General features: G+C 55.1%; 11 protein-coding genes and 1 long non-coding RNA gene across 46 annotated transcripts in view; 8 read left to right on the forward strand and 4 right to left on the reverse strand.

Annotated features, from left to right (window-relative positions):
* Window positions 1-5,154, forward strand: part of CCL22 (C-C motif chemokine ligand 22) — a 5,763-nt gene extending 609 nt beyond the window's left edge. Inside the window, exons 2-3 of the mRNA XM_001494004.5 lie at window positions 699-822; window positions 3,137-5,154. Coding sequence (XP_001494054.1) covers window positions 699-822; window positions 3,137-3,221 — 209 coding nt within the window. The 3' untranslated portion in view covers window positions 3,222-5,154. The remainder of the gene's footprint in view (window positions 1-698; window positions 823-3,136) is intronic.
* A 6,882-nt stretch (window positions 5,155-12,036) lies between these two features.
* On the forward strand, window positions 12,037-23,094 carry CX3CL1 (C-X3-C motif chemokine ligand 1). Of its 3 annotated transcripts, none has more exons than XM_005608282.4 (3): window positions 12,037-12,425; window positions 17,887-18,025; window positions 19,901-23,094. In XM_005608282.4, the coding sequence occupies exons 1-3, from the start codon at window positions 12,125-12,127 to the stop codon at window positions 21,051-21,053; spliced, it is 1,593 nt and encodes a 530-aa protein (XP_005608339.4). In that variant the 5' UTR covers window positions 12,037-12,124; the 3' UTR covers window positions 21,054-23,094. The 3 variants fall into 3 exon arrangements, with proteins under 3 accessions (XP_005608339.4, XP_005608340.4, XP_070117962.1); XM_005608283.4 differs by having other exon boundaries at window positions 12,038-12,425; window positions 17,905-18,025; XM_070261861.1 differs by lacking the exon at window positions 17,887-18,025 and having other exon boundaries at window positions 12,285-12,425.
* An 8,356-nt stretch (window positions 23,095-31,450) lies between these two features.
* Window positions 31,451-42,532, forward strand: CCL17 (C-C motif chemokine ligand 17). 2 transcript variants are annotated; one of them, XM_070261863.1, is made up of 6 exons: window positions 35,709-35,847; window positions 36,602-36,713; window positions 37,963-38,105; window positions 39,291-39,392; window positions 41,543-41,660; window positions 42,244-42,532. In XM_070261863.1, the coding sequence occupies exons 4-6, from the start codon at window positions 39,323-39,325 to the stop codon at window positions 42,362-42,364; spliced, it is 309 nt and encodes a 102-aa protein (XP_070117964.1). In that variant the 5' UTR covers window positions 35,709-35,847; window positions 36,602-36,713; window positions 37,963-38,105; window positions 39,291-39,322; the 3' UTR covers window positions 42,365-42,532. The 2 variants fall into 2 exon arrangements, with proteins under 2 accessions (XP_070117963.1, XP_070117964.1); XM_070261862.1 differs by lacking the exons at window positions 35,709-35,847; window positions 36,602-36,713; window positions 37,963-38,105 and adding an exon at window positions 31,451-31,599.
* Window positions 42,533-49,363: 6,831 nt separating this feature from the next.
* CIAPIN1 (cytokine induced apoptosis inhibitor 1) lies at window positions 49,364-64,015 on the reverse strand. Of its 2 annotated transcripts, none has more exons than XM_001494174.5 (9): window positions 63,473-64,015; window positions 59,730-59,904; window positions 59,096-59,248; window positions 57,583-57,659; window positions 56,485-56,653; window positions 54,735-54,808; window positions 53,736-53,851; window positions 50,948-51,029; window positions 49,364-50,436 (listed from the first exon to the last, which is right to left on the reverse strand). In XM_001494174.5, the coding sequence occupies exons 2-9, from the start codon at window positions 59,884-59,886 to the stop codon at window positions 50,326-50,328; spliced, it is 939 nt and encodes a 312-aa protein (XP_001494224.1). In that variant the 5' UTR covers window positions 59,887-59,904; window positions 63,473-64,015; the 3' UTR covers window positions 49,364-50,325. The 2 variants fall into 2 exon arrangements, with proteins under 2 accessions (XP_001494224.1, XP_023492814.1); XM_023637046.2 differs by having other exon boundaries at window positions 63,365-63,483.
* COQ9 (coenzyme Q9) lies at window positions 63,553-77,595 on the forward strand. Its single transcript, XM_023637044.2, has 9 exons — window positions 63,553-63,697; window positions 66,306-66,474; window positions 67,632-67,767; window positions 72,450-72,592; window positions 72,866-72,950; window positions 74,431-74,535; window positions 75,784-75,939; window positions 76,530-76,583; window positions 76,900-77,595. The coding sequence occupies exons 1-9, from the start codon at window positions 63,628-63,630 to the stop codon at window positions 76,933-76,935; spliced, it is 954 nt and encodes a 317-aa protein (XP_023492812.2). The 5' UTR covers window positions 63,553-63,627; the 3' UTR covers window positions 76,936-77,595.
* Window positions 77,596-79,246: 1,651 nt separating this feature from the next.
* Window positions 79,247-86,872, forward strand: POLR2C (RNA polymerase II subunit C). The gene is made up of 9 exons (XM_001494211.5): window positions 79,247-79,413; window positions 79,568-79,617; window positions 81,688-81,756; window positions 81,901-81,953; window positions 84,316-84,444; window positions 84,907-84,958; window positions 85,134-85,302; window positions 85,449-85,523; window positions 86,107-86,872. Exons 1-9 carry the CDS (start codon window positions 79,328-79,330, stop codon window positions 86,249-86,251), a joined length of 828 nt encoding a protein of 275 aa, XP_001494261.1. The 5' UTR covers window positions 79,247-79,327; the 3' UTR covers window positions 86,252-86,872.
* Window positions 86,873-87,082: 210 nt separating this feature from the next.
* Window positions 87,083-100,972, reverse strand: DOK4 (docking protein 4). Of its 6 annotated transcripts, none has more exons than XM_070262967.1 (9): window positions 100,622-100,972; window positions 94,282-94,528; window positions 90,742-90,849; window positions 90,472-90,586; window positions 90,054-90,173; window positions 89,777-89,966; window positions 88,951-89,089; window positions 88,646-88,769; window positions 87,083-88,533 (listed from the first exon to the last, which is right to left on the reverse strand). In XM_070262967.1, the coding sequence occupies exons 2-9, from the start codon at window positions 94,345-94,347 to the stop codon at window positions 88,415-88,417; spliced, it is 981 nt and encodes a 326-aa protein (XP_070119068.1). In that variant the 5' UTR covers window positions 94,348-94,528; window positions 100,622-100,972; the 3' UTR covers window positions 87,083-88,414. The 6 variants fall into 6 exon arrangements, with proteins under 6 accessions (XP_070119068.1, XP_070119065.1, XP_070119064.1 ...); XM_070262964.1 differs by having other exon boundaries at window positions 94,282-94,531; XM_070262963.1 differs by lacking the exon at window positions 100,622-100,972 and adding an exon at window positions 99,848-100,009 and having other exon boundaries at window positions 94,282-94,531.
* Window positions 100,973-115,329: 14,357 nt separating this feature from the next.
* On the reverse strand, window positions 115,330-116,456 carry LOC111772766 (uncharacterized). The gene is made up of 3 exons (XR_011437327.1): window positions 116,317-116,456; window positions 116,142-116,168; window positions 115,330-116,041 (listed from the first exon to the last, which is right to left on the reverse strand). It is a non-coding gene; the product is annotated as an uncharacterized lncRNA (long non-coding RNA).
* Window positions 116,457-119,459: 3,003 nt separating this feature from the next.
* Window positions 119,460-141,404, reverse strand: CCDC102A (coiled-coil domain containing 102A). Its single transcript, XM_023637047.2, has 9 exons — window positions 141,284-141,404; window positions 133,422-134,159; window positions 131,119-131,345; window positions 128,655-128,763; window positions 126,683-126,799; window positions 126,127-126,336; window positions 124,024-124,194; window positions 122,842-122,945; window positions 119,460-120,690 (listed from the first exon to the last, which is right to left on the reverse strand). Exons 2-9 carry the CDS (start codon window positions 134,004-134,006, stop codon window positions 120,561-120,563), a joined length of 1,653 nt encoding a protein of 550 aa, XP_023492815.2. The 5' UTR covers window positions 134,007-134,159; window positions 141,284-141,404; the 3' UTR covers window positions 119,460-120,560.
* A 4,696-nt stretch (window positions 141,405-146,100) lies between these two features.
* ADGRG5 (adhesion G protein-coupled receptor G5) lies at window positions 146,101-173,969 on the forward strand. 13 transcript variants are annotated; one of them, XM_014738454.3, is made up of 13 exons: window positions 146,101-146,237; window positions 156,542-156,689; window positions 160,808-161,010; window positions 161,229-161,307; window positions 161,902-162,058; window positions 162,610-162,720; window positions 163,484-163,600; window positions 165,081-165,233; window positions 165,982-166,103; window positions 166,364-166,632; window positions 167,620-167,737; window positions 171,448-171,725; window positions 172,325-173,969. In XM_014738454.3, exons 3-13 carry the CDS (start codon window positions 160,947-160,949, stop codon window positions 172,423-172,425), a joined length of 1,569 nt encoding a protein of 522 aa, XP_014593940.1. In that variant the 5' UTR covers window positions 146,101-146,237; window positions 156,542-156,689; window positions 160,808-160,946; the 3' UTR covers window positions 172,426-173,969. The 13 variants fall into 13 exon arrangements, with proteins under 13 accessions (XP_014593940.1, XP_023492822.1, XP_070117968.1 ...); XM_070261868.1 differs by having other exon boundaries at window positions 146,119-146,237; window positions 160,920-161,010; window positions 162,605-162,720; XM_005608284.4 differs by having other exon boundaries at window positions 146,119-146,237; window positions 160,920-161,010.
* A 25,561-nt stretch (window positions 173,970-199,530) lies between these two features.
* ADGRG1 (adhesion G protein-coupled receptor G1) lies at window positions 199,531-240,983 on the forward strand. Of its 12 annotated transcripts, none has more exons than XM_070261869.1 (14): window positions 199,531-199,749; window positions 227,837-227,925; window positions 228,494-228,916; window positions 230,397-230,529; window positions 231,073-231,220; window positions 231,821-231,949; window positions 232,294-232,410; window positions 232,518-232,563; window positions 232,794-232,897; window positions 233,639-233,757; window positions 235,338-235,606; window positions 236,680-236,788; window positions 237,780-238,048; window positions 239,544-240,983. In XM_070261869.1, the coding sequence occupies exons 1-14, from the start codon at window positions 199,670-199,672 to the stop codon at window positions 239,672-239,674; spliced, it is 2,166 nt and encodes a 721-aa protein (XP_070117970.1). In that variant the 5' UTR covers window positions 199,531-199,669; the 3' UTR covers window positions 239,675-240,983. The 12 variants fall into 12 exon arrangements, with proteins under 12 accessions (XP_070117970.1, XP_070117973.1, XP_023492826.2 ...); XM_023637058.2 differs by lacking the exon at window positions 199,531-199,749 and adding an exon at window positions 201,509-201,799; XM_023637057.2 differs by lacking the exon at window positions 199,531-199,749 and adding an exon at window positions 208,810-209,850.
* Window positions 240,984-244,028: 3,045 nt separating this feature from the next.
* On the forward strand, window positions 244,029-267,214 carry ADGRG3 (adhesion G protein-coupled receptor G3). Of its 3 annotated transcripts, XM_005608288.3 has the most exons (12): window positions 244,038-244,229; window positions 248,463-248,610; window positions 256,365-256,503; window positions 258,105-258,251; window positions 259,065-259,199; window positions 259,742-259,781; window positions 259,946-260,046; window positions 260,176-260,288; window positions 262,441-262,721; window positions 262,883-262,976; window positions 264,095-264,369; window positions 266,140-267,214. In XM_005608288.3, the coding sequence occupies exons 1-12, from the start codon at window positions 244,067-244,069 to the stop codon at window positions 266,250-266,252; spliced, it is 1,749 nt and encodes a 582-aa protein (XP_005608345.2). In that variant the 5' UTR covers window positions 244,038-244,066; the 3' UTR covers window positions 266,253-267,214. The 3 variants fall into 3 exon arrangements, 2 of the variants coding, with proteins under 2 accessions (XP_023492831.2, XP_005608345.2); XR_011436887.1 differs by lacking the exon at window positions 262,883-262,976 and having other exon boundaries at window positions 244,029-244,229; XM_023637063.2 differs by lacking the exon at window positions 259,065-259,199 and having other exon boundaries at window positions 244,033-244,229.
* The last annotated feature ends 3,483 nt before the right edge of the window (window positions 267,215-270,697 follow it).

The following is a 270,697-nucleotide window of genomic DNA, read 5'->3' on the forward strand; positions in this document are numbered from 1 at the left end:
TTCCTGAGAGATTTCCCCACATTAAAGGCCCCATAGATTCCATACTATTATTACCCACTTGGTCAGAGGAGGACATTGGGCCTCAGAGATATTAAATGACTTGCCTAAGGGGACTTGGCAACTTAAGGCAGAGTGGAACTCAAACCCGGGTCTGCGTGACTGGACTCTGCCTGAGCCCTTGTCCTCACTCTCCGGAGTGCTGTGTGACTCTGGGCAAATCCGCCCCCTCTCTGAACCTCCACCTCGCAGTTTGCACCATGGAGGGCGTTAGAGTAGACGTGAGCTGAAGCAGACTTCTTGAATTACCTGGGCCCTCGTCAAAATGCACCTCTGATTCAGCAGGACGGCCGGGCACCAAGCATTTCTGACAAGCTCCCCGGTGATGCTGACGCTGCCGGTCCACGGACGGCATCTTAAATAGGCTCCTTCCTGTTCAGAGTCTCTGGGTCCTGTCTGGATGCTTTGGGCGTCCTTGATGCTCAGTCATCCTGATTCCCTCCCCCTTGAGCTGATCGGCCCAGAGTGTAGACATTAGGCCCTTAGTGGCTTCGCAGAGGCCTCGAGAGCAGGAACCTCGAGGCCCAGAATCCTCTGGACACCGACCTCCCACATGAGAACAGAGAAGCTGGGTCAGAGGTTGTGGCTGCGGGAGAACTCTGTGGCCCAGCGTGTGACTCCTCTGAGGCCCCTGCCCCTAGGCCCTTACGGCGCCAATGTGGAGGACAGCGTCTGCTGCCGCGACCACATCCGTCACCCCGTGCCCGGGCGAATGGTGAAATACTACTATTGGACTTCAGACTCCTGCCGGAGACCTGGCGTCGTGTGAGTGGGGAGCTTGGAGGCGGGGCCTTGGGGAGCCTGCTGGCGTGGCCCAGGAGGCCCGGGTGCAGGGGAGCGGGGCCCACCCAGGGATGGGGAGAAAGCAGCGGGGTGCCTGGAAAGCTTGGCTGCAACAGAGGACTCAGCCCAGGCTTGGGGATGCCAAGAAAAAAATCACGTGGTCATTCAACGAATATTATTGGGCGCCTTCTGTGTACCAGGTTCCAAGGATGCAGGGCCGAATGAACAGGGGGCTGCCCCAGGCAGGCAGGGCAGTACCGGCAGTGCAGGCCACAGAGTGGAGGCTACAGGGTGTGGGCAGCGTGCCCGGTGCAGCTGAGTCAGCACAGATGCTCCCATCAGAAGCATCTGATGCTCCCCCAGGCCCTGGGAGCTATTCGAGGCAGCCCTTCTTCCCAGAAGAGGAGCATGAGGAGCTGACGCTTAGAGAGGGCTTCCCCGGGCCAGGCCCTGTCCTGAGCGTTACTGGGTTGCCTCCCTTAACCCTCATGCCAGCCCACGAGGAGCTGGGGTGACTTGCAATTGATAGATGGAGAAACAGCCTGCGAGGGGCAGTGACTTGCTCGAGGTTGTGCAGGCTGGAAGCAGGACCCTGGGTCCTCGTTCAGGGCTTCCTCCTTTGCTTCTCGTTTTCCTTTGTTTCTTTCTCTCGGCTTCTTGGCTTCCTTTTCCTTGGCCTGGAGCCCGCGCCTGCCCGTGCCCCTGCCCCTGGCTGGGTGACTGGGCTCTCCTCTGGGGAAGCCCCTCCCGCACCTGCTCCCGCTCCTCTGGGCCCGCGGCCTGCGGGACCACACACTGGCTGCTGTTTGGGCCTGGGGACTCATGACGCCCTTTGGGGCCCTGTCGTCTTCTCATCTTCCTCCTCCTCACCCATCTTCCTTCTCTCAGAGGGGCCTGCAGGTGACTAGACAAGGAGGCTGAAGCAGGAAGCCCTCCCAGGGTTCTTGTCACTCCAACTCTGAGCTCAGATTCCCCCCCAGTATAGCAGAGTGATCATTTAATATTTATCAAACACGGAAAAAGTGCTTGCTAAGTGCCAGGCACTGTTCTAAACGCTTTATAAATATTAACTCATTTAATCCTTGAAACAACCCTGTGTGGTAGGTACTGTTATGATCCCCTTTTCGCAGGTGATGAAATGGTCACAGAGAGGCTGTGGGGCCTCTTGAGCATCACAGGGCACAGCAGTAGTTAGTGGAAGATGTGATGCTCAGTGCCTGGCATAGAATAGATGTTCAATAAAAGACAGCACACGTGTGATTATTGGAATTGGAGCCAGAAGGGGCTCCAGAAAGAATGTGGCTTGACAATGGGGAGATCGAGGCTCAGAGAGGGGCTGAGCCTTGTCCAGTGTCACCCAGCGGCCAGGGCAGGCTGCCCATCTCTGCCTTCTTTGTCCTTTGTGTTCGTTGGTGGTCTGTGGGGCAGGGCCAGGTCAGGGAGGTAAGGGGAGCCAGGAGCTCTCAGGCCCCACGGACAGGCTCTTGAGAGGCAGGAAGGGAGGCTGGGGCTGGGGGACGTCTCTGGTCCCTGGCCAGCTTTGAGCCCACGCCTGCCGGCGACAGCTGAGGCTGAGTGCCCCAGGGCGTGGCTGGTGCTGGCTGCAGCCTGGGCAAGTGGCTTTCCCTCTTTGGGCCTCACTTTCCTCAACTATGAAATGGATAGACTAACAGGGCCTCATAGGGTTGTTGTAAGGATTTATTGAGAAAATCCGTGCTAAAAGTTCAGGCCGGCTCGTGGCACGATTCTATAGCGCCCACTATCCGCTGTGGACTGTTCTGAGCGCTTCGGTTTATATTAACACATCAAATTTTCATCACAATCCAATGAAGCTGGACCACGATTATCATCCCCATTTTACAGATGTGGAAACTGAGGCTCAGAGAAGTTAAGGGCCTTCTTAACTTGTTCTGCTGACAAGTGGCAGAGCTGGGATTTTAACCTGGACCATCTGGCTCTGAAGAGCACGTTCCTGCCCACTGCCCAGTACTCTCTCCTAAGGCCATGTCCGCATTCCTTATGAGATTCTCGGGCATTCTGTTCCTTGGCATGACCTGGTACCCAGGGCTGGGGCTGAGGGTCCGAGGGCCCCAGAGGTCCTTGCTGCTCATCTCCCTCTCTCCCCCTTAGGAAATATGTTTGCATGCAGCAGGGGCCTCATACACTTTGAACCAATCTGTACAGTAGGCACCGCTGCATCCCGTGGGAGACCCATCCATGCTAAGCGTCCGTGCGGGCACGGGGGTCCTCGCTGCAGGCTAACACTGCCCATTATCTCCCTGGCGTCCCCTTGCAGCCTGCTAACCCTCAGGGGCCGGGAGATCTGCGCTGACCCCAGACAGCCCTGGGTGAAGAAGATTCTCCAGAAGCTGGACAAGTGAGGAAGGGCCCTGCCTGACCACACGGCCTTGGACCCCCCAGGAAGACTAACGGTCCTGCCTCCCTGCCGTCGCAGCCGCTCCGCAGCACGAGCCCGTGCCAGGGCCTCTCCCTGCAGCCCCTGCTCTCCGTCCCGGCAACTGTCACCTCAGCCCAGCCTCCACACTGTCCCTTGCATCTCCCCTTCCCCTCCAGCCCATCCTCTGTCCCAGGTAGTCCGAGGGTCCACAGTCCTGCTCAGTCACTCCCCTACTCCAACCCTTCCATGGCTCCCATTGCCCTAGGCTGAGGTCAGAGCCCCTGAGCCTGGCAGCCCTGCCCCCTGGATCTGGGCCCCATCCCTGTCTCTGGCCCTCCCCCATTTCCTTTCATACATACTGGACTCCAACTCCCTGTTCTCCAAACCCGCACATTTCCACTTCTGGGTCTTCTCCCAGGCTGCCCCTGACACCTGGAATGTTCCCTGTCACCCACACAGGTCCAACCCCACCAGCCCTCCAAGGCATGGCTCAGCCTAAGCGGCCAGTGGTTGAGTTTCTTTTTGTTTTTCTTTCCTTCTTCCTTTCTTTTTTTTTTTTTTTTGAGGGAGATTAGCCCTGAGCTAACATCTGCTGCCAATCCTCCTCTTTTTTGCTGAGGAAGACTGGCCCTGAGCTAACATCCATGCCCATCTTCCTCTACTTTATATGTGGGACGCCTGCCACAGCATGGCTTGACAAGCGGTGCCATGTCCGCACCCGGGATCCGGGCTGGCGAACCCCGAGCCGTCGAAGCGGAACATGCGAACTTAACCACTACATCCTCGGGCCAGCCCCTGAGTTTCATTTTTCAGACTTATCCTGGCCCTCCATCTCCTCTTAAAAGCCCTGATCACAGTCTGCTCAGAATTTCTGGGACTTGGGCCTTGTCCTCCAGCCCCACTGGCTGGACCAAAGTTCACATCTGAATTACTTTTGGCTCCTGGCCTCCAGCACAGAGCACAGGGTCTGGCTCAGAATCAGGCCTCAACAATAAAAGTATGTCCCTCTCCCACCCCCCAGTGGCCCTCACACATCGACAGAGACCCAAGGTCATCTCGAGAAGAACCATCTGGGTCAATGTAAAACCTCAGATTTGCCCAGATTCACCTTTTTACCCCATTTTTCTTACATTTTAGGTCTCTTTACCCGTCTTACCTCCCTCAGGTCTTTATTTCTCCTCCAACCTCCAACAGCCTTGACTTCTTCAGAGTCCCCCACTTCCTCTTCCTCCTTCCCCCAAAAGCTCAGAACCAAGTTCATGCTATGGTGTGAATGACTACCCTTGGCTTGGTATTACAAACTCTAGTTATATTTGTATATGAAAAGAGGGCTAATGCTTAAGAGGCCAAATGGATGAGTGGAGGAATTTTAGGAGCTGTGTGGAAGGGGGCCAAGGCGGAACTTTCCTGGCCCTGGGAGTGAGTGTGGGGGTGTGGTTAAATGAAGGAAGATGGAGGTTGTTCTCAGGGGTCTGGGACCAGGCTAAGGACTGGGGTTTGGGACTTATCTGCACCTCCTTGGGGACAACATATTCCCCAGGTAAAGGAAATAAGCTGTACATGTGCTTGTTCCTTTCTGAGCCTGGTGCAAGTCAGTGGGGTGGTTATTGCTGTGTGACCCTGAGGAGACCATCTAATCTCTCTGAGCCTCCTCTGAGAATGAGAATACCCACCTTACAGGGTTGCTGTGGGCTCGGGTCCAAGGCACAGGGAATGACTTTGCCAGCCCTAAAAGTCAGCGTCTTCCAAGACCTGCGTCCCCCTGGAGGCCAGCACCACCTGCCTACCATGGGTGCTGGAAATGACCTGCCTGCTGCCCGCACACAGGCCCTCAAGCATCCCACGGTCCCCCTCCCCTCCTGTCTTGCGCTTGCCCCACAGGCCTCCTTCTGGAAAATAAATCCTCTGCAACAGGGTCTGCTTCGTTCCTTGGCGTTTGCTGTCCTGTGAGGTAGGGCAGGGGGCACCGCGGCCCCCTGTCTCTGAGTGGGGAAGCCCTTGACACTGACGTGTGAGCTGGGGAGCCAGGACCAGATGTGAGGACCTGGGAAGGACCTGCGTAGGAGCCAACAGGGGACCCCAGGCGTTTGCCCACCAGGCCTGGCCCACCCAGGGACCACCTGTCAGGAGGATCTGATGAAATCATTCATTCTGTCCCCAAGTCTAGAGCTGTACACAGCATATTCATTCATTGAGTCAGTCAGTCGATCAGTCAGTCAATCAATAACCTCAACCCTCCCCTTTCAAGGATGGACACGGAGGCAGAGGAGAGGTGCCAGTCAGGAAAGCTACTTTCTGAAACAAACATCTCCTAGGTCTCAGGGGCGCCACTCCACAGGAGTTTTGCTCTTCTCACATGAAGTCTGACGGGGCATCCCTGGTCTGCCGGCACCGTCCACACCGTCATTCAGGGACCAGGCTCCTTCCTCCTCGGGGCCCCGCCCTCCTCTGGGACCCAGACTCAACTCCATCATCCAGCAGACGGGGAGAGAGGACGTGGGCTTCTGGGACGGCTTTGTGAGTGGGCCAGGAGGCAGGGCTCCTCGCTTCTGCCCTCATGCCATGGGTGGGACTGCCACGTGGCCATCCTGACCACAGGTGGCACTGGGCAGCACAGCTAGGCTGTGCATCCAGGAGGTGGAGGGAGTAGGCTGGGGGAGCAGCTGGCTCGTCTGGTGCTGAACTCCCCGGGGCCCTCAAATGGGCCTGCTTGCCTGGGGCCAGACCAGCTGGGTCTGCCAGAAAAACAGAAGGACTCCTCTGCCCTCAGGGCCTCTTCACGACTTCCTTGGGGTGAACACGCTCCGTGGACATCTTAGCACAAGTGGCCTTTGCTCTTCGTCAGATCTGGCTCTCGCAGCGGGATTTCCAGGGCTGTAGCTCCAGACACCCAGAGCGCTTGTCTGGGAGGCGGGGAGCAGCATCGGGCCTCCCGACATGGATGCAGACAGACGCAGGAGCTCCCACTGGCTGGGTGTCTGGATCAAGGTGCTTGGTCCTTCTGAGGCTCAATTTCCCCCTCTGTGAAGAGGAGGCGATAAAAGCACGTTATCCATGCGTGTGGTTGTGAGAACCCAATGGGATAAGAGGGTACAGACAACCCAATAACAAAATGGCAAAGACTGGGATAGGCATTTCTCCAGAGAAGGTATTCAAATGGCCAAGAAGCACATGAGAAGGTGCTCAGCATCACTTACCATCAGGGAAATGCAAATCAAAACCACAACGAGATACCACTTCACACCCATTAGGAGGGCTATTATTAAAAAGAAAACAATGTAGGCGGGGGTGTGGAGAAATTGTAACCCTTGTGCATTGGTGGTGGAAATGTAAAATGGTACAGTTGCTGTGGAAAACACTACAGTAGTTCCTCAAAAAATGTAACATAGACTTACCACATCATCCAGTAACCCCACTTCTGGGTATACACACAAAAGACCTGAAAGCAGAGAATCGCACAGATGTCTATACCCCTGGGTTCATTGCAGCATTCTCCACAACAGCCACAAGGTGGAAACAGCCCAAGTGTCCGTGGATGGATGGATGGATGGATAAACAGATGTGGGATACCCATACCGTGGAATATTATTCAGCCTTAAAAAGGAAGGAAATTCTGACACGTGCTACAACGTGGATGAACCTTGAAGATGTGGCAAGTGCTTATAAGCCAGTCACAAAGATAAATACTGTATGGTTCCTAGAGTAGGTAAATTCCCAGAGACAGAAAGGAGAATGGTGCTTGCCAGGGGCTGGGGGGAGAGGAAATGGGAGTTATTGTTCAATGGATTCAGTTTCACTTTTGCAGGATGAAAAAGTTCTAGAGATGGATTGTGGTGATACGAATGTACCTAAAAATATGAAAGTACTTCATGCCACTGCACCTAACACTTAGAAGTGGTTAAAATGGTAAATTCGATGTTGTGTAGATTTCAATAAACAGAGGGGGTGGCCAGCACGGACAGAAGAGCCAAGTGCCGGAGGGCAGGCCTCCTTGTTGGCCAGACAGGGGAACCAGACAGAGGTGGGTGGGGAAAGGGAAGAGCTAGGTGAGGCTGTCCCCCAGGGGCCCTGGAGATGGCCTCACTGGCCACCGCGTCCCTCCTACCATCCTGGGGCCCCACAGGAGTGCCCTGGGCTCTCCATCTCGCTCCCCACAGCTGTTTCTGTTCTGCTTCTGGGGCTGGGGGAGTCCCTCATGTCCCACAGGAACGGCGCAGGCCGCCTGCTCTCGGGGGCACCTAGGCAGGCTCCCGGCCGTCTGTGGGTCTGTGGTAGGTGTGGGCAGGGATGACCCCATCCTCATCTCCCCATAAGCGCCTGAGGAAACCCTCTTTCCTGCTGCCCAGCACTGTTGCCCTTTCTAATCCCGGCTTCAGTGGATCCCCAGCTCAGACCCTTCCCACTCCCCTTGCGCCTGAACAGCATCCGCATTCCTCACTCCGGCTGCAAAGTGCCCGGCCACAGCCTCCCTGCCCACTCTTTCCCTGGACAGGTCCCCTCCCCTGCACAGGTCCAGTACTTTCCACCTTGGTTAGGTTTTTCCCTCTGCCGGGAATGGCCTGTCAAAATCCTGCCCATCTGCATCGTGCAGGTTACTCATGAATCATAAAAGGAATAACACTTCTCCAGCAGACGGATCCTTCAGCCGGTCGGCCATCCAGGCCTCAAGAACAGCGGACCGATCTGCCGGGGTGAAGGGGCCAGGGTGAAGGGGCAGGGGTGAAGGGGCCGGGGTGAAGGGGCCGTGGTGCGATGTGAAATCCCCAGTATTACTCATAATGGATTCTTGCCAAGAGCGTGCAGCTGGGAACTAATGGAGGCTGGAGAACCGACTTTCACTTTACAACAAAGACATAGGAGACGGAATAAATTAGACGACATCACAAGGAGATAATTAGATAAATTAAGAATGAGAACAGCGCGTAAGACAGCGGTGTGGACCCTTCAGAAAGTCAGTCATGAAAAATGTGCAGGGGGTCTATTGCAGACCAAAAAGAAATAACCGTACGCAATGCAGGAAACTAGATGGATCCTGGCTCAAAAAATAGAAGAGAGAAAGAAAGGGAGGGAGGGAAGAAAGAAGGAAGAAGGAAAAAGGAGGGAAAAGAAACTATAAAATACATTTTGGGGGCTGGCCCCATGGCCAAGTGGTTAAGTTCGTGTGCTCCGCTGCAGGCGGCCCAGGGTTTCGTTGGTTCGAATCCTGGGCGCGGACATGACACCGCTCATCAGGCCATGCTGAGGCAGCGTCCCACATGCCACAACTAGAAGGACCCACAACGAAGAATATACAACTATGTACTGGGGGGCTTTGGGGAGAAAAAGGAAAAAAATAAAAAATCTTAAAAAAAAAAAAGAATGAGAGTGAAATAAAGTGTTTCTGAATACAAAAATAAAATAAAATAAAATAAAATACATTTCGGGGATATTGGAGAAATTTGGATATTAGCTGACATTACAGGCCATAGGAATTGCTGTTACTGTATTCGGTGGGGTGATAGCATCATATTTGTGTATTTGGTACCATGGAGATGCATGCTGAGGCATTCAGGGGCGGGGTCTCAGGCATCCATCATTTACTTTGAGATGGCCTGGCAAAAAAAGATGAAGCCACGAAGGAAAAATGCTGCTCCCTGAATGCAGTTGGAGAAGGATGAGAGCTCTTTGTGTGGTTCCTTCTTCTTTACTGTTCAACATTTTCCAAAACGACAATGTGAGAGAAAGAAAGCACAACTCTGCCCACCTTCTGACTGAACATGGTCTGTCACTCCCACCTTCCTTAACTCCGGGACAAGAATAAAAGGCTGCTCCCTCCCCCAGGCCCACAGCCTCGGTCTCTTGTAAAACCTGTACCTTCTCTCTCCTACTGGCCCAGGGCTCCTTGGAGCAAGGGTTCTGGCTTCTCCACGTTTGGGGCCCCCGTCCCGTTGCAGTACCAGGCACACACCAAGGCCAACACAGACACTGACAGCTCCTGCGTGCCAGGCGCTATAAATGTCCTTAGCCTTATGAACTTCCCCAGGGGGTGACTTGCCGAGGTGGCTGTTAGCATCCCATTTCACAGATGCGGAAACTGAGGGTCAGCGGGTCAAGGAGCTTGCCAGGGCGATCCCTCTCGAGCAGTGGAGTCACACTTGCTCCAGGTCCGGCTGCCCTGAAAGCTAGTTCCTCTGTCTGAACCAAACCTGCTCTCAGTTGACCTTACCGCCCCGAGGAGCCGGGTGGGGGTGACCGTTCCAATTTTTTGGAGGAAGAAGTTGCACTAGAAGACGGGAGAGGACGTCCCCAAGGGCTGAACAAGGAAAAAAAGCAGAGCCGAGTTTTGTGGTTTGGCACCTGTCCCGTGCCAGGCTCTGAACTGGCACCTTATGGGCGTGAACCGATTCCATCCCAGGGATGTCACCTGGGGTCATGAGCCAGCTGGCTGGGGCAAATCCAGGCACCCCCACTTCCTGGCTGGTGATCCTCAGAAAATTCCTTCCCTTCTGCGTTCCTCAGTTTCCTCATCCATAAAAGGGACCATGATAAAGGCATTTTGCTCACACCCTGGGTTTGTAGTCAGTGCCCGTCTCAGAGCGAGTGTGAGCCCAGAGCGGCGGGGAAGCTGCCCGAGAGCACACAGAAGCAGTGACAGGGCCGCCAAATGCCGGAGCCCCTACTTTCCAAATACAGGTTTCCCCCTGCTGTCAGCAAGGACAGCCGTCCCTAGGAAACCTTCCCAAGCCGAAAAGGCACAAAGCGAAGGAGCAGTTACCACCGACTTACCTGGAAAACTTTCTGAGCATTCCCAGACCCGAAAAATAAGCAACTAAGTGGCACCAAATCGCACACAAAACCCAAAACCCCCTCAGGAGCTCTCCCAGGCTTGTCTGACACCTTGGCACACATCTTGCTAAGGGATGCACAAAATAAGGCTAAGGAAAGCGCAGGTGCTCACAGACACAGTTCAAAGCCACGGGGCAGCGAGGCCGAGTCTAGTCCCCAGGGAAGGAGCCCCAGGGGAACCCCTCGCTCCGGGCCCACCGTGACAAAGGGGCCTCGCCGCCAAACAGACGCCGAATGCTGTTCTCGCTTTTCACCTTTTTTTGTAAAGAAATCCTCTTCAGAGCTCTTCAAGTTAGCAAAAACAGAGGCTAATGTGGGTCTTCTGGGAAAGCAAAGTTGCCTAAGGCGAGAACTTTCGAAAAGCGATGGATACCTGCACGTCTTCCCCTGACCGCACAGTCTGTGGTGGGGAACAAAGCTCTCCGTCCCCACGCACCTGGCCCAACGTGGCTCTTGTCCTTTATGAAGTGTGGGGCTTCCTAGGACTTGCCCCTTGCCCCTCCCCCCTCCTCCCCCTCCCCCCTCCGCCTCTCTCCCCCCTCCCCCTCTCTCCCCCTCCCCCTCTCTCCCCACCCTCCTCCCCCCTCCCCCCTCTCCCCCTCTCTCCCCCCTCTCTCCCCCCTCCCCCCTCCCCCTTGCTCCTCGCTCCCCCTTCTCTCCCTCCCTCCACCCCTCTCCTGCCCCTCTTCCTTTCACAGGGGCAGAGCAGAAAGAGCCTTGGACCTCAGTTTTTACCACTTCCTGTCGCTCTCCGGGCCTCAGTTTCCTCAGCTATAAAATGAGGGCTTGGACCATGGGAATGAGAATGTTACTAGCTTCGTCTCTGCTGGCTGGGACAGATTCTCTGAGTGTAAATGGCCGTGGGCCCATGCCAAGGGTGCTCCTCCCGGTCAAGGAGTGGCCAGCCTCCTCCCCTCACAGCCCAGCAGTCCTCCTGTGCCAGGGGAGAAAGAGGTCCCCTGGCCTGGGGACCCTCTGCCCAGCACAGCCTAGACCGGCTGGCTCCGTGGCCTGCGACAGTGGCTCGAAGACCCTCTGGTTTCCCTCTGGCTGGCAGCCCAGAGACGCCTGGATGGGAGTGGGGTCACAGTTAACTCCTGGCCTCAGGCTGGGCTAGGCTCCTGCTAAACTTTTAGAGTCTTGGGATTGTCCCTACTGCCTCAGGGAAGGCTGTCCCCACACAGGCAGACTTTACACCAGTTTGGTGGGAACGGCTGGCTGCCTGGTCCTAACGTCCCCACCTCCAACAGAGAGAGAACCTAGAAAGTCAGAGCTGCGAAGCTCCCTCCCCAGGGGGTTAGCCCAACCCCTCCTTGTACACACGGAGAACTGAGGCCCCCGAGAGAGGCAGGACTTCTGCAGGGCCTGCAGAGTTAAGAAGGAGCCAAGAGGCACCAAGTTATCTGGAGTGAGGTCGTCCCTGCAGGCTCGCAGGGGGCAGAGCGGGAGATGGGGTGAGTGCAAAGGAGGAAAGGAGCGTAGGGGGGTCTGAGGCGGGGAGGCCAGGGCTCTCTTCCCTGTCCTGTGCTGCCCACGGCCCTGTCTTCTCCAGAGGCGGGTTCTCCGCTCTGATGCTGTGTGACCTGGGGCAACTCTGCCCCCTCCCTGGGCCTCAGGGTCCCCTTCTGTCCCTGTGAAGCTGGATCCTGGATTCAGCAAACGTTTGCTGTACTGAGCCCCGCTGTTTGCTAGGCTCCACGCTGGGCTCAGGGGATGAGCTGACGAACAAGGTCCCCCAGGAGCTGGGGCTTCAAGGGGTAAAGGGTGGGGGTCCTCCATGGTGTGGGAGAGATACCTCCCAGACCACAGGAGGGCTGGGCCCCCAGGTCCCCTGGCTTGCTTGCAGTCAGCACTCAATCCCTCGGCCCCTCTGGCCCTTTGTTTCTTGCCCACTTAGGAGCCAGACCCTCGAGGGGGGCCAGCTCCCGGGAGGGAGGTGGCCGCTGGCAGATGGAAGGGGAGGAGGGAAGCCCTTTGGACCCTAGCAAGCCTGGTCCAGCCTCCCGGGCGCTCCTGGTATGCGGAGCCATCTTGAGCCGCCGTACCTCGCCGGGGGCCCTCATGCAGAGCCAGCCCCACCTCTGTTCCTTGGCAACATCCGAGGCTTCCTTGCTCTTCCCCCCGCCCCTCTGCCTGCGGGGGCGGGCGGGAGGCGGAGGCAGCCTGGAGCCCATTATAGAAAAGGGCCGCTCAGGCGGGAGGCGAAGCGGCATCGGCATCGCTGAGCTCCAGCAAACACAGCAGACCGGTTGCCTGCCCTGGCACCGCCTGGACCCCCGCCTGCCTGCAACCATGGCTCCTGGCTCTCTCTCCTGGCTGCTTAGCTGGGCTACCCTCTGCCATCTGACCATGCTCCTGGCCGGTGAGTGAGGCGGACTCGGGTATGGGCAGGATCGGGAGCCTCCAGCCCCACTTCTGCCCCTCAGGCCTGACATCGGGGCCCCCAGAGCCTGTCTCCCTAAAGCTGAGGCCCGTGGCAGCCCCTTCCTGAGGGATGTGCCCCAGGGAGGTGGGCCCCGGCCCCTTCCCCTCCCCCCATGCAGGGCTGTCCCCCCCGGCTGGGAAGATTTCCAGTCTCCAGAGACTGCCCCTGGCTGACCCAGTGGCAAGGCGGCTCCGGCATGGCAGGGAGACAGGTGGTGTGGGTGGCACAGGGTGCCAGGTGTGGGGGTGCCGGAGGGTAGGGGCTGGAGGAGGCTCCTGGTGGGTACTGGGGTGGTAGTCCTGGCGGGCAGTGGGCTGGGTTTCTCCTCCCAGGGTTAATATGTAACCCACAGCGCTGACTCCTGCGTCAACCTGGCCCCAGGCCAGGCCCGAGTTAGGACTTTCCGCTGCCCTGATTTCAGGGTCCCCCCAGGAGTAGAGGGCCCAGGACCAGTGGAGGTCAAGGTCATTGCCGCTCGTGGATTGGGCTCATCACTCTTCCCCTGCTCTGTAGCCCAATCCCTCTACCTGTGTCTCCCCCATGATGCTGTCTTCCTCTTCCAAGCAAAGCTTAGAAAATGTTTACATCTCCAGTCCCTTGCTTTCCGGAGCCTGGGACCTGATAGGGCATGATGTAGCCATCCCACCTGACATGAGTAGGGGGCCCAAAGAGGTTTAGAAACTGGCCTGAGGATGCACAGCCAGCAAGTAGCGCAGGAGAGGGTGAGACTGGATGCAGGAGAGCGCATGGAGGCATGCTTGCCCCAGAGGGGGCCGCACTGCCTCTGAGAACCATTTGAGTCAGCCCCATCCTCAGGGAATGCCCAGGCCATCTGGCAGGTTGAGGCCCAGAGAGGGTGGGAGCCTGCCTTAGGGCACACAGCGAGTTTGGGAGAATGAGAAACAGTCTCCAGCTTCCAGGATGCCTCCGTGGAGCACACTGTTTCCTGAGTCCTTCTGTGTGGGAAAAAACCATCAGTGGGGCAGGGAGCAGGGGGTGGCAGTGGCGGAGGCGGAGGCCACGTGCTCATGGCTTCCTGTATCTCGGGCTTGAACTCTGAGGCCCGAGGTGTTGGGAGATGGTAAGCAGTGGAAGACCGGGAGTCAGATGGAGGCTGCTTTGCCATAGCCGTGACCCTGAGCGGGGTTGCGCCTCCTTCGGTGCCGGATGCTGCGCCACTAACCTCAGGTCTTGCCCCTGTGCAGCGAGGCCCCAGCGCCTACGAGGGCATCTCGGCAGCGGGAGGAGGTGGGTTAGTTATACTAAGAGGGGTGCGGGGGGCTCCTAGGCCAGGATGGAGAGGGGACCCTGGATGCTCCATCTAGCAGCCTGAGGCTTCAGGACCGCCAGGTTCCTGCCCTAATCTTGGTCGCTGACTTTGCTGGGAGATACATGATTTCAACCTTTCTGAGCCTCAGTTTCTCCTCCTGTAAAACTCGGTGTTTGGCCAGGTCCACCTTGGAGATCCTCACCCACGCTGACGTCTGTGGCTCAGAGAGACCCCCTGGGAGCCCCTGCAGGGCTTGGGGGTGGTCCAAGAGCCAGAGAGGCCCCAAGGAGGGCTGGGGGCTTCGTGCCTGCTACCCTGGCTGGTGCAGGGCTGCAATCAATCCCCGAATGTGGGTTTGCAGGGCCGTGGAGGGGGAGGAGCCTCTGCTTTATGTAACAGACCTGCAGATACAAGTCAGAGCAGTGTCTCTCTCCGGAGCGTCAGAGCAGAGTCTCTCTCCGGAGCGCTGACGCATTCACTCCCACTCAAGCCCCAGCAAGAAAGAGCAAAAAAAATCCGTTTCAAGCTGCTGTAGTCTGCCCCCTGATTAGGTGGGGGAGGATGGGCAGGGCAGAGGAGGGGATATTCAGAGTGTCAGATCCAGGCCCCTGTCGAATTTAGATAGAAATTCCTCTAGTCTCTGTTGGTTAAGATTTTACATGTCACAAAGTGCTTCCTTGTGCATTTTGTTGACTCATTCAACAAACATTTATTGGGTACCTATTATGTGCCAGGCACTGTTCTAGATGCTGGAAGCACATCACTGAATGAAACTGCCAAAGATTCCAGCCCTCAGGGTGCTGAGCATCGACTGGAGAGACAGACGACACACAAAATAAATCAGCAAACGATTTGATCTGTTGGAAGGAAAAAAGTGCTGTGATAAAAAAATAAATGGGGGGGGGGGGTTTGTTGAAATTTTAAGTAGGGACCAGGGAAGCCTGCTGAGAAGGGGGCACTGAGGGAGGGGAGGGATGGAGCCACGTGGACGTGGCACTGGGGAATTTGGCCTCCCGGGGAAATTTGGCAATTTCTGGAGACCTTTTGGTTGTCAGAAATGTCCCAACATTTTTGGTCGCGGGTGCTCAGGCATGTAATGGGTCAGGGCCCGGGGTGCTGCCGAGCGTCCTGCAGTTCACGGGGCAGCCCCACAGCAAACTGTCTGGTCCAGAATGTCAGTGGTGTTTGCTGTTGAGGAAACTCTGCCAGAAGAGTCCGATATTTAAAAATCTTTCTTCTCCCAACCACCCAGTGAAGCAGGTATTATCACATTCATTTTATGAGCTAAGACCCAAAGACCTAGAACATTCCTGTCTCTTCCTGCCTGTAAGCCTCTTAGCAGTCCTTCAAGTCCAGACTAAAGGACACCTCCTCCATGAAGCCTGCCCTGACCACTTACAATTGGAAGTGGTCTCTCCCTCATGTAAACCTCAGCACATTCGGGGGTTGTTCTGGAACGTGGTGTTTCTACCTGGAGTTTAAGGCAGTCTAGAGCAGCAGGATGTCTAAAGGCTGGGAGGAAAATAAGATCTGCCACTAAGAGGCTGTGTGGCCTTGGGCAAGTCACTCAACCTCTCTGGTTCTCAGTTTCTGCATCAGTGAAGTGGGGATGATAGTACTCCCTTTGCAGGGATGTTGGGAATTAATGAGAGCAGCTGTGCATGGACTGAGCACAGGTTCAGTAGACAACAGGTGCCCAACTAAGATAAGCTCTGGTACCCTGTGGGCATGTCTTGGCTGCCCTTCAGGCCAGAAGCCTGCTGAGGGCAGAGACAGGCCACTGTTCCTCTCAGCGCCCAGCACAGGGCCTGGCAGGAGGCAGGGTCGGCATTTATTGGCTGACTGAGTGAGCACTGCGCCTTGATAGCATTTCCTGGGACTGAGGTCTCCTCCAGGCTCAGCACCAGCACCTGAGGGAGAAAGAGCTCAGGGTCAAGGACAAGAGGGCCTGGGTCTTTGTAGATACTCAAAAGTAATTCAAACAAGTGTTGGCTAAATCAGGCAGTGGATGGATGGATGGATGAAGGCTGGGTGAGCGGGCTGGTGAGGGATGACTGGGTGGGTAGGTGAAAGGTGGTGGAGGGTGGCTGGGGCATGGACCGGTGGTAGGTAGGTGAGTGGGGATGAGTAGACAATGGATGGATAGGCGTGGGGAGGGATGGGTGGGAGGCGGGCAGCTGGGGGATGGGTAGGGGATTGACCAGAGGGGCCAGATAAATGGATGGACAGATGGATGGGGAGGTGGGTGGAGGGGTAAGTAGATTGAGACCTTATTTTGTTCAATGAATATTTGTCGCGTATCCACCTTATGTTTGACGCTGGGAAACACTGTGACACCAAGATAGACAGAGCCCCTGTCCTCTTGACACTCATAGGACAGAGCAGAGGTGACTGGCTGGGTGGAGGCATTAGCTCCAATTAGAGGAAAGAAAACTTCAGTTCTGAGGAGAAAAGGCCCCCAGGTTAGTTACACCACCTTCCCGGGTAGAGCTAAGGACAGAGCCCGGCCAGGGGGATTCAGACACCATGGCAGAGGGTAGGACCTTGGGGACAGGCTGACTTTGTGGCTCTGTAACACTCTGGAGGTTAGCAGTGGCCTCTCCAAACTGGGAACTAGCGTCGAGAGAGCAAACTGACCTTACTTAGCTTACTCCTCCCGCCCAGTGGGCAGCTTCTCCCTGGCTCCAGGTCATCCCAGGGCACCATTTTTCTGGGGCTTCCCCGGGAAGACGTCATCCACACCAGTCCAGGGTGGCGCCTCCTGGCTCCACTCAGCAGGGCCTGGGGAGGCTGCACCTGAGTCATTCTGAGGTCCCGCTGGGGGAGAAGGAGGGTGACAAGGCAGCAAGGCAGCTTTCACATCCTGATTCCTCAGAGTGAAAGGGCAGCCCGTCACTCAGGGACCAGCTGCTGGGAGCCCCCCTGCCCACCCCAGCTATGGGGGCTGCTGCTTGATGGCCCAGCCCAGCCCTGCGGGCCCTGAACCACTGTTCCCACAAGGTGGGGTGGGCCGAGGCTAAGGGGGAGTGATGGGAGAGGAGGCGGCAGATCCTAGAAAGTGTGTGAGCGCGCATGCCTGTATCTGGGAAGGCAGAGCGTGTTTGCACGTCCACATACGTGTAAGTATTTGTGCATGAGCCATGTGGGTTTTGGTGGAACCCAGGGATCCTTTGGGGCCTCCCAGGCCCTGAGGAGCCAGATAAAGTCACTTTGCTCTCTTGACCCTACTGCCCTGGAAGCCCTGGCCTCTAGATTTTTGCAAAGCCCTCCAGTGTCTTGCTTCTGTTGCAAATGACCTTGACCCAGCTCTGAAACTCAGGCTCTTCCTCATTTTTTTACACACCCCTCTCCGAACTCACACCAAGCAGAATAAATCTTGCTGGAGATTTTAGAGGAAGGGGAAAGACGGAAATGCAGGACAAACAACTTCAGATGTTTATATAAAATATTTGGGTTCTCAGCTGTCTGTTTAGTCATCCTCGTCCTGTCCTGGGATTTCTCTCTGGCCCCATGTGGTACCCAGCCATCTGTAGGCCCTGCCCACCCTACTCTGCCCCACCCCACGCACAGCCCCATCTCCATCCCTCCTCTTGCCTCCAGCTCCCCCAGCTTGCCCTGGGAACCCCAAATGGCCGATCCAGTTCCTCCTAGCAACTCCGCCCAAACTCACTCTGGCTTTAATGGCAGCACAAAAGTCTGTCTACTCAGCCGGGGCCCCGAAGGGACAGGAGCCAGTCTTGGTAAGAGAGTCTGTTCCATCACTTGCTGGCTGTGTGACCTCAGACAGATCCCTGGCCTTCTCCATCCCCCGCTGTACAAGAGACCAACTACAGCAGCTTCATTCTTAAATTAAGCACTTACTGCATGCCAGGCAGCAAGAGCTTTATAAGTAAGAATTCATTTTCATGGATCCTTACACCAACACGGTGAGGTAGATACTATTGTTGTCCCTATTTTACAGGTGGGGAAACTGAGGCATTTAGAGGTTTGGCCAGGGATAGGGGCCTGAGGTCCAGGGCCACGAAGGCCAGGGTGTACAGGGCATCGGTCCTGGCTTGCGTGGTGTGGCCAGGACAGGGTGACATCGGGCTGGGGAGCCAGATGCCCACAGACACTCCTGTTGACCAGGGACCTCTGTGGGCTCAGGGCAGCAACATGGTGTGAAGAAATGCATCTTCACGTGCAACAAGATGACCTCGGAGATCCACCTGCATCGTCTGGTCCGCTATCAACGAAATCAGGAGTCGTGTGACAAACCTGCCATCATGTAGGTACCGCCCTCTGGGCCTCTGTGTTCCCGTCAGGCCCTGGATGGTCCCAGGCCTCCGCTAACTCGCGTCTGCATCCTCCCACCCCAACCTGGGCTGCTGGCCAGGGGCCTCTGCAGGTGTTCCTCCTGCCGGCCCCCTCGAGACCTTAATGGCAAGGCCGGGAGGGGCTTCCTGAGTGGCCTGGGACATGGAGCAGCCGGCAAGGTGGTGCTTTCTCCTGGGCCAAAGCATGCTTCAGCCGTGCTCAAACCTGCTAGATTTTGTGGGAGGTAAACCACGGTGCTCTCCACTTGCGGGTTCCAGACTCCAGCAGATCTGGGGCAAATCCTGGCTTCACCACTGAAGGTCACATTGCCTACCATCTGTGCCTTTAGTTTCCTTATCTGTAAAATGGGTAGCTGGGAGGATGCAAGGAGATAATGTAAGCGAAGGGCTTGGCCGTGTGCCAGAAGCTGCCAACAGTAGGAGATGCCAAGATCATTATCTCCCTTTGACAGATGAGGAAACAGGATCCCTGTGAGACTTTGGGGAGGGGTCAAGCCAAGCCAACTTTCCGCCTGGCTGTTGGGCCCCCTGGTCATCGTGGCTGCTTGCTCCTCTGGGGTCCCTCTTGGGTACTGCCCAATCGCCCAACCCTGAGGCCTTTCCCCAGGACTGACCTTTGGGCCCTAACGCAGCTTCAGCCAGACCCAGGGGCCTGGCAGCACCCTGGCCAGTGGGCCTTCAAAGAATGGGCTCAGCTACAGGATGCCGTGCACTTTCTCCCATCGATGGTGCAGGGTGCTGCTACCCGGCCTCTCTGCTCACCTGGCGAGGTTCCCTTCTTCCAGACTCCCCCCACATATTTGCCTCTGTTTTCTAGGTGAAGAGGAAGTGGGGAGCCCCAGAGAGGGGATCACGTCACCGGGGCAGCATGGAGCCTGTGGGGGCCTGCGGGGTCACGCTCGCTTCCTGGCCTTCCCTGGCTTCCTAGCATACAGGAGCCAGGTGTTTACGTTACTCTTTGAGCCTTGGTTTTCTCATGTGTAAAAGGGGGATGAGTGTAGCCACCTTGCAGGATGGGTGTGAGGTTTAGCAAGCAAAATGCCCAGCACAGGCTGTGGCGTGGAGCAAGGGCCCCAGTCAGCTTGGAGCTGTGGTCTCAGCGGTGAACCAGCCACACACAGCTTCAGAGGAAGCTCAAGATTTGGATGGTGTTCAGGATGCTGGTGGGGTCACCATATATGTGGCTGTAGCTCACTAGGTGCCCTTTCAGCCCGAGGACACACCAGGGGAGGAGGGTAGACGTCCAGAGGGCAGCCTGTGACAAGGAGGGGGAGAAGAGGATGCTGTGACCTCGGGTCCTTTCCAGAGTGAGGAAGCCCCACCTCCGGGCTCACCAGTCACACACATGGTGGCAGAGGACACCTGTGACATCTCCCCCGACTCAGAAGACTCACAGCCCAGAGCCCCTTGCCTTAAAGGCCATGACATCATTATTAACATTGTTACTGTTCTCAATTATTACTGAGCTCCTGCTCTGCGCCGGCTGATTTGCAGTGTTTTCAGTTTTTAAAATAACATAGAAACAGGGGGACCCACATGTCCCAGATTGCCAGGACTTTTCATGAAAAGGCCCACCTCTTGAGACCTTCAGTCCCAGTTTTTCTGGGACCGTTGGTCACCCTAATGAAGGTAGGCACCCCATCCCCATTCCTCAGGGGAGGACACACGAGTTGTGGAGAGCAGGTTGCCGCAGCTGATACGCTCAGCTCACAGCTAACGAGCAGCGGGGGCAGGATTTCCAGCTGGGTCTGTTCAGAGCATTTGGTGGTGTTCCTGCGCCACATGGCATCTGGGCATCACTGCGTCCCTGTCTTCCTTCCTTGCAGCTTCGAGACCAAGGGGCACAGAAATTTTTGTGCCGACCCAAAGGAGAGGTGGGTTCAGGAAGCCATGGAACATCTAGATCGCCAGGCTGCTGTTACGACTCAAAACGGCGGCACATTCGAGAAGCAAATCGGCCTGAGTGAGCCTAGGACTGCCCCGGTCACCAGGGGAGTGGACAGGTCTGCGGTCTCAGAGCCCAAAGCCACAGAGGAAAGCAGTAGCCAGGAGGCACAGAGGGCCTTGGGGACTTCCCCAGAGCTGCTGATGGGAGCGGCTGGTTTCTGGGGGACCACATCCCTCTCCACTTCAAAGCCTCCGGATGCAGGGGTTCCAGCTGGACCCAAGAAAACTGAGCTGCTCAACACAGCTGCTGTCACCACCGCCACATCTTGGCAGAGTTCTGCTGCCTCCCAACCTGAGTCAGGCCTCTGGGCTGAGGGAAAGTCCTCTGAGGGCCCCTCCACACAGGCCCCCTCCACCCAGACCCCCTCCACCCAGGCCCCCTCCACCCAGACCCTCCTCACCAGGGCCCCCTCCACCCAGACCCCCTCCACCCAGACCCCCTCCACCCAGACCCTCCCCACCCAGGCCCCCTCCACCCAGACCCTCCCCACCCAGGCCCCCTCCACCCAGACCCTCTCTACCCAGGCTCCCACCGTTTCACACACAGCCCAGGAGGACAGTGTTGGACCTGAAGGCCAATCCGTGTCGGTCAAGAGACAGAATCTCATGCCAGAGAACTCTCTAGGGTCCATGGAGATGGATCCCATTTCAGCTCACACGGAGGCTTTCAGGGGGCCTGGAAGCATGCCCCATGTCTCCTTGACCCCTGTCTTCTCTGATGGGGCCCCCAGCAGGGAGCCAGTGGCCTCAGGCAGCTGGGCCCCCAAGGCCAAGGAGCCCATCCATGCCACCGTGGACCCCCAAAGGCTAGGCATCATCATCACTCCTGTCCCCGACTCCCAGGCGGCCACTCGGAGGCAGGCAGTCGGGCTGCTGGCCTTCCTTGGCCTCCTCTTCTGCCTGGGGGTGGCCATGTTTGCCTACCAGAGTTTCCAGAGCTGCCCCCACAAGCTAGTGGGGGACGTGGTGGAAAGGCTTCATTACATCCCCCGGAGCTGTGCCAGTAACTCGTACGTCCTGGTGCCGGTGTGAGCGGCCTGCCCGCCTGCCTGCATCTAGTCGTTCAACTCAGACACTGCCTGGCGTTCCCCGTCCTCACTCACCCCCCGGGCCTGGCCTGAGCTGCGATGACCAGAGCAAGGAGGCGGGATCCTCCAAGTGGGACTGCCCCCGACTCCCAGGCATACCCCAGGAGGCCACCCTTGACCATTTGTGACCTACTGGGGACAGAGGAGTGGCCTCCACAACTCATATCAGTGTCCCCAAGTCAGAAAACTTTCCTCTGCTGCTGACCGGTTAGAGATTCTCTTAAACACCGTCCCGGCCCCAGTGAACAATTATTTATTGAACGCCCAGCCCCTCTGGCCCGTGACCCCATGTGGGTACCATGGTCATCTCATCTCACAACCGAGCCTCAGGCCAGGCCCCCTTCCTCCCACTCCCTCAGACCTCATCGTGTCTCTTGGCCCTGCTGCAGTCGCCAGTCACCCCGGCCACCTGCGGTGCTAGCCCCCTTCCCCTGTACAGAGCCCACGTCCAGCCGGGGACCTGTGTTTTCCTGCACCAGGCTAGCGTGGTGTTTCCTGCGACAGTTCCCAGGAAGGGCTCTGCCCTGAGTTAGGCATCGTGGGAAGCGGAGATGGAGTTACCCGGTGGCTTTGATTTTTTCCCTCCTCAGTCTATGCTGTGCAGTGGAGGAACATCGACTATGTGTGTGAAGGCTGGGGTTCTAGTCCCAGGTCCACCACCAACCCGACAAAGCATTCAGACCACTGGCTTCCCATCTGAGAAAGGGAAGAGGGATGGCAAATCCGTGGCGGTAACCTGGACCCCCGACAGGCACCACTGATTGATCCAGAGACCCCTTCCCCGATCCCCGCGTGCTCCCTCAACATTTATCCCCAAAGCGCCTCAGCCAGTCTACTGATCCAGGAGCCGGGAGGGCATCCCCAGGAACTCTGATAGAGCAGACGGCCCTGTTGCAGGGAGGGGTCTGGGCTGGCTGCTCCAGGGACAGAGACCAACTTTGAAGGCCCGTCCCTGGCTTTGAGAATAGGGCTGACAGGGACCCTGAGATCTTGGGTGCCTGGCTGAAGGAGGAGGGGAGGCCTCACCAAGGAGCCGCACACCTGCGTTAGGGACTGGAGTCCACCGTTTGCTCTTTCTCTCCTGCAGCGTGGGCTCCCCTGCCCCCACTCTCACCCCCTGAAAACACTGTTGTCCAGACTCTGAGGTCTTCTCTGCCCACCTTAGCCCCCACCGCACGCAGGGCCAGGAGTTCTCATGAGGTTTTCCATGAGATCAGAAGCCACCGTTGAAACCTGAGTTCCCGTGTTTACTTCTGAAAGGGACTCTGTCCTGTGCTGAAGGGCGGGTGGGGGAAGGGAAGTTGAGACCATGACGTCAGGGGTTCCCTTTTAGGCTGCTGAGGACTCAGGCCACCCTGATGGGGCTGGAGGCTGAGTGCCTGCACCCCATGGTCAGCACCCTATGGTCAGAGCAGGACCTGCAGGCCTCACCCTTCAGGATCCCTGGTGGCAGCTCCCCAGCCCCAATTGTCCCCAGGGTGATCCTTGCCCCCCCACCTGAAGAGCCTCCTGTGGGTTGGCTTCCCCCAGGTGTGGTGACACGCTCCTCGGCAGATGAATGGTCTGGAGAAGCACACACAGCTCGTCCACAGAGGGGAAGCTGTGCTGCTCTGCCCACCGGGCCCTCCTGCACTTCTGCTGGGCGTGGCTCTGGGTGCTTGGGCCTGGCTCGAGTCGGGGGCACTGGGACGGCTCAGGGAGGGGGGCAGCAGGTCTGAATGCACGTTTTCTGGCTCCTCCAGGCTGGGAGAACCTTCAAGGGACGGGGCATCCATAATGGGGCTCCCCTCTGTGAGAAAGCAGCTGGGGGCAGCAGGCTCTCCTTCCACAGACTCTGTCAGTTCCCCAGCAGGACATGGATGAGGACAATTCAGGGAGGACTTTGGAAGGTCTTGGTTGACCCTTGTGCTATTTCAACCCTATCACCAATGTCTGTGCCATTTTGTATTTTATAATAAAATTGAAAAGTCTTGTGAATCAATAAAGGTGGTTTTTCTAGGGTGGGCTCAGCAACCAGAGCCTCAAGTGGGGATGGAACAAGGGAGAGGCTGAGACCCCCTGGATCAGGCTTGGAGACCCCTGGCTCCAGCCAGCCTGGGGCAGAGTTGCAGGAACATCCACAGTTGGCAAGAGAAGGAGCTCTGGGGATGAGGGTGAGGGACCATGGGGATGAGGGTGAAGGAGATCTGGGGATGAGGCCGAGGGGGCTCTGGGGATGAGGGTGAGGGGCACTGGGGATGAGGGTGAGGGGGCGCTGGGGATGAGGGTGAGGGGGCACTGGGGATGATGGTGAGGGGCACTGGGGATGAGGGCGAGGGGGCGCTGGGGATGAGGGCGAGGGGCACTGGGGATGAGGGCGAGGGGGCGCTGGGGATGAGGGCGAGGGGGCGCTGGGGATGAGGGTGAGGGGGCACAGTGGATGAGGGCGAGGGGGATTGAGGCCTGGTTGGGCTCTGCCCTGCCCAGCTGTGTTTCACTGGGCAGTGCCTTCACCTCTCTGAGCCTGTATGAGTGCAGGTGTGAGGCCTCTCCTAGCGGCTCCCAGCCCTGGCAGGAATCCGAATCCGTCATGAAGCTGCCCTCCTGACCCCATCACCCTCTCAGGGGCCTTGGTGTCACCGCCAGTGATCTGGTAACCCATGGGAACAAACTGGGACACGTTTTCCTCTGCTGCCTCGACTCATTTCTGGTCCAGATAAAGACTGAAGAGGGATTGCTTCTTCTCAAGGGACTTGGGTGTTCATAGATATGACCCAAATACAAATTTCCTGGTGATCCCTCGGCCTTCCAGTGTCCTGGGGTGGCGTCGTAAGAGCTGCTATGTACAGTTGTATAGCTTGGGACCTGCACAAAGTGTCACAGGCCAAGTCTGGCCTATGGATGTACAGTATTTCGTAAGTTCTAAGGTGCACATTTTTTTCCCATTGTGACATCTTTGAAATTGGGATTTGCCTTATAATTAATGGCTTGTTGTAGTTTAATTGACAAGCCTTTTTTACTTTCTCAGTATTTTATTAAGTATCAGAATGTCTTACAAACAATGGCATCTTAGATTCAATGTCTGCGTGGTGTTTTTTAAAAATTAGAGGCAACATTTAAAAGTCAGGAAATTACACACACGAACCCACTTTTCTATGTTCTCTCAGGTGCCTCGGAAGGTCTGGCCCCCCGGGTGGTGTCATCCCCAGGATGACGGAGGGTGGGGCCTTGAGATGGGGCAGGCCGGGGTGAGACCCCAGTTCTCTACCTTCCCCTCTACCCCTAGGTGCTCCTGGACCCTGTGGCCGTGGCAGTTGCCATTTATCAGCGACCTTCTCTTGTCTTCTTTATAATAAAGGAGGTTTTTCTCTGAGCCCAGGTGTCCATGGAAAGTAAGACAAGGAAAGAGAGAGCGTGACGGACACGTGATTCTTCTCCTTCCCCGCGGGCTCCCTCATTTTACTACCTGCCGAGCCCCGCAGACGTTGGGTCGAGGAGGCTCTGGCAGGAATCTGGGTTTGTGGCCTCTGTGCAAGCTGCAACTTCTGTTTCTTCCCTTGGCTACTTGCCTTCCCCCAAGCCACCCCCCATCCCCTCCATTCCACTTCATACTCATTTCCTCTTGCTTTTGCCCAACCCCACCCCCAGGAAGGAGCTCGGGGGTCACAGCCCCCCAACCTCTTCCCAAGGCCGTCCTTGCAGCAAAAGGAAACCCCAACAGAGGCTTTGAAATTCTAATATTTGTCTGTGTTCTTATCACATTCTTAGGTAAGGTTTCAACTCCTAATCCAGAGGAGGATGGGAGTATTGTATTCTGGCTCAGGCCAGAGCAAACATCTGTAGCCAATCTTCCTCTTTTCGCTTGAGGAAGATTCGCCCTGAGCTGACGTCTGTGCCAACCTTCCTCTGTTTCGTTATGTGGTTCACTGCCACAGCACGGCTGCCCACGAATGGGGTACATCTGTGCCTGGGAACCGAACCCAGGCCGCCAAACTCAACCACTAGTCCATGGGGCTGGCCCCTTTTATTTTCTCTTTTAGTTACAGAACTACACTTCTGCTGAAGGGACTTCCACAATTAATGCAGAATTCGATGGAGACTGAGAGGCCTCTGAAATTTCCGACAGGGCTGTCAGAGCTCTGAGATATAATAATAATCATCATAACAATAGCCATTGTTTATTTAATGTTTACCAGGTGCCAGGCAGGGTGCTAAGTTCTCTATGTGCACCGGTCCCATCTCACAGATGATGACAGTAAGGCTCAAAGGATGCGTGAGTTGCCCGCAGGCTCGCAGGCAGCAGGGCTGGGAGAGGACAGTCTTCTTGTCCTCTGCCCTCCCTGGAGTCCTCTGTGCATTCCCCAAAAGGGCGAGGCCGAGTAGAAAAACACAGAAATGAATGGCTGGGAATTCCCAGCTCGAGGCTGAATAACAAGGGCCTGGGAGCCGGCCACGCGTCCAGCCGCTCCTCCATGTGCCAGCCGTGCCCGTTCACTTCTGCTGAGTCACGTGCTTTCCTGGAGAAATATTGTTCTGTCTGCTGGGACCTGAGAAAAGATCTAGTGCCAGGCTGGCTTTCCTAAGCCGACAGCTAGCCTTAGCAGCCGGACCCATGAGGGACCTCCTGAATTTCTCCAGATTGGGTGATGGTGTTGCCTCTGAACCCAGGAGAATTCCAGAGCAGTGCGTGTTTTAGAAGAGATGCCCCTCTCTTACCTTCAGTGGATCTGCTGCCCCCAGAAGACAGAATAGAATGATTTGTAACAAGTGTCTTGTTTTTTAGCAATACAGGAGCCGAACATAATATCGGAATCTCTGGCTGTGTGAATTTGGGCAAGTTGCTTAACCTCTCTGGGCCTTGGTTTTCTCCTCTGTAGAATGGGAATAATAACAATTCATCTTGTGGATGAAGATGTCATGAGATAATTCCCACTAAACACTTAGAAAAATGATGTACCCATAGTGAGTTCTGGTAAACAGAACCCATGATCATGCACTAGATGTTTCTGAAAGATTTGAAACATTCAGTTTCCATTTGCTTTTGTTAGTGGATGCCCAACAAGACGGTAGAACTTTTGGAGATCTTTAAAGAAATGCAGTCTTCGTTTCCAGTAAAGTAAGGTAAAGAAATGCCACGGATTCATTAGGCAGATAAGAATAATTTGCCTTTTGCATAGTTTTTCCCCTAAGCTAATGCATGCTGTTCAAGTTGACGGAATTTTTCTCCTCTAAACTGCTTTTGAACCTGGCAAGTTCAGTCTCCTGGGATATCCCTGGCTTGCTGCCCCCAGGCATGTGGGAGGCTGTTCTTCCTGCCCCCAGGGCTGGTGGGGGCCGAATGACCAGTTCTGGCCAGTGAGCTGGGAGTACAAGTCATGGGTGTCACAAGATTTGAATATTTCATTGCCAGTGAGAGACGTCAGAACTTCAGTCCCTGTGGCCCAGCAGCTGGGGACATTCCATAAATGAGGCTCAATCCGCCTGGGTCCCACAGTGGGAATGACTCACAGCCTCCAGCCCTGGAAGAGCACCCCTAATCTCTGTGCCAGGAACAGACCTTGGTGGGTTTTGTCCACTGAGAGTTTGAGGTTCTTTCTTTTGTTTTTTTTTTTAAAGATTGGCACCTGGGCTAACAGCTGTTGCCAATCTTTTTTTCTTTTTCTGATTTTATCTCCCCAAACCCCCCCGTACACAGTTGTATATCTTAGTTGCAGGTCCTTCTAGTTGTGGGATGTGGGACGCCGCCTCAACGTGGCCTGACGAGCAGTGCCATGTCCGCGTCCAGGATCCGAACCCTGGGCTGCCACAACAGAGCGCGCGAACTTAGCCACTCGGCCACGCAGCTGGCCCCGAGGTTATTTCTTACTGCAGTGTAACCTGGCCCATCCTGACTGGCAGAGCAATCCAGGAAGCAAGAGGATGTCTTCCTGGGACTCAGCAGGAAGCTGCATCACGCTGTTAAAAGGCTTGGAAGCATCTCTTAACTGGGATGAGTAGGCTCCCATCCCCCAGCTTGGTCCCCGTTGTTCGCTCTCTCTGCAGACGTAATGAAGGGGAACCTCGGCCCAGCCAACTGCCTGTGGACTTATTTGGAATTCTCACTGGGTGGATTAGGGAAGAAGATGGGTTTTGTATTTCCTCTGAAAATGATTTGGTGCTCAGAAATCCAACGGGCTAAGCTGTGCTGGTGACCCCTTCAGCAGACTGAGCACCAGCTGCTGCCAGATGGTCTGAATCCACCAGTCCTACTAGGGAAACAGGGCCTGTGGGCCCAGGGACAGGGCGTCTGTGCACAGTTCCAGGGACTGCCAAGTGCGCTTTCTACGTCTTTGATTTCTCAGAGGATTTCAGTGCGTCTGTGGGCTCCAGCCTCATTTCTCCGGATGCTGGTTCCTGCATTCTTGCTCCCCACTCCCACAACACCTTTGGCCACACCTTTTTTTTTTTTTTTTTAATAACAGAGTCCTTTCTTTTTTTATTTCTTTTTGCTGAGAAAGATTCGCCCTGAGTGAACATCTGTTGCCCGTTTTCCCCTTTTTTTGTTTTCCTCCCCAAAGCCTCAGTACATTGTTATATATTCTAGCTGTAACTCCTTCTGGTTCTTCTGTGTGAGCCGTGGCCACAGCATGGCTACTGACAGACGAGTGGTTCAGTTTGGCACCTGGGAACCGAACCTGGGCCGACAAAGCAGAGCGTGCCGAACTTTAACTGGCTAGGCCATCAGGGCTGGCTCAATGCGCATTTTATACATCCTCCAGTCAATCTTCTCTCTCACACCTCTGAGCCACTGTGCTAGCTGTTCCACTTCATTCTTCCCCTGGCCAACTCCTACTCTTGCTTTGGTCTCAGCTTAGATGTTGCTTCCTCCAGGGGGCCTTCCCTGACTTCTTAGCTTAAGGAGAATTCTCTGCCATGGGGGCTCACCCCACCTGCCCATCACAACCCTCAGGGGACCAGATGTACCGCTTGTTTCATGTGCTTCTGTAAGATCAGGGAGGGCAGCCATGCAGGTGTCTTGTCTCCCTTTGTGCCCTGGTGACCACCGCAGGTCCTGGGAGGAGTGAAAGAGGGCAAGGGCAGGGCTCATAGCCATCTGCGTCCATTGGCACGCTCTGACCTGGTGCCTGTACCATGCCCCTCTCTGGTTTCTGGAAAGCCCACTTGTCCATGTGGGGAGCTGCATTTCAAGGCATTTCCTGGAGAAAAATATTTAATTGCCTCAAAGAGACATCAGAGACGGGAAGTGGCTTTCTGTGAAGATGTGTGTGAGTCCCTCCTGAAACCCTCTGATCCTCTATCACGTCCTGGCCAAGAACTTGCTCCCCAGGCCAGCCAGGACCCCAGGAAGGCTCTGATTGTCCCCCAAACCCCCAGAGGGGCCAGAAGGTGGCGGGGGAGTCTGCAGCCCGGGGATCTCAGGGGTCTCAGAGCGTGGGAGCCCCTGCCTGCCTGGCTGTTTTCCTGGGGCTGCCCCCTCCCCTCACCCCGGGTTCTCATCTCTACCCATGCGGCCTGTTGCCTGGTTTTTATGTATTGTCATGACTACTATCAGATTGACGGAGTTGGAGTCCTGCCCACGTGAGCACCGAGATGCCAGGTAGGTAGCCCCGGGTCCTCTCTCCAGGGCGTTAGGGCCAGAGACAGCGCGCCCCCTGGCAGGGAGCAAGAGGAAGGGAAGAGTCATTCATTCATTGCCAGAGACTCCGATGAATAAGACACGGGCCTTCTCCTTGTGAGGGTCACTGTTCCTGTCAACCACTGTGAGCCTTTGAATGAATTTTCCCACTTACTCCATGTCCCAGCTCTGAGACGGGCCTTACCAATATTACCCCCATTTTCCAGATGGAAGTGCCGAGGCACAGAGAGATTAAGGAACATACCCAAAGTCACACAGCCCAGTAAGTGACTAAGCCAGCAGGCAGTCCAACTCCAGAGACCTCCGTCTTTTTTAAATTTTTTAGTAAATTGTGGTGTGGCTACTGTATGGAATAGCGTACAACGGTGAAAAGAAAGAAACACATTGGCACCTGGCATCAGGCGTGACTCCCAAGGTTCGACACTGCAAGACGTACAAGAACATACACAGCAGGATAGTATTACTATAAAGCTTAAAAACATGCGTAAGCACTGCTGTATGTTGTTTAAGGACAGACACACGTTTGTTAGTAAAATACGAAGAAGTGCGTGGTACTAATGGACGCCCAGTTCAGCGTCCTTTGGTCATTGAGGGATGGATGAGGCGAGGCACAGGGGCCCCAGTGAGCAGGATATTTACCTCTTCGCCTGGTGGTGGGGACCCGGGTGTGGTTGGCAATGCCGCTGCCTCACCCACAGCCCCGCTCCCTCCAGCGGCTCTCATTTCTAACTCGAACTCTAGGGCCCCTGGGGGCCAGGGGGAAGCCACCCCCACGACTTTGCTTGAGGTCACATCTCTCAAGGCTTCCATCCCTTCCCCGCCCTCGTTCCCCTCCCCCTCCCCATCTCCTTTGGGAGCACATCCTTAATGAACCCAACCTCAGACAATGGGGCAAGCCAACCACCTCCCTCCCCAGCCTGCACCCCACGGGGAGGGCAGGAATGAGGAGCTGGCGGGGGCAGGAGGGGTCGGATGGGTGAGAAAGACTTCAAGGAATAGATGGGAAATGGATGGGCTCTCTAAGTAAACCTATATGTTCAATGGGATCCCAATAAAAACACTAAATTATTTTTGGAGCTGGATTTGATAGTTTTAGTTCCGTTTAAAAAAAAAAAAAAATGCAACGAATATGGAGAGTTGACAGGCGCCCAGGCAAGGCAGGAAGGAGGTAGGACCCGTGGTAAGCCCAGTGGGGTTGAGGGGAAAGCCCCTGTGTGTGGGAGAACAAGCCACAGCCTGTCTGGGCCGGGCCCAGAGGGCTGCTGAGGCGTGAACTTCTCTCTAGAAAGGGAAGTGGGCCTCAGCCTCCCCAGGGGGCTCATGCTTTCCAGGTCTGAGCCCTGCTCAGAAGCAGCCACAGCCCCCACCGGGTGAGCCCTGATCCAGGCAGCGCTGTGCCACATGTCAAATGGCCAAATGCCGCTGGCTCTGTGCCTGCTGGCTCGTTTGCAGTGGCTGAGGTTGGACAGCATGCGGGGAGACCCTCCATCCACCAGGTCCTTGGAAAGGGTGCCATGTTCTCCTTCCCGGAAGCTGGGCTCTTGGCTCTGACCCTGGTGCTGAACAAGCCTTCCGGGGAACCCTGAGGGCTCTGATGTGGCAGGAAGGACAACCCCCCACATCCCCCTGGGAAGACTGCCACTGACCTCTGACTTCTCCAGGAAGGTCTGCGTTGCACCCTGAGGGGTGAGCCTTCATGGTCACCAGCAGTGCAGCCCTGACTTGTCCCAGTGCCATCCGGAGACCAAAGACCTGCCTGTGAGAGAACTTGGAAGCAGGGGCAAATGCTCCCTGGGAAGAGAGGGTTGGACTCCAGCAGCGAGTAAAGGAGTTGATTGACAGGGCTGGCGCGGGGGCCCGAGTGAAGGGCTGAGGCCCAGGCATGAGAGGGGTTGAGACGATATACGGGTGACAGTGAGACTTGAAGAGAAGTGCTTGTGTTCCTGCCTCAGGAACAGCACCGGCCACTGATTCATGCAAACGCTGAGCTCACCAAGTGTGTGTCGAGGGCCACCACACACCAGGGGATATACTTCAACCAACAAAAGATGCAAAGCCCTCTGTCCCCAGAATTTACATTTCATCGGGACGGGATGGGGCTGGGGTTGCTCGTGAGAGACGGGCGACAGACGGCAGGCGTAATAAGTAAGTCAGCGCTGTAGAGTATTAGAGGGTGGCAAGTCTTACAGGAGAAAAGAAAAAGAAAAAATAGAGCCAAGGATGAGGTGGGAGTGGGCTGCAGTTTTAAACAGGGTAGGCCTCACTGACAGGTGACATTTGAGCAGAGATTTGAAGGAGGTGACAGCGTGAGTCACGCAGGTATCTGGGCTAAGAACATCCCAGGCTGAAAGATGAGTGGTGCCAACATCCTGAGGAGGAGCACGTCTGGCTGGCTGAGGCACAGCGAGGAGGCCACCCAGCTGGAGCGGAGGAAGCGAGGTGGGGAGGGTGCAGAGCGGGCAGGGCCTCCTGGTCACTGTAAGGGCTTCTGCTTTTCCTGCGGGTGAGATGGAGGCTCACAGGAATGTTCTTACTGAGGAGACACAGGCTCCTGCGGCTGCTGTGCTGAGAAGAGATGGCAGGGGGCGAGGGTGGAGGCTGGGGGCTGGCTGGGAGGCCTCCAGAAGGCAGTGTGGGAATCTGGGGAGAGACAATGGGCTCTGGATGAATTCTGAAGGCAGAGCCAGGAGATCGCCTGACAGATGGGAAGTGGGGGGGTGAAAGAGAGAGGCGTCAAGGATGACGCCCAGGTTTCTGGCCCCAGTAACCGGAAGGAAGGGGCTGACAGAGAAGAGAGGAGGAGCCGGCGTGCGGGCGGATGGGCATCGGGAATTCAGCCTTGGACTTGGTGGGTTTGAAACGCCTGTTCGACACGGTGAGTAGGCAGCTGGTTTACAAGTCTGGAGTTTTCGAAAGAATTTTGGGAGTCACTGGCGTACAGATGACATTTAAAGTCAGGAACACGTACTATTTGCCAGATATAGGCACTAAGGCGGTTGATGCGAACTGAGGCCTTCTAATAGAGTTACAAGTGTTACTTTCATTTTGCAGATGTGGAAACTGAGGCTCGGAGAGAAGTAACTCGCTCGAAGTCTCATAACTCATTGGTGGCACAGCTGAATTCAAACCCGGATTACCTGCTGAGTCTTTGCCCCTAGCCCCTCGCCTCCACAGTGACCCCCTTGCTTAATGTCTTTATGGCATGTCATATGTGAGAAATGGATAGAATTTGCTTTGGCAGTGGGAGTGGATAACCCAGAAAAGAAGAAGACAGGAGCAGCAAACCAGGTCCCATAGTGAGGGAACACTCTGATCCTTACAGAGGTTGAACACTGGGGAGCTGCAAAATGAGGCCGAATAGGGAAGGATGGACCCGATTGATGGCAGGCTTAAAGACTGGCAGGAAGAGTTTCCAGTGGTGCGGGAAGGGAGCAGGGAGCCATTGACAGTTCTTGAGGGGGCCAGTATGTAGTCAGAGCAGCCCTTGAGAAAGACCCGTCACACACGGGCCTGTAGGCTGGCGGCATCAGGAAAACCAGAGAGGAGGAAATAGGCCCGGAAGCCATTGATACTGTCTGGGTGTGAAAGATTCGGGTTGAGCCAGTGGAAATGAGGAGGAAGTGAGGAAGCTGAGGATGGCCTGAAGATGTCGTCGCTGAGCCGAGTCTGTGCCTGATGCCATGTGGGGGCTGATGGTGAGGAATGAGTCAAGGTTTCCAACCAGTGGGGCCGACGAGGAGGTGGGGAATAATGTTGGCCAGGACAGAAGAAAGGGAAGTTGATTGAGAGGGAGCTTGGTCCTGCTCTTCATGTTTTGGGGGCTGAGTGAAGCATGAGGGGCCAGATTTCTTCTTCTCAGGAGCCCACAGTCAAGGGTGGGTGACAGAGCTGCACAGAGCTGGCTAGACTGCAAGGCAGAGAGAGCTAAGGGTCTGAGAGTGCAGGCAAGAGGAGGCCAGAGGACGAGGCGGGGGCCAGGTGGGCGTGTTTGATGGTGACTGGTAGGGCTGGGGATGGAGAGTTAGGAAGCGTCCATCCCGAGGTCAAAGGCCTGAGTGGATGACGTCAGGGAGGGAGAGAGGGTTGCATGAGGCAAAAACCAACCCTGGGGTTGCTTCTGCCACTTGCTAGCTGTGTGTGCCCGTGGACCAGTGTCTTAACCACTGTGGCTGGCCCCTAGTTTCCTCATTTGTAAACATAGATAATAATAGTTCTCACATCCGGCCATCGTGAGGACAAAGTAAACTAATAGATGGAACTGCTGAGGGCCCTCCCAGCCCGTGGTGAGAGCTCAGGGATGTTACTGAGAAGAAGAGGCCACAGAGAGCTCAGGGAGGGCCTAGGTCCTGAATCCCAGGGGAGGAACGTCAGGGAGGGAACTCAGTTCCTAGTGATGACAAGGAGATTCATCGAGCCAGCTAGAAACCAGAAATTTACATACATCATCTCAGTTAATTTTCCCAGCAACACCAGGAAGGAGCATCTATCAACATGCCCATTGTACAGATGAGGACAGTGAGGTCCAGAGACCTGATCTTGGTCACACAACCTGGAGCAGGTAGAAGAGGGACCCAGGGCTGTACATAGCGCTTCCAGAGCATCTGCTGGTAACCACTGCCCCACACTGCCCTTTGTGAGGGGATGGGAAGTTCAGGGAGTGGCCATGCAGGAGTTGAGGGACCCAGAAAGTCAGGGCCAGAAGCCACATTGCTAAGAATTTAATCACATGTGGGCAGAGAGGAAGTGGTAGTGGGAGACCACACATTGCAGAAGTTTAGTCATAAGTGAAAGGAGAAATAAGAAGACAGAGTGTTGGGTGTTGGGAGGGAAGGGTGTTGGGGTCAAGGAGTGGTTCTATGGAAGGAGAGAACCTGGATCGTGTCGTCAGTAGAAGAGAAGGGGACCGTGAGACGGAAGAGTGTGAAGAGCCAGGAGGTGGGGGTGTGACAGAGGAAAGGAGGCCCTTCTGGGATGAAGAATGAATGAGATCGAAGCCATAGCTGAAGCAATTTAGGTTTGGCAGAGGGCAAGAAATGGTCATGACTCACAAGGAAGTTGTAAACTAGGTGGGAAAAGAGTCAACGAGGGCCTTGGTTGGGTTCTTCTGCTTCATCCGTGACAGGAAGGGTCAGGTGTGTCTCGTGAACTGGTGGGCACATTGGATCAAAAATAATTGGTTCTTGGCTGAAGGAGTCCCTGAGATAGAATGTAAGCTGGACCCAAGCTGTAGTTCAGAAATTTGTAAGTGTCCATCCATCCATCCATCCATCATCCACCAACCCACTCACTCATCCTTCCATCCATCCATCCAACCATATATCCATCCATTTACTCATCCTTCATCCATTACCCACCATCCCTCATCTATTCATCCGTTTACCCACCCATCCAACCGTCCACCTCTTCATCCATTCAATAACCATATATTATTGGGCACTTCCTGGGTGCTGAGTCCTGGGGGTACAAGTTGGGACACAAAAGAGATCCTTCAGTAGTCCCCCCCTCATCCTCAGTTTCACTCTCCATGGTTTCAGTTACCTGTGGTCAACCAAGGTCCAAAAATATTAAACAGAAAATTCCAGAAATAAGCAATTATAAGTTTGAAATTGCATGCTGTTCTGAGCAGCGTGATGAAATCTCGCAGCTTCCTGCTCCATCACACCCTGACATGAATCATCCCTCTGTCCAACATATCCACGATGTATACGCTGTGTACACTACTGGCCCGTCAGTCACTTAGGAGCTGTCTGGGTGATCAGATCAACTGTCGCCGTATTGTAGTGCTTGAGTTCAAGTAACCCTTATTTTACATAATAATGGCCCCAAAGTGCAAGAGTAGTGATGCTGGCAATTCAGATATGCCAAAGAGAAGCCATAAAGTGCTTCCTTTAAGTGAAAAGATAAAAGTTCTCCACTTAATAAGGAATGAAAAAAATCAAATGCTGAGGTTGCTAAGATCTATGATAACTTTTATGACAATATATTGTTATAATTGTCCTATTTTATTATTAGTTATCACTGTTATTCTCTCGCTGTGTCTAATTTATAAATTAACCTTTATCACTGGTATGTATGTATGGGAAAAACACAGTATATATAGGATTTGGGACTGTCTGCAGTTTCAAGCATCCACGGGGGGTCTTGAAATGTACCCCCCGCAGATAAGGGGGGACTGCTGTATTTTCAAGGAGTCCACGGTCTTCTGTGTAAGACCCAGCAGACAAGCCAGCAATCGCCGTGCAATGTGAACAGAGCATCACAGAGAGAGAGAAGTCGATGACCTGTGGGCACAGAGGAAGGAGGGGGCAGAAGGGAGGAAGTGAGGGTTTCAGGTTTAATCTGAAGGAGGGTAGGAGTGAAAGGAAGTGGTGGTGGGCAGGAGAGAATATTCTAGACAGAGGGAACAGCCTGTACGAAGCCCTGGGTGTCAGTGAGAGCCTGGCATTTTCGAGGAACTGAAAGAAGGTGCACGTGGCCGGAACAAAGCGGTGTGGTGGGTGGTGGGCTGGGGACAAAAGTTGAGGCTGGAGAAGTCGGCAGGAACCTGGACTTCGTCCTGAGGGCAATGAGGAGGTATTGAAGGATGTGGGGAAAGGAGAGCCTTGCTCAGGTTTGTGTTTTGGAAAAATCTCTAGGCTTTAAAGAGGAGGACAGACTGAGGGGCTGGTCATCGGGAGACGAATGTGGGGCGGCGGTCCGGCAGAGAGATGGAGCGGGTGGGCATGTGGATGGCGAGGAGTAGATGGATTCAAGACCATCTACGTGGCTAACTCAACGTGGTGTGCCGATTGACTGAACGTGGGCGGTGACAGAGAGCCCGGGGCAGGGGTGAGCCTGGTGTTCCTGACCTGAGGAATCGAGCCGACCTGCAGTCTGTCAGGAATTACTGACTCATCAGAGAGTACATCAGGCCCTTGGGACAGCGGAGGGGGACACGTTTCGCGGCTGGGGGATGGAGATAACATTTAGGACCTTCGCTCACAGCCCCCACGAGCAGGGCAGGACGGATCTGGCTTCAGCTGTGGGAGGATGGAGCTGAGTGGATAAAATGCTAGATCCTCACCGAGATGCTCCGGGAGACCCGGGCCAGTCATCGCACCTCCTGCAGCCTCAGATGATACAGGTGTGACCTGGGTGACAACTTCTGCCACCCAGTGACAACTGTCATGTGTAATTTGAAGACGATAAAGAGCTTCCACTCCAGTACCCCGCCCTCTGCACTGTGGCTCCGGACTAAGTTCTTGGGGTTGTGATAGCAGCATCCCTGATTCCACCTCAGCCCCCTGTAGAGCCAGAGGTGGGACAGGAACCCCCCTCCCTCCCTTCCTGGGTGAAGGACCCAGAATCCGGTGGTCAGCTCCTTCAGGCTAAAGTGTGGTGGGGGTGCGGGTACCAGAGCACCTCTCCCCTGCCGCCCTCCACAGAGCTCTGCCTCACTGCCACCTCCTCCAGGGAGCCTTCCTGATTCCCCTGGTGGGCCTCTGAGTCCCAGAGTCCGCACAGCACCATAGAGGTCTCTCGAGGCCCTTATCACAGGCCCAGGCTTCAGGACATTCCATCTGGAAGGTCCCTTGGAATCCATTTCAAAGCTAGGAGAACCAAGGAGAAGGAAGGCGGTTAATTCCCAGCAAGGAAACCACCTCAGAAATGTCCCTGGTCTCCCTGCCTCCCAGGCGAGGCTGAGAGGTGCGTCCAGCCCTCCACGGTTTCCCCCCAGGTTCCCCCTCAGTCTCACCTCCTCTTCCTCGGTCCTCTACAGTCCCCTCCTCCTCAGTCAAGCCTCATTGGAAGCACACTGTGCACCAGTCCCGGGGATGCACACAGTGGGGGACACGACCCTGTCCTCACAGAGTCTACTGTCTCCGTGTCACATCCAGGCCATCTCCCCACCAGAGTTCCATGCCGTTTCCCTCACTCACCTCTGCACCTGCCTCCTCTGCTCCTGTGCTAAGAGCTTCCCTCGTGTGACATGCCTGCCCCCTTGTCCTGGTAAGAACTCTCCCACCCACAAGACCCAGCTCACTGGCCACCACCTCCAGGCAGCCTTCCAAGTTCTCTTGGCCAGAAGCAACCTCTCCCTGCTCTGGACCCTGGGGCCCTTTAGCTCACCTGGACGTTCCTACGCGGGGCCAGGCCTTGCTCCCCTTCCCGATCTCGCTGTGGAGAATCGCCCCCCCAAGGGCGGGGGCTGTGTCTGGCTTCTGCCCTCCCCACAGCACCGGGCACACAGCATGTGCTCACTGGCTTGTCTGCTGCTCTGTTCCCCTCCCTGCCAGCAGGCTGCACCAGCCCAGAGCTAGTCCAGAACTTTCTGCTCCTGCCACTGTAACTTGTTCCCTAGAAGGGACAGGGGAATTTGGGTTCTTCCAGAGAAAATTTCTGAGTCTGTGGCGGAACAAGGGGAGACGCGAAACCCACTCAGGGAGTTTCCCCAGCAGTGGGGGCTGGGGCAGCCTCCCCATTAATAAAGCTGCCAATCAACCTCGTGACAGCCCCTGTTGTCCTGCACCGAGGAGCATGTGGAGGCCCCTGTGGCAGGTGGAGAAGCCACAAGACACGGCATTAGCCACCGGGCAGAGGGCATGGAGAACAGAGGGTCAGGAGACCCTCCCCCCACGAGGGGTAGCTTCAGCAGGGACCCGCTCCCTCTGCCTCCTCCTGGGACCCAGGCCCTTACCAAGCACCTCTGGGCGTTTGCTGCTCCTCGGGGCCCAAGGCTCTGTTTTCGGGCCAGAGCTTCCCTCTCCCTGGCCAGGGTGGCTGAGGGCAGCAGCACCCTTTCCCCAGCCCAGCCCAGCCTCCTCTGACTCAGCAGGATGGGGCCAGCTGGGGGCTGCTCTGTCTGGGCTGCAGATCGCACCCCTTCTGCAGGAAGCTGGCACCAAAGATGAGCAGAGGCAGGAAGGCCCCACTCCGCACCAGCCCCCTCTGCTGCACGTGCATATGGAAGCCCACCCCGGGGACAGGCTGGGGGCCAAGAACCCTCCCCGGTGGTGGCTTGAGAAGTGGGCGGGGTTAGGGGGTCTCTGGCAGGTGATATGACTCTAAAAGAAGCAGAGGAATGCTGGTGTGAGGCCCAGTAAGGCAGGACCCCATCTTTCTCAGATTTACCATCTTGGCAGGCCCCCCTCGGATGGTCCAAACACTCTTCTATAAGTGAGGAAACGGGGGTGCAGAGAGCATCTATGAGCTGCCCAAGGTCACACAGCAAGGCTGTGACAAAGGATTCTGCTCCCAGAAGGTTCTGCCGTGACAGGAGGCACCCCCTCCAGGAAGTGAAGCAGCCCCAGCCTCCCAAGGTGGCCCTGCGGGAAGAGTTGCACCTGGCCTTTCCCTCCCATGATCCAGCCCGCTGTCGTGGTTTCCTCTCCCAGATTCCTGGTGAGGACTGACGAGCTTACCGTCTGAGTACTGCCCCTGGTGGAGTCGCGTCTCAGCAAACAGCACCTGCTGGTGTTATCCTCGCTAGGGATGCAATTTTAATAAGGCTCCATGATTAACACAGAGCTGACTGTGACAGCACCAAATGCACCTGACACCATGTTCCAGGGCCAGGTGTCATTCTGAGCTGCCCCTGGTCACTCAGGGACAGGCTGGAGCCAGGCCTAGATCCCACGTGCAGAATCAAAGATGCTGCCCACTTGGAGGCGGGCATGGGACTCTCCTCCTAGTTAAGGGACTCCCATGATCTGGCCTGGGGAGCCCTAAGCAGAAAAATGGTCATTTTCTCTGGTGGCCAGGGGACCGATGCTGTGATGCAGTGATGCTGCGGCCCATGGGGTCTGTGGAACGTCTGCTCAGGGCTTGGCTCGGGCGCATGTGTCCAGTGCAGACGTGGCTCTGCTAGGAGCTGGAGGCATCATCGCTCACCGGGCCTTTCATTCTGTTCTGCAGCCTAGATTGAGTCACCCCACGTGGGGGAATTTGGCTTCCCAAACTACGGAAGTGCAAATTTGGACGAAATGGTGATCAAAACCTGTCGGGCTCTGGCCTTCTGTGGTTCAGGGCCCAGGATGGGGAAGGACCCACCACCAAAGCTGTCTGTGCCTCCAGGCTTTCTTAGCAGGAGCTGGAGCCGTGGCCCTACCTGCAGAGAGGTGCCCATCTGCCATGCAGCCGGCAGACCCCTGGGAGGCCTTCCTGGCACCTTGCAGCTCCTTCGGGCTCAGGGGAGGCAGCCTCCCTTGGCCCCTGCCTGGCTGTCCCCCCCCCGGGCACCGTGCACAAAGAAGGCTCACCAGCCTCAGAGCAGGGACAAAACCAGGTTAGGATGGAGGCTTTTTGGCTTTGCTAATAGAGGAACCAAGAAATGTCCCCTGTGAAAGGAGAAGTGTGTCATTGTCGTGGCCCCTGGTCACACACACCCCACCTCCGTCCCCAGTCGAGTGTCCATTCTCTGTAAAGCCACAAACATTCCAAGACTGGACTTCTGCTGAATCATCTCAAATTCTTGGAACTCCACTGGTCTAGGGAAGGATGGAGGGGGAGGTGACAGGAGGCGGGCAGGATCCCCACAGAGGTTAAATAGGTCACCTCCACGCTTGGCTCTCCGCCTTGTCACCACAGAGCAGAGGGACCCACTCCTGGACTCCAGCACCATGACTCCACTGAAGATGCTGTTCCTGGTCGCCCTCCTCCTGGGGGCTTCTCTGCAGGTCACCCACGCAGGTGAGAGCAGAGGAGAGGAGGCCCGAGGAAGGGACACCAGGAGAGGAGGGGTGGGGGACCCAGACCACAGCAGCAACACACACATATTATGTATTATTTGCATCCCTACAAAGATGTGAGAGGCCGGCAGCAATAGGATTTTGAGGGAGGCATTCAAAGCAAAATGATGGCAATGATGGTGATGATGTGGAGAAGGATGACGATAGTGATGATGGGGAGAAGGAGGATGATGGTGATGATGTGGAGAAGGATGACGATAGTGCTGATGGGGAGAAGGAGGATGATGGTGATGATGTGGAGAAGGATGACGATAGTGATGATGGGGAGAAGGATGATGATGGTGATGATGTGGAGAAGGATGACGATAGTGATGATGGGGAGAAGGAGGATGATGGTGATGATGTGGAGAAGGATGACGATAGTGATGATGGGGAGAAGGATGATGATGGTGATGATGGGGAGAAGGAGGATGATGGTGATGATGTGGAGAAGGATGATGATAGTGATGATGGGGAGAAGGATGATGATGGTGATGATGTGGAGAAGGATGACGATAGTGATGATGGGGAGAAGGAGGATGATGGTGATGATGTGGAGAAGGATGACGATAGTGATGATGGGGAGAAGGATGATGATGGTGATGATGGGGAGAAGGAGGATGATGGTGATGATGTGGAGAAGGATGACGATAGTGATGATGGGGAAAAGGATGATGATGGTGATGATGGGGAGAAGGAGGATGATGGTGATGATGGGGAGAAGGATGACGATGGTGATGATGGGGAGAAGGAGGATGATGGTGATGATGGGGAGAAGGATGACGATAGTGATGATGGGGAGAAGGATGACGATAGTGATGATGGGGAGAAGGAGGATGATGGTGATGATGTGGAGAAGGATGACGATAGTGATGATGGGGAAAAGGATGATGATGGTGATGATGGGGAGAAGGAGGATGATGGTGATGATGGGGAGAAGGATGACGATGGTGATGATGGGGAGAAGGAGGATGATGGTGATGATGGGGAGAAGGATGACGATAGTGATGATGTGGAGAAGGATGACGATAGTGATGATGGGGAAAAGGATGATGATGGTGATGATGGGGAGAAGGAGGATGATGGTGATGATGGGGAGAAGGATGACGATGGTGATGATGGGGAGAAGGAGGATGATGGTGATGATGGGGAGAAGGATGACGATAGTGATGATGTGGAGAAGGAGGATGATGGTGATGATGTGGAGAAGGATGACGATAGTGATGATGGGGAGAAGGATGACGATAGTGCTGATGGGGAGAAGGAGGATGATGGTGATGATGTGGAGAAGGATGACGATAGTGATGATGGGGAGAAGGAGGATGATGGTGGTGATGAAGATGATGTGGAGAGGGATGCTGATGGAGATGATGAGGATGGTGACAACGCTGCCACCCCAGTGCTTGGGGACTGGCCTGGTGACGGACAAAATCCTTGCACATCTTGCACTGCGATGGTCCTGAGGCAGCGACTGTGACTGTGTTCTGACGGTGGAAAATGAACAATTCTCCAGATGTCAGCCTCCGTTTTATTAAAGAGTCCTATGTACAATGAGGGGATCAGCGTAAAGGCAGGAGAGGGAAACTGAGCCTTGGAAAGTGTCCTCACCCCTCGGGCCTCCATTTTCGCATCTGTAGAATGGGGCAGGGCTAGCACCTGCCTCCAGGTGCGCTGTGAGGACCGGCTGGGAGAAAGGCTGCAGTGGGGAAAGGTCAACCCAGAGCCTGGCCCGGAGCAAACACTTGGTGACTCGGGGCTGGTATCTGAGTGTGCGCCACACACAGACACATACACAGAGACACGCAAATAAGCATGCACAGGCTCCCTCAAGCACACACAGATACATGCATGCACACACACATGCAAATACACAGGCCCCAATCACACACACACAGATCTCCCACACACAAATGTGCGCACACACACACACACACACACACACGTATAGACCCCATTCACATACTCCCCACACAGAAACACACTCGCAGACTCCCCCACAAGAGCTCCCCCCAACAACACACACACATAGACACACAGATAGACGCACACACACACAGACACACATATGCAGATGCTCACAGGCGCGCCCACTCCTGCCGTCCTTCTTTGTAGCGCGAGCCACCAACGTGGGCCGGGAGTGCTGTCTGGAGTACTTCAAGGGAGTCATCCCCCTCAGGAGGCTGATCACCTGGTACAGGACCTCCCCGGAGTGCCCCAAGGATGCCATCGTGTGAGTCCGCCCTCCCCCCGCCCCCTGCTCATGGGAGCTGAGCACAGAAGGAGGACCCTGGGGCTTCCAGGACAGCCCCTGGGGAGAGGAGAGCGGAGAGCGGGATTCATCCCCTTCACCACCCTGGCTCTGCTCCTCAGGGCGGTTCCTGCTCCCCACACTGCGAGACCCAAAAGGCCCCAGGTGGTGAGGCCCCCCTTTCTATTGATTTATGGGAAAACTGAGGCCCTGAGAGACACAGGACAGCCCATGTCACACGGGAAGTTAGCTGCCAATGCGGTCACTTTCCCCCACCTGGGCCTGAGCCGGAGAAGCGCTCGAGTGCCAGGCCCCTCACATGCTCCACCTAGTTCCCAGGCTGTAGGTGGGCGTGGGCAGTCTGAGGTGGGGGACAGGAGGTCCTCCTGGGAGCGCCAGGACTGGTAGGGACCTTGTAAGGGTCAAGAATCAGCCTGATGTCCCAGATTTGCCACTGAGGCCGTGTGACTTCAGGCAACTCCTGGTCAGCGCAGGCTGAGGCTGCTCCAGGGCTCCACAAGCATTCACGCCCCGCAGCCCCTGACAGTTTTCTCCCTCTGTGTAGCTTTAGAACTATCCTGGGCAGGTCCGTCTGTTCAGACCCCAAGGACACGAAGGTGATGAAGGCAATCAGATACTTAGAAAGCAGCACGAAGTCCCAGGGCCTCATCACCCAGGAGTCCTGATTTCCCCTGGACCGTTTGCAGACTTCTGGCCTCAGTGTTCACTGCCCCGACCCCAAGCTGCCTGTGTCCAGTGGAAGCCCTACGAGGACAAAGAGGACCCCTGTCCCCTTTTCTAAACTGGAACCGTGGCCTGAAAAGGCCCAGATTAAAGTCTCTTCCTTAGTCTGAGTCAATGTGTTCTGTCCACCCCGGCCTGTCACACTGGAAGGGTCCTCAGAGAATGTCTGGTCCTGCCATGTCCAGGTCAGAAAGGGAAACTGAGGCTGAGAGGGGGACATGGCTGCCACAGCCCACACTCGAGTGAGGGGTGGCCCTGGTGAGGGGGCCCAGGCAGGGGTGGGTGGAGGGGGACGAGCAGGGCAGGGTACACAAGAGGCTCGGTGGACCCTCCTCTGTGCTGTGTGCTGGCAGGGAGGGGTTCTTGGAAGGGCCATCTGGATTCTCTCCCATCCAGTCTCATCTCATCTGCCCCTGAGGTCCCCCAGTCTCGGCCCAGACCAGCCCCTATCCTCATCTGTGATCCCCTGCCCAAGGCAAAGCTGAGGACACACTTCCCCTTAAGCATCTGATCAATTCCACAAAAGTTTCCAGGACCCTTCCTTGGCAGGAGTTCCGCCCAGTGCTGGGGGAGCTCCCTGGCTGGGGGTTCCTGCAGCCCCTTCCCAACTCTGGCCCACCTCTCAGTCCCCCAGCACACACTGCGGTCCAGCTGGCCCAGAGAATCTTTGCAAGGCCCAGCTCCACCTGCGCTCTCCCTCTGCCAGCTCAGGCTCCAGGCCGCTCGGCCACGCCAGGGCCTTGGCCTGCTTTCGGGAGGTCTGCGGTCTGAGCCTTGGCCCGCTCCAGCTCCATCTCCCACTGTTCCCAGCCCTCATCTCCCGCTCCAGTCAGGCCGCCCCAGGGTTCCTCCTGACCTGAAGTGTGAGCCCCGGCCGGCCGTCACAGCACAGACATCCCACCCAGCCTCAGCCCAAGCCAGCCTCCAGGAAGCCCTCCCCGAGAACAGCTGGCCGCCTGACTCCTGCTCCCATCCCTCCAGCTCCCATGGGGGTTGTTATCCCAGTGACTCCTGTGTGGGTCTGTCAGTCCTGACTCCCTCATTAGACTGGGAGCTCCGTGAGCCGCCCTGGGGATCCCGCAGCCCACATGCTCATAAAGATGGGGACCGGGAGGTCATGGACCCCTCACCCCCAGAGCCTCTGTCCAGCCCAGCTCAGGTCTGGAGCCATCACGTGCACGGGGGCAAAGAGTCCAAGTCTTCAGATTCTAGTTCTGTCTCACTCTCCTGTCCAGCTGTGGACTCGCGGCTTCTCTCTCTGGGATGCAGCCTGGGGGCAGACGCACCGGGTCCTCCTCTCCCTAAGATTCTGTGACCTCCCTGGTTTGAGGGGGCTGCGATTGGGAGTTTCAGGCAAAGCTTTTGCCTCCTGCTGCCCCCTTGTGTCCATTTGTCTTACTGCAGGCCAGATGACAGACCCAAGCCCATTTTATAGGAGGGGAAGGAATAAAAAACAACAATCATAAAGAGGCTGACGGTGGCGAGGAACCGTCTTCTCTGTGATCCCAGGGTCTCATGAGCCACACGGGGACTCTTCCCCTGCCCTCATCCCAAGGAGTATCCCTCGAACAACTGCCTCGGACCCAGTCGACAGCCCAGTCCAAGTTCTTTGTGGAAATGTGTTGTCTGGATCCATGGTGGGGTGGGGAAGAGGGAGGTGGGGGAGGATGACCTCAGAAATGGGGGGGCAGGGAAGAAGGAGCCTCTGTGACAGCAAAGGAGAGCAAGGGCTGGGGCCCGGCCCCCCACCCTGCAGGCCAGAGCCGGAAAGACACTCAGAGGACACGCATTCAGTCCAGCGCATTGCAAAGTTGTCTTAAGAGAAGCCGCAGCTTTTCGTCCTAGCGGCACCTTCCTCAGAGGCCCATACTGTAAACTCACATAAGCAGAGCTGCTGTGGAGGACGGTGAGGAGCTGGGGCGTTGCCAGGGGGCCCCCAGAGCAAGCCTGCAGGGGCGAGGCTTAAAGGTCCTTCCACATGAGAGAGGCGGATCCAGGACTAGCAACAAAACGCAGGATTCAGAATCCAAGTGTTTAAAAGCAGGATCAGGGTGCAAGGTGGGTGGGGAGAGCTGCAGGGGATGGGACCAGCCACCGTGTTCCCCTGGGAAGGGGCCATTTTAAGGAACCGTGACTTGGAAACTCCCTATGACTAGTGATGGGGAGAAAGGAAGAAAGAGGCTGGGCAGGCACCAGACAACGAGGAAGAGTGGGGAAGGACGCTGGCCCCTCCTTGTTCCTTCCCCAGCTTCCACGTCTGAAATCCAGGCCTCTTCGGAGCTCAGCTCGAAGGCCGCACCTCCTGCAGGAAGCCGTCCCTGGTCTCCTTGGTTGCATTTGATCCCCCTCTTTGTCCTCGGCCAGCCCCGTGCTCTCCCCTCAGCCAAATCTTCACCACACTCTGCCCCTGTAATTATAGCCGCTTGCATGTTGGGGAGGTATCTGGGTCAGGCAACACAGTATCCGAATCACTTATAAGGGGGAAAAAGTGCTTTGTGCATAGCGGACATCTGATTTATACATTTTAATCACCAGGCCCCGGGGGTGGGGGGGCACGAGGGGCACGGTAGGGGAGGAGAAGCTCCCGGGGACCAGCGCCGGAACGTGACCGGCCTCGGCGCATCTCAGACCGGATTTAGAATTGGGTTGCTCTGCGATTGCCCACTAGAGGGCGCTCCAGCCCCCAAATAAAGATGGAGAAGGATGCGCACGACTCCAAGGCCAGGGGCTGGGGTCCCCGCACCGGTCGCGGCTGCTCCGGCCTCGAGTCAGGGTGTCTGCGGGCCAGCCCTTCTCCTGGGGGAGCAGAGGCCAGGAAACCACCGACCACACTGCCTGGGGTTCGTGGCTGGAAAGGAAGGAGGAAGAAGCTGGGGGACTCGCAGGGTTACTAATTCCTGAACTGGGCGGTGCCAAGCGCTGGGCCGGGGTGTTCTGTGTTTTCCTAGACTCCGCATTTGTCTCTTTGGCGTCCATTAATCACAGGGCTGCACCAATGGCCAAAGTTGTTCACATCTCCCCTGCGATCCAGCTGTCACAGGTGCGCAAATATCAGATTGCCAACTCTCCAGCCAATCCCCAGTGCGTACCCTCACCCACCTCCTTGACGTCCTCACACCCCAAACCGATATTTCCCCTGCCCTCCATCACCAGCGCCAGGCACCAGACAACTAGGCACAGCCTCTAGGCCCCAAAGCCCGCTGGAGCTATTCTCGCTGGTCCATCCTCAGTTCTCTCCCCTGCCCAGCCTCGCATTTCCCACCGAGGCCCCGAGAAAGTCTGTGGCTTTGGCTTCCCCTTCTGCCCTGCGTGGTGTGGCATGGCCCCTTCTCTCAGGAAATGTAAGAAATAAATTATTCTTTAATGGCATTGGCCTCTCCGTGTCATCACTCAGTCACCTACGTAAGTTTAGATCCCACAGGCACATCTTAACACAAGGAGGCAAGGACCTGTTCTGGCTCTGCTTTGCCACTGACTGGCTGTGGGGCCTGGACCCAATCACTTCACTTTCCTGGGCCCACTTCTCCATAAAAGGATGAAATTGGATCCTCTCTAACCCATTTTAAGATGCACCCAATCAAGAGAATGGGGGCTTCATCTGCTCTCTGCCTGTCATGTTGCCCTGAGGGGACCAGAGTCTTAGAAAATCTTCAGTTTCCTCGGTTAAACTGCCACACCCCAGGTCTTCCCCATGCCCATCTCCAAAGCCACCGCACACGACAGGGATGACACAGGCCAGCAGAGGGGCCAGGCCTTAAAAGGGCATGTTTAGTGCCTGTACGCCCATGTTCACAGCACACTGTTCACAACAGCCGAAAGCTGGAAACAGCCCGAATGTCCATCAAGGGATCAAGGGATAAAGAAATTGTGGTCTATCCATGCAGTGGAATATTATTCAGCCCTAGAAAGGAGTGAAGTACTGACACCTGCTACGATGTGGATGAACCTTGAAAACGTGCTGAGGCCACACGCACAAGGTCACATCCTGTAGATTCCATTTATATGAAATGTCGAGACGAGGCAAATCCACAGACGGAGAACGCAGACCAACGGTTACCGGAGGCAGGGGGATGGGGGACAGAGCAAAGCTGCCTGACAGGCACAGGGGTCCTTACGGCGGGATGGAAATGCTCGGCACTAGACAGAAATGATGGTTGCACAACACTGTGGAAGTACTAAGTGCCACAGAATTGTTCACTTTAGAATGGTGAATTTTACCTTATGCAAATTTCACCAAAAAAAAAAAAAGGACATTTCATACAACCTCTTTTCTGAAGTCACAGTATGAAAGCAGGGACGGGCGGGAGGTATATCGACTTCAGGATGGAGAGCACCTCGGGGAGGGCAGAAGAGAGATGGTAAAGGGGTTCACAGCTGTAACACCTCACGTGTTGAAATACAAAGTGAGCAGAGAAATGGGTGAAGGAGGTCAAAGGCACAAACTTTGTTATAACAGAAATAAGTCCTGGGAATGTGATGGACAGCCTGGCGACTAGTCTCTAACACTGCTGAAACTTGCTAACAGAGTAAATCTTAAAAGTTCTCATCACAAGAAAAAACAGATTTGTAACTATGTGCAGCGACCGCTGTTGACTAGACTTATTGTGGTGATCATTTCGCAATATATACACTATTGTGGAAGATATACATCATATCATTCTGTTGTACAACTGAAACTAATGTAATATTGTATTATACCTCAATAAAAAAAGTGATCTGAATTTTAAAAAATCTAGTTGCCTGTTATATCTATGATTATCTATGTTTGAAATCTGCCATAATATAAAAGAAAAAAATGTTCAAGTAATTGTAAAAAAAAAGAAAAAAGAAGGAAGGAAGAAAGGGAGGGAGGGACTTCTGAGCACTTCCAAGCCCAGCTGAGCCTGCATGCGGTTTGCGGACCCTCCCAGGCCTCACAGAGGTAAAGGCCTCCTGCTGGGTGGTGGGCGATGGGTGACCAGTGGTCAGACCACAAGCTGACCACCAACAAGTGGCAACAGAAGGTGAGATCTGAAGCCACTGAGGTCGAGTGGAGGCTTCAGTCTGTCACCATGCGTCCAGCGAAAAGAGCGAAGAGCTGTGCAGAGAGCTGTCCCCCACCCCTCCGGTCCCCGCTAAGTCTGTCACGATGACACGACAGCAGTGGAAGCACAGAAAGACTGAGGGGGCGGACAAGAAAACACAAACAAGCACAAACCAGAAACTTCCCCAGGCTCACGAAGATTTTTGTTCCACTCCTTTACAGTCTCACACTGTTTCAGCAATAAGGGGAGTCAAGTCAGCCACACCTCCCCCATGGCACCCCATCAGGCTCCTCCAGCCCTGCCTGCGCACTTGGAACCCCCTTCCCCCGGAGGTTTGGTTTTGCACCTCAAGGGGAGCCCTTAGCCTGTAGCAGGTCTGAGGCCTCACTTGTTCTCCCTTCTCTGCCCCCCCTACTCCAGCTCCAAGGCCCCCCTGCTGCCCCCCTTCCCACAATCTTGGGGTTCCAATGCAGGTGGCTGCCAACCCCGAGGGAGGTGCAGTTCGCTCTGCTGCCCTCTCCACTTAGTGCTTTGGAGCGATTTCAGGGAGAAGGGGGAAGTCCCAACTGTGCGCTGCCAGGTTCTCAGCAAGACCTTTGAAAGCTTAAAAAGAATTCAGACTCCCCAGCCGCTCCTCAGGCCTACTGGGAGAATGGGCAAGAACACAGGGCACCTGCACCTTTGAAGGTTCTTGGGGATGGACAAGTGGCACGTCGCTGTGTCCCATCCACTTTCCTCCCACTTAACTGAGGTTGCATTCGGTGACGTCTGAGAGGGTTTTCGGCTCTAGCTCAGCACTGCTGTCTCCCAAAGGCATGGGGTGCGGGGACCAGCTGCCTCCCGGCACCTCCTCGCTGCGCTGCGCTGGGGGAGCTCCATGCCGGATGTGCACCACTGACCAGCAAGGCCTCTCCAGCATGCTGGCCCGGTGGAGCTGGCGGCCTCCCTCGGAGCCCCTGGGTGGCGCACCCGGCAGCTGCCAACGTGGGACGGCCAATGACGGGACCCGCACAGCAGGCAGGAGGCAGCATTGTCCATGCTTTTGGTGGCGGGAACGCAGAACGAGCCTCAGGTCAGGAGGGCTCGTGGCACTTGCCCATGGCTCTGCTAACTGCGTCCCAGGAAGCTCTCTGGCTCAGCTGTCCTGTCCTCAACCTCAGGTAGAGACTTTTGTCCTTCAGCTCAGCAACTGCAGCAGAAGTGGCTAACAGTGGCCCGGCCCAGCAGCTCCATAAATACCTGTTAACATTGACCGTAGTCTGGGGCTGTACTCGTTTCCCATCGCTGCGTAACAAATTACCACCAATTACAGTGTGTGTAAAACCACACACACTTACCATCGCAGATCCCGAGGTCAGGAGTCAGGCACAGGGAGGCTGCGGTCCCACCTGGAACTGGGGTCCTCTTCGAGCTCCCGCACTTGGTCAGCTCAGACTTCCGTTCTCATGGATATAGCGCTGGGGACCTCCTCTCCCGATGGTCGGGGGCTCTGCTCTCGGCTCCTGGAGGCTGCTCGCAGTTCCTCACCCAGGCCTCTCACAACACGGCAACTTGAGAAGGCCAGCAAGAGAACTCTCAGTTCTCCGTTCTTTTAATGGACCAACTGATCAGCTCAGGCCCACTCAGGCTATTACCTTTCACCGAAGGTCCATCGGGGATTTTAACGACATCACAAAATCGCTCCACTTTCGCTGCACCATGCCACCTACTCACAGCAGTGATGCCCCACCACACTCACAGGTCCTGCTCAACTCGGGGGCCGGGATTACAGGGGGTGAGGGGCGCTGGGGTCCTCTTAGACCTCTCCCTACCACATGGGCTTTGGAGTCAAGCCAGCACTTAGCCACACCCACTTTAACTAAAATCCACCAGCAGGGACCAGGATAAGCAAAAGCAAACTTAGAGAATCGAGTCAAGTTTCAAGGACGGATACCAGTGAACACTTTTATTTATTGGTAAAACATAAAAATCTAGGTCTCTTAAGCCCAATCTCTCCAACTATTTGGCAAGCTCCATTCCAAGTCTGTGCGGGTGGGCAGCAACGAGAAGGAAGGGTCTCCTGCTCGGAGAGATTTATTGTTGCTTCGGATTTCTGTCCTGCTTCCCTCTGAATTCTCACCAATCCGGACTCTTGTAAGGTAGATGGAGAGAGGCCCGGATCCTAAGTGGAGGACTGGCCCCATCTGTGTGGGACTCAGTCTCTCCAGAAGTTGTGTGGCCCAAGTTGAGCTTGGATGACCGTGTCGGCGTCACACACACACACACATCCCCTCTTCACAACTGACATGCAGAAGTACACGAGTTTAATAACTGCAAATGAACAGAAATGACAACAGGACACAGATACAACACAGTGCAAGGGGGTGGGGGTGGGACACTGCATATGATCACAGCGACCAAGGAATGATTCCTTTGGTCCCTGAGGAGTCATGAGACGCCTGACTCACGGCACCAGGAACCGCACACTGAGGAAACCACCAGCCTGGAGGACCGGCAGCGGCTCTACTGCTGAGCTGGGCACGGGGTGGGGCTCCCCGTCAGAGCGCCAGCGCTCAGGGGTGTCGGGGCTCAGAGAGCGCTGTGCTCAGCATCCGACATCGGGAACGGGCCTCCTCAGGGTGCTCTCTGTCCCTAATACTAGTTGAAGAAACAGGTCCCCCCACACAGGGTAGCCAGGCCCCGTGACACCCTGTCTCTGATACATAGCAGCATCGCACACCACTGCCCCCACGGCCAGTGTCACTCTGTCTGTAAGCACCCTCTGGCAAACGGATTTCAGAGAGAGTGAGCGAATCCAGAGGATGCAGGAGGAACCACAGTGGTGGGACTGGAGGGACAGGAGCCAGCCGGACGAGCAGATGTGTCCCGTCGGGTCTCTCTCAGGCATCGTTGAGATTGCTATCACTCAGGAGCACCTTCTCTCCAGGTTTGAAGGCTGGCATCCCAAGGTAGGGGCAGCTGGCACAGCGGAAAGCATCACCCAGGTAGCACTGTGGAGAAGAGACACCCACACAGGGAAGCTGAGGGCAGCTTATCCCAGAGACACAGGCCAGAAGGGGCCCTCATTTCATAGTGTGGCACAGCGGCCTGAAGGAAATGGCTGGGTGCATCTGTAGGTCCAATTGGAACCCAAATACTCAAGAGTTTTTAAGATCTCTGGTTTCACGAAAAACAATTGTCTCAAAAAGTTCCTTAGGAGGCCATATTTCTCTGTTCTCAGCAGTTCAGATCACAGCCGAGCTCAGCCAAGTGGCTGAATAACATCAGGCCCCCTAGGAAGGAGGAAGACAGGGGCCTCCCCTCTGGCCAGGCGAGTGCTAAAGACCCAGGAGATGAGCTCTCCTCCCCGTTGGGACCCACACACGACACAGGACACGTCCGTCTCTTACTAAAATACTCGGGCAATGACTCCTCACAGCAGGAGCTGGTCTGTGCTTAGCTTAGTGGAAGCCCAATACTACTGGGGGACTGTGAATAGTCAGTAATGATCCAGATACTTACGTTTCCACAAGCTGACTTGGGTTGGGAGCTCATCTGTCCCCTTGACTTCTCTTTTTCCAGTTCTTCTGCAAGGCCACAAGTGCTGGGGGAAAATCAGTAGCTGATGAGTGACATTCGCCACCACCCAGAAACTCCAAATCCTTGGCAGTGCCAAAATGTGCTCTAAGATTCTTCTCTTTATCCTGGGGTGTCATAACTCAAACGCCTACAGGGCCAGGCAGATAAGATAAATGCGTGGGGCTGTTTAGGGAGACAGCAAGAGCGGTGGAGAATGGGGGACCCACGGGAGAGGCCCTGTCTACAAAGGCAGCCACTACTCAGCCTCAGCTGATTAACATTGTGGGGGACAGCAGACCCAGTGCTGCCATATTTTCCAAAGTTAAGAACAGAAAAACACATTAGGATTTTTACTCGAAATCTCCTGATTTGTAAACGCTGGCAACTTTCACATTTAAAAAAACAATGAGAATGAAGCAAGCCTGCACCCCGCCAGTTAACTTTTTACCACCCTTTCCATCTCCTTATAAAACTAATGTAAAAATACGAGCTTGTGCATTCCCAGGTTAAGAGGACAGACTGAATGCAGGCACCTGATTTCACTTTCCCTCAAAATCCCACCAAAACTGCACTAAGACAGAAACCCACAGAGACAAGGACTATCGCAATGCAGCGCTGGAAACTGTACAGCAGACAGAGGAGGAGAACTGACTGAGACAGAAGGAAGCTCAAGTCCAGGCCGGCAGTGAGGAACGCCGGGCATGAGCCCTCACTTCAGCCCGAAACCCTAAAAGGCCTGGAATGGGCAGCACCAGGAAGCCCCTTCTCTGAGAAATGTATCCAATCCAAAAGGAAAGCCCCAAGGATAGGACTTTGGGACGACCCTTAAAAGGCCTACCCAGGTTCCCTTTACTAAAGCACAGTCAACAAGTCCCACCTGGATGCTCAGAGCTCCCAAGAGAGCTTTCCATCCTCCACTCTTACTCAGGAAGACGACCCACAGTCACCAGGCATCTTAAGAAAGCGTCCACAGAGAAGTCAGTAAACTCAAAGAAAAAAGCGCGTGCAGGAAACAGAGACGACGCGGGGTGAAAAAATCCTCGAGAGAACTATCACTGTCCTCAAGAGAAAAGGGAAGAGATCACATCCACAAAATAAAAACAGGACGCTGTCTTAAAAAAAGTCAAGAACAAAAAAAGGAATCCTAGAAATTAAAAACATGATAGTAGAAACCAAATGACACAGTACAGGTTTTGGAGGATAAACCTGCGGAAATTTCCCAGAAAGGAGGGCATAAGGAAAAGCTGAGAGAAAAGAAAACTACACGACAATCGAAGAGACCCAACATCGAGTGACAGGTTACAGAGAGAGAAGACAGAAGTCATACGCAAAATAAAAGAGTATTTCCCAGGACTACGGATAGGACTTTCTAGGCTGGAAAGATGAACTGAGTGGCTACTGCAAAAGGTAAAAACAGATTCCTATTCAGGACATGTGATTACAAGATGATACTGGGGATAAAGAAGATTCTACAGACTTCCAAAATGGAAAAAGAGATCCTAGAGAAAGATCAAGAAACAGAACGGCCTCAGATCTCTCATCACAATCACTGGAAGAAAGATAGGACTGTCTTCAAAACTATGTAAGAAAATTATTCCTATCCAGATTTCTGTATCTAAATTACCAATCATTTACAAGAGAAAAAAGGCATTTTCGGCTACACAAAGTCTAAAAAAAAAATCAAAAAACAGGTAAAATCTACTGTAGCATTTGCTCCACCAAACCAAAAGAAAAAACCAAGAGGAAGTACAGGACCCAGGAAACAGAAAGGCCCACATCAGACAGAGGGACGGGAATGCTCAGGGAGCAGTGCAGGGGTCCCATGCCAGCTCTGCTTGGACAGAAGCCCAGTGCACACTGGAGCAGTGGGGTGAGACAGACATGTGGAAGGCTGCCACCGTCACAAACCACTGCTGCGATCCTAGCAACCTTTTTACCCGCGGGCAGGCGAGCTAGTCCAGATTCTGTCCTCGGCTTATCTTGACCCTGTGCTGATAACGTTCAGCGTTCCCCTCCAAACCCTGCTGGCCACCCAAGGACACCCCATCCACCCAGTGCAAGTGCTCTGGCTCATCTGCTCCTGAGAGGAGCTCAGGCCAGGGAGAGCTGAGAGCAGAACGCACAGAGCAGCCCGCTCCTCCGGACCGTAACTCATCGGTCATCCAGTCACCGCGCCACACTCCAACCCTGCCAGGTGTTCTCAGTGCAGCACGCCCTTCGTTTCCCAGAACTCACTCCTGACTCTTCTCACTGACCCCCCAAAGGGGCTCTTGTAGAAGTGGGGCCAGAAGACCCCGTCGAGCTTCTCTTTCCCTGGAAGCCTTCCGAGATGTGGAATATCGACCTTCCCTTGCCTAGTCACATTTGGGCTTCACAACTAAATACACTGTTTGGAGATTCAAATAGGTGGTGAACTATCACACAAGCCAGGAATGAGTAGCACAAACTCAGGAGGTTGGTAACCGATTGTGGGAGGGCAGGAGATGCAGCTGGGGAAGCACGTAGAGGCGACTTCCAAGGTGCTAGCAACGTCTGTGATTCTTAGCCTGGGCCATCAGTACACGGGTGTTCATTTTAGTATTCTTTCAAGTGTGTCTGCACAATATACTGCTCTGCACGCACAACACATTTCACAACAAACATGCTCTAATAGCAGTAACGTCCTGCGATTCCCGGCACATCAGACGCTCCCCGCGGCGGGCGGTGCAGCCCAGCCCTCGCCAGCACCCACCAGTTCCTGCAGGCCGTCCTCTTCTTCCCTTCCCCACACGAGGCAGCCCGCAGGGAAGCTGGATCCGGCTTCTTCAAATCTTCCGGGTCCAGCAGGTCATCCGAGTCAATGAGCTCCTGGAGAGCGTTTGATGCAGTTAGTGACAAGGTCACGGTCTCTGCTAACGAAAAGCTGAAGAGGTCACTGGCGGCCGTAGCAGGCCCACCGTGCATGTAGAGAAGGCACCCACACTCCCACTTTGTTGATCACCCTGCTCAAGCTGACCACTGCAGGGACCCAACCTATGTGCAAGGAAGAGACATTAGGCTGCGAGGGACTGGGAACTAATTTACAGCGTGTAGAGAATATATACGTGTGTGTGCGTGTGTGTGTGCAGGGCGCAGGAAGAACAAAGAGAGAAGGGTTATATTCATTTGAACATATAAAGGGCTGTCATAGGAAAAGGAGAATAAAATATTTTCTATATATTAATTCCAGAGAAAAAGGTAAATACTGATACCTTTGTGTAATTATTTGATAAACGTGTGGACAATGAATCTAAGTCCATGAGGGCACGAACCACAACCTGTTTTGCTCACCACTGGAACTTCAATGCTCATAGAAATGCAGAACTTTATTACAGACAGCGCTGACCAAAGAAGGGAAGCCTTGCTTTTAAGACAGTGCGCGCTGAGTGACTCGCCCAGACAAAGGGGCCAACGTAAATAGTTTCGCTGACAAACTCTTTTCAGGTTTATACATGCTTACCAGAGTCTCCAACATATCACATGAAGTGAGAACAAGAAAATCTGTGTGGAAAAGAGATGCTGAAAAAGAAATTTTAAACAGCAGTAATGTGGAGTTTCCTTCTGAATCCAAGTGCCAGGGACGGGCACAGCCACAATGCTGGGCTTTGAAGACGTTCACACTTGACGTCCAGAGAGGCCACTTCAAACCTCGACCACTCATACCCGAAGCGGGACATAAAGAAAGCAATCAAGTGACCACAGCGTGACTCACCACGCTGTCATCCTCCATGTCGTTGGCTGAGAGGGTCCAGAGCTTGGCAGCTGCAGGGTCCACAGCAGGCTTCCCTGAGTCCAAACAGTAAAAGAACAAGAGCTCACAAACGCAGCAGAAACAAACGACAAGCATAGTCAGGGCCTTCTATGGAGACTCTAGAGAACACGCTGGACTGGGAGTCAAAAGACTTGGGTTCGAGGCCCAGCTCTACCACTTATAAAAGGCAGGACCCGGGACAAGTGCTTTCTGAGAGTAACAGAAGCCATCCTTTGTTAAGCGCTTCTAACCAGATGCCATATCAAGCATTTTATAACATCATCTAATTTAATACTGCTAACAACCTCAGGAGGCATTTATCATCCTGATTGTGTAGATGAGGAAACAGGTTTAGACACTGAGGCCAGTTATACAAAGCCACAAATACAAGTGTGTCTAATGCTTTTTTGCAGGAAAAGATTTGCCCTGAGCTTACATCTGTTGCCAATCTTCCTCGTTTTTTTTTTTCTCTCCCCAAAGCCCCAGTACAGGGTTGTACATGCTAGTTCTACGTCATTCTAGTTCTTCTACGTGAGCTGCTACCAGAGAATGGCTATTGACGGACCGGGATGTGAACCCGGGAGCCAAAGCGGAGCGCAATGAACTCTAATCACCAGGCCATCAGGGCCGGCTCTGTCCCATGCCTTTAACTTTCACACTATACTGCTTTCTTCTCCTCATCTTCGATTCCCTCCGCAGAACATGGGGTGAATGGTGCTCCCTATATCTACTGCAGGAGACGTGAGGATTAAGTGAGAAAGTGTGTCAAAACCATCATAAAGAGCAAAGCTTTAGCTTCACGTCAACCTGTTACACACAAGAAAACAGGTCCCAGAGCTAGAGTGTAACACAAATCTGTGGGAGACAAACCTCACACCTCCGGATTCTCTGTCGAGGCCAGGAGAAAGCAAGGAAGGGCCAGACAGAGACCACGGATTCAGTGCGGCAGGCCCTCAAAGGGGCCTTGGGGGGAAATGCACCCCCAGTGGTCACTGTCGCCACTGGATGCTCAGACCTTCCACTAGCCACCTGCTCCTCCAAGCTGTCCCCACCCATTCCAGAACCATGACTCCAAAGGTTAGGACTCCCAAGGGTTTCTTGGAGCCTTAGGCTGAACAGTCAAAAGAGAGCAGTGTGAATGTACTATAAATTTCTGCATACCTCACAGCTGGGACATTTCTTCCCAACTCAGGCATTAAAAAATAGTGATAGGAAGGGTGAGAGTGGTGGCAAAGGGAGAGGCGTAATTTTCTGAGCAGAAGAAATATTTTTATAAGTGTCTTAGGATCCTCCAAGAAGAAAAGCTGACTTTACTGGCACAGAAATAAAGGACAAAGGAGAGAGGCACAGGGCACTCTTATTTACCATTCCCACCACTGTGAGGTCTTCTGAGGATAAATGTTGTAATTCTGGGGCCAGGAAAGACTTCCTTAGCTAAGCTATGTGACTCAGGCCTCGAGAATCAGGCCGCCTCCGTGTCCTCTGGTGCAGAAGCGGCTGAACTGCACAATACCTATGCATTATTTCAGTCTAGGATCCGAAAATGTCCAGGACAATAGTACACTAAGCATTCTTCTATTTGGAAATGACAGAAATTAAGGAAGGACTAACCCTCTAAAAATATCACCAGCTCGTTTAGATCTCTGCCTCAATTTCTACGACGTCCTTCCAGGCCCATTCAGACAGAAGAATGTCCCTAGGCCAGCCTTACCTGAAGGAGAAGACTTCTTGGCAATAGAAAGCTTAAGTTGACTAGAAGAACCCACTTCAAAGTTGGGTTTTTTGCCTGTGATCTGCACAGAGAGCAAGCTGTCACTGTGGTACCCCAGGTGCTCCTGGACAGACTGCATCTCCTCAGGACTTAAGGACTCCCGCTGCAGCTGCAATTCAAGACATCAAAAGGATTACGCCACACTCCTGCTACAAAATGCTGTTTCGCTGTGGCCACCTAGACAGGAGCCAGATACTCACTTCCGTGGATAAGCACGTAACAGCGGGACATCCTTACGTAACAGACCTCACCTCACGCCTCACATTCAGTTTCTCGGGGCCCAGAACCCGAGAGTGTAACTTTTGTCAGCGCGTTTCCTTTAAGCCTACCCTCTGGAAAGGTTTAAAGTACTTATCAAATATCGATCTATTAGGTGTAGCGCTGTGCTAGTCACTGTGGGGCTGCAATGACTATGACTGTAAAGATGAATCAGAAATGGTCCCACAGAAGCGGGTCGAAGCCTACAGTGGGGAAGCATGCCCACAATGAAGACAGCAGTAACCAAACAGAAGGAAAAAGAACCATGGGGGAGGGAAATGCTTTCTCTGTTCCTTGGGAAGAAGGAGCAGACAGTACAGGTAGAAAAAAGGATCGGGGTGCTACTTCTGTGTCCAACAATTATAGGATGGTTAAATAAATCACAGCCCATCTAAGCACCGGACAGCGTTCAGTATTAACAAGAACAAGGGGAAGTACGCTGAGGTGGTGAATGTCTAGATACCTAAAGAGCTAGTGACGGAACAATACATGCACGTGACCTTACTGACACAGCAGTCACCACCACTAAACCAGTTTTGAGACCAGAATGTGCCCCAACCCACATGGGTACAAGCTCACTCTCTTCAAAGGAGATTTATTCCCAGATGTTTGTCCTTTGAGGCAAGCACTTCTCAACTTGTTTCCTAGCCTAAGCCACACTGATCCCCTCGCCTTCAAGGCTGTTACTTCCCCCGATTCTCTCTGTATCGTCTGACAAAGAGACACTGGCTTTAGCCACCCAAGGTTTAAATTCCCGGGAAAGGCTGTCTACCAACATACCTCTTTTACTTCCACCAGACCAGACAGAGTCAGGGCCGAGCACAGCTTGGATGCCGTCCTCACCTTGCTGTTGTTAACTGCCAGGAGGAAAACCCTGTTAACAGCTTTACAGGTCAAAGCAGGAAAAATAACAAAGGCTCCATCCTGTCTGGGTCGGCAGGCATTAAAACAATAACAACCTATTCTGTTCAACATATATATATTTTAGTGACAGTGTTTTAATTTTAAAAATCCTTTTGGTTGTTCACAGTGCACCTACCCATGTTCTCAAGCGTTAGATAAGAATTCCATTATTATTATATCTTCTGCTTCTCGGAAATACCTGACCTTCCAGGGGATGTTGGACAATGACTGAGAAAGGGGCTGAGGAACTGTAGGGCTCATAGGTGCACTCTCCATATAATTCGACAAGAGACACTGCGCTTAGCAACCCAAGGGTTAACTCCAGCAAAGAAGGCTGATCTGCTGCATACGTCACAAGTTTGTAGTTCCACGTAAACTACCTTTATACATTTCAAAATACTTTCACTTCTACTATCTTATGATGAAACAAGTGATCACATTTTGATGGAAAGTCTAGTAAAAACTGCTAAAAATTCAGAATTGAATGACTCTGACAGCTTCACCACCGAGCAAAAAAGAGAAGTTTCTATCCCTTGGATTCAACCATTAGTTTCACATGAATCAACAGTAACCTCATCACTCCCAGACTTCCAGTTATTATTTTTAAGTTTTTTACTTTGCATTAACTATAGATGCACAGGAAGTTTAAAAAACAAGTTCAGGGAGGTCTCCGGGACCCTTCACCTCGTCTCCCCATGGCAATATCTTACACAACTACAGTACAGCATGAAGCCGGGAAACTGTCACTGGCAGTCCACAGAGCTCACCCACATCTCACCAGCTTTACACACACGTGTGTGTGCAGTTCTATGCAATGTTATCACACATGTAGATTCATGTAACCACTACCACACTCAAGACACAGAATGTTCCATCGCCACAAGGAATCCTTCACAGCCTCATACACCCCCTCCCTCCTATTCCTAAGTGCCTGTAACCACCAATCTGTTCCCCCTCGTTATAACTTTACTTCTAGAATGTTCTATGAACAGAATCATGTAGCATGTAACCTTTTGAGACTGGATTTTTTCACTCAGCATGATTCCCTTGAGATTCATCCGAGTTACTGCACGTATCAATAGTTTGTTTCTTTTTATTGCTGCACACTTTTCCATGGGATGGACGTACCAAAGTTTAACCATTCACCTGTTGAAGGATCCAGCCATTTTCAGATGGGCAGTTCCCTTCTACTATACCACCTAATGGGTCAAAGATCACAATTTGTTCAGATGTGTTGCTTCAGACTCTTACAATAATTCATCCCTAAGGAGACGGCTGGGCTATATGAACAGTGATCTCTAAATGACGACTCCTGCTCAGAGAGAGGCAGCAAACACCCCTAAGATTCAACCCTGTTACACTCCAGTCTTCCAAATGAAGACTTCCTTACCCACAGCTGTCTCTACTGGCTCTTTCAGAAAAAGACATCCCCCGGGCCGAAGGATCCGGGCCACCTCAGCCAAAATCTCAGCGCTGTGCACAATGCTGCTTCCAGGAATTACCCCCGACAAAACGATGTCAAAGCTCGACTCTTTGTGGGCAGCTGCAAAGAAGGAAGATTCAAGTCAGCAATCCCCTGGGCCCCAGAAGCAATCTCCCGCTCCCTCCCAAGCCCCCACAAAGGCTCCGGGCCTGGCCCTGGGAGAACAAACGCCCACCTGTACAGCAAACGCTGTTATCCCACCATTACTAGCAAGAGCGGCACCGCCACTGCTGCCCTGCTCTCCCTCAGCCTTTAACTAACTTCATATCCTTTTACATGTTCAGGGAAAGAAGTAAAAAAGGAAGCTGAAGAATAAGCCTTTTGAAAAGTGCAGAATATCTAAGGAAAATAACATACCTGCACAAATCATCAACTACACTCCTAAATCCACTATATCTCAAGTAAAAAACAACACGGGGACCGCCCACTCCTATCACGGGCCACGGCAAGCAGAAACTCAGCTATCGAGGAAGCATAGAAGTGCAGCGTTCCCATCACCCCCTCACCCCAGCCTGGAGAGAAGACCTGGGTGGGCACTTACACTGCAACAGCTGGTTGATGTTTTCCATAGACACGTGGCCCTCATCGCCAGTCAACGCCTGAAGCTTATCCACCAGGTCTTTCAGAGCCTCCGCGGGGCAGGACTTATCCCAGATGACTGCCACGAACTGGCCCACTGAGATCCCAAAGTCTGCCATTCCTGCAGCACTGCAGACCTAAAACCGTGGGCCATGGGAGAGTCAAGACTGAGCAGGGACAAAGTGCAATTTCCTCCCCGGAGTACCAGCAGACGAGCTTAGATCACAACCTAATTCTGACCTCCCAGGGAATGCTGACCACATTAGCAAACCTTACTGTCAATACTAGAGTCTGAGGAAATGAACCCATTCCCTCTAGGTTTCATAACCGCAACGTTCCCAAACCACGCAGGTGGCTCCTTGGTGAGAATCCTGACTAGCAGTCAAGTAAAGAGGCTGAAGACAGAAGGATTATTTCCTCTTTGATTTGTGACAACTCAGCTTGGCCAGAATATAAAAGACACAGGACATTCATTAGGCAGAAGTATGACTCAGCAAGGAAGGCAAATAAATTGGCAGACACAACCCAACCACATGCTTAATGTTTTTTTTAAAAAGAGACAACATATTTAAATTTAGCAAATTGGATATGATATTTTCCCTTTCATTAAAACATGAAAATTCAATTCCACTGAATTTCCCGTGATCAACAGTATCCACTATGTCGTTCTTTAATGTTTAACACTAGCCAGACTATTCAAAGCACTTTACATCCATGATTTCAACTGAAGCTCAGAACAACCTCAAACTAAATATTATCCCCATTTTACACCCAGGAAACTGAATTTGCCCAGTTCAACCAGTAAGTGTTGTGTGGATAAAGTAAGAGCTGAGATTCGAATTTACACCCATAGGACTGCAAAGCTCGGGCTCTTAACCTACGGAAATTTCCCCCAAGGATCCCCTTTCTCTTCCACTTGATACTCAGCTGAGGCTAGAAGTGCTCACAATGAAACTGCTCTGCTCAGTTCCTCCTTTCTCTCTCAAACATTAAGGCTGCCGAGTTTCCCATTTAACAAGTGCCGTAAAGACAAGCTGTGGGAGAGGGCCAAGCAGGGATCAGGCTCACACTGAACACCTCTGTCTTCCGCAGAGGGCCCAACTCAGTGACAACGCCGCCACCACAGACACTCTGGGGCTGACTTTAGACCACGTTCCTTCTTTAAAAATGTTCACTTCAAATGACGTGCTCCTCTGCCTACAAACCATGCCCCATTAGCCAGTTATCCTTAAATACTATAATACCTTATCTTCTTGCTCATTTCCTAAAGGAGTTACTAAAGGTTTTCCTTTCTAGAGCATCTACCTAGTGTTCTAGACAAATCTAGTGTTCTGGGTTCAGGTCCTCCATAATCTGGCTCCACCTGTATCTCCCCCCTCTCCAAACTGAATCCCCCCATCTTCTATGAAAACCTGTACATTTTCACTCTGTCAAGCCTTTCATCTGGTTCTTTCCATGTGGATGCTCACTCTTCAGTATTCTGACCTGACTGCAAGCCGCAGTAAAAGGATGCCAAGTGTTATCACACAAGCAGGATGCCTTAGTCATTGAATTGTGGTTTTTAAATCCCTAAAAAGCACACCATCAAGAACTGAAACTTTTATGCTTTTAACTGTCACATGATGTGGAAGAAGAACCCTTGCACTTTAAGGTAAGCAACTTGGGGTCAATTTCCCATTTACGAACCAGCCAGGGAAGACAGAAATATGGATTGCTGGGCATTAAGTTATAAGAAATAAATGACCTGTTTCTAGAACAATGTTGGAACAGGTTCTCCCTTGGGACAACAGAAAGAGATGACAAGCTCCCCGTCCACCAGTGACCACTACAACCTTGCACTATCCTCACAGGAAACCCTCATGAACGAGGGGCCCAAGGTTACTTATTAGCTAGAGAAAAACACAGAGCCAGATGCCTAGGCTTCTTCAGCAACCTCTGTGGGGGCCGAGTTTCACAGAGCACAGGATCTGAACGCAGAGGGACTGGGCTTCCGTCCACCCCTGGATCTTCTACTTATGAGCTACATGACCACGGGTCAGTCATCAACCTCTCAGTCCAGCATCTCAGTCAACATATTTAGAAGTATGACTCAGAGCCCAGTTTCACAACTTAAAGGAGGTGGAGTGAAGAAGTCACTGTCATGTCACTGAACCTGCTTGTTCAGCCCCCCCCATGCTGACAGCCGCACACGCCCACAGCTCTTCTGAACAATTACTGGCAGGCAGTGAAAGCAGAGTGAGAGAACAACTTCTGGAGATGCACTTGTTTGAAGGCACCCACCAAACAAATCTTGAGGCATCTGGCTCCTCTTAAAGACGAAGAGGGCCAAAAGAAAAAAACAGGGTTGAAGTTCCGATATCAGTTCAAACCAAGGATCAAATCCTTTTAAGTCAGGCACATAAAAAATTCTGAAAATACTGACAGTTATCAGAAAGGAAAATTTTAATTAAAACGAACTGACTGAAGCTCGTGCACCTACATGCACAGGCATGTACGCGCCAAGCGCACGCACACACACACACATACAGAGAAAAAAGGTGACAATCAGAAAGGAAACAGAAAATTCAAAGGAAAAGAAATGGAAGACTTTGTCTGCAGGCAATGAAGTGTGTGTCAAGAGTTAAGGGTTTCAGAAAAGACACCCAATGCTAGAATTTCCACAGGAAAGGCTCCTCTGATGATAGGTGGACAGAACTCAGAAACAAAACCTCATGGAGAGATGAGCAGCGCTTTACCGAAATTCAGAGCTATGGATCTGAAATTTTAACACCGGGGAGTAGCTCTGACTTAGGAGGGCTTCCCACACACTCATGCAGGGGAGAGCAAGATGTTTTGAAAAGAGAGTTGATAAGGGGTGTGCACAACAGACACAAAGACCAGGGCCCAACTGCAAACACAAAATTTACAGAGTGCCATGCTTGCTTAGCTCCTGTCGTCCCTAATCCGTAACCCCAAAACCCTTTACTTCTTCCTAGTAACATGAAGCCTTCCCTGATTATCTACAGCGCAGTGAGGCGCTCTGCATCTACGTGTCTGTTTAGTGACTAGTCCGTGACCTCCCTGAGTCACCCAGAGCTTGGCACTCGACGTCAGAACGAACGCCACCAGCCTTTCCAAAACATGCGGATCCTACCAATCACCTGGGGCGTTTGTTAAAATAAGATTCAAGGACTACACCCAGATGTACTGAATCAACTCTCCAGGAGAAAGATCTGGGTACCGATGTATTAATAAGCATCCTAGATGGTTCTTCCGAGCCGGCAAGTTAGGGAAATACTCAGTTACAGGTTCAGGTACCCACCCGCCCCCGAGACCGAACTGCAGCTCCCCCAACGTCTGAGTAGAGGGCGTGAGGCCCAAGGTCCCCACAGCCGGCTACCGCAGACGCGGGTCTCGGACCCAGGTCTCCCGCACCCCGGCTCAGCGCGGCTCCTGCTCGGCGCGCTGCCCGGGGGTTCAGGCCGGCCGGGGCGGGAGGGCTGGCGCAGCCCCGATGGGCGAGCAGCGCGGCGCCAGGAGCCGGGGCCCCCCACGCCGCTTCCCCCGGGGCAGAACCTCGCCGGGGTCCTCGGGGAGGTGGCCATGCCGCGGACCCACCGATGGACGGGGCTGGGAATAGGATATGAGAGCATTTAGGGACGAGAGTGGGCCGGGAGGGGACCGTTGAGGGAGTTCGGGCTCTCGGGCCGCCAGAACAGCGCTCACCTGGTGCCCGGCGCTCGCTCCCCGCACGTCCTCAGCCACCGGTTCCGCGCCTCGCGCCTCTCGCGAGAGGAGGAGACTCCGGCCGCGCGAGGGGGGCGGAAGTGGGAGCGTCGCGCTGGCGTCGCGTCGCCAGCGGCGGCGTGCCCGCTTCTAAGATGGCGGCGGCGGTGTCCGGCGCGCTCGGTCGGGCGGGCTGGAGGCTCCTGCAGCTGCGGTGCCTGCCGGGTGAGGGGGTGGCCGAGCCGGAGAGCAGGGAGGAGCGGGGAGGGGGCGCGAGGCCGACCTGGGCTGGGTGCAGGGCGGAGGAGGCCGCCGTGGCGGCCAGCGAGCAAGGTGAGGTGAAGGGCACGGACGCGGAGTCGCCGGCGTCGCGCACTTGAACGGGCCGCCTGCTGGCTTCTGCGCTGGTCTGGAGCCGTGATGGGCATGAGCAGCGGAGCAGGCCTGCCACTCCCATTTAATGCAGTTAACGGGGCGCTGGAGAGGGTTGGAGTGCGCAAGGTCACGTAGCGTGTCGGTCGCCGCACTGTCCGACTCGGACCCGGTCTTTGGGTCGGGACCACTGGAGGGACCGAGCTGGGAAGAGCAAGAGCGAGCGCCCAGTCCATCATTTCATAAGTCAGTCGTTTCCCCTCCACTTCAGTAGTTCTGTGATATTCTCCTACCACCTTTGCCACTGTATTTCAGTATTTTTGTTTATACATCTGAGTTCTTAAACATATAGACTTTTACTTAAAGGAGGAAACTATATCACTACCCTAAGCAGAAAACCAGTGTCACCGTCCATAAATAGAATGTATGCATTGGCACATTAACGTAAATATATAACTAATGAAATAATAACTGTTCTTCTGCATGTTACCTGAAATCTTGTGAACCGCCGTGGTTCTGCAACATTGCTTTGGGACCCCCCCCTGCCCTTTTCATAGTTTTATGAATATTTGCTCCATTTTTTCTGTACAGATACTATTGATATTCTTACACATACTGTGCTGTATTTCTTTTAAAATCGTTGTTCCCTCAGTCCATAGATGTAAAAAAATGAGTGCCCTTTTGTCGTTTTTTACAAAACTCTAAGTTAAATGTTTAGTAAAAGTGATGCCAGTGACCCAGCACATCCACTCCTAGGTATGTACCCCAGAGAAATGAAAGCATATATCCACAAAAAGGTTTGTACAAGTGTATTCAAAACAGCTTTATTTATAATAGCCAACACTGAAACAGCCCAGATGTCTATCAATAGAATAGTGTTTCTTTCCTTCTTTCTTTCTTTCTTTTTTTTTGGTGAGGAAGATTGTCCCTAAGCTAACATCTATGCCAATCTTCCTCTATTTTACATGTGGGATGCTGCCACAGCACAGCTTGATGAGCTGTATGTAGGTCTGTGCCCAGGATCTGAACCAGCAAACCCCAGGCTGCTGAAGCAGAGCGTGTAAACTTAACCACTACACCACCTTGCCAGCCCCAGAATAGTGTTTCTTAATGGAATACTACTCTACAATAAAAACTAACGATTACTGATTTACACAAAAATACGAATCAATCTACAAAAATATACCAAGCAAAAGAAGTCTTACACAAAAAGGCCATATTGTATGATTCTATTTAGATGAAATTCCAGGACAGACAAAACTAAAATGAAAAATTCGGAACGGTGTTGGTGGGGAATGACTGGTAAGGAACATGAGGGAACTTTCTGGGGTGATGATAATCTCCAGATAGGGGTTCAGGTTATTCCAGTGTATACATTTGTCACAACTCGGAATTGGCATGTTTGAGATTCATACCTTTCATTAAAAGTAGGTGTGACCTCAATAAAAGAACAGTAAATAAATACTGAACTCTAGTTAATGATATGCATGCTGAAATGTTTAGAGCTGGAGAATACGGAGGTCTGCAACAAATGCATCAAAAAATAAGATGGATCGATGAATGAAGAGTAGGAGGGATGGCTATCTAGCACCTAGGGGTAGTTATACAGGTGTTCATGCCACAATTCCTTCAACTGGTCTCTGTGTTTGAAATTGTGTTTAATTTTTTTTTTGGTGAGGAAGATTGGCCCTGAGCTAATATCTGTGCCCATCTTCCTCTATTTTGTATGTGGGATGCCTGCCACAGCATGGCTTAATGAGCAGTGTGTAGGTCCTTGCTTGTGATCTAAACCTGTGAACCGTGGGCCATCAAAATGGAATGTGTGAACTTAACCGCTATGCCACCAGGCCAGCTCCTAAAAGTTTTTATCATAAAATATTGGGAAAGAAAAAAGTAGTACGAGCCTATGCTAGGAAACACAGTGCTATACTTTCCAAAAGCCCTTTCCTAAAGTAAGTGAGGTGTTGCAGTATTGCAGATGAGAAAGCAGATAGAGATGCCATGTGAATACTGGGGAGTCAGTACTCAGCCCTTCTCATCGCTAGTCCAGTGCTCTTGCCATAATAGATGAATATCTAACATTTTACAGGTCACTATCATTTTTTGTTTGGGCCTCACAACGCTCCCATCGAGCAAGTAGAGATTATTACTCTTAATTTGCACATTTTAAAATCACACTTTTTGAGATGAAATGGTTTTCCCATTACCACGCAGCTAACAAATGATAGAAACAGGCTTAGAAGCCAGGTCGTCTGTTTCCCAGCTCATACTTTTGCCTCCACAACCTGTCGCAAGGTTGCCAGTTTACCTGAGATTTTCGTCTGGGACCCAACACTTGGATAAGTGGTTCTGGAGTAGACTCTGTCCTGCTTTTCCTCTTCCCCAGCCTTCATATCTTTCTGGGTCTCAAAAGGTCTTCTCCATTGAGTGTCCCTGACTGACAGCCCGGTTTCTGTTCTAGTGTCCTCCTGCCGACCAGCCTTGGTGCCACGTGCCTTCCGTGCTTCAGCTGTGCAGCTAAGGTCTTCAGACGAGCAGAAGCAGCAGCCTCCCCCGTCTTTTTCCCAGGAGCATTCGGAGACACAGGGGTCAGAAGAACCCAGTCCCGACTCTTCTCGTTCACCCCCCAGGTAGGCACCGAACCCCAGTCCCCCCATTTCTGGCCACTCTGCATCCTTGGGTGTATCTCTTCTCCTTCTCCCCCTTCTCACCTTTAATCACTTTAAAGACTATCTTTGAGAGGAACTTTTTTTTTTTGTTAATGAAAATGGTGCTTGTACATTCTAAAACATCTAAACAATAAAAAGTAGTTCACAAAAACAGAGCAAAAATGACCAGAAATCACAAACCCAGAAATAACTCTGCCAACATTTTTGTGAATATCCTTTCAGATGTTTCTCTAAGCATATTTCATGTATAAACCTCTGTATATAGTAAATGATTAATTACACTATACACTATACATGCTGCCCTGGAACCTGTGTTTTTACTCAACAGTACATTTTTAATGTCCTTTCACAGTCTGTATTATTTTAATGGTTGCATAATATTCCAGCAAATGGCAGTTCCAAAATTTACTTAACCTATCTTTTATTGATGAATATGGGGATTTTCTTCACTAGGATGAAAGACAGTGTAATAAAGTGTGTGATTCAGCAAGAGGGGCACTGAGTCAAAGGATGTGCACATTTAACATTTTGTTACATATGTGAGCCAAATTGCCCTTCAGAAAGGTAATAATAATTTACATTTCCATCAGATATTTTTTCTTCTTAATTCTACCACTGAGAAGTTAGTTCCTTTAGCTCTGAAATTAGAGTGTTCCCAGTCATTTTTCTGGTCTCCTGATTAAAGTACTTCTCATTTCGGTTTAACAACTATTTTCTGAGGGTCTACTTTGTACCAGGCCCCGTGAGTAATATGACTACTATCCCTGCCCTCATGCAGTCAGTCTGGTGCAAGTACAGATAAATAAACAGTGTGCTGAGGGCTATAAACAGGGAAATCCAGGGGCCGTGGGAGCACCTGCCTTCCTGTCGTGTGAGCCTTCCTTGCTCACTGGTTCCCCTCCCTCAGTGACTATACGGGAGGGGAAGGACGATGTGATTTTTACTGCGTTTGCTTTGAAACTCTGCTACTGACACAAAGGTAGATGTCCTCCCAACATGTGCTTCAGGGAGGCACAGAGCCGGTGGTCTCTGGTGGGGCACATTTTGCTGCCAGGCAGCAGGGGGCGAGATGAGGTGTGCTGGGCTCTGTCCCCATGTCTCTTGGATTCGGGTCTCAGGTACACAGACCAGGGCGGCGAGGAGGAGGAGGACTATGAGAGTGAGGAGCAGCTGCAGCACCGCATCCTGACAGCAGCCCTGGAGTTCGTGCCTGCCCATGGCTGGACAGCGGAGGCCATAGCCGAGGGAGCCCAGGTGCGTGTGGCTGCGGCGGGGTGGCCTGACCAAGGTCAGCCAGAGCAGAGGGCCTCCCGCTTCTTCCGGCCCAGCTCAGAGCCCCGCACTGCTACAGGATTTTCTGGGTTTGGGGTGGTTTTTTCCCAATAGGGTGGAAATGGCTTTATTTATAAATGATTTTTTCATATAGAAAAGATCACATAGAGTTGGTTCCTGGGAGTTAGGTTCTAAAGGCAGCCCATTAGGTAAGCATTGCCTATGATCCAAACTACCGTATTTCATTGACTCTAAGATGCCACTGGTTGTAAGAAACACCGTTATTTATGTGTCACTAAAAATGAAAAATGCTATCTATTAAATTAAGACACATCATCAATTGTATGATTCACACCAATGGCTTAAAATGAAAACGTGTGCATCCTAGAATTGATGAAATATGGTATTTGAAAACTCCCAACAAAGTACGACTTTGGAGACCGACACACCTTGTTTTTCTCAGTGAGCTGACAGTCAGCATTTCCTCATGCCCTGGAATGGACTGCTGCTTTAGATGAAGCAGTAGGCTCGTGTTTCGGCCGTGTGGCGCAGAATCGTCAAGCATAGCCAGACCATCCTGCGAGGAGTCTGTGAGCACTGAGACTGAGGGAATTACAGACTCGGGTCTCCCATCCCAAGCCTGCTGCAGGACACATGCTCCTGAAATGGGACAACGGCCAGCTTTGCTGCTGTCCTTAAATTTAACTGTCATTTCTCTTGTTGTCACTCAGTCTCTCCCAAGAGCACATATGGTGACAGAAGTCAAAGTGAAATGTGTATACTGTGTTACTCCACTGTGCACTCATTGTGAAAACTTTGAAGAATACAGATATAAAACAGAATGTAAAAGTCATCTATGTACGCCAAAGATCCTACTGTCAACATTTTAATCCCTATTCTTTCAAATTTTAAAAAAACTCTCTTACTAATCATTCATTCTTTAAATGTTTGTTGAGCAAGTAGTGTGCACTAGGCACTGTGGCAGGTCCTAGGGGCATCATCATGGTGGAGGTGGACACAGGTCTGCCCTTGTTGAGCTTCCAGTCTAGCGACATTAATCAAATGCATACGGATGCGTCCTTGTACAGTGTCATAAGTGCTGTTGGGAAGGGTACTGTTGAGACAGCATGGAGGGCCCTGTCGCGTGAGGGTGAGGAGGTGTCGGGGGAGGCTTGGAACTGAGAGCTGACGGAGGGGTAGGCTTTTCCTGCTTTGGAGGGGGTGGGAGGTGGACGAGTCCAGAGGGAGAAATGGAGAGCAGCCTGCCATGTTCGAACAGCCAGAGAGAACCATCACACAGGGGGTGGGGGAGGAGGCTTGACCTGAGCGGGCTGCGGGAAGGTCATAAAGGTCATGTTAAGGAGTTAGGCTTTTATTCTAAGAATGATTGAAGATAAAGGATTACATTTGACGTTTTAAAACCATTTTGGCTGCTGGCTGAAAATGGATTAGAGGCAGTCACTGCGGGCTGCTGCCAGTCATGCGGGAGAGATGAGGGTTTTCTGCCTGGAGCAATGGCAGTGAGTGTGGATACAAGTGGGTGGATTTGGTGATATAGTGACAGAGTGATGAGATGGCACCAGAGTTGCGGGTTTGCATGTATGGGTACCTGGTGCTGTTTTCTGTGATTAGGGCCACCGGAAGAGGACCAGGTTTGGGGAAGGATCATGGGTACAATCTGGAGCTTTGTTGAGTATAAAGGATCTTTGGGTCAACAAGGGGGCCCCTGAAGCACGCAAGTCTAAAACTTGAGGAGGTATCTGGACTAGAGTACGTGTTTGGGCATTATCAACATATGTACATGGTAATTAAACCACAGAAGTGAGTGAGATTGCCTAGGGTGACACGAGTGTGATGTGAGAGGACAGGAGTCTGGGCCCTCAGGGCTCTGGCATTTGAGGGTGGGAAGAACAGGACGAGCTGGCCTGGACGACAGAGGTCGAGGAGCCTGGTGTTGGAGGCAGCGCGGGAGAATGCGGGTTAGGCAACTGGATGTTGGTTGCTGTGGCAGCGGCCATCTCGGGGGAGTACCGGGTCAGGAATAACTCAAGCGGGTTGGGGAGTAAAGGGTAAGGGAGTGGAGAGGCGTTTGGCTGCGGAGGTGTGTGCCAAGCAGGGGAAGTGGGCTGGGAGTTTGAACACGTTTGAACACTGATGGGAGAGAAGCGAGGTGAGGGCGAAGATACAAGAGAAAGTGGCAAAATCAGGCTTGAGTTTCCTTGGAGGCCAGGATTGTGAGACGGGACAGCGGGCGGAAGGGCTGGCCCTAGGTGGATTAGGGGCCAAGTTAGAGGAGACAGCTGCGGAACCTTGGGGGAGTTCCCAGGGATAGCGGCTCTTTTCCCTGTGGTGTAGGTGTGGTTGTCTCGTGAACCTGAAGTAGGAAAGAGTGGGAGGAGACAAGGGTCGGGAGGTCGTGGAGAGGGTGGGAAAGAATCATTGCAGAAAGTTGTGGAACCAGTAGAGGCCAGAAATGTAGCAGGATTATTTGGAAAGATATGATTATACTGAATATTCTATGGTTCTTTGGCTTTTTTCACTCTGCGTTTCTCCGTTTATAGTGGCTGCATAATACCTGTTGTATTTACTTGAACTCAATTGATAAACATTTGGATTGTTTCCAGTTTTTTAGTGTTATAAACCCATTTGTACAGCATATTTAAGTACATTTCTGCTTGGGTTCTTTTTTTTTTTTAAAGATTGGCACCTGAGCTAACAACTGTTGCCAATTTTTTTTTTTTTTTTTTCTCTCCCCAAAGCCTAGTTGTATACTCTAGTTCTGAGTCTGGTTGGTTTCTTCAGGACAAATTCCAAGAAGTGGAGTTGGTCTTTCAGGGAGAGAACCAATCAGGAGTTAGAAACTACACCAGTTGTTCAGACAGAGAGAATTTAATACAAAGAATTGTTAATAGGTGTAAGGTTGGTAACTAGGTAACTGGAAAAAAAAAAAAACCACGAAGGTATATGGAAGGAGCAATTGCAGGAAGTGGCTCCATCCCCAGCGCTAAGGGCAGAGTTGGAATTACTAAAACTGGAAGCTTGAAGGAGAGGCCCCGTGGAGGTGAGACCCAGACCTCTGAGGGGGAGGTGCTGCCCCGCTGGCGCTGGTGTCTCTAAGTTGGAGGAAGAGTCCCTTGGGGCTGGCACGCGACCTGTGGGGGCTGGAGGCGTGGTGGAGTGGCTGGAGGGCAGGGAGAGGAGGAGCTTGTCCTGCAGGTGTTGGGAGAACCGCAGCCCGGGCTCAGCTGCCGCCACGGTGAAGGAGCAGCCACGGTGAAGGAGCAACCCCGGGCTGGCGCTCACACACCACTAGCAGATAAGTCAACAGGAAGGAGCGAGTCCCTCCTTCCTCCAGCCGCGCAGTCTCCCTCCAGCGACCCTGTTGGCAGAGAGCCCCCCACGGAGCCAGCAGCGTGGTTTGCAGAGCCCCCCCCTGCGTCCCGAAGCCAAGGAAAGGAGGGCAGGTTGGGAGCTGAGGGACAGTAACTCAGCGACTGGCCCGGAGAGCGCGGATGTTTTTGAGGTTCCTGTGACGTGTGTATCGGAGGCAGTCTAGCCTGGCGGTTACGGGCTGTAAGCCCCCGTTTGCCTCTGTAAACTGTGGATGATGGTAATCCCCGCCGGCTGGAGTGCCGAGAGGCTGCAGTGAGATGGTGTGTGTGTGGCACTTAGCAGGGTGCCTGGCGCACGGTGAGCTCACGGTCACCGTTCGTCCTGATGCTGCTCCACTCCCATGTGGATGTGAACGTGCCTCATTGCTCTCCAGAGGGCTGTGTTCTTCCCCTAAAAGAGCCCCTTTCCCGCTCCCAGCGGTGGGAGTTGAGAGTTGATGTTTCTTCTGTTCCTTTTCTGCCCTCTGTCCCTGCTGCTCTCAGGGTTCTGCCACCAGTAGTTGCTCAGTGATTGCCCTATATCAGGAATAGCAGAGGATCTTTGTGGCTCTGTGAACTCCGTGACAGCTCGTTAAGAAAAATTTTGTAAGAAAAGTTTTGTTTCTTTTCTTAAATGGCTGAGAGACCTAACTTCTGTGAGATGTAGGCTAAGTGAATTGGTGAGGAGGAGAGCTGTGAGTGCTCCTGCCCAGCCTCTTTTTATGTTGTTAGCACTCTAGGTCACAGGTGCCAGAGCTCACCTCTAACTGGCTCAAGCGAGAAAGGGAGTGTCTGGCTCACTTAACGACAGAGAAGTCTGGAGGCCTCCCTGGCCCCGCATTAGATTGTGCTGCCGGGAGCCCTTTCTCCGACGTATCTGCTCTGCCTTCTGCTCTGTGAGCTTCATTCCCAGCAGGGGCTTCCCATGCAGGACTAAGGAGGGCTCAGCAGCCCCAGTGGAAAGAGAGCACCTCTTTCCCATCAGTATTAGCAAAGGTCCTGAGGCGGCCTCTTAGGGCCTGGATTTATTTGGTCACATGCACATCCCTTAGCTAGTCGCCATGAACTCATTATCCATGTCTGGGTCTGTGCTTTGCAACACACCAAGGGGCTTGATGGAGTGTGGAGGGCCTGGTGCGCAGCTTCACCCAGGTCACACGGACCCAGGAGGAAGAGTGGGGGTGTCCGCTGAAAACCAGGCTCCTGTTCCTAGAGGAGCACTCACGCTGAGCAGACAGCCGGTGTCCGCTGCTCTTGCCCACCACTCTTCTGTGTCCCTCTCCCCTTTCGCAGTCTCTGGGTCTCTCCAGTGCGGCGGCCAACATGTTTGGGAGTGATGGCAGTGAGCTGATACTGCATTTTGTGACCCAGTGCAACGCTCGGCTCACCCGTGTGCTGGAAGAGGAGCAGAAGCTGGTACAGCTGGGCCAGGCAGAGTAAGTCCCATGGCAGTGTTGCTCGGGGTGGCGGCTAAGGATCCAGGGACTCAGACCCCACAGCCGTCCCCAGGAGGCCAATCCAAGCAGAGCCAAAGAGGGTAGCACTGAGCAGCCCTCCTGCTCCTATGGGACCAAAACGCAGCCGCCTGTGTCGCACAGCTGTGGTCAGGCCAGCGTCAGGAACTGCGGACCTCCTCCCCGCTGAGGGAACAGGTAGCACCGAGCCCATGCTTTTGACCCAGCGACACTGTTTTCTTTTCCCTCTTCCAGGAAGAGGAAGACAGACCAGCTCCTGAGGCACGCGGTGGAAACCAGACTGAGAATGCTGATCCCGTACATCGAGCACTGGCCCCGGGTACAGAGTCCAGATCCAGGCCCAGGGCAACAGCGTCGTCGTGTTTCTGATTTTCGTCACCTTTCCCTCAGAGGGCCTTGCACACGGCTCAGAAGTTAGCTTGTTGATTTCCACGTCGCAGGGGTGCTCAGTGTACTGGGCAGGGCTAGCTTCAAATCTGAGAGTGCCAGAGAGAGTAACTGAGCCGTCTGTCTCGGTTCCTGGAAGTGGGAGTGGCCGGGGCACCGGGTCACCTCCTGGGGGAGCTCTTAGTGGCCTGAGCGTGCCAGCAGGTATTCGGTGAGGAGGGATCCGTGAAGCAGATTAGAAGAGTCAGACGGTTTTATTGGCCGTCGTCCCTTACCAGGCCTGTCGTGTTCTAGATCTCGGAGGACCGGGACTTCTTTTCACATTGTCAGTGTGATGCTCGAGAATTGGGGTATTCATTCCAAGGGCTTTTTCCCCCCTTTTCTGAAGCTTCCTTTCTCCTGTTTCAAAGCATGTCACAGTGTGGCCCGTTCTCTCAGTTAAGAAAGTACAGTCAAAGCGCATCAGAGAAGAGAGGAGTGGGACCATCTGGTGTCCCCGCCCAGCTGGGCGATGGCTGAGCAGGCAATTTCAGTGAGTCAGTCGACAGACATTGGAACACCTGCCGTGCGCCTCACCCCAGGCGGGGTGTGAAGGGAGTACAGCCGAGAGTTGAGTCCCGTCCCCTGCCTGTGCTTGCCGCACTTGGTTTCAGGCCTCCGGCCTGACTCGGCCCGGCTCACAGTTAATGCAGTGGCAGTGCATGTATTGGGCCTCGGCTGCCTCGTTCAGCATGCTTCCTTCTGGGCTGCTTGCTAAGAGAACCTTCCCAGCCAATCTGGGACCTCTCTGGCCGGCTCCCACAGGCCACAGCCACTGGGTGTTAGAGATGGTGGAGTGGCAAGACTCGTACTGTCTGGGGTGGATGGTGTCTGCTAATGGAGGCGTCTCTGGGTTGTGCCATCGCTTGTATTACTTGAAGGATTTTTGGTTTCAGGTAACAGAAATCAACTCGAGTTAAGCAAAAAATCAGGGAGGAATTTACTGTGAGGCTGCAGGGGGGCATCAAGGGTAGGAATGCTCCTGGGCCCTGGGAGTGCCTAGAATTTGGATTTAGAGACCATCCCCAGACTCCCCTCCTACGTCTGCTGCTTCCTCCATGTTACAGAATGCAGTGCCCTCCCCCACCCTTGCTCTCCGTGCTCAGAGACCAGGCAGACCCTCCAGCCGTCTGCATCCCAAATCCACATGCGAAGGATTGAGAATCTGATTGGGGCAGCTGGGGAGCTCTGCCCCTGGCTCCGTCAGCTGTATTATGGCTCTTAGCTGCCAGGAGCTCACATCAGCGAGTGGAGGTGGGGTGTCAGAGCTGGGCAGGCCCCTTACCTCCCTCCCTGGAGAGGTGGGGCACCAGCCATCTCTGTGCTGTTGTGACCTGTGCACAGTACCTAGTCCTCTGTCATTCTCTCCTCAGGCCCTCGGCATCCTCATGCTCCCTCACAACATCCTGCCCAGCCTGAACCTGCTCACCAGCATGGTGGACGACATGTGGCATTATGCTGGGGACCAGTCCACTGACGTGAGTGCTTCTGCAGGCCCACGGGATACTGAGAAAGGCTTGGGCTAAACGTTTCTTCACAGAGTTAGTGAAATTTCTTTGATCACAGATCCCCGCAGGGGGCCTGCAGTGTCATTCCCATCTTGGTCAGGAGAGGCTAAGGTACGAGGAGAGCCCCCCGTCGAGCCACGGTGGGGCCTAGGTCTGCTTCCCTTAGGTCAGCACTCTAGCTGCAGAACAGCGATCATTCCTTTTGACCTACAGTGGTGACAGGGTGTCAGAGGGCCTGGTGATGGGGCTGCCGTTTCAGAGTCATTTCCCCTGTCTCCTAAGGGGTAGATTCTGCAGCAGAGTTTCTCAATGTGTGTCTTCCATGAGACTGATTTAAAAAAAAAAGAATGCTGCCGAGACACCCATTGCCTTAAAAAGAAACTCCCTCGCCCGGCCCATCTCGGCCTAATTTGCTGAGATCAGTAAGCCTTTAAACAGGCGCTACGAAAGAATCGGACTTGTTAATGCTGTTATTTTTCTGTTAGGAAATTGTTTTAAACAGCATACCTTCATAAAAGACATTAATATGTGCTGGTACTTTGTGGGATCCAGGATGGGAGGCAACGAGGTCCTCCCACCACCATTCTAACAAAGTGCTGTAATAAACTTTGCTTTGTGGGAACATACCACCAGCAGAGATGGCAGGAAAACGAAATCAGAAAGCAAAGAAATTAAGGGAATAAAACACGAGGCAGCTGAGCTAGTGCTCTGGCCTGGTTGCCGGGACAGTCAGAAGTTGCTGAGGGCCTTGAACATGACTCTGGCCATGTGTTCTGATCTGTCCATGATCCCATCTCAGCCCTCGCTTTCCTGATGAGCACACCAAGGTTCGGTCGTACCCGGCTCACCACAGAGCCCCCTCGAAACTCGATGTCCTAAGACTGGCTTTTCACCAGCGGGTCCAAAACGGACTGGATGTAGCAGAATCGCCCGGGGTGCTTATTGAACATCCAGATTCCTGGCACTCACTTCAGACCCACTGACTCTAAACTCTACGAGGTTGGGCCCAGGAGATTGCATTTTAGTCTCCCGGGTAATTCTGATGCCCAGCCAAGTTGGGAACAGTAGGGTTGTCCAGAGGGCCATAGGTATCTGTGAGGGAAAGAAGAAATCCGGAGGGAGCCCCTGAGTGCCCGTGGTTCGGGCAGGAGCTGCCCCAGACTTCTCCCAGCCCACAGCAGTCGTGGTGACCCGCTCCCTGGGTGGGCTGCCTTGCAGTTGAGCTGGTATGCCCGCCGAGCTGTGCTGGCTGGCATCTACAACTCGACGGAGCTGGTGATGATGCAGGACACCTCCCCAGATTTCGAGGACACGTGGCGCTTCCTGGAAAACCGGATCAACGACGCAATGAACATGGGCCACACTGCCAAGCAGGTAGTTGGGGCTCGCCGTTTGGGAAGCCTCACTAGGTGCTCTGCCCTCCTCAGGCCACAGCTGGCCACCTGTCTGTTCCCTTGCTCCCCTTGACCTCAACTGACAGTTCTGAGGGCCTGCCCGGGGAGCCTGACTGGCTCTTCCTCACACCAGCCCTTCCCTGAGAGCCACACTTGGCCCATTTGTGGTTGTGTTGTCCAGGGGCTCTTCCTCCAGTACACGAGGCCCTCTTTTTTTTTTTGGTGAGGCAGATTGCCCTGAGCTAACATCTGTTGCCAGTCCTCCTCTTTCTGCTTGAGGAAGATTGTCGCTAAGCCTGTGCCAGTCTTCCTCTATTTTTTGTACGTAGGATGCTGCCACAGCATGGCTTGATGAGTGGTGTGTAGGTCCATGCCCAGGATCCAAACCCACGAACCCCGGGCCACCAAAGCAAAGTGCACAAGCTTAACCACTACGCGACTGGGCCAGCCCCCAGCAAGGCCCTCTTGACTCTGCCTATTGGGGCTCGTAGGTCTCCTGATTTGTCCTACCTGTCTCTCCTTTGCACTTGTGTAGGGGGCCTAAGAGAGCCTGACTCTGACTCCTTCTAGGTAAAGTCCACTGGAGAGGCCCTGGTACAAGGACTCATGGGTGCAGCAGTGACAGTGAGTACCCCCAGCTCATCCCTGCCCTCCCCCTCCCGCCCTGTGAGCCTTACAGGTGTCACTGGCTCCAAAAACCTTAAACTGGAAAGCTAATAGTAAGACTAACCGTAGTTCAGCCCCAGTTTCTTGGTCCCAAATACCCCACCTCTTTATTTTTTATTGGTGTTAAGAAACATCACTGACGCCTGGGACCCTGGTATGTCAGATCTGTGTATCATAGCCGCACCTGCCACCTTGGAAATCCTGATCTTTCCTGTCGGAGTCCTAGAGGGAGGGCAAGGCCTCATCACTCTCTCTGGTCCCGTCCCTGTTTCAGCTCAAGAACTTGACGGGTCTAAACCAGCGCCGGTGAGCAGGAAGGGCTGTAAGCTGGAGCCCCCAGAAGAAAACCCGCAGATATATTTAAAGGGCTTTGAAATACAAAGTGCCATCCACAGAAGATGGTGTTAATGAGAAAACACCGAAGGACCTGAATCACCACCACAGCCACCTGGGAACCACAGGGCACTTGAGGATACAGTGGTAGCCCAGGATTGGGGGACTTCTTCAGTCCCTCATACCAGGCCTGCCTCCTGATGCCTTTCTGCATTGCAGCTGTGTGACTGAAAACTGAGGCTCTCGTCCAAGCACTCAAGCCACAGAAACCCAGCACGTCCCTGTCATGGTCTCACAGACACCTTGATCATGACTTAAGCTTCCTAGAAATGCTCTCTGGGGCTCCCAAGTCGGAGTCAGGATCTAAGCCACCACAAGGTGGCAGCTCACCCCCAGCATGGCACACACGTGCACACAGGTGTCCCTGCAGCCCCTTGCCTCTCTGGTGTCCTGAGATGCTGCACCTGGGAACCCCCCAGAAAGCTGCCTCACCTGAGACAGGTGCCTGCTGGACAGTGGTGCTCAGCCTGGCCTGAGGTGTGGTCCCAGGCCTGGTGTTGCATTACACCAGCATGCATTGCAGGACTGTTAGTGAACTTAGAGTCTAAAACTAATAATAAATATGTTTGAAGCAGTTTCCCATTGTGTAGTTTCCATACCGACCGTGGCAGGTGTCCACGACCCCAGAGGGAGACAACAGTGTTGTGGAAAAGGCTTGAGGCCAGCAGCCAGGAGACCCGGGTTCTCGTTCTGGTGCTGCCTAATACTGGTGTGAAATTTTGTCAATTCTGCATCTCTGGGCCAGGCTTCCCATAAGCAGTGTGGGCGACAGGAGCCTTCCTCCTCACCATTAGCTCCCTTGGCTGTTGTCTGTCACTAACCAGTTGGGTGGTACATTCTCTAGCTTTAGTGATCTCCTCCGCCTCCACACGGGGCTCCCTCGGCGAGTCTGGCTAACTGTTGTCTTAGTCTGCTCCGGCTGCTATGACACAACACCAGAGGCTGGACAGTTTAAAAAAACACGTTTATTTCTCATGGTTCTGGAAGCTGGGAAGGCCAAGATGAGGGTAGCAGCCAGTTCAGTTCCTGGTGAGGACTTGCTTTGTGACTTGCCACCTTCCTGTCTTCTCATGTGGCAGAGAGAGAGAGAGAGCTCTGGAGCCTCGTGTTCTTATAGGGGCCCTAATCCCGTCCTGCCAGTCCTACCCTCATGAACTTGCAAAGACCCGTCTCCAAATACCATCACGGTGGGCGTTAGGCTTCAACCTGTTGGAGGGACGCAATGCAGTCTAGCGTGTCTTCTGCTTTCCTGTCTCTTGCCTGAGGTGACTGAGCGTTGGTGGGGGAAGTCTGAGCTAATAGGTGTTTCCAGGCTCTTGTGGGCTTTCCGCTGGCCCTATCTGCACCTAATTCTGTTTCTCGACACTCGGTCAAGTTTCCTGCAGTGGTCATTCCAAATTTCATTCCACTCTCTCCTTTATCGTTTTAGCATCCCTCTCACACTCACAGGCAACCTTTATTCTTAATTTACTGAGATAGCACAGGCTGGGGAACAGGGGCCCCCCAGTGCCCTTTCTCTCTGTCTCAGGGAGAGGCGGCGCTCTTTGCTAAGGCAAACTCCTCCATCTCCTCTCTGATTACTCTTCTGCCCCCTAAGTGCAGCTCCAGCCAAGTCCTATTTTAGAGCCTCTTTCTATGAGCAGCTGCCACCTTTTTGAGCCCCATTCAAACCTCTCTCAGGCTGATGAGGGGAATGGTAATTACTCACGGAGCATTCACCCTATGAGGTGCACGCTGCAAGGCGCTGGGGATGCAGAGACGAAGGGCCCCACCCCTCCACCACCACTACACAGAACCATGGATGGTACGTTAAAGTAAAGAGCATTGTATTTTCTGGCAGTTTCGGAAGAGTGGGATCTGGACGTGGGGCTGGAAGGATGTGTACCCATCAGTCAACTACACTTTGCCAAAGTATACTTTGTTTCTCCATTAACGTACAAATTTACTTCATTCTTTTCTAAGGCGTCATTGTATTCCTATATTCGTGTATTTAACCAGGTCTCTGTCAGTGGGCAATTTGTTTTATCTTTTGCGTTACAAACAGTGCGGCAGCGAACGCCCCTGTACGCTATCTTGGCTTACAACTGCAAGTGTTTTTGCAGTAGGAATTCCCAGACGTGTTACTGTTGAGTCAAGAGCGTGCGCATGTTTGGCCAAATCCCGGTCCGCGCCGGTTGAACCTGGCGCCTTAACGCCGATGCGCGGCGGCGGCCTCCGGGCGGCAGGGGGCGCTGCGAGCGCGCTGCGGCGGAAGGGGCGGGGCCGCGCGGACCGACTTCCGGGCGCGGCGCCGGGGGCGGCGGGGCGCGATGCCGTACGCCAACCAGCCCACCGTGCGCATCACGGAGCTCACCGACGAGAATGTCAAGTTCATCATCGAGAACACGGACCTGGCGTAAGGCCGCCGCGGGAGGAGGCCGGGGCTCGGAGCGCCGGGCCCGGGGGGGCGGGGGTGGGGCGGGAGTGGGACGGGCTCTCGTCTGGGGCCCGCGGGCGGGGCGGCCTTCGAGGCTGCGGCCCCCTCACGCCGCTCGGTTTGCATCCCTCAGGGTGGCCAACTCCATTCGGAGGGTCTTCATCGCCGAAGTGCCCATAATAGGTAAGCGAACCCGGCCCTGGTTGCCGGGCCCCCGCGCGCCGGGGCCTCCTGCCCACCGTGGTCCGGGCCGGCGGGGGTCCGGGAAACGGCGGTGCCCTCGGCCCGGAACCCCCTCTGGCCACCTCCCTGGCTCAGGGGCCGCGTCGCCCACTCTTACACACGCGTGGGTGGGGAGCGTGGGTTCAGGAGTCTGCGGACGCAGGTTCGAGTGCCGTGCCCACTCTGTGAAGCTTGGGCGGGTTGTTAAGACTGTGAACCATAGTAGTTATCAGGGTGACGTCAGGGACTAAGTGAGGTGATCTCTGTGAGGGCCGTGCGTTCCGTGAGTGTCCAGTGCTGGTAGATGGGTCTTTGGGAGTCACTTCCTTCTACTGCGTTTATGGAGCACATAAGTGCCAGGCCGTGGTGCCCGGCGTGGGAATGCCAGCTGGACAGTACCGGTTCTTTCCCTCCTGGATGGAGCTGGCAGTGAAGTTACAGGGGAGGGGCGGGTCCACAGACAGCACTAATGCAAGCCGGACTTGCATCAGTGGCAGTGCTGCTGGCGCTTAGAGGAGGGAAGGTCTGTTCCTGCTCTCGTTCCAGCCACCTGGCTCCAGGTGTTTACATATTTACCGATATATTACAGATATTTTCTGAGTGTCGGCTCAGAGAGTTTGGGTTAGAAAAAAGAAATCGAAGCCATAGTTGCTGCATCAGTTGTGCAGACTCCTAAGGAAATAAGCAGACCGAGTGATTGGTAACCAGGAGAACATTGTAGGCTTTCCACCATTGCCACCCCCAATCACTTCTTCAATGCGGAGCTTGGAGTGCTGGTCCTCCCTCTGCCTAATCACTCCATGTCTCTGGGCCTCAGTTTCGTGAGTGGACTGAGGGAGTTGTACTTTGTGATGCAGGCCTGACATTCTGAGTCTAAATGCCACTTTTCCCACAAACTCAGTATTGCAAATAATCTTGAGCGTCCGCTACATTCCAGCCCACAGCTAGGACACTCAAGACATTGAAGACCCTGCCCCTAGCAATTTTCGAAGCTTGAGGTAGAGACAAGACCTACACGAATACCATGCAAGGCAAAATATGACAGGTGGCTGCAGAGGAGTTTGGACAGGCTTTAGCGAGGGAGGAGCTCACAGGGAGACAGTGATAGTGCCTGTATCATGGAGACCCACAGGCGTGGTTTATGGGAGCCCCAGAGGGTTGTGACCTGCACCTGAGGCTGGATGTGGGGGGCCAGGGCGGAAAGAGGCAGGGGCGGAAAAGCCTGGCTCATGGTCCTTGTCTGGCTTGGGTGGGTGGGGGAAGCAGGAGGAAGCATGGGACAAAGCAGGCTATCTGGGCCTCGTCTGACTTCTGTTCCTGGTGTCCGGGCCCCTCATTTGGCAGTGCGGCCCCCATGCCGTTTGATTTCTGAATATAATTGTTTACGTGCAGATGTTTGTTGATGAATGAATGAGAAAACGTGTTTAAGTCAAGTGTGTTTGTGCCAGTACAGTCCTTGCCCCGCTGCTAGCTCGTTGCTGGTAGGGACCGGGTTTTATACTTAGCGTGCCTTGCTGGTTATAGGAGTTCTGTAAACAGTTAACTGAGTGATGATAAAGTGTTAAGTTGGGTATTCTGGTCATTATATCATAAAACGAAATATGGACCCTAAGTCTGTGTTACTTCTGTAAGGTTTTCCCAACTTTTAAGTGCCCAAATAGTTTGTGTTCTTGAATTTGGTGTTGGCTTGAATAGCAGATTTAAATGCTTCTCCTGGAAATACTCAACTCAAAGAAACACATGCCCTCTCCCGTGTATTCTCGAAGTCGGTGCTTTTCTGTATGGTAGAAGGAGCTCCCTGTGTTAAGTCCGCCTGAGCAGGGAAGTGGAGTGCGGCATGTGGTTCCTGTTAAAATGCAGATTCCTGGGCCCACCCTCAAGCTGGGGAATCAGAGACTGGCAGCTGGGCCCAGGCCTCTGCAGGGTGGTGAGCATCAGGTGATTCCTAACCCTGGAGAGCACTGCGCTAAGTCATTGGGGGAACTTGGTGGCTGACTGCCTGTCCGCTTCTCTGCCTCCTTCATTTTTTAGCCATTGACTGGGTTCAGATTGATGCCAATTCGTCAGTCCTTCACGACGAGTTCATCGCACACAGGCTCGGTGAGTGCCAGGTGTGGGGAAGTTAGAGGGAGGTGGCTGTGCCTGGTGTCAGAAGAGGAAGCCTCTCCCTCCCAAGGGGACTGTGGATTCTCCTTTTGGCTTGTCCCCTTGGCCTTCTTTAAAGTGCTTTTCTGTGTCTTCCAGGATTAATCCCCCTCACTAGTGACGACATTGTGGACAAGCTGCAATACTCCCGGGTATGCTGCGTGATCGGGGTCAAGGGTGGGGGAGGCAGGGGACTTCAGTTCTCAGAGGGACATCTTTCTTTCAGCTTTAAGAAGGACAATGTGGAGATGTTGTTTAGAGCCCAGGGCAGGCGGTGTCCTTGGTGCTGATGGGGCCTCAGATTGATGAGGCTCCAGTAACGGGCCTAAGAGGCTAAAGGGAGTCAACAGAAGCTTGTGGGGCAGGACAGGAGCAGAGGGAGTGAGAACTGTCCCACAGAGGGACCTGAGGGCCTGGAGTCCTGGTGTCTGCCAGATTCGTGCATCACCCGCTAGATTCTGCTGGTTAAACGTGGCTCCCTTCCCCTGGGCCGTGTTTGCTCCCTGATGATGGTTAACAGGCCTTGGACTAGGGAGGGAGTGTGACATAACTAGGCTGCTGCATCCTTTGACCAGGACTGTGTCGGGTGACAGCTTAAGACTGTTCCCTCCTGATGGCTTTGTGTGATCCTGAATCCACCTAGTTTCTGATATTCCAAGGGCGTGTCATTTTTTTGGTGGCGAATTTGGTAAATATACATGTATTTTTTAAAAGAAATATTCAAGCACACAGCAAAGTGTGGAGCTAATATAGCAAATACTCATGCTCCCACAAACCGCCTGTCTCGTTTTAACGTTTTGACATAGCTGCTTCACATCTCCAGACTTTGTTTTTAAGAAATAAAACATCATGGTGGGGGCGGCCCTGTGGCCGAGTGGTTAAGTTCGCGCACTCCACTTTGGCGGCCTAGGGTTTCGCCGGTTCGGATCCTGGGTGCGGACATGGCACCGCTCATCGGGCCGTGCTGAGGCGGGGTCCCACATGCCACAACTGGAAGGACCCACAATTAAAAAAATACACAACTATGTACTGGGGGGCTTTGGGAGAAAAAGGAAAAATAAAATCTTTAAAAAAAAACCATACATATTGGTAGGAACAGTTATACAACCAGTTGAAGAGCAGTTTGGCAGTATCTTACTTACATAAAGATATGCATGCCCTGTGACCTGCCAGTTCTTTCCATTTCGTTGTTTTCTAGTATTACATTTACTGAACAAAGAGGGTATGGTGTTTTGTTTTGCTTTTTCTGAAAATCTACAGAAAAGTTTAAAAGGGTAAATACTCATTTGCTTTAAACCTGTGGTTACCAATTCTTAATATTTTGCTACATTTGCTTTATTTTATATATATATTTTGTTATTTTTGCTGAACCATTGAAAGAAAGTTACTTCTCCCTTAACAACTTCAGTATGCGTGTCCTAAAAATAAGGATATTTTCCTACATAATCACACTGTTATCATGCCTAAGAAAATTAGCATTAATAGGTACTATCTGTATACAGTCCACACTGAGATTTTCTTGGTTGTCCCCAAAATGTCCTTAATTGTTTTTCGTTTGTGGGTCCGTGATCCAGTAAAGATTCACGCATTGCATTTGGTTGTTACACCTCTTTAGTGTCTTTTAACCTCGAACAGACTCCTCTCCTTTCATTATGCTTTTTTTTTGAGATTGAGTGCCTTTCCATATTTCTGTCTTCTGTTACATTTTGATTCTTCGTTTCGTTACTAAGAGACTCGGTCTCGAGTGTCTGGGTGGCCTTCCCGCGTCGCCTGTGTGTGGCGGCGTCTATCTCTCCCTCCTCGTCTTGAAAACATCAGAAGTCGGGCGGCTTTTGCTTGCTGGGGTGAGGAGAGCGGTTTGCCTGATTGCCTTCTGGTCACTGTCCTCTTGCCTGAGCTGAATTGTAGCAGATAGTCCCTCCCAAGGGGATGGGCTGTTCCCGGACTCACTCGTTCGCAGAGTGGCACACTGTTGGTAGTTACTGAAGCTGAGTGACAGTTACACAGGGGCTGTCTGTTGCACTGTTCTCTGCTTTTGTGAATGTATGCCGTTTTCCTTTTTTAGAAAAGGTCAGTAGTCTGGAACTTGAAAGCTGCTTTTTTCCCTGCTCCCTGAGCGTTTTACTTTAAACGATGATTCCATTCCCGAGCTAGTCCACTTAGTTCATGGGAGGCTGACGGTGGAGTATGAAAGAGTCCCCTCCCCACCTTGGTTCTCTGAGGAAGGGCCCTCCGCGGCCAGGGGCGAGAGGTTCACAGTGCGGCTCCCGTGGTGGCCTGGCAGCCGGGGTGGGGCTGGGGACGTGGTGCCAGCATGTATGGGTCGTCTCTAAACTGGGGAGCGCCCGCACTTGAGCGGCCTGAGAACGTGGCACCAGGTTGACGCGGCCCACAGGGCCTGCAGACTGTGATCACCCCTCTCCCAGATGGGAGACTGAAAGGACTGGCCTCGGGACCGCGCAGCGTGGGCTTTGCCGGTCTCCGTAGCCTCACCCTGCCTCTCTGCTGCCTCAGGACTGCACGTGTGAGGAGTTCTGCCCCGAGTGCTCGGTGGAGTTCACTCTCGACGTGCGCTGCAACGAAGACCAGACACGCCACGTCACGTCTCGCGACCTCATCTCCAACAGCCCCCGGGTCATTCCGGTCAGTGTCTAAGAGCGTCCTCCCTCCCCGGGACCCTTGCTCTTCTCCTTCTGGCCCCAAGTGGGCCAGACTGGGCTGACCTCTTCTGAGACACTGACTTGCCTGCGTTACCTCTGCCATGGCCTGAACCTGGCGCCTAGAAGCGCTGGGAGTTCTGGACTCTGCTGGGGCGGGGGGGACGGGGCCGGAGCTTGTTGCTGTCGTGTCCCCTCTGTGCCCCAAGGACCCTTTTAGAGGCCATGGTACTGTTTTACTGAGAAGGCTGTCACAAAGCCGTGAAGGAGGGCTTGGAGTCCAGGCACCAGCTCAGACTGGGTCCCGGTACGCACTTCTCCCGCCTCCTCCCAGGCTCCCTTTCCCTGGTTTGGCAGATTGCAACCTGGAGGTGCTGGAAGGGGGTTGCAGGAAGAGGTGACTGGGGACACGAGCAGCTAATAATGCCTCTGTTTGGGCTCCCTACAGGTGACATCCCGGAACCGAGATAATGACCCTAACGACTATGTGGAGCAGGACGGTAAGGGCTCAAGTGAGGGCAGGTGTCCACTTGACCTGTCACTTTGTAGGCCAGCGGAGGGGTGGAAAGCAGACGCAGCCTCTCGTGCTGCCTGGTCTTCTAGCGGCACTCCAGCTCAAAATTTGGAGGGCCGAACCTCTCTCGGCCCTTGACTGGCTCATGCCTCTCCCTACAGACATCCTCATTGTCAAGCTGAGGAAGGGCCAGGAGCTGAGACTTCGAGCCTATGCCAAAAAGGGCTTTGGCAAAGAGCATGCCAAGTGGAACCCTACTGCAGGGGTGGCCTTTGAATACGATCCTGACAACGCCCTGAGGCACACAGTGTACCCCAAGCCAGAGGAGTGGTACGTCCCCGTTGGGAGTGAAGGCGGGCATTTAGGGTGGCTGGCGTGGAAAGGGTTCCTGGTGGCTGAGATGGGGCAGGCTGACTGGACAGAGGTGCCCTTAAAGCGGCAGTGGCCAACCCGTGCTGACCTGTGTTTGACCCCAGGCCAAAGAGCGAGTACTCGGAGCTGGATGAGGATGAGTCACAGGCTCCCTACGACCCCAACGGCAAGCCGGAGAGGTAAGCCACTGGCCCGGCGCTGAAGGTAAAGCGTGTGAAAACACACAGGTAGGTGTAGGCTCTGAGCTGGGGAGACCCAGTTCCCGAGAGCTGAGGAGGGGCTGATAACTGCTGAGCGCGTGGTGTGCTCATCCGGGCAGATTGTCATCCCTTGGGGTCACTGTGAGAAAGAGGGGCCCAGCCCTCCAGTCTTCCAAGCCGTTCCTATTCTGATGTTCAGCCCCCAGAGGAGGGGATCAGCCTCGGGCCAAAACCCAACCAAAGTCTTCTGGTGACGAACGTGTAGATGCCGGAGCCCGTGACGCTGCTCACCTGATCTTGCACTGTCTCCTCAGTGTGGAATACGTCCATACAGAGGGGTTCTGAGGCTTTACAGTATCTTTTCAAGGTAGCTGCAGCCCCCTTGAGGTCCTGCAGATGTGCGGGGACCCGTTTGTACAAGGCTGGAAGTCAACCTTGGGGCGAGCGCGAGCTCGAGCTCCTGGTAGGAAAGGGGTCAAGGCCCAGAGGAGGCGAGGCCGTGGCTGAGGCTCGGGCTCAGCAGGCTGCCTCACGAGGGCCTCTGCGGCCTCTCGCCTCTCAGGTTTTACTACAACGTGGAGTCCTGTGGCTCTCTGCGCCCCGAAACCATCGTCCTCTCCGCCCTCTCTGGATTGAAGAAGAAGCTGAGTGACTTGCAGACCCAGTTAAGCCACGAGATCCAGAGCGACGTCCTCACTATCAACTAGCCGCACTTGCCTGCCTCGGCAGGAAGGGTCAGAGCAGCGGCTGGATTTCAGGTCTCTCCTGGGACGTCAGCACTGGGGAGGGCAGCTGTGCTCGAGCTTCTTGACAAGCCACCAGTTAGGAGGGTAGCAGCGGGGAGCGAAGTCCAGCCCAGCCTTGCTCGGTCACAGGTAGACGACCAGGGGTGCCACTGAGATTTGAGGCAGGACAGTGTTTTCTGGCCGTTGGGCTTCCCTGGCCCTGCCTGCTAACTGCCAGCAGCAGTCCCCAGAGCGTCCCTTCCCCATCTCCTCGTGCACCTGGAGGCGGCCACACCGCTTCCCTGTTGAGAACCACTGGGCCACTGTCGTCCTCCTCTGGTCATTTCAGCTCTTTTCTCCTAACCCTTTCTGTCCAAAGTTGGAATTTCCACACTTGTACCTGTGGTCTCTGATGTTAGGGTTGAGCGCCAGAGCGCTCATCCAGGCTCCTACAGACCCTTCTAGCCCTGCCCAGGGCCAGCCCACGGCACTTCACTCAAACTCCCATGTCCCTAATTAGAGAAGCCTTTGAGAATAGCGTGAGACGACCCTGGCTGTCCGCCTCCCCCGCCCCCCCCAATAAACCTTGTATTTCACTCTCTACCCGTTGGTTGTCAACTTCACTGCCAGTAGCCCGATTACTTCGTTTGTGGGGGGAACAGCAAGGCCTTTCGTGAAGGTGTAGCAGTGACCCCTGAGCCCTGTAGGTAGGAACATACCCAAAGTAGTTAATTAGGCAGCCCGGCAGGAGATATCTGGAGAAAACCAGAGATCCAGTGCAGAAAAGAAAGGATATTTATCGATCAACAGTAGTCTTTTTAAAAGTTTTTATTTTTGGCAATAAAGAGCACAACATAATCTCCTTCATGCGTCATCGTGCCCCTAGCTGCACCAGTCAGCTGTGCCTCCCTCTCCACAGGCGAGGCCGCCGGCCCCCCTCAGGCTGGCTTATCCTCTGGGTGGACGTCCCCGGGTCAGGTTCAGAGCTCAGCTGGCTGGGGCCGCCTCCCTGGCTCCAGGGCTCCGTCGGAAGGGGCCTCTTGCTTTATCATTCTCAACTTGCCACAACTTGAATAGTGGTTATTTACAACAAGGTCTGTTCCCACAAATCAGAACCCTAACGTATTAAAAAAAAACAAAAAACCACACACACGCAACCGAAGGTTTGACGTGAATAGAAAGATAGCCCTTCTGCGCTAGAAAATCAATTGCTTTAATTGCATCTCAGCAGGGAGCCTCAGCACCATGTGGGGAGGAGGAAACAGGAAGGGCTCGGTTTCTGAGTGCTTTAGGCTGGCCAGACACAGGGCAGAGGGGCCCCCTCTGCTAGGGCACGCCCACCCCTGGTCAGTGAGGGGGCAGCAGGGGTGCTCCCCACATCAGTCCTCCTGCTGTGGCCTTCCCCCCGAGCTTGGCCCTGGGGCAGGAGAGCTCAGGACTGGCCCCGCCACCCTCCACCAGGCTGAGGTTACCAGCACCCCACCCCACCCCCGGGTATCTTCTCAGCCCACTAAGCAGGAAGGAGCCTGGGCAGAAACTACATTTTAAGACCAGATTTTCACCTGAGGTGTCAACAAGCTATCACCTCTGCTTCAAACCCCAGTGGCACAGTGTAAGTTCGGATCCTTCCTGTGCTGCTGTAGGCCCAGAGGAGATGAGAAGCCACCTGCTGTCTCAGCCCCTGGGCTGCGTGGGAAAAGCCAGCAGTCAGCGGCGGTCTCCCTCCTCTGGCCCTGGCAGCTCAAGCAGGTCTTGGCAGCAGGAGGGCTGTACCAGGGAGGACAGGGAAACGGCTGCCCTCCGTCCAGAAACAGCCTTGACTGGCCTGCTCACGGGATTAGAAAATGTGTATGCTGTGGCGGGGAGGGACGGGGAAATCTCATTAATATAGAGTATGTCATAAGCCATATATATTAAAATCATGAACAGTATACAGTCCCATGGTAGCTCCAGCCCCTCACACATGCTCAGGTGGCGTGGCCAGCCCTTTGCCTTGGTCCAGCCTCCCCCTTGGGGGCAAGGAAGGGACAGCTTGCTCCCTTTCTCCAGGCTCTTGGCTAACAGCCCCTTGAGGCTGCCCACTGCGCTGCAGTCAGCCCCACAACTGACAGCCCCAGCAGTCACCCGTGCACGCCAGCCCTGCGGTCACTGGGATGGGGTCTTGGCCTCGCTGCTCTCCCCTTGGCTGGCCTTTGGCTTTAGCAGGATGAATCTGTTGAGGAGGTCCGTTTCTGAGCTGGCCTGGGCTGCCCCATACCCCTCACCTGTGGACACAAAGGCAGGCTCAGGACTCAGGTCCGGGTCAAAAGACCCTACCCAGAAGGCCGTGTCCGCCCCAGAGCCTCGTGGACAGTGCCGGGCCCTGCAGGGACTCACCCGCATAGCTGGAGGCCTCGGCGATGTTCTGGGAGCCCGTGATGTGGTGCCAGTAGGCGCTGCGGGGCAGCATGGTCGTGGGGGTGCAGGGATATGAGTAGTGTTCTGTGCCCTTGTTCAGCAGCTGTGGGGCAGAGAGGGGTCCCCCCCATTAGCTCTGGGGGCAGTGGTTTACCTGCTGAGCCCGCCCCCAGCCCCAGACCCTGTGTAGACACTAAGTGCAGACACCTGACGTCCTGCGGGCACTTGGCTGGCCCACCCACCAGCCTCCCCTGTACCCTGGACTGAGCCGCCCGCCGCCTCACCCTCACGTTCTTCTCCATTTCTAGCAGGACCCGCTTGTGCTGCTCAGCGATGGCCAGGGTGGCACTGTGGACCCGCTGGTAAATCTGCTCCCCTTCCTGTGTCTGGAAGGTGTAGAGCCCTTCCCCAGCGTCACACATCCTGGGGACACAAGCAGCACAGAGGGCAAGGTGGCGGGGACCCCACCATGCACATGCCCCTGCTTGGTGGGGCTCTCCTGCACCCCCGCCCTCTGGGAACAGGCAGGGCTGTCATCTGGTGTCTGACCACTCAGCTCAAAGGTGCAAGCATCTCCAGTGTGCCAGGTGGTGGTCTAAATGCTTTATGAGAATTAACCCATTCTCTTGTCTCCACCGCCCGCTCTGGTCTGTGCGCTATTACAGGCTCCTCATTATGCCAAGTTCTCTCAAACCCCTTTACAGATGAGAAGACTGAGGCATACAGAAGGTAAGTGACTTAAGCAAAGTTACACAGGATTATACAGAGTTGAAGTCTAGGCACGCCGGCTCCAGAGTTTACGCACTGGGATACCCAGGCCTCACCAGAATTCTAGGTTAGGCACTTTTATTTTCTCTATGTGACAGAGCAGGACACTGTGACTCAGGTCCACAATCAGAGAGCTAGTAAATGCCGGTGCCAGCATGTGATTTGAGCCCAAGCACCCTGAGCCTTGGGCTGCCTGCTGTCATCTGTAAAATGGGAATAGCACGTTCCCCCTCGGACTGCTATGCTGATCAGTAACTTAAGTTCCCAGCACAGTGCCTGACAGAGTGAATGGCAGCCAGCATCATGACCATTGTGGGATGGGGGGTGAAGAGAGGGTCCTACCGGCCAGCCTCAAAGGTGAAGCGAGTGGCGTCGCGCCCGTAGCGGCGCAGTGAGCAGAGGGGCCACGAGACGAGCTTCACGCGGGGATTGTGTGTGTCCCAGAGGTAGATGTTCTCGTGGGTGATCTGCAGCTTGCACTCGCCGTATACGTCCAGGTTGGGGCAGGGCAACAGGAAGACGTTGAAACGATCTGGAGTGGGAAAGGATGAGCCAGCCTGGAGCTTCCTGGGGGAGCCCCTTCCCTCTCCCCCACCCCAGTGCCAGCACCAGGCCTCACCTGTCTGCTCACATTGCACCCCTGGGGCCAGGAGGTCTGGCTCTCCTAGACTGATGTCGTTGAGCCGCGGCCCCAGACACTCCACAGACAGTGTCTTGTACCACTCCTCCGCCTCCAGCTCTGGAGAAAAGGGTCCCTCCTCATGCTGCCGGCTCAGGCTCCCCCAGCAGCCCACCCCCCTGCCTCAGCCTGAGTCATCCCACCAGGCAAGGTAGGGAGGGCAAGACCAGTGGATTCTGCTGACCTGGCCCACCTCATCCTCGGCGTCTGCTCCCTCAAAGGCACCCCTACCCCCATCTCCACCTCCAGGCGTCATACCCAGCCAGGGCTAGCCCTGCTCTCCCTCCTCCCGGCCGGACCCCTGGACCTCGGCGTCCCGGGGGAGGCTGGGTGGAGGCCTACAGCCCCAGCTCCTCACCTGAGTCGCAGGTGAAGGTACGTGCCGAGTCGTCAGTGAATATGATGGCCACTGCCTGCCTCTTTGTCTCCTTGGGTAGCCGCGTGACACACTTGACGTTGCTGATCTCGGTCACCTGGGACAGCATCCACAAGGCACTCAGCCAGGCTGGAATGCCTCCCTCTGCATCCCCCGCGGCTCTGCCACCCCCAGGAGGGGGCTCTCAGACCTCAGGACTCTTAAATCATCATTGCTTACAGGTTGGGGGAGCTAGGGCCCAGGCCCCCTAACCTTGGGGCAGCCTCGGAGGCACACTGACTTCTCATCTGGATACTTCTCCAGCCGCTGGGGCCCCTTACTGGAGGATTTCCGGAACACCAGCCAGCACCTCCGGTAGATCTGTGGGGCAAGATGGCAGGGGCATCAGGCCTTCCCTGGACCACCCCCACCCAATATGGCCCTGCAGTTACCCCTGCCTACCGCAGGGGGGCACTGCCACAGGCTGTCCCTGGAGCTGTGGCCCAGGAGAAAACCTGGGGACAGCTGACACCAGCTTGACAGCCCCCCGAAGGAGAGGCCCCCTCTCCAAACCAAAAGGCAATCATTTCTTGGCTGGCTCTGAAGGGCTGCTTCACAAGGGGTACTCTCCAGAGTCACTGCTGACTGCGAGCTCAGCCCTGAGTGTAACAGAAGGAGCCAGCTCTATTGAGTGCTTCTTATTTGTACTTTTGGTTATTAGCACTCTACACAGTTAATCTCAGGGCCACTTGAGGTTGGCTCTAACATGTCCACTTTATAGACAGGAAAACTGAGGCACCAGAAAGTTCAGTAACAGCTAATACACGGCGGAGCTGGTATTTAAAGCAGGCTGTTGCACTCCCGAGCCGACAGTGTCCCAGGGACAGGGATGAGACCCTGCCTGCTCCCAGCTGAGCGTCACCCCGCCCTCGTTCTCAGAGCCAGAGCGGGTGCTTGGTGTGGGCAGCACCCCTCGTCTCAGGAGCTTCCACCCACCCTCTTCACTCCCTCACCAACCCGCAGTGTAGGGCTTACTTCCCTTTCCAGCTGCAAAACGACAGGCTCTCAGTAGTAAAGGGGCAGACCCAAGATTCTGGGGTTCCCCAGAGCACAGTGCCTTCCCTGGCAAGGTTCCCTCCTTGCCCCAGCCACCACCAATGACCCTGTGTCTGAAACCGCCTAAATTCTCTATGGCGTCATACACTCTTCCCAAGGGGCAAGGAGCGAGGAAGGAAGGAACTGACCATCCTCTAGGGCTGAAGGAGCAAACTGGCTTGTGAGCCCCTCAAGGGGTGGCCCCAGCCACCTGCTCCGGCTGCTGACTCTTCCTTCCACGGCTCTTTGGCTCTCTTCCAGCCCGAAGTCTGTGGCTGGGATGTACCTGCTCTCTCAGCGGGCAGTCCAGAAGCCTGGCAGAGCCCAGGCCCCAGGAGTCTCCCGTGCTCCTCTCACTGGCAAACAGCAGGGAGCCCAAGCAGTGGCCCAGAGTAGAGCAGAGGCAGCGAGGGGCCTGCTGGGCCACAGCCCCGCCCCTGCCCCCGCCCTGCCCTGCCACATGGGCACCAGGTCCTGGGCAGGCAGGGTCCCAGCAGTCCCCATCCCAAGAAGCTACTTGGAACCAGGCTATTTCTGGCTCCTGTCTGGGACTCCAGGAGGCATGTCTGCCCCCGCACCCAGGACCCTGGCTCAGCCCCCACGGGGCCTACCCACCCGAACCACAGCAGGCCTCAGCTCTCAGATGGGGAGCTCCCTTAGGACAGAGGCTGTGTTTTATCCTCAGAGTCCTCACATCCTGGCAGCCTCATTAACAGAGCTCTGCTGAACAACTGAATGAGCGTATGAGGGGACTGTGAATGAGTGGGTGGGTGGATGAATGAATGAATGAATGCTGCCAACCCAGCTATGCCCTGGCAGCTTGGGCTCCATGCAGCCTGCAGCATGGGGGGCAGAAGGCCTGGGGGCCGAGCACTCTGGTTGCCTGGTTACAGGACATACACACACACACACACAGCCCCAGGGAGCCTCTGCGCTCAAGAGCCCTCCTTCCCCACTTCTCACAGGTCTTTGATCAGCGCTTCAGAAACACTCTGCCACAGCTCTGCTCCGAGGAAGGCCCTGCCAGGTAGGAGGGTCGGCTCCATCTCTTTCAGCCCCTCCCCCTCACCTCCTCGAGCTGAGACAAGCATGGCTGCTCTGGGACAAGAACGGCTGGGTGACCGCAGCCCTTCGCATCAGGTCTGCAAGGGGATGCTGAATTCCCTGAGTAGGGGGACCGCTGGAGAGGACCTGGTCACACCCCAGCTCCCACCCCCTCCCCTGGCTGTGCCCACGCTGGGTTCCCAGGTCTCCTCCTGGAAGAGGTCTGATACTGAGCCCCAGTGGCCACCCCAAGTGGCTTGCCTTCCTTGTATGTTCTGCCCTGGACAGGACCTCAGCCAGCTGGCCCCTGGGGACCTGCTAGGTCCAGCCCATAAGAATGAGGAGTCAGACTAGAAGCCAGGCACCTACCCTCTTGCCTCCCCACCTCAGCCTCTCTCCTTGTTCTGTGCTCCAAGTGGGCCATCCATCCCTCTCTGGGGGCAAGAGCAGAGTGGCTGATGGCTGCCAGCCCGGTCTCCTAAGCTGGGGGCCCAGGCTGCGATACAAATTCAAATCCAGATAAGACTCCAAACATGCCCACCAGCTGAGCTGCTGCCCCTGCCTGGACAGAGCCCCCCAGGGCCTCGGGGCCACGGGAGGGGAGAAGCAAGAAGCACCCTCTCCGGAGGCAGGCCAGTCGTGCTCAGTCTCGGCCCAGGCGGGGAAGCTGGCTATCAGAGCCCTGGCCTTCCCCTTCCTCAAGCCAGGAAGCCTGATCCCACCCCCACCCCATCGAGGTAATGGGGGAGGGGAGAGAGGGACCAGAGACCCCAGGGTAAAACACAAGACTTGGGCCGCTCAGTCCCCAGGGCTTTCCTTCCTACTGGGGACACCCCTCACTGGAGGTGGGGGAGGGTCTGCAGGGGACTAGAGGCAGCTCCTGGACAACCTCACCAAGATCATTAAGTTGGTCCTGGGGCCCTGCTCAGGCCTTCTGGGGAGGTCTTTGCCAGTAGCGGGTGGGAGACGGTGCCCACTCAGCAGAGGTGTGTCTGAGGCCTCATCTCCATAGACCCTCCAAGCCCCCAACTTGGGGCCAAACACCGAGCCACCAAGTGAGCACAGAGACGCTGCCAACAACTTGGAGGCAAGCAGCCTGTCCCAGAGCCACGGGCCATCCTGCCCCAGGTTCTCATTCATAAGCCGCTTCTGCACCCCTCCCACCACCGCCCTGCCCCCACAACTGCTCTCCTTTACAAACACTTCTTTAACAGTAAAAGCAACAACCACAGGTAGATCAATAAATCCCCCCCACAGAAAGCAATGGGAAGCAGGAGGGATGGGGCCCTCAAAAGAAAAGAGGCCACGAGAGGGGAGGGAGGCGCGGGGAGGCGCGGGCAAGTGAGAAGCCGGGTCTCAGCCCAGACACAGCCCAGCATTTCCAGCTGCTCCTGCCGCTGCCCTGACGACAACTTCAACAATAGCAGGGGAGCCTCCTGCCCCTCGCTACCACCGCTAGCCTGGCTGAGATGCCAGGCAGCCCTGCTGGGGCGGGGGCTGCAGCAGGGAAGGCCACCCCAGGCACATGCCAGGCGGCCCGCTGGCCAGAAGCCTCGAGACCACAAATGCACCATGCCGGCCACAGGCGGGTGGCTGCACACCCCGACATGCTGGGCTCCAGACCAGGTCCTGGGGTGCCCGTCCCTCGGCAGGGCCCCTCGGAGGGCGGCTCACCCCGAGCTTCCTGCTCTTCATCTTCACATAGCCTTGCTTGACGATGTCGTTGAAATTGGTCGCCATGGTTTCCCCACCACCTTTGGGGCTCCCGGGCCTGGCTGGGGCGAGGGGAAGGATGCCCAGGTGGCCTCGGTTTCCAGCTCCTCCGATCACCTGTTCGAGACACTCCGTCGGGGCTGCCTCACCGGGCGGCTCCTCACCTCGCCCGCTTCAGCATTGTTCTAGCAGCTCCTTCGCCCGGTGCCTGCTGGAAATAAAATGACAGGGAGATTAGGCAGTGACATCTTTCTCTTCCCCTGGCTGTCTCGCTCTTTTTTCCTTCCTCTTCCCACACTCCTCCCTCCTTCCCTCCCTCCCTCTGCCCGCCCTTCTTCCTTCCCTTCCCTCCCCACCCCAGGACGACAGAACCATTCAGGAAAACCGAGGTGGAGGCAGCAGTGAGGAAAATGGTCCAGCCCAGTCCCCTCCCTCATGGCTGGGGCTGGCAGTTAACCCCTTCCTGGAGGACTGGCTCTGGCTCCCGCTGTGGAGGTGGGGGCAGAGGGAGGGAGGGCCCAGGACCTGCTGTCCAGCCCTGTCTCCTGTTACAACTTTGGGGCAGACTTAGGGCAACTTCCCCAGAGCAAGGCCCCCTCCCGTGCACAAGGACCCCCACAGGAGAGCCTTCCCAGAGATGGGAGGGCCCCAGGAGATGGCAAAGTCTGGAGTCTGAGTGAACCCCACGCTCCCCAAGGTTAAGGACCCTGTCAGTCTCAGCAGACCCCAAAATCCCTCTGCCCCACCCCATCCCACAGCTCCAGCCCCAGGCTGAGGCTGAGAATCGTCACCTCAGGCCCTGCTCCCAGCCCCCGAAACTCTTGGGCAGCTCCTCTGTGCTGCTTCCTGGGTGGGAGGGCAGAGTCCAGCTGGGCGGGCCCCCAGATAAGGCTCAGGAATGTGCTGGGCCGGTGGAGGTGGCCACTGTGGAAACAGACAGCCCCAACCCTGGTGCTGGGCCCTGGGTCTGGCCAGGCCATGCAGTGCCCCCCTGTCCTAGCGTGGGCAGGAATTAATTACAGGGAAAACTAGCAATCACTGGGGCCTGGGGCAGAGGACACAGCTGGACGACAATGAGGGGCACCAACGGGAAGTCAGTACGGAGCAGGAAAAGGGGTGCCAGCAGGGGCCACTCAGAATCAGGCAGATCAAGAAATAACGAAGACTCCGACTCGGCAAGGTGGTCTCCATGATGACCCAGTCCAACCCATTTTACAGATGGGGAAAAGCAAGTTACCCAGAGATGATAAACAGCCTGGCTAAGGTCACACAGCAAGCCCTGGGCACAGCCAGGGACAAATGGGAAGTTCTGGAGTGGGTGACAGAGGCAGGCCCGGGGTGGAATGTCCTGCGGCCATCTCTGGCTGCTTGCCACCACCCAAGCCCTCTCTGCCATCCAGGCTCAGGGGCAGGGCTGTGCCAGCAACATGGCCCCCCATGTCTCCAGGATCACTGGGTGGGAATGGAGCAGCATTTCTGGGGTCAGCTGGGCATCTGTGCTGCCAGGATGGGGCCCTGGGGCAGGCATGCTACTGGATCTGCCAGCAGCTTGGCATTAATTAATCTCCTGGAGGCCTGTCTGTTGAGTCTCTAACAAGGAACAGATGGGACTGCCCCAGTGGGCACACACGACACAGGGAGGGGCAGAGAGGGTAATGCTCGCCTATCCCACTTGCACCCTGACAGCCTCTTCAGCACGCCCTCCACTGCCTCCCTGCCCACTCACTCCCTCTGTCCCAGCGCCCTGGGGTCTAAGACCCTGCCACACCCAACTGGTCCCTTTCTTCCTGTAAGGTCTGGGCTGGGGTCCCCTCCCTGGCACTGACCCCCAACAGCCCTGCCACACCTGGGCTCTGGCAGTCAGAGATGGGTAAATTTTCCCAGCTCTGTTTCTACCACCTGCCCCTGGGACTGCCTTGTCCCCATTGCAAGGACTAGCCCCATAAAATTCCCCTCCAGGATGACAGCAGGCTGGCCACTGGCTGTGCATCCACAGCACACAAGGCCCCTTTCAGAACAAACCTACGAAAGCACGCGGGGCCCCTGGCTTCATCCACGGCAGCCCAGATGTGGCACAGCCAGAAATGTGAATCTAGCTGGCCAAGTGGTCCTGGGCAAGCCACCTAACTTCTCAGTGCCTCAGTTTCCCCATCAGTAAAAAAAAAAACCCGAGAACAAATCCACCTACTTTAAGTGAGGAAATGAATCCATGAGGCAGCTGCCTGCCCACTGGGACCCAGAACTTCTGCCTCAAAGCTCCAAGGGCTGTTTTCATTTCAGAGCTGCTGCCTAGCCAAGGGCTGTGAAACCACCATAACCCAGCCCTCCACAGGCCCAATGCAGGCCTGCCCCTTCCTGGCTCCACCAGTTACCTTCCCAGCAGCACCTAAGAGTGACCGTGGCTGCCAAGCTCTCAGGAGCCCCCTGCCACGTCTGTCCTTAGGCCCACACCCCACCCATCCCCCAGGCCCTAGAATCAGCCCCGCAGAAACAAACCAGGGGAAAGAGCAACCTTCCAGGGGAGGCCTGGGTGGCAAAGGGCCTGGCGGCTCACTCTGGCCCCGAGTCACAGGGAATGCTGGCCATACTCAGTCCCTAATGAAGTTTGCAAGAGCAAGACCCAGCCTGGGGCCCAAAATGGTACAGCAAAGGGGAATTGGGAGGGAGAGAGAGAGGGGGAAGGGCCCATAGGTGGACCCACAAATTTGATGGACAATGGCATCAAGGTGAGTGGGGGAACACAGAGCCAACCCATCCCCCAGAGGGGCTGCACCGTGTTAAGCAAGAGAGGCAGCCCCCAGGCTGAGCCTGCGCAGGCCCAGTGGGGCATGGAGGCGTGGAGGGCAGCTGAGCTCAGCAGGCCAGTAAGTGGGCCTGCCGTCCCTGGAGCCACTTTCCCATCGCTCCTGAGTCACCACCAGCCCTGCCTCTCTTGGGCCTGCAGAGGGAGGAATGCCCCCTAACTGGAGAGGACCTGAGTTCTCGGGCCCGGGGGCTCAGCTCTGAGCACCCAGAGAAGCTAAGCAGGGTGCCCAGCAGCCCCCTCAACACTGCAGGGGGGAGCAAGGGCCCCCCCCCCCGTTCCTCTTCCCAGCCTGGCATCAACACTGCTGCTCAACCAAACAGTACCTGCTCTGGGCCAGGCCACCACTGGCCTCTTCAGAGAAGCTGCCTCTGAACCGCCCCTCCCCAGGAAGGGCAGGTGTCCCGCGGGGAGGGGGCAGGGAGACTCCCTGGTGCCCAGCAGAGGCGCGGGGCAGGGCCCACCTGCCCCAGGGGCAGCCGCTCTGAGCACTTCCTCCCTGCACCTGGATTCTGCCTGGAGCCTTTGGCTCCAGAACAAACGCCACTCGCTGCAGTTGGCAACCAATGAGTGAGCAGGAGCGCCTGCCCGCCTGGCTGGGCCTCCCCCTCCAGGACAGATCGGATCTTATCAGGGCTCCAGGGACAGCGCTACCTGGACACCGTCTCACTGTCGTCTCGCTGTCTCCGCTCCACGGCAAAGATCCTATCGGCAGGATTCTCCCCAGCACCAGGGACATTTCCCATCACCTGTGGTCTTGCTCTCTCTGCCCCAGTGTGATTGCTATCAGGGGCCGGGAGGGGCCCCCACCCCGCACCGCCTCCGCCCAGGCAAATCCCACAAGGAACCACCGCCCAAAACACTGCAGCTCTCACCCAGGGCGGGTGGCAAAGACAGATCAAATACCCACTGGGCAGAGAGGAACGGTGGGAGGAGGGGACAAAACAGCCACGGTATCTCCTGGGCCCTTAAGTCAGAGAAGCAGAGCTGTGGCTCCACACTGCTGCCACTCCGCTCTCTCCGGTCTCCCCCCAACCCCGTCTCCCCCTGCTCAGTATGCTCCACCACGCTGGCCTTCCTTCTGTTCCTCAACACGCCTACTGCTTCCCACAGGGGACCACTTGCTGTTCCCCACCTACAACACTGTTCCATCAGGTGGGCTCACGGTTCACTGTACCGCTTCATTCAGGTCTCAGCTCAAAGGTCACCTCCTCAGAGAGGCCTTCCCTGACCACTCTGGCCAGTCAGCCCCTCTCACAACATCCAGTTTCACTGTCTTGATCGCACGCATCACTATAGGATTTTCTCGTTCCTTCATCTGTTCATTTGCTACTCGCTGCTCTTTCTCCTAGAACCTCCTAGAACGTCAGCTCCCTGATGCGAGGCCTTGTCTGTCTAGTTAACAGCTCCAACCAGCACCTAGAACAGTGCTGAGCGCGGAGTATATGCTCGATGCTTGGGGACTGAACGCATAATTCTTTCCAGGATTTGTCTTCCTCATCCTTTCTCTCACCATCACCAATATCCACCTAGCGGGACCCAGCTCAACCTCCAGGGCAGTGTGAGCAGGGGTTGGCTCCCACCACCAGGGCCCCAGGGCTGTCCCCGTGCTGACCATCATGGCCAGCAAACTGTTGTTCCTGGAGAACCAGCCAAGGCCCAGACCCAAGGTTTGGTTCAAAACAGCCTCGAGGGAGAGAGAGCACTGCTGACACTGTGTCCAGGCCTGACTGGGTGGCCCCACCTTGGCCAGGGTTGTTGCGCGAGGTCATGCCCAGCCCTGCTGCCCTGCCTGGGAGTAAAGGGCTGGAAGTAGCCCAGGCACAGAGGGGCAAGCAACTGGGCGGGAGGGGGCGCAGCTCCTGGGACCCATCCCAGGTGGGGGACAGGAATGGCCTGCATTGGAGCCACAGCCCTCTGAAAGGGGCAAGGAAAGAATCGGTGCTAAACAAGCCCAGCCTGTAACTGCTACGGTGAATCCAGCCAGGCCCCCTCACTGCCCTTGACTTCCAGACCCTACACCCCAAACCCTCCATCCGGGTGTCCTGGCAACTGCCCTGCACCCCAGCTTGGGGCAGGCAGGCTGCACTGAGGCCCTGCTCTGCCCACACCACCCCAGGTGCCCAGCCTCCGCTCATGCCCCTCTGCAAGGACAGGAAGCATTCCATGGGAGCCGGGCCCCAGGGGCCCTGGGGGAGAAGGTGGACAGGGCCCCACGCCAGGGGAGAAAGGTCCAAGGAAAGGAGGCAGCCGGCTGCGAGTTTAAGTTGTAGGGTATTATCCATTTGCAGGTGGGGGGGGGGCAGTGGGGGCAACTGGAGTAGACATTTTCTCTGCTGGAATTTGACGGAGCTGAGAGCGCACGAGGGCATGGGGGCAGGAAAGTGGGGAGGAGGACGGGGGCCGCGACGGGCCGGGCGATGCCCCTCAGGATGGCAGGCCCAGGGACAGGGCGCACAGGGGCCTCGGCTTCTCCCACCGGTGTGCGTGGGGTCCGGGGAGGTCGGCCGGGACCCCGGCTCCCCTGGAGAGGAAAGCTGGGGATAGGTGGAGCTCAGCGGTTAGTTTTAGGGGCCTGGGCTGGCTCGAGGGGGCGGGTCCCTGAGGTCCCCTAAGAGCAGGAAGGTCCCCTGGGCTTGGAGAGCTCTTAGGGGGGAGTCACCGAGGGTCTCTCGCGGCCCGGGCGCGGCCTAGGGCCCCCACCCGCCCGCGCCCGCTGGTTACCTGGGCGCCGCGGCCCGGGCCGGGGGCGCCTGCTCGGCGGGCGGCGGGCCAGGCTCATGCCCACGTCGCGGCGGGCGGCGGGCGGCGGCGCCGGGCTCCGGGCGGGGACGGCGAGGGAGGCGCGGCGCCCGGCTCCGCTCCGGCTCCGGCTCCGGCTCCGGCTCGGCCCCGCCGGGGGCCCGCCCCCGCCCCGCCCCCGCCCCGCCCCCCCCGGCGGCCCGCCCCCGCCCCGCCCCCCCCGGCGGCCCGCCCCGCCCCCGCCGTATTCCTCCGAGCCGCGGGGCACACGCGCGGCCGACCCCAGCTCGCCCTGGGTAACCCGGGCAGCCCCATCGCCCCTCCCTGGGCCCCCAATCCCCATCTCACGTCACCTCTCAGCCCCTGGAAGCTCAACCCCTCATCAGCCCCAATATCGACCCCCCAACTTCTTCAGGAGTCACCCCCCCACATGGCTCCCCTATCCCCTACATGGCTCCCAGGGCCCTCCACAGCCCAGCCTCCCCCAGGGCTCCCTAATGACCTCGTCAGCGCCCCCCTCCCCACCCCCACACACCCCCGTAGCCACATCAGCGCCTCCACCCCAGACGTCAGCTCCCCCAGAGGACTGCTGCCTCTTCCGCCCCTGGCCTCGTCTCCACCCTCAACACACCCGGTATCCCATCCTGCGTCTCCGGGGGACTTTGCCCTTAAGTCCAAAGCCCATCCCCCTGGGTGCGTCCGTCCACCCTCCCCCCCCCCCCCCCCCCCCCCGCCTCAGACACACCCCGCACTCACCTCGCTGCCCCTCAGGCCCGTGCAGGTGCCAGTCACCGCCCTGCTGGAGTCACAGACCACAGGCCTCGTCAGCTGTGCCAGGCAGGGGTGGGGCACTGCGAGGCCCTCCTCTGGGGAGGGAGGGTCTCAGGCCTCTGAGTCTCAGGTCTGCGCCCTTTACACCAGTGCTTCTCAAAGGGTGGTCCCTAGGCCAGAAGGATCAGCATCATTTGGAAACTTGTTAGAAATGCAAGTTCCCTGCCCCTCCCCCACCAAATCCCCATCTCTGGGAGCAGGGCGGAGAAATCTGTGTTTTAACAAGCCCCTGGGAGATTCTGATGCACAACCACCGCTGCCTTAGACCAAACAGACAAAACAAAAGGCGGCACCTGAACAACGGAAATCCTGAGAAACGAGAATGCCTGCAAGTCCAACCCCTGTCCGCTTCCTCGGAGGGACAGGCCTGAGGCAGCGAGCATCCAAGGCCACAGGACTCACCCCTGGAGTCCAAGACACTCGGCCTCAGCCTGGCCCAGGCCTGCCCAGGGAGCTTCTTAGGGGGCCGCTTCCATTCCCCCTGAAAATGTCCCTGGATGGTCACCGTGCTGCCCGTGACCACCAAGGGAGCCCCAGGGCCTCCCAGCAGCCTGAGACCCTGGGCCTGAGCTAACCAGCCCCACACTGCCCAGGGAGGTGGCCCCGGTCCCTGCCGGCCAAGCTCGCCTGGGCCTCGACCTCCTGACTCCCCATGCATCTTCCAAATTTGACCCTGCCTGCTCTGCTGCAAACCACAGCCTGGAAAGCTCTGGCACTTGACCCATCCCAGCAAACTATTTTCACCACCAGAAACCTCTGGAGGAGTTTTGCCCAACAACAACAAAAAAAGAGTTTTCACAATAAAAAAGCATCTTCTCTAGAATGTGGTTTCCCAAACTTCTTCAATCTCTCAACCTCATAAATTTTTGCCCAATGCACTCTCTGTCTGCGCTATTGTCACCTAAATAGTTTTTTAATTAACCTTTTATTTTGAGATGTTTGTAGATGCACATGTAGTTGTAACAACACGGAGAGATTCGGTGTCCCCTTGACCCTGTTTCCCCCAACGGTGACGTTGCTATTGACATTGAAACAGTCAATTAGGAGCATTTCCATCACCACAAAGATCCCTCACTCCTGTGGCCCTTTTATAGCCACACCCACTTCCCTCCCACCCTCACCCCTCCTTAACCCCTGGCAACCACTAATCTGCACTTTATTTCTATACTTTGGTCATTTCCAGAATGTTATAAAATTGGAATCAGTATGTAATCTTTGGGAAGTGGCTTTTTTCACTCAGTATAATTCTTTGGAGATTCATCCAAATTGGTGCACATATCAATCTTTCGTTACTTTTTATTGCCAAGTAGTATTCCACAGTATGGATGTACCACAGTTGGTTTTATTCGTACACCCATTGAAGGACACCTGGGTTGTCTCCAGTTTTTGACTCTTATGAATAAAGTTGCTATAGACACTCATGTACAGGTTTTTACGTGAACAAAAGTCTTTATTGCTCTTGGATAAATACCCCAAAGTCCAATTACTTGGTCACATGGTAATTGCATGTTTTGTTAAAACACCGCCAAACTGTTTTCCGGAGTGGCTGTACCAGTTTACATTCCTGCCAGCAACGTACGAGCAATCCAGTTTCTTCACGTCCTTACCAGCATTCTGTTTGGTCATCACCACTTTTTTTTTTTCCCAATCTGATAAGTGTGTAGTGATATCTCGCTGTGGTTTTAATTTGCGTTTCCCTACTGGCTAATGCTGTCGAACATCCTTTCATGTGCTAATTTGCCGTCTGGGGGTATTCTTCAGTGAAACGTTTCCTCATGTCTTTTGCCCATGTTCAAATTTAATTATTTGCTTTTTTATTGTTGAGTTTTGAGAGATCTTTACATATTCTAGATACTAGTCCTTTTTCGGATATATGATTTACAAATATTTTCTTCCAGTCTGTAGCTTGTCTTTTCCTCCACTTAACAGGATCTTTCACAAAGCATAAGGTTTTCATTTCAATCAAGTCCAAATTATCAATTTTTCCTTTTATAGCTTGCGATTTCAGTGCGAAGTCTAAGATCTTTTCGCCTAGTCCTACATCCTAAAAATTTTCTCCTATGTTTTATTCTAAAAGTTCTATAGTTTTGCTTTACATTTAAGTCTGTGATCCATTTTGAGTTAAATTTTGTAGGAGGTGTGAGACACAGGTGGATGTTGTGGAGGTGTTTTTTTTGGAGGGGCCTATGAATGTCCAATTGTTCCAGCACCATTTGCTGAAAGGCTGTCTTTCTTCCATTGAATTGCTTTTGCAACTTTGTCAAAAAGCAGTTGGATCTATTTTGGGTTCTCTGTTCTGTTCCATCGATCTGTGTCTCTCCCTCTGTTAACAGCACAGGGTCTTCATTACTCTGTATAACAAGTCTTGAAATCAGGTAAACTAATTCCTCCCACTTTATTATTTTTCACAATTGTTTTAGCTATTATAGTTCCTTTGCCTTTCTATATAAATTTTAGAATATACTTATCTATATGTACAGAAAATCTTGCTGGGATTCTGATAGAAACTGCACTAAACCTATTTAACAGTTTGGGAAGAACTGACATTTTTACTAAGTTGGGTCTTCCAATCCAAGAACACAGTATGTCTCTCTATTTATTTAGAGCCTTGATTTCTACAACCAGCATTACGTAGTTTTAGCACACAAATCCTTACATGTTCTGTTAGATTTACACCTAAGTATTTTATTTAATTATATTTGATGATTTTAAACGGGATTGTATTTTTAACTTTGCCAATTACGTGTTCATTGCTAGTATATAGAAAGAAATGATTTGGGATGTTTCTCTTATATTTTGCAACCTTGCTGAACTAATTTGTTCTAGGAGTTTGGGGTTTTGGGGGTAGATTTCTTGAGATTTTCTGCCTCGATAGTCATAGCATCTGCACAGAGACGTTTTTGTTTCTTCCTTTCCTGTCTTTCATTTCCTTTTCTTGACTTATTGCACTGGCTAGAACTTTCAGTACTATTTGAATAAGAGTAGTGAGAGCTGACATCCTTGCCTTCTTCTTTTTTTTTTTTTAATAACTTTTTCTTTTAAGATTTTATTTTTTTCCTTTTTCTCCCCAAAGCCCCCCAGTACATAGTTGTATATTCTTCATTGTGGGTCCTTCTAGTTGTGGCAGGTGGGACGCTGCCTCAGCGTGGTTTGATGAGCAGTGGCACGTCCGTGCCCAGGATTCGAACCGACGAAACACTGGGCTGCCTGCAGCAGAGCACGCAAACTCAACCGCTCAGCCACGGGGCCAGCCCCCCGGGCTTATTCTTGATCTTAGGGGGAAAGCGTTCAATTTCTTGAGCGGAGCATTCTGTGAATATCAGTTAGATCCTGTTGACTGATAGTGTTGAGTTCTTCCATATCTTTGCTGATTTTCTACCTAGTTGTTCTATCAGTAGCTGAGAGGGAGGGTTGATGTCTTCAGCTATTCTGGTGGATTTGTCCATTTCTCCTTTTAGTTATTTCGAGTTTTTTTTCTTCTTCTTCTGCCCAAAGCCTCCCAGTACATGGTTGTAGATTCTAGTTGTAGGTCCTTTTAGTTGTGGCATGTGGCACGCTGCCTCAGCATGGCTTGATGAGCAGTGCCATGTCCGCGCCCAGGATCTGAACCTGCAAAACCCTGGGCCACCAAAGCAGAGAGCGTAACTTAACCACTCAGCCACGGGGCTGGCCCCTAGTTCTATCAGTTTTTGTTTCACACATTTTGTAGTTCTGTTGTTTAGTGCATTAGCATTTAGGATTGCTATGTCTTCTTGGTAGATTAATCTTTTATTATGATATACTGTCCCTTGCTGTCTCTGTAATTTTCTTTCCTCTAAAGTCTAGTCACTCCTGCTTTCCTTCGATTAGTGCTCACATGATATGTCTTTTTCTGTTCTTTAGTTTTCCACCTGCTGTATCATTATATTTGAAACGCGTCTCTTGGAGATAGCATATAGTCCACTCATGTTTTTTAATCCAGTCTGCCAATATCTATCTTTTAATTTGTGTACTTAGACCATTTGCATTTAATGTAATTATGGATATGTAGAGCTTCAATATGCCATTTTATTTTTTGTTTTATGTTTATTGTTTTGCATTTCTGTGTTTTCTTTTTCCTGCCTTCCTGTGAGTTACCTGAACATTTCTTAGAATTCCATTCTGCTTTACCTATTGTGTTTTCGAGTGTATCTCTTTGTATAGCTTTTTAGTGGTCACTCTAGGCATTACATGATGTCCGTATAACTTATCACAGTCTACTGGCGAGATCATTTTGCCCGTTTGAGTGAAGTGCAGATATCTCACCCCCCCTTTAGGTCCCTTTACCTTCCCCAATTTATAATACAATCGTCTTTAAATTTTCCTCTTCATACACTTAGAACCACATCAGACAGTGTAATAGTTTTTGCTTTAACTTTCAGACTTAATTTAGAAAACTCAGGAGAATAAAGTCTATCGTATTTACCCATATTTTTGCTTTCCATGTTCTTTCATCCTTCTTGATGTTCCAAAGTTCCTTCTTTTACCATTTCCTTTCTGTTTAGAGAATTTCCTTTAGCCATCTTTCTTAGGGGAGGTATAAATTCTCTTGGTTTTCCTTCATCTGAAAATGCCTAGATTTTCCCTTATTCCTGAAGAACGTCTTCACGAGCTGTAGGATTCCAGGTTTTCAGCTCTTGAAAAATACTGCGCCCCTTCCTTCCGGCCTCCACGATTTCTGATAAGAAACCTAGTGTCATTTGAATTGTTTCCCCCCATATGTAAAGTGTCGTTTTTCTCTGGATGCTCTCGTGATTTTTTTTTCTTTATCTTTAGTTTTCAGAAATTTAATCATGATACATCTTGGAGTGGCTTTCTTTGGGCTTTCCTCTTTGACATTCATTCAGCTTCTCGAATCTGTAGGATTATATCCTTTACCAAATTAGGGAAGTTTTCAGCCATTATTTCTTCAAGTACTTTTTCAGCCCTGCCCTCTTTCTCCTGCCTTCCAGGACTCTGATGACACAAACAGTAGATCTTTTGTTATAGTCCCACAAGGCCCTGAAGTTCTGTTCCTTTTTTTTTTCCAGTCTATATTCTCTCTGTTGTTCAAACTGGCAATTTCTATTGTTCCATTTTCCAGTTCACTGATTCTTTCCTGTCTCCTTTATTCTGCTGTTGAGTCCACCCACTGAGATGTTTAATTCAGGTACTGTATTTTTCAGTTCTAAAATTTCCACTTGGTTCCCTTTATACCTTCTGCCTGTTTGCTGAGAATTTCTGTCTTTTCATTTGTTTCAAGTATATTTGCAATTGCTCGTTGAAGCATTTTTATCACGGCTGCTTTAAAATCTTCGTCAGGAACAACATCTCTGTCATCTCAGTGTTGTAATCTGTTGGTTGTCCTTTTTATTCAGTTTGGGATCTTTCTGATTCTTGATATGAGTGAGTTTTTGAAATCTGGACATTTTCCTTTTATGGACTCTAGATCTTATTTAAGCCTTCTGTTCTGGCTGATGTTCTGTGATCCTACTCCAGCAGGGGAAGCGGGAGGCACCACCTGGTTATGGTCAGGTGGAGGCACAAGTCCAGGTTCTTAACTTGGTCTCCGTTGACATGAGGGGGCAGTGCTCCTCATTCTTACTGGGTTAGGGTGTTCTCTACTGACACTATGGTGGTAGTGACCATCCTGATTCTCCACTAGACCTCCTCTGACACCACCCCCAGGGGGTGGGAGAGGGGCACCTCATTACTGCCAGGTCCAGTGGCAGTCCAGGCTCCCCACATGGTCTGCACTGACACTGAGGCAAGAGAGCCTCATTGGTGGCTGGGGGCCTCCTTAAAGCCTGCTGCGGGTGGAAGTCTAGGCTCCCCTTTCAGCCTTTGCTGGCGTGGGTGAGGGTGGGTTTTTGGCTGGAGTAGATGGTTACTGTCTAAAAGATTTCTGTCTTTCCAGAGTGCCCCTTCCCTGGTCCTTTGGCTAGAGAGCAGACTTCTGCTGGGACTATTTTTGCCTGTGCCCATTGGCATGTCTGGGTTGCTGACTTCTTCGGCTGCAGGTATTCAATATATTAGGCAAAACAAAAACCCAGGGAACTCACCACTGTGTTCTGACTGGGTCTATGTTCCCTAGCTTGTCTGCTTTCTCCATGCGTCCTTTCAGAATCTTCCTATATTTGTTTTACATATAACTTTCAGGGTTTTTAGTTGTACTTAGTGAGAGAAATAGAGAAAAGTAGGACTTCGCCATTTCCCCAGAAGCAGAAGAGCCAACTCACGTTTTTTTTTTTAAGATTTGATTTTTCCTTTTTCTCCCCAAAGTCCCCCAGTACAGACTTGTGTATTTTAGTTGTGGGTCCTTCTAGTTGTGGCATGTGGGATGCCGCCTCAGTGTGGCTTGATGTGTGGTGCCATGTCCGCATCCAGGATTTGAACCCGTGAAACCCTGGGCCATCGAAGCAGAGAGCATGAACTTAGCCACTTGGCCGCGGGGCTGGCTCCATCAACTTGCTTTTAAAAAAAACATAAACACCATCCCTGCTCTGCCCTTGAACTAAGCAATACACAAATCACAGGTTGGATGGTGTTGGTTTTACATATATAATGTATTATATGTATTAAAGCTTTATTGAAGTGTAATTGACATACAATAAACTGCATATATTTAAAAGATACAATGTGATGAGTTTTGACATAGGTACGCCTATCAGCACAACCAAGATAGTGGACACATCCCACATTCCAGTTTCTTCCCTCCCTCTCATTCCTCCTCTGTGCCCCGCTCAGTCCCCAGGCAGTCGTTGGTTTGCTTTCTGTCACTATGTATTAGTTTGTATTTTTTACTAATTTTATAGCTATATACATACAGTGAAATACAACAGCAGTAAAAGGAATGAACTACTGATATATGCAGCGAAATGGGTGAATCTCAAAATAATAAAAACGAGTGAAAGTGAAAGAAGCCAGACAAAAAAGAGTACATATTATTGCATGATTCCACACACACACATGCACATCACGATATACCATATTTCATACATACGTGTATACATATATGTCACATCTTGAAATACGGAGCTGTTTCATTCATGTGCTTCCTAAAATCACACATTTGCAAAATCCTGCTCTGAAAAATCTTCCTAAGATCCATTTCCCAAATCTGAACTGAGAAGTTGCACCAGGAGGTGTTCCTTCGACCCTGGGTGTCTGCGGGCGGAGGGAGCGGGGCGCTGTGGCTTACCAGGAAAAGCCTGAAATGGAGACTGGAGGCCTCTGGCTGTGAGGCCACGGGCAGACCGTTTCCCCTCCCAGAACCCTAAGGCCTACATGGTTACAATCATGGGTGGGACCAGGGCTGTCCCCCACTTTGTGGGTGAATGCCCCTCCATCCTCCAGCGCCGACCAGAGGAGGTTAAATGAGGATGGTGCCAACTAGCACGGCTCTCTAGCTCACGGCCAGGGTCCCCAGCCCCAGCTCCAGTCCAGCGTTGATCCTGGGCCCGGGGCCCATGGCAGGGTAGGGGCAGCATCCTGGTCTCCAGCCGTGTTTGCTTTCTTAGGTCCTTCAGGCCCAAGCCTGCCGAGCTAAAAGGCCACTGTCCCGGGTCTGCTCGGCCCTGCCTGGCAGACGGATTGTATCTCCTCGTATTTCAGTCTGCGGCCAGCACTCTTTCTAGGCTGGGAGACCAGCTTTGCCTCCTGCCTGAGCATTATTGGGGCTTTCGCTTGCTCTGGGCGTGGGCTCGTGGCTCGACTTCTCTGGAGGGAATGAACTTGAGCCGCCACGGAGAGTGATGGAGGACCCAAGCCGGGCGTTCCCGGGCCGTGAATGGCTAAGCCCAGGAGCTGTGATGGTGACACGGGCTGTGCCCAGGGCTGGGGACAGGCGCCGGCACCCACTTGTCCTTCCCTTTCACAGGCCTTGTTCTCTTTCCTCCTCTGGCTCCCCCGGCCCTCCTCAGCCGGGAGGGAGCAAAGAAGCCCCAGGTACCTCTGGTCAGGATGTGGTGCCTAGGGAAACTGAGGCAGTGAACAAGGGACAAGGGGTTGGCTGTGTGAACTCAGCTCTGTGCCTCGATTTCCCTCGGTCATGGGGGAGTGTGTGAACCACATGGCCTGCCTGAGGCTGTTCTCTGCAGGACAGGAGGGCTCCCGGCAGAGAAGGGCGGTGGTGTCGGCTCTGGAACAAACCACCTCATTCAAGCCCTGGCCCCTCCTCTTGGGTACTTACCCAGCCTCTCTGGGCCTCGGTTTTGTCATCTGTAAAGTGGGGGTGATGAGTTGTGAGGAAATACATTCCAAGCTCTCAGAAGAGGACCCTGCACGTGGGGTGTACCCAAAACAGGTTAGTTATCATCCACAGCATTTGTTTTCTTATTTTTGCCTGTTAGTTTTCTAATTTCCTGCAATGGCCAAGTATAAATTTTCCATGAAAAAACTCTGTTTAAGGGCTGGCCCAGTGGAGTACTGGTTAAATTCACGTGCTCTGCTTCAGCAGCCCAGGTTATGTGGGTTCAGAACCCTGGGCACGGACCTACACACCACTCATCAAGACGTGCTGTGGCGGCATCCCACACACAAAATAGAGGGAGACTGGCACAGATGTTATAACGCTCACTGACAATCTTCCTCGCCAAAAAAATCCCAACTCTGGGGGCTGGCCCCATGGCCAAGTGGTTAAGTTTGCACGCTCTGCTTTGGTGGCCCAGGGTTTCGCCGGTTCAGATCCTGGGCGTGGACATGGTACCACTCATCAAGCCATGCTGAGGTGGCATCCTACATAGCAGAGCCAGAAGGACCTACAACTAGAATATACAACTATATACTGGGGGGTTTTGGGGAGAAGGAGGAAAAAAGAATTTTTTTTAATTAAAAAAAAATTTAAAAAAACACCCAACTCTGTTTAAGCACAAAATCTGCTACTTTATGTTAAGGGATGTGATTACTCCCACCCCCATCCCCACCCCCAACTGGGCTGTTTTGGGGGGAGGTGTGGGACAGTGCCCTGGGAGGGGTACACCCTGGGTTCTGACTACCTCCTGGGTGCGAGGGGCAGCCCAGGCCTTGGGGCCGAGCCTGGTGTCCTGCTGCAAGTGGGCAGGAAGGAAGACACTTGAAAATCCTCACTCAGGACAGAGGGAGGGATGATCCCGGCTCGTGCAACACCCTTCACCCTTTGGAGCCTCAATTTCCTCCCCCGGAAACGGGAACAATGAAGGTTAAATAACATAATTTCTGTGGAAGCATCCACTCAGTGCCAGGTACACTGACAAGAGGGAGGGCTGATACCATGTTACTGGGTTTTTTAAAAAGATTTTTTAATGTAACTTAATTTTTTAATTTTTTAAAAGATTTTACTTTTTTTCCTTTTTCTCCCCAGAGCACCCCTGGTACATAGTTTTGTATTTTTAGTTGCAGGTCTTTCTAGTTGTGGCATGTGGGACGCCACCTCAGCATGGCTTGATGAGCGGTGCCATGTCTGTGTCCAGGATCCAAACCGGCAAAACCCTGGGCTGCCGGAGCGGAGCACATGAACTTAACCACTCAGCCACGGCCACGGCCCCCCGACCCATGTTACCGCTTTTAAGTCATTAACAATACTCTCTGGCCCCAGCCCCTCAGGCTGGGCCTTTCTCCCAGGAAATGCAAAGCCTTCTCTGGCGTTGATCTTTCTGGTCCCTGCCCCCTCCCATCCATGTTTGTACATCACTTGACAGTTTTCAAAGTATTTCCACCCACACTCTCACAGTATTTCCCAAGCCCCAGCCACTCCAGCCACTCTGTGATTTTTGTGGAATTCAAGCACATCCTGCACTATTATTTGCTCAATATTTTTCTTTAAATCACCTCACATTTTTCTATTTGCTTCAAGAGCAAGCTATATAAAAAATACCTTGAAAATAAAACAAATGCATGATCGCGTGCTGGCTAACACTGTCCGCCTAAGAACCTGTACGGCTTGTGTTCAAAAGGAGCTCAGCAAGTGGTGGAGGTGGTAACCCTCGCTCCACCTGTCCGAGACTTTCTCCCGGACAACTGTCGAGGATGCGAAGGAAAGTGAAAACGGAGTGGCTTCCTCAGAGTGCGACCCTGGGATGGTCAGGGCTGGCTTGCGGAGTGCCACCCACATCCCTGGGTCTACCACGTGCCGTGAGTCCACACTTGGGGAAACACCGTGCTGGTCTATTGACCCTCACAGTAGCAATCCAGAGTAGACATCACTATCCCCATTTCACAGGTAGAGAAACTGAGGCCAGCAAGTAGAAGAATCTGCCCAAGATGACACAGCCACCCCAGGACTTGAACTGGGGACCATGGAGTCTCCGTTCCCTGGGGCCTCGACATAATCTAGAAGAACGGGGATCCTAGTCCATGTCAGTCCCTCGGGGGCCCTCCTGCAAGTCCTCGCTGCTCCCATCTCGCCCGGTCTGCTCTGGGGAAAAGGGCAGGCTGGACAGAGCCAGAGCCAGAGCCAGAGCCATAGGAGATGAAATCCGGGCCGTGAGAATCCGCAGAACCCGGGCAGCTCCACCGCAGCCATGGAATTGCTGAGCTCTTTTCAAATGTGAAGCTGGCGTTTCCCAGAGTCCCAGGCCCCCGCGTGCACGGGAGCACTGAGATCCAGGTCAGTCCGCCAGTTAAGACATGGCACTGAACTGTCTTCCTCCCCCAGCGCGACAGTGACACAAACCAGCCTCCCTGAGAGCCTTCCCATCAAAGAGGACTGACCAGGAGGCGGGTGGAGAGGAAGGAGATGGGGCCCCTGCTCCCTCTGCTTCCTCCGAAGGAGGCCGGGCCAGGGGCGATTTCCGAGGGCTGCAGAGAGCAGCTCTCAGGAAGGAGGTGAAATTTCAACCCCACCTCCTAGTGCACGGCTCTCTCCAGGCCATGGGCTGCCTTCCTGAGCACACATGGGATATGCTAACAGCAGGTCTGACAAGCTGTTCCCTGGACAAGTGTGCCAGCCAGCAGGGAAGGCAGGCCAGGTGCTTGGGCCAGCCTTCCCTCCCTCACTGATTCACTGATTCATTCAACAAACATCTGAGCACCCACCCTGTGCCAGGCACTGGGCACCGGGACACAGTGGTCAATAAGAACAGCTTGTGCCCTTGAGGCATTCATGCTCTAGTGAAAGCGACAGGCACTGATCTAAGAACTCCACAGTTGCAGGTGTAACTGCGAGAATGGCTGTGAGGGAGAGAAAAGGGCTACGTGGTGCTAGAAGAGATTTGGGGAGACTTGACCCATCTGGGAAGGCTTACTGAGGAAGTGACTCTTAGGGTGAAAGCAAAAGTGTGAGTTAACTAGGTAAAGAGGGGATGGAGAGTATTCTGAGTTGGGGGACTGCATGTGCAAGGGCCCTGTGGCAGAAGAGATCCTGTTCTGTATATCATGTGTGGGAGAAGGCCAGAGTGCCTGGAATGCAGAGGGAAGAGGGGAAGTGTGGTGCTCAGTGAGGCTGGCTGTGAAGAGTCTTGAAGTCCAGTTCAAGAGTTTGATCGGCATCTTAAGAGTAATGGGGAGACAGTCAAGCGTTTTAAACAGGGAAGAGGATAGGATCCAACATGCATTTTGAAAGAAGCCTTCTGGCAGCCCTTAGAGAATAGACGGAGGGCCTCACTGGAATTGTGGGGAGCAAGACAGGAAGTGAAGGCAAGTCTAACAGGACAGAGGTAGTGTAGCTTGGATAGTGAGAGGGGTGGTGGCAGGGGACAGGTCTGAGAGACGCTCAGAAAGTCAAGCGTCCCTGACTCCTCGATGACTGGCCACCGGGAGCCTGGAGAGTTGGGGAGAAGAAAGAAGAGAAACAACGAGCCGAGCCTGACATCATGCCGTCGCTTCTTCCACACACACAGAGAGGAAACCAAGCCCACGCTGTAGCCATATTCAGTCTGATGTTTCACTCACCCCCTTCTTGAACGAGGCTGGTTTTCCTGACGGTCCGGAACCCCCTGGAGAAATGCACTGTCATTTATTTAATCAGCCCCAGCCGCAGGCCATTGAGCCGTCTCTATTTTTGCTTTTGTAAACAATGCCACCACGAAGCACTCATGTGGCTCTTTGCCCCCACACTTAGATATTGCGCGGGCGCGCTTACAGACTTCCTCAGAACACAGTTCTCAGAGTTAACTGTCCTTGTCTTGCAGCATTTTCCCGGGTGCCCTGCGGGGATTTCTACCCTCGAGGGTGCCGGATGCCGTAGATGGAGGAAAGCTCTCCATCCCCGCCCTTGAGGTCAAAGCAGTTGTACCTTTAATATCCGCTGCCTGAAAAGAAAGCACGTTGACTGAGGGCTGTTACGAATTCCACAGATCGTTTAAATGAATTTGAACCTCATCTGCTCTGCGGCCTCCGTGCTTCCACTTGATGCGAGTGGTACCCGTCTGGGGGAAACACAGGGATTTGAGGACCCCCGGGCCTTCCTCTGAGCCCGTCCCCAGGATCTGAGACGTAGAGAAGTCAATGCCTGGAGAAGTCACTCGTCACTAATTTGCCTGTCCCCTGGAGGCCCCGTGGGGAGGAGATGGGAGCCAAGGGCTTCCGAGCTGGGGTACCTGGGCAAGGTAGCGGGGGAAGATGTGGGGATAAGGCCAGTCCTTTGGGGGGATGGTGACGGCTAAAGGCAGGGCGCTCTGCCCTGGGGACCCACCCACTGGCCATTTCCTGAAGCAGAGCTGTCTCTTGGCTGCAAAACCAGCTACATAATTTGCAGGGCCTGGTGCAAAATGGAAATGTGGGACTCCCTTTAAAATTATTAATAATTTCAAGATGGTGACAACAGACCATTAATCGAAGCACGGGTCCTTTGAAGTACAGGGCCCTGAGTCACTGCACAGGCCACACGTCCGTGAAGCCAGCCCTGCTTGGCTAGTCCTCCCTTCCAGAAAAGAGGTGTCGGGAGCATGGAGGGGCAGAGAGGAAGTGCGAGAGTCCCGTCACGGGCGAGGCAATTACGAAAGGGCCAGGGCCCAGCAGTCCAGCCCTGGCCCATCGCGGCTGCAGCCGAGGACCCTCAGGGGCTCGTCGCCGCGGCTGCCTGTCAGGCTGATGGAATGGAAGCATGCAGTGGAGGAGGAGCAGATGACCAGAGACCTGTCTGCCAGGTGTGCACAGGACGCCTCCGCGGCTACAGGCCTTGCAGGAGAGCACAGATGCCCATTCATGAATGGAGAGCCATCCCAGAGGGAGGAGAAAGGAGGTGGCCAAGGTCACCCAGCGGGGAGAGGCGTGTAGATGTGAGGCTGCCTGCAGAGCCAGGAGAATGCTGAGATTGACAATTGTGCACCAGGCTCTGTGCAGCCGTAAAGCTCCCCACGGAGACCGGAGCCAGTGTCACCTCCACTGGACGGACGAGGAAACAGAGGCCCAGAGAGGTGAAGGGGCAGAACCTAGAGGTCCTCACTCCCACGCACCTGCTCTTCTTTGTCCACCTCTAGGCCCACCCTGCAAGGGACAGATGGGAGAGAAGAGGCCTGGAGTGGAGGGGAACTGGCCACCAGGGGCAAGGGAGGACCCCAGGGGTCCTGACTTCTGCAGCGGGCTCCCTTGGGGAGCTGTCACCTCCTGCTGCTCCTCCTTCTGCGAAGGCTGTCCAGTGAGTGGGGGGCAGGGGCGTGTGTGTCCTGGACACGCAGGGGCTTCCCCTCCTCCCAGCATCCAGAGCCCAGACCAGCTCCACGGCCATGTCTCCTCTCCTGGTTGACCCCCAGGCGTTCGTCCCTGGCGCCTTGGTTACTGTTTTGGAATCAGCCGTGTGCGGTGGTCCTTCCACTCTATCCGGGTTTGATCGTCCATAAAAAAATTAATGGTCCCTGCAAATAAAGAAGCATAACAACAGAGGAAGGCTTTTTAGACAATCAATTAAAAGCCTAGGAGAGGGATTATCTCATTGAAATATCAATTTTTAATAGCACTGCATCTTTGAGTTTCCTCTCAAAAAACTTTGCACAGTCCATTTGCCTGCCCTGGTTTATAACTTCATCTCTGCTGCCTTTGACCGACCTGAGCCCCTGGGACTGAGACAGAGCACGGAAGGTCGTTCATTCGTTCGCTTGTCCAGTCACTCCTTTATTCATTCTTCAAACGCTTAGTGAGCTCCTGCTGTGTGGCAGGCACAGGTGCTAGCAGGACCGAGGTGACAACTTAGGACCAAATGCCAGCCCTCAGGGAGCTCACGGGCTAGCGAGGGAGCGGCAAGTCAGCACCAGCCAGGCGAATGAATAGGTAATTTTAAAAAAAGAAGCCATTCGGAAAAATCAATATCAAGGGACTGGGACCAACATTAATGGACACAGGAGAGGGGACATCTGTGTGGCTAGAGGAGCCAGGGAAGGAGGGGAAGGAGGGAAAGACTTTTTGGGCAGAAGCAACAGCGGGCCTGGAGGTCCCGAGGCAGGAACGGGCTTGGGGTGTTGGAGCAGGAAGGAGGCCAGCGGGCTGGAAGACAGTGAGCGAGGGGAGACGGTGGGGACGAAGCTGTGAAGAGACGCCAGCGGATCTCCAGGGGCCCCGGAGGCCGGGAAGGGGCGTGAGTTACATTCAAAGTACACGAGGAGCCGCTGGTGCCCTGGTGACCAGCATCCACCCGGGGGAGCGGTGGCCCCTTTCAGATCGTGCCGGTTAGTTGCTGTGAGCCCTCAAGAAGCTGCGGAGGGGCTTCACTTTGGTTTCCTCACCTGTAAAGCGGGATAACAACTGGGTTCACCTCACTGGGCTGTCACGAGCATCGAAAGAAAGGAGAGAGGCAGGCTGCCTGGCGTGGCACCTGTTTTCTCTGTGACTCTATTCCTCTCAGCTTGGCAGCTTCCTCAGTTTACCCCTCGGGGATCGGGCCATCAGATAAACTGTATCTGATCAGGGATGCCCACCAGCCAAATTCCCAAGGGACTCTGTTACGCATCTAACTCCAATTTATCAGCCAATGGGGTGGGGCAGTTGGGGAGCAGGTGGTGGTCCAGGAACAGACGAAGGTGCCTCTGCTCTCCCAGCGCTCCCCCCAAATGCCATTCCATCCTGGAATGAAGATACTTGGGCAACTGGGTGAGTGAGCAGGTGGAGGTTTCTGAGATGGGGTGGGGGCAGGGAGGGCGGAGTGTGGCTGGGTGGGATGGTCCACGCAGGCAGAGGCGGATCCTGGATGAAGGTTCCCACCCCAGCGTGGACAAGTGCGCTTTTCCTGCCTGGGCAACTGGTCTCCCGCGCAGATGTGACGGGTGTCCTTGGACAAAGGTGGAAAAACAACAGTAGTGCTGGGTGCTGAACCCCACGCTGAGGGCTTGACAAATGTCCTTTCTGATCCCCACAGCACCCGTTTCATATGTGGAAACTGAGGCTCAGGGAGCTGGAGCTTAGTTAGGCGTGTAGGTGAATCCACATCGTTTGGCTGCTCTATGGAGTGAGAATGGAGGAGGTCAGAGGAGTGAAGGATAATGACCCCACCATTGCTGGGTGCCCTCGGATAAGCCACTTTGGACCTCAGTTTACTCACCTAGGCAATGAGGTTCCTGACTCCGACCTGCATAAGTTAGAGCACAGAGTGGGGCGCTGGGTGAGAAGCAGGCTTGAGGACGGTCATTTGCCCCATCACTGGCTCTCTCTTCCCTCCCACCTCCCTCCCATCCACAGACACTAACCAGTTCCCTGCCCTGAAACCGGGCTCAGACCTGGGCCGAGGGCCGTGGCTGAGAACACCTGGCCTTTGAAGTTGCCTAGATTGAATCCCGGTCCCCCATCATCTCCTGGCAGGTCCCTTCCCTCTCTGGGCCTGGGTGTCCTCATCCTGCCGTTGTCCACGTCCCGGGTTGTTGTGAGGATGAAAGTTAAATGACACCATGGGGCAGGGGTGGGGGTAGGGGTGAGCATGAGCTCTGAATGATGCTCTCTGTCCTTTCCCGGGAGATCCAGATTCCCACAGGCAGGACCCCTGCCCTCGGAGCTCAAGTCCAGATGTGAGAGATGAGGCATGCCCCGGTCACTGTGGAGCTGTTGCCCAGGCCACTGGTGCTCTGGCTGAGGGCAAGTAGAGAGAGGATGCTGGGGAAGCCCATGGGGGAGGCAGAGGCCGTAGCAAGGGGCCCGTCTGGACTTTATCCTGGAGCAACAGGGACCTGAGACCAAGGCCACTTGAGGAACGTGCTTAAGGGTGAGTCTGGAGCACCCACGGGCCATGATGTGAGGTGAGACTTGACTTGTCCAGCAATGGGGAGCCATGGCTGTTCCTGAGTGGTGGAGAGCCCGTGCTCCTCTCTGATGGGGGGAAGCCTGGGAGATTGGAAAGCCATGGAGGAAGTCTTCATGCTGACACCTTTTCAGGCTGCCTCCCGGAGGGGTGGGGGTCCCAGCACCGTGGGGACCACCCCCAGCACAGCTGTATCTGTGGGGCTGCAGGAGGAGTGGGATGCTGTGGAGGGAGCTCCTGCTCCATTGGGAGGAGCCCACCCGGGGCCTGGGAGGCAGCTGGCATCCTGCAACCCCACAATTAGCAGGCAGAGGAGCTGGATGGGTGTGGGGGTGAGAGCCGCAGCTGGTCCCTGGGTGCTGCCTCTGCATCCAACCCCCCGCCCACTGCCCTAGACGGGTGCCCAGGGCAGCTGGTGGGTCCCCAGGCAGACAGGGCACTAGGGTCTTGGCTGCGATGCAGAGCAAAGGGAAAGCCAGAAAATTAGTACTAAGAGTAAAGTCATACTATTGGATGTGGGTTTAGACAACCCATTTGCTACTGTCCTCATTTTCTGGATGGGGAAACAAAAGCCCAGAGAGGGGCAGGAACTTCTCAGAAGACACACAGCCAATCAGGAAGCAGCTGGGTCTAGAAGCCAAGCTTGTCTGGAGGGCTGGGGGACAGGGAGCTCACTCCTGGGCATCGATTTCAAGACAGAGAAGCCCAGGGGCTGCCTGGCAAGAGTTAGGCTGGGCAGAAATGACCTCGGCTGGAAAGCGAGGACACCAACAGGCTCCAGGGGCCCCAGTCTCATGCTGCAGGGGAGGGGCTGGGTGGGGCAGCTGCGGCCCAGCTTGTTCTCCAGCCTGTCTGGGCACCCCAGGCCTGTAAGGAGGCCCTGGCCAGCTGCCTTGGGCGACTGCTGAGCTGACCAGCACAAAGACCGTCTAGGACCAGTCCTGCAGGTATTGAGGTGGGGCGGGACTGGGGGAGGGGCGGTTCTGGCTTCAGCCGTCTACTATCCCATCCCTCCTTCCATCCAGCCAGCCTTCTTTTCTTTAAAGATGCCCGCTAGGCTAGGCCCAGGGCACTCTGCCCTCCAGGAGCACCTGGTGGGGCGGGAGAAGCAAAGCACACAACCCCCTTACACTCTAAGAACCCCACAGGCTGAGGTTTGGAGGGCTGGGGGCTGGGGGAGGTGCAGGTCTGGGTGGCAGAAAAAGGAGTTCACCACGGCTGGAGCTGCAGGGTCTGGGGGGTGGGGGTGGGGGTGGGGGTCTGCAGAGGAGGGCAGGGGCCAGAGGGACGTCTTCATCAGGAGGGTGGCCTCTGGCCTCACACTGGCTGACCTGGAATGCGGCATTGCCCCTAACCAGCTGTGTGGCTTCGGGTTAGCTCCTTGCTCCCTCTGAGCTCTGCATCCGAGGCATAAAGGGAGATGAGGATGGCAGTGCCGCCTCCCAGGGTTGCCAAGCACACAGTGGGGCTCAATACACGTTAGCAGTTCTTGGCAGTCACCCTGCAGTGACGAGGAGCCTGCAAGTGACATGTGTACTTGGCCAATGATGGAGAGAGACTGCGGGCCAGCGCCTCCCGTCTCAGTCACTCAGGTTCCCCACCTGTTCGGAAGACTGGACTGGGCCAGAGGACACACACTCACATGCCTCAGGGGCCATGTGGTCAGAGAAACGAGCTGGGTGCAGGGTAAAGCTGCAGAGAGTGGGGCCCACTGGGGTGGCTGAGACCCCTGCCAGGGAGCACTGGCCTCCCAGTCCAGCGTGGATCCAGGTACTGATTTCTCAAGAGAAGGAAACCCACATCTTCATGAGAAAACTTCCCACTGCTAACATTAACTATGTGTTAACATAATCTTTGAAGCATCATGCGAGCCAAAGCTGACACTTCTGTGGGGTGATGCTGCCGCCGGCACCACCCACCACCGGTGACTTTTGCTGCAGGTAGAGGGGAGCCATGGAAGGGCTGTGAGCAGGGAGGGAGCGCAAATTCCAGGCCCCGAGGACCTTCCAGCCCTGTGTCTGTGGCTCTGCCCCGCTCCTGAGACCTCGACTTTCCCTGGTAGACAGAGCAGGGGGCCGGCCCTCTCACTGACTCTCTCGGAGCGCCCCGCCCGCCCACAGACAGGGGCTGGCCCGGGCCCCTGCTCCACGCTATCTCGCCAGAGGTGCCAGGGAGTCTGGAGGCGCCTGCCTCGAGGACGGGGTCTGCTCTGTGTCTGGGAATGGCAGGTCGGCCGGGCCTGGTGAGCAGCTCTCCTGGCTGCTGTCAGCAGAGCCTGGCTCCTGGCTCCCGGGGTCAAAGGGCAGCACTTTCAGCCTCTTCAGGGGCCAACTTCCTGTTTGGGAGAGAAAACGAGATCCTGGCAGGAGACAGTGCTCTTCCTTCCACAGCCCCTTTCCCGCTGGCCGGCTTACAGGGAAAGAAAGCAGGGGGGTCCCCACGGCTGGGTCTCACCCACGCCCTCCTTCACACTCAGAGCCCAGGAGGGGCCCCGTCCCCACTGCCACGAGAGGAAAGCCACCGCACCAGCACCGTTGGTCCAGGCTTGATGATGGGGAGAACCCTCAGAGTATCTCCTCCAGGGCGGGTAGCTCAAGCGCCACCCTGACTTGCAAAGATTCAAAAACGTATGAAATCTTGTTTTTAATGACCATTTCCATCAGATTGAACAGAAATCTGCCGGCTGTAGGTGGTTTAGACATTAAAGTATCAAAAATAAAATGAAAATTACCTGTAATTTCACTACCTAGAGCAGGGCTAGAAGAAAGATAAAAGGATTGATTATTTATTGTGTTCACACCTACCTCTGGGGAAACTCCCAGTCACCTGAACCTCATCCCTTGTGGAAGAACCCAGCTGGCAAATCCCTCGTCTCCAGGGCGAGCCTTCAAGTATTTCAACAATAACTAAGCTTTACTGAGCTCCAGGTGAACTCCACTAGTTCTCATGATGGCTCCCTGAGACACCTAATTTATAGATGGAGAAACTGAAGCTCAGAGAGGGCAAGTAAGTTCCTCAAGGTTGCACAGCCAGTAAGGGGCAAAGATTTGAACCCATATGGTGCCAGAATTGAAGTCTTCTCTTTTCTAGATTAGACATGGACCATATCTTCTCCCCTCACAGGAGCCGGATTCCAGACCATTCAGCATCTCAGATGTTCATTCATTCATTCTTTCTCACACTCGTTCATTTATTAAGCCACTTGACATTCCTGAGCTCAGGTTCAGTGCCACGTGCAGGCTGATGTGGTCTGTCCCCCACACCCCCTGCCCACATCTGCCACACTGTGCCTCAGGACTCCGCCCCAAGAACCTGAACTCCATTTATTACAAAAGACTGGGTTTATCACATCGTACTATGAACAGCTTCCGCCCAGCCCCCAACACCCAGAGAGGCAGCCTGGGGTGGCACCCCACCACCCTCCCTTGACACCCCCCTTCCCCCTGCACGGAGGACTCCGGTGGGTGGCAGGCCTATCTGGGCCTTGGAGGGATCCCGTGTTTATGAAATCAAACGGGTCCAAGGACCGCGGGCATATATATAGAATATACATATAAAACACAGGCCGTGGCTTCCCTCCCACAGGGCGCTGGTAGGGTGGGACCACGGGTGCACGCGGCGGGAGAGAAGGCCGTCGTCCGTGGCAGGGAGCGGGGTCTGCTCCCAGAGCCAGCACAGGCAGACGCGTCAGTTCGAGCGGCCGGCCGGTCAGCTGGGCAGCCCCACAAGCTAGGCCACCTGGATCTGCAGGTCCTCGTCCTCGTCCAGGTCGCTGGCTCCATCCCCAGCCTCCTCGGCGCCAAAGCGGGCGCTGCGGATCTGCCCGAAGAGGGGTGCGTTCTGCTGCTGCCTGCGGAGCCTGCGGGGGGCAGGAGGCGCTGATGGCAGCCTGGCCTTCCCCGACACTTCCCCGCTGCCGGGCACCAGGCCGGGCCTCTGACGGGCATTACCTCATCTCACATCCTCCTCCCAGAAGCCCCTGAAACGAAGGGGGTGCTACTGACACCCCCATTTTACAGACAAGGAAACCGAGGAACAAAGCAGTTGAGTAATTTGCCCAAAGTCCCACAGAGAGAGGCGGGTGGGGCTGGGTGCCAGGCAGCGGCTCAAGGTCAGGTCGCTGGGACTCGCACCCGAGCCAGGCTCCAAAGACCAGAGGAGGGAGTTTGAGGGCGGGGGTTTCTGAGTCTCCTAGATCCCCAGCTCTGCCCGCTCCACCCTCCCCACCCCCCCCACCGCCAGTTAAAATTCCTAAAGCCAAATTTACGAGGCGAACTTCACTGCAAGAAGAGCTGGGGGCGGAAATGCCCATCCCCCAGGCAGGCGGCCGGCCGCATCTTACTGGAAGGCATGAATTATTAACGCGGCAGGGAGGGGCCCGGCGGGGGCTCCATTACTGCTCTGTGATTTAGTGAGCTGTCCCCGGAACATTACAGCACAAAAAGTTGGGAAATAAAAAGAGGCAGCGGTCGGCTGCCCCGCCCGCCCCTCCCAGTGGAGGCACTTGAGAGGCTGGGCAGAGCAGCGGCCTCTGTGGGAGTTGACGGCTCCCGAAGAATGTGGCCAAGACTGCGGGAGAGCCCTGAGGCCGGCCAGCCTCCAAGGGCTGTGCGGAGGGGGCAGAGCTGGCCAGACACGGAGTCTGACTCGTGCCCGGGGCCCCTGCATAACGCTTCACAGGCAACACCCCAGGCGGATGGGGAAACTGACGCTTGGCTGACCAGGTCACCCAGGTGCTAGGTCTGGCTGCACAGCCTGGACTCTCAGGCTTGGAAACTCAGCACAGACTCCATGCCCAGTCAGCAGGGTGCAGATGGCTGGGGGTGATCCAGTCTGAGCACCCACCAGCTTTGTCCCTTCTTGTACCCCACTCTCCTCATCTGCCAGCCCCCTAGGAAAAACGTCTTTCCTTTCCCATGGCTCACAGGAGCATGATTCTTGCAGCACAAGAGCTGACCCAAATACCAGCCCCCAGCCCAGGGGTGGCAGTAACAGCAGGAGCAGCTGATGGTCATGTAGCATTCATGACGAGCCAGCAACTTTCATGAGCACAGACCAGCTCATTTAACTCTCACAATAACCAAGAGGTAAAACCGTTACCATCCACACTGTACAGATGGGGAAACTGACCCAGAGAGGGGAGGCGGCCCAAGGCCACACAGCCACTCAGCACGGAGCCGGGATTCCCGCCACCTGGCCGCCTGGCTGCAGAGCCCGGCTCCCTCTCTCCCGTGAATAAGAGGGCGCAAGGAGGACCCTGCCCAGGGCCTGACACAGGACCAGGATGAGTGGGTCAAGGTCAGTGCTGGCTCATGACCCCCTGGGGTGGGGTGCTTGTGACAGGGAGGGGCTTGGACTTGTTCTCTGACATCTCACAGCTCTAAGGGGAGTGAGGGAGAGGGTGTGCTTCACGGGGCGTTGCGGGGGGGGGGGGGGGGGGGGCGGCAGGGCAGGGTTGCAGATGTGCTGGGTGGGCTCCCCAGAGACCCTGACCCCCGGCTTCCCTCCCTGTGGCTGACAGGGTCGTGTCTGCAGCTGAGGGGGTCCGGGCTGCTGTCATGGCTCACTGCCCCCAGTCCCTCGGATTCCAGCTGGCCTGGGACCACCCCAGCCCGGGACCCTGGGGGCTGCTTGTTCTTCTTGTTTATGACTTCCAGACCCACTAACCCTACCCACTGCCCCACCTTGAGCCTGACCTTCCTTCCCTCTTGCCACCCGCCCACTTGCCCGGGAGACAATTCCAGGGCTCCCAGCGGGTCTCACTTCCTGCGCTCCCCTTCCCTGGTTTCCTGGCCCTGGCCCTTCCTGCCTGGAGAGGACAGGATTCTGGCCCCAGGGAGGCCTGACCGCTTCCTTCTCTGTCCCCGCCTCTAGCCTGAGTTCGGGGCTCCAACCCCGGCTGGGAGGTTTCCCCGGGCAGGAAGGCTCTCTGCCCTGCTTCTGTGCCCTGGCAGGGAATCCTCGCCCCGCTGGAACCCAGTCCGCAGCCGGGGCTGCACGCGAGGCCCACCTGGACTGCAGATGCTCCAGCTGCACCTGCAGGTTCTCGCTCTGCTCCGTCTGCTCGTCCAGCGACCGCTGCAGCTTACGTGCCTGGTTGTGGGCCTCGTCCAGCTGGGGGTGAGCAGGGCCAAGAGCATGGGGGTGACCTTGGGCTGGGCCAGCCTGGCCTGCCATCTGCCTAGGACCTCCTGCATTCCTCTGTGGGAATGTCCTTCCCCGAGAGCAATCCCTGTCTCTCCCTTGAGGACTAGACCGAAGCCCGCCTCCTCCAGGTAAGCATCCTTTTTGTCCCTCTCCACTTCTATTGTCTCTGCTTTCCAAATACACGCATCCTCCAATGCCCCAAGCTCCTGATCCGTCCGTCAGCCCACCTACCCATCTATGCCCATCAAGCTGCCCATCTGACCATTCATCCTTGGAACCATCCATCTGCCTCTGGAGATACCCACCTGCCCACTCAGCATTCATTAACCTATTCAGCTGCCCATTCACCCTGTCTATCTATGTGCCCTTCCACTCCGCAAAACACACCTGTCTTCCCATCTATCCATCCTTCTGTCCTTTCTCTCCATCCATTCATTCTTCCACCCACTGATCCAGTCCGTTGTCTATCCATTGCCTGCACAGTCATCTATTTTTCCATACATCCATATACTCATTCATTATCCATCTACCAACCACCCATCCGTCTACCTATCCACTCATCCACTCAACCAATTACTCATCAGATATCTGCTGTTACATTTCATCCATCCATCCATCCATCCACTCACCAGACATCTGTTACATCTCATCCATCCATCCTTCTTTCTCTCTCCCTCCCTCCCCTCCCTCTCCCATTGATCTGTCCACCTATTCCATCATCTACCTGTTCATCAGCCCACAGAGCTATCCTTCTCTCCTTCCGTTTAACCACCTGTGCATCCACCCACTCATCCATCCATTAATCTACACAACCACTCGTCCACCTTGTCTGTCCATCTTTCTTCCCACCCTCCTACCCCCACACTTACCTACTGTCCATCCGTCACCCACCCACCCACCCACCCGCTCTACCCTGGACACCTTCTGAGAGTCAGGCTCCTGCCAGGCACTGGGGACCCAGCACGGAGCGACACAGGAGGGCCCGGCGCCCCATCCTACCGCAGTGGAGGCCTGAGGGCCGCCTCCGGGCCCCAGTGGTGCTCACCTCGTCCTCAGCCTGGGCCAACTCCTTCTTGAGCTCCTCCACCCGCAGCCGCAGCTTCTTTACCTCTGCCTCGTGCTGCTCCACCCGCCGGTTGGCGTGTGCCAACTCTGCCACCTTCTCCTGGAACTGCTTCTTCAGCTTGCCATGCACGTGCTTCAGGTCTGCCAGCTCCTGCAGGGGAGCAGAGACGGGGGACGGTTCAGTGTCAGAGGGCACCACGCCAGCGAGTCCCACAGGGTCACTGGGGTGCGTGTGTCTCTTCTCCCAGAATCTCTCCACCAGCTGTCTGAACTGCCAGCACTAGAGGTTTGGCTGAGCAGCTGGAGGACAGAGGTGGCATCTAGTGAGATGAGAGGCTTGGGGGGCAATGAAAGGAGAGGCCCCGGTGGGTGGAATCAGTGGCTCCATTTTGGACATGAAACTTTGAGGTCCCTACTGGAAATGCCATGGAGATGTCCAGCAGGCTGCTGGAGCCGAGTCAGGTTTTCTGGGGAGGGATGAGGTCTAGAGGTTGGCCTATAAATGGCATTTAAAGCCCTGCGTCTGCGGATGAGTTAAACTGGGGAGCGGACGTCAGAGGAAAAGAGATCAGAAGCCACAGTGACCGGGAGGAGGAGCAGCAGCCGGGAATGGAGGTGCCCATCCCTGAGCTCTGATTTTTCCAGGCCTCAGTTTTCACATCTGTAAAACGGGCCAAACACAGCCTAAAGGTCTCTCGAATTCACCCTCTTCATTCCATCTCCACCAACCTCAGCCTGGTCCAGGCCTCCAGCATCTCTTGCTGCCCCAGGAAACAGTGACAGCCTCCCACCCGGCCTGCCTGCCCAGCTGCCTCCCATACAGCAGCCAGCAAGCACCCTGAATGGCAGCCTGCCCACGCCCACCTCTTCCTCTCACGGGTGGCCCACAGCTCCTGCCTCACCTCCTACCACGTCCCCCTTGCCCACTGCCCTCCAGCCACACTGGCCTCCTTGTTCCTCAAATCTCCACGTCCCCGTCACCATGGGACATTTATTCACATTATTTCCAAATTCCCTCTCCCACTCAGTTCATCACCAGTTAACGTCTGCTTTTCCTTGAGACCTCGGCTCAAAGGTCACTGCTTCAGGGAAGCCTTCCCAGGACCCGGGGCCTAAACCAGGCCCCTGGTGTTCCCTCTATCCTGCCGGCAGCCGTGGAGCTGCGTGATCAGTGTGCTTGTGATGGTGAGAGCAATGTCTGCAGCCCCGGAGCCATCAGCTCCATGAGGGGAGGCTGCGTCCGTGCTGTCTGCTCACTGCTGTGTCCCCAGCACCTAGAACAAGGCCTACACACAGTTGGCGCTCATAAACATTTGTGGGAAAGTCAAAGGGCTGCTGAGAGGATTAAGTGATATAACAGACAAAAACCACTGACACAGGGCCCGGCCCACAGTGGGTGCTCGATAAATGCAGCTACTGTAATAATCTCAAGGCCCGGCCCACAGTGGGTGCTCGATAAATGCAGCTACTGTAATAATCTCAAGGCCCGGCCCACAGTGGGTGCTCGATAAATGCAGCTACTGTAATAATCTCCAGGCCCGGCCCACAGTGGGTGCTGGATAAATGCAGCTACTGTAATAACCACCAGGCCTGGCCCACAGTGGGTGCTGGATAAATGCAGCTACTGTAATAACCACCAGGCCCGGCCCACAGTAGGTGCTCGATAAATACAGCTACTGTAATAATCTCCAGGCCCCGCCAGCAGTGGGTGCTCGATAAATGCAGCTACTGTAATAACCACCAGGCCCAGCCCACAGTGGGTGCTCAATAAATGCAGCTACTGTAATAACCACCAGGCCCGGCCCACAGTAGGTGCTCGATAAATGCAGCTACTGTAATAACCACCAGGCCCGGCCCACAGTGGGTGCTTGACAAATGCAGCTACTGTAATAATCTCCAGGCTCGGCCAACAGTGGGTGCCCAGGAGGAGCAGCTTCTAGGGCGATCGCCACGTCTGTCCTCAGCTGTTACTTCAGGGGTCTGCAGCCCCTTGCCGGCTGGACTGGACGCGCAGTAGGTGCTCTGCCCTGGCTGGACGGAGGTGGGGCTGCCCCAGCACTGGCCGCGCCACCCACTGCCCCACCTTGTTCTTCTCGAAGAGCGCGGCCTGGCTGGCCCGCAGGTCGCAGTCCAGCGCGCTGGCGGTCTGCCGCCGCCGCCGGGCCAGCGCCTCCTCCAGGTCCCCGACCTGTGCCCGCAGCTTCTTGTTCTCCCGCTCCAGGCCCAGCTTCTCGGTCTCCAGCCGCTCGCGGCGGCCCCACTCGGCCGCGTTCTCTGCCTGCAGCCGCTCCATCTGCAACATGGCAGCACAGGGTGAGGGCTCCCAGGGGAGCGGGCACGGAAGGGCCTGAGCTGGATGCCCCCCTTCTCCTGCAGCCATTTTTGGCTCAGGAAGCAGGTCCAGCTGCAGTGGCTATAATTAGGCTGGGCTGATTTCATGGTGGGCAGGATGTGAGGACGCTTCTGGTCTCCGTGAGGGAGAGGCCCGCCTCCTGCAGATTTGGGTACCCTCAGGGTGTGGCTGGGACCCCTCAGAGCACAGGCCCAGCTCCTGCCCTCTTTGGAGAGACCAACAGACAGAGGCAGGGCCCTTGCACCCGCAAGCCCCAGGCCCTCCCAGGTCCTGCCGGCGGCCTCACCTCACCCCTCAGCTCAGCCATCTTCCTGTCCATGCTGGACCGCGCACCCAGCTCGTCCTCCAGGTCTTCCGACATGCGGCCCAGCTCATCCTGGTGGGCCTCCTTCAGGATGCTGAGCTGCAGGATATAGCCCAGCCTGGTTATTCAAGGACCACCGGATGTACCCTGGAACCAGTTCTGGGGAGTGGGCGCCGGTGCAGGAGTGCTCAGCAAGGAGCCTGAGGGGGGCCCAAATGGGCCACTGGGTGTCCAGGACAGGCCCTGGCTCTGACCACTTCAGCCGCATCCAGCATCTCTCTCCTCCTACCTCATTACCACCTAGCCTCCCGACATCCACTCTGGGCCCCACTGTCAACCCATTTTCCATAATAGCAGCCCAGAGTGAGCTTTTAGAAAAAACAAATTTCCTCATATCCACATCTGTGCACTCCTGAGGATAAAGACTGGTTGGTCCCTCCCTGTGGTCTCACAAAGCCCTGAATGATGGGACCCCTGCCCATCTCTCCTCAGCCTCAACTCCCGCCCCGTCCCTCAGTTCACTGTGCTCCAGGCACAGCAGCCTCCATTCTAGCCCTCAAATACACCAAATTCCTGCCCACCACAGGGCCTTTACACATGCAGTTCCCTCTGCTAGGTACACTCTTTCCGAGATATTTTGCCGGATTGACTTTCCTCATTCTCAGGCCTTGGCCTAAAGGCCCCCTCCCCCTCAGGGAGGCCTCTCCCGCCCTCCCGGCCTGGAGGTGGGGGCCTCCTCTACTCTCCATCCCACTCCCCACAGCACGTGAGCTCGGGAGGACAGGAGCTTGTCTGTCCGGCCGCCCTCGTGTCCCTGCAGGGCCTTGGCCCAGGGGAGCCCTCAGTGAGCCGTCTGGACGAGTCCAGTGGATAAACGCGCCTGCGCGTGGGAGTGGGGCACCCGGGTTGGGACAGCGCAGACGCCCCGTGTGCAGCAGGGCAAACCCTCGCTGCGCTCGCTCGGCGCGCAAGGACCGGCCGGCCGAGCCTTAAAGGAGACGCAGAGGGAGAGGAGCCAGCGCACGGGGCTCTTCCTACCCGCAAGACCGCGCACTCGCGTTCTACCCTCTCCTCTGCAAAGGATCCCCCTTCACCACTGCAAAGATTAAAAGACAGACTCCGGGACCCCACTCCCGCAGATGCTGGTGCAGGGGGTGAGGGCGGGCTCCGGGAAGCTGTATTCTAGGAGATTCTCCAGCAGCTTCTCCTTAAGTCCCGTCTTCGCCCGGCCGCGGCAGTTTCTGGGAACGCAGATCCGACGGCTTCCCCAGGGTGGCCGCGCCCCCTAGTGGCCACGGGGGCTTTCACACGAGGCGGCCCTGGTGCCCGAGCCCGCCCCCTGCCTGCCCCGGAGCCTCAGTGTCCTCATTTGTAAGACTGGACGGCAGGACGTGAACGAGCGCGATCTCCCACACCCCAGCGCCAATGAACGCTGCATCCAGACCCCCCGCTGCCCCTCTGTGTCTTGGTCTATGAGGCCCCGTGAGATTGAGCTCTCCCTGTGACCTCCTCCCGCCACACCGACCTGTTTCCTGCAGCACTGGGCTTGTTCTGGCCTCAGGACCCTTGCATTTGCTGTGCCTCCTGCCGGAAACTCTGCCCCCAGACCCTCTCAAGGATGGCTCCTTCGAATCCCTTTGGGTCTTACCTCAGATGTCACCTTCTCAGGCCTTCCCTGACCCACTGCCCCGTCTCTCTTATTCTGTTTTAACTCTGTAGCTTATGAATCTATCTGCCTGGTTACTGAGGGTCTCCCCCACCCACGGTGCCGACAAGCTGAGCTCCTGAAGGCAGGGACATCATCTGCCAGCGCACTCAGACCACTGCACAGCACGTAGCCAGTGCTGGACAATGAATGAATGAGTGAATTCCCTTCTTTTCCCCATTCCCACTGCCGAAATGCAACAGCACAATGCTGCTTCCTCCAGGAAGCCCCTCGGTCTCCAAGACTCACCTGCTTGAGCATCTCCTGCTTGGTCTTGCTGAGTTCCTCGTACTTAATCTTCCACTGGCTGAGCTCACCCTCCAGCTTCTCAATGTTCCTGCTCAGTGCTAGTTTATCCCTGGGGATCAGAAGGGGAGAGGCAGACGGGGTGAGCCCACTGGGGCCCTCCACTTAGTGCTCCTGTGCAGTCTGCTCCTGCGGAGCCCACGTCCGAAGTCCTGGCCTCAGCATTCAACGCCCTGGTACCCTACACTGTGGCAGGCACCCTGGTTTTGCATTTCTCCTGGCACTGTACCCACTGCACAACTGCAGGTGCCCAGCTTATTGTGCAGGGAATGACTGACCAGGCCTCCAGGCACTGGCCATCCCCGGGTAAGGGCCTCCCTCTCTCTGGGCCCCACACTCACCTGCCAAACACGACCCCGTTCCTGTCTTATGTACTGTGGCTCCCTGTAAGGCTCGGTTTGAACACAGGTTCCGTAGTTAGAAAAGCTGGAAAACACTGTCCAGTGACAAGAGGGACAAAGTTCCCCTCTTGTCATCATCACTGGGTGGATCTCCCATAATCACCACTCGGCACTCTGCTTTGAACACGAATGAGCTCAGTGTCTGGCCCAGTGCACAGCAGGTGCTCAGCCACCAGCTGCGCTTAGCATCACACCCCAGCAGGCTGCTCTCCCCTCCTCAGAGACTAACATTTCATGCCTCCCACACGGGGTTCTCCGAGGAGGCAATGCCATCCGCCAGCAGGCACGTGAGAAACCTGATGGGGCACTTCTGGCTATCACGATGACGGGGTCATTTAGTGGGCAGGGACCTGCAATGCCTAGGCCATCCTGCCCACCCAGGAATCACCCTGCATCCGGTCTAAGGCGTGTGTGTCCCGCTGGACATCCCTGGGGGTGAGACGGATCTGCGCCTAGAACCTCCTCTGACTGAAACACACAGCAACTATCTTCTGTACGAACACAGACTTTTCCAGGAACGGAACCACTGCATCCACTGAGGGAAGACTGCACGCGGCTTTGCTCAGACTTTACCGAAGGCTGTTCGTCTCCCAGGAAAGCTTGTCACCACAGCGACACCACTCGTGCATTTCAGCTGCCAGCCCTGCTCCCCTGCACCTGCTGCTTTTGTTGCTGTCCTGGGAGGTGACTTAAACTAGCGAATACAGGCAAAGCTTCCGCACCATGCCTGTCTCGGAGTGCGTGCCTCACAGCATCTGCTCCCACGGCCATCATCACTGTCATCCCATATAAAGGCCCCGGATTCCGACTACTTCACAATTTCTTCCAGTCGAGCCGAGCCTGAGCATTTCCATGTCACAATGCCTATATTTTATCATGAATTCCTTTCTTTTATTTCTACTTTATATTTCAGTTAGTACAATAAGTGGATTATTGCTCGTTTGTGTTGCTTAAGCAGAAACATACTGTCTCGTAGTTCTAGAGGCTAGAAGTCCAAGATCAAGGTGTCGGCAGGGCTGGTTTCTCCTGAGGCCGGGAGAGGGAAGCTGTGCCACGCTCTTCCCTGGCTTCTGGAGGTCTGCTGGCCGTCTCCGGTGTTCCCCAGCTTGTAGAAGCCTCATCCTCATGTCCGCCTTCATCTTCACAAAGGCATGACGTTGATTTTAAAGAGAAATTATGTGTGTAGATAGGCTATACTAATCTACATACTTAACTTCTCGACATATATATTCATTCATTATATTCGTTAGAATCAGGCTTGTGCCCTGATCAAGGTCACTGGTGACGTCCACGTTCTAAATCCACTGGAGAATGCTCAGTCCTCTTCTTACGGACCAGCTGACACTCCCTCCTCCGGGAACCGGGTTCTTCTGGTTTCCCCGCCCCCAGCGGCTCCTGTCTCCTCTGCTGCCTCCCTTTCCTCCATCTCTAAACTCAGTCAGCTCCAGGCTGCATCCTCTGACCTCCTCGCACCCACTCACCCCGGCTCACGGCTGTCAAGATCATCTATTGGCTGATGACGCTGGCATTTTTACCTCCAGCCCAGACCTGTCTCATGAACTCCAGACTCTTTCACGTACCCAGCTGCCTCCTGTCCCCTCAAAGTCAACACGTCCCAAACCAAATTCCCACCTGCAACCCCTCGACCTCCCCAGCCCTCCTTCCCTGCTCTAACCTCTGCCGCCACGCCACCCCCCCCACCCCGACTAGAACAGAAGCTCCACGAAGGCCGGGAGGTTTGGTCTTATTTACGGCTGTGCCTCACTGCCGGGCATGTGCCTGACCCAGAGCAGATCCCCAATATGCATCATTTGGATTAATAAAAAGAACTCGCATTGGGTCCTCAGGTAGCGCACCGCTGCTCCAGCATCCTGACTCAAGCCCAGATGGCACCATGGCCTCCAGCTAGTCAGTCTCTCATTCTATGGCGCTGATTTTCATTCTGGGATTCTGAGGGTGCCCTGGCCTGGCCCGCGCCCTGGCCCCTGCCCGCCCCCGGGACTCACTCTCGCTCCTTGAGCAGCACCTTCTGGGACTCATCCAGCCGCAGCCGCAGGGCAGTCAACTTGGACGCATCCTCTTCGATGGTGGCTGTGTCCTCCCAGGGCAGCCGGCTGCGTTCCTGGCGGCCCGAGCTGCCCCGCGGGCCCCCGGCGCCCACACTGCGTGCCTCCCAGCATCCCTCAGGCTCCTCTGGTCTGCTCCGCAGCAGGCTCTCCACCAGCTCCAGCTCCTGCAGGGACCACGGCGGAGGCTGGACCAGCGGCTACTGAGCCCTCCCCTCCTGACCTTCCTCATGGCCTCTCTCAGGCCCTGGATCTGGGACCAGCTTGGTGGGTAACCTTGGGCAAGACACACAGCCCTTCTGGTCTCCAGTTTCCTCTTCTGTAGCCTGACTCTCCCTCCTCTGGGATGCCCCTTCACCTCCTGGAACTGCACACAGGATCAGCCACTAAAATTTCCTGTATCTTGGAAGACTTCCCAGGAAAGGTGATGAACTCCCTGTCATTGGAAGTATGCAAACATATGGTGGAACATTGGTGTGAGTGAATGCAGAAGCAAAGATTCCTACAATGTCTAAGAACTAGATTCTCTCAAAAGTAATTCTGGCTCTATTATCCCATTTTTCAGGTGCACACACTAAAGCACTGGGAGATGAGTGACATGGTAAAAGATGCACAGGAGGGCAGCCTCTGTGAGCAGAACCAGCTCCCAGACAGGAAGCAGGGATTATTAACCCAGTGCCAAGGCCCGTTCCTCTCCACCAGCCTGCCCCTGCCTGCCCCCAAGGCCCGCTTCCGACCACAAACCCGAGATGCCCATGGCCTCTGCTGCAGCCTGGCTTCCCCCACGGCCTTTCCAGATGGGTCTGGGCCAGCTCCTTCCCTGCGTGGCCCTCGGTTTCCCTATCTGCACTGGGACGGTGGCCCCGAGGACTCCCTGAGGAGTGAGAGTCTACTCCTGTAGCTCAGACTGTGCGTGGGGGCCTCAGATGCCACCTGGTCCAAAGCCCTGTTTTCCCAAATGGGGAGACAGAAGAAGGGACCTGTTCTGGGTCACAGAGCATGGAGGTGGCTGGGCTGAGGGCAGCCTCAGACTGCAGCCCTAGGGCTGCCACCGCTGTACCTGCCACCTCCCGGATCGTGGCTGACACCCAGAACAAGGCCAGGACAGGAAGAGCACCGCGAGACTGGCTGACTGGCTGACACTGCCCCAGAAAAGAGCAACGAGTGCCACCTCCAAACACCAGGGAGCCCTGGGGAAGCCACCAGGAGGCAGCAGTGCCCACTGTAGCCTGCGGAGGGGGCTGGCAGGGGAGGGGAAGGGGCAGCCAAGAATCCTGGCTGGAGCAGCTAGTCCCTCTGGGAGCGGTGCTGGGGGGCAAGCTGAGGCTGGATTCTGCCCGGGAAGGCCTTCTGGTGACAGATCTGCTGGTGTGGCTGCCCCCCACACCCACCGTGGACACTCCAGCCACTCCGATTATTACCCGGCCTCGAGTTCACCCATCTTCAACGACCCCCCCGCAACTCCAGTCACCCGCTGGGAGACACTGGTACTTAACCTCTTCATGCCTCAGGGTCCCCTTCTACAAAGCAAACGCCCCCTGGGGTTGCTGCGAGAATTAACTGGATAACGCACGGGCAGCGCTTGGCACTGTGTAGGGCCGTGCGGGCGCCCACTGAATGTCGGGTGCTGTTCGGATTTCCGGTTCCCTAACTCGCCGGGCGCTCTCTGCCTCTGCGCTTCTGCACAGACCCTCTCCAACCCGGGAACGCTCTCCTGCACTTTCCACGGTTAACTAATCCGCAGTCTCCTAGTCTCCGCTTAAACGGGGCCTCTTCCAAGGAAGCTTCTGTGAAGACACCCCCCCCACCCCCCCACCCCCCCCAAGGCCTGGAACAGGGACCTCCTCTGTGCTCCTGGTGCCCCGGCAACCCTCCACCCCACAGCTTTGATCGATGAGCGTTAGAAATGTTTACCCCTCCCCCAAACTCCAGCTGCACGAAAGGATGGCTTCAGCTCTGCTATTAAAGGATGCCTGCTAGGCAAGTTCTTAGATGCCCTCCTGCTCAAAGGGGAGTGGATAGACCACCAGAGCCCAGGACGCTCTGGCCTGGAGGTCTCCGGAGAGGTGGCCTGGGGCCCTGTGGGGCAGAGCCTTACCCAGAGGATGATACCTCCCAGGCGACCAGGCCCTTACTCTCCCCTTCTGAGTCCTGCGGCCCTCCCTCCTGCCCAGGTCAACCAGCCGCTCCCACTTCCAGACCCCAGCGCGAAGGCCCCGCCCGACCCCCGCCCGACCGCACACCTGGCTGCCCTGCGGCCTCTCCGCCCCGACGTCGCGCACCGGCTCGTGCTCCCGCTCCGGCTCGGGCCCGTCGGGCGTCCTGTCCACGGAGCCCCGGGCGCCCCGCAGCCGCGCCAGCTCGCGGCCCCGCGCCTCGCACTCGCCCTGCGCCTCCTGGCGCTCCCGCCGCGCGCCCGCCAGCTCCTTGGTGAGCGCGTCGAGGCGCTGGCGCAGCTGGCGCACCTCCTCGCGCGCGCGGTTGCGCTCGGCGCGCACCTTGCTCCACTTCTCGCGCCAGTTGGCCGTGCAGTCCGACCACCAGCGCATGGTCTTCTCCATCTGCGCCGCCCGCGCCCGCGCCTCCTCCAGCTCCCGCAGCCGCAGCTCCTCGCGGCTCTCCCAGTCCCCGTCGGCCAGCAGCGCGGGCGCGGGCGGCAGGGGCAGCGCCGGCGGGGGCCCCGGCGAGGGCGTGCCGCTGGGCGGTGTGGGCGGCAGCGAGTCCGCAGGGCCCATGCGCTCGGGCGACGGGCTGCCCAGGATGGTCAGGAGGCTGCCCTTGGACAGCTGCGGGGACTCGGCCAGCCGGGGGCTCGGCCCGTGGCTCATGGTGTGGCCACGTGGACGGGCAGGCTCCGGGCCCTGAGCTGGAACTCGCGGCCAGACTCAGGGGCGACGCGGGGCGGACACGATACCGCTGTGCATGATGGCCACCGCTACTCACTGCTCTCGCGGCCACCGGGTGGGCACGCTTCCGCGGACCTGTGGGAGAACACAACCATTATTAGGCTGTGGCCACCATCTGTCCACAGCAATAAGATCAGCTATGGGAAGGGCGTAACTGACAGAGGGAATAGCATGGGCAAAGGCAGAAGGAGAGAAAATGGTCTGCTCCAGGCGAGCCCCCCTTAGACTGGAATGGTGAGCCAGGGCCTCCAGACGCCTTGCTTCAGTCCCTTCATGCTGCAGCAGCGGCAGCTGATCTGAAACCTTGACTTGCTGTCCTTGACCTTCAGGTCCCATTTCACACACTGAATGGCGGGTACTGCTCCCCCCATCTCCACTCTGAATGCAGATGCTTCCAGGCTGGCCGTGCTGCCAGGAGTCCCCTCCCTGCCTCTTCCGGCACTGGGCTAACTCTTCTCATCTTTAAAGCTTATCTGCCATACCACCTCCTCCTTGAAGTGCTCCTGGACCCCTCAGGCCAGGTGGTCGGCCCCTGCCGGGTCTTCATCACTGCATTAATCACCCTCGCTGTACCATTTATGTGTCCCTCTGCTCCCCATCCTCACCGGAGGCTGTGAGTCTGCTGAAGGCAAGGGCTGGCTCCTGGCCACTGTGTTAGTCTTAGCACACGACAATGACAGTGACATGTGTGGAGGGCCAACTACAGGCCAGGTACCATGCCCTATGTGAACTATCCCCTTTATTCCTCTCAATAGGCTTGAGGGAAAATGATCAACATTTACAAGGAGGAAAGGGAGGATCAGCAAGGTTAACCTGGGAGTTGATCCAGATCCGGTACCTAGGAGTCCAAATGCGAGCACTGGGGAGGGTTTGGTGAAGGCAGGCGTGTCCCAGAGGCATGATGGGAATAAACCAGGGTCTATTAGATGGGCGGGAGGCAGGTGCACCCACTGCGGGGCGCTGCTATTCGTGGGCCACGTCCCCTTTAAAATAAATGAGACATGCGTCCCTCTCTGTCCCTAACCTGCCACACTCTACCTCCAGATGGCCTCATGCAGCCCCTGGGGACATCACACTTCCTTCCCCTTTCAGCTGAGCCTGTCCCATGATCCTCACCTGGCCCCTAAGGCCCCACCCCAATCGCCATCCCTTCCTTTTCTGAGGGACCAGTGCGGTACCACAGAAGAGTGCCTCAACACTGGCTGGTCCCAACACTGCCTGGCCAGCCCCGTGTCCCCTCTGCACCCTCTAACCCCCTCACTCTTGGCAGCTGATCTGATGTCAGAGATTGCAGTGAAAAGGGAGGCCATCAGATTGGCACTCCCTCCCTGTCCTGCCCCAAGCCCCATGGCCCCCTCCTCTCTGCCACTAAGAGGACAGAGCCGCTCTCCCTCCTTGGGTCAAAGGTCCCCCCTCCTCCCGCCTCCAGCTTCTCCCACTCCTGCCAATGATGCCCTCTCCAGGGGGCTTCACCCCTGCTGAAGCCACCCCTCTCTCCTCCCTTTCAAGGCCCATCCAGAGTGGTCCACACTTGCTGTCTCCACCCTGTCCCCCTCCCTTGCCCTCTCTCCTCAGGCCATGCCACTCCTCTACCCACTGGGCATGTCTCAGCCCTCTCCGGTGTCCCCTCTCTGGCTCTGGGCAGCGTCCGTCCCTCCTGCTTTCTCTGCTCCTCTCCGGCTGCTCTCCATCAGCCTCCCTGGTGGGCAGCCTGGGCTCGTCCCCTGAGTGCTGGGGTCACCCAGTCCTGGTTCCCCTTCTCCTCTCCTGCTGCCCTTGCCTCAGGCATCTCCTCGAGGATGCTGAATCTCTCTCCTTCTCAGGCTGTCCTCCAGAACTGCCTGCACCCCCACCAGGATGTCCCGCAGACAACTCAGACTCCGCCTGGTCAAACTGAATCCACCGTCTCCATTCCCCCCCAATCAGCTCCTCCTTCTGGATGCCCCTCTAAGAGAAGAGGACGTCGTCACTCCCTCATGCTATGGGGAACATTCTGGAATCTGCTGTCTCTCTGAGTCCCCAACTTGTCCTGTCAGCCTGTCTGCCACACATCACACAGATCTGTCCACCTTCTTCCTACTCAGCCACTAACCTGTCAAGGTCACCACCACCATGTCCCACCTGAGCGACTGCAGCCGCCCCCTCCTCTCTCCCTGTTGCCTTTTTCAAATCCATTCTTAACAGCGGCAGCCAGAGCGAGGTTTTAAAAATGCAAACCCGATCATGCCAGTGGTCACACCGTTTGTCGTCACCAATGGCTGTGACCCTTTCTAGTGTCAGTTCCAAGCTCACTCCGTCTAGGACACCAACTCCGAAAATCCTTCAATCCCAAAAGGAGCCACGGCCCACTGATCCTGCCACCTGTTCACTGTGCACACGGCCCGCCTTGTCCCTCCCCTCCTCGCCCAGCTCACAGTCCGTGGTCCTGATCTGCCTGTGGTGCCCAGCCCCCTCTCCTGGTCTTGTCTCTCCAGGCAATGCCAACCCTGGTCACCTCCATGGCTCCCGCCTTCACCTGGATAACCAGGCATGGCAGGTGTTACCCCTCCGTGTGGACATTGTCCTTTAAACTCATGACCATGACATCCGTTCCTCAGCGTGGCTCAGCGATCGTACTCTAGTTCTCTAGTCCGTCCACCGTTTGTTTACTGCCTGTCTGCATTCACCAGGCATCAGCTCTAGGCCCGGCTCTGTCCCCAGCCTCGTGTAAGCCCCTGCCCGCTTCTGGGCCTCAGTTTCTCCACCAGTAGAATGGGGGCAGGGGGTGAGGGAGGCCAGTGCTTCTTGATCAAGGGGTCCCCCGGATTCACCTGGACCCGTGCTTCGAGTGCAGTTCCTGGGCCCCACCCCCTGGAGTCATGTTCGGTGGGGGTGGGGCTGGGAATCTGCATGTAACAGTCCCAGTGTGGGACATGTGAGTATTCGGTGATGTCTCGTCGCCATCCATGGTTCCACACACACAAACATGTATGTGTCAGCCCCAGTACCCCCTGCAGGTACGCACCTGGACACCGCCACACAGATCTCGGGGCCCGTACACCACCGACTCCCCGTACACACCGAGGCCTCTCTGTGACTCAGTTTCCCCACCTGTGCAATGAGGTGGCTGGCCTTGACCCCACACACCCAAGGACATCTGAGACTCACACGTATCCCCATACACAGAAACACAGATACAAAAGACACGGGCTGACACACGTACACTCAGAAACAGACCCGTGTGCACACACAACTATGCAGATGCCTGCCTGTAGGTACAGAGCCACAGACACAGCTGAAGACACAGACATGCCAACACACAGATGGATACACACAGAGACACGCAGAGATACACACTCGATCCTAAGACAAGCAGATGCACACACTCATACACACACACAAACACGCATCCAGACACACACTCCTCTTCTCCCCATTTTCCTGGCCCGGCTCCACGTGGAGAAGCTCTTGGAAAAGGAAAACAATGTGCGGGGGAGGGGAAGAAGACAGGAGGGGAGGGAGACAGGAAATGTGAGTGCCAGCCCAGCGGCCCTGAGCTGTGCTAGGAATGGGGGGGGGAGGTGTGGTGAGGGAGTCCTGGGGCCTGGGCCCCCTCTGCTGGGCCCTTCCTGCAGCCCCTAAACTGAGAGGGTGGCAGGGAGGGGGCCACTGCCACATCCTCTCAGCCTCTGGGAGCTGCCAGGCCTGGCATGGGCTCGGCAGGGAAGGGGCGGCCCGCTCCTTCCAGGAATCCCAAGCCCGTCGCCAGGGGCAGGGCAGGCGCCACCCAGGCTCCTGATGGCTTCCAGGAGCCCACACTCAAGGCAGGGGTGGGCTCTACACTCAGCTCCTGGGCCCCTCCCCAGCGGTCTGGCCCGGCCCCTCCTGGGGGCTGGGGGAGGAGGAAGGGGAGCAGGGGGCCCAGCCGGGCTCTGAACAGCCCTCCTGCCTTTCCTCCTGTAGGCCCAGGGTCCCCTGGAGGGTGTGCGTGGACACCTGGGGGAAGGGGTGGGGGTGGGGGTCCCGAGGCTGGTTTTCTGGAGAAGCCCACCCTCTGGAACACCAGGAACCGTACACACCCGCGGAGACTCAAGGGCAGCCAGACCTTGCCTAGCGATGCCTCCCCTCCCCCCGCTCCCACCCCACACCCACACAACACAGCCTCGGGGACACGCACTCACACAGCCTTGGTAACATACACACTCACTAGAGTGTGATGCCACACAGTTACAGAGACAGGCTCCGGCTGCCCCGCCCTGCCGCCCCTCCCCAGCAGGCTCTGCGCCTTCTGCCCACGGGGTATGCATATATGTGTGTGTGGGGTGGCCTCCTGACTCCCCCAGGCTATCACTGCCCCCCAAGGAGCAACTCAGGGATGGACCAGACACCACAGGCCCCGGGGGCCTTCTTTGCCCCACCCTCCCCTCTCCTGCCTCCTAACAGCCAGATGGGTCTCTTCTTGCTCTAACGCCCAGAGCTTCTGCTCAGGCTGTTCCTCCTAGTCAGAATGCCCCCCCCCCAACCCAGACTCTGAAACCCCCACCCATCCTTCAAGCTCAGTTCTACCACCTCTAGGAAATGCCTTGAGCTCTCCAGCCCCACCCCCTACCCCAAGGAGCATAGCCCTAGAACCTTCCACAGCCAGATGCAGCCAGCTGCCCTCTCTTCTTGAAGCTCAGGCTTCCTCCCACCCAGACACGACACTTGTGCCACCCAGAGCTTCTAGGACAGGCCCTGCATGCAGGATTGGCTTAAAGTTGGCTGGTGAAGTGTTGAGGAGAAGGCTGAACTGGGACCTTGCAGCCCTGAGCTGGGTAGCAGGACCGAGGGGAACTCAGAGCTCCCGCAGCCCGGCCCCACAGCCGTCCTCACGGATCTGGGCGGCTGCTGGCCCACTCTAGGACAGAAACAAGAATGTCTGGATCCGAGACTCGCCTCAGCCTAGGCCCTCATAAGCCCTGTCCACAGAAAGTGACCAGTGGTGTCAGCTGCTTGTGGATCTGTTTGGAATGTCTCTCCCTCCTCCTTTCTCCATTGACAAACTTCTATGCATCCTTCAAGACCCACCTTGGGTTTCCCCTCCTCTGGGAGGCTTTTCCTGATCTGGTACACAGAGTATGTTAGTGCTCCCAAAGCACTGCCACCTCCCTATTCTTCAGCGATGGCCACACTGTGAAGTCCACAAGGGCATCTTGGCCTTGCTGGCTGTCAGCACAGGGCCCAGCATGCAGCAGATGCTGCCTAAATGCCTCCTAGGCTGATGGAGGGAAGAGGGACAGCTAGGAGTCCCCTTGCGACCAGGGAGGGTTGAGCCGTCCTAAGGATCAGGAGTCAGTCCGTCCTAAGGATCAGGAGTCAGTCCGTGGCTAGGCTCTGAGACAGGCAGGTGTCTGAGCCTTTCTATGGCCAAGGTCAGAGTCAGAGGTCATCTCATGGCCAGGGCAGGGGTCAGCCCCCTTACCTGAGGAAGCCTAACTGCCCACAGGGGGAAAACTTTGTGTTTAGTCCTTAGCATGTTTAGCTGACTCTCAATATCCAGCAGGAGGAGTGAGCGATGCTGAGGCCTGGACGGGGGCCAGCTGAGGGGACTGGGGGCTGCCCGGCGGCCCAACTCTTCGCTCCAGCTCAGAAAGCCCCTATGTCCTCCCAGAGCCTTTCAGGTGGGGCACTGGGGCTGGCCCCTGGCCACAGGCCTGGCTGTGGGCAGGAGCAGAGCCCGGCGGGAAACCACAGAGGACAGCCTGATTGGATAAGTGCAGGGTCCCAGACTGGTCAGCCCACAAACTACAGGCACCTGTCCCTGTGACCAGCTGCCTGGGCTTCCACCAGTGGACCTCCAGAAGAGACTGAGAGGGAAGGCGGGCGGGGAGCTGGACCTGAGCCCCGGGGTAGGGCCCCCCTGGCCTGCTCCCAGTTACCCCCATCTCAGACGCCAGAGCCACAAAGATATTCTGGGTCACTGGTTAAACTCCTTTCTTTACATTGGGCCAACTGAGGCCCAGAGGAGCAGCCACTCATCCACATCCGCATAGAGGACCAGCAGCCAAGTGGAGGGGTTGGGGGGCTGGAGCGCTGGGACTAGATGCCTCCCCTCCTGGGTCATGACTGCCTGGGGTGCAAGACGCCCCTGGGACCACCTACAAGATGGGAGTCTCAGGTGTCAGGCCAAGTGGCCAGGCATAGCCGGTACAGGAGACGGTGAGAGCCCTTCGTGGGGGCTGCCCCCAGCTCTGGGCCTCCCAGCAACTCCTTGTGCTATTCACTCTTGCACAGCAGACACCCCACTAGTCCCAGCTCTGTCACCGACATGCCGTGTGACATCTGCATGTCCTTGCGCTCTCTGGGCCTGTTTCCTTACCTCTACGATGGGCAGAGGCACTAACAAAATTCCTAAAAGCTCTATCGAACAAGTGGGCAGACCCTGTGCCAACATGACCCAAGGAGACCCCACAGAGCCCTGTACCACCGCCACGGAAAAACTTAAGCCCCCAGTGGGGAACGGGCTTGACGGGTATCACCCGTCCGCACCATCACAACGGTGGGGCAACTGAGGCCCACTGCCTTCTCCCAGCGCTGAGCCGTCGCTCCACCTGCCCCAACTCCTTCCAGAAGTTCGCTTTCTGCCCTCCCATGGCCCTGTGTCGCCTCGCGGGCCTCCCTCCCTCATCCCCTCCCCACCCGCCCGGTCCGGCCAGCCGCCCCGCTCCCCTTAGCGGCGGGCGGTGGGCGGCGGGGGCTCCCGGCCCGGCCGGCGCGGTCCCGCCCACCCCACCGCGCGGCCCCCATTGGCAGCCGCCGCGGGCCTCGGACGGCGGGGCCGTGCTCCGATTGGCCCGCGCCGCCCGTCCATCCCGCGCTCGCCATGGTGACCACGTGGGGTCCCCCGGGAGCGTTCCAAATTCCGCCCCCACCCGCCGCCCCCTCCCGTCCTCCCCGGCCCGGGCCGCTGCATTCCGAAAGGGGCCCTGCCCTGCCCCCCAACCCCGGCGGCCCCTGCGCACCCGAGGCCGGGGGCCCCGCGAGGTGGGGGAGCCCAGGGAGGGGACTAGAAAGTTCTGCTGAGTTTGGGGGTTGCTGCGGACGCGGGAGCCGCTGCTGCTCCCTTCTCCTCCAGCACGCCCCCCAGCTTAACCTCTTCCCTCCCGCGGAAGGTCCGTGGCCTGGAGGGAGTTCCCCGGCCACGGTGGCTCTCCCCGCCCTGCACCGCCGCCCCCGCTCACCTCGGCCGGGGACCCACGGGCTCCGGACGTCCGACCCGCCGCGGCTGGGCGGGGCGGGCACGGGGCTGGCTGCGGCCGCCGCCGGGAGGGCCGAGGGAGGGCCGCGGAGTCTCCTCCTCCCTCCCGGGGGTGGGGGAAGAGGGGGAGGGAGCCGAGCCGGCGAGGCGGGGGGCCTGGGCGGGCTGCGGCCCGGCGGTGACCCCAGGCCGCAGAGTTCTGTGATGCGGGCCCCAGCCTGAGTTTGGGGCGAGGGCCGCGGGCTGTGCTAGGAAGCGTGCCGGACCCCGACAGAGGCCCCACCCTCTCATGGGGCCGAAAGTTGGGGACTGACTGCAGGGTCTGGGGGCCCCGCGGGGCTCGGCCGGGCGGCCTCAGGTTTCCCGAGCGTCAACGATGTCCTAGGCGCCGCGCGGCAGGCGTGGGCACCGTCTACCCCGGCTCAGCACGTGGCGCGTACTCCCCAAGTGTTGGCTTTTGTTACCTGCCTCTTTCCTAGTGCCAGCTCTGCCCCCGAGTGGACGTGGAGCAGCGAGTCTCTGCCCCTCACCGGGCCTCAGTTTCCCCTTTGTACATCAAAAGGACTGACCAGAGTCTCCTCCTGCGTGTTGGGAAGCGTGGGGGGACGCTTGGCCGGCCCGGGGCAGTTACCGTAATGCCCTTGCGTGCGCCCAGGCGCGTAGGGCCTTCCTCCCTTGGGAGTAGCGTGTCTGCGGTTTGGGCGGGCGCCGGGAGGGCGTCTCCTCCCCACATCCTGTAACCTGGAGGGCCGGGTGAGGTGCGTCCATCTCGAAAGAGGACCAGAAATTCCCAGAGATAGTGACGGGAGCCCGGCACCTCGGAAAAGAAACTAAAAATGATGAAGATAAATTAGTTTTAGCCCGTAATTAACAATATTTAGATTACGATTGCAAGCACGCGCGCATTAGAATAAACGAAGAATCAGCTGTTTGCAGCAAGAGGGTCATTTTTGCAAAACTAAAGGGTCACTCTGAATCCTCTGAGAGTCAGCCAGTTGTCTCTGGAAGGTCTTGGCCGTCTCTCTTCCTCTGCGGTCAGCTGCTGCTCCGTTCCATGGCATCACTTGCACCACGTTCATAAAATCCCACACTTTGTGCAAGATTTGCAGTTTCACTGTCTGTTCATTTGCTTTCTGTTTGCATGGTGAGACGCTGATAGCGTCTGACAATCCCCTAGAGACAGACTTTGGAGGGATACGTGTGTCTGAGAGGGACCCGATCTGTCGATGTGCAGTGGCTGGCCTTTGCCTGCTGAGCTCCTTGGACCTGCGAGACTGGGATGCTGGGTCCTCAGAGGACAGGGCTGTCCCCATTTTCAAGCTGGGGAGATGCTCAGGGAAGCATTTGGCTCAGATGTACCCAAAGTCTCCCAGCCAGTGAGGACAGCTGTGCACCAAGAGCCCAGACTTCATTCCCAGAATTTCTGGAGGTTCGGACAGGGATGGAGAAGGCGGAGGACGCTGAATTGATGGTGAATCTAAGCTCCAATTATAAGTCCTCACAGTTGGATGCTCTCTCTTGAGGGAGGAAGCAAAACTGCTATCCTAGGGGTGTCTCTTGCAGGGTGGGGTGGGGGGAGCCACCCGCTCATGGAACCAACCTCGGCGCTGACCACAGGCTTGGCGGTTCACATGAATTATCTGTTTTACAGCCCCCCTGTGAGCTGGGGGTTGTTACCACCATGGCGTGCTGAGCAAAGTGAGGATCAGAAGTCAAGGGGCAGGCCCAGGGTCTCCCAGCTGGGAGGGCTCAGTGCCCTCACTGTCACTCCTGTTTCTAGACCCACGCCTCCAGGCTGGCCTCTGGATGCGGTGCTCATCTGGTGCCAGCCTCCCAGTAGCCCCTGGGGGGTTCCTTTCCCCATCTCCGCACAGTGGGGTTTCTCATTGAGGCTTGTGTTAATGTTTTCCACGCTTCAGCACTTCTCCGTTCTGTATCTCTGCCGCTTTTCGCCATCAACACATAGCACTTGTGACATTATTTACTTAGCATTTTCCTTGAAATCATTTCACTTTTTAGGACATATGTGTATTTTAGGGTAAATAGGAAATATGTATGCGTTGCCATAAATAGACGAAAATTGTAAAAATAAATATCATGTAAACAAACAATGTCACGGATCTAGAAGCCCAAGGGAGAAACAACACAAGTGTCTGTTGGTGGACAAGTGGATAAACAAAATGTGATCTATGCATTCAAAGGAATATTATTCAGCGCTGAAAAGGGAGGAAATTCTGACACATGCTACAGAATGGATTAACCATAAAGATGTTATGCTGAGTAAAATAAGGCAGTCACAGAAGGATAAATATGGTGTGATCCGGGGCCAGCCTCGTGGCTGAGTGGTTAAGGTCACGCACTCCAGCTTTGGCGGCCCAGGGTTTCACCGGTTCAGATCCTGGGTGCAGACATGGCACTGCTCATCAGGCCATGTTGAGGCGGCGTCCCACATGCCACAACTAGAAGGACCCACAGCTAAGATGTACAACTGTGTACTAGGGACCTTTGGGGGGAAAAAGCAGAAAAAAAAATACGGTGTGATTGCACTTCTGTGAGGTTCCTAGAGCAGTCAAATCCATAGAGACAGAAAGTGGAAGGGTGGGTGCCAGGGGCTGGAGGAGGGGGCAATGGGGAGTGAGTGTCTAATGGGGACAGAGTTTCACTTTGGGAAGATGGAAAAGTTCCGGAGATGAACAGTGGTGATGGTTGCACGGCAGTGTGAATGTACTCAATACCCCTGAACCGTATGCTTAAAAATGTTAAAATGGTAAATTTTGTTATATATATTTCACCACAATAAAAAAATCATTAAAAATCAGATATCCTGTTTCCTGTGTCCAATCAAAGCTTGGAGAATGAAAGAAAAAGGACACAAGGCAATGGTCAAGAGGGATTGGAGACAACTGAGCTCTAACAGAGGCTTCTCCTGGATGCAACCAGGATTGAGAAAGACTGAAAAGTAAGTGGGTTTTCCGTGGTGTGACTCAGTTTATCTAATGTCCTGTCAGGGGTCCTGCTTATATCCTCTCACAGATCACTGGGGGGAGTACCCCTTGTCCCCCGTGGGGAGACTTCCCTGGAAATGGTGTGTGGCTTTCCCAGGGTAGGGAGTGGGAGGTGGCTTGCCCTCCTCCCTGCCTGGGGGACTGAACAAGGGGCTGGCATGCCTCCTAATGTGGAAGCATCGGAATGTTTTATGAGGGAATTGGAGGCAGGGAAGGCTTCCCAGAGGAGGCGGGCTTGAGCTGAGCCCTGAGGGATGGAGAGCAGCTGGGGTGCTGTCCAGGTACGTGTGTTCATCCCAGCTGGGACAGAGATGGAAGAGGGGAAGGATAGGCAAGCACATCCAGAACTGAGTGGAAGTAGAAGTTGGTTGGGGCTGGACCATGAAGGCAATAGGGAGCCACTGCTGGCTTTTGAGCTGGGGAGTGTCTTGGCAGTGAATCCCAGGATCTGGAGTGCAGGGCTAGGTAACTAGCACCCCCAAGTGAGGCAGGGCACCGAGAGGCTGGCACATAGCCAGGACGGAAAACAGAGGGGCTTCCTTTGGGCTCACAGACAGCATGAGGAGGAAGGCTGCTGGTGTTGCAACCCTAGAGGCGGCCAGGAGCCCTCAAAAAGGAAGGGCCTAGAGGTCAAGGTCTGGGTCATGGCCAAAGTGCAGAGAAGGACAAGGCTTTGTCCACATCACCAGGGGGAGTGTGGCCAAGGGGTCGGGACACAGGCGCACAGGTGTCCCTGCAAAGCCTTTGCAGCACAGCTGGGGTGGCGGCCTGGACACATGGGCCTGCCCCCCTGGAAGCAGCTCCCTCCCCCTTCCCACAGAGGCCGCCTGAGCTACCTGCCGGCTGTGCTGGGGCTGATCTGATGCCGGAAGGGCCCCGGGGTGGGGGCAGGGAGGAGGGAGACCATGGTGGGACTTGCCTCTTTCTCCCTCTTGCTGCACCCTCGTCTCCCCTGGCGGGTAGAAAAGCACATTCCTGAGTCAGAATTTTCCCGGGGAGTCCCGCTGGGGGCCCGGCAGGAGAGCACCCTGTCTCCCCACCGAGGCACACAGACACCTGCCCTTCCTGTGGGGTGCTGGGGAGGAGGTGGCTGTGGGGGGCAGGCTCCGCCAGACCCCTGGCTCAAGGAGAAGCTGGCCAGCCTTCTAGCCCCCCAGTTCTGGCCACATTTTCTGAGTTCTGCTCCCAGGGAGGCCCTTCCCCAGAGGGCTCTGCCACAGGGTGACTCTGGGCCCGGCCCTTGCCCTCTCTAGGCCTCAGGCTTCGTTACGGAGCACTTCCAGTGACTCTGCAGCACTACGTTTTATAAGCCTGCACTACCCCGTGAGGTGGTACTGTCCTTATCTCCGCTTCAGAGAGAGGAAACCGAGGTTCAGAGAAGTTCAGTCACTTGTCCAGAGTCACCCAGCCAGTAAATGATGGGGCAGGTATTTGAAGCCAGGCAGTGACCCAGCCTTTGCCTGAGGTCCTTGCCATCGTCAGTCTCATTGGTCCTCGGGTCAGGCAGGGATCATTCTCCCTTTCCTACCCATGGGGAAACTGAGACCCAGAGAGGCAACATCTCTTGCCCAAGGGCACAGAGCTGAGGCAAGTCTTGGACCCTGCGGGGTGCCGCGCTGCCCAGCCCTCCTCCCTCTCGACACCCTTGGCCAGGGTGCAGGCCCTCGGGGTTGAGGTCAAGGGGCCAGCCGGTGGAGCGCTCAGCTCAGAGGAAGCAAAGGGCTGGTGGTGGTGAAAGAAGTGAAGTGGGAGTGTGGTGTGCAGGCGTAGGGGGAGGAGAGCAGAGAGAAGTGACGGAGATGTGAGGGCGGGGGGTCAACAGAACAGAGGCCACCCAGCACAGAGCTTCCTGACTTCCCCTTCTTCCTGCAGCCGGCAGCCTGCAGCCTGCAGCCGTGTGGACTCCAGACAGCGGCAGCAGCAGCTTCACAGGTGAGCCCATGCCCCTGTTCCCCACTCCCCTGGCTCTCTGTGCTTATCCGTGGCTTCCCCGGCAGGCACTAGGCCTGCCCCTGCCCAGGCGGACACACCTGGCTGGTGACATCCCAGGAGGCGCAAGCTGGGGACCCATCTCCCTTCCCTTCACTCGTCCTGGGACCCTGGTGGCAACTCCAGATCTAGGGGAATGTAGAAATCTATGTTTTTGACAAAAGACAGTTTAAATTGAGGAGTGGTTAGGTCCTGTGTTCAGATTTCAGCTCCCTGATGAGGCCTGGCACAAGTGATCGAGCCTTTCTTTTCTGGACCTCAATTTCCACATCTGTAAAATGGGCTATCCGGTAACCTGCACTTCAGGTGATAGGGGTGAGGGGCTTCAGGTGCTCAGTACAGAGCCTGGCAGAGTTTGTGATGGACCCCTTGGAGCTGGTGCACTTCCTGGCAGAGCGACCTGGACTGGAGCCTGGGGACAGTGCATCTCAGGACAGTGGCTCTGGTGCTGGCTGGGTCACAGACGCCCTGTTGGGCTCTGGCGTGGCCTCTCTTTCCCTGCCTGTGAAGTGGGGCTAACAAGAGTGCCCACCAGGCCTTTCCTGCAGAGACCACAGGTTCCCTTTTCAGCCGGGCCGGGGCGACGCTGGAGGTGGGGGCTCCAGGCCGTGGTTGGCAGGAGCAGGTGTCTGGAAGGGGCGGGTGGGGCCACGTGCAGGAGCGTGGCTGGCTCAGCAGGCCCTGTGCTTTGGGGAGAGGGTGGGCTGCAGGGGTGCACAGTCAGCCCTGGAGAGGAAGGCGGGGGTTCCCAAGTCTTGTGCTCGGATGTATTCCTGCCTGGGGACTTTGGGTCGGGGCCCTGCACCTGGGGCAGGCCCTGATTCAAAAGGATGTGGATCATGGAAATGGCTGTTTGAGTCTCTCTCCCTGGGAAATAGGTCTCCTTGGCCTGATTCTACAGATGAGAAAACCGGAAACACAAAAAAGTCAAGTTCTTTGCCACTGTCACAGCCCAGGCAGTGAATAACAGAACTGGTTATCAAATTTGCATCCTCCAGGGGCTCTGTTCTGCGCTCTGAATATCTCCTCAACTCTCTTTCGGCCTGAATAGGGTCTTGCCCATCCACACAGCAGTCAGCCACCCAGACGTCTGCAGCGTGGACTTGCAGCGTGGAAGCCTGGGTATGAGTCCCAGCTTGACCACTGGCCTGCTTAAAACCCCAGGCAAACTCTGGTGTGGTGTTCAGTTTCCCCATGGTTGATTGGAACCATCTTGGGAGTCGGGTAAGGGACTCCTGTGTCCCAGAGGGCCCCAAATAACGAAGTGCAGGCTGGAGAATGAGATGGCCGAGGGTTGGGGTGACAGTGTGTGGTGGCCTCTCTGAAGGGGTGGGGAGAGGGGTGCAAGCAGAAGTGAAGATTGTGGTTTGCTCCTCGGAAAGGGGCTGGAAACCACGACTTGTATTTGGGGTGCTGGGCGGGAGGTGTCACTTCTGTTTTGGCCTTGATTTCCCCAGCTGGGCTGTGGGGTGAGCTTCCTCCTCCTCCCTGGTGTCTCCTGGGGAGCAGCAGTAAGGTCCAGACTCTGCAGGTCAAATCCACACCACCGTCTGGGCCTCAGTTTTCCCTTTCGTATCGTGAGGGGTTGGACAAGGTGGCCCAACGTCTTTTCTGCTTTCTCAAGTCCCCAGTTTTTTCACTTGAAATGTTTCAAATTGTTTCATTTAGCGGCTTCCTTTGTCTTCCCAAACCTTTTCCCTCATCTTTTCTCTGAGGTTCTGTGAGGGTGAGTGAATTGCCCAAGGTAACACAGCCAAGTAAATAACCAAGTAGCCAAATAAATAAGTACCCACTGCTCTGTGACTCCAACATCTCTATTCTCTTTTAAAATAAATGCATATATTAATAGTTTTAAGACAAATGGATGACCACCTGGAAAAAAATTGAATCTGTGTCTCATGTGGTACTCAAGGATGAAGGCAAAGGAACTGAAGATTCTAAAGTGAAAATGAAACCTTAAAAGTACTAGAAGAAACTTAGGAGAATTCCTTTGTAATGCCGGAGGGAGGAAGGCCTTTCTAGCTATAACTCAAGATCCGGAAGCCAAAGAGAAACTACTAAATTCTAAGCATATATAAACATATATATAGACTTTTCTACACGGCAAAAAAGACCATAGGTAACGTCAAAAGGCGAATGGCTGGGAAAAGCATTTGCAACTCAAATAACAGACAAAGAGTTAATTTTCCTCTTAGGCAAAGAGTTTGTAGAAGATGATAAGGAAAAGTCTAACCTGGAATAAAAATGGGCAGATGGCAAACTGGCACTTGTGGGAAATGATGCAGGCACAGCTGTGATGTTTGTAAGAGCAGAAGCCTGGAGCCAGCACAAAGGGCTGTCAACAGGGCGCTCAAATAAATTACGGTTTCTCCCCTACAACACGAGCCTATGCAGTTGTCAAAGAAAGAGTGGAAGCTCTCGGTGCTGTTATGGAAAGCTCTCCAACATGCATTTTCAAGTGAAAAAAGCAAAGTGCAGACCAGCATGTAGAGTATGCTACTTTTTTTTCAATAAAGTGGGGGAAATCATATTTGCTTATAGTATGAAGCAGCTCAGGAAGACACACAAGACACAGTGGTTCCCTGGGGGTGGCTAACTGGGGACTGAGTGGTTGGGTGACAGGAGGCAATGATATAATGATATTCTGCATTTTATACCTTTTTGTATTTATTTATTGTTTATCTTTGAAAGATGTAAATTTCTAAGCTATCTAAAGAGCAAAGAAAAATTGAGAAATCTGTAACTATAACAAATGGGGCAACATTAGACTATCCAGACGCAGAAACCAATTGGGCCCAGAATCTGGCCCCCAGAAGTGGCCACTGCTTGTGCGTTGAAGTGCATCTTCTGGATTTTGCATATATAAATATGTGCTTTTTAGTAAGGATTGGATTATATTGTTTTGCCACATGCTTTTTGTTTTTTGTAAGCAATATGTCCCTATTGTTTTTTCGATAATGATAAATTATCATTTGGAACATTTTTAAAAATCCTAAGCATTAAAAAATTTGTTTTTCTGTTATGAAGGTAATACATGTTTGTTGGAGAAAATTCAAACGATACAGAAAACATGAAAAAGAAAGTGAAAAAACCTATACTCTCCAAAATAACATTATTAACATTTTGGTAACCATTCTTCTAGACATCCTCATAGTCTTAAACCTGCGTGTAAGCATAATTTCCCATCAAGGTGACTATATTATGTGTGTTGTTTTCAACCTGCTCTTTCCGCTCAAGGATACACTGTGCTCCTCTTCTCCATGACTATCTACATCAGAATTTTAAATGGTGAAATGGCAATCCACTATATTGTATTTTTTTAACATTAAGTGTTGAAAAGCTGATCAATTCACAGGAGGCTGCAAACAGTAGCACAGAAAGGTTTTGTATGTGCTTCACCCACTTTTCTCCAATGGTAACACCTTGCGTACCTATGATACCGTCTCAAAACCAGGAAACTGACTTGGTACAATTCACTGACTTTATTCAGTTTCCATCAGTTTGATATGCACTCATTTATGCACGTGTGTGTTTGGTTATATGCCGTTTTATGACGTGTAGATTCTTGTAACCATAATGACAATTGAAATATGGAACTGTTCCACAACCACAAGGCTCCCTGGCACTGCCCCTTTGCAGACACAGAAGCCCCTCCCACAGCCTTGGCCCCCACTGAGCTGTTCTCCATCTCTATAATTTTGTTATGTCAAGAATGTTATATGAATCAAACGATGCAGCGTGCCACATTCTGAGATTGGCTTTTTGCTCAGCATAATTCCCTTGAGACCCTTCCAAGTTGTGTGTCTCAGTAGATTTTTTAAATTTCTGAGTTGTATTTCGTGGTATGGATGTCCTCCAGTTTATTTAACCATTCACCTGTTGAAGGGCCATTGGGATTGTTTCCAAGTTGGGGCTCTTGTGAATAAAGCTGCTATGAAGTTCGTATGCAGGTTTTGGTGTGAACACGAGTTTTCATTTCTCTGGGATAAACGCCCAGGAGTGCCACTGCTGGGTCATATGGTAGGCGCATGTTTAGTTTTATAAGAAATTGCCACACTGTTTCCCAGAGTGGCACTGAACTGTAATTTATTTAACGCTTCTTCTATTAATAGACATTTACATAGTTTTCAGGGTTTTTTTATGGTTAACAATGGTATTATAAATCTTTTTCTAGGTATATAATTCTGGCTCGTCCTCTTATTTCCATAGGATAAGTTCATAAAAATGAGTTTCCTGGGTCAGAGGATCTCCAGGATGAAAAGCTTGTGTGTGTTGCCAAATGATTCCCTTGCAGAGGTTAGAGTCTGGAGCTCCCCGGGGAGTGGGGCGGGCCTGCCCTCACTGGGCGCTGTCATATTTCAGATCTTTGCAAATCAAATGGTGGAGAACTGAAATTTCACGCTCTTAACTACTTCCCTCTGCCACTCCCCGTCAAGTAGGCGTGTGGAGCTTTGTCAACACACTTCCCTGCTGGGAGCTCTGTGAGCTGTTTTGTGACTGTCCCCCTTGCAAGAGGAGCAAGATTCGCTCTCCTGCCCTCCTCTTGTCCTCCCTTGTCATCTTCTCCATCCTCTCGTATGTTTTTGGTGCATTTTCTAGAGTCTGATTTATAGAGGAATACATTACACAAAATAAAACTCACCTTTGGGAGAGCAGTTTGATGACGTTTGACAAATGCATACAATCACGTGTACACGTGTATCACCATCAAGACATAGAATGTTTCTCTCCCCCTGAAAAGTTGCCTTGTGTCCTTTTGTGGTCAATACTTTCTCCTCACCCCCCTGGAAACTACTAATCTGTTCTCTAACACTAGAGTTTTGACTTTTCTAGAAGATCATATAAGTAGAATTGTGAAGTTTATGGTCCCTTGTATCTGACCTCTTTCCTTTAGCATAATGATTCTGAGATTCATCCATGTGCTGCCTATACCAGCAGCTCATTCTTTTTTATGGCTGAATAGTATTCCACTGCATGGATATACCACAGTTCATCTTTTACCATTTGACAGATAATTATATTGTTTCCAGTTTTGGGCTATTGTGAGTAAAACTACCATAAATATTTGCATCTGGGTTTTTGTGTGGACAGATGTTTTCATTTTTCTTGGGTAAATATCTAGCGGTGCAATTGCTGGTTGTGTGGTAAGTGTATCTTTAACTTTATTTTTTATTTTTATTTTTTTGAGGAAGATTAGCTCTGAGCTAACATTTGCTGCCAATCCTCCTCTTTTTGCTGAGGAAGCCTGGCCCTGAGCTAACATTCGTGCCCATCTTCCTCTACTTTGTATGTGGGACGCCAACCACAGCATGGCTTGATGAACAGTGCTGTGTCCACACCCTGGATCCAAACTGGTGAACCCCAGGTCGCTGAAGTGGAACGTGTGTCCTTAACTGCTGAGCCGCTAGGCTGGCCCCAATCTTTAACTTTATAAGAAGTTGCCAAACTGTTTTCAAAGTGGCTGCCCCATTTTGCATTCCCTCCAGCAATGTGTGAGAATTCCAGCTGTTCTATATCCTCAACTACTCTTGCTATTACCAGTCATATTAATTTTCAGCCGTTCCAGAAGGTGTGTAGTGATAGCTCATTGTGGTTTTATTTGCATATCCCTAATGACTAATGATATTAAGCACCTTTTCATGTGCGTATTTACCATCTGTGTATCTTTGGTGTAGCGGCCATGCAAGGACCCCCTCCAAACTCCCCCCTTTTTTTTTTGCTGACAAAGATTCACCCTGACCTAGCATCTGCTGTCAATCTTCCTGTTTTTGTATGTGGGCTGCCACCACAGCATGGCTACTGACAGACGAATGGTGTAGGTCTGCACCCGGGAACTGAACCCCGGCTGCCAAAGCAGAGCACACTGAACTTAACCACTAGGCCATCGGGGCTGGCCCTTCCCATTTTTTATCTAGTTGTTTGTCTTCAAATTTAGTTGTAAGAGTTCTTGATATAGTCCAGATGCAATTTTTTAAAACTCAGATTTATGTTTGCAAATGTTTTCTCCCAGTCTATGACTTGTATTCTCACTCTCATAACAGTGACCTTGAAAGATCAGAAGTTTAAAATTTTTATGAAATTCAATTTATCAATGTTTTGTCTTTTGTGGATCATGTTTTTGGTGTTGTTTCTGAGAAAGCTTTGCCTAACCCAAAGTCACAAAAATTTTTTGTTTTCTTTTTCTAGAACTTTTATAGTTTGTTTTGGGATTTTGATCTACGATCCGTTTTGAGTTCAATTTTGTGTATGCTGCAAGATATGGATCCAAGTTCCTTTTCCTTTTTTCTTTTCTGGTGTGGGATATGTAATTATTCCCACATTTGTTGAAATGTGTTTGTTGAAAACAAACATTTGTTGAAAAGACTGTCTTCTCTCCACCAAATTACCTTTGCATCTTTGTCAAAAATCAGTTGACTGTGTATGTGGGGGTATATTTTTGGACTCTTTATTCTGTTCCAGTCACTGTACGTCTATCCTTATGCCAGTGACACACTGTGTTGATTAGCTTTACAGTGAGCCTGGAAACCAGATAGAGTAAGTTCTCCATTTGTTCTTTCGCAAAATCATTTTGGCTATTCTAGATCCTTTGATTTTTTGATGTTAATTTTAAAGATTGGCACCCGAGCTGACAACTGCTGCCAATCTTTTTTTTTTTTTTTTTTTGCTTTTTCTCCCAAAGCCCCCCAGCACATAGTTGTATATTTTAGTTGTGGGTCCTTCTAGTTGTGGCATGTGGGACACCGCCTCAGCATGGCCTGATGAGCAGTGCCATGTCCGTGCCCAGGATCAGAACTGGCAAAACCCTGGGCCACCAAAGCGGAGTGCGTGAACTTAACCACTCGGCCACGGGGCCAGCCCTCAACCTAAATTTTAGAATCATCTTGTCAGTTTCTACAAAATGTCCAGAGGGATTTTGATTTGGGTTGGGTCTATAGTCACGACAGATGGTGGTCTGTAGTTTTCTTTTCTTGTTCGATTATGTGCCACATAATGACGTTTCGGTCAACAATGGACCACATAAACGATGATGGTCCCATAAGATTATAATGGATCTGAAAAATTCCTGTCACCTAGTGACATCGTAGGCCTCGTAAAGTCATAGCGCAATGCCTTGCTCACGTGTTTGTGGTGATGCCGGTATAAACAGACCTACGACACTGCAGTTGTATAAAAGTATAGCACATACAAGTATGTAAACACATAATGCTTGATAATGGTAATAAATGACTATGTTACTAGTTTATGAATTTACTATACTTTTATCTTTATTTATTTATTTATTTTTTAGAGATTGGCACCTGAGCTAACATCTGTTGCCAATCTTTTTTTTCCCTTCTTCTCCCCAAAGCCCCCTGGTACATAGCTGTTTATTCTAGTTGTAGGTCCTTCTAGTTCTGCTATGTGGACGCCCCCTCAGCATGGCTTGATGAGTGGTGCCATATCCATGCCCAGGATCCGAACTGATGAAACCCTGGGCCACCAAAGTGGAGCACGCAAACTTAACCACTCAGGCACAGGGCTGCCCTTTATCGTTATTTTAGAGTATGCTTTTACTCATGAAAAAGTTTATTGTAAAACAGTGTGCCATGTTGCCCTAGCAGCCTTATCCATCTCGTGTTTGCCACGACTTGATTCCATCATTTTCTCTCGTGCTTGATTTATCTCGTGCTGTTTTGTTCATCACGGCCCCTAAATGTACAAAATTCACTGCTAATGTTGCCAGTAAGTTGAGGGATCAACCTGGAAACAAAATTAAAAGTGGTTAAGGACTAGGAAGGTGGAAAGTCAGTGATGGTTATTGCTCGCCAGTCAGGCATGCCCCATCCCACCGCAGCGACGCTCTCGAAGAAGAAGAACAAAGTGATGGAAGCTGGCAAAGGATCTGCTTCACGGAAGGCAACAAGACAAACGAAGATTCGAGAAGGGCCTATGGCAGACATGGAGCATTGAATTGACCTGAGTTGAAGACCAGACACAGGAGCATATGCCTCTGAGAACAGTGATGATCACGGCCAGAGCAAAGTTTGTTCGCGATGTTGAAAGAAAAGGCTAGGCCTGACTATGATGTTGAATTTACCGCCAGCTCTGGGTGGTCTGAAGGATTCAGGAATCATTATTCATCACCTAATGCGAAAGTCAGTCTGCAAGTGTTGATGGGAAGGCAGCTGAAGAAGTTTTAGAAACTCTAGATAAGCTGATTGTGGGGGGAAATTACTTGGCAGAGCAAATATTCAATCTGGCTGAAAGCTCCCTACTCTGGAAATGGATGCCTGAAGGACTGTCATCCATGAAGAGGCCAAGTCAGTGCCAGGTTTCAAGGCTTTTAAGGACAGGATAGCAGTCTTGCTTGGGGGCACCGTTGCAGCCTGCAGATTGAAACCCTTTGTGATCTGGCACAGTGAGGACCCGGGGCCTTCAAGCATGTCGGTAAGCTCACACTGCCAGTGTACTCCAGGAGCAGTAAGAAGTCACGGATGACCCAGCTCCTCTTCCGAGATGCCCTCCTGAATTGCTGTGCCAGTGAAATGGAGAAGTGCTATTGGGAGAAAAACATACCTTCAAGATTTTGCTTATTGTTGATAATGCTCCCAGTCATCCTCCTTTTATTGGTGATTTTAATCCCAATATCAAAGTGGTGTTTCTCCCTCTAAACACCATCTTTTTGTTTTGTTTTTTGAGGAAGATTAACCCTGACCTAACTACTGCCAATCCTCTTCTTTTTGCTGAGGAAGACTGGCCCTGAGCTAACATCCGTGCCCATCTTCCTCTACTTTATATGTGGGATGCCTGCCACAGCACGGCTTGCCAAGTGGTGCCATGTCCACACCCGGGATCCGAACCGGCGAACCCTGGGCCGCTGAAGCGGAACGTGCGCACTTAACTGCTGTGCCACCGGGCCACCACCTTTTTGATCCAACCAATGAATGAAGGAATTATAGCAGGTTTTAAGGCCTACTACCTGAGAAGGACCTTTGCCCAGGCTGTTGCTGCAACTGTGGAAGACACTGATGCAATTCTGGAAGGATTACGACATCTATGACTGATCAGGAAGCTTGCTCGGGCTTGGGGGATGTCGCCAAGGATTGTATGAACGGCATCTGGAAGAAGACACTTCCAGCTTTGTCCACCTTGAAAGGATTTGCTGAGGAGGAGGAGGTTGGAGAATCAAAGGGCTGTGGCTGAAATGGCAGACAACTTTAACCTGGGTGTGGGTGAGGGTGACACTGAGGGACAGCTGGAGGTGGCTCCTCAGGGACTGACTAATGAGGAGTCGTTGGAGCTGGAACAGGAGCGCATAGCTGAGGAAGAGGCAAGAGAAAAGGAAACTGAAGGAGAAGAAAAAGAAGAAGAACCCCCAAGAAAAGTCACAGAGAAGGGTGTAGCAGACGCTTTTGTAGACGCCAAGAAGCTCCTTAAAAAGTTTTAAAACATGGACCCCAGCAGCAAAAGCTTTCCATTAATGGAGAGGATGTTCATGGTGCATTATCTGCTTACAAGCGAGTCTATGATGGAAAAAAGAAACAAACCAAGAAATCCAGCACAGACGTATTTCTGAAAAGAGTGACACCTCCTCGAGAAGAGCCTTAGGCAGGCCCTTCAGGAGCTATTCCAGAAGAAGGCATTGTTAGCATGGAGATGACAGCTCCATGCGTGTTACCGCCCCTGGAGACCTTCCAGTGGGGCAAGAGGTGGAGGTGGAAGAAGTGACATTGATGATCCTGACCCTGGGTGGGCCTGGGCGTGTGTGTGTGTGTGTGTGTGTGTGTCTTAGTTTTTAACAAAAAAGTGTAAAAAGTCAAAAAAAAATTTAAAAATAGAAAAAAGCTGATAGAATAAGGATCTAAAGAAAGAAAATATTTTTTTTACAGCTGTACAATGCATTTGTGTTTTAAGCCAAGTGCTTAAAAGAGTCACAAAAGAGTAACAAAAGAGTCAAAAAGAGTAACAAAAGAGTCAAACAATTTTTAAAAGATAAAAAATGTCTAAAATAAAAAAGTTGCAGTAAGTTAAGGTTAATTTATTACTGAAGAAAGAAAAATATATTTGTATAAACTTAGTGTAGCCTAAGTGTGCATTGTTTATGAAGCGGCCAGTGTCCTAAGCCTCCACGTCACTCAGCACTCGCTCACTGACTCTCCCAGAGCAACCGCCCGTCCTGCAAGCCCCATTCATCATAAGGGCCCTGCACAGGTGCACCATCTTTTATCTTTTATGTTATATTTTTACCGTATCTTTTCTGTGTTTAGATACACAGACACCATCGTGTTACAACTGCGGACAGCGTTCAGTACAGTTGCCTGCTGTACAGGTTTGCAGCCTGGGAACCGCAGACTATAACAGACTATAACAGACTATCATATCCAGCGTGCAGCGGGCTGTACCATCTGGGTTTGTGTGAGTACGCTCTGTGATGTTCCCGCAGTGACAAAATAACCTAATGGTGCATATCTCAGAGTGTGTCCCCGTCACTGAGTGACACATGACTGTAACGTCAATGGCTGTTTTGAGACTACGGTAATAATGGCGTCATAAAGGAAGCTTGGAAGCATTCCTGTCCCCCTTATTTTCTGAAGGGATGTGTTTAGCATTGTTATGATTTCTTCCCTTGTCTTTTATTTTTTGGAAGAGTTTCTGTAGAATTGGTATTATCATTTTCTTAACTGTTTGAAAGAACTAACCAGAGAGGCCATCTGGCCTAATGTTTTCTTTGTAAGAAAGATATTAACTGCAAATTCAATTTCTTTAATAAATAAAGAACTACTCATATTACCTATTTCTTCTTAAGCGAGCTTGTAGTTTATGTCTTTCAATGAATTTTTCCGTTTCATCTAAGTTATATAATTTATTGGCATCAATTGTTAATATTATTCCCTTATCTTTTTAACGTCTTTGAGTTCTGTAGAGATGTCCCTGCTTTTATTGCTGATATTGGTAATTGTGCCTTCCTTTGTTTCTTGATCATTCTGGCTACAGATTTATCAATTTTATCGATCTTTTCAAATAATCAGCTTTTGGTTTCATTGATTTTTCTGTACTCCTTTTGAATTTTCTCTTTCATTGATTTATGCTCTTCTGTCTGCTTACTTTGTGCTTAATTTTCTCTCCTTTTTATACTTTATTAAGGTGGAAGCTTAGACAACTGACATGAAGTCCTTCATCTTTTCTAATATAATCACTTAAGGCTGCAAATTTCCCTCTAAGCATTGCTTTAGCTGAATCCCACAAATATCCATATATTGAATCTTCATTTTTATTCAGTTGGAAATATTTCGTAATTTTCCTTGTGGTTTTTGTCTTTGACCCATGGGTTACTTAGTAGTATGTTATTTAATTTCCAGATATTTGGGACCTCCTAGACATCTTTATGTCCTCCTTTTCCACTACATCTTCTAACATACTCATCATAGTTATCTTGAAGTCCCTATCTGATAGTTCCAACATTTTGGCCATCTCTGGGTCTGGTTGTGTTGCCTCTTTTATCTCTTGACAATGGGCCTTTTCTTTTTCCTGATTTTATATGTGTGTTATAATCGTTGACTGAATACCAGGCACTGTGTGTAAAAGAAGAGTCGTGAGTGAGGTGAGCGATATTTATGCCTAGAAGTGGGCATATTTCTTCTGTGATGGCTTCAGTGTAGGGTATTGAGTCCATCTAGTCTGTAGTTGATTTTTAGGTTTTGTTGCTCTAGGTACCTTCTGTGCACCACAGGCTTCGAATTTCTCCCCTGGTGGACTGCCACTATCTTGTGCCTAGGGTGAGGCCTTGAATCTCACAGGGATTTTCCCAGCATTCCTGCTCCACCCTCAGCCTTGCATGCGTGCAAGCCAGAGGGACTCTCTCTTTGTGTTCCGGTCCCTCCGCTTGTGGTAAATGGCTGGTTCTTGTTCCTCCATGAAGGTCTGTGCTGGAGGCAGGGGATTCTTGGTTCTCTTGCTCTAGCCTCAGCCCCTTGTGCCTAAGCCGCAGGAGAGGAGATTTCTTGGTTTCCCCTTCCTCCTCCAGGGACTGACAACCTCTGCCTCTTATTCAGTGCAGTTACAGAGTGCAGGCAGACTTCCTGCCCTTCAGCCCCATGGGAGCCAGACTCGGCTGTGTGTGGGTGAGGGGTCTTGGGCGTGTGTGTGGGTCCTGCCTTCCCCCTGCAGAAGCAGCAGCAGACTTCTGCTTTATATCAGTGCAGCATCCTGGCGCTAGTGGGCTTCCTGCTCCTTGCCAGGGGCAGGCTTTGGTCTAGTAGCAGTGCAGGGTCAGGAGTTAGGTGGTTTTTTTCCTCCTCCACCAGAGGCAGCAGACCTTGGTCTGGAAGCTGGTCAGGGGGTCTCCATCAGAGCAAGACCAGGATGTCTATCTCTCAGACACCACCAATCTGCACCTTGTTCTCGTGCCTGGCCCGGAGCTCAGGTGGGCTTCTGCAGGTGCTCCTGCCGTGCCCTCCAGCCCTGGCAGGTCCAGCGTGCCTGTGTCACATGGGGCTCTCTCAGGTCCCTGCCCTCTCGATCATTCTCATGGGCACCCAGTAGGGGACTGTGGGAACAAACTGTTGAGTGGTTCCAGACTCCCCTTGTGTCTGGGGCTCCCAGGGGTTTTAAACTGTCACTCTAATTCTCACTCACTCAAGTCATTATCAGCTTTCTTCTCGTCTGCTTTTGTGGCAACCACCTCTTCCTCCTAGGATCTGTCAAAGGTGAAACCATTCACCCCTGAAGGGCTTATCAAACATCGCAAATCACTTTATTTGGTTACCTTGTGACCTCAGCTCTCTAATGGGTTCAAATAATTGATTTTGTACATTATTTGGCTTCTTCCATGGTCATGATGGGAGTGATATTCTCTTGTGGTTTTCCACATCTTAAGTGGAAATCGAAATCATTTTAATATGGCTTTTACACAATTAAAAAAATAAATCTCCCACTCAACGTTTCTATTATGACTACATACATTTTATTCCTTATTAAGACAATTTGTATAGTGACATCACATTTTCTTTCTTGTACAACTTGGGCTTCCTGAAATGAATTGCTCCCTTTTATTTTTCATTTGCAAGCTTTCTGTAAGACATCTCTCAAAATACTTTTTCTACACGTTCAAACCTATCAGTCTGTATATTCTCTTCCTCCTCCTCCTCCTTCTTTTACTTGTTGAGCCCACCCTCTGGGAGGTTTATTTTCTCCTGCCATCTTCTGAACAGGATGAACCCTAGTCTTGCTGTTCAGTTATCAACCTGGGCTTTCTCTTCACACATTTTCTGGGGAGTAGCTTCACTTCCCCTCTGGTGGGGTTTCCTCTACCCTCTGTCTCCTTTCATGATTTACTTCCTCATTTTGTTGGAGCACATCCTGCAACAGCTTTCTGAGAAAGTGTGTATGTTTTCAAATACGTAGTGATCCTTGGTTGACCATTCATCTTTAAGAGTGGAGCACTAAAAACTTAGTTGCTTGGTGGGGCTTGGTGACCGGCGAAGCATCACCGTGAGTTTGGTCTTGGCCCTTTCACTGAGGAACACCAAAACATCCATAGCTATGTGGACCAAGAAATGGTCCAGTTCTCCAGAGAAGAGTTTTCTCCTGCCTTGGGGCACCATCACCTGGCTGCTAACAGCCTTCCGGGAGCTAAGTGGAGGAGGCGGTGAGGAGGGGATATGGCACGATTTTCCTAAACCAGAATGGCACCCCACCCTTCCCCTCAGAATCTCTACGGTGCCCCATCTCCAGGGAATCCACTTTGTGCTGGGGTCGGGTTGAGGATGGTAGGGTGGTGTGGGATGCTCCTGGACATCCCAGGTGGGAGAGGAGATCTGGGACCCAGCTGGTCCTTTTAAAGACTCACGACCACCAAGCCCCAGTTCAATCTCACCCTGCACTCCCACTTCCAGAGGTTCCTGATGCCTGCAGTTCTCAAGTGTTCCCAAGGTCGTGAGGCTTGAACTAGCTGACCTGCCCCATTGCCGTCCCCCCGACTCCATGCCTTTCCCCGCTGCAGGCACTTGGGTTCAATGTTTTCTGGTCTGCTCAGTTTCTCACCGGGTGGCCCTCTGCTCTGCAGCCTCAGAAGTTTTGCTGACATCTCTCATCTGCTGTGTCTTCTTTCCCGTCCTTCTGTCTCTGTGCCTTTGTGCCTGCTGTGTTCACTCACTCTCGTTTTAGTGGAGTTTCAGGGGGTACGCATACATTTGCTATATTTAAGGGAAAATGCATTAGTTCATTCTAAAATAGAGGAAAAGGAGGGCAGCGAGGGGCAGATCCTTGCCCAGTGTCACATGGTGAGTTAACTGCAGGGCTGGAAGGGCTACGTGTTGCTTGCTCCCAAGCAGCTCCCCTTGGGTGAGGTCAGGGCCCTGGAGAAGCCCCCCGAGAGCCCATTGTTGGGGGGGCCGTGTCTCAGGCAGAGCTGCTAACAGCAGGCGTTACTAAATGGTCAGGGATTCCGGAGTCACAGAGCCCTGGCTTCAGGCGGCCTCTAGCGAAGCAGGACCCCTTGTTCTCTGAGCCTGTTTCCCATCTGTGAAATGCAGGAGGAGCGAGGACCAAATAAGATGCGGCATGTCCTCGCTTGGAGACACGCCGCCTGCCTAGAGTCAGAAGTGGCTCCTCTGCGACGCTGACGGCGGCGCGCGCCTTTTCCAGGGCAGACGCCGCCCGGGGACCTGGGCCATGGAGCGCCGGGGGGCCCTCTTCCTCGGCCTGTGCCTCGTGACCGCGGGGAGCGGGACCGCGGGTAAGAGGCTCGGCTGAGCCGGCCGTCCATCCGGCGAGGCCCGGGCCCCCAGTGTGATGCGGGAGGCGGGGGCTTCTAACCCGGGAGCTTGAATGGGGCGCCCGGGCCTCGGGGCAGCGCCCAGGGCGGGCTGGGGGTCTCCGCTGGGGGGACGGCCCAGGAAGGGCCGGGGCGCTGCGGGCGGAGGCTGAGGCGGAGGTCGGGCTCGCTCCCTGCAGACGCCTCCGGAGAATCACTGCGCTGGATGCAGAGGATGGAGGCGGCGGCCAGGAGCCGGAGACCCACCTCTCCTCCTGAGTGAGTCCCGTGTCCCTCCTCCCGCCCCGGCTCTTTGAATCAGTGGTCCAGAGTTGGTCCAGTGTAGACCGTTAATTCACTTATTCAACCTGCAATTATCGAGTACCTACTGTGTGCCTGGCATGAGGCTCTGGAGATTCTCTTATCAAGTTTACTGTCTAGGCCAGGGGCCCTTAACCATGGATGCCATGAAAGCAGGTACAGAGCCGTGGGTCTCTGCTCTTTCCTGGGCAGGGGCTCCAAGACTCTGACTGGGCTCTCCAGAGTCTGTGACCCAAAGGCTGGGCAGCTCTGGGTGAGAAGTCAATGCCGATGACTGGCCAGGGAAACACAGGGACTGTGGGCGTCTCACTCAGTCAGCGGCGAGTGGCCAGGGAAGGCTTCCTGGAGGACGTGTCAACAAACTGGGACCAGAACAAGAGTTAATGGGGAGGAGATGGGTGGGGAAGTAAGAGTGTGCCAGGAACAGTCTGCAAAGGTCCGGAGGTGGGAGTGACAGGGCTGTGGGATGGGGGAGCCCTGCCCTCCCAGGCTGTCTGGGGCTCCTCTCACCCCTGCAGCCACCCTGGCTCTGGCCATCTCTCTCGCCCTCAGGTTCATCCACGGCCTGGAGCAGAGACTGCTGAACGCCACCTTCGGGGGCCACAACCTCACGCTGCAAACACGCACCATCCAGTCGCTGGCCTTCAGGCTGGGCTGTGACTTCGCCGGCCTCTCGCTGAGCAGTTCCATCATGGAGTGGGTCCCCCAGGTCAGAGGCGGCCCGGAGGCAGGGTGGCCGGTGCCACCAGCCCAGAGATCCTCTAGGGGCTTGAGGTCTGGACTTCCCCAGGCCCCACGGCCCTCCTGCCCACCAGTCCGGGCTCTGCCCTAATGAGCTGTGAGCTGCCTTCTCTGTAAAGTGGGGCTGATGCTCCTCACGGGAGCGATCGAAAGAGCAGCATCCTCTTCTCGCTTTGCCGGTCCCTGCGGGGAGGCAGCGCAGGAGAGGCTGGGGAACCCAGGCCCCTTTGAGGACCCTGGTGTGGCGAGATGCTCCGTCCTCAGGGGCCCCAGTCGGGTAGGGTAAAGAACCCAAACTCAAGGCCAGAGTAGACCGGAGGGAGGGCCTGGGGTCTCGGGGAGTTTGGGGGACGTGCAGCCTCGGAGGAGAGGCTTCTGCAGCTGGAGGTTCCGGGGAAGGAAAAGCCTGGGGAAAGGCCGAGAAGAGTTCACGGGGGGTGGGGGGCCGTGAAGGTGTTGGGGCCGGGTTGGGGGCCTCGGACACCAGGCTCAGGCTGTCTTTGGCCTCCGCAAGCCCAGACCAGGCACACCATGCAGTTCCCTGCCGAGCTGACGCAGAACGCCTGCAGGGCCCGCCCCCGGGAGCTGCGTCTCATCTGCATCTACTTCCTGGCCACCTACTACTTCCAGGTCAGCGCCCTGGCGGCCGAGGAGGGCGGGCGCTGGCCCCTCCCTGGGGCAACTGCGGGCATCCACGCCACTGCCCGGCCTCTGGGTGCAGGCCAGCACCACACGGGACCAGCCGGCTGTGCAACCTGAGCCAGCCATCGTCCCTCTCTGGGCCTCAGTTTTAGCAGGATGGTGAGGAGGCACAATGACAAGGTGCCAATGAAACCTGAGAAACCACCAAGTGTGTGCCTGTCCGGGACCCAGACAGTCAGGCAGGAGACAGACGAGAAGGTCGCAGGATGCCTATTCTCAGAGAACTCTCTGCCCCCTCCCTTCTCTCTCTCTCTCTCCAGTTAGATTAGAACTGTAGAGACTTAATCGTGGTTCAGTATTGATTATAACCTTGGAGATACAAAGTGATGGATGATTCGGGTGTGGGGGTGATGGGGGTGGAGTTGTCCCAAGGAGCAGTCCAGGAGGGCTTCTGGAGAAGGTGCCTTTTAACCTGGGTTTTGAACGTGGGTTAAGACAGTAGCGAGGTGGAGGCAATGAGGCTGGAAGGCATTAAACATGGGAGGTGGAGCTGGGGGTGGCAACAGGACAGTGTTCCCGGTGGAAGGAACAGCATATGCAAAGGCTGGGAGGCTGGCTCATGCTGTGCGCGTGATGGGTGTCTGCTTGTTCTCATGCAGGGAGGAGGGGCTGGAGAAGGGGGCTCTCTGGCCTCGTCCGGGGTCTCCTCGTGGCCCCTCTGGTCAGCTCTTCTTCCTCTGCTGCCCTCCAGAGTGACACCAACGCATCTCTCCTCAATAACTATGTCCTGGGGGCCCAGCTGGGCCACGAACACGTGAACAACCTCAGGGAGCCCATCAACATCAGCTTCTGGCACAACCAAAGCCTGGTACTGTGGGGGGCACCCCGTTCCCACCCCACCCCTGCCCCCTTGTGGCTGTGCTGTTGAGCATGGGTTTGACCAAACCCAAATCTGTGGAACCTTCTTAGAAACAAACTGTTTTAATCCATCATACTTTCTGAAAATTCCTGCCAAAGAAACGAGGGAGACGCTTCTACTCACTGCCTTAATCAGGAATCTTTGAGTTGCAAGTGATAGAAAACCCGCTCAAGCCAGCTTAAACACAAAAGGGAATTTTATTGGCTCATGTAAATGAAACATCTAGGGCTGTCTAGCTTCAGGCATGGCTGCATCCAGGGGCTGATACGATTCCATAATGGCTCAGTCTCTATCCATCTCTCAGCCTTGGTTTCCTGCCTTGGCTCTCCATTCTGGCGAGATGGCAGCAGAAGCGCTGCACTTCCTTTCCCTCTTCTCAGCAGGCTCTTTCTCATCAGTGCAAACTGGGGTCCCAGAATGGAGTCCTGAAGGTCCAGCTGGGCCATGTGTCCATCCGAGGGCCATCACTGTGCCCAGGGGGATGGAATGTGTGGATTGGCCAGGCCTGGGTCATGTGGGTCATGAGGGCTGGACTCATCTGACGGACCACTGGCGGAGGGATGGGTCCTCAAGGGAAGTGCGGATGCTGATACTGAAAGAAGGAAGAAGGATGCTGGGTGGGCTCAAGCCCCCAGCCTCCGCTCGTCTGTCCTGGCATCCGCAGGAGCCCTGGGCCTCTGCTCCTCTGTCCTGATGTCCCCAGAAACCCGAGGCTCCTCACCGGCCCCATCTTCCTGTCAGCCTCGGCAGGCCTGCTCTGCACCCGCACTGTCACCGTCGTCCTTTCCTTCCACGCCTCTGGGCCTTTGTCCCCAGTTCCCTTCACGTGGCATGTCCTTGCTCCACTTCTGTTGAAGTCTGACGTGTCCTCTAAGGCCCGCGCCCCGCTCGTCCCTTCCCTTCTCAGCACTCCTGGGCCCCTTTCCCCGTGGTTTCCAGGGCACTGCCTGTGTCATCTCCCCCGCCGCTCCACCCACACGGCTTGGCGTCAGGTTGTCTATGCATGAGTCTCTCTCTCCTCCACTGGCATCGAGGGGTCTGGACCATTGCTGTTCCCTGAGGGGAGGAGGGGGAAGGGGGCAGTCAATTACAGAGCACCTGCTGCATGCGTCAGAGCTCAGCTCTCAAGATTCTTCATTGCCTTTCATTTTTCCACTGTCCTTGTGACTTGGGTATAAATGATCCCATTTTGCAGATGAAGAAACTGAGGCTCAGAGAAGCTCTGTGACTTGCCCAAGTCACTCTCAGAGTCCACGGTGGAGGCGGGGCTGTAATCTGGGTCTGCCTGATGCCAGAGCCCAGCCAGTGCCTGGTAAACTGTTGACAAGGTTGCAGTGGAGTCCCCTTTGGCCCCCACAGTTTCCAGACCCTGAGCCACAGCCCACCCCTGCACTCCTTGGCTGCACCCAATTCCAGCATCTCCCCTTAGGAAGGTTACATGGTGACCTGTGTCTTCTGGAAGGAGGGAGCCAGCCAGCACTACTGGGGGGTCTGGAGCCCTGAGGGCTGTCGCACAGAGCAGCCCTCACCTTCCCAGGTGCTCTGCCGCTGCAACCACCTCAGCTATTTTGCTGTTCTCATGGTATGTGTACATCCAGCCTGGGTGAGGGTGGTCAGAGCTGCAGAGGGCACCATGTCCAGGATAGAGGAGCAAGGCAAAGGCTGGTGCAAGGGACAGAAAATTCAACTCAAATGTGCTTAAGGAAAAAAAAAAGAAATTTATGGGCTCATGTTCCTGAAAGGGCTGGGTTAGGCTTCAGGCGTGGCTTGATCCAGGGGCTCAATATCAGCAAGACAGAACTCTATCTGTCTCTCAGTTGTGCTTACTCTGTGCTGGCTTAACTCTCCAACAGGATCTCCCCATGGGATAATAAAACATGGCTGCCAGCAGGTCCAGGCTCATGTCCTACTAGCTTTCAGGCTGGTAGAATGAGAGCTTCTCTTATCCATTCTGCCAGCCAAAGTCTAAGGATTGAGTCCCACTGGCTTAGAATGTGTCACATACCTGTCCGCTAACCAATCAGGAGGAGGGAGGGCTCTGAGAGGCCAGGCCTGGTGCAGCTGGCCACACATAGTGGGAGAACTGGTGGGTCCACCCAAATGCACAGAGAGCGGGGTGGGGTGGGGGTGGGGGATTCCCAAAGAGGAAGGGGAGATGGGAGTCGGGAGGGGGGAAGTAGCACTGTCTGCCATGGCTTTCTTCAAGCCAGGACCGTGGCTAGGATCATGGGGCTGGGGGCTTGGAGCTGAGGCCTTCGCGGGTCTCTCTGATTGAGCCTGGGGAGGGCATTTCCATGCTTCTGGCCTCCAGCCTCCGTTCCCTCCCACAGCAACTGTCTGCGGCCCCGGTCCCTGTGGAGCTGCTGGCGCCTCTCACCTACATCTCCCTCGTGGGCTGCAGCATCTCTGTCATGGCCTCGCTGCTCACCCTCCTGCTGCATGTCCACACCAGGTATTCTGCTGCCCCGGGGCAGGGCCTGTGCACCCACAGCCGCTCGGCGCCCTGCCTCCTTTCCTACTTGCTCCCCGAGAGTGAGGCGGGCTTCTCCAGAGGGTGGAGGCCGGGAGGCAGGAGAACCTCTCTGTGTGGCTGCTGCTGGGTCCCTGCCCCATCTCCACCCGTGTCCCCATCATTGCATGTCTATGAGCCCAGAGGTTGGCGCTGCCTGGGAGATGTCCCCAGGCCACAGAGGGCTCTGCTCCCACCCACAGGAGGCAGAGAGACTCCATAACACGCATCCACATGAACCTGCATGCCTCCGTGCTGCTCCTGAATGTCGCCTTCCTGCTGAGCCCCACGCTGGCCGTGACCCCCGTGCCCGGCTCAGTGTGTGCAGCGCTGGCCGCCGTCCTGCACTTCGCGCTGCTCAGCTGCCTCACCTGGATGGCCATTGAAGGCTTCAACCTCTACCTTCTCCTGGGGCGTGTCTACAACATCTATATCCGCCGATATGTGCTCAAGCTCTGCGCAGTGGGCTGGGGTGAGCACCGCCTCCCTCCACTCTCGCTTCCGGAGGCTTCCAGCTGGATGAGGCATCTGCCTCCTCCTGTCCTCTTTCTCCTCCTCCTCATACTGACCATTGCCAGTCATCATCCCTGCCAATGCCCACCACCACTTCCTACATTGCTCTTCTTATCACCACTCCTCCAACATGTCTATCACCACCACCTCTAATACCGCCATCACCTCCACCATCTCTACCTCCACCACCACTGTCACCTCCACCACCTCAACCTCCACCACCACTGTCACCTCCACCATCTCTACCTCTACCACCACTGTCACCTCCACCACCTCAACCTCCACCACCACTGTCACCTCCACCATCTCTACCTCCACCACCACTGTCACCTCCACCACCTCAACCTCCACCACCACTGTCACCTCCACCATCTCTACCTCCACCACCACTGTCACCTCCACCACCTCAACCTCCACCACCACTGTCACCTCTGCCATCACCTCCACCACCTCTGCCTCCACCACCACCGTCACCTCCACCACCACCATCTCCTCCACCATCACCTCCTCCACCTCTGCCTCCACCACCACTTTCACTACGTCCCTACCATCACCTCCATCATCACCATCATCCTCATCCTAGTGTTCACAGCCATCATTGGCATCTCCGTCACCTTCCTAGCCCCTCTCTTTATTAGCTGTTTCCTCACCAGTTCCCCAACCCTCTCTCCCTTTAGCTTCCAGCCACCACCTCCCCAGTGTGACCACTACAGCTGCCACTACCATCCCGCCCTAGAGGCCTCACTCACATCACCTTGGAGGCAGCCTTCTCTAAGACCACCAGGTCAACTGCTCTGAAGCTGGACCATGGGACCTGGGGGCTCAGAACAGTCTCTCCCCCCCGTCCCCTGTCCAGTGCACTTCTGTTGTGGCAGCCCCTGGGACCCACAACCAGCCCATCCCTGGGGTCTCCTGACAAATGCTGAGCCTCTGTCCCACTCCTCAGGGGTCCCGGCCTTCCTGGTGCTTCTCGTCCTTGCTGTCAAGAGCTCAGCTTATGGACCCCGCACGATCCTACTCTCTGACAGCCAGGGAAATGGCACAAGCTTCCAGAACATGTCCATGTGAGTGCCCTCAGGGCTGCGGCAGGCTCCAGCTCTAGGGACACATCAGGGCCACATGGCCCTGGGGCTCTGAGCGAGGTGTCCTGTAGGCAGGCGCTGGCTGTGGGGCAGGGAGGGGGCCGCTGCTTAGACAGGAGGCAGTTCCGGGGGCTTTGCCACACGCCTCTGCCAGGTCCCCAAGGTCTCCTGCGGGCAGGCCTCATGTCTGTGCTGGCTGACCCTAGGAAGCCATGGCATGGGCTCCCGTGCCCGCTCAGGGGCATCCAAGGCCAGGGCAGGGGGCCTCCGCCTCCCGGCAGTGCACCGCTGTTGGCCCAGCCCCTCCGGCTCTCAGGCCTGCCGGTGGGGCTCGGCCTGCGCCTGCCTGTTCTCCCTTCCCACCACATTGCTTCACCTGCTTAGGCTCCAGCTCCCCCGACCTGTGCCTGGCATGGCGCTGCCAGCCCTCAAACCCTCCGAGTCCGAGAAGAGAGGGCTGTGGGGGCTGGGACACCGCAGGGACGGGGCTTAGCAGGTGCAGGGGGGAGGGGGTTCGAGGAGAGGCACAGAGGTGGGCCTGGGGGGGTCTGGGGGACAGACTCCATTGCCTCTTCCTGTGCCCTGGGACCTTAACCTTTCTCTTGTTATGCAAAGTTCCTAAGGCCAACATGGAGAGAATAGCTTAATAAGCCCCTGTGGACGCATCACCAGCCTTGGCCATCAGGCCGTCATGTCCCTGGCTTGGCTGACGCAGGCTCAAGACTGCTGAGGGCCCAGTCTGTGGTGGGCCCAGTGTATTGGCCTGTTCAGTCCTCACAGCAAGAAGTCGGTTCTGTTGTCAGCCGTTGTTGACAGCTAGGGAAACTGAGGCACAGACAGCTTAAGAACCCTGCCGGTCAATGGCAGAGCTGGGACTTGGCCGTGGGGAGGCTGCCTCCAGAGCCGGGCCCCAACCACTGCCGCCGTGGCCTCTGGGAGGCAAGGGCTCTGGGTGCGGGGTGGGGCCCAGGGGCTTGGTCCCTCTCACGGTGACGGTCGGGTGGGTTTCTCAGAGGAGATGTGACGCAGGACTCTTTAAACGTGCATTTTGTTATGTAATACGTGATCCGGACAAAGAGCTAAAACGACCCTTCCACAGGACAGAGGCCCATGATGCGGGATGTCAGGGGACCCCCATCCTACGATCCAGCTTCTCCCCAGGCTGCCCCTCCCCTCCCTCTCCCCTCATACCCTGGATTGGGTGACTTTTGTTCTCTTGTGTTTAAAAAACTCTTACTACATATATATGAATTCTTTAAAAATTTTTTAAAAATTATTATTTTTTTTAAAGATTGGCACCTGCGCTAACGTCTGTTGCCAATCCTCTTTTTTTTTCTTCTTCTCCCCAAAGTCCCCCAGTACATAGTTGTATATTCCAGCTGTGAGTGTCTCTGGTTGTGGCATGTGGGACGCCGCCTCAGCATGGCCTAACGAGCAGTGCCATGTCCACGCCCAGGATCCGAACCAGCGAAACCCTGGGCCGACAAAGCGGAGCACGCGAACTTAACCACTTGGCCACAGGGCTGGCCCCATAATTTTTAATTTTTTTAAATTGAGGTATAATTGACATATTATGTTAGTTTCAGGTGTACAACATAATGATTCGATATTTGTATAGATTGTGAAATGATCACCACAGTAAGTCTGGTTAACATCCGACACTGTACGTAGTTACAGAATTTTTTTCTCGTGATGAGGATTTTTAAGATCTACTTTCTTGGGGGCCAGCCCGGTGGCGCAGCAGTTAATTTTGCACGTTCCACTTCTCGGCGGCCCAGGGTTCGCTGGTTCGGATCCCGGTTGCAGACATGGCACCACTTGGCACGCCATGCTGTGGTAGGTGTCCCACATATAAAGTAGAGGAAGATGGGCAGGGATGTTAGCTCAGGGCCAGTCTTCCTCAAAAAAAAAAAAAAAAACTAAAAAAAGATCTATTCTCTTAACAACTTTCAAATATGCAATACAGTATTATTAACCCTAGTCGCCATGCTGTGCATCACATCCCCAGGATTTATTTATTTTGTAACTGGAAGTTTGTGCCTTTGACCCCCTTCACCCATTTGCTCTCTCTCCAACCATTGCCTCTGCAACCACTAATCTGTCCTCCGTGTCTATGAGCTTGGTTTTTTTTTAGATTCCATATCTAAGTGAGATCATATGGTATTAGTCTTTGTCTGACTTATTCCATTTAGCATAATGCCCTCAGCTTCCACCCATGTTGTCGCAAATGGCAAGATTTCATTCTTTTTTATGGCTGAATATTCCGTCGTATATATACGTCACGTTTTCTTTATCCATTCATGCACGGATGGACATGTAGGTTGTTTCCTGCCTTGGCTGTTGTAAATAAGGCTGCAATGAACATGGAGGCGCAGATATCTTTTAGAGTTAGTGTTTTCATTTTCTTTGGATAAATACCCAGAAGTGGAATAGCTGGATCATATGTTATTTCTATTTTTAATTTTTGAGGAAGCTCCATACTGTTTTCCGTAGTGGCCGCACCGCTTTGCACTCCCTTTTCTCCACGTCCTCGCCGACGTTTGGTATCTCTCGTCTTTTTGCTGATGGCTGCTCTAACAGGTGTGAGGTGACACACATGTGTATTCCTAAACACAAACCGCAGTCTGAGGAACTCCTTGAGAATAACTCCAGTGCCCGCTGACAGAACCCGGAATAGTAAACGTGGCAGAGCCACCTGCTGGACGCTTATCTGGCGGCGGAAGGAATGATCCGCAACCACGCTCGTCACTTTGGACGAATCCCCAAACTCACGTTCAAGGAAACTTGTCACTGCAGTGGCAGGAGCCCAAGCAGGTGATGGTGACAGTTAGGGGCACAGGCTCTGGGCTCAGGCCACGGGGTTTCAAGTCCCCCCTCTGCCTCTTACTAGAGAATGTTCCTGAGCCAGAGCCTCAGTTTCCTCATCTGCAGGATGGGGATGATCACGTACCTGCCTCGTAGCGTCCTCACGAGGATCGAATGGGCGAATCCACGGAAAGCATGTGATGTGGTGTCTGGCTGGGTAGAAGGTGGCACCTGTCTTGAAGGTGTCTTGGACGTGAAGACCTCAGGGAGGGTCCAGACCAGGGCTGGGCCCCTGCCACGCCTCTCTGGCTCACCCCTCAGCTGTCAGTGGAGTCTTCCTGCTGGTCCTCTGCTCCTCAGTCCGCACAGGGAGAGCTTGCTGCCGCTCAGTCACTGCTCAGGGAAGGGCAGGGTGGCCCAGTTCGGCCACCTGAGGGTCCTGGGGAGGGCGTCCCATTGCACAAAAACGGCGATGGGATGGAAGTGTACTGGGTGGAAGGAGAAGTTCCCAGGAAAGCGGACCCAGGACCACCGATCCCACAGATCATACCAGCTGGCGGCTAGGCTGGCCGCAGAGAGGAGAGAGGGCTGTACGGGGAGGGGAGGGAGCTTTCAGGTGGGTAAGGGCACGGGGGCAGGAGAGACCGCCTGGCTGGGAAGGAGGCTCGCGGGGGCTCCAGGCAGGCGGCCAGGCGGCGGGTGGGTCCTATCGTGGTGGCCTGGCTGGAAAGCCGGGCCCAGGACTTCACCACGTGTGCAGTCAGGCAAGAGACAATGGGTCTCAGCCGGAGATGGGGAGATGGGGCTGGGTCCAGAGGCCGAGAGACGCCGCTTCTCCCTGGCCCTGGGAGCCACACCGACCCTGGCACTTCGCTCCTCCTCTGCAGGTGCTGGGTGCGGAGCCCTGAGGTGCACAGCGTCCTGGTCATGGGCTATGGTGGCCTCACATCCCTCTTCAACCTGGTGGTGCTGGCCTGGGCGCTGCGGGCCCTGCGCAGACTGAAGGCGCGGGAGAAGGCGCCGGGGCCCCGGGCCTGCCGGGACACGGTCACTGTGCTGGGCCTCACCGTGCTGCTGGGCACCACCTGGGCCTTGGCCTTCTTCTCTTTTGGTGTCTTCCTGCTGCCCCAGCTCTTCCTTTTCACCGTCTTCAACTCGCTCTATGGTAGGCCCTGTGGGCGTCCTGGAGGAAGCCCCCCAGTGTTTACCGCTGAAGGGCTTCAGGTTGAGGGGGCGAGTTGGGGGCTGAAACCGAGCCCCCTGACGACCTGGCTTAGGGCTTCCTCTGCCCATGGGGAGGGGCGCCGGCTTGTGCTCTGCCCAAAGGCATGCTGTGGGCTGGTGGTGGCTGGGTCCCAAAGGCATGCTGTGGGCTGGCGGTGGCCGGGTCCCAAAGGCACGCTGTGGGCTGGTGGTGGCCGGGTCCCAAAGGCACGCTGTGGGCTGGAGGTGACCGGGTCCCAAAGGCACGCTGTGGGCTGGCGGTGGCCGGGTCCCAAAGGCATGCTGTGGGCTGGCGGTGGCCGGGTCCCAAAGGCACGCTGTGGGCTGGCGGTGGCCGGGTCCCAAAGGCACGCTGTGGCCCGCGGTGGCTGGGTCCTACAGTTCCTGTGCTTCCCCCCTTCTGGCCCCGACAGTAAGGGGATCTGAGAGTCACTCCTGGGGCTCAGGGAGGCCCGACTCAGCCCAACTGAGGCTGCCCTGGGCTCTGGTGAGGCCCCCTGCGGCCCCCGCATGCTCCCACTGACCAGCCCATCCTTGCAGGTTTCTTCCTCTTCCTGTGGTTCTGCTCCCGGCGGTGCCGCTCAGAGGCAGTGGCAGAGGCGGAGATGGAGGCCTTCAGCTCCGCCCAGACGGTGTCCTAGGCTGGCCGTCCTGCAGCCCAAGGCATCAGCCTCCACCAGAGAGGGTGGCAGGCCAGCTGCTGGACCCCAGAGGCCACTGTGCCCACTAGGGGGGCTTTTCCCCTCCCTGGCTTCCTGAGGCCCAGAGGGCCAGGTGTCGCTCTGTCCGCCATGACATTCTGCTCCAGGCAGGTCCAACGCCCCTGGGGGCAGCAAACTTTACGCTCGTGCCCGGGCCCAGCTGGCCAGGCCTACGGGCACAGCACTGGCCTGGGAGTTGGAAGGCCACGTTTCAAGGCCTGGCTCTGAGTCTTACGGTGTGACCTGGGGCCTGTCATTGCTCGCTGACCCTTGGTTTCCACATCTGTGACACGGGGCAGATGGCTCCTGTGCTGCCTGGCCCAAGAGCTTTGTGAAGACTGAACAAGACCGGGGAGGAAGAGGGTCACAGTGGTCCCCAGTACCTCTGCCTGCCTGCTCGGGGCAGGGGCCCAGCCAGCCTGCCAGGAAGCGCCTGCTGGGCCCGCCACCCTCCTTCTGGGGGCTCAGACTGCATCCTGCTTACGGGCCCACCGGGTGTCTAAGACCTCACCAGCCCATGCCCAAGGCCTCTTTTCCTTCAAACCCCACCCCCCAAGTATGATGACCCCAACTCCAAGCCCACCCTTCTCAGGGATCAGGAAGTCCACTTCTCCCCAGAGGCTCCTCCTCCAGTGCTCCCCAGACCCCCATGGACCAGCAGCCGGGCCATGGGACTTCCTCGGGATAGGAGGGGAGCACCTCTTCCCCCTACCTGAGCCAGCTGGGCCCCGGGGACCCGGCCATTTGATGCTTGTAGGATTGAATTTCCCCAAACCGAGCTCAGGCCACAGTGGCGGAGAGTCACTGTTGCCCTTGACCTGTGGTCAGGCTGAGGGGAGACTCAGGAAGCCGGGGCCTTTCCCGGGCTGCACACCAGGGGGCGCTGTTGGCCTGCGCCCCGGGGGCTGTTGGTGCGGAACTGCGGAACTGCCGAGCTCCCCTGTCTGGGCAGACACCAGGGATGGAGCGGCCCTGCCTCATGGAGGCACCTGCACCTGCCGAGGGTCGGGCAGGAGGAGTGCTAGCGCTGTTGACGCGGCCTTTTCCCTCTTCTCCCAGAGCGCTGCCCGCTCTGGCTCTTGGGGTCTGTGCCCTGGGCATAGCTGGTGTGGGAGTGGTGGGCTGGGCTGGCTCTCAGGGCCCGTGCCAGGCCATGGGACAGATTTTAAGGACTTTGAAGGGCACAGGAGGGAATTTGAGCCGGATCCCTTTTGTTCTGCCCTCTGTTCATTTCTTGATGCAAACAGCCCCTCGCTAGGTGGTCAGTGGTGCAGGCTCCAGAGCCAGACTGCCTGGGCTCAAATGCTGGCTCTGTCACTTGCTCGCTGTGTGACTGTGGACAAGTCATTCAACTTCTCTGTCCCTTAGTTTTCTCATCTGTAAAATAGGGACATTAGTAGTGCCTATTTTGAAGATTAAATAAAATAATCCATGTAAAGAGGCTTAGCGTGGAGTAAGTGCTCAATAAATGGTTGTTATTGTTATTAGTATTTGTACTGTTATATTAACAGTGTCAACTGGGTCTCAGAGACCAACCCGTCTAAGCCCCAGGCCTGGATCTGCTCAACATCACGGGCCCAGCTCCTCCCTAGGCACATCCTGCTGTCCCTCGGCTTCAGCACCTCCTCCCCCACTTTCCCCAGGGTGGTCTCTGCTCCAGCCCTGCTCGCCTTTGGCCATTTTAGGAAGATTCGCCACACAGTGCAGCCTCCAGCCATTGCCACGTGTGCCCCCCACGCCTCAATTTCCCGTTCCTCTGACCTATTTAAATTCCTAATGGCTTATTTATCATGTCTTCCATGAAATTCTACCCCACAGAGAAGGTCCCCTTCCTGCTCCGTCTCCAGGCAGAATGTCCCCTCAACTCTGTCAGGGTGATGTGGTCCCCATCCAACGTCCCCTGGTTAGCCCAGCCCTGACTTGTGCCAGGACCCCAGGCCTTGGGGTGGGTCCCCATGCTAATGAGGGGCTGAGGGATCATGGGAACCTCTGGGCCCCCTCTTGGGCAACTCCAGAGAGTGGTGACCCAGGCTGGGTCGGCAGCCAGGTGAGTCAGGGCCTTGCCTGGGACCCCACCCTCATCCCCACCAGCCCAGGCCTGGCCTCTTAGACTCTACCAAGCCCAGGGCTACCGAAGGGAGGATGTGGCCACAGTGACATGGGATGGGGCTTGCAGTTCTAGGAAACGGCCCTAGATATGTGGTCCTGAGCTTGGTTGGGGTCCAGAGTCTGGGCAGGGACCACTTCCTGGAAATGCCTCACCAGGGTGTGGGGGCAGGGATGAGGGAGATTGTGCTGGGCCACCCTGCCTCCCCCCTTCCCCAGCAGGGTCCTGGCCTAGCTCAGACTGAGCACTAGACCCAGCTCTCGGGGGCTTCCAGACTAGCGGGAGGATGGAGCCGGAGGAGTCTGGGGGCCACCGATCAGGGCCTGGGACTGCGAGGAGGCGCTTGGTGAAGGATGACAAGTAGACATCAGAGAGGCCACAATCTAGTGGTTTTTGTGTCACTTTGCTGCTGTTTTTTCAGAAATGCACAGCGTGTGTATGTGGGGAGGTGTGTTGGATGAGGGTTGCCACATAAAATACAGGGTGCCTAATTTGGGGGACATGTACTAAAAAATTATTCACTCAATCTGAAATTCAAATTTAGCTGAATATCCTATCCATCTATATCCATCTCTCCTTCCCTCGTTTTTTTTTTTGTGCTAAGTCTGGCAACCCTATTTGAAAGGAGCACTGGCTCGGGAGTCCAGGCTGTGTACTCTTTACCCTTCAAAGCAATGCTGATTGGGGGCCCATCTGCCCATGAGTGAGCCCTGCACATTCAGGCTGCCTCAACTCCAGGCTCTTCCTCCAGCGTCTGCTTGTCAGCCAAGGTCGCCACCAGGATGCTCAAGGGGTCTGCCCTGCAGTACCCCTCCATGAACCCTGGCCCAGACCCAGCTTCCATCCCCCGCGGAGCCCCCGCACGGCCTTCCCACCTCCCTATTCCCAGTCCAAGCTTCACTCAGAAGCCAGAGGGAGTTTTCCCCGCTGTAGCCTGGCCATGCCCTTCTCTGCTGAAGCCCTTCCACGTGCTCTCCCTCCTCGTTGGCAAACTCCCCAGGGAGATGAAAAGGCCCTGGGGTCCAGCCTGTGCCCCCTTCTCCAGCCCGTCTCCCACCACTCCTTCCTCTGCCTCCTTCCATCCTGCCTCGCTGAACCACTTCAGTTCCCTGAGCAGGTTCTTCCTCACCTCCAGGCCTCGGCACAAGATGTTCTCTTTGCCTGGACACTGTCCCTCAGGCCTTTCATAGAAAGATGACAACACATCCCTAGGATCTCGGCTTTCCGCCCTCCCCACCCTCCTCGTGTGTGGACCAGGAAGCTGCCCCTGACCTCCAAAATCGAGGCGGGGGCCTTCTGTCAGCTCCACACCCCCCGCCGTTCCCCACGACAGCAGCTATTTCTCTGCATTATCGCTGTCTGTATCCCTGTCTGTCTCAGCTGCCAGACTAAGAGCATTTTGGGGATGGGTACGGCACCTCATTTGCTCATTCATTCATTTATCCATCACATAATTGCTAAGCACTCATCATATTTCAGGCCCTGCACTAGTCGCTGAGGACATGTAAGTGAACCAGTCAACACATTCTAGCGGAGTGGGTGTCATACAATAAGCAATTTAACAGATAGATGTGATATCACGGGTGGTGACAGGTGCTATGGAGGAGAATAAAGGAGGGAGAGGGGATAAAGTGGCCGGGAGCTCAGTTTTCAGCAGAGGAGAGCTGGAGGATGACCCAGCGATGCTGGAATTGGGGGCACTGGAGAGTGTCAGAGAGCTGGCCTGAATTGGCTGGTTGCCTGGAGGAAGGGCTGGTCCAAGGCCGGAGTCTTCCACAGGTTTTCTCCTGTGGTGACAGTGACCTTTGCAAGGACTAGGGCTGGGGAAGATGGGAAGTCGTGCCTGCTCCGAGAAAGAACTCTCAAGAGGGCTGAAGTGACCCCAGGTTGGGGTGCCCCTGCGACTGGCAGGAGCAGCAGCAAACTGAATGTGGGGGAAAGCTCCCCTACTTTAGGCCAGGAGGCCCCCCACCCAGAGAAAGATCGACTGAGGAGCTTCAACACAAAACTTACCAAATCACAAGAAGGTGAGTTAGCATGAGTGAGAGCAGAGAAAAGAGGCAACAGCTTTAGACCCCCCAGGGCACAGAATATAGAGTAGCCGTAAATGAGATGGTTAAAAACCAAAGGCTGCAGTTACAAAGATGAAACATAAAACAAACAGGAATGAAGAGGAAAATTTGGGGGGAAAACATGTGGAACTTCTAAAGTGAAAGATATAATTTCAAAATCTAAAATTCAGTAAACAGTAAACAGTTGAATAGAGAATTCGTGAACCAGAAGTTGCATGTGAAGAATGAAGCGGAGAGAGAGAGAGAGAGAGAGGTGGATAACATGAAAGAGAGAGTAAGAGATACAGAGAAGAGAGCGAGAAGAAGTAGAAAATAAAGGGAATGGAGAAAAGGGAGCATTTGAAGGCACATGGCTGCAAATTTTCTAGAAGCGACGAAAAGCAGATCCACAGAACCAGAAAGCTCGAAGCTTCTCAGCATAATAAACAAAGAAATCTAGGCTTATCCACATTTTATTGGAACTACAGATTGCCAAAGGCCAAGAAAAGCTGAAAGCAGTCAGAGAGAAAGGTCAGGTCATCTAAACGGGACAACAGAGGGTGAGCTGACTTCTCAACAAGCACAACAGAAGCTGAAATACCGGATCAATATCTTTAAAGGGATAAGAACAAATGAATTTCAACTTAGAATTATGTCCAGCAAAAGTACCTTTCAAGAACCAAGACAAAAAGACATTCGTTTTTACCTTTACAGGTAATCAAAAACTGAGAATTTTCCAAAGAAACTTCCAAAGGATGTACCCCAAGAAGGAAAATAATTCCAGAAAGTCAGTCTGAGATGTCAGAAAGAAGGGTGAGCACATAAAGTGGTAAATGTGGGTAAAGCCAATTCAAAAATCATCCATATAAAACATTCCTTTTTTTCTGATGTTAAAGAAAGAAAGATCTGACATGTCAGACAATCCATGTAAGTCAGGAGGGGTAAGACTGGAACTGAAGTGTTCTAAAGCCCTTGCATATGGGAGGGGTGGGGGAGGTCAAGACACTGTCTAACATCAGATACTGTTAGGTAAGTGTGCAGGGCAAAGCTTCAAGAGCAACAAGTGAAAAAATAAAACTAGAGTGCATGTTTCATTCCAATAGAGAGAAAGAGGTAGGATAGAAAAAAACAAACAAAACTCAAAAAAAAAAAAAAAAAGAAACAGAAAAAGTGGGACTAATAGAAATCCAAGTCTAATATAGTACAAATATAGCCCAATATATCAATTATTATAATAAATATAAATAGAGTAAACTGACCAGTTAAAAGGTAAGTGATATTAAGATTGAATGAAAAAACAAAATCCAGCTATACACTGTTGATAAGAAACAGAACTCAAGTAAAAGGACACCAAAAGTTTGAAAGTAAAAGAGCGAATCAAGATATTCGATGGAAAAAAAGAGCCTGTGTAACTATTTTGATATAAAAACAAAATAGGATTTAAAACAAAAAGCATCAGTAGAAATAAAGATGGTCACTACATAATGATAAAATGTTCAATTTACCAAGAAGATATAATACAGCAGTCTCAAGAGATTTAAGCAAAAATTAAGAGAGGGGAGAAATAAAAGAAAACCTAGGAGCCGGCCCCGTGGCCAAGTGGTTAAGTTTGCGTGGTTAACACAGAAAAAGTGCTAACCGTGATGCAAAGATGAATACAACTGACCACGTTACAAAAATAATTTCTGCTCCCCGAAAGACACCTTAAAGAAAGTGAGAAGACGCCCCGTATCTGGGAGGAGATGTATTCACAGGGGTGGTGTCAAGAACCCCATGGATCAGTAAGAAAAGGAAAAGCAACTCAAGAGAAAAATGAACAAAACCATGAACCAGCGTTCACAGAAGATGAAACAGCTGTGGCCAGAAAACGGATGAGATGTTCAGCTCGTTGGTGATCAGGGACACGGAAGCGAAGCCCACAAGGAGATATTATTTTCTATGCATTTGACTGGTAAAAGGTAGAATGTCTGACACTATTAAATGCTGGCGAGGATGGAGATCAACAGGAACCCTCCAAATTGCTGGTAGGAACGTTAATTGGTTCAAGCGCCGTGGAAGACAGTTTGGCATTTCTTTGTAAAGACGAGCACGGGCACGTGTGTATCTAGTAATTCCACTGCCAGGATTATATCGCAGAGGGGGCTCGGCACCGGTACCTGGGGGCGTTCGTAACAGCACTGCTCGCAATCGTGGAAACGCTGGACCAGCATGGGTGAATCCAGGCCACACAGTGCTGAGTGAAAACACCAAGCCCCAGACCGCATGTAGTTTGACGCTCTTTTTATAAAGTCTCTAAGCACGTGTAACATACTAGCTTTACAGACAGAGCAAGTGCACGGCGCCCACAAAGCCTGGGAGGCCTCTGAGATGGGGGAGGGGAGGAGGAGGGAGAGGGCAGAGACTCAGGACTTAGGTTTTATTTGAAGGCAAAGTGGGGCTTCTTTCTAAGAGGAGTGATGTGATTCCACCATGTTTTTGAAAGATGATGAACGTAAGAGTGGAGGTAGGGCAGTGCCACACCCTGAGCCCTCTTTTCTCCCTAATGATGAAGGGAAGGAACCTTATTGTGTACTGGCTGCTCGCTACCATATTAGCTCATTTAATTTTCACAACGACCCCGAGAGGGAAGTTTAATTATTATCATACTCGTTACACTCATGAGGAAACTGAAGCACAGAAAGGTTAAGTGACTTCCCCAAGGTCACACAGCGGCTCAGTGCTGGAGCTGAGATTCAGTCCAGCCTCTGCTTCCCTATTGGAACGTGAAGGGGTGGGAGTGACCTCACTGGATGGCCAGTTCTGTGTGGTGGCAGCCGTATGTGTGTGTTCGTGCTGTGGTCCCACCCCGGTTACTCAGAAAGTCAACCACAATTACTGTCCTAGCAGGGTCTGTCAGGGAGGCAGGGAGCAAGGATGGGGTGTCCCAGACAGCCTGGGTTCAAATCTGGCCCTGCCACTGGCTCACCACAGACCTTGGCAGCCTCTCGGCCTCTCTGAGACGTAGTTTTCTCTCCTATACAATGAGGGCTGTCCTAGCTGTTACTTCCAGGACTGATATGAAGGGTCGGGGGAAGGAAGGTGCGAGGGGCTCGGCCTGCTGCCCGGCTTGACGAGCAATGCTTAACTGTGGGCTGTAGTCACCTGTCCACAATGGCCTCGGCAGCTTTCTCTACAGGGCCCAGCCGAGAGTGGGAGTGGACGCCTGGCCCAGTGCCGGGCACACAGTAGGTGCTGCGAGCGAGCCGTGTCTGAGCATGTTGATGGGAGCCACATGCAGCCTCGCAGCCGAAGGTCGGCTCCGGGATGAGGGCGAAGGTGGGCTCTCCAGCCGTCTGGGCACGGCCTGGGCGGCCAGGCCAGGTTCTGGGGTGGTCATTCCTATGGCGACCACCAGGGGTCGTGGTCGGCCACTTCTGCCCTCCTCCCTGGTCCCAGGGCAGCAGGGCTGCCTGCTGAGGGCAGCGGGGTGGGGGTGGGGGGGGCACTCGCCTTCCTGCCGACTGTGAGGTGGGGCGTTCCCAGCAAGAGCCCAGTCGAGGCCCCGACTTGGCTTTCCCACCTCTGTTAAAGAGGAGGATTGGTAAGTCTGTCCATCCGTCTGTGGGGCTGTCTACTGTGCTTACATGCCCCATCCGTCAGTCCCTGGGTCCATTCACCCGTCCGTTCATCTTTCTGTCTGTCCTTCCACACACTGTGGCTTTATTTTCCGTTTGTTCATCTGTATGTTCATCTATCCCTTCATGCAGCCATCGGTCCATCCATCCACCCATCCATCCATCCTGCATCTATTCACCTGTCTGTCCACCCATCCATCCTAAAGTCTGCCTATCTTTCTGTCCATCATGCTTTTATTCATCCATCTGTCCCTTCGTCCGTGCGTCCATCAACGCCTGTCCGTCTACCCTCTGTCTATCCCACACGCATTGAGCCCGTGTTGAGCCAGCCCTTGCCCGGCCCCGGGTACCCCGTGAAGGGAGGAGGCCCAGCTCCTGCTCCCACGAGCCCTCCCGCCCAGCTCACCGTCTGCTGGGACCCCAGATGGACCAGGCAGTGATGACGCAGTGTGATGTGTGCGGACAAACTTGGGGGTGCAGAAGTGTCCCATTTCATTATTAACTTTTACATCACATGAGACTCCAAGGCCCTTCCCCCAGCCCCTGCACGGGCAGGAAATTCAGTCTGTCATTTGTGGAGAAGGCCCCTTGAGTTAATGAAGATCTGGGAGGCTTATGCTACTCCTGGAAGGAAGATGGCGAAAGGGCCTCTGGTTCAACAGCAGCCGCCTGTGGTCACCGCCAACGTCCTCGTATTCCAGCCCTTGGGGCTCTCACGTGGCTCCCTCCCCGCCCTCCGCAAGTCTCCTGTCCCGGGAAGCTTTGCCGAGCTGCCCCCAGCAGTGGGAGCTCTGGGCTCAGGCAGCCCCGGCTCGGCTCCCTCCCCGCAGGCAGGCGCTGGGGCTTCAGGAGCACAGGCCTCCCCAAGCCCAGCGCCCCGGAGCCTGCGGGCTCGGCTGCTTCCTGAGGCGGGGTGCCAGGGCTGCGTGTGAGGCACACCCAGCCTGGAGGGGTAGGGGGGAGGTTTCTTCTGAGAGGGGACTTCTAGCTGAGACCTCAACGTTGAATAGGGTGGACTGGGGCGGGGGAGGGGGAGGTCGGGCTGAAGGTGAGAGAGCAAGAGGGCAGGCAAGGGGGCATGGTGGGCAGGGTGGAGGGGGGAGGAGAAGCCAGAGGGGTGGGAAGGGCCCAATCACGGAGACCACGGAGCTCGGGCAATAGGGAGGTATTGAAGGTCTTTGACCAGGAGAGGTCCCGATCCAGATGGTGTTTCAAAAGCGTCACTCTGGCAGTGGGCGGAGACAGGTTGGAAGGACATCCAGGGAGGAGTGGCATCTCTGGGGTGGACACGAGGTGATGGTGGGCCACTCGCCCAGGGTCAGCTGACAGCAGCAATGGAGGGAGGGGTGAGGCTCTGCGGGGGATTGGAGGGGGAACGCACAGGGAGGAACACCTGCCTGGACGTCGGGTGGGGACTGATACCCTGGGGTCCTGGGTAGTTGGGGGGCCTGTCTCTAACTGAGGGGGAACCCAAGAAGGGAGAGCAGATGGCGTGTGCGCATCAGTTTTACTGACTGACATTTTTAAACATGAAAAAAGGTTATGAACAATAGAGAAAACACAGGGTATAGACAGTTTGACACCGTTACAAAGCACATCCCCATGTGACCACCACCCTAGAAAAGAAATGGCACACAGCCACCCCTCCAGAAGCCCCCGCCACCTTTCTCCATCACACGCTTCTCTGTGCTGGACAGGGAAAGCCTGGCATCTAGAATAATCACCTCCTCGCTTCCATGGGTAGTTTCAACGCCTGTATCTGCTGCTCTGAATGACAGTTTTGTTTTGCCTGTTTTGGAAATTTGTAAATGTGACCCACACTCCTCCACTCATGTGCATGAGACTCATCGGTGGTGTTGTGTGTAGACACGGTTTATTTGAGTTTGTTGCTGTGTGCTGTTCCAGCCCGTGAATACACCACGGGATGCTCACCGGCCCTCCTGCTGGCAGTGTCTGCAGGTTGGGACTGTCGTACGCAATGCTCCTGTGAGCACCTCATATGTAAGCAGTGGTGCGTAGATGCGTGTTTTCTCCAAGCTGTATGTCAGGGAGCAGAAGTTCTGGGCTGGAGGTCATATGTGTCCTCAGCTTTACCAGATGATGTCAGTTTTCTGAAGTGGTTAACAAATCTACAGTCCCACCCAGCCCAAAGCAGTTCCCATTACTCCCTGGTGCCACACTTAGTATTGCTAATTTTTGGCAATCTTCTGGGTGTGTATAGTGATATCTCACTGTTATTGTAAGTTGCGTTTCCAAGGCAATGAATGAGATAGAGCACCTCTTCATATATTAATTGGCCAGTTGGATTTCCTTTTTTTTTTTTGAAGAGTCTATTCAAATCTTTTACCTACTTTCTACTGGGTTGTTTTTCTTTTCTTTTCTTTTTTGGTGGGGAAGATTGGCCCTGAGCTAACGCTTGTTGCCAATCCTCCTCTTTTTTTTCCTCCCCAAAGCCCCAGTACATAATTGTGTATCCTAGTGGTAGGTCATTCCGGTTCTTCCATGAGGCCTCACGCCACGGCACGGCTTGATGAGCAGTGCTAGATCCTCCCGAGTCCAAACTGGTGAACCCTGGGCCGCCTAAGCAGAGTGCGCGAACTTAACCGCTCGGCCACGGGGCTGATCCTGGGTCGTTTTTCTTTGTAGTGGATGCTTCCGGTGCCCAGGGTCACTCTGATTTCCGCCACTGTGTGGTGAACAAACCTCCCCCTGCCTGAGAGCCGGTCTTTCCACATTCCTCCCCAAGGTCTTCTCCAATGTCGTACAAAAGACTGGAACGGGGGATGATGCCAGTGCTCCAGCCTCCCGACCTTTGTAGACACGACTCTGGAGCTCCTCAGAGGTCGTGGAGGCCCCACTGCCTACAGCACATGCCCTGACATTGGGGTGTCCGCCTGCCCTGTCTCGTTCTCCCCACCCCTCACTCCGCCTCTGGCATCGTCTTCTGGGTACACTGCTGCCCCCAAGCCCTGGTCTCGGGCTTGCTTCTCCTCTTTCTCTTACTGGTTTGTGGGAGATGCTTGTGTATTCTGGATACACTCCTTCTTCAGCTCCATTGTTGCAAATATCTTCTGCTCACCACGATGGCATACCGGTGTCCCCTCTTCCAGGCGGATGGGGGATCTGTGCCTCTTTCTTTGATCCTTATCAGTTCTCCAGAGGTTTGCCAATTTTGTTAGTCTTTCAAAGAGCCAATTCGATTTTCGTTGATTTTCTTAATTGTATTCTTGCTTTCTGTTTTGTTAACTTGTGCTTTTATATTTATTATTTTTCTGCCTTAAATGTTTTTAGGTTTAATTTGCTCTTCTTTTTCTAACTCCTTGAGATGGAAGCTTACCTAAATAAGGTTAAGCCTTTTTTCCTTTCTAAAGATGTTATATATTTCCTTATAAGTATTACTTTAGAAAAATTTACTACAGGCTTTGATATATGATATTTTCATTATAGTTCAGTTGAAGATATTTTTATTTTATTATTATTATTATTTTGAAGATTGGCACCTGAGCTAACAACTGTTGCCAATCTTTACTTTTTCTGCTTTTTCTCCCCAAATTCCGCTAGTACATAGTTGCATATTTTTCTTAGTTGTGGGTCCTTCTAGTTGTGGCATGTGGGACGTCACCTCAGCATGGCCTGGTGAGCGGTGCCGTGTCCATGCCCAGGATCTGAACCGGCAAAACCCAGGGTTCCCAAAGTGGAGTGCACGAACTTAACCACTCGGCCACGGGGCCAGCCCCTATTTTTGCTTTTTAATTGTGATTTCTTCTTTGACTCATATGTTATAGAAAAGTGTGTTGTTAAATTTTCCAAAGACATAGGGATTTCCTAGTTATTTATTTTTTATGGACTTCTAGCTTAGTTACATTGTGGTCAGAGAAATATTATCTGAGTGATTTAAATCCCTTGACATCTGTGGAGATTTGCTTTATGGCCCAGGATATGAGTCATATTTACAAGTCTTCTGGCTGTGTTTGAAGTGGGCATTGAAAATTGTGCGCAGTGTTCTGTTTACGTTCGTTAGGTCTAGCTTATTCACTGCATTCTTCAAATCTTCTGTATCTTTGTCTCCGCTCTATCAAATTGAAAAAGATTTCTGAAAATCTCCTGTCATGGCTGCTGATTCGTCTATTTTTCCACGTGGTCCTATTAAGTTGGGCTTCACGTATTTTGAATTTTCTGTTTTAGGTACATGCAAATTTAATGTTGTGTCCTCCTCGTGAGATTAACTCTTATCATTATCTTTACCTCTGCAGTGCTTTTTGCCTTAAAGCCTACTTTATTTTTTATGAGTATAGCTACACCAGCTTTCTTTTCACTAGTATTTTTATCTTATCACTTTAAACTTTTCTCTATTCTTATGTTTGAGATGTATCTATTCATTTTTTAAACTTAATTTCTCCCCCACCCGTCTGAAATCCTTTGCCTTTTAATTGGAGCATTTAGTCCATTTATAATTAATGTAAACATGTATTTATAGGTAAATTAAATGTAATGCATATCTATTGCAAATATTTAGAATTAAATCTACCATCTTATTTTGCAGTACTTATCGAGCTCATTTTTTTTCTTCTTTCTGGCCTTTAAACAATTGCCTGCATATATTTTACCATTTCATTCTATTCCCTTAACTAGTTTGAAATGATATACTCCGTATCTATTTTTTAGTGCCAGGACCAACAACCATAGTCTAAAAAGGGCCTGATAGTAAATAGTTTAGGTTTTGCATGCCGCAGTCTGTCATACGTCCTTCTTTGTTTGGATCTGTATAACCCTTTTATTTTATTTTTTTTAAAGCTTTTATTTTTATTTTTTTAAAGATTGGCACCTGAGCTAACAACTGTTGCCAATCTTTTTTTTTTTTCTTCCCAAAGCCCCCCAGTACATAGTTGTATATTCTAGTTGTGAGTGCCTCTGGTTCTGCTATGTGGGACTCTGCCTCAGCATGGCTTGATGAGCAGTGCCATGTCCACACCCAGGATCTGAACAGGTGAAACCCTGGGCCCCTGAAGCAGAGCACTCAAACTTAACCACTCGGCCATGGGGCTGGTGCCTTTTACAACCCTTTTAATCTGTAGAATCCATTCTTAGCTTGCAGGCCATCCAAACACAGACTGCCAGCTGAATTTGGTGCATGGGCCATAGCATCCTGACCTTGTTTTAATGTTCACCCTAGAAATTAATTAATTCTGCACACAATTTGTTAATGCCTCAACACTGTCACCCTGGATACCACATTGACATTAGAACGTTTTGATCCTATTCACGTCCCACCCCCAATTTAATGGCTATGCTGTGTGGTATTTTCATTTTATTTTGAACTCCACTAGACTTTATTACTGTTATTTTATAGTCAATATTTTGCACATTGTCCATATATGTATCACTTCTCTACTCCCTGTTCTTTTTTGGTGCCTCCAATCTTCCATCTAGGTCACTTTCCTTCTGCCTCAAATACTTGTTTCAGAATTTTCGTTAGTGAGTGTTTGCTGGTGATGACTCTCTCAGTTTTTGTTTGCCAGAAAAATGTCTTTATTTTGCCTTCATTCTTGAAAGATATTTTAGCTGATTATAGATTCTAGGTTGGCAGCCATTTTGTTTCATCGTGTTAAAAATTTCATTCTACTGTCCTCTGGTTTTCATCATTGCTGTCGAGAATGATCTGTACGTCTAATTGCCATTCCTTTGAAAGTAAATTGTCTTTTCCTTCTGGCTGGTTTTGATATTTTCTCCTTGTTTTTGTCTTTCTGTTAAATATCAAATTTTTTTTTGTGTTTGTTCTGCTTGAGATTTTCTGGGCCACTTGAGTTTGTGGATGGATATCTTGCATCAGTTCTGGAAAATATGCAAAATATTCAGCCACTGTCTCTTCAAGTATTTCCTCTGACTCATTCATTGTCTCTTCTCTTGGGATTCTGATTAAATATATGTTAGATTTTTCTCTCACTATATCCTCCATACTTCCTACCGTCTTATCAGTATCTTCCATCTTTTTGTCTCTATAGAGTGCTTTCCAGATAATTTCTTCTGATCTATCTTTAGATTTGCTAATTCTCTCTTCTGCTGTGTCTATTCTGCTGCTAAATGTGTCCATTGCATTTCTATTTTAATTGATATTGTTTTTATCTCTAGAAGTTTCCTTCAGTTCTTTTTTAAAGTATGCCATATCACTTTCTATAGTTTATTATTCCCTGCAGGTATTTTCAGCTTGTAGTTCATTTTTAAAAACATAGTCAGAATAGTTATTTTATCCTCTTTATCTGATAATAATAGTATCTGCAGTAACCGTGGTTCTGCTTCTGCTGGTTCTGTCATATTCCCTCTTGTCCTTGTGGACTTTGTTATCTGGGACCTTGCTATGGTCACTGGTTTTGAAAAAATTATTTGTGGGGCTTCCCCCGAGGTCTGGAATGGATGTGGCTGCCTCCAGCCTCACATCTGTTTCTGATAAGCAGTTGGGACACTTACAGGTGGAGAAATTTCAGACCAAGTTCATAGCGTGAGGTTCCTTGTCTGCCCCGGGCTCTTGTACTTGGGGCGACCTGTGAGAACGTCCGTCTGTGGCGACCAGTTCTCAGAATGGGCTCCTTCCGCTTCCCCTTGGCTCCCGCTCTTCCCAGTCCCAGATGGCTGTCTGGGGCCAGGGGAGGGGCGTGACTCAGTTCTGGGTCACCCTCTTCCTGAGGAGGGGTCCCAACCTACATGGGGAGAGCCTGCTTTAAGACTCCCCTCCCTTGACTGGCCCTTGGCCTTCCCTTCCATCCTGCTCACCCCAAAAGCCCCCAGACCTAAGCCCAAGTGTGTGGCCTCTGCAAATACCCTTAATACAGATGCGGCTTTGGTGTTCCCATGATTTTGCCTACCTCTCTCGGTTTATATTTTCTCCTCAAATTTAGCCTGCTGTTTCCCCATGATCTTTTTAGCTCTTCAGCCTTTAAAATATTTTACTCAGCATTTTAAACTGTGTTCAGTGGGAAAAGGAAGTCTGCCATCACTGGAAATGGAAAGCTCAAGATCAGTTTTAGATTTACTGAGTTCTCGGGTCTAAGGGGACCCATTTGTCAAGTGGCCATTTCGTGTTGAGTTGCATAAAAGAAAATAGTCTCTTTATAATGCTGGTCTCTACACACATCCAGCCTACAACTTGTCACCATTTCGGTGTGCCATTGCCAGGATGCCGTGTCCTCTGAGATGATGTGAGCGGAAGTGAGGTAGACACGGCGGGCAGAACTCAGGGAAGATCAGAGAACTTCCCTTTCTTGGGAATGCAGGAGTCTGACTCCCCCACTACTGGCACATCTCTTAATGACTTCTCCTATGTCCACCTGTCCCCAAACAGCTGCCCTAAGGACCTCCTGCCTCCTGCTCCATGGGTGGTTTATGAAATGGGGCAATGTGGTGTGGTGGGCTGGTGAAGAACACGCACTCTGAAGCCAGGCTGGCTGGGTGGAAATCCAAGCTCCTTCACATAGGAGTGATGACACCCCAGGGAAGTTCCGGAACCTCTCCAGGCTTCATTCCAGGTCTGCAATGTGGGGATGATCACAATAGTAACCAGCTCGTAGAGTTGATAGGAGAATAAACGAGTTAATAATCGCAATGCCTTTAAGGGAGTGCCTGGTACGTTTACTATGTGCTGTAAAATCTGTTTTTAGAAATAGGATGATAAAAACAGTCTCACACTTCTCTCCAGGTCAACTGAAATTATAGACGCAATATTGGCGCTGTGCTTGCTCTTTTAATTTAGTGCAACTCCTTCATTTTATAGACGAGAAACTGAGACCCAGAGAGGGCAGGGACTCAGCCAACGCCACCCAGCAGGCCACTGGCTCCCTGACCTGGAGAGCGGCATTCCAGGATTCCAGCCCCGGCTCTGTCACTGCTGACTGTCGCGTGATTGTGGCCTGGTGTGTTCCGTCTCCGGACCTCACTTTCCCCATTGATGAACCAAGAGGAAGGGCCAGTCATCTGTTCACTTGCCTCCAGCTCCATCTGACCATTGGGGGTTGTTGGGACCAACCTCCAAGGTTTGGGGGTTGCTAAGGTGACTCAAGGACACCAAAGAGCTGGGGACGTGCAGCAGAATGCTGAGTTGACACAGCCTTCCCGGAACCCACCAGTTTGACAACTTGTAGCCTCAAACCAACTGTTGCCACACCTCTAGCACTTAAGAAGCTGTTAGCTAACAGTTGGCTTGGTTAAGCAGGTTCTCACGGAGGAGGGGGTGACAGCGCCCTGTGAGAATGTGCTGCAGCCCTCTGGCTGGGTGGCCTCAGGCAGGCAGGCCTTCCTCTCGGGGCCTCTGAGCCCTGCTCAGTCTTGCCTTCCCCAGGCTGAGGCAGGACACTGGGTTCTGGCCTCTAGCTCTGTCCCCGTCCCCTGCTCAGTCCCCCCTCCATGAAATGAGAGCAGGGACCGTGTGGATGAGTCTCACGGGCCCCCCATCACCTGCCCATCAGGCAAATGTGTGACTGTCGCTCCTTGTGCATGGTCCTGATTTCCATCCGCCTCCACCTCTGGGGAGGCAGCGTTGAGCCGAGCATGGGGACAGCTGCTGGCCGCCTTATTGCCTGGCCTCTCTCACCTCCGTGCGCCTCTCCTGTGCATGGAGGGAGCAGCAGCACTTGCCTGGCAGGGCTGGAAGCATTGCCCAAGTTAACCCGCCAGAGCCTGCTCAGTGACAGTGCTCAGTGACAAGGAAAGTAATTCCTGCTGGCAAGCCCCCTCCCTGCCCCTGCCAGGCCCAGGCCTCCCCCCGGGAGGGAGCCAGAACTCGGAAGTGGTACCCGGGAAGGTGCCACAGTCCCCTCCTGTGGCCGTGGCCTCCACGCGCCGGGATCCCGCCCTGCCTCCAGGTCAACCTCCAAATCAGTTATCATTCAGTTGGGGCTGCCAGCCTGCAGGCAATCAGTTGCTCCCGTTAGCAAAACAGGAAGACTTTGATGAGCAATTAATTAATAAATGTGATGACTGCCAGAGCCTCTGCTTTCGGCAGGGACTGATTTCATTAACCACTTGGTCACTCGGGCAAAGGCTGATGTCTGTGGTTTGCATCCTCCAAGATCCTGGGGGAAACCAAAGGTACCTGCTTATCATTTACAGAAAGTCAGCTCGGTGGCAAGCGGTGCGCTTTGCAAACCCTGTCTCATCCTGTCCTTACAGTGAGGGGTACCCAATTTACAGGTGAGGAAACTGAGGCCCAGAAAGGTTATTCTCCTCCCCAAGGACGCATAACTCAGTACAGATGGATCCCAGTCTGTCTGACTCCAAAGTTATTTTCCCCTTGAGTGGCCCCTCAAACACCCCTGTTTCCTTTTATGGATGGAAGGCCCCAGAACTGTGAGCCGTGGGGCTGTTGCCCAGCTCCCTCACAGCCTTGCGGGGAGTGGGGGCATGTGGACTCAGGTCTGTTCCAGAAGCAGCTCCACAGGTTTAGCGATGAGGGGAGCCCTCAGGCCCTCAGGCCTGGCGTCAATCAGCTGAGGCTGGCTTGGCCCCTCTAGCCGCTCTCCTGCCCTCAAGCCATCAGCCTCCATGCTCAAGTTCCGGATCTTGTCTGTGCTGCCGACTTACCTCTTCCGTGTCTGTGGTTCTCCCCCTGAGACAGTGTTAAATAGGACTTTAGATGGCACAGGGAGATTAATTTTCGATTTGAGTCTCATGAATAGCCTTTCATTAATTATGGCATGTGACCCTGGTCATTTAACACACGGATATTATGTTTTCTTTTAAAAGCAATCGTTTTGAATTAAATTTTAAAAGATCCATAGATCTAAAAGAAATATTAATAAAATATTTGGCAGATTTGATTTCTAGACTCTGAAAAAACTGTGGGAATGAACTTGCCTGCCTGAAGTCGGGGGGCCCTGCCCTGGGTGACCCCCTCTCTTCTTAACCAAACAGGTCCCGAGGGTGTTTGTCAGCCTTTCCTGGAGGGGAAGTTGGCCTTCCTCCTTGGCCAACGGGCTCAGGCTGCAGCTGGGTTATTTATTTCTCTGCAAATGCTATCAACGTACCACATGTGCACAGTTTAGAAAGACTCATGGTGGCCTGGGGTGGGGATGGAGGGGGGTTGCCTGCAAAGGGGCAGAAAGGAACTTTCTGGAAAGATGAAAATGTTTTCTATCTTGTTTGGGGTGTTGGTTGGATGAGTGTACACATTTGTCAAGTCATCGACCTGTACACTTAAAACGTGGAAATTTTATTGTAGATAAGTAAAGCTGGTTTGAAAACAAAATCAAAACCAAAGGCCAAATATTCATTTATGTTGGGAGTTCACTTGTGTTCACTGCCAGTTCTGAATTCTCTGAGACCTGTGCTTGGCTGCACTGTAAGCACATGCTGGTTCCCATTTAGCTGTCATTTCAGTTCTTCCCAAAGTCGACATTTACAGAATTCTGCCATGTGTCAGTCACAACAAGGATGCTTAAAATGTCAGAGAGTTACATTTGGCAAAGGGACATCACAAGTCAGCCAGGAAAGGATGGACTGATCAACAAATGTTATTGTGACTATTGGCTCTCCATTGAGAAGGAAATAAAATTAGATCCCTACCTCACACCATCTACACACACGTAAACATCCCAGATGGATTAAAGGTGGATGGATTAAACGTCAAAGAAAAACTATAAAAGTATTAAAAGCAAATATAGGAGACCATTATTTAACCCCGATCAGGAAAGGCTAAGATGTGAAAGCCCCAAATCGTAAAGGAATGTTACATTTGATGGTGTAATAATCTAAAACTTCCTATGACCAAAGGCACCAAGAATTTAGCTGAAATGGATACAGTATACCATCAGAAAATATTGCCTCCTATGTATTAAAGAATTAAGGTTTTTATGTTGAAAAGAGTAAGAAAATAAATAAATCTGTGACAAAAAGCCCAATTAGAAACGGGTAAAAGATATAAACATTTGTTTCACACAAAAAGAAATAAACATGGAAGATGAAGTTATGAAAAGATGTTTGGTCTCCTTCGCAATTGTAGACAGGCACATCAAAACAGCGACATCACCCCCCAGATTAGAAAATTTGAAAACCTTGGTATGGGTGTGAGAAAATGGCCCTCTCTTACAGTGTTGGTGGGAATCTAACTTGGCACTGCTTTTTAAGGAGAGCAACTTAGCCGTATCTATAAAAGTTTTGGTTGCACAAACTCTGACGCAGCGATCCCTCTCTTTAGAATCTATCCTACAGAAATAGCCACACATGTGCCCAAAATATATATGTTAATTGCTACAAAGTATATTCTACTGAAAATTGGAAACTGCCTAAATTTCCTTCAATAGAGGGTTATGGAGAAATGAATTTTATATTCTGTGCAATGGAATTCTTACATCAGTTAGAAAGAATGAAATAGAATTGTATGTACTTGTACTGATCTGGAATGAATCTGCTGTATCTCGGTAAGAGAAAGCAAGCAAGTTGCAAAAACTATATACTGCATAATAATCCTATTTTTGTAAAACAATTGCAGATATTAGTTATAGGTATATATAATAATAATGTCTCACAATTATACATGCTGGCAGCATGGACATATTATTATTCTTATTCTACAGATGAGGAAACAGAGGCACAGAATGGTTAAGTAACTTGCCCAAGGTGGCACAGCTAGTCAGTTGCAGAGCAGAGATTTGAACCCCAGCCAGCCTGACTCCACAACTTGAGCACTTGACCTTATTTTGGCTTTATAGGCCCAAAATATTTCTGTTGACATTGGTGATCTTTCAGAACAACACTGGAGAGGCGAGTCACTTTTTAATAAATAAATATTTAAAAACATGAACTGGTGAAAAAGACTTATCGAAGGGCCCCATTTCCTGGAAACCCCCTCCTCAGAGGCAACCACTCCAACAGCTTCAGTTCACGTGGTGGTTCCCTCCAGAGTGATAAATAACACACTTATGCTGCGGTTTCTTGATTTATTAACCCTGGGCATTATCTATTGACTCCTGCAAGAACTGGAAAAAAGAAAAGTCAGCTTATCTTTGTTTTTCCTCTTCCTGTTGAGCTGCCATTTGCTTCCCTAACTCCAGGCTGAACCCTGGGCTGGGCACTTTGTGTCCTGTTGTTGCCAAGACCGGGCCCACTGAGGCTCAGGGTCAAAGAGGGACTTGCCCAAGGTCGCTGTGAGCTGGGGATGGGACCCGTGGTCTGTGTGTCTCCAGGGACCGGCTGCTCTGGGACAGCCCGTGGCCCACCCCGTGGTGTCACCCCTCTGCCCCCCGCCTTGAGGGCCTCTTGCTCTGGCAGAGGCTCAGCATGGCTGCGGGTGGGGGCGCCTGGCTGAGCGCCCGCCGGAGGCTGGTCCCCACTGCTGTCTGCAGAGCAGCAGGAGCAGCGTCCCCGTGTTTGGCCAGCCAAGAGTTTCATCCTCCACCGCTGACCAGCCCAGACTTTGACCCTCCGGGGCCTCAACCTTCCCAATCACTGCCCCCACATACCCTATACCTCTAGGGGAAAGGCTGAGGCAGTGATGGAAGCCCGGAGAGGTCGGGCACCTGATACCTAAGACCCTCGGGAAGAAAGGACCATCCCCCCATCCCCCAACACTGGAGTCACCTGGTGGGAGAGACTCTAAAAAAAATCACTTATGCTGGGCACCATCCAGAACCAATTAAACCAGAGACTGCGGCAGGAGGCTGTGAATCTAGATGGAGAAGAGCCCAGAAAGGGCGACGATTTGCCCACGGGACCCCACTGAGCGCAGGTGGCTCACCCGTGAGTAACTGCTTGTCTCTGGGGCTCAGAATTTGCACTCTCACCCACTGTGGCTTCCTGTCCCCTCCGTGAGAGGGGCTCCCTGGCCAGACGGCCTTCTTGCTGGGTGCCGGAGGGCACGTGCCCTTATCTTGAGCCCATCCCTGTGCTGCCAAGGCCACGCTCCCCTGGGGCGATGGGACCACAGAGATGGCGAGGCCGCTTGCCTGGGGAGAATCCTGGCCTTGCTCATCTCTGGTGTGTGACTGTGGGCGTCTGCCCCAGTTTCCTCCTCTGGAAAAAGTGGATAATGACGGTGTCTAACAAAGGGGTTAACGTGGGGAAGCATTTAGAACAGCGCCTGGTCTGTACAAATGTTAGCCTTGTCGTGACCTCCCCACTGGGCAGATGGGTGCCCTTGGCCATGTGGCCACACTGAGCTGCCAGGGAAACTAGGAACCATGTCTTCGTTCTGCGGGCTACGAGCCCAGCCAAATATGTGAGGTTCTGTCCTCTAGAAGGGGCGAGTGGATGTTGGGGCACACCCACAGGGTCTGACCTGGGTCCAGGGGTTGCCAGCTGGAGGCCCATGGCTGGTGTCTGGCCCTACATAGGCTTTCATTGACTCTCAAAGGGCTTCCAATCCATTTGAATTAATTTCCAACTTTTAACCATTTAGATTATCACATAAAAATCACATTTCTGGCTTCTCTTGAAAAACTGAAGGCTCAGGCCACACTGGGCCCAAATCCCTTCAAGTGACAGTTGGCTGGAGCTGAGTAGTGCTCCCCAAGATGGCCTGTGCTCTCCAGTTCACCCCATGTCCCCCACCCCGAGTCCCTATGCCCCCCCCCCCACCGTCCCACCCCACTTCCCCCTGCTCTCACCAGCTTGTGGCCACTGCGGTTTGTAACTCCTGCTCCAGTGCAGCCATCAGCTTCCGTAGACAAGGAAACTGAGGCACGGAGAAAAGAAGGGACTTGCCCTAGGTCACCCAGTGCCCCCGGCAGGAGTCGGGACCCCAGCTCCAGCCTGCAAACTCGGCTTCCGGGTGCTTTCTGCCACACTGGTCGCCTGAGGGTCAGCCAGGCACCCCTGGGCTCAGCGCGGAGGGTGGCTCAGCAGTCAAGCCAGCAGATGCTCCAGCTTCCCGGGCCTGCATTCGAGTCTTGGTTCTGCACTTTCCAGGGCAGGGAATACTTGCTCTCTGAGCCTTGTGTTCTGCTTCGTTTTGATCCCGAGATGGGATGATGTCAGAGCCTGCATCATAGAGTCACAGAGGGTCACCGTGAGGCGCAGGGTCGTCAGTACCTGACCGCGGGGGCCTCTTCAAATTTTGCACCCTAGGCCTCTCTCGCCCCACCCTGCACAAGACCGACCTATTACTGGGGCAGGAGCTCGGAGACAGCAGAGAAGCAGACTGGGAGGGCGTGGCTGCCCCTCCGGGTAACGTGTAATGGGGCAGACGCTCTTCCAGGGGGCCACCGCAGCCCCACGCTGCTGAGGACTCTCTCCTTGGGGCTGGTGAGCGCTGAGGGCAACAGAATCTGTGTCAGCTGTGGAGGTGGCCCGCATCGTGCTTGTGCTGGGCTACCCCGGAAACACAGACACCCTCTCTGACCCAGGAGCTGTGTCCATCTGCCTCCTATTTTCTCAGCTGGAGCTGCTTGCCCAGGATTTAGTTCTGATCTGAGTTGGCACAACCTCAGAGAGGCACCAGCTGCATCTCCTGGCAGCTGCTGTAAAGTCGCACCTCCAGGAATGGCACGTTCGGGGCCAGCCGCAGCGTCCGGGGAGCAGTCCCCTCTAACCCGCCCCCCCCAAGTCTGATATTTGGTTGCAGGCTCTATTTATATACATCTGTGTGCACAGATACCTACAGTTTTTGTTTTACTTTGCTTTGATTGCACAAACGTTAGACGTTAGAACAGCCACAGTGGAAATAATTCTGAAATGGAAAGAAACACCCCGGGTCCCTCCAGCTGGTTTGCTTCCTAACAGCGTTGGCTCAGTGCTCAGCGCTTGCCAGGCGCTGTGCTTTCTGTGGTCGATCTCACTGAAGCTGCACAACCACCTAATGGGGTAGGAACAGGTTACAGATGGGGAAACTGAGGCATGGAGCTGTTAAGCCACGTCCTCCAGGTCACACGGCTAGGTATATGGTACAGCTGGGACTGGACCTGGCTGCAGGGTCCCGCGCTTTGCCACTCCTCGGGGTTGTCTCTTCTTTCTCCACATCCCTGCCACCTTCAGGCTTGACCCAGAAACACAAATTCGACACGATCATTCGCTCTACGCAGAGCACTTCTGAGTGGGCTCTGCGTGCAGCCCCGCGTCAGAGCAGAGAAACAGAGCCCCGAGACAGGTGGAGACGTTGCCCTCGTTCCTGCTTATTTTCACTGAATTCAGTATTGAAAGCATGTTTGGTTTGGGTCTTGACCGTATGACCAAGGCTGGGGTGGCCAAGTGTCCCAGTTTGCCCCCACTTCCTGGGATGCAGACCCTTCAGTGCTAAAGCTGAGACAGTCCATTTGCTGTTCGGGGCAAACAGAGATGGTGCGTTCCCCAGGTGGGCAGAGCCAGCTGTGCTTTCTGAGCCATTCCCCGGTGCTGGGCGCTTGGACTGTTTCTAGCTCTTGCTGGTCAGGCTGGGCAGCCCTGTGCCCACCGCTTGTCGCTTTCCTCCAGAGCCCCTCCCCGGTAGGAGGAGACCGGGCTGACGGGGCTCCTCCGAGGAGATGCACAGAACCTAAGCTCTGCTTTCCTGACCTGTCCCTCATCTGAGCCTGCAGGCAGGCCAGAGGGGACAGCGCCTGCCTGCACTGGCTCGCAGGAGCTGGTTGTCGGTTGTTAAACACAGACACTATTAAGAATTAAATCATATCAACTTAAAATTAGATTATATTAAAAATGGTAATAAATACTCAAAATGTATTGCTTCCTCATTTTTATGCCACATTTTGCTATTATCTATTGCTATGGGTTGAATCGTGTCCTTCCCCATTCACATGCTGGAGTCCTGACCCCCAGACCTCAGGACATGACCTTAACTGGAGACGGAGTCTTTACAGAGCTAATGAAGTTAATAGGAGATCGTTAGGTGGGCCGCAGGCCAACGCGACTGGTGTCCTTCTGGAACGGGCAAGTTTGGACACAGACACACACAGGGAGAATGTCACGTAGAGATGAGGGCAGAGATCAGGTGATGCTTCCACAAGCCAAGAAATGCCGAAAATGGCCAACAAACCGCCCCAAGCTGGGAGAGGCATGGAACAGATTCCTTCTCGCAGCCTCAGAAGGAACCACGCCTACCGAGACCTTGATGGTGGACTTCCAGCCTCCAGAACCATGAGACAGTAAGTTTCTGTTGCTTAAGCTGCGCAGTGTGTGGTCCTCTGTGACGGCAGCCCCAGCAGACTCGTCATCTGTGCTCCCGGTTAGTGACGTCTCCCGCGTTGGTGCACAACACAGACGCTCCAGCGTGGTGAGCCAAGGCACATCTTTCTCCTCCTTCCTGCGTTCAATGCTTGTATCTTGAAATCGGCCATGGTGGGAGTATTGACACCACGGAAATCTGCAAATGCTACTAATCAGGCCTTGAGTTATGGTTACTGTCTAGATAGACTTAAGAAAGTGGTGGGGAAAATGCTAATAAGGATATTCCATCTGCGTGCCATGTCTGCGGTCGTTACATTGTGAATAGCACAAAAAACCGGAAAACTCTTATCCCATTCAGCAATGAATTCAAAAGCTATTGTCTAGGTCAGCAAGGATTCCAGCCTTTGAAGACTATCATCCAATTCAGCAAAAAATGGCCCACGTCATTGACGGACAAGCAAAGTTCCAACATGGGTCTTTGTTGTTTCCTTTTTGTCTCACTTGTCAGTGTAAGTGACAATGTCAATATTCACGTCTGCACAATACTCAGAGAGCCCATTGTGACCACTGAGCAGCCCATCATTGGTGAGGGGTGAGGGAGGCCGGCTCTGAGCCCAGGCTGCAGAGGGCTGATAGGAAATGTACAGGCAGACTGCCTGATGGGCGGAGGGATGCCTGCCTTCCAGCTCTGTGGTACCAGCTACTGTGGGTGGACCAGAGTCAGCATCTCCCCCGAAGCGGGCTTGCAAGGCCGCCCCGCCTCTCTGCCCTGGGGACTTCTGCAGGGTTCCTGCTAGGTGCCCAGTTACCTCTGTCTGTTAGAACCCTGTGGGGTTCCTGACTAGGCGTGGCCTGGGATGCAGGAGAGGCAGCTTGACCTGGCCTTGACCTATAGCTGTGACCTGGTCAGGGCAGAGCCTCCTCCTTCAGCTGCCCCCCTTGAAACATAGACCGATCCCCTCGCCCCCTCCTTCAGTCCACCTGTGGCTTCCCACTGCGCAGGGACTAAGATTGCGCCTCCCTCCCTATCTTCGCACCCTGCTCTCTGGCCTCATCTCTCTTGCCCCCATGCTCCAGCCACACTTACCAGCTGCCTGTTTCCCCAACACTCTGAGCTCGTGTCCACACAGCCCAGCATGAAGCCTGGCGTCTAGTGAGCACTTGGAAAATGTTTGTTGAATGAATGAATGAAATACGTTCACTGAGAAGCTGTATGATATAGAGATAAATGACGATCTAACAGAGATGTGGGTTCAAATCCCGGCTCTGCCATGTATTGGCGATGTCCTCTGGGGCCAGTTACTAAATCTCTCTGGGCCTCAGTCTCCTCGTCTGTGATAAGAGTACCTCCTTCACAGGATTGTTGTGGGGATTACACGAATCAGTCCATGCAGAGTTCTTAGGAGAGGGCCTGGCACGCAATGAGGCCCCCGGGAGAGTCGGATGACAGTGTTCTCATAGGTAAAGTGCTCCAGCACTTTTGAGGTTCAGGGGTCCAGAGGCTGCCTTCCTACTGGGGTGGATGGGATAACTCCAAGAGGGCTTCTTGGAAGAGGCATTTGAACCAGGCCATGAAGGAGGGTGGGTGGATTTCTCTCGCAGTGATCAGGAGAGAAGAGGGACACCTGGTCCCAGTAAGAGGCCGGTGGGCAGGGTGGGCCTGCCCCGGGGCTGTGCTGAGCCGCTCTGCATGCCTCCCCGGAGATGGGCACAGTGCGAGCTGCCCCGCTCTGGGCCCACAGCCTCCTGTCCCTGCGGTCTTGACATTTGGTTTGCACCCATTTCCTGTGTTTGGTGGCTACACAGAGAGCACCGCCTCTGAAGAGACACGGGGAGGCCCCCGGAAAACCCACCAGGGGGAGGTGACTCAGTTTCCCCATCCCAACCACGGTAGAACCCAGTCAACTCAACACGGGGCAAACCTGGAGAGGTCCCCCGGGGCCACATGAAGACGACTCCCTCAGTGTCACGGAACGCCAAGGATGTGGCCTGACGCCACTGACTCATGTGGGTCGGGGCTAAGCCCTCTGACTCTGAGAGCCCTCAGTCTCCTCACCTGTCAAATGGGGACAGACGTGCCTCGGAGTCACTGGGACGGTCGAGTCCCCTGTGGCACAGTGCACATCAGAGCGGTTCCCTGCTCCAAGTCTTCTCCCATGACACACCTGGGAACACTGCGGGATGGGTCCCACCCCAATTCACAGATGGGGAACACTGAGGCTCAGAGAAGGGCCCTGACATGCTCAGCCCCACCCTGCCAGCGAGTGGCGGCCCAGGAAGGGGACCGGGTCTCCTGATCCCCAGGCAGGGTGCAGATGGATGATCAGGTATAGACGGAACCTGGAAGGTGAGTGTGACCGAAGGACGCAGATGGTGGAGGGTGATCCCATCCTGGGATGCAGGGTCACACTATCCTGAAGAGGGGAGCCCATCCCCCCACAGTGGGGATGCTGGGGCTGATCTCAGGCCTGGCTCCCGAGCGGTGGGCTTGTACACACACATCTGGCCGTGGAGATCTCCTTCTTCCAGATGTGGCCCAAAGGGCGAAATGTTTTCTGTTGTTCTAACTGAAGGAGCAGGGGCCAACTCCATTCGACAGACAGGGAGGGCACACTGAAGCCACAGGGGCTTTAAAAGGTCAATAAGCTCCGTCTTCCTCTGCATCTGGATATGGCAGACGTCTACCCAGCCCTCCCCAGGTGCCAGCCGCCATGTGGCGTGTGGAGGCCGCGCCAGGGTCCTGCTGGGGTGCGAGGTGTCAGAGCCGGGCCGTTCAGCCCCTCCACACTTCCCGTGTCCCCAGACGGGGAGGGATCTGCATGTCCCAAGGCTTCTCCTGGGTGGGGTGGGGGTGAGCGTGAGGCTGGGCTTACCCAGGGTCAGATAAGGGCCCCAGTCCTGGGTCAGGCCACTTGGGGACGACCTTGGATGTGTTACTCCCCTCCCTATGCCTTATCTGTAAACTCCGCATTAAAAAGAGGCTCCTGCTCCATAGGGTGCAGTGGGGAGTCGGTGGGAAACCCACAGGTCCTGGATGGGGGTCCTAGAGACCAAGGCACCAGCCCCACCCATGCTCCACCGCAGCTGCTCTGGAGGGCCCTGGGCTTTGCCGAGGCAGAAGCACCTTCCTGGTCCCATCCCCTTTCCTTCCTTTGCCTCTACAAGGCAAACAGGGCAAAGGCATGTGTCCTCATTTAATAGAGGATCTGAGGCACAGAAAGGTTGAGCAACCTCCCACAGCCAACTCCCAGGGCTCCAGCCCCAGACTGACAGAGTGGGGTGATGACATCACCTGCCAGGGGCCCTGACGGCGGAGCTGGGCGAGGTGGAGGATGGAGCGTGGGTGTCAGGAGTGCAGGAGACACCCACGAACATACGGGAAGTCACTGACTCCCCTGGTGTCCTTATCGGGGTAGGTGTTTCTCTCCCGGTGCCCCCTCGTCTGTGCTCAGCCTGAGGTGTGGGGGTGGGGGGCACAGTTTCCTGCTGGGTGAGGCCAGCGTGCATGCCTGTGGGCAGAGCAGAGATAGCATCAGCCGTTGGACATTTGCCAGGGGAAGAGGGGTGAGGAGGTGATCTGGGGACAAGGAACCCCAAGGGGGTCTGGGCTAGCCCCAAGGAATGTGTCTGAGCTGTGGCCAACAGCTAGAGCCCTTCCTCAGGGGCCTGGAGCTCCCCAACACTTTACCAGACCTGGATCCACCCTTGCTCCCAACTGTCCATCCGTCCATCCATCCTTCCTTCACCTCCCTGGTCTCATCTCTACTTCACCTCCTTCATTCAGCTATGCCCGGCTCCTCCCTGTTCCTTAAACACACCACCCACCCATCCTCCCACCACAGGGCCTTTGCATGTGCCCTTCCTGCTATCTGGAATGCTCCCACTCCAGACATTGCAAAGTCCACCTCCCTCGCCACATGCAGCCTGTGCTTGAGTGTCACCTTCTCAGAGAGAATAAACCATCCTCCATCACTCTCTTCCCCCTACCTTGCTTTATTTCATCCCGTAGTTCTTGCCACTGGACATATTTCATATTTATTTCATATTCATTATCTGTCTCCCTCCAGCTCTAAGAGGGCAGAGGGTTTTGCATTTTGTTTACTGCTGTGTCCCCAGGTCCTAGACCAGCGCCTGGCATGCAGCAGACTCTCCATAAATTCTTGCTACATGCCTGGCTGAGTCCCTCCACCTGTCCGTCCTTCCCTTGTCCATTCTAACTGCCCACATTTCCTCCCTCACCTATCGCTCCCTGGAATTTCTCTGCACCAGGCCCTGTGCTGGGGCCTGAGTTTGGTGATCTGGCAGGGCGCACTTCCGAGGAAGAAATGATCCCAACACTGAGGGATGGGTCCCAGGTGAGGGGGAACCCAGGGGGGCTGTGGGGGACGCATGCGGGGGAGAGCCGCAGCAGGCTCCCAGGGTGCATTGTGCACACTCAGTGCCTCGCCCAGGCCGGCCCACGGCGGTACGTGATCCAGACTTTGTCCGGTGAATCAATGACTGCCTAGGTGCTTCTTGGAAGGAGTGGTGGCTCGGTTCTCAATAATGGGGACATTGGGAGTGGGGGTGGGGATCAGAAGCCAGCTGGGGGCGTGGGTGCCTGGGTGTGAGAACTGCTGGTCTCAGGTGAGCCCTGAAGGCTGGATCAGGGGCCGGGTGGACAGGGTTGGGAGGCCAGTGGTCCAGGAGGAAGTGAGACGGGGGTACCCTGGGCCTCTATGGGGGCCTCTCAGATGGAGCAGAGCCTGCCTGGACCACTGCCCTCCACGCCCCGGGGATACCGGAGCAGCTGTCCCAAATCCCTCCCATCTCCCATCTCCCACCCCTGCCTGACCCTGTGTCAGTGTCAGTTCCCACTTTGTGTCCTGCAGGGGGCTGGACGTCCTGAGAGCAGTGACTGTGTGCCCCATTCCCCATCCTCCCGCATACCACCCTGGCCTCCTGCCTCCAGCCAGCTGCTGGCCGTGGCTTGTTTTAATTGCAGGCAGGTGAGCGTGGGCCCAGCATTCAGGTGGGGCTGATCTCAGGAGGCAGGCAGGAGGGAGCCTGCAGACTCGGTAATTACATATGGGGGGCAGCACCCCCAACAGCCCAAAGGGGGGCCACTGGGTCTCAGAGACATTCAGGAACTCCCCCAGGCTCTCCCAGGCGTCTCAGGGGGCCAGCAGTCCGTGTGTCCCTGGGCAGAGGTGCCGAAAGCCCACGGAGAGCTGACACGAGGGGTGGGGGAGCTCAGCACCCGAGGGGCTGGTCAGCCCCCGCAGGGAAACCAGGAACGAGAGAGGGAGGTGGCAGCAGCAGGTGTGGGCCAGCCGGAAATGGGGCGAGACGGGCAGGCGGAGCCTCACCTGGGGCCACCTGCCCAGACAAGCTCAGCCTGGAGCCTGGGAGCCCTGGGAGGTGGTGCGAGGGGAGGAGGCGGCCTCGGCAGAGCCGGGCCAGAGGCCTGCCTGGACCTGGAGGTAAGAAGCTGCTGTTTGGGGTGGGGAACGGGGCAGGAAAGGTCAGTGGGGTGTGGCTCCCAGCCGGGCCCCCTTGGTCTCAGCCACCCCAAGATCTAGTTCAAGAGGGGCACATGTGAGGCCTGGCCCTCGGCCTGCCCAGGGTTCTGGGCAGCTCTGGAGGCCCTGGCTGGCCCGGGTTACCCCTTGCTGCTCCGGGTGTGGGCTGGGCGTGCTCAGCGCTGGTCGTCCAGGCACAGGGAAGCAGGCAGGGTGGGGGGTGCACTCCGTGCTCAGGTGAGGAGGCTGCAGAGGTGGAGGGCCAGGGTGAGACGGTGGACCCCGGCGCTCGCTTGGATGGGGAGCAGGAGGCGGCCCGTGCCCCAGCTGCTCCTCATGCTCGAGGGTGTTTCCTCCTGGGAGGCCACGGAAACCGGTTTGCCAGCAGGTTGGCCCCGGCTGTTTGACTTTTGACAAGGAAGAGAAAGGCAGCCTCTCCCTGTGAGCCAGCGGAGGGGACAGGGCCCGCCCCATCTGGCCAGCACGGGGTCCCCCTGCCTCTCCCCAGCCCCTTCACCTGGCAGTGCAGGCCTCCCCACCTTGGCTTCGAGAAGCAGGAGGTGAAGGTCAAATTGCTCCTTGACCGGCTGCTCTCCACCTCTGGGCCTCTGTGATGAGCATCATAAACGGTGGCCGAGGACACACCAGGTTGGAGGAGCCATCATGGAGGAAAAGGCCCAGCCTGGCCAGTGCTGCCCACAGGCCTTCCTGCTCTGCTCTTTCCCGCTGGGACCATGAGGGAGGCAGGCAGGGGCCGGGGGCTGAGGACAGACTGGAGCGGCAGCCCCGTCCCAGGCAGAGATGGGCGGCTGGGGTGGGGGGCCTGGTGCCCGGCCCGCTCTGCCCCTACCCCTCGGTGCCCTGGGGCATGTGGACAGCCAAACAGGCCGCCCACATTCCCTTTGTTAATGAGGCCACCCCTGCTAATGGTTGGCTGTTGTCGTTGCTGTGTTCCGCCTGCTGAGCCATCTGCACGCAGCCCCTAGGGGGAGACCCTGGGGACCCCCAGCTGGGGGGCAGAGGCACCTGCAGAAGGCAGTGCTTCTGTGCGGTGTTGGCGGGGGGCGGGGACTCCTGGGCAGAGGCTGGGTGCTCTGTGGGCTTCCCACAGAGAAGGTCCAACTCCAGCTCTTTGTTTTACCAAAAGAGAAGTGAGGGGTTTCCAGGTGTGGAGACCGAGGCACCCGCTTTGTGACTCCCCAGGTGGGTATCCTGCAGTTAACACCTGAACACAGTTTTGTGCTGGACACCAATCATCTGCGTGTAGGTGTAGGGGTGGGGCACCCAGGAGGTCAAAGTCGAGATCCTGGGCCCTGGGGACCCTAGGGTAGCCAGTGAGATGGCACATTGCCACTCTCAAGATGAAGCATGTCCTGACGTCTTTGCTCGTTGCTGCACTGTCTTGTGGGTAGTCACTAGACCTCTCTGGACCTCATTTGCCCCCCTTGGCTTGGGAGGTACGATGCGTTACCAGCCGACCAGAGGCACCTGGGTGTCTGAGCAGCTGCCACCCAAACCTCACAGGCCAGGGCCCAGGGAGCAGCTGACAGAAGAGGCATAACTGTGGTGACCCCAGCAGCAGCTGGGATGGCCTGGCTGGGCCCTCGTGTTCAGGAAGGAGGCTCCTAGGGAGGGGTTAGAAGCCTCTGCTGCTCCCCTCATTGGGAGACTTTGTGTTTAAAAGAGAGCCTAAGACAGTGACCGCACCTGTCATTGTTCTGCCTTCGAGATGGGCTGGGTGTCCCCACTTTAACCTGTGGCTACGGAGGCACAGAAAGCTGAGATCTGGGCCCATTTGCTGCCGGGTCCCATGTGTGCTGTCGGAGGGACTATGGGCAATGCTGGCAGGAGTCCAGGTGGGGTGAGGGGCAGTTTGGAGCCCCCCATCACTGGGTCTCCCCCAGGCCTGAGCAGGGTGGCCAGGGTCCCCTGGGAAGAGCTGTCCCCCCAGCTGTCACACCCCTAGGAGGGGCTGCACTTCTGGCTCCAGAGACCAAGTGGGAAGGCACGACCCAGCCCACCCAGCGCCAACCCCTGAGCTGCAAAGGGGGGCCCTGACGTTTACAGGGGCTGGGGCCTCACCTGGGGAACCTGGGCCTCCAGAGCCTGGCCCTCACCTGCTTTCCACGGTCAGAGTGGCCCAAGCTGGCTGGCGTGAGATAGGGTGGAGAGAGGGCCGTGGCCCATCTTTGGGGGGCCCATCCTTGCCCTGGGTTCAGGGGTTTCAGGAAACTGGGAGGCAGGAATATGGCCAGAACGACCTTCTGGGCCTGTTCCGGCTGGATCCAGCCCTCCTGCCAAGTGCACTTGGGGGCTGGGCTGAGGTCAGACGTTCCGTCATGCCTAGAAGTGGGGGTGGCTGCCCTACCGACCTTCTGTCTTGGGTAGCTGGGCACCCAGGCATGCCCGCCTTACGGAGTCAGCAAGGGTGGCCCTCGGAGGCTCAGCCAGCCTGAACTGTGTCTAAGGACCTGCATTCTATAGTGGTCTCCTCCTGGCAGGACAGGAACAGGGTGCCCATGGCGAGGGGGATGTCTGTCTGCCTGCCTGTCTGGGCCCAAGGCCACTTCTTGTTGGCATGTGGTCAAGATGCTACTAGAACCAGGAAGGGGGTACTAGGGGAGGAAACGAGCCTTGAAGTCAGATCCTGGCTCGGATCCTGTGTGACCTTGGGCTGGCCCCCTCCCTCTCTGAGCCTCAGTCCCCTCCTTGTAGCAAAAGGGGCAAAGCGTCCTTGGCAGGGCTGTGGGAGAAAATGCAAGTCATGGGGCACATAGTCAGTGCACCATAGGGGCGCACTGAGTCTGAAACCTTTGGGGGAAGGATTGAAGAGAGGTCAGTGCTGGGGACAGGTGTGGACGCGAGATCCGGGTGGCATCCGGCGGAGTCTTTCCCCTGACCATAAGCCCCAGTGCGTTTGAAACCTGATGCAGGTAGAGGGTGGGGCAGCTGCCTGGGCTCCACCCCCAAGGGAACCAGCTGTGTTGAGTCTGGCTTGGAGCTCCAAATAAGGTCTCAGAGAACAGGCTGGACCCGGCGGTCCGCCCTCCTGTTTGCCTGGCCTTTTCTGCATCCTTGGAGCTGGCCCCAACTGCTCGCACCAGGCCTGGGCTCGAATCTCCATTGGACTTGTCCTGTTTGACCAGCCGGCGGTGCTGCTCGCTCTCCCCGTGTCCTGGGGACGTCAGGCTCCCTGCTCCGTCTGCAGCTGGGGCCTGAGCGGTGCTGGGGGAGGGCAGGTCCTGTGCAGGCACACAGCTGCCTTTGTGAGGGCGGCTGAGTCACATGGACAACACCATCCCTGCTGGGCCCTGGGGCGAGTGTGACGGGAGGTGGCCTTATCATGGGGCTGCGGCTCCCCCCGCGCCTGTGGCCAGGAGGCTTTCCCACGGGAATGAACAGGGAGGTAGCTGGAGCGTTGGCCGCAAAGCCTGTGGTCTGGGTCCCAGGACCTGGGTTCGAGTCCTGACTCTGCCGCTGTCATGCTGTGAGGCTTTGAGAAGGCTTCTCTGAGCCTCAGTTTCCACTTCTGCTGAAGGAGAACCACCGCCACTGTCTTGTAGAGGGGATACTGGACGTGAAAGGGCTTTGCAGGCTGAGGAGTGCTGGGCCACTGGGATCTGTGTTGACTTTATGATGATCATGATGACATTGGCTAACATTTATTGAGCACCTACTGTGTGCCAGGCATGGTGCTCAGTGATTGACAAGGCCACTTGCAAGGGGAGAAGCCTGGGCTTGAACTGCTCTTGTCCACTAAAAACCCACCTCCAAGCAGGCAGCGGTTACCTGTGGCCCTTCCTGTCGGTGGGCACAGCCCTTCAGTGTTTGCGAGGCTGGCTCACCCCGCCCTGGCTGGAGGGCCGAGAGGGAGAAGGGCGGGGCTGCAGGAACAAGCCCCAGTGTGTCCTCCCACTCGCCCAGGCCTATTCACAGTGGGCACCATGGCTCTCTGGCCTCGTATCCCTGTCCTGGGGTCCACATCCTTGCAGATCTCTTCCCACCTCCCTGGCGACCTCATCGCTGTCTCCTTTGCTGCCTGCTCCGAACAATAAAGCTGCTGCAAACACATCCGGGTGCTCATTCGCGCCTGGGCTGGGAGATTTACGTATGTGGCCTCATCTGTTATGGTGGTGGTGCTGTTATTGTCCCCACGTGACAGGCGAGGTAGACGGCTGGAGATGCTGCCTGAGTCACCAGCTGGCAGAGCCCAGAGTAGAGGCCAGCTGGCCCAAGCCACGAGTTGGAGCTCCCAACCTCTTGGTGGCAGCATTGCCCACTCTCGCCCATCCCGTAACACGAAGCCTTTCTGCACTGCCCGCCATGCCTGGCCACTGTCACCAGCCAGTAATGCTCATGACCTTCTGTAGGCCTGGGGGACCCTTGCCTTTCACACCCGAGCCCTAGCAATGTGTTTCCAGCTGCCTGTTGGAAGCTCCCTCACATGTCGCAGGGGCACCCCCATTCCACTGTGCCCCAGGGCAGCCTCTTCCCTGCCCCTCACATCTGCATCCCACCCGTGTCCCCCACGCGTGAAGGCAGTTTCTGACGACTTCTCCCCTCTCACATGAGGGGTCGGGTCCTAGCCCTTCTTCTGGTTTCTTCGACCACACTCTCCTCCCCAGCCCCCGCTCTGTGGTCCCCTCCAGTGCCCTCGCTGGACCTGGCCTCCCCTCCCCTCCTCCACCCATCGCCCTCCGCGGTTGCTGGGACAAGCCCCCGGAGTCTAGCCCAGGGTTTCGGCTGCTTTAACAAGTGCTGCAATCACTTGGGCATCTGGTTCAAATGCATATTCTCATGCACCAGGTGTGGGCACACCTGGGATGCTGGATTTCTAAGTCCTCGGGTCATGCCATAGGTCTGGGGACGACATTTTGAGGGCTGACCACACCCCTTCCTCCCAAACCCCTTCTCTGGCTTACCAGGCCTTTGAGGAAACCCCATCAAAAGCAAACGCCATGCTTTCGGAACCTTCCGGAATCTCCCCCTACTCCCCTAATTAGATCCCGCTTCTTCTGGAGAACGGCTCCTGTGTCCCAACTCGCCGCCTCTGTTGATGCTGTTCCCTCTACCCAAGTGGCCTTCCCACTGGTCTCTGTTTATCAAAACCCCTCCTTCAAGACCCATTCAGGGCTCTGGAGCAAGGCTCCACCCTGGCTCTGTGGCTGAAAGGCGTGGACAGCCCCTTGCCCTCTCTGTGCCTCGCTCCCTCTCTGTGAAGTGGGGACAGTGACTGTCATGAAAGCCCAAGGAGATGATGCATATGAAGACCCTGGCCAGGGCCTGACACCTAAGAGCTGCCTGGTTGGAGCCTACACACATCTGGGAGCCTAGCCCCAGACCAGCTGTGTGGCCTTGGCTGAGTTACTCTGTGTCTCTGACATACCAGGGGGACCCAGCCCCCAGGGTTGGGAGGATGAGACGAGAATGATCCACGTAAAGTAGAGTGTCTTCCACGGCGAAGCCTCCAGACAGAGCGGCTGTCATCAGTCCTGTTATTAGTGCTAATGACAGGTAGTATTGTGATAAATAATAATTTATTTGGTTTCTCTCCCTTGACTCCCAGAGCCCTCTGGAGCTCTGTGGTGCTGATAATTGACTCTCTGGAATCACCCAGTGTGAGCCAGGCTTGTCTCCCCACGCCAGCCCCGGAACCTGGCATGGTGTCCAGCCCAGAGTAGGTCTCTGAGAAGCCCAATGGTGAGAGGGCAGGCAGAGCTTGGCAAGCCAACTCCTGCCCTGGCTGGGCTGCCCCATAGGCCTTTCCTATGTGGTCGGGGTGGCAGCTGGCTCCAGGCCTCTTGTCCCTCGCGGGTGTCCAGCTTGCCGGGCCCCTGCCGTCTGCAGAGAGTGACGCCTCCAACTCTCCATCTGTGTCCTGTTGGCCAGCACCCTCTGTGGGCTGTGTGTGTGTGTGGGGGGGACTGCTCCCCTGCTGGCCAGGACCCTGGGAACAGCCGAGGCTGCCCCAGCTACCAGCCGGCCCGGCCCTGAAGGACAGAGCTTGGGGAAACTGAGGCTTTGAGGTGGCGACTTGCCCCGGTTCATGGCATGTGAGGGACTCTCCATCCTTTGCTGGATAACTCACTTCCACTCCCTCGTTTCCTGGCCCCCCAGTGTGGGCCGGCCCTTCCTGCCCTGACAGCGAGGGAGTGCCCACTGTGGCCTGGGAGGGAGCAGCGGGCCGGACGTGGGTCAAATGCCCACGGTGCCCGTCTACTGCAGGCATCAGCCACAGCCTGGACAGCGAGGCTTCCTTCTGGAAGCCCTGGCCCGGGGTCTGCCTGCACTGCACCGGGCGGCTTCATTGCCTTCCTCTCCCTGCAACTTGATTTATGCCGGCAGCTGAGGGGTGTGCTTCCCCTCCAGGAACCTCTGCCTCCCAAGCTACCCAGAGAGCTTCCATTCCTGTTGCATGTGGCGAGTTTTACAGGCCCCGTCTTTCAGGATGCAAATCCCTGTGAGAGAGAAGGGACCTACGGCGCCCCGAGCATCCTCTGCGTCCAGGCCCCGCTCCAGGGGTCCGGGGGGACTGGATTTGAGAGTGGTTAGGGGAGCCAGTGTGGGGCCAGACTGCCTGGGCTTCATCCCGACTCCACCACTTGTCAGCTGTGTGACTTTGGGCGAGTTAATTCCCTTCTCTGGGCTTCATTTCCCTGCCCTGTGCTCTCCCTTCTTCACCATTCACAGTGAATATTTATTGAGGGCACATCAAGGGCCAGGCCCTGGTCTGAGTGACATGTTTTCTTCCTCACCACTGTCCCGTGGCACTATGCTGATGGCACGAGGGAAGAGCCTGGAATGTAGTAAATGGCCAGTAAACGTAGTCATTATTATTATTACTGTTATCATTGTTGGTGTCATCACTTACCCTCATTACGTTGTGAAATCCTGACAGCACCTGTGACTTGGGACTCATTTATTCATGTCACAGGGGTGAAGAAAGACAGGGAGTGGCCCCTCTGCAGGGTGGGCCATGGGCCATCTGAAGCTTCCTGACCCCAGAGAGGCCCCGAACCTTAGTAGTGGGGGAGCTGCTGACAGAGGCCAGCAGCCAGAAAGGGGATGAGGGTGTCGGCCTATTTCCAGATTTCTCTCTCTGAGCTTTCGGAGCCACCAGAAAAATGGTTCCTCACCTGGGCCTCCGTTTCCCCTTTGGCCCAGCAGACGGACCAAGGGAGTCTGTTTCCACAAGTCCCTGGGGTCTCGGAATGTTCAAACTGTGTGTGCGTGAGGAACGTCGAGATGAGTCCCTTTGCCGGGATGGCTAAGTGAGGCTCAGGGAGGGCTCAAGGTCAAGCGGCCAGTGGTGCGTGGCCTGGCTGGCTGCACGCCAGGCTACTTGACACCCCCCTCCCCGGAGCGCCTTCCGCTCTGCCGGTCAGTGCCGGCTCCTCTCTGCTGCCAAGGAGGCTGGACTCTCCTTCAGGAAGGGGCAGTTGTCGCCTGGGAGTGGGGGCAGCATCAGAGAGGCCTGTTGCCATAGCAACCCTGGCATCTCTGTGGGAACTTTGGGGAGAAGAGCCCTGGGAAAGCGACAGATGGAGGGCGAGGAGGCAGAGTTGTCCCCGACCGGCGTCGGTCTGGGAAGCCTGGCACCTGTCTGCCTGGATGGGGGCGAGACTGAAGTGCCCTCTTGCCCAGTGCTGAGTCATGGGCATCCCCCGGGGTGACCACCTCAACTCCCTCAGCGCTGGCCCCTCCCAGCCTCCCTCTGAGAAGTCCGTGACTCGCGTATGGTCCAGTCATCCCCAGCCGAGCTAGGGAGGAGGGAGGAGCCCAGCTGGGGCAGGAGGGGGCGTCCCCCCACCAAGCACGCCCTGGCGCCTCCTCCCCGCCCCCGTTTGCGCTGGCTGCCCGCCTTGCCCTGCCGCAGGACTGGGCTGGGAGCCTCCCACACTCACCAGCTCGCTCGGCGGCGGGCCCACGGCTGGCAGGCTGAGCCTCGGAGGTGGATCTTGAAGGGTGGCTCAGCTGCCTGGCCCCACGCAGGACCTTCCTCCCGGCCCCAGGTACCAGATCAGGGGTGCGACAGCAGGAGGGAGGAGGGTGGGACGTGTGTGGCAGCAGCGGGTAGAGGTGGTGGTGGAAGGGGAATTGACTGTGTTGGTATCTCGCGGGAGCTAGCCCACATGAGCAGTGCTGTGCGGGGTCTCTAGAGTTGGGGGTGGATGGACCGGGAGTTGCCTGGGAAGGGGACAGGGCCGAGAGGATGGAACCTCCCAGAGCCAGTAGTCATTTGTTAGCCGGGGGAACTGAGGCTCAGGGTGGTATAGTGAGTGGGCCCAGCAAGCTGGGGTCTGCTCTCCTGGCTCTGAGATAACTGTTTGCTCCTGCTCCCACTGTGCAGATGGGAGAGCCGAGGCTCTGAGAGGTAGGTAGCTTCCCCAAGGTCACATAACAGCCTGGGATGGAGAACGAGGGTCCAGCCTCGGGGAGGGGAGGCTGCTGCAGGGGGCTCTTGAATGTAGCTTTGCCTACAGCTGCCCTGGGGCTGGGTCCACGCCCCCGAGGGAGCCAGGGGTGTCTGGCTCTTCATCCATCACACAGGCCACCTCTGGGAGGAGATGGTCCTGGCCATGGGGTCTGCACATGGGGGACCTGGGGTGAGAGCATGTGCTGGGAATCAGGGGCTGCCACATGTGGAAGCAGAGGCTGAGGGCTGCAGAGCCCCCCGCCCGACAACCAGCAGACCTCAGGGCCCCCATCTGCTGGGCGCTGATAGGACCTTCCCGCTGGGGCCTCCGCAGCAGCCGCCCTGTTCCATCTGGGGACTGCTGGTTGCTGCCCTCCCCACTCCCCACTTCCCCACCTCCCCAACGAGCCTCCTTCCTATGGCTCCGAGTTGGGGTCTCCCACGGCCCCGTGGGAGGGACTGGTGCTCACTTTACTGAGGAGAGTTGGGGGGCAGGAGGTGAGGTAGGACCCCGCTTCTCCCCACCCCCCGCCCTCTGCCTGGAGCAGCTCTGCCCTGGGGTGGGTGGGGTGGGGAGGAACAGCCTTTGTGACTCCAGAGGGCCAAGGAAGTTATTCATATAAACACTTGTTGAGCACCTACTGTGTGCTGGTACTGTCCAAGGGCTGGGGGACATGGCTGTGAATGAGGCAGATAAGGGGTCTTAGAGCACATGGGTGGGGCAGACCCAGAGCCAAGCCCCCAGCCCCCTCGCCGCAGTACCCTGAGGGCAGAGGATTGGTTCCTTGGAAGGAGTCTCCAGTCAGTGAGAGCCTCGGGCTGCTGAGCTGGCTCCCCAGAGCCCAGGCCAGGGGTCCGTGGGGTCTTCCTTGCCCACGTCTAGAGGGAGGACTAGCTCTTGGGGCCACATCTGACCCCTCTTTGCTGCAGGGACTCCAAGGGGCTGAGATGCAGACCAAGCTCTGTCGTAACAGCCCTGTGGCCGCCTTGCCTGGCCTCTCTCTGAGCCTCAGTGGCCCCAGCTGCTTAGTGGGCATGTGTGGACCCAAGGGCTGCCCTGGCCGCCGTGGTCCTGGGGCCGGGCTCCAAGAGGGCTGGGTCGTGGAGGACACCGCCCCAGGCGAGGCCCATGGGGAGAGGCTGTACCGGGCAGTGTGCGCGGTTGTTGCTGGTCTCGGCACCCTGGGCCACGGGGCAGGTGCCAGTCAGCCTGGCTGGGATACCCCCATCTTGTCAAGGACACAAACAAACAAGACGGTTAGGGTCTGAGGCTGAAGAGTGAGATAAACTTGCCAGTAGAGGGCGAGAGGGCTTTCTGCCCTGGGGGGACCCGGAAGGTGCTGCAGGGGCGCTCCGGCTGGGCTTGGGGACCTGTGGGGTGTGGGGAGGGGTGTGCAGCACGTGCATGAGGACTGGGTGGGGGGCATTTCGCAGAGGAAACTGCCTGGGAAGAGGCTGGGGAACGCTGAGAGCCGGGGGTATTGGGCAGGCGATGGCACTGGAGACCTGGTGTGGGCATTTCATGGGGTCTGGAGTGCCAGGCCGGCAGGTCCCAACCTGCTCTGCAGAGCAAGGGATGGTGGGAGGACTCAGGCAGCGCTGCAGCCCGCAGCCAGGCCAGGGGGTGCCGGGTGTGGGCTGAGTGCCTAGACTGCCACCCCAGCAGGATGGAGAGGGCAGGGCTGGTGATGCGGGGCTGGCTGGGCTGCCCCAGGCCCTGGCTATGGGGCTCAAGCTCGTGCCTGGAGGGCAGCTCCATGGCTGTGGGGACAGAAGGGGAGGTGGCCGCTGAGCCCAGGGGATGGCAGGTGAAAGAGGGAGCAGAGCTGTGGCAGGGTCTGTGTTGTGGGGACGGCCTTCCTAGCAGGGCCTGGCATGACAAAGGAGGGGGAGGGAGGCGGACAGCCATGAAGGGGGCCACCTGGACTCTGCGCCAGCTGAGCCGGGCCCCAGGGCACTTCATCCTCAGCAAGAGCAGCGTGTGGGTGGTGGGTGGTGGGGCTGGGGGCTGTGCCCCTTAGGGATGCAGGTGGGCTTCTCCATGGCAGGGTGAAGAGTCAGGAGCAGAGCTGGTGGAGGATGGGGCAAATGTGGTAACCTAGCCCCAAAACCCACTGCCGCCACCGCCTCCTCCTGAACCAGAGCCTGGGCAGGGCTTGGCACCCTTGACTCCCTCCGGGGATGGCCCTGTGGACCCCGCCTTCTGACTCACAGCAGATGGGGCATCACGTGAGCAAACCCAGCAGCCGGAGGGACCAGGACCCCGGGGACCAGGCAGATGGCATGTGGGGGCGGGGCAGGGCTGGCACAAAGGGGCCTCTCAAATGGGGTGGGTGGCGGTGGCCGGCCTCAGCCTCCCCAGGCTGACACCTTGCCCTCCACCAGTCTGGTCCTCACGCCCCATCTGGAGTTCCTGGAGGCCCTCGGGGAGCCCTGTGGATTCTGGGGTGAGGCCTGGGCTGGCGGGGAGAGGGCCCATGGCTGGGGGAGGAGCTTGGGCACAGTTTCTGACCCCTGTCCGGTGCCAGCCTGCCCTGGCACAGGTGGGCTGAGACACCTCCCCAGGACCCTCAAGCCCTAAACTCTCCCTGGTCCCCCAGTGGCTGGGCCTGGGCTGGAACCATCCCGGACCTTCCTGGCCCCCAGACTCCGTGGGGCCCTGGCCAGTGCCTTGCACACGCCTCTGTTCCCAAGGCTCCCATGGAGCCCACTGCAGAGACGGGGACGCTGAGGACACTGAGCGCAGGGGGCTCACCCGTGAGTAACTGCTTGTCTCTGGGGCTCAGAGTCTGCACTCTCATCCACCATGGCCTCCTGTCCCCTCAGTGGGAGGGGCTCCCTGGCCAGGCAGGCTCCGTGCTGGGTGCTGGAGGGCACGTGCCCTCGTCTCGAGCCCACCCCTGTGCTGCCAAGCCCACACTCCTCTGGGGTGGCAGGACCGCAGAGATGGCGAGGCCACTTGCCTGGGGAGAATCCTGGCCTTGCTCCTCTCTGGTAGTGTGAGCGTGGGCGTCTGCCCCAGTTTCCTCCTCTGTAAAAAGTGAATAATGACAGCGTCTACGTCAGGGAGCCGTTGTGAGTATGAAGGGGTTAACATAGGAAAGCGTTAAGAACACTGCCTGGTCCGTACAAATGTTAGCCTTGTCATGACCTCCCCACTGAGCAGATGGGTGCACGAAGGTCCAGAGATAACTTGTAATAACTTGGGGGACTACTTCCTGCCTCATCCCCCTAGCCCCAGGGGAGCTGGAGGCACCTGGGCACTGGCAGGACCCACTGCCCACCTCTGGCTGACTTGTGCTTTGGCGGGGAGGCCGGTGCAGTGGGCACCGAGCTCCTGGGTTGGCACCGGCTCTGGCTCAGGCCGTTGATGGTGAGCGAGGCAGTTCCAGGCAGGCAGAGATGAAAGCTGAGCCCTGGCAGAGCTTCCAGGCACCAGTGGACAGGCCTCTGCATTAGAGGGAGATGGCCTGGGGGCAGGGGCCTCGTTGTCGGAGCCGGCCCAGCTCCGAGCTCCTGGAAGGCTGGCGCTTCTGCCGCTAATGGCTCCAGAGCAGCTCTGGGCCACTTAAACTCCAAAGCAAGCACCAAGGAGAGATGGCGCCGCCTCCACCACCTCGCAGGGCCCTGGCCCTGGCCCTCTAGGCCCACGTGGGAAAGGGGAGGGCTTTAGGGGCAACCTTCCTGGACCTCGGTGTCCTTACCTATACACAAGGATGACAATACCACCCCTGGCAGGGTTGTTGCTGGAATATGGGGCAAGCAATGGCTGCAAAGTGGGTGCTTGGCACAAGGTGGGGCTTTGCGGGGTCTTCCTTACATCTCGGTTGAAGGCTTTGTCTGCAGGATCATGTGGTGGGTGAGTTAGAACTTGGTACAAATCCTTGAAAGGCAACCTTGAGCAAGCCACCATGTCTCTCTAAGCCTCATTATTTAGGCTGTAAAATGGGGGTGAAGATACCCAAGTCTCTAATATTTAAATGAGATGCTGTGGGGATTAACGGAGACAGCCACACAGTGTAGGGGCCCACGGCAGGAGGCCCCCCTCCCCAGCTGTCCTGGACCTTGGTCCCTCCACTGCCCAGCTCGGCGGTCCCTCTGGGAGAAGCAACACAAGGTGGGTGGCTCTGGGGCTGCCTGGTTCTTTCCTGGCTCCATCAGCTGTGTGAACTTGGACAGGTATATTGGCCTCTCTGTGCCTTGGTTTCCTCATCTTTCAGATGAGGATGGTAATGGTACCTTGAGAGGGTTAGGTGAGCCATGAAATCTTAAGTGCTGAGTATAGTGCCTGGCACACTGTAAGTGACGTTGTCATTGCCATTGTTCTGGGCCCCCCCCAGGCCCTTCACTTAGGGAGAAGCAGTGAATTTATCCCCAAGCATTATGCCCGTCCTTGAGTAATGTCTCTGGGAAGGGCCCCAGGCCCCAGGGAGCCACCCCCGTGGACACTCCCATCTAGTGGGCTCTTGATCGGCTGGCCTGAGGAGTTCTCCAAGTCTGGGGATCCCTCCTGCTCCCTGGGACCCAAGGCCTGCCTGGCTTGGCCACGGTCCTAGGCCTGCAGGGGAGGCCTGAGTTTGAGCTGAGCTGGTGTCCTGGGACAGCACTGTCTGGTCACTTCTCTCCCAGGCTGAGTTCCCTTGGCCCCTGGGAGGCTGACCCCTTCTGGGTCCGTGGCTGACCCTGGCCCTCAGGGTGTGGCTCTGTGGCTGGCACCCTGGGTCTCTGACCCCGTGGCAGAGGGACAACTGCCCAGACCAACCTGCCTTGATGGGGACAAATGTGAGGGGTGAACCCCAGGGGCTGGCTGGGGCAGCTGACTCATGCTTGGCTTGGTGCCCCCTGCCCACTGGTCCTCTGGCTGTGTCACCATCCGGGCATGTGTCAACCCCTTTGGTGACTCATTACCCAACTCCCACCCCTCGTGTGGACAGCTTCACTGCCCACAAAGACCCCCATTCAGGCTTGGGTGCTGTTGCTCTTGGAGATCTGAATCTTAATCCACATTTCACAGATGAGGAAGAAGGTTCACGGTCTCCTGGCCAGTCAGAGGTAGTCTCCTGCCTCCGGGCCTGGACCTTTGCCCACGGCACCACAGATGGTGTTCCCAGCAGAGGTAGTGAGTTCCCTGTCTTGCGGGTGTGTAAGTTTGGCAGGGAAGTTGTAGAGGGAACTTGGGCATCACGGGGGGTTCTTCGCAGCTTTTCTGGCCCTGTGGGGGAGAGGCACCCAATTCTCCCATTCTCCCATCATTAAGTCCCTAGACAGGACATCAGTTATTCTAGGAGCATCAGGCGATCTTTGTGGGCAGGTGGCGCCTCCACCCAGGAACCCTCTCCCCCGCCTCGTCTGTCACCAGGGCTGAACTTCCACCATGAGTCCTGAGAGCCTCCACCGTGAGCCAGACGGGGGCACAGAGGGCTCCAGGGCTCCAGGGAAACGGGACCGTCATGAGGCAGGCGGGGCTGAGGGGGAGTAGGGAAGGGGGACACCCACCTCCCGAATCCTCAGGGAGCCGATGCTGCCCCTCCCTCTCCCTCGCCCTGGTAGGGGTGTTCCCCCTCCCACGTACCTGTATGTGACATTTCCTTGCGAGAGCCATGGGTGGTGGGCAGGGCCGGAAGGAATCCTCGTGCGGTTTCCTCAAAGCTGTGCTCATGCTGTGCCCGGCACCGTGCCTGCCGCACCCTCTTGGGGCTCTGCCGCCTGGGTGCAGCCCTGGACCAGGTGGACAGGGTTTCTTCTCCAGCTCCTCGGCTGGGAGCCCAGCATGCCCAGGTCCCGGTGCCTGGACTGGGGAAGGGGGACCTGGGCCTGGAGTAGCACCCCATCATCACCATTGCTACCAGCACCATGGCCAGCTGTGAGCTGTGGTGGGGAAGACAGCCAGTGCCGTCCCATGGAGACCCGGCAGCAGGCGCCAGCACACCCAGGAATCCCGCCTCTGCCCCCGCTCCCGGGTTTGGGCAGCCAGAGTTGGTAGCTGCAGTAGCTGCTGTGCAGGCAGGATGGGAGCGCAGGGGTCGGGGGGGCCTGGCCCTGTGCCTGTGCTGCCAGCTGCGGGGACCTGCGTGTCCCCCTCACTGAGGATAGAAAGAGGGCTAGCGTGCTGGAGCAGGTGAATGAGGAGGGCATACGGTGGACGGAGGGTGGGGCACTAGCTTGAGACGTTGGCCGTTAGGCTGCTCCCTGAGCCTCCGTTACGTGACATGTGAGATGAGCCTCCTCACTTTTGTCCACCTGCGCTCTGGTCAGGAGTGTCCTGTGAGGGGGTCAGTCTCCTGGGCAGAGACCTGGCGCTGGGCAGCAATAAGCTGCGAGCTGCTGTCAGCATTTGTATTATTCCAGGTGCTTAGCCAGGGTGGGTGGGGCCTGGGACGCTATGCCTGTTTCTCCCTGTGCCGCTGTAGTTAGTGGGCGCCAAGTGTGTGTAAGAGGCCGGGGGTCCCCATCCGCCCCTGCACCGGCGTCCCCGAGCCACAGCCCCCTGCCAGCTCCTTTTAAGCCGGGATCTTTTGGTCTGAGAGGGACTGGCTTCTCCGGCCCAGCAGGCCCCAGAATCCTTTCCAGGCGAAGGTTCCACGGAGAACAGCAACTCCTTTCTTTGCTTTCTTTTCCTCTTCCTCCGGGGGCCAAAAATAGGCCCTGAATGGGACACAGCTCTGGGCGGCAGCGCAAGACAATAGCTGCCTCCTGACCAAAGCCACTCCTGGCTCTGGGCCATCGGCTGCGGGCGGAGTAGAGGGGCGCTCGGCCCACCGCCCCACAGCCCCAGCCCCTCCTGCCTTTCCCACGGGCTCTGCCAGAAGCCGCCCTAAAGCCCCTCCAGCCCCTTGGAAGGTGATCGCCAAGGGGGCTCCCCACTGGCTCTGGGAAAGTGCTCATAGCTGATTGGCTGAGACCCTTAGCCCCCTGAGCAGCCCCATCCTGTCTGCTGATCTGCTGCTGGTCTGGAGCCCAAGGCCTCGCTGGAGGCTCCCACTTTTGGTTTTCTTCTGTGCCCTGTCTGGCACATGGGAGGAGGCCACCCTGCAGCCCCGATGTTCTTTTCCTTTTGACTCAGTGGGACTTTTGTGTGTGTGTGTGTGAGGAAGATTGTCCGTGAGCTAACATCTGTGCCCATCTTCCTCTATTTCATGTGGGATGCCACCACAGTGTGGCTTGACAAGCTGGTGCTAGGACCACACCCGGGATCTGAATCTGCTGACCCAGATGGCAAAGCAGAGAGCACGAACTTAACCACTAGACCACCAGGCTGGCACCGTCAATAGGTTTTTTTTTTTTTTTAAAGATTGGCTTTTGAGCTAACATCTGTTGCCAATCTTCTGTTTTTCATTCTTCTCCCCAAAGCCCCCCAGTACATAGCTGTATATTTTTAGTTGTGGATCCTTCTAATTGTGGCATGTGGGATGCTGCCTCAGTGTGGCCTGATGAGCGGTGCCATGTCCATGCCCAGGATCCGAACCAGGGAAACCCTGGGACGTCAAAGCACAGCGTGCCAACTTAACCACTCGGCCACGGGGCCGGCCCTCAATAGGCATTTTTGATCCCAGGGTAGCCGCCACTGGGTTCCAAAAAGATTTGGTCTTAAAGCCAACGTTGAGGAACTTCACAAGCAGGTGTCCCCCAGGGCTCCCCTAGACCCCGCCCTTCTGCTGCCGGCTCCTGGCCTGGCCAGCGTCCGAGTCGGGGGGCTTGGGCATGGGACAAGTGAGCCGGCCTGCGCCGTGCTGGGTCGGAGCCTGGCAGTGACGTCGTCCCCCAGCTGCCAACGGTTGCCAGGGCAACGGTTGCCAGGGCGGCTGTCACCTGCGCCCCTTCTCTGTGGCTGGCGGGCTGGCGGGCTGGCAGCCCATCTTCCCTGGCTGCCCCCTTTGTTCGAAGCTCCAGTGAGGTGAGGGGGCGGGGGCTGGGGTGGCTCAGCCTCAAAGTCCTCCTCTGTCCTCTTGAAGTGACCCGCCACCCCAGCGGGCTGCAGCCAGCACACAAGGCAAGCCCTTCGCTCATTCATTCACGCTCCTTATGTACTTACGGGCCCCTTGATGCCGCGCAGGAGGAGTCCAGGTACAGTGCTGCCCCTCCGTCCCTCCTCCCTCCATCCCCCTCACTCCTGGTCCCCCTCACCTCTCCCCCCAACCCACCTCACCCCACTTCCCATCCCCCTCCCCTTTCCATTCTTCACCCTCCCCTCCCCCTCCCCTCCTCACCCTTTCTGTTCTCCCTCTACCCCTTCCTCCATCCCCCTCCCTCTCTCTCTCCTCTCCCTCTTCCCTCCATCCTCCTCCCCCTCCACCCCCTCCCTCTCTCTCTCTCTCTCCTCTCCCTCTTCCCTCCATCCTCCTCCCCCTCCACCCCCTCCTTCCCTCTCCCTCCTCTCCCTCTTCCCTCCATCCTCCTCCCCCTCCACCCCCTCCCTCCCTCTCCCTCTTCCCTCCATCCTCCTCCCCCTCCACCCCCTCCCTCTCTCTCTCTCCTCTCCCTCTTCCCTCCATCCTCCTCCCCCTCCACCCCCTCCCTCTCTCTCTCTCTCCTCTCCCTCTTCCCTCCATCCTCCTCCCCCTCCACCCCCTCCCTCTCTCTCTCTCTCCTCTCCCTCTTCCCTCCATCCTCCTCCCCCTCCACCCCCTCCCTCTCTCTCTCTCTCTCCTCTCCCTCTTCCCTCCATCCTCCTCCCCCTCCACCCCCTCCCTCCCTCTCTCTTTCTCCTCTCCCTCTTCCCTCCATCCTCCTCCCCCTCCCTTCTCCCCAACACTGATAGAGTAGCTGATGGGTGGGGTGGAGGCGGGGCTGGGGTGGCCCTAGGGGTGCTGGGGAGCCATGGGTGCTGCTCTAGGGTGAGTTGGTCAGCTGGACTGAAGCGGCCTGGAGGAAGTGGTTAGGGTGAGGCCCCACAGCCCACCCCTCCTCAGTCATACTCCAGCTAAAAATTAGTTTTGTGCTCTCTGTTCTGCACCCCTGGGGCTCACTCCCCGGGTTGAGGACAGGCATCTGAGGAGTGTTGGGAGGCGATGTCCAGGCCTGTAGGTGCCTGGAAGTGGAGCTGGGGTTGGGGGTCACCTGAGCCATTCTGACAGCCCCTGGGACCAGGGACCCCGGAGGCAGAGTGTTCAGCTAATGTCAAGGAAACACAGATTTTGAAGCATCTTCTACTGTGACTTTTAAAGACAAGCAGTTTCTAACAGGTAAGGTCAAGGGGAAAGGGCCCAAAAACAAGACAGTGAGTTCTAGAGCCGGGCCCTGGGGTCGCGACTTGCCTCCACCACTCGCTAGCTGGGTGGTCTCCGGCAGGTGACTGCACCTTCCCGGGCCTCGGCTTCCTTCTTTGTTTAATGGGCATGATGGCACCTGTCTCAGAAGGCTTTGGAGAGGGTTAACTGTGTCTGTTTGTGTAACGAGCTTAGACTCAAGCCTTGCATTTTCAAAGAGCTTCATTAACGTCAGCCGTGTCACCGGAGGTGGAGGGCACGGTGCCCATGGGTGCGCAAGCAGCAATGGGGGACCTGGTGATGCGGCGCTGTCTGCTCAGTGAGCTGGGATGGGATCCTGGTCTATGCCTCCACGGCCCGTCCCTGGGGGGAGCTGGTGGCTCCTCCTTGCCCAGGCACCGGCCCGACCACCCGCCCGCCCGTGTGTGGAAGGGACCTCAGCCAGGGATCTGGGACCTGGGGGAGGAAGACAGAAAGTGAGGGCTGGCGGCTGACCTTGGGCACGCCGAGGGTCTTGCATGCCAGAGATGGGCTCTTGGCCAGGCCCAGGGTAGCTGAACTGCAGCCCTAAAAAATGAGCAGGGAGTTGACAGGCTGACCTTGTAGATCTGGCCTTGGGCAGTGTGAGAACACAGACGGAGACGGGGAACTTCAGCCAGACGGCCGAGGCCGCCTGTGGTTGGAGAGGGAAGCAGGGCTGGCTGGGAGAACAGAGGGCCCAGCACTCTCTTTGCCCCTGGCTGCCAGCTGGAGGTGAGCCCTGCCCCCACCCCGCGTAAGCGCCCGGAGGCCCTGGTCCAGGGAGAAGGCAGGTGGGGACCGGGGTCATAGTCACCCACTCTACAGAGCAGGAAACTGAGGCCCCGAGAGGGACAGGCTGGCCCCAAGTTCCCAGGGCCAATTAGCCGAAGAGCTAACTCTGGACCTTGTGTGTCTGACCCCTGCCAGCCCTCCTGGGCGCTCCTCGGGCAGGTGCTGGCTGGCGTGTGCCCCGGGTCCTGGAGCCCAGCCTCGGTGGCTCCTTGGGGACAGGGCGGGTGGGGGGGGGACACTTGGCTGTGGGCTGCGTGGCCCCAGGAGCACGGAGCTGAACAGGGCTGGCACCGGAGTCCCTGGACTGCTTGTAAGAAACCCCGGAGCCCGAGCCTCACCCCTCCTCAACCCTTCTCCTCCCTTAGTGCTGGGGTTCTCCAAGCCACTTGACAACTCTAAGAGGCTTCGATGCTCCGTTCCTAAAAGGTCTTGCATCCTCGTATTCTCATTCTCTCTCTCTTTCTTTCTCTCCCTCCCTCCCAAGTCCAACATTGTAAGTGTCTCAGCTGTCTGAGGCAAGGCCGAGGGCCCGGTGGGCTGGGGCTGGCTTTAATGGAATGGTGAACCTGAAGACAGGGCTGGCAGTGCCCTGTGCCCTGGAGCGGGGGCTGCTGGCTGAAGGGAGGTGGGACGGGGCCAAATATACCCCAGGCTCCTGGGGGACCTCTTGCCTGGAAGTGTCCGGGATGGTGATGAGTTGCCCTGGGGAACAGCACAGCCTAAGTGGCTCCCGCAGCCCATCTCATGCTGGCTAATGGCCTTGGGGACAGCTCCGAGCGATGGGGAGGGGGCTGGAGGCTGGGAGGGGGCGATGCCGACACGCTTCTTATCTGTTTGGTGTCAAGCCTTCTGGGAGCTTGGTCTCCACATTGGTAAGAGGTGTCGATCCGAAAAAGGTGCAGGGTTACAGTGGGCTGGGAAACGAAGCCCAGCTAGACTCTGTGGATTTTCTTTCTGCAGGACTTATCAGAGCCTTTGACATCTAATACGTAGGACCAAGAAGGGCCTGTAGTGTTTCTCTCCCTTGGGAACTAGTGCTTCTTAGAAGGTGCTCTGGCAAGTCACCTTATGGTAAAGTGAGGAGGATAGTCCCCGAGAAGGGAGGGGACTCCAGAGACCACAACGGCTAAACGCCCAGGCTTTGAGCTTGAGCAGATTTGGGTTTGAGTCCTGGTGTGGTGCTACTTACTTGCTGTATGATCTTGGGCATCACTTGACCTCTCTGGACTTTGGCTTCCTTATCTTTGAAGTGGGGATAATGACAGCGTTCGCCTCATAGCGTGGTGGTGAGGACTGAGTAATCATTCGGGGAAGGTGCTGTACACGACCCTGGCTCAGACTGAGCGCTTGCTGAACGGGGGCTGTCGTTCCCTCCCCTTCGTGGTCTCCAGGTCCTTCTCACGGTGCCAGGTGGGCCCCTGTCCATTCCCACTCGCCCTCTGCTGTTCCACTGAGCACTGGGTGGCCAGAGTGCGGAGGCGGTCAGTGAGGATGGGGAGGCCCGAGGCCCAGGGCATCGGGACCGTCAGAGACACGTCACAGGCTGGCACCCAGGGAGCAGGGCCAGTGTGTGCAGAGGTGGAGGTGGGAGCATCCAGCCCAGGCTGCTCTCTGTGTGGGTGACCCTGGGGCGGCCGCCCCAAGGCTTCTCACTCCGACGCTCTGGTTCCACCCTGCGCGGGCGGTCCTGGTAGCTGGCTCTCAGCGGGACTTGGAATCTTCTCCCCTGGCCTGGCCTGTCTCTCTCGCTGGCAGGGAGGGCCCACGTCTCCCCTGCCTCAGTCTCCCCACCAGGCCAGGGCCCGTCTGGGCACACAGAGGGAGCCGTGGCCCAAGGTGTGGCTGGACCAGAAGCCGTGAGGCCTGGGGCCCGGCTGGCAGGGGCAGCCCTCCAGGGTCTGGAGTGAGATGGGGGAACTCCGCGGGGGCACGAGCCGGCAGGGCCTGGGCCTCCGCCAGCCTCGGGGGCAGGCAGCCAGCTGAATTTTTATTCTCCTTTATTGTAGAAAAATTCCTGACACCTGAAGTCACGCTGCTTCCCCCCAGAGTGACACCCTTCCTGTGGCAGCTCTCTGTGGTCACCCAGCTTGGGCTCAGTCACCGCACTTGGAGCGAGAGTGGCTTGAGTTTCGGGCTGCGCTCCTGGGCGCTGTGGGCGCTGCCGCCTGGCTGGGAGCGGCAGTGGCCCTGGGTTCACTTGGGGCTGGTGGGGCACCTCCTTTGGTTTGTGGGTACACGGTGTTTCTAAGCAAGATGGATTTTTAGGAAGCCGTTTGGAAACAGCAGGTGGAGGGTCCTCTAGCCCCCACCCCGCCCTCCACGGAGGAAACACCTGCAGGAGTCTCTGTGCCCGTTCCGTTCCGCTCGGAGCCTCCCCTCCCTGCTGCCCTGGGACCCTCCCTGTTCCTCCTCCGTGGGGCCAACCTGCCCACTCACCTGCCCCGCTCCGGGCCTTCTTTCCCTTTCCTCGCCTTGCTCCCTGCAAACACGTGCCTGCGGGGCGAACACATACGCGCGCGCGCGCACACACACGCGTGCTTACATTCCCAAGGTTTGGTGCCTGCCCACCCCTCTCGTTGTCCCTCTCCTGGGCCAAATCTTTCCCTGCTAAGGGCCTCTGCCCAGGGCTCGGGGTGGGGGGTAGCCAGCCACTTGATGTTGCCCACCCCAACCCCTGAGGGCAGCAGGAGCAGGAGAGGCTCACACCTGGGTCCCCCTGGGGCTCCCTCCTTCCCACCTCCAGTCCCACCACCCAGGCCCCCCTGCTCCTGGCTGTCCCTGGGGAGGCCCCTCAGGTTCCCAGCACCCTGCTAACGCCAGGGGAGCCGCAGAGGAGCACAGCGCCTCCTGGCCGAGGCTGGAGAAGGGCACCGCTGCTTCACCACTTAGCAGCTGAGTGACCTGGGGCCGGTCCCCACCTGTCTCTGACTCTCCTTGTAAACAGGGCCACACGTGTCATCCGGGCCTGTCACCCAGCGCTCCCCAGCCTGCGGGGTGTCGGTCCATGGGATGCTGGCTAAACCCAGATTCATTCCCCGGCCCTACCCCAGACCTGCTGCACCCTACCCTCTGTGCGGCGCGGGAATCTGCATTTTAGCTGCCTCCCTGGGTGGTTCTGACCCACAGCGGGTTGGGGCACCTCTGATGTGAACTCTTGTGGCAACAGGGTAAGAGGCACATAGAGTCGAGTGCAGGCTGTGGTCCTGCCCCCCGAGGACACAGATGTGAATTCAGATGGGGATGAGCAGCTCGGGAAGGATCCCTGAGAGAGTGTCTTCGCTGAGCCTGAAAAGATGAGCTGGGTTGTCACGGTGACAGGGAAGCATTGCAGGCAAGGGGACCGTCTGGAGGTGGGCTGGATAAGCTTGTGGCCCACCCTGTGTGTAACGGGAAGGAGAGAGAACCAGGTCCAGGCATCTTCCTGGAGAGGTGCCTGCCCGGGAAGGAGTGACTGACCCCTGAGCCGCCTGGGGCCTGTCCACTCAACTTCCACCTCCATCCTCCGAGGAAATGGGTTTTCCAGGAGCCTGGACGGGCTATCGGTGACTCGTGGCTCCACGGAATGGCAGAGGAAGTGACTCAGGCCCGGGGGGAGAAAGTGAGCCTGCCGGTCTCCTGCCCTCCCCCCGTCCCACACGGTGAAGATGGGCTCGGCCTGAGCTCAGCTGGAACCCCTTCTGCGCCCAGCCAGTCCTGGGCGTGGGAGGGCCGGGGAGTCCCAGCTTAGGCCAGCCCTGGCTGCACCCCGCTCGGCCTGGATCCTTGGGGACCCCGTGATGGTGGCCCCCATTGTGTCAAGCTGGGCCGGACTGTTCTGTTCTCTGTGTGTTTACGGAAGGCCTGAGGTCAGGGGCGGCTGCTCCGGAAGGGGATCTGTGTGTGTGTGGGGTGCTCCCCTGGAGGGATCGGGCGTGAAGTCCTCTCTCCCAGGCTGGGATCTCTGAGCTGCCCAGGGTCTTGGCTTGCCCCCCATTTTCCTCTCCTTTTCTTTGGGGATGTCTCAAAGCCAGGGGAACATGCATCTCTCAGACCTTGGCCAGTGCCAGCTCGGCAAGACGATGTCTAGAGCGGGTCCCAGCTCCGTGTCTTGTCTCCACTCACAGTCATCCTGGAACAGATAGTCCTTCCCCTGCCTCAGTTTCCCGATCTGGAAAATGGCACAGCAGTAGAGCCAGGCTCACAGGGCAGCTCTGAGGGTTTGAGGCTGTGGAGGGTGTGGCTGGTGCTACTGCTGTCACCATCGTGCTGTTGCTAAAAGCCCCGCTCTCGGTAATGCCCAGGCTCCGGCCAGGTGCCGTGTGAGGTTAGCCGAGGGTCTTGCCTGCGGGCTGGTGGGAGGTTCTAAGAGCACCGGATGGCTGAAGCCTGTCCAGCTCTGAGGGTCTCCTGCTCCCGACCAGGGACAGGTCCTGTCCGTGTGGAGGTTCATATATGGGCTCCTGGTTCCGGGCTTCAGGCTGCAGAGCACGGCCCCTCCCTGGGTGGCCAGGTGGTGGCCCCGGGTGGTGACTGGGCATCCTGCTATCCTGCTGGAGGTGCAGGAGCGTGGGGCCGTCGTGGAGACGTACTGCGCCCTCTGAGTGGGGTGGCAGTGTGTGTACAGGGAGCAGGGGATGGGGGGGTGCCGTGAGATGGGCAGGGGAGGGGCTCTCTGTCGGGCTGGCGGCAGTCGGAGGAAGAGCCCAGTGGACAAGCGGGACAGGGCCCTCTGCCCGCCCGACCGGGGCTAGAATCCTGCCCTTGTCCCCAGTCCGGCTCTCCCGTCCCTGGGGGTGCCACGGCCGGCCTCGGGTCCGGGCTGCAAGGAGGGAAGTTTTCTGGGTGGGGCTTCGCTCTGCCCATTGCCGTCAGTCCCGCAGAGGAAGTTTCTTGTCATGCTCCAAGAATTTCCCGGCAAGGTGCTCTGGACGTTGAGCTGGCCGTGGAGGCCACAAAGGGAGCAGGGAGGGTGGGAGGGGAGGTGGAGGAGTGGGGCCTGTGGCAGGCCGGTAGGGGCAGGCACGAGCTGTCAGAAAGGATGCAGAGGTAGTTAGCTGACACCTCTGGCGCCTACCACTTGTGTGGCCCTGTTCTAAGTCCTTTACAGGTAGCGTTTCATCTCATGCTCACACTGACCCTTGAAATAGGCTCACTTTTTAGTCCTATTTAAAGATGAGGAAAGTGAGGCCCAGAGAGGGTGAGCAACTAGTTCCAGGACACACAGCTAGTGAGTGGAGGAACCAGGATTTGAACCCAGGCAGTCTGGCTCCAGAGTCCTCTCAACTGATAAGAGTGAGTTAGAGGAAGCCAGGTGGCCCCTTGCCCTCAAGTCCCAAGAGTGGTGAGGGGGACAGAGTTGTCCTTCTTGGCATGGGTGTTCAAACAGCCAGAGTGGAGTGGGGATGAGCCAGGAGGTGTCTGGGTCATGCGGTCGGCCCCTTGTCTGTGTCTGAATCCCTTCCGTGGTACCTCACAGTGGTACAGCCTTGCTGATGCCCCTCCAGTGACGGGGAGCTCACTCCCTCTCTCTGCTTCCTTTGCTCTCAAAGATCAGTCCAGGAGGACCGTTGTGAAGTGGACGGTTCTGCCCTGTCCTGGGCCTTGTCTACTGACAGTGCTGGCTCACTTTGAAAGTGAGCGGGCCACATGTGGGTTCTGGCCAGCTCCATCCTTGCTTGCTGTGTGATGTCAGGAAGTTATTGGCCCTCTCTGGGCCTCAAATCTAAACGCCATAAAATGGAGAATTAGGGCCAAATTCTCAAAGTGATCTGTAAGCTATGAGTTCACAAGTACAGAACGGTGGTCACAGCAAGTAGGGCTGCCTGCGGGAGGTGACATTTGGATTGGGGGTCATAAGTAGATAGCAACAGGGACGGGTAGAAAGGAGAAGGATTGAGGCGGTCCGGGAGGGACATGTTCCTTTCTCCGGATGCTGGGTTTCCTTCTGCTGGTCTGAGGTGGCAGGAGGCAGTTTCCAAAGGAGCCAAAATGCTCAGAGGGGATGCAGAGCAAAACCATAAAAAACCTAGGAAACCCTAGGAAACAGTCACGTTCCCTAAAACACTTTCACATCCTTCTTCAAAGGGAACCTGTGGTGCCACCAGGGCAGGACGATGGGCCCAAATGGCCTCTGATTGGACTGATGAGGCCTGAGAAATTGGAGTTCTATTATGCATGGTGGGGCACAGGAGACTAGCTCTAGCTTGAGGGGGCCAGCTTAGTTCCAGCGAGGCCAGGCCCAGGAAGAGGGCAATGAGCTCCCACCTGGGCTACCCCTCCCTTTAACGCTGTCCTCAAATATTCCGTGCAAAAGCCACCACTTCCTGGAAGTCCTCCTTGATTTCTCTCAAACTCAGACTCCCCATATGCCCCCAGGTTGCCAGACTTCCCTTCGTCTGGCTTGTGGCTGATGATTGCATCTGTCTCCACGGCCCTATGCACTTCCGCATAGGATGAGGCTGCCTGTCTGTGTCTGCCAGCACCCAGCTGGTCACAGGGCAGGCTGGCGGTGGAGAGGGCCGAGCCACCTAGCATCTCTCTAGAGCACCCAGTCTCGCCCGGGAAGGGAGAGCCACTGGCCTCCGGAGTAAACTCGGGCAAGTCTTTTAACCCCTGGACCTCAGGTTCCTGGTCTGTAAGATGGACCCGCTTCCCGAGGTCAGAGGGAGGGCTAACACAGGGCTGGGGTGGGGCGGTCAGCGCTGAGCCCCTAGAGGCCAGGGGCGGGCAGAAGTGCCCCCTTAGGCAGGGGTGGGCTGGGGGCACCGGGCCTCCCCACCCCAGGCCGCATGGTGTCCCCACCAGACAGGCTGGCTGGCTGTCCCTCGGCCTCCCCAGCTGCCGGGCCCTGGGAACCGACTCCCCCTGGTGGCTGTGACGGGCAGCACCCTTCCCCTCGGCCGGTGGAGGGCGCCGTGGGGGCACCGACCCGCCGCTCAGTTTCCCACCAGATCCACCCACCCCGCCCTCCTCCAGCATCCTCCGGGCATCAGCATCCGGGCACCAGCATCCACAGAGATGGCTCAGGAGCCCCAGGCTGGCTGAGCGGGGGGTGCACCATCCCGCACAGGCTGGGGGCTGCGAACAGACAGGCGCTGGCCCATGGTGGGAACCACGGGAGGCCAGGCCTGATGCAGAGGGGTTGGGGAAGGCTTCCTGTAGGAGGCGTCCTCCACGAGCTAGGTCTCAAGGATGATGACGGCGGGGTTCCTGGAAGAGAGCCCCGTTTTTCCTTGTCTCCTCCACGCCTGGGAGGAGCTGTCCCCAGCAGATTCTAGCCAAGGTCACCCCGTCACTGCCGGGTCCAGAGGTAGGTCATATGATGAGCCCCGTTTTCCGTGACTTACACAGGGCCGTGCAGCCAGCAGAGGCAGCGTTCGGGCTGGAACTTGGGCCTCCGGACGGCGCTGTCTCTTGATGCTCAGCTTCTGGCAGTTGGGGGGAGGGGAAGAGGTGGGGCCACGGGCTGCTTCCACACTGGCCTGCCCCCCACGTCCCACATCTGGGCTCCATTGGTCTCCCTCTCTGCAGGGCTGCCCACCGCCCTGCAGTCAGGCCCCTGGTGACGCTCCTGGCCTCTTTCAGGTGGTGGCTCCTCAGGGTGACTTCAGGGAGGAAGATGGCTCCCCAGACGCTGCTGCAGATAGCGCTGTTCCTGCTCTTCCTGGTTCAAGGTGTGCTTTCCTGTGGGTCCCCGGGACGGTTGTGCCTTATGTTAAAAGGCCCTGTGTCTAGGATGGGTGCCAGCAAAGCCACTAACCCTTCAGGCAGGCATGGGCCTGCAGACACAGCTTAGCAAGTGGATGGTATTTTGGAGAAAAGAAAAAGATAGCCCTTCTTTCCAGCAGATGCAACCCCACCGTGAACAGCTTGGGGGACACTGGGAACATGGACTGGGTTTCAGCCCCACTCACCTCTGCAGTCAGATCATCCTTGAGCCATGCACAGCCTGCACAACTGTCTACGGCAGGCATCGCCTCGTTAAATATCTTATTGCTACTAAAAGGGTTTTTTAGCATTTGAAATTATTATTAATTTTGAGTTTGTTCTTTTCGTATTTTGAAATCAGTAATTTTGAGCAGGGTAGACTCACATTTTTGTAGACCCTTTGAGGCATAGTCCCTTGAAATGTGTGTGGGTCCCAGGCACTGGGCTCCTGTGTTCTGGGCCCCGGCCTGCCCCCTCCCATGGCCCTGGCTGGTGCCCACCCCAGAGTCCCATCTGCAGTCTCTGCGTCCTCAGGTGCCCGTGGCAGGGGCCCCGGGGAAGACTTCCGCTTCTGCGGCCAGCGGAACCAGACGCAGAGGAGCAGCCTCCGTTACAGTGAGACGCCGGAGCTGCGCATCTCCATCCAGAACTCCGAGGAGGCCCTCACGGTCCACGCCCCCTTCCCTGGAGTCTCCCCGGACCCCCAGGATTTCCCGGAGCCCAGGGGCCTTTACCACTTCTGCCTCTACTGGAACCGCCGTGCGGGGAAACTGCATCTGCAGTACGGCAAGAAGGACTTCCCACTGAGCGACGGGGCCTCCCGCCTTCTGTGCTTCCAGTCCCAGGAGGAGAGCCGGGCCCAGGGCCCCCCGCTGCTCGCCACCTCTGTCAGCTCCTGGTGGAGGCCCTGGAACACCAGCCTGCCCAGCGCTGCTGGCTTCACCTTTTCCTTCCACGGTGAGGGACTTCCAGGTGGAAGGAACAGCATGGGAAAAGGCCCGGAGGCAGGCTTGAGAGCAGACGGGGTGCGAGAGCGAGGTCACGGAGCTGGGGCATTGTGCACGGGCAGTGGGGAGCCATCAGAGGTGTCTGAGGAGGGTTGAGGGCTCCCAGGTGCACTTCAGGAGGGTGTGTGGGAAGGCAGGGCCGAGGGCGGAGGGGTAGGTCCGGTGGAGAGGCTGCAGGGACGGTCCAGGGCAAGAAAGATGAAGCCTGAGAGAGGTGGGAGCCGAGAGGACGGGAAGACGGGACAGGCTGTCAGGAGCCAGAGGAAAATTTCCGCTTCATCATCATCATCTTCAATTGTTCATCCCCCTTTCACGGAGGAGGAAACTGAGGCACAGAGGGTCACAAAGCTGCACAGCTCCTAAGTGAGGGAGCCAGGATTTACACCCAGCAGCTGATTGGCGTTTGGGGTCGGTGGGTGCAGGAGACGTTGCAGGTCAGGGAGGCACGAGGCAGCCTCTGACGTGCGGAGGCTGTGTGTTCTGCTGCAGTGTGACTGGTGTGGTGTGGCCGCCGCCTCCTGTGGCGCTGAGGGAGGACAGGGGGCCAGAGGGAGCTGCAGGCCTCCTGGGGTCTTGGTTTACCTGGTTCTCACTCCTTCCGGGCATCTGGGGTTGGGGGCGGGGCTCCCAGGGGTGGGGTCGGGGGGACACAGCCCTTTGACGATGTCAGCAGCTCCAGGACGGTGATGGCGCTGGGGATGGCAGGGCAGACCTGGCTCCCGGCCCAGAGGCTGTCCCGTGAAGCCGACAGGCCCCCACCCCCAGGCTGGGATTCGGCCCCAGCCGGGCAGGTTCAGGGCAAAGTCAGGCACAGCTGGGCACATTTCCGACCTGGTAGTCTTTGGCCCCTAGAGCGTTTTTTTAAAAACATGAGCCAGAGTTTTCAAATCGCCTAAAAATCAGGCTTTCTGCCTCATAAATTCAGATGTGGCTACCCAGGGCCTGCCTGCCTTGATGGTGCAGGCGTGCCTCCTCCCCACATGTCTCTGTCCCCGTCTGCCTGCCTCGTCTCCGCCCCTTCTGACCACTGGACACACCTGAGTCTGCGGCCCTGGGGTGCAGGCGACACGGCGGAGGGCCTGGAGCCTGGGGAGGGGCCGGCTGGTGGCATGGAGTCCCCAGAGGCACCACACAGGCCCCCCATCCCCCCGTCTCTCCTGGCCCTGGAACGGCGCTCCCAGCTCCGTGTGTGGCCAGAAGGGGGCTGGGTCAGTGCATCCCACCCGGCCCTGGGGGGGCTGGAGCTGTGGAGGGTCCCATGGGGCAGAGCCCCCATCTGGCTGGCCTCATCTCTGAGTGACCATGGGGGGATCCACCCCATCTCTCGGATCCTCGGTTTCCTCTCCTGTAACATGGGGATAGAAGCTTCCAGAGTTGCAGGAGGATTAAATGGGAGCACAGCCTGAGGCAGGTCCGTCTGTGCCCCCCAGACCCTCCCCAGAAGGCCTCTCACGAGGCCTCCGTGGACATGTGTGACCTGAAGAGAGAGCTCCAGCTGCTCAGCCAGCTTCTGCAGCACCCACAGAAGATGGGGAGGAGGCCCTCACTCACCCCTGCCCACCAGTGAGTGCAGGGGGCCAGGACGGGGCCCCCGGGCCTGGCCGGGTTGGGCCTGGGGTGGGGGCCGGTGGGGGCCTCTCCTGGGGATGGAACCTTCTCATCGTCCCATCTCCTCCTGGAGGAGCCAAGAGGCCGCCCTGCAGGCCAAGCCCCTCGCCTGCCCTATGAGAACGTTGTAAGAAGAAACATCACAGCCCTGTCCCAGGACGGCCCCCCAGTAAAGGGGAAGCGGTCAGCCCACTTTAGAGCTCAGCAGACTGAGGCCCAGAGATGGTTAGGGCTGCTCCATGGCCACGGAGGGCTCGGTCCAGGCAGACCTGGGCCCAGGACCCGCGGCTGAGTCCCAGGAGAGCCCCACCCTGTCTGCTTCCTCCAGCTTCCTCTGTCCCCCGCAGCTCACTCTCTCTGTCCCTCACTCACCGGCTGTGTCCCCTATCGCCCTGACCCTCCTTCCCCTCTCTCCTCCCTCTCTCCTGGGTACCTGCCTCTCCCTCCCTGCCCACCCCTCTGCCTTCCCGGCCCTCATCCGCCCCCTCGCCCTGCCAGGAGGCTGCAGAGCCTGGAGTCGAAGCTGGCCTCGGTGAGGTTCACGGGGCACACGGCGTCCTTCGAAGAGGATCGGGTCAACGCCACGGTGTGGAAGCTCCAGCCCACGGCCGGCCTCCAGGACCTACACATCCACGCCCGCCAGGAGGTCAGGGGTCAGGGTCTGGGCCGGCCAGGACAGGAAGCAGATGCGGGGGCTGTGAGCACGCCCCTCCCCCGGGCCTCCAGGAACCAGGCGTGTGCCCCTTTTTTTGGAGGAGGGCCTTGGCCCAGGGAATGCCCGTGGGGTTGCCCCACAGCACTGAGGACCTTCCTGGATGGTGGTGGGGACAGAGGCGGGGCAGGACCGCTCCCTGCGCCAGGGCCCCTGCGGCACACCGTGTGGACAGAAGAGCAACGCCAGAATGCTGTGCATGCACCTCGGTCCTGAGACTGCCCCTCCAGGGGACCTGGTTAGCGGGAAGCCACCCGCACCGCCCCCATCCCCCAACACCAGGAAGCTGTAGGCAGAGGTGGCCCGGACCACAGAACACCCGTTCACCCCGGGCCCTGGGCTCTAACCACAAGGCTCCCCAGCCGGCACTGGTGCCTGGGAAAGGAGGGGCGAGAAGGGTTATTGTGAGTCAGGCTCGGCTCCTGAAGGAGGTGGGCTGAGAGATGGCAGCATGCAGGAAGGTGTGGGGTGGGGATGTGGAGGGGAGCTGGGGGTCCACCTCTGCCTGAGCCCCACTGGGACCCTGGTCTGCAGGAGGAGCGGGGCGACATCCTGGAGTACTCGGTGCTGCTGCCCCGCGCGCTCTTCCAGACCAAAGGCCGGAGGGGGCAGGCCGAGAAGAGGCTCCTCCTGGTGGATTTCAGCAGTCAAGCCCTGTTCCAGGTGTGGGCCCTCACCCTCATGCTCTCCCCTGGGGAAAGCCGTGGGGAAGGAGGGATGGAAGGAGGCGTGGAGCCAAGCCACCTCTTCCAGGAGTCAGAGCCTTTCCTGTAAAGACAGAAATTGGACTGCAACCTGCAAATCTCCCCAGGAGAGGTCTGAAGGCTGTTGCTCTTACTATAGTGTAAATGACTACATGTGCAAGAATTGTTTCCAGAGGGCGGCTCAGCATCTCAAAGTGGTGTGCTGGGGAGAAACAGGAGTCTAGCGAGCCTTGGGGACCCCTGGGTCTTTCTTTCCAGCCCTGAGCCCCCTCCCTACTCTCTCCCGCCACCCTGTATATCCAGGACAAGAATTCCAGCCAAGTCTTAGGTGAGAAGGTCTTGGGTATCATGGTGGAGAACACCAAAGTGGCCAACCTCTCAGAGCCCGTGGTGCTCACCTTCCAGCACCAGCCGCAGCCGGTGAGTGTTAGCAGACCAGCCAAGGGGACGAGCCTGTCCAAGGCCTCCCTTCTGAACCATTGGCTGTGACAAATGGGATCCGCTCTCCTTTCCTCTCGTCCCTACAGAAGAACGTGACTCTGCAGTGTGTCTTCTGGGTTGAAGACCTGACACGTGAGTGTGGAGGGGTCGCTGAGCTGGGCAGGTGTCTGGAGGAGAGAGGTGGTCCTGGAGGGTGGGGGAGATGGGGTCAATCAGGGAGGGCTTCCTGGAGAAAGTGATGGCAGACTAGGGATCTGCCAGATGGAGCAGAGGCCTGGAAGAGTCATACAGTCATGCATTTGGGAGCACAGTGGGTCCTGGGGGCCTGGGCTTATCAGAACCCCATGCTGTCCCCTCCTCAGTGCGCAGCCCGGGGAGCTGGAGCGACGCTGGGTGTGAGACCATCAGGAGAGAGACAGAGACGTCCTGCCTCTGCAACCACCTGACCTACTTTGCAGTGCTGATGGTGAGGGGCCTCCTGCCCTGCAGCCGCACCACAGGCCGAGTGCTTGCTGTGGGCCAGCCGCTCTCACATATATGTCAGTCATTCCTCCCAGCAACCCCCGAGGCGGCTTCTGTTGTCCTATTTCATAGATAAGGAAACTGAAGCTCAGAGAGGTTCAGCAATTTGCCCAGGGTCACACAGCTAGGAAGTAAAAGCACTGGTCTCTAAAGGCCTTGGTCTTTATTCCCAACTTTGGGTGCCTGATAAACATACCGATTCCTGGCCCGAGCCTAGGATCCTGACTCCACAGGCTGGGGTGGGGCCAGGAGGCTGTTCCTCTGGGGGATGCCGAGGCCCAGCATGGAGCCCTTGCAGTGCACTTCAGTGCCCCAAGCTCTCAGGAGCTTGGTATCCTAGGTTCGTTCTCCCAGAATCTTAGGACCCCGGCATCTGAGGGCCGGATGGCCTTCCAGCTCTCCCTGGGGTGGGGAGCTCACTCCTTTACAGGAACCCCGTTCCGGTGTTGGATGTCACAGACAAATCATTAGTGCCGGGACAGACAAGGGAGTCTCGGGGGGGAGGTTCTTGACGTTTGTGGGTCAGGGACCCATTTGAGAGTGTGGTGGAGGCCACAGAGCCCCCCAGAAAAATCCACCCATGGGGCCACATTCTGCTCTGTTGGGGGGTGTGGCTTCATCTGGGGGACCCCCCGTGTCGAGCTGGGGACGCGGAGGCCAGCCCTGCTCTGTCTCGTGGACCCAGGTGGCCTCCGTGGAGGTGGACCCCATGCACGAGCACTACCTGACCCTCCTCTCCTACGTGGGCTGTGTCATCTCTGCGCTGGCCTGTACCCTCACCATCGCCGCCTACCTCTGCTCCAGGTGGGCCGGGGAGGGCACGGGAAGAGGGCAGCACGGAGGAGCCCGCCCTGGAGGCTGGCCCGGCTGCCCCTGCGGTGGGTGTGGTGGCGGGAGGCCTGGAGGCACGGCCGGCTGACCCTCGGGGCCGCGTCTCCTCCTCGGGTCTGCGGCATTTGGAGAACGTGACGTTTACAGATTTGATTAACTGCCAACCTTGGAAATCGGGACAATCGGCATAAAAATCTAGATTTCTGCCTTTGGATGACCAGCGGTGACCCCGCTGGGGGCGCGTGGTGATACGATGGTGATGGTGGTAACGGTTATGCTTACCTCGAGCCTCCCACGTGCCCCGCACTGTTCTAAGTGCTTTACACGTATCAACTTGGTTCATCCTCCCAAGGCCCCTGGGAAAGAGTGCTCAGAGAGGGTAAGAGACTTGCCCGAGGGCACACAGCAAGGAAATGGCAAAGGCAGGCTTGAACCCAGGCAGGCTGGCTCCAGGTCCACGGGCCCCAGCTTCTGGGGCTGAGCAGTGGTGGCTGCTGTGGACGATCCTCACTAGCCTTCGGGGCTCTGGTGTCTGCTTTGAGGCCTGGCCCCTGCAGGTGTTGGAGCTTGACGTCTCCCCCCATGGAGGCTTCTCCCATATGGAGGGGAGACACCCTTGGTTCAGTGGGACACCCCGTGGGTGCTCACGGTCCTCCCCTGGGAGGAGGGGAGCCGTGTGCATAGGCAGTTGTGTTGTGGTGCCCGCAGCTGTGCGCATGGTAGGGCTGGAGCAGGTGGTGAGGGGCGACAGCCGGCAGGCTCAGTGGGGGGCTGGGGACAGGCGCTTCTTCACCCCTGACATGTCCCCACTGATCACAGAAGTGCCCAAGGACACGGGGACCGGAACCCTTAGGGCCTGAGCATCTTGTCTGTGCCAGACACTTTGCATCAGTGTGACCCTCACCCACCCAGGCCCCAGCCCAAGTTAGGGGCAGGGCGGGCGCACATCCCAGACAGTGACGCTGGGGCCTGGGTGTTCCGCTGCGCCCTCTGGGACGGGCAGGGGGTGGGCCCAGGCTGAGCATGGCGGTGGCGTGGGGGGCTGGGCAGGAAAGGCCGACAGGGCCCTGGACCACGTGGAGTCCCGGGATGGGGGTGGGGCTGCGATGTGCACACACAGACTTGCAACCCTGGAGACAGACGGACACATGCGCCCTATGCTCACAGACTCACAGACACACAGGTGTGCAGACAGACAGGCGGACGCAGAGCGTGGTGGCATGGGTTCTCCAAAACAGCAACACACCCCGTCTTTCCTCTGACTTTGGGAGCGTCTGGCTGATGGTAGCGGCTGGCTTGTCTTCCTCACTCTGTCTGGCTAAGGCTGTTGTTAGATGCGCACATGGGCCCGGAGCCCGTGGTGCTGGGCACACAGTCAGCGTACAGGGGTAAGCGGGGAATGGCCTGGCGGCAGCCACAGGGGTAAGATAGGGAGTGTGTGTGTGTGTGTGTGTGTGTGTGTGGTCTGGGAAAGCTGCCTGGAGGAGGAGGAGGAGCGAGCACCTTCCCCTTCCCACCCCAGCCCCAAGGGTGACCCCTCCAACCCCGCGCAGGAGGAAGACCCGGGATTACACCATCAAGGTGCACATGAACCTGCTGCTGGCCGTCTTCCTGCTGGATGTGAGCTTCCTGCTCAGCGAGCCAGTGGCCCTGGCGGGCTCTGAGGCTGGCTGCCGTGCCAGCGCCATCTTCCTGCACTTCTCCCTGCTTGCCTGCCTCTCCTGGATGGGCCTGGAGGGCTACAACCTCTACCGGCTGGTGGTCGAGGTCTTCGGCACCTATGTCCCTGGCTACCTGCTCAAGCTGAGCATTGTGGGCTGGGGTGAGTTGGCGGAGGACGTTGGTGGGCCCCCCAGACCTGCCCCGTCCACTTGGCTTTTGGAAAACACAGGCGCCTGGTTCTGCTTCTCCACCTACCTCTCTGTTCCTCACGGCCCCCTTCACCCACCCATCCTCAGGGCTTCCTAACCTTGGCTGAGGCAAGGTCCCTTTTAGGAAGATGAGTGGTGAGCCGTCTCCCCAAGAAACACATATCCTCCACATTGCTCACTCCTTTAAAAGGAGGGTTTGCAGATGGAGCCACCATGTATGGATGTGCAGGTTGTGCACTGCTCAAAGGCACCCAGTTGGGGGATGAGTGGAGCTGTAATCCAGACCTCCACTCACCTAGTTCTCCCAGGCTGGCAGTGGCCCTGCCTGTGGATCCCCCTGAACCTCAGGTAACAGAGTCCCCAGGGCTCTGGCATTTGTTCTTGACCAAAGACAACCCAATTTGCCTACGGCCCAGATCTCTCTTGTGTCAGACCTGGAGGCCCAGGGGCACCCACCACCAGTCCCTTTGGACAGAGCACAGGCCCACCAACCACGTGGCACTGACGCCATCTTGCTGCTCCTCCTGTGTTCCTCATTCCGCCTTCCTTCGTTCCCTCTGTTGATTGACATGGAATTCCTTCAGAGCTGGCTCTGTGTCAAGACCCAGGTGTTTGGTGGTGGGCAACTCCCCCTACCCAGGGAGCTCTCAATCTCCACCTCACAGACAAGGTCAAGGTCCAGTACAGACTTCCCCTGGGGATGGAACTCTGGACGCCTGCCTTGAACTGTCCTCCATCCACCAATGTCCCGTCTGCTCCTCCCATCTATCCTTGTGGCATCCAGGGGAGCTGCAGGCCTCTCTCCTAAGGGTGCCGGGATGGTGAGGGGGGGGGCGAGGTCAGGGGAGACAGGCCCCCTCCATGGGAAATCCAGACTGGAGTGGGGAAGGGAAGGGTCCAAGCCTGGAGGATGGTGCTGGGTGGGCTCTGGGAGCAGAGGGCTGAGGGGACGTCTTGCCAGAGGGCGGGACATAGGAGGGGCTCAGAGCTGGGGAGACGGAACTCCATGCTTTGCTGCCCACAGGCTTCCCCATCTTCCTGGTGACGTTGGTGGCACTGGTGGACGTGAACAACTATGGCCCCATCATCCTGGCTGTGCACAGGACTCCAGAGAGTGTCATCTACCCTTCCATGTGAGTGGCTGTGTGCAGTGGGCGCAGGAATGTGGGCCTCAGTGGGCAGAGGCCAGAGAGCAGCCCAGGCCCAGGACACGCTGACCAGGAGACCCCTGGGTGCCAGGGCCCTGGGGGTTTTGGCCTGGCAGTGTCCAGAGCACTGGGCTAAGGGTCAGGGAGGATGGGAAAAGGCCTGGATCTGCCACTCACTCACCAGGTGACCTTGAGCGGGTCCTCAGTTTCCCCACTTGTGAGTGGGAGTATGGGTTGGAGCACATGAGCCCCTGCTATGTTCCTTTGCTGTCCTCTGCTGTCTCCCCAAACAGATGGAAAGATGGAGGCCCAGAGAGAGCAGGGGCCCGCCTGTGCTGCCCAAAGGTGCCCATCTGGGGATGAGTGGAGCTGAGACCCAGGCTCCTCCCCTAACTGCCCAGGCCAGTGGCCACCTACCTGTGGGTCCCTTGAACCTTGACTAGGCACCAGGGCTCCTGAGCACAGGCTGGCAGGAATTCTCTCCATTTGCTCAGTGCTTTGAAGATTTCAATCTTTTACATCCTGAGCTTGTGGGGGTTTTGGTTCACCTTTGTGCTATCTGTTTTATTATTTGCTTCATATTTTCTTTAAATCATCTGACCTTTTAATTTAAACGTATTTTAAAAAAAATATTATATCAATACTATGAGTAGAAAGCAAGCATCACTTGTCACAAGCAGTGAGTAATGGTGAAAATAAACACGGGGACCACAAAGTGCTGGCTGAAGGCTGCGAGCGGCTCTTTGTTGAAGGGGGAGATGGGCCTGTGTTAGGGGTGTTACACACGTGAGCACCAGGTGGCCTTTCCCTCGGCCACAGAGACGGAATAAAGGAGATTGAGGAGAGTGACTTTCCCATGCCGTAGCCAGAGGTGTTTATAGCGGCTCCCCGTGACTCAGCTTCCCCTGGTGCTCCCCAGGCCCGGGAGGAGCTGTGCCAGCAGCTCGTGCACTGAGCCCTCTCGCCCTTCCCGCAGGTGCTGGATCCGGGACTCCCTGGTCAGCCACGTCACCAACCTGGGCCTCTTCAGCCTGGTGTTCCTCTTCAATGCGGCCATGCTGGGCACCATGGTGGTGCAGATCCTGCGGCTGCGCCCCCACGCCCAGAAGTGGCCCCACGTGCTGACGCTGCTGGGCCTCAGCCTCGTCCTCGGCCTGCCCTGGGCCTTGGTCTTCTTCTCCTTTGCTTCTGGCACCTTCCAGCTCGTCGTGCTTTACTTCTTCAGCATCATCACCTCCTTCCAAGGTAAGCATGGAGAAGCCCCGCCTGCCCCTGGCCTGGGTGGGCTGCACGGGCTGCGGAAGAGATGATCCAGGCCGCCCGCAGGCCTCCCCTCTCTGGGCCTCAGTCTTCCTATTCATAAGATGGGCGCATCCAGGCTGCAGTCGGCAAGTCTTTATTGAGTTCCTACTATGTGCAGGCCCTATGCTAAGCCCTGGGGCTAGTGTTGTGAACTGGTTGGGCGAGGGCCTCGTTCCACAGAGCTCATCTTTAGTGAGGAAGACGGAGTGTGACAAGCAAACACACAGCCGTCCGAGGGGATCTCGGAGAGGAGGGATGCGCTTGTGGGCAGTGTGACGGACAGCCTGGGCTCGGTGGGGGACACCTGAGGAGAGTGGCCAAGGAGACCTCTCTGTATGAGACATTTGGAGACAACAGAAGGACCCAGCCAGGGAGAGATCAAGGCCTCCTTGCTCTGAGTGTGTTCCTCGGGCCAGCAGCGTCACCATCATCAGGAGCTCGTTAAACAGACAGACTCTGGCCCGCCGCAGACCCGCTGAGTCAGGATCCACGTGGTCACAGATGCCCAGGGGATGCATGTGCATGTTGCAGGCAGAGGAGACCTGGGCTGGGAGGAGCGCTCCAGGCAGAGGGAGAAGTAGGAGCAAAGGTCCTGAGGCTGGAACAGGTCGTGTGTTAGAAGAAGAGTGAGGAGGAGCGAGGCTAAAGGGCAGCGTGTGGGGGAGCGGGGCGGAGGGGAGGGCAGAGGAGCAGAGAGGCCGGATCGTGGGGGCCTGGCCTGAGGCCAGCAGAGTCCCCCCCTGCTCTCCCTGCCTCTACCTGCCCCCGCCCCACCCCGTCTCTCTCACACACACACAGACACACACAGACACACACACACACAGACACACACACACACACACACACACCCTCTGTTCTTGGCTGTGCTGGGTAGGGAGGAGGACATGGGCAGGAAAACATGGAGGGCCTGGCCAGGCCGAGGGGCACTCAGGGGCTGCAAGGCCAGCCTCCCGCGCGGCATCCCTGTGACCAAGTGGGGGTGAGGGAGGTGGGTCTGTGCTTTCTCACCCATGAGGTGAGGATTGTAAATGCCCCTAAACTCACACACATTTGCTGAGCTATTAATAAATCTCAGTATTACGATCTGGGCGGAGCGATATCGCATGGTGCTTGAACACGTGGGCCCTGGAGGCAGACCACTGCTGCTTGCCTGTGGCTCAGCCAGCTCCCCTTTCCTCCCTGGGCCTCAGCTTCCTCGTCTGTAAAACAGAATAGCATTGACTAGGCCCAGCCTCGCAGGATCCTGGAGAGCAGGAAGCGAGGTGGCACCCAGTGAATTGCACAGGGTCTGGCACATAGTAGGTGCTCCTGAGGTGACACTGGTGCCGGTCGCCTGTGCAGGGAGGAGGGCAGGGGGCAGATCTGAGTCGAGGTGGCTCTGGGGGTGGGGGTGGGGGGCTGCCCCGCCCGCTGAGCCCTGTGCCCTCCCTCCCCGCAGGCTTCCTCATCTTCCTCTGGTACTGGTCCATGCGGCTGCAGGCCCGGGGCGGGCCCTCCCCTCTGAAGAACAGCTCGGACAGCGCAAGGCTCCCCATCAGCTCGGGCAGCACGTCGTCCAGCCGCATCTAGGCCACCAGCCGCTCGCCAGCGTGAGGAGCAGGGGTGCGGCCTCTCCTCACCGCACTTGTGGCCCCTGCAGCCAGGCCGGCCCGTGGCGGGTCAGCTGGAGACTTGAGAAGCCCGAGGACCTTGGAGGGATGGGGCTGTCGGCATGCCGGCCAGACTCTCAGGCTGGACCTTCTGAATCAGCCTGGGGGCGACTCGGCTCTCAGGTCCAGCTCACAGGGGCTCAGGAGTGGGACTGTCCCCCAGCCCTCCTAACCTGGGGCTGAAGTCTGGTCTTAACTCACCGTGGCTGGCCCGGCCCTCTCGACTGGGGGTCAGGAGCCCGCCGGCCTCAGGGTCAGGCCTCGGATCTTAGAGGCTGGGGCATCCTGTGCCATAGCTGGTCTGTCTCTTGTGATCGCTTGAGGACACTCTGCAGCCCCTGTCATTTTAACCCAAGGATGGTACCAGGGAGAAGGTTGGGGCAGAGTGTTGGAGCCAGACCCCTGGAGGAGGACAGCCCCCTCCCGGAGCAGAGCTCTCCTACCTCTGAGCCCCGGGCCCTTGCCCTCCAGCAGCACCCCCACCCTCCCCAGTCCTCCACGCACAGCCTGGGGGCCCAGTTCCACTGCTGTATTTTGGGTACAGGTTCCCAGGAGCCACTGGGTGCCTGCTGTAAACCTCTATCTACTGCGCAGGCCTCTGCCTGCCCCTGACTCAGGCTTAGTGTAGACGCTCTGGGCTGGGCTGGTCCGGCCGTGCATCTGGGCCTCTCCCTTGCTCACACTGCCATGACCGCTGGTCCCCCCTCGGCCCCTCCCAGAACCCTCTTGTGGCGAGAACTGTGGACGTGGCAGGCCAAATCTGTTTCATGGGCAGCACCCTGAAGATAGACATGCCTCACCTGGTGACACTGGCTGAGAGCCTGACGTGCTCCTGAGGGGTCATCCCTGAATCACTGCAGGTGGACGTGAGCATGCTGGAGCCCCCCACAGTTAATTCTGTTGGACACAGACAGCCAGACCTGGTCACTGCCCATTGTGAGCGCTTAGTCTAGTGTGTGAGGCATGTACAAGACAAGAGCTCCAGGAGCTGCAGACACAGGGCTGGGAGAGCCATCATTCCTGGCTTGGGATCCAGGAAGACTTCCTGTAGGAGGCAGCTTTTGATCTAGATCTCATCCTTAAAGATGGGGAGGATTTTCTTTTTAATTACTGCTTCATTTGTCTTTTGATATTAAAAAGAAGTACATGTTCGTTGTAGAGAATTTGAAAACTAGAAGAGTGTCGAGAAGAAAATAAAAATCAGCTGTTGTTATCAGCTAACAAACCGATGTCAACATTTGGGGGAATTTCCTTCTGAGCGTTCTTCTGTGCTTCTATTAAGAGTCACTGATGTGAACACCTCAGGGCCAATCAGGAAACATAAATTAGAGGGCCATGTGTGAAAAGAAATCTGCTGGAAACTTTATAGAGAAAGGAGGAGGATAAATGGCAGCATGGTGTCAGTGTTGGGGAGGCAATGGGGAGCAGTGGGGTCTGTGGCAGACCAGAGATTATAAGCCCCATGCTGAGGGAGCCAGCTGTGCTCAGCTTTGGCCGGTCACTGCCTTGCACGGGTGAGGGCCCGTGTAACCAGGCCGCCTGCCTTTCTACAATAAACGAGAATCCCAATTGTGGTAGTGCAAAATCCCCTGATTTAAAAATTGGGCTAATCCAAAAAATTGGTTGAGTTCAGTCCTCGGCTGCTCAGGTGACATATGTAACCAGTTTACTGAGCAGGTGAAGTAGGTGGATGCAGGCATGGAGTGACTGGACTTTTCTCCTGTCACCGCCTCCGGCCTCCTCTGTCAATCTCCCCTCCCCGTACCGTGACACACGTGAAGCGGCTCAGGTGGGTTTCTGTCCCCCTCGGTGACGAGAGCAGTCATGTGTGAGCACGGCTATTTGTGCCCAGGTCTGAAAGTCCGTGCAGGTGGCCGCAGGTTGCTGAGCTTTTTGCCCTCTGCGGGGGGCGCGGGCTGGGGACAGGCAGGGTCTCTGGAGGGGTGGGAGGGGTGCGAAGCCACCTTGGGCATGAACGTGGGATCTTTAGGGACCTTGGCATGTCTCTCTTGTTCCCTTGGCCTCTGTGTCCACCTTTCTCCAGCTCCTGAGGACTGACGGCAAGCCTTCCCAAGGTGGCCCCCACACGGTCCCGATTGGGCAGCTCACGGGGGTCAGCCAGCGCCCCTCTCACAGACGTCTCGGTTTCTGCGAGAGCATTTCTCGGAGCCGCATCACTTGGCTCCCCCTGGGCCACCTCCCCAGCCTCGGGGAGGGAAGGAGCTGACACAGCCCCCGCCCCAGACACACAGCTCTCCCTCAAATTCTCCCACTTGGACAAACTCGTGAATGCCTAGGGGTTTTTTTTTCCTCCCCGAGGCCAGCTCAGGTAGCGGGGAGGGGTCCCAGGTCAGGTCCCATCTTCTTGTGACAAGCCCTTGATGGCCCACCTGACAGCTCTGTGGCGCTCCTTGACCCTGACGGTTCTAATCGTGCATGTCACTGGGCTATGGGGCCTTGGGCAACCTGTTCCCACCAGGACACAAGCAGTTTTGCGTCTGGAGATGTCCCTTGGCATGGGGAATGGATTGAAGTGGCCAGAGGGCTGGAGGCCTTGGCCCTGGAGACAGAGCCGCACCTGGAGCCTTTCACACAAGTGGAGGTGGGAGGCGGCAGGAGGGGAAGCTACAGATCTGTCTGCACTGGAATTTGGGGGCCCAGGGCTCTGTAAGAGGTTCCAGGCCAGTCCCCAGCCCCCTTGGGGCCTAGGAGAGGTAGCCCTGCCCAACCCCCCTTGCCACTCCCCCAGCCCCCTAGGCCTGTCCTTCCGGGTCTCCAGAACGCTCTGGGCTCTGGTCTGTAGCTCTCCAGGCTCTTCACCAACAGGCACCGGTGAGGCCCTCTGAGGGCCCAGGTGCCAGGACGGCTCTCCAGTGGTGGGCCCAGGTCACAGGTCATGAGGCCTCGGCCACCATCTCACCTCCCCGGGCCTGCAGCTGGGAGGGAGGTGGCAGGTTGGGGCAGGCTGCTGGTGGGGAGGAGGGGCAGGCCGGGTGGCTCCCATCGGCCCTGCAGCCTTCCCCACAGAGGAAGTGCCTGGGGCTCAGCGCCAGATTCCCACCTGCTGCCCGCAAGCCAGGAGTGACCCCGACGCTCCCCGGCTCCTCCCAGGCCCGGAGGGCCCAGAGGGGACTGTTTCCTGTCTGGACACTGTGTGGGAGGACAGAAAAGTAGATGCCAATCTGGGCTGGGCCAGTCCCCATTAGGTCCCCAAGGCAGAGAAGGTCTGTTCTGGTCCTGGGGCCTGAGGAGTGTTGCTGGTGACAATGCACCTCCTCCTTGGCAGGACGCCCTTCATCTCGTGATCTCAAAGTGGCCACGGGACCGTGACGAACACCCTGGCCTCGTGCACACGGCTTCCTTGGGGCCCCCAGAGTTGGGGCCTGAATGGTCAGCACCTCCCCCATCTTCACGCTGCTCCCCATGTGTGTTTGCTGCTCCCCATGTGTGTTTGCTGCCCCCACTTCCCGCCTGGGCCACCTGTGACCAGCTGGGTGATGATGACAATAATTTCATAATACTGCTAATGGTAAAACCATAGTGACAATAATGGCCACACCCACTGGCGGAGGAACTCTACATGCATCACCTCCTGAGTTCCCCACTTGCCTCGGGAGAAGCTTGGAGCAGCGGTCAGCTCACACAAGCTCATCCAGCCAGGAAGTAGCCAGGACAGGCGTCAGCCTGGGCCTGACCCACCCCAGGGCCCGTGCTCCTGTCCAACCATCCTGCCCCCCCTTGTTGTCCAGTCTGGTGGGGGCGGACCGCGACCCACAGGACCAGCTCTTCCTCTTCTCCCACGCCCTCAGCAGGTGTGGGCTTGAGCCTGGCCTTGTCCAAGCCACAGGCATCAATGAGGGAGCATGAGCACTGTCCACAACTTCACTCTCATCCCTATGGGCAGGCTGTATGCCCGGCATGTTTACAGGTCTCCTCAAACTCAGACAGGCCCTAGGAGGCAGCCCCATTGCTGGATCTGCTTTAGAGGAGGAAACTGAGGTTCAGAGAGGCCCCCAGCTTGTGAGAGGAAGTCTGAGCTGAGTGTGCTTGACTCCAAACCCTGCGCTCATCACCATTCCCCAGGAGTCTGCTCGGTGTGGAGGCATCTGTGACCGCTGGACCCCAGCCCTGCAGCGCCCACCCGAGTGGGGCCCTGGGAGCAGCGTCCCAGCAGTGTCTGGCCACCTGGGCAGGTGGTCCCAGGGTGGAGTGAGACCGGGAGCACTGCCCCGTTCTCTCCACTCCCCTTTCACAACCCAACCGATGGCGCCATGGAGCAGGAAGGGTGAGCAAGAGGCCACAGGAAGCCGCGATGCGGCTGTGGGGGTGGGGGGCAGAGCGGTCCGGCAGAGCCTGGGACAAGAGGGACGCACGGCTGCAGGGCTCCGGCCAGCGTGGGCAAGGCTGGCCGAGGATGGTGACGCCCAGGGCCCTGGGGGTGCTGCTCCTGCGACTCCTCCTGCCTCTGGCCTCTGGTGAGCAGCTGATTCCTTGTCCCCTCCTGCCAAGCCTGGAGACCCAGGGATGGGGACAGGGAGGGGGTGAGGAGTGGGGGGGGTCTGGGGCGTCTCCTCCAAGGGGCCCACCCTGATGGTCTCGGCACCTTCTCTAGCCTCACCCTTGAGTTAGAGGTCGTCCTGATAGACATGGCTTGGCGCTGGGTCTCAGAGCCCCATTGCCTCCCCACAGGACCAGGGAGAACGCTCCCCACTCACCCACTCTGGGCCGTGGCACCCTGCTAGGCTGGCTCCAGGACAAGGTGGTCCCTGGACAAGCTCTTCTCCAGCTGGCCTCTGAGCTCCTGGGGAAGGGGCTGGGCTGCCCTGGAGTCTCATGCCCCCCACTCCCTTGTCCGCTCCCACCCACTCCCCTCTGCCTGTCCTGGCAATGGTCCCACAGTCATGGGTCAGCTGAGCTAGGAACAATACTCTCCCAGCCCCCTCCTCCTGGCCTCACACACACGTGTTGTTCCCCAGAGGTGGTCTGAGACCTCAGGCCCTGCCCTTCTTGTCCTTTCTCAGGGGAGCCCCCCCACCTGGCCAGCTCTCATTTGCCCTCTTGGCCGCTCTGTGCAGTCTGCAGTGCTCCCCTCTGGCAGAAGGAGTGCTCCCTCCTCCTGGCTCCATCCCCGTGCCTTGCAGCTCCTCCTGCTTTGCTCTTGATTCAGCCCGTGGCCCACGTGTCTGTTCCCCTGTGTGCCTGTCCAGCACGGGGTTTGTGGCTTTGGGCACATGGATTAACCTCTCTAGGCTTCTAAGAACCCTCTTCTCTTCAATTGTTGGGAGATTCAGAGAAGGACAAAATTCAGGCCCCAGCTCAAAAAAGGGTGATAAATGGCAGTGTGGTCCTCCTGGCGGGTGGGGAGGTGCAGAGCAGGCCATCTGGTGACACTGGCTGGATATGTTAACTTCATAACCGACAGAGGCTGTCCTCTGCTCTCAGCGGGCCTCGTAAGGAACCTCGTAAGGCCCTCACAAATGCCGTAATTCGCTGGGTGGCCTTCCAGGCTCCCCCGAGAGATGGAGTTTGCCCTGCGGTGGGTGTGGTGGGCGCTCCGGTTCTGGCAAAGCGTCAGCCATTTGAAAAGTGTGAGGAGCATTGAGAGGTTTCTGTCTCCTTCCTGTGCAGATGCTGATGGGTCAGTCGCCAGCCATCCGTTTGCTCATTCATTCATTTGTTCCTTGGTTCATTCAGGAAGCACTAATGGCGCCCAGTGCTGGTGCACCTCGTGGTCCCTGCCCCCAGGGCTCACAGTCCAGCAGAGGGGAGGGGGTGCTTCAGAGGAGTCCAGGGAGTGGAGGGGGCCCAGCAGGAGGCAGACACACTCTTCAATAAAGGGACTTTCCAAAGGTGTGGGCAGGGGACCCAAGAAGGGTGGTCATGCGCCAGGGAGAGCAGGCTGTGGCTGTGGCGGAGGAAAACAGACCACTGGCAAAGAGCAGCGGGGGCTGTGGGGGCCCTGCACCCTCCTGCCTCTGCCCTCCAGTCCACACCCTGTGTGAACCCGGACTGAGGTGGTCCTCGGAGGCCAGCTTCGGGGGCAGAGCGGGATGGGGAAGTGTAGGGCGGGTCAGGAGGCCTGGTTCAGGCTCCCCCTGTCTGCGCTGAATGCTTCCGACATCTTCCAAAAATAATCATAAAAAAGGTCTTTAATAATCTCCTCCGCACTAGGTACTTGCCGAGAGCAACACATACTAGACTGCACTGAAATTTCAGGGCAGTTCACACCCCCGTGGTGCCACCTGCACCCAGCGCCCATTTTTGTAATCCCTCTGGCTTACAGAGAGGGCTGGATTACAGAGAGAATGGCACCTCCCTCGAGGTGACCATTTCCTCTTCTTCCCTCCCCTCCCCTCTCCTCCCAGCCCCTGCCCCCTTCTCTCTTCCTCTCCTCTCTTCTTCCCTCTTTCTCTTTGTCTCTCTTTCTCCCCCTTTCCCCTCTTCTCTCTCTCTTCCTCCTTTATTTAAAAAGCAAACCTGGATCATATTACACACATGCTCAGCTATCAGGCATTTTTTCCATTAAGCAATGTATCATGAATATCTTTTTTTTTTTGAGTTTTTCTTTTTCTCCCCAAAGCTCCCCAGTACACAGTTATATATTTTAGTTGTGGGTCCTTCTAGTTGTGGCATGTGGGATGCTGCCTCAGCGTGGCTTGATGAGCGTGCCATGTCCGCACCCAGGATCCGAACCCAGGGCTGCCAAAGCCGAGGGCGAACTTAACCACTCAGCCATGGGGCCGGGGCCTCATGAATATCTTTACAATCTAACAGAGAATTAAAATTCCTTTGTAAGCTACTTAAAACATCGTTACACATAGATCTGATTATTATAAAATCCACTAAAATGTTATTTCATTTTACCCTACATTTACTCTAACTTTGGTCTGCCATTATCTTTACCGTATATTTTATTTTTGTGTTAAAAATGAACTTGTTTCTTTTATTGTGAAAGTCACATTGTACATGATTTAAAAAAATATCAAACGCCAGAGAAGAGTATGAAAAAATCAAAAGTAGGTGTTTCCCTCCCCGCCTCTCCCCAGGGCTGCACGTCCCGAGGGCAGACCCCCGCAGTGCCCGGGGAGCCAGCGGGAAAGGTGAAGGTGCAGAGATTGTCAGGACCCCACCCCGGCAAGGCAAGAAAGCAGTTCAGGGAAAAAGACGTACAGTAGATGCGCCAACTCCTTTTTCAATTAAAGTGAAATTCAATTTTACCCCTCGGATTGGCGAAGATTTGAATGTTTGGTAAAGTCCAGGATTACGAGCACAAGGGTAAATAGTCCATCTCGCCTGCTTTGCGTGGCAGTGTAAATGGGTGCATCTCTTTTAGAAGGAAATTCAGTAACACCTCGCCGTTTTTTAAAAGCACGTACATTTCGACCCAGAAATTCCTATGATAGGCATGTTTTTCATGAATTGTTAACACAAGCTGACAAAGAAGTATGCAGCATCGTTCAAAACAGAAAACACCAAAAAGAACCCTAAATGTCATCGAGGACCAACTGAAAAAGTGTCTCAATCGCATGTAACGAAGAATCTGCCAGTTTATAAAGAATGCGATGGATCAACAGGTGCTGATGCCCAGAGCTCTTCAAGAGTCACTGCTAGGTCACCTCGGTCACGTACATTTTTAAACGATTTATATAAAAATACTCGCATATGCATAGACAATTTCCGGGAGGGTGTGCGGGTGGCGACCTCCGGAGGGTGGCCTGGGGGCTGCAGGGACCTTTGCTTTTCATTTTGTGTCCTTGCGTACGGTTTAGTTTAGTTTTGTTTTTTTTAACTGTTAAAAGTTTTGTGGAGAATTACTTTTGTTGAGAGAGAGATAAATATGTAGACACATCCATCCATCCATAAATACACAATTTACAAATAGTTTTACAGCAAAATTCTCACCTCCTGGAATAAATAATACCGGCTCTTTGAAGACCTACAATGAACTGTGTTCTTTGCACATATGATCTCTAATCCTCCCTAAAACTTGCAAGGAAGGTATTATTAGCCTCATTTGCCTGATGAGAGGATTGAGCATCAGAGAGTTTAAGTAACTTGCCTGAGGTCACACAGCTAGGAAGTGGCCCAAAGCTTCCATTCCATCCCCTGCGCCAGGTGAGAGGGAACTGCACTGAAAGTCGTGAAAGCTGGTCTCCAGTCCTGGAGCCGTCTCCAGCTAGCTGGTGACCTTGCTCAAATCCCTGTGCTCCAGGGGGCCTCAGTTTCTCTACCCACCCCAAGAGGTCACTGTGAGGGTTGAAATGGGAATGTGGGAGAATGAGCCAAACCAAAACAGAATACGTCCAAGAGTTATACGATGAAGCCACAGCTACAATGGCTTTAGAAAGTCTGATATGGAGCAACTATGAAAAGCAAGGCAGACTCCCTGGAGGAGGCAGTGAAAGGTAATAGCATGACCATATGAAACCTTTTATCTACACAGCCACGGAGCCAAGTCCTTTGTACACACTTTCCCCAAAGCATCTCACTGGCCCTGTGAGGTGTGAGGAGTATCTCCTTTCACCTCGGAAACTGAGGCCCAGAGAGGGCATGAGTCCAGCTCAGGTGCACACAGTTAGTGTGGACGAATGGAGCTGGGACTCCAGCCCACACCACCAGACGCCGGAGCCCCAGCTCCGTGCTCCCTCCTCCCTGCCCTTGCTGCCCCTCCCTACCCAGCCCATTTACGCTCTCTGCACCCCACTTAGGTAAGGTAACTGAGCAGCCAAGAAACGTCTGCCTGGGGTTGCCCAAGATGAACACGTACGACCACTTTGGCCTTAACGACACTGCGAAGTGCTTCACGGAGTGCGGGCAGCAGGGGAGCAAACCCTGCAAACTGGAAACCCTGCAGAGGTAAGGGGGCTGATGATCTGAAGCAGGACTGTGGGGCGCCTGCGGGGGCTGCGGGGGCTGGTAGAGTAGGAAGAGACAGCACTGTCGGTTCCCATGGCCCCAGAAAATGCGGCTCCCTTCTCATTCTGCCACCTTGTTGTTTGACACCCACGTTCCTCCTGACCCACCCACCAAGCCCCCTCTGAGCCAGGGGGTGCAAAGAGGGATCAGCCCCCATCCCTGTCACTGGGAGCTGTGAGGGGACAGACATGGGCCCAAACGATGGTGACTCTAAAATGTGATCATACAGAAGTGTGGAGAAGGTGCCAGGTCAGCTCAAAGGAGGGAAGTCTGCCAAAGCTTCACAGAGGAGGCCACCCATGAAAGGGCTTTGGAGACTGTGTAGGAGTTTTCTAGTTGGACCCTAGCAATGTTAGGGGACACAAGCAGCAGAACTTCAGGGAGTACTGGGGAGAACTACAGTGCTTTGAACCGTGAAAGACTAAAGTGCTGGGGACGGAGAAAGCGGGCAGGTGGAGGATAAGACTGGAGACATAAGCAGGGACCAGTGTGAAGGGTTGTGTAAGCTATACCAATGCAGGAGGGGGCAGGGCAATGATATATTTTAAACAGAGAAAGAGCACAGTAGCTTCACCTTTCAGAAAGATCACTCAGGCTTCAGGGAAGGATACAAGGGCTGTGATGCGGGATGAGAAGTGACCAGGTGGGGTACACCTGCGGTGGTCTGGGTGAGCGGGGGCTGAACCACCACCAACACCACCACCACCAGTTGGCCCTGTGAACCTGGAAAGGAGGGATGGATCAGAGAGATTCACGATGTAGAATCAATGAAACCAGGAGACTGATGAGACCAAGGGATCAAGAGAGATCGGGTTGAGGAAGAGGAGAGAGTTTAGAGCACAATGTCTCCAAGAGTCGTCTCCAACAACAGATTTGCCTCCCTCCCCTCCTCTGCCTTCCAATCACAGTTGCCCCTAGCTCTTCTGGGGGACTCAGGACAGGCTCAGAGTTGGCACTCAATACTTATTTGTTGAAAAAAATGAAGGAAAAGCTTGTGTCAGGCTGGGTGTTAGGAAAGCAATCTGATTGGACGACATGCTTCCAGTGGCCTGGAAACGCTCCCCTCCCCCCACAGCTGCTCCAGTAGCTTCTTAGCTCCAAGAAGCTGTCAGAGGGCTCCTCTCTGAGCTGCCTTGTGGAGGGGATAAGCACTCTGGGCAAAGCAGGGGGACCGGGGTCAGAAGACGTGGATTCTGTTCCCAGTTCTATCATTTGATCCAATTACCTCCTTTATCTTCACAACCCTGTTGAAATAGGTCCTGTTATCAACCCATTTTTCAGATAAGAAAACTAAGGCTCCGAGAGGTTAGGTAACTTGTCTACAGCTACCCAGCAGGTTAGTAGCAAACCCAAACTTGAGCCTCGGTCTGGAAGGCGGTGGGGGAGGTTACAGCAATACGGACTGGGGTCAGACTGCTGGTGCTCAAAGTGACTTTGCACCCTCATCTGTACAATGGGGCTAAAATAACACCTTACTTGTAGGATTATTGCAAGGATTAAATACGTAACTCATTTGCCCATTCCACTATGTTGATGGATATCCGGGTGGCCTCCAGCTTATACACACAATGTTGCTATGGACGTTCTTGCTCGAATATCTTGGTGAAAATGTGTGTTTCTGTGAGGCGAGTTCCTAGGAGCGGAACTGGTGAGTCATAGGGTGAGCAGGTGCTTGGCTTCAGGAGAAACTGCCAAATCGGTGTTTGAACCAGATTTCACTCCCACGATCAGTATATGATGGTTCTAGTTGCTGCATATCCTTGCCAACACTTGACATTGTCTGCTTTTTCATTTCAGCCATTCTGGCAGCTTTGTGCTACATCATAGAGTGATTTTAATGATGTTTCCCTTATGGCCATTGACATGTAACACCTTTCACATGTTTATTTGACATTTTGATGTCCTCTTTGTGAAGTGCCCTCTTAGTCTTCTGCTTGTTGTTCTATGGGGTTGTTTAATTTTTCTTAGTGGTTTTTAGGCTATCTTTATGTATTCTGCATACATGTCTTTGTGAATACATATATTTGCAAACATGAATATCTTCTCCCTCTTTGCAGGCTTCCTCTTCGTTCTCTTTGTGCTGTCTTCTGACTAACGAACGACGGCCATCCTTAACTTTAATATAGTGTGATTTACCAGATTTATAGTTAATGCGTTTGGGTCTTGTTTAAAAAATTTTCGCCTACTCTAAAATCATGGAGATGCTCTTTTATGCTTTCTTCTCAAAGCTTTATTGCTTTATCTTTCTCATTTATCTCTACAATCCACTAAAAGAAAGTAAAGGCCTGTGGGAAACTCTACTCTGCTTTTCAGAGTTTCCGCTCCGCTGGTGCCTCTCTGACACGCCGATTCAGGACTCTGAAAAGGGTCTGGAGGAGAAATCAGTTGTGTATTTGAGGCTCTTCGAGGCCCCCGCCACCCCACTAAGACCACTAAATGCCCTGCTGGGACTTTGCAAAGTGTGACCCGTGCCCGCACCTCACCCAGCCACAGTCAGCCACGATCTGCGCTCTGTTGATTTGCCCTCTCTGGGCATTTTGTACAAACAGAACCAGACGATACGTTGTCTTTTGAGTCTGGCTTCCTTCATTTAGCATGTTCCTGAGGCTCATTCATATTGTGACCAGCAGGGCCTTGTTTGTGACCAGCAGTGACCTCTATCCAAGCAAAACTCTAATTCTCAGTCTTTCATGTAGGCTTAGAATGAGCAAGTGTCCCCAGGAAAACGGTGACTGCAGGTTTTCAGCTTGTTTCTCCGAGACGCTCCCTCTGCAGACTGTTAACGCCTCTAGTCCTCTTTCTTCCAGCCGCTCCCTGATGCCTTTGAACAAGTAATTTTTGCGTTGTGTCTGGCTTTCCCGTTTGTTCTCAGTGAGAGCATTGATGTATCACAAACACCTCCAACCTACTCAGAAGCAGAGGTCCAAAGCCTGAACTTTTTTTCCCCAAAAAAACAATTTTGAGGTATAATATAAATAACAACAAAATGCGCAAATGTGAACAGTACAGCTCAATAAATTTTTACATATTTATATGTGCATCCTTTAACTTCCACCCACATCGAGCCATAGAACTTTTCTAGCCTCACAGAAAGGTCCTTCCTGTTCCTTCCCAGCCAGTGACAGCCCATCACGGCCACCACCATTCTAACTTGTGAAGCAAACATTAATGTTACCTCTTCTCAGGCTTCGTATAAGTAGAATCATACAGTACACACTTTCGTGTGTCTGCCTTCTCTCCCTCATCAATATGCCGGTGGCGTTCGTCTGGCCGTTTTGAATGTGGCAATAGCTTGTTCTCGTTGTTGCTCTCTAGTATTCCACAGTACCAGTACACCACGATTTACTCTCTCTTCTACTGTTGAGAGGCGTTTCCATTGTTTCTGGTTTGGAGCTGTCTTAGTCAGTTTAGGCTGCTGTAACAAAGTACCATAGACCGAGAGGCTTAAAAGCACACAAATGTATTTCTCGTAGTTCTTTAGCACAAAAGTCCAAGACCAGGGCCGGGTTCTGGGGAGAGCCCTCTTCTGGGCTGCAGCCTGCAGACTTCTCGTATCCTCACAGGGCAGAAAAAAGGACTGGAGAGCTCTCGCGGGCCTCTTTTAAAAGAGCACTAATCCCACTCATGGGGGCTCCACCCTCAGGACCTAGTGACCTCCCAAAGGCCCACTTCCTAAGACCGTCACAATGGGGGCCAGGCTTTCAACATGTGAATTTGGGGGGAACGCAAACATTCGGGCCGTAACAGGGGCTCCTGTGAACAAAGCTGCCGTGAACGTTCTGGACTTGTCTTTACATGGACACGCACAGTCCTTTCTCTTGGCTAAACACCTGGAGGTGGAGTGGCTGTCACAGGCGGGCGTGTGGTGGGTCTCAGTCAGCGCTGCCAGTTTTCTGTTGTGGCCCTGTCACCTTACCCTCCCACCAGCCACATGTGAGAGCTCCAGTCACCCCGCACCTTGTGGTATTTGGAATTACCAGTCATTTTTATTTTAGCCATTCTGAGAAGCATGTAGTGGTATCTCACTTGTTTTTTCTTAATTTGGACAGCTTTATTAATGTATAATTTACATGCCATACGATCTATGCATTGTTAGCGTGTAGCTCGATAATTTGTGGTAAATTTACGGAGTGTCTTATCACAATCATTTTGGAACACTTCCATCACCCCCAAAAGTACCCTGTGCCTGTGTGCAAACAATTCCTGCTCCCAAACCAGCCACAGGCAACCACTAATGTGCTTTCTACTCAATAGATTTGCCTTTTCTGGGCATTTTATATGCGGGAACCACATAATGTCTTTTGAGTCTGGCTTCGTTCACGTATAGTGTTTTTGAGTAACACATATTTTAGCATGTATCAATAGTTTGCTCTTTTTTACTGCTGAGTAATATTCCATTGTGTGGACACACTTCTTTTTGGTTATTCATTCACCAATTGGTGGACATTTGGATTATTTCCAGCTTGGGGTTATAATGAATAATGCTGCTGTGAACATTCGAATTCAAGTCTTTGTAGATGTGTGTTTTCCCTTCTTTTGGGTAAATACCTAGGAATGGGATTGCTGGAGTAAATGGTAAGTATATGTTTAGCTTTATAAAAAGCTGTCAGACTGTTTCTCAAAGTGGCTGCGTCATTTCCTTTCCCATCAGGCCTGCAGAGGGCTGCTGTTTCCACAGATCCTGCAGTGTCGTCTGGCCGTTTGGTTATGGCCATGCCAGTCAGCGTGGATGACATCTCACTGTGGTTTCCATTTGCATTTCACCAATGACTAATGATGTTGAGCCCCTTTGCATGTGCTTATTAGCCATTTGTATGTTTTCTTTGGGGGAAACGACTATTCAAATCTTTCCCTCTTTTTAAAATTGAGTTGCTTGTCTTCTTATTATTGAGTTTTAAGAATTTTTCATATGCTCTGGATACAAGCCTTTTATCAGACGTATGATTTGCAAATATTTTCTCCCAGTGTATGTCTTGTCTTTTTGTTTTCTTAATGATGTCTTTAGAAGATTGAAAACATGACTATTTTTGCATTTGGCTATCTAATTCTTTCAGCACCACTTGTTGAAAAGCCTGTGCTTTCTCCATTGAATTGCCTTTCGGAGGGCATTCCACTGATGGATTAAATGGAAGCTTCTGAAAAAGAATGTCTTCTTCCTACTGGGATAGTAAACCAGAAACAAAACCACATCCCTAGGGGGAACTGCAAAGATTAGTGCCACCATGAAAGACTTGAAAGAAACAGGGGTGGTGATCTGATGAACGGAACGTGGCAAATACTTAAATGTCTTAGGAAGACATGTGAACCAGAGGATGGGTGATAAGAATTCAGGGGCCCATCACCTCAGTGAATTTTCTGGGCATTCAGAGGTCTGGAGAACACCACTATATCCCCTCCAAGGTAAAAAATAAGTTGTTGACCCTCACACCACTTACCATGAAAAAACTGGCACATTGTGGAAAAATATGTATTATGCAAACATGAGCCAAAAGAAATCTTAGTGGCTATATTAATATCAGACAAAGAAGAGGATGCTCAAATGAGTGTCAACTTTGTACTGAAAATTTCGACTGTAAGGCCGGCCCAGTGGCGGAGGCACAGTGGTTAAGTTCTGCTTCAGTGGTCCTGGGTTTGCAGGTTCAGATCCCAGGCGCAGACCTAGCACTGCTTGTCAAGCCATGCTGTGGTGGCCTCCCACATAAAATAGAGGACAACTCGTACAGGTGTTAGCTCAGGGACAAATCTTCCTCAAAAAAAAAAATTCAACTGTCCATCCATGCTTTAGACTTTTTGACTATATGTTACATTTCACAACTAAAATAATTTTTGAAAGTACTCTGAGAACCAGATCAGGAAATGTTCCTCAAGAAAGTGAATTGGGCTGTTTTATGAGGCCAAGGAATGTTTTTAAAGTGCATCAGGTGAACGATATGTATTGTGAAATACAACTTCCTATTTTATCTGATGACAATGGAAAACACGATACTTCTTTGTTTAGATTTTTAAAAGGTAAATAAAAGCTAGAATTAATTGGTGTAGCTCACTCGATGGATTTGGATGCTCTCAGCCCACTGTTTCTGGCTGACTGGTGTGCTAATTACCCGCCCCACCCAAGCACATTTGCACATTTTTGCCTGGCCTAACCTTAGTATTGTACGATATTTTTTCTGCAGTTTCTTTGGGGTTTTTTTTTCCCTTAGTATCTGTGACTATTCAAGAATGATGTCAAAATGAAAGCTTCCTTTTATCTCCCTGGCCAGCCCTCCATAGCTACTCCTTTCCAACTGCCTTGATCTGGCCTTGTCTTCTGTCGTCCCCCTTCTCTCCCATTGCTACCTCAGCCCTCACTTGGCACCCCAGGCTCCAGAAAAGGAACACCCGTGCGTGGTGACGTTTCAGTACCACGGAGAGCACCATGGGCTTGCCCTAACGTTTTAGCTGATGCAAGGGGGCCGCAGAAAATAAACGTCAATTAAGTTTTATGTTCTGTGTGGTTCCAACACCAGCTCAGTTCGCATAAGTCAGTTCCCACACAGCTCAATCTGCAAAGGCTGAATTCCCAGTAAGCAGTTAGCACTCAATAAACGTGCTGACGTGCTCACTCACGCCACATAATTATCATCCCACAGTTTAAAATACTCAGAGGAATTTCTCCCGAGAAGATACACAAAGACCCACAAGCACATGAAAAGATGCTCAACATCATTACTCACCAGGGAAATGCAAATCAAAACCACAATGAGATACCGCTTGACACCCACTAGGAGGGCTACAATTAAAAACAAAATGAAAAATTACAAGTGTTGGCAAGGATATGGAGAAATTGGAACATACATTGCTGATGGAAATGCAAAATGGTGCAGCTGCCTATGGAAAACAGTTTGATGTTTTCTCAAGAAGTTAAATACAGAATTATCACATAATCCAGCAATTCCACTCCTAGGTATGTACTCAAAAGAGTTGAAAACAAGTCTTCAAGCAAAAGCTTGTATATAAATATTCATGGCAACCCTAGTTACAATAGACAAAAGGGGAAACAACCCAAATGTCCAGCATGGACCAATGGATAAATAATGTGTTATATCCGTACAAGAGAATATTATTCATCCATAAAAAAGAATGAAATATTTATACATGCCACAACACAAATGCGCCTTGAGAACATTATGCGAAGTGAAGCCAAGCACAAAAGACCAGATATCATGTAATTCCATTTATATGAAATATCCAGAATTGGCAAGTTCATAGAGACAGAGAGCAGATTAGAGGTTGCCAGGGGCTGAGGGAAGAGGGAAGGGAGTGACTGCTTAACGGACACAGGGTTTCCTTCTGGGGTGATGAAAACATTCTGGAACTAGATAGTGATGATGATTGCACAACATTGTAAATGTATTTAATGCCATTGAATTGTACACTTTAAAATGATAAATTTTACCTTGCCTAAATTTTATCATAAAAAAGGCAAACACGTGAAATACTGAGAGGGGCTCCTGGCTGAAGTCCCTCAGAGCCAGCTTGGATGGCTCCCGTGGAAGCCCTCTTCTCCCCAGCGACTCCAGGGTCTTTCCACCGACATTCTGGGTCACCCTTCCTACCCCAAGAGCCTCGTGCTCGCTCCCTCCTGTCCTTCAGGAAGGTGCGTGTGTCACTCAGCCTGCAAACCCCTCCTTTCCCCTGATCCTGGCCCCTTGCAGGTACTGGCTGAACTACGAGATCCATCTGGTGGAGGAGAGTGTCACGGACACAGTCAATATGTCTTTTTTGAAGTCTTTTGTCAAGGACATCAGCACCAACATCTCAGAGGACCTGCACTTCTCCCTGACGCCCTTTCAGGTGACAAGGTCCCCCGTTCCTGTTGGTAGTCCTGGCCCCATTTTCCTCAGGTAGATTTTTCGGAATTCTGAGAGAGTCCTAGTCTGTGCTTGGTGCCCATCAAAACTTGTCCCTTCGATGTCCCATGGGGAGTGCCCTGTCACCTTGCCAACAGGGGCCAGCGACTTAATTGGATGACTGGATCCCGTTGACAGAGTGTCCGGGGTGCTAAGATGAGGCATTTGGAAGATCACCAGATTGACAGCCAAGAGATCGGGTTCTGGTCCTGGACTTCCCACCGCCTCACTTGGTGTCCTTCAGGAAACCCCTGACCCTCTCTCAGCCCAGAACGCTTGTCTATAAAATGAGCCTTAAGACTCCTTCAAAGTCTGAACTTCCCAAGAGCTCTTCTACCCAGGGTGCGCATTAGAAACCAGGTTGAGACACACCTAGCAGTACTCCCAGGACTGAACAGGCGGACTGGATTTACATTGGTCTGCATTGGAATCCCAGCTCTGCCCTTTACCAGCTATTGTGGTCTCAGGCAATCACTTAATCTTCTGAGCCTCAGTTTTCCCATCTGTAAAATGGTGATGCTATGGCCCACTTTCAAGGTTAGTGGGGGGAGCAAATGAGACAGCACACAGGGAATGCTGCTTCAGCGAGGGCGCAGCCTCGCTCGAGGAATGAAGCCGAGGCTGGAGGTCCAGGCAGCAGGCAAGTTGTCTATCACGGAGGTATTTTAGGTCTGCCTGGAGAAGGGGAGAAGGAAGACGGATAGGGCCCTTCTCAACCCTTTTTATGTCACCCAAGAGCTGAGTCCTCTGTGTGGGGTACACAGTGACCCCAGAAGTCACCCACACATCTTTTTGACTAGGGTCTGGACTGGGAACAAGAAAGTCGGGGCCCTCAGCTACCACGCTTAGCTCCCGCTGTTCCACTGTGCAGGGGATGCATTTGAGGCAGGACTGGGTGGGGGTCGGGCTGCGTCCCAGGGGAACAGTAAGGTCAGAGCATGAACAAAACATACTTTGCAATTACCAGTGAAATTTACTTCAATATTTTGATCACTCAGCTTTTACGAAATTTGCCGTTGACATGGGTAAAAGTCACAGTCAGTGTGAATTCTCGTATCCTCCATCTCTGCCCTCACCATCTCCCTTCCCGATGGCCTTGTTCTTTCCATTTTTTCCCAAGTCAGGAGCCAAACACCGTCATCATGAAGCCCTGTGTGAGCACAGGGCCCGTTAGGACCCTGGCCAAAAGCGCACCACAGCCCACCCTCCCTCACACCTGCAAAGTGAGCTTGTCCAGGTGTCACCTTTTCACGGCCCACTTCCAGCCCATCAGGTGGCCACACAGGCAGCTTGTTAGCGCCATCTCCATATTGGGGAAACTGAGGCTCCATGAGGGCCATGACTTGTCCATGGGGCTCACGGCCTGCACAGAGCAGAGCTTGACTGTGTCCCCAGGTGTCCTGCCTCTCAGAGCCCGTGTCCTCGGGTGCTGCCCCTCCACCCAGTGTGCCTCAGTTTCCCCTCCCAACCTGGCGAGTGGAAAGACCTGAGTCAGAGGCTGGAATCCCTGGATAAAGACGGGAGCGGTTGAGTCTGTGGTTGCAGATCCCAACTCAGATGACGGATGATGGGCACGAGCACCCTGACAGAGTCCGGCTGCCCAGGACCCTCTTCAAGTCCCTGCAGGGCAGCAGGTCGATGGTCCGGTTGGCCATAACTGTGCTGAACGTCGGTCCGGGGAATCTCTTCAAGGTGAGGAGAAGCCTGCTGGGGGCTCAATGCTCCGTTCACCAGGCCGTGCTGGCCCTCTCTGGAGTCCGCTAGGGGGCCCGATGGGGGTGGAGGAGGTGATGAGCCTCTGGAGCGTTTCTAAGGAAGCCCACAGTCAACCCAGATCCCTGTGTCTAAGTCTGTGGACTGCAGACTCACACTGACCACACGCACTCAGATGTTTGGACCCCACACACCAGCCCTTGGAATGTGTATGTGTATGCTGAGTGTGTTCATGTCCCCCGGTGTGTCCTTGTGCAGGCACAAACGTGCACATCCTTTCATATTCCTGGTGCAGACACAATCATACGTGCTCTGGTGTGCCCATGTCCACACAAGAAGGGTATCCATGCCCTTGCATATGTGTACCACCAGGTGTGTGGCCCCAGAGGCGTGTCCCCTTGCACCTGTAGACGTGTGTGCCCCTAAGTGCTGGTGTGGGCAGGTGCTCCCCCACCTGTGGGCACCCACTGGCCTCCACTTCTGGGCTGATCTTTCTCCTGGCCCTGCACCCCTCCGCTAAGAGGGCAGAGGAAGTCTGGAGGACAGCAACGGAGAGCCAGCAGATGCATGGCCTTGTGACCAGTTGGTCTGTGTCGCCATGGCCCAGCCCAAGCAGGAGACTATAAGGAGCAGCAGGAGAAATATCACCTGTGATCCCTCGGCCCCCTGGTCCTCTGGCCTCAGACTTTGCGCTCCAGACAAGGACTGCAGGTCCTAGAGGACCCCAGGACCCCCGCCGGGCTGGGGTTGGGAGAGCCCCTTCTGCAGCCCCACCTCCCCCGCCCTCCACAGGGCCCCCAGCTCAGCCTGGAGGACGGCAGCAGAGTGTTGGACAATCGCGTAGTGGGCTTGAGTTTGGGCCACACATGTGTCACCGGGCTGGCCGATCCCTTGGAGATCACCTTCTCCCACCAGCAGCAGCCGCCCGTGAGTGCCCTCCCACCGGGTGTGGCCGTCACTGAGGGGCAGACAGGAGGGTGGGCACCCACGGGCTTACAGGCAGACATGCTCAGGACTCTTCACCCCCACCCTTCCACATACACCCAGGAGAAGCCACCACACACACAATGTGCCCAGGGACACAGGCCCGCTCTGTACACGTATGTCCCCATGGGGGGACGCCTCCTACTCACAGAGGTGCACACAGGACCTGGCAAACCCACCTGCATGCACATGGCATTACACACCCTCCCACATATGTGCTCCAATAAAGGCAGGTGCCCACAGACACGCAACCCTCCCAGTGCAGCCCCCACCATCTCCCCACCGCCTGTGCGCCCCCCTGGGGAGCGTCACATGGTGCTGTCAGTGTTCCTGCGTGACCCACGGTGGGGGGCCTTGCTTTCTACATAATGCATGCACATGCTAAGACACGGAGCACACTATCCTCCCCCACCCCTCCCCAAGCTTCCCTCTCCCCTATCCCCATCTCCCGCTGCCTCTCCCCTGACTCCCACTTTTGCTTTCAGAACGTGACCCTCAGCTGTGTGTTCTGGGATGCGAATAAAGGTAGGGCGTGGAGGACCCCTAGGTAAGATAGGTGGGAGGGCACGGGCTCCACCCACAGGGCCCTTCCCCTCTGTGGCTTCCCTCCGGTCCCCTCTCCTCCCCTCCACTCCCCTGCATCCCTGTCCACTCCTCTATGTCCCACCCCACCCCCACATCCTCTCCAGGGTCAACAGGAGACTGGTCTTCCAAAGGCTGCTCCACGGAGCTCAGAGCCAAGGAGACTGTGTGCCGCTGTGACCACCTGACCTTCTTCGCCCTGCTGCTGGTAACAGCCCCGACCCCAATCCCGATGGCTCTGCCCAGGGAGGAGGCTGCCCGGCAGGGGCCAGGGCCTTTGGGGTGTGTGGGCCTGGCCTCCAAATGATGGGGTCCTGGTTTGGGGGGTCATCCACAGAGGCCAGTCTTGGACAACGTCACTGTGCAGGCCCTCAAGTACATTTCCCAGGCTGGCTGTGGTGCCTCCATGTTCTTCCTGGCCTTCACCATTGCCCTCTACGCTGCCCTGAGGTGGGTGACCCCCATCCCCACTCCCTCCTGCCCTCAACAGCGGCGACAGTGCAGAGTAGAAAGCATCCTGGCTGTGCAGCCCTGTGCTGATATTTTCTCCAAACCTTAGTTTCCTCGTTTACAAAACGGGGTTGGAGGTTGAAATGTGTCCCAGCTATTTCAGTTGCAAGTGGCAGAAACTCAACTCAAATTGCCTTAAATATAATAGAGCACATGTGGTTCAAGTAATTGAAAAACCCAAAGTGAGGTCACTTCAGGCACAGTTTGATCCAGCACCATGTCCTCAGAACTTCATCTCTCTCTGCTTCTCACAACGTTGCTTTCTCCTTTGTCAGTCATCTCAGGCTGCCTCTCCACACTCAGGGGCCTTAGGGAGCCCCAGGCTTGCCTTGCAGCGTCTTAGCTGCCTAAACAGGTAATATTCTAAACTAAGTCTCAGAATTTAGGTCTTTAAAAAAAAAAAACCAATGATTTTTTATTTTGAGATAATTATAGACTAACAGGAAGTTGCAAACATAGTACACAGAGTCTCATGGTTTCTTCGTCCAGCTTTCCCCAGTGATGACACTTTATATAACTGTAGTACAATATCAAAACCAGGAAACTGACATTGGTACAGTGCTACGAACTAGAATACAGACCTCACTCAGTTTTCACCTTTTTATACATGTATTCGTTTGTATGAGTGTGTGAGTGTGAGTGTGTATGCAATTTTATCCCGTGTATACCAGAGCCAAGCGTCGTTGGTCTCACTTGGACCACGTGCCCACGACTGAGGGGGTGGTCAGGGGTGGAGGGACGGACGACTCACTGGCCAGCCCAGGTCACGTGCCTGCTCTTGGATTTGAGCCCACAAAAGGCCAACTCTGCTCAAAGCTCACAGCTGAGAGTTGGGAGGGGTGCTCCTCAGAGGAGCCTGGGGCTAGTTCTGGGAGAAGGAGGAGTGGGTGCAGGACAGGTAGAAACAGCAGAGGCCTCTGCAGCCTGCACCCAGGCTCTCCCGGCCCAGGCCGTGGCTGAGGACCCACGGGAACTGCCAGCTTGACGGAGCTGCCCCAGGCTGGCTCGTCCCTCAGCTCCTGACCCATGACCGACCTGGAGCAGCCCTTGGGTCTCCTGACTCCCGGTCTGGGGCCCTTCCACTGTCCTTCTCCACGTGCCCCTTTGCCTCTGTCACCATTTGGCCCTGGGTTACAGCCCCCACTGGCCCCACTCGCTCCATCTCAGACTGAACCATGAGTATAAGTGGTGCCACCGCTGCCTGCATCCCCCAAGCCCTGGCCGAGGCCACCGCCCCCATCCCTGACAAGCTGAGCGTGACTTTCCACCTGGACCCTGTGAGCCAGGCTTGGAGCACGAGGAGGAATTGTTACCAGCTCCCAAAGGTGGGGTCTGATATCTCAGATGAGGTGGACATTATCCTGCACGCCCCCTCCAGGCAGCCCTGCGGTCCCATCCCTCAGGTGCGAGCCCTTCAGGATCTAATTTGCTAAGAAGTCAGAGTGGGAGCTCCACAGAGAGGGAGGGGAGGCTGGGGACAAAGAACTGGGCTGGGAGCCTAGAGCCCCTGCTCTGCTCTGTGACTCTGCGAGAGGCCCTGTCCCTCTCTGAGCCTCACTCTCCCTACTGTGCCTTATGCCCCATGCATCAATCTGTCCACTCCCTCAGCCAGTGCACCCAAGGCCTCCTCCCGCCAGCTGCGCCAGGCCCAAGGTCACAGCATGGGGAGGGACAGTGACAAGAGAAGGGTACACAGTTTTACTGCACTGCTGGGAAACCCACATCAGCCCGGGATAAGGGACATTTGGAGACAGCCTTCCCAGATGGAACCGTCCCAGGGGAGTTTTGAAGGCAGAGTAGGGAAGGCATTGAGAGCAGAGGGAAGGGCATGGGCAAAATCTGGGAGGCGTGGAAAAGCAGCGTGCATTCAGGGAATTATAAGGTATGCAGTTTGGCTAAAGAGGGATGAGGCCAGCAGGATCTGGAACCCATAGGGCCCTGGGGGCCTCAAGAGGACTCCTGGACTTGAACCTGAGGGTGCTCCCACTCTGGTTGCTGGCAGGGATGGACCAGAGGAAGTGGAATGGAGAGGCCTGGGACCCCCATGGCAGCTGTGGCCCCTGCAGCCTCTCACTGGCCCTTCTCGCCCCAGGTTCTATTGGCAGAGGCTCAAGTCAGAAGACGCCCCCAAGATCCATGTGGCCTTGAGCATTAGCTTGTTTCTCCTGAATCTGGTCTTCTTCATCAACATGGGGGTTGGCCGGAGGGCGTCCGAGGCTGCCTGCCGGGCACACGGGGCCGTCTTCCACTACTTCCTGCTCTGCACCTTCACCTGGATGGGCCTGGAAGCCTTCCACCTCTACCTGCTCATCATCAGGGTCTTCAACACCTACTTCGGGCACTACTTCCTGAAGCTGAGCCTCGTGGGCTGGGGTAGGCGCCCTGGGAGGGGCAGGGAGGGAACGGCCTGGCAGAGAGCAGCTCCCTCTCTCAGGCGCCTGTCAGCACTTGAGGGATGGCAGAAGGAGGGGGCGTTGGAGGGGGACACTCCAAGGGAGCCTCGGCAATGCCATCCCTCTTCCCCTCGCGCACAGGCCTGCCTGCCCTAATCGTCTTTGGCAATGGGATTGCCAAGAGCTATGGCCTCTACGCCATCCATGACAAGGAGAATACCACCACGCTGGAGCTGTGAGTGGTGGCTGGCAGCACAGGGGTGACATCAGGTCCCTGGCTGCACATATCGGGGCCAGAGGGAGGAGGGGAGAGGAGGGAACCCGGGGAAGAGAGACTGAGTCAAGGCAAAGATCCTCAGATCCAGCTATTTCATGGCCTGCAGGGGTAAACTGAGGCCTGGAGAGAGGAAGTGCAATGAGAGAGGGGGCCTGAGGAGGACAGAGACCTGCACCAGGAGGCAGGATGCCTTGCTCTGGCCTGGGCCGCCACCAGCCCATATGGCACCTTTGGGCAAATTTTTAAATGTAGCTCCTCCCGTCCCCCCAACCTGTCACGCCGGGTGCTCAGCCTGGTGGGTGGAGGGTGAGCTGGATTTCAGCCCCCACCTGCCCTCCCCGCCGGATGCCCTTGTGCAGGACACAACCTGCCCAACATTTGCAACAGCCCTGGTTCTGTCCAGGCTCAGCCTCTGAGTTGCTGTGTGACCTTGGGCGAGCTCGTCCCCTCCCAGGGCCTCAGTCTCCTCGTCCATACAATGGGGGGGCCGATCCACATGCTCTTTCTGCAGTGCAGGGAGCTGTGGGGCGGAGCAGAGCCTATACCGGGGCACCCTCTGTACTAAGAGGGGCTGGTGGGGCCTTGGTCCTGTCCCCAGGGCCCCAAACCCAGGGGCTGGATAGATAACAGAAGTGCACGCGGTGGTCCGGGGGCAGGGGCCTGCAGCAGACTGGCAGTCACATGCTCTTCCCAAGGACAGCTGATTACTGTCCCTCAGGAAGGCGTCCCCAGGGCTGCCAGGTGCATGGTTTTACGAGAAGCAGAAATACGGATGTTTACGCCAAACTTGCTGTTTTTTAAAGGGTGACCACCTTAATTCAGCTTTTTTACAATATAATGTGGGGCAAACAAAACATGTTTTGGGGCCCAAATTGGACCTTTTGCACTCGCTGGTGTAAAGAGACAGCAGAATGGAGCCTCGTGACAGCCCTGTCCCCGGGAGTCGGGGGTCGGCGGGTGGAAACAGGAGAAGGCCTCTTCTCGGTCACAGAAGGTCAGTTAGGCAGATCCCTGGGCCTTGCCGGCCACTGGCACCCCTCGCAGCCCCAGTCCCGATGGCCATCCGTCTCCTCCAGGTGCTGGTTCTATGAGAAAACTGCCCTCTACGTCACTGTCCACGGCTACTTCCTCGTCACCTTCCTCTTCAGCGCCGTGGTCCTGGGCCTGGTGGCCTGGAAGATCTTCACTCTGTCGAATGCCACAGTGGGCAAGATGCAGGGGCTGAACTGGAAGGGGGTCCTCACCGTGCTGGGCCTCTCGAGCCTGCTGGGCATGACGTGGGGGCTGGTCATCTTCACACCGCTTGGTCTGTCCGCCACCTACGTCTTCGCACTGTTCAACTCCCTGCAAGGTGAGGCTCCCGGGCCAGGGAGGTGACGGGCTGCCCCGTCTGCACTGGGGAGTGATGGGAGGTGGCAGCAGACGGCAAGAAACAGGACACCAGTCAGCCTAGCTCAAACCAAAGGGACTGATTTTAAATATCCAGAGCTCCCTCAAGGACCATAGGGCAGGGGGGCTGGCTGACCTCATGGCAGCCAGTACCCGGAGGAAAGGCTAGCAAAAGCAAAGCAGAGACTTTCTCCATCTTTTTCTCTGGAGCCGTGTGTAGCCTCTCACCTTCTGTCTGTGGAAACTCCTTCATTCTTCTCTCCGCTGGCCCATTCCTACCCACGGCCCCCACACGGCCACGCAGTATGACCACCTCAACCCCACGTGACTTTCCAAAACTAATGACCACAGTCTGATTGTCTCTTGCACGTCTGAGCAGAGCCAAGCATCTGATTGGGCCATCTTGGGTGAGGGGTCCCTCTCTGGTCCAGTCAGCTGTGATCAGGAGACAGGGTCCTGTGATGCGATGGCTGCATGACATGCACAGAGTCTCTGAGGAGCTGTGGAGGCAGGAAGGAAATGATGACTCCGTCTGCTCCCTGCCCCTCAGGGTCCTTCCTCTGATACCCCCGCAAAGGGGCAGGCGTCCAGGGTGTGGGTCACGGTTTCCCTGCCCGCACCTGCCCTCTTTGCTCCTCACACCCCTGGCTCATACGTACAACAGCCTGACAGGTGGGAAGGGAAGCACAGTGTGTGCTTTGTCTCACAGTCCGATCTCGTCCAGAGAGTCACCAGGAACCTGGCTGGCCGAGATCCAGCGGGTGGGAGCCCACAGAAACGGGGCTGGCTCCCAGCACCTCCTGGGACTGCGTGGCCTCGTGGTGGGGAACAGGCGAACCTGAGAGCAAGTCCCGGTTCCACTCACCACCCCAGCAAGTCTCCCCGCTCCTCTGCGCAGTCATCTGTGAAGTCGGGATAATTCCGGCGCTTTCTCACCAGAGTTCCCGATGAGCAACTGAGATAACGCGTGTGGGGACACAGTAGGCCTTCAGTGTGTGGGAACTATGTTAATCACAGCAGAAGTCCTTATTATTAGGCTGTCTGAAATGGTCCCCAGATGAAGAATCATGAGTCCACATCTGGAAAAACCCAGAGGTTAAGAAATGTACCTGGAAACTGTAGATGCTATCATTATTCTTTCAGAGTTTACCCTTAATATTTAAGCCTGAACACTTCACTCTCCTGAATTGTTTCAACTGAGTGTGAGTTACTTGGTACTTCTGTCTTCCTTCCAAACACGACAGGGCCCTCACTACGCTTTAAGGGCCCTTGAACTCTTCCCAATGTTTTCATTGTTTAGAGTTTTAGCTGTAAATTTCTTTTAAGCACAAAGTTTTTATTTTCCTACCAATTTCTATACTTACTATAATTTTTATACCTCACACCTTCCTTCTTCTCACGGAAGGGCACCCTGTAGTAATCCTCTACAGACGGGCGGTGGGAGAAACCCACTGTGGTGGTGGTTGTTTTGTACGTCTGAAAATTCCTGTGTTTTGCTCTTCCTTTTCTGTGATAGATGTGTGTATATTTGTTATTTCAAGGACTCCATTCTTCATTTCCAAGATTTCTATATGGTTCTTTTTTAGAAGTAAGTTTCGTTTTTGCCTAATTTTTCCATACATTCTTGGGTTGTTAGAGTGGAGCTGTTTCTCTGCTGGGCAACTCCAGCCAGGCTGCCCCACTCCCTGCTGGCCGCACCCCAGGCTCACTGACGCCCTCTCCTCCCTGACAGGTATCTTCATCTTCTGCTGGTTCGTCATCCTCTACTTCCCAAGACAGAGCACCACGTCCTCCACTTCTGGCACTGCCCGAGCTGACCAGGCCCACTCTGTGTCTCATGAATAGGGGGACTCAAGTGGTCAGGCCGTGGTGGGCCCTGCCATCTGGACTCAGCTCTGACTCGCTGTGTGACCTTGGGTGGCTCTCTGCCTCCCTCTGGCCTCAGTGCCCTTGTCTGTACAATGCGGCTGGGACGGGAGGGGACAGGGACCAGGGTCGACCACGTGGCCTCAAGGGTCCCATCCAGATCCGTCTGTGGGTCCTAGCGTCCACCGATCCAGGACTGCAGGGGTCTGAAGTTCCTGTAATCCTGGGACGCCTGCCAGCACAGAGCAGCACCCTCACTCTGCCCCACGCCCCCCTGCCTTCCCAGCAAAGCAGCCTGTCTCTGCCATCACCCACCTTCTGGTGACAGCAAGGGCCTGAGCCCAAATAGGGGAGTCTGTGGTGGGCACAGCCCCTTGAAGGAGCCCCCAGCCTCTCCCCTTCCGCCTCTTGCCACTGCCCTCCACATCGCTGCCTTCTGGCTGCCCGCGTGCGAGGGGTGTTCAGGAGGTGGTCAGCTGTCAGGCCCCAGGGCCTTTGTGGATTGGAGGGCTGCTTGGGGTGGGACAGGTCCTCCCAGCCCGCCTGCCCCCAGTCTCGGCCAGATCCTCACAGAGGAGGCCCCACAATTCAGGGGGCTGCCTGCCCTCCAGGTGTCTGGGGACACTGAATTTCAGAGAATGCCCCTTACCCAGTGGTGTCATACTTCAACACGCCGCCTGGTCCCTACTCTGACTGCCACGTGGTGGCCCGACCGCTAATCTGCTGTCACATGGGGGAGGAGGGCGAATTGGTCAGGGCTCTGCACCCCAACGGGTGGGGGGGTCCCGGGCAGGGGAGAGGACTGGGCCGAGCCGAGAGAGGGTGGGCGTTTCCCCCGGAACCAGAGCTACTGCACAGTAGGCCCTTCGATGCCTCGCTCACCGGGCCGGCCACCCCGAGCCTCGCACGTTCAGGCCCTGAATAAATCTGTTTTGGCTGAATTGATGGATGCGGGAGTTTGGCACCAGCCGGAAGGGGCCCTGAGTCAGCGGAGCGTCTCAGACAGACCCGGCTGGGGTGTGTCGCTTCCAGGGGCTGGGCCTCCATTTGATAACCACATGCTGGTTTCCTGGGTAGGAAACAAAAAGAGACAGAGATAATAGAGATAGAGATGGAGATGATAGAGATAGAGAGATGGAGAGAGACAGAACAGGAAAGCAGATGCAGAGAGCCAGCAGCCCGCCTGGCCTGGCCCTACCTGGAGGGCAGACCACTGGTGGCCGCCCCTCCCTGGAACCCCACCTGGCACGTTCATGCCCCGACTCTAGCCTTAACTGACCGCTGGGGACGTCTCGCCATCGCTACCCAGCCCCGACCCTTTCCAGGAGGCTTTGTGGCCCGTCAAGCCCTTTCTACAGGTGAGAAGTTATTATAGACCCCGCAGCCCCTGGGCTGCCAGCCCGCCCCCTCCTCTGACCTCAGCCTACAGTGGACCCCTTCTCCCTCCCCCACCCGGCAAACGTGAACGTCAGGAAGTCAGGGGCCTGGGTTTTGTGCCAGCCGCTGTGTTCGTGGAAGGGAAATACCAGGGTGGGGCCGCTGCACCCGCGGAGCCACATTATCAATTTTTGTGGACACGCTTGCTGGGTTTGGGGCTTATCTTCACAGACATGTGCTCCTCACACTGAGCATCTTGGCTCCCTTCCCCCAGAGTCTCGGAGCCACTAACCTGTGCTTGGAAAGAACAGCTGCCTCAGGGTCTGACAGGCCTGGGTTCAAATCCTGGCTCTACTACTCAAGGGCTGTGTGAACCTGGGCACATCGCCTCACCTCTCTGAGCCTCAGCTTCCCCACCCCCCCGTAAAATGGAGATCATGACGCCCTTGCCTGGTCCCCACAGCATTAAGGGAGGTGACAGGAGCAAAGCGTCTGGCACTGACTCAGCAGGAGTCAGCGGCTCCCCGAGGGCCCCTTGGCTTACACCGGGTGGAACCCTTGTGTAAAGCGGATCGTGACCCTCTGCAAGCTGCATGTAAGACAGGAGGGGTGTGAAGGGAAAAGCTCCCTTCCAGACTCCTTCTCCAGCTCTGCCAGTGGGCCAGCCCTGCATGGGGACGAGGAAATGGAGGCCCAGAGAGGCCTAGCAGCCTGCCCAAGGCCTCTGGGCTGAAGCTAGGGTGGGGCCTCCCCTGGCAGCCAACACCTCCTCCCAGAGCTTTCCCTGGGTTCAGGAATCATCCCTTGACCCCAGAATCCCAAGAGAAAATTCCCAGATGTGCTCAGTGGGATGTGGGACCAAGAAAACCACAAGCCCCGAATGGGCTGTTTCCTGGTTCAAGCGGAGAGGGCAGATGGGGGTGCAGCTAGTGGGGGGGACGTGCTCCTTCTCCAGCTGGCTCTCCACCCCAGGGCCAGGTAGGGCTGGGGGGCTGGGGTCCTTCATTGCCTGGGGTCACTGCAAAGGCCGCTCCAAGTGCCAAGCTGAGGACACGCTAAGGCCAAGAGGGGCTACTGCAAAAATACACCCCAACGACCAGCACGGATAGGCGGGGTTCCCCTGTCATTGAACCGTAACAGCAGCAACCCAGGGGGTGGACGGTACCGTGGCTAAGAGCTCGAACCCTGAGGTCAGCCTGCTGGGTCCAAAGTCTGTCTCTGCAACTTGCCCGGGACCAGTTCCTCATCCCCTGAGCCTGTGAAGCTGCGGCAGCAGCAGCTGCCCCACAGGGCTGCTAAGGACTTAAACGAGATGCTGGCCAGGAGGGCTGCCCGGCGCCTGGCCCGCCTGGACCCGCATGACACGACTGAGCCAGAGTTCGGCCTTGGCCGTCACCTTACAGGCTCTGCACTGCAGTGTGCTCTGTGTGCTGCAGGGAGGGTCCCCCCACCGTGCCTCCATGCCCAGTTCTCTCTGTTCTGCCCCAGTTTCTTCATTCCTGGTATTTTTCATTACAATATAACAAATATACAGGAAATAAGGAGACTTACTTGCTCCGTGCTCCCAGAAAGATAATATCAAAAGATAAAAGCTCTTCACAAATTAATCTATAAATATAAGGCAATTCCAATAAAGATTCCAAATGACTTTTCTAGACTTTCTAAAAATGTATTCTAAAATTTATACAAAGATGCATAGGCCTCAAACAGCTAGGTCAACCTTAGTGAAAGAGGGCAAACCAGGAAGACTTGACCTGCAGATATAAAGATATTACAAGGCCATAGCGGTAAATCCAACGTGATGTCTCTGCAGGGATAGGCATGAAGACCAGTGGAACAGAACAGAGGGCTCAGAGGCAGGCTTATGTATACTTCGAGGACTTAATAAACAATAAGAGTGGCATCACCAAGAAGGATGGACGGTCTGACGATGGTGTTGGAAAATGGCTATTATATGGAGAAAAGTAAAACAGGATCCGTACCTAACTCCTCATACAGAGAGAGAGGCTCCAGGCAGAGGAAAGATTCTAAACAGGATGGTAACACTACGAAGTTAACGTAGGAAAATATTTTTGTGACCTAAGGGCAAGGAAGGACTTCTCGAACAAAAATTCATAAGCACAAAACGTCAGAGCAAAACCTCATAAATTTAATTATGTCAAAACTAAGATTTGTTTTTGTTTAATGAAGGACACCACGGGCAAAGTCGGCAGACACAGGACAGAGTGGAGGAAGGTGTTTGCCAACCTGAAACCAGCGGTTGACATCTGGAAGTTCTGCAAATCAAAGCAAGAACACTGTCGCCAGTAAAGAAAAATGGGCTGAGTTTTTAAAAGACAATTTCAGAGGAGGAAACACCTAAAACTCACATGTTAGCTCAAGAAGACACATCGAAAATCACCAGTAATCAGAGAGATGCACATTTAATAGGGATCCATTACACTGGCAAATGTTAGGAAGCCACATAATGTCGCTGCCGGCAGGGGCGAGGGTCCCCGGCCCCACACACACTGCGGAAGGTTGGGGAGTGGAGGTTTCGCTGCTGGAGAAAAACGGCATGCTGCTGCTGACGCAGCAAGCGTTCCTGTTAACCATCCGGAAGGTCTGGAAGGCACACAACCGATGACACGTGAGGCATTATCTGTAGGGGAAGGGAGTGGGTGGCAAAGCTGGGTGTCCCTCACTGGAAGAGTAGAGGATAATTAGTGTGGATCCATACCGCAGACACACAGCCACATGGATGGATCTTTAAAACACAGCTCTTAGTGAAAAGATAAGAAACAGAATGAGACGGTAACACAATACCATTTACACAACTTAAAAACAGCAGCAGGCAAACAAGGCTCATTTTGAGAAAAAAAATACACATCAGAACGGTTGCCATAGGGATCAGGGAATGGGAGCAGGTATAGGGATAAAAGAGAGTAAATCAATATAGAAAAGAAATGAGATGTTGCATGGGAAAAAAGGAAACTGAAGTCTATGTTCCATTTGACCAGGCTGACACATCACCTGTTTTCTTTCTCCTCCTTGCTTCCTTCCCTCAC

The sequence above is a fragment of the Equus caballus genome, chromosome 3 (assembly GCF_041296265.1).
Source record: "Equus caballus isolate H_3958 breed thoroughbred chromosome 3, TB-T2T, whole genome shotgun sequence".
NCBI classification, from domain to species: Eukaryota; Metazoa; Chordata; class Mammalia; order Perissodactyla; family Equidae; genus Equus; species Equus caballus.

Excerpts from the sequence above, each read along its gene's own strand:
- ADGRG5 (XM_014738454.3), top strand. The coding sequence starts at position 160,947 with ATGGAGCGCCGGGGGGCCCTCTTCCTCGGCCTGTGCCTCGTGACCGCG. Across the intron at positions 163,601-165,080 it reads TCTGGCACAACCAAAGCCTG|GAAGGTTACATGGTGACCTG; the intron begins GTACTGTGGGGG and ends ATCTCCCCTTAG. Across the intron at positions 167,738-171,447 it reads AGCTTCCAGAACATGTCCAT|GTGCTGGGTGCGGAGCCCTG; the intron begins GTGAGTGCCCTC and ends CCTCCTCTGCAG.
- CIAPIN1 (XM_001494174.5), bottom strand. The coding sequence starts at position 59,886 with ATGGCAGACTTTGGGATCTCAGTGGGCCAGTTCGTGGCAGTCATCTGG. Across the intron at positions 59,249-59,729 it reads CATCAACCAGCTGTTGCAGT|CTGCCCACAAAGAGTCGAGC; the intron begins GTAAGTGCCCAC and ends CCTTCTTTGCAG. Across the intron at positions 54,809-56,484 it reads CAAGAAGTCTTCTCCTTCAG|GGAAGCCTGCTGTGGACCCT; the intron begins GTAAGGCTGGCC and ends GTTTGGACTCAG.
- POLR2C (XM_001494211.5), top strand. The coding sequence starts at position 79,328 with ATGCCGTACGCCAACCAGCCCACCGTGCGCATCACGGAGCTCACCGAC. Across the intron at positions 81,954-84,315 it reads ACAAGCTGCAATACTCCCGG|GACTGCACGTGTGAGGAGTT; the intron begins GTATGCTGCGTG and ends CTGCTGCCTCAG. Across the intron at positions 84,959-85,133 it reads CGACTATGTGGAGCAGGACG|ACATCCTCATTGTCAAGCTG; the intron begins GTAAGGGCTCAA and ends CTCTCCCTACAG.
- CCDC102A (XM_023637047.2), bottom strand. The coding sequence starts at position 134,006 with ATGAGCCACGGGCCGAGCCCCCGGCTGGCCGAGTCCCCGCAGCTGTCC. Across the intron at positions 126,337-126,682 it reads TGGCTGAGCTGAGGGGTGAG|ATGGAGCGGCTGCAGGCAGA; the intron begins GTGAGGCCGCCG and ends GCCATGTTGCAG. Across the intron at positions 122,946-124,023 it reads TGGCCCAGGCTGAGGACGAG|CTGGACGAGGCCCACAACCA; the intron begins GTGAGCACCACT and ends GCTCACCCCCAG.
- ADGRG1 (XM_070261869.1), top strand. The coding sequence starts at position 199,670 with ATGGAGCGTGGGTGTCAGGAGTGCAGGAGACACCCACGAACATACGGG. Across the intron at positions 230,530-231,072 it reads TCACTCACCCCTGCCCACCA|GAGGCTGCAGAGCCTGGAGT; the intron begins GTGAGTGCAGGG and ends TCGCCCTGCCAG. Across the intron at positions 236,789-237,779 it reads AGTGTCATCTACCCTTCCAT|GTGCTGGATCCGGGACTCCC; the intron begins GTGAGTGGCTGT and ends CCCTTCCCGCAG.
- DOK4 (XM_070262967.1), bottom strand. The coding sequence starts at position 94,347 with ATGGCGACCAATTTCAACGACATCGTCAAGCAAGGCTATGTGAAGATG. Across the intron at positions 90,850-94,281 it reads TGAAGAGCAGGAAGCTCGGG|ATCTACCGGAGGTGCTGGCT; the intron begins GTGAGCCGCCCT and ends CTTGCCCCACAG. Across the intron at positions 90,174-90,471 it reads TACCTTCACCTGCGACTCAG|AGCTGGAGGCGGAGGAGTGG; the intron begins GTGAGGAGCTGG and ends CCTTTTCTCCAG.
- COQ9 (XM_023637044.2), top strand. The coding sequence starts at position 63,628 with ATGGCGGCGGCGGTGTCCGGCGCGCTCGGTCGGGCGGGCTGGAGGCTC. Across the intron at positions 72,593-72,865 it reads GTACAGCTGGGCCAGGCAGA|GAAGAGGAAGACAGACCAGC; the intron begins GTAAGTCCCATG and ends TCCCTCTTCCAG. Across the intron at positions 74,536-75,783 it reads CTGGGGACCAGTCCACTGAC|TTGAGCTGGTATGCCCGCCG; the intron begins GTGAGTGCTTCT and ends GCTGCCTTGCAG.
- ADGRG3 (XM_005608288.3), top strand. The coding sequence starts at position 244,067 with ATGCGGCTGTGGGGGTGGGGGGCAGAGCGGTCCGGCAGAGCCTGGGAC. Across the intron at positions 248,611-256,364 it reads AAACTGGAAACCCTGCAGAG|GTACTGGCTGAACTACGAGA; the intron begins GTAAGGGGGCTG and ends GGCCCCTTGCAG. Across the intron at positions 259,782-259,945 it reads GTTCTGGGATGCGAATAAAG|GGTCAACAGGAGACTGGTCT; the intron begins GTAGGGCGTGGA and ends CATCCTCTCCAG.
- CX3CL1 (XM_005608282.4), top strand. The coding sequence starts at position 12,125 with ATGCAGAGCCAGCCCCACCTCTGTTCCTTGGCAACATCCGAGGCTTCC. Across the intron at positions 12,426-17,886 it reads TCTGACCATGCTCCTGGCCG|GGACCTCTGTGGGCTCAGGG; the intron begins GTGAGTGAGGCG and ends CCTGTTGACCAG. Across the intron at positions 18,026-19,900 it reads TGTGACAAACCTGCCATCAT|CTTCGAGACCAAGGGGCACA; the intron begins GTAGGTACCGCC and ends CCTTCCTTGCAG.
- CCL17 (XM_070261862.1), top strand. The coding sequence starts at position 31,464 with ATGACGCCCAGGTTTCTGGCCCCAGTAACCGGAAGGAAGGGGCTGACA. Across the intron at positions 31,600-39,290 it reads TGAAACGCCTGTTCGACACG|AGCAGAGGGACCCACTCCTG; the intron begins GTGAGTAGGCAG and ends TTGTCACCACAG. Across the intron at positions 41,661-42,243 it reads TGCCCCAAGGATGCCATCGT|CTTTAGAACTATCCTGGGCA; the intron begins GTGAGTCCGCCC and ends CCCTCTGTGTAG.